Source organism: Strix aluco, chromosome 17 (genome assembly GCF_031877795.1).
Source record: "Strix aluco isolate bStrAlu1 chromosome 17, bStrAlu1.hap1, whole genome shotgun sequence".
Taxonomy (NCBI): domain Eukaryota; kingdom Metazoa; phylum Chordata; class Aves; order Strigiformes; family Strigidae; genus Strix; species Strix aluco.
The window spans coordinates 9068580-9356937 of record NC_133947.1 but is presented as its reverse complement, the minus strand read 5'-3'; the positions used below and the strand labels follow the sequence as shown (position 1 = coordinate 9356937).

Here is a 288358-nt window from a genome sequence, read left to right as displayed (position 1 = left end):
TTCAGCTCCAGCTTCCCGGAGGGAGAAAAGGACTTATCTGAACTTCTTCAACACTCAGAATATGTTTGCTTTGGCTCCGGGTTAATATGTATCGGTTTACTCATCTGATAGAGAGATCAATGAGCAGAGCTGGCCCAGACAAAAGATGTGACAGGTCTATTTTCCGCCCGTTTCAAAGCCTTTGGCCCCAGCAGCAGCACAGGGCTCCCCCTCGTTATCAGCAGCCAATTAAAGTATCTGAAATTCAGGTGAAAAATTTTAGCATGCTTTTCCATCAGAAATCCTGCCTGCATTGGAGGGGGTGCGGGAGCTGTGCCTTTCCCTGCATCCCTGCCCAGGCACGCAGGAACAGGACGAGCATTGCTGTGGGGCAGGTTAGGGGAGGAGGGACGGGAGCTGCCACTGCCAAGGCCAGGTCAGGGCTGGGCCTGGAGAGAAGGAGCAAAGCGCTGCCAGGAAGCCTTGCCCGGAGCATCCTGCCCAGCTGTGCCCGGCAGTGGCTGCACCAAGTTCAAGGTCCCAGCTGTCCCCATCCAGGCTCTGCAGCCCAGCTGGCCCCTCCTGCTCCCATCCCTGTCCCCATTACCCTTCCCTGATAACACAGGGAACAATAGCAGCGGCAGCAAACTCAGGGCCAGAGCTTAGTATAGCCGAGCTGGTAAACCAGAGGAGGGACGAAGACAAACACAGCAAGAAGGGCTCCTCCAGGCCCAAGGCCAGGGCCCTTTCAGGGATTAAGTTCCCTTGAGCTGGAGTGAAGCAAGTGTTTACCAAAGCTGTCGCTATAAATCCCAGCAGCCCCATTTGCCAGAAGGGTTTGGGTCTGCCCCACATGTTCCATGGGGCTGCAGATAGGGCCTCTCCCTGCCCCTGCTCCCCGTCTGTACCGGGGTGCCGGCAGTGCCAGCAGCCCCCCACCCCAGCAGGACCCCCAGGAGGGTCAAGACCTGGCTCTACCCCTGGGCTGGGACTAATGCTTCAGCTGCTCCCAGGGGAGCTGGAGGGAACCCAGGAAGCGGGACCCCATGTAGAAGGACCTGCCATCCCCACCAGCTGCTGGCCATGGCTGCACTCACTGGAGGGAAGTGAGGTGGGAACGGGGAGCATCCGTCATGCCAGCCTGGCAGCTCCAGCCCTGGCTCACACGCCGAGGGACCAAGCATCCCTTTCCCCCACGCACCAGCAGCCAGCGCCAGCCGGGCTCGGGGCTGCACCACGCCGCTCGTCAGCCTCCACCCACTCTTCAGCCCCCACCAAGACGCAGTCTGGCTTTTCTTTCTCCCTTTGCTTTCTCTTGGCAGATAGTTCGCTGACGTCTTGTAAACTAAAAGCAGGTTGATTTGAATTTTCCATGGATGGCTCGGAGTCACGGATAATTCATTATTCACACCTCTCTAATTAAACCGCTGCCCAGCAGGCGAGGCAAGGCTGAAATCAGCCAAATGTCCCCTGGCCAGTGAGGGTCAGCAAGGTCCAATGTGGCTTGAATTTTGGCCGTGGTGTCACTTACCCTTTGCTACATGCAGGACACAGAGCTGCTTTGATAAGCGACATCCTGGAGGTGGGAGGTTTGAGAGCAGTGCAGAGGGGAGGGCAACACTTTGGGGAGGGTTTTTCCAAACCTGGGGCCCAACTCAAAGCCCTGCCAGAGCCTTTCTGCTCCCAGGGAAGGGCTGGACATGGCTCCAGTCCTGCAGCAGCGACTTGGAGCCGTGCAGTGCATTCATCTAACTACGCCCGCAGAAGGAGCTCACCAAAGCTCGCAGCCAGTTTGTCGGGGTTTGCACTCGCTGCCTGTGGCGCTGAGGCTCACTTTCTAATTCCCGCTGAAATCAGACTCACCGATACTATTTCATTTTTTAATTCCAGCTAGCTCTAAAAATAGAGGACCGCTGCAGACAGAGCGATTGAGCCAGGGCAGGGAGGGATGGGTAGGCTGCCCCAGCCTGGGGGTGTGCACCCATCACCCAGACCAGGATGCAGGCTCCCAGCTGAGCGGGCCCAGCCGTGCCGAGCGAGGCAGCTTGGAGTGAGGAAAGGCGCTGTAGGATGAGCCAGAATGGCAAATGCCGCAGCAGCCCACCCGCTCCCCAGAGCATCCCCCGAGCTCCCTGCCTGTGGGGGGCTCCAGGCAGGGCGGGCAGGGCAGGCAGGGCAGCAGGAGGAGGGTGTGCGTTCCCAGCCCCGCTGATGAGAACTCCAAATGCGGTCGGTGGGCTGCTCTCCGCAGGCAGCTCTCTGCTGCGAAAGCAGCCAGGGCCATTTTAATCATTTCCAGATTTGTGTGGGAGGTCAGGGCCCTGGGGTGCTGCTCCATGTCAGTTTTATAAACACGGCAGTTTTTCCAGATGGTCTCTGGCTCCAGCCTGGCTAGCAGGTTGATTGGGCCAGACCAAAATAACAACAGGTGGAGAACAGGCCATGACTGCCTGACGCTATCTCCTTTTTCCATCTATTCCCCAAATGATTTTTTTTTTTTTACTTTGCAGAAAACAATTAAGTTTTGCCGGGGTAGGGGCGGGTGCAGCCACCAGGCTGCAAGCTGAGGCCTCACACCTTCGCTACATGTGTGAGAGCAGCATCTGCATTGGTACGCTGAGCCAGGCCATGGCCGTGGCCAGGCTGGTCGCCCCGCTTGCTGCTGGCAGGGCCACCATGGGGCTCCCAAGTGCTCAGCAGCTCTGTAGCTGTAGGATTTTCCTCTATCTTCTGGAGGGGCGGCTGAGTCAGCAGATCAATGCACAGCAGAAGTCTCTTTCATCCCCCCCCCCCGGCATTTATTCTTCTGAGTTTTACAGTGAGATGCATTTTTTTATCTTTTTCATTAACTCCCAAGAAAACATAGTGCCAAACCGGCAGGGCAGCAGCACGCTGCCTGCACCCCACATTTCCAGGGCCAAGAGGGAGCCCAGCATCCCGGGGTGCTCCCTGGGTGGCCAAGGTCCAGCCGGGGCTGCTGGATCGGGTGCTTTCCTGACACAGAGCCGGTCCACCAGGCCTCCTCTGATCCGGGCCAGCTCCATCCCCTCCAGCCATGGAACATGGCAGCGCTCCCAAATGGATGCTGCTCAGCATCCCGGGGTTGAAAAGCCAAGGAGCACAGATCCCAGCTTTGCCTTCGCACAAAGGCACAGCCGTGGCTCCGATGCACCGCGTCCCTCTCGCCCCGTGAACCCCCGCGAGCGAGCAGAGGGCCGGTGGGAGCCCGGCTCGGCGGCGCTGGCATCAGTGCAGCACTGCCGGCTCGCCCCAGCCACGCTGCCCAACCGCAGGCAGCGCTCGCTGCAGCCCAGGCAGAGCTCGCGGCGTGGAGACGTCTCCGAGCTGAAACCCGGAGGGATGGAAAAACCACAGTTGTGTACTGGAGACGAACGGAATTGCTCTCCACATAGAGGGCCCTTTCATATTTCCCACTCGCCTTCAAGTTAACGTCTCTCCGCGGGCCAAATCTTCCCATACAGGAGATGAAGTTTTGGCCAGAGATTATAAACTGATTGTGGGTGTAAATAAAAAAATTGCATATGTAGCACTGCTGCAAGCCAAGCCTAAGCACATGTGCCTCCCTGCATCTGCTCATGCTTGCTGCAAGCGACTCGCCCCACGCACGCCTGTGTCTGTGCACGTGCACGGGGACTGAGCTGAGGACAAACAGAACAAGGGCGAGAAAGGAGGGAGGTTTCTGAGGACCCTGCTCGGAGGGAGGTTTACAAGGACCAAGCAGAGGTGGCCCACTGTCCCCCCTGTCTCTGCAGCGCAACCCCCTCTCTCCAACTCCAACACCCAAAATCCTCAGCAGCATCCTGTCCTTGCTCCACAGCAGCAATCTGGCATCACGCATTTTTATTTCCTAAACTCAGGCCAAAGCTTAATTAGCCCAGACCCGTCGCTGTTCGCAGAGCTAACACTGACACCTTTCTTCAGCCTGCCCTGATTTCCTCCATAGGAAACGGCCCACTCTTGCTCCCGCACACCGACTCTCAGAGAATTGCACATCCCCCACTGCTAATTACACAATCCGAACATAAATCTGTATAAATTGCTCACCGTACTGTAATTTAGCATGTAAGTTCAATTTATTTTATTGCTATTAATGGAGAAGAGGCTTCATCCCATGAGCAATACAAAGCACTGGCAGGTAAAGGGGCCCTGGCACCAAACCCAGCAGGTGGGGGGATGTATCTTCTGCACGTGCTGGGTTTTTGGCCAGTGTGGCCATCGCAGTGGAGCTCGAGGTGGGAGGATCGTAGTGCAGAAATCAGCAGCCAGGCTCGTTAGCATGCGTGGCAATGGGTGTGCACCCAGAAGCAGTGGGGAACCAGGCTCAGTCCTGCCTGTCCTGTCCGGAGCAGGCAGCGTGGTTGCAGCACGCTCCCGGCCCCCCCAGCCCACCTCGTTTGCTCCAGTAAGAAGGCGAGGGTTTAGAAATGCCTAACCCTGTTTCTATCACCTCCTAAAATGGAAGTCCTGAGCGCTGGGTGGTGGGTCTGGACAGCTTTACTCCCACAGGCAGGTAGGCAGCGAATCTGGAAACCCTCTGTGGTGTGGGAACCAGTGGCAGCAGCATGGGGGCTCGCCACCCCCCGCCCTTTGTTTAGGAATCCCATTTCTGCCATGTCTAAATATGCCCTAATCCTACAAACACTTTCCCTCCAGGAGAAGGAACAGGCCGTTCACTGATTTTTCTCTGCAGCCCTTTGTGCACACCTGAAACCTTGGGATAATAAGGAATGACTTGGCTCTCTTGCAGTGCCTTTTCCCCTTGAATCTTATCACCCCCTCTATAGCTTGAAAGTGTTATCGGTCCCGTTTGCAGGTGGAAAACTGGAGTTTATGTTTCAGTGATGGAGGAAATCTGATTTCAGTACTTCCGAAGCGCTGCCACCTCATACTGCAAAGTGCTGATCTGCTGCAAACGCATTCTGCCAGAGCGTATATATTCAAAACGTTTTGACAGGTTAATTTTGTTGGGCCGGCTTTTTGCCAGCTGATATCTCATCCGTCTGTGCCACGCCAGCTGCACGCCAGACCAGCTCTCGCCTGGCCTCCACTGCCCGCAGAAGGCAACAAAACCCCTCAGCAGCACGGGGACAGCCCAGTACAGATCTCTGCAGCCCAAGAAAGCGTGAGCTACAGCATACGTGTATGCTTGGTCCATACCTCTGCAGTGTACAGTTTGCCCCAGATTTCAGGAGCCCATAACAATTTCCTCTCCTATTGGCACTAATGACTTTCTGGATGCTAAAACCCAGAGACTGCTCTGGCAAATGCTGTATTTTCAGGCATAAGGGAATTGTTCATATAAAATCATCGAGTTTCTTTGGAGGATTTGGGAGTTCAATAAATCAAGTAACCAGGCAGGCTACAGCCAACACTACAGGAGTTATAATCGGAAGCGACACGCTGTAGATCTTTCTTCAGAACAGTGTTGGGTGGAAATTGTATCACCTGGGAAAACGAAATGGATGGGGGGAGAAAAAAAAAAGAAAGGAAAAAATGTGCATTTCTAATAGGGACATTGGATAGAAAAGGACCTGGAGGCCATGCCAAGCCAGGAGCAGCTTGGACATCTTCAGCCGCAGCAATTTCGCTGTCTGGCAGTGCTGCTCCCACGGTCTGGCATGGGGATGGGGACCAAGCAGCACTGCAGTGTCCTGACCCAAAATTGGGCACAAGGTTAATTTTAATGCCTTCAGGAGCACTAACGCCCGAGCCCCGTGCTTTCAGGGATATGTCATGCTCCACAAGAGCGGTGTCTTTAACGTGGTAGTTTCTGGACAGTCTCTCTCCCTGGCATCCACTTTTTATTATCGTCTACGAAGGCAGTATGTTTCTAAAATTAATGCAGTAAAACTGCACACATACATACTCGGGGATGGAAATGGGCTTAAACACCAGCAGACACATTTGGAAGTGCCAGGATGGAAAAATGTCTCCGAGTGCCACGTGACCGTCTTGCTGCGGGAGCGCTGGGAGTGCTCCTGCACCCTCGGCCGAGTCAGGAGGGCGTATTATTTCAGCTGCTGAAGAGGACATGTTTATATACATGCACATGCATTAATTCACATACACACAAGTGTATAATGCATGTTACCCGCCTGGTTGCATTAACAACACACACACGTGCCCACGCTTTTGCATGCACCCGACACAAAGAGCTCTGCTTTTGCGTATAGACCCACGTGCAAACCTATAGATGCATATGTGTGCATCTCCCGCGCTCGATCAGCGCCGGGGAAAGGAAACAAAGGCTGGGATCCCCGCGGATGAAAGGGGAGGCAGAGGAAGGGCAGGAGCAGCCCACACACCGAGCCGCCCGTGGACTGCCCCACAGCCCCGCGTTCCCAGGCTGCTTCCAGAGGCGCGGGCGAGCGTCCCTTATTGCTTGCACCTGGCTGCTATTAAGTATTCAATCAAAAAGGGATCACAAGCCAGATATAACTAATTCGGAGGAACTTTTTTACACAACAAGCCCCTTTCAGTTTGCTTGTTTGGTTTTATATCTAAAGCTAACTCCGGCGGGTTTGAAAATGAGCAGGGCTCTTGGCTGCTGCAGATAGCGGGGGGGACACGCCACGTTTCCAGCAGACGGAGGTGGGAGTTCTCCTTTGGTGTTTTAAAAATAGCACTACAAAGAGAGGCAGGCTGGGATCCTGGTGGTGTTCGGAGGGGGTTGATGCAGCAGGGCCATGCCCCAGGCCAGTGCTGGGGACAAGCCAGGCCCTGCAGAGCCAGAGGGTGTCCCCCAGAGCTAGTCTCAGGTCCTCTGCTCTTGTCTTCCACCGCAGTGAGGATCTGGGGCTGCCTGGGTCTCCCCAGGATGTTGAAGAAGAGATGTACCATTGCACAAGGCAGTGCCCTGGGCAAGGCTTGCCTGTGACTTGCTCTTGGACCCTCCCCAAAATTGCATCCACGTAGGGCACTCACGGAGGAAGCTCTCCCAACCCTGAGAAAGCAGCTGGTCCCAGAGTATATGGCTGGCTCGAGGTACGTGGGCATCACAGGAGACTGCCAGACATTCCCTGTGCTGAGCTGTTGCAAAGCAGGAGTCTCGAAGACATCTGGGGATGAGCCTCTGCCCCCCCCCAGCATCCCTGTGCCAGCCCTGCGTCCCCAGCAAATAGCAGGCAGGTGGCAGAACTGGCCCCAAACATTTCCCACCTGATGGCTTGGACCATATTTCAACAAGGAGCTCAAAATGTCATCAATCACTTGTGACACTTCCTTCCTCTATGGCTAAGAAGCCCCGTCTTCTTTTTTTTTTTCATTAACTATGAAAAATCTACATTAAAAAGTTCCATTTCTTCCACCTCCACAGAAGCCCAACAGCAAACGCCTCCAGCTTCTCCACAGCCTCCTCTAAATCTTCGTCCTAAGGGCAGCTACTTTTCTGAAATGCAAAAAATGAAGGGAATGACAATAATAATCACACATGTCATGTAGCTGCTGCCTGCAAAGCCTGCAAAGGTGCAAGTGCCTTAACCCTTGCACACCCACATGGGGATCGAGCACCAAGTTCCCCACACCAGCCCACCTCCAGCTCCACTCAGCGCTGGGGACGTGTCATGACTAGTCTGTCCTTGTCACTGAGATCACAGTGTGGTCACTCTGCTCTGGAAGTGGCAGAGCCATTCCCTCAATTTCATACCATCTCCAGGCAGTAAATCACCAGCTTCCTCTTTGTTTCTCCCCTCTCAGAAGAGACCAGCATGAGAAACTCTCCCAGTGTGTGGGTGTCCGGGGATTTACACAAGCAGTGGGCAGAAACCAGAGGCTTCCCGCAGCTTGGAGGCTTCCCGTCCCGCCAGCCCCCAGGAATCCTGTCCAACACGCGCTCATAGGGACCATACTCAAGGCATTCCCGAAGGCGCCTCTCCGCACATGGACACGCTCGGATGTCGGCTGGGACACACTGGCTTTTAGGGGAAGGCTCCAAGGAGGTTTTAATTTAACGCTGGCGCTTACCCTGGGAAGAATTTCCCAAGTAGGTGGAAATTCATGATCTCCATGAACATGGGGAGAAAGGAGGAGTGGGGAAGGTATCACCCTTCCACACTAATATTCCTCCTTTTGGAGGTGGTTTTTGGTATTTATTCCCCAGACACCAATATTCCTCTTTCCCAGGAATTCTAGCTGTTTTAAAAATTTGGCCAGTATTTGCATGTTATTTACACCAGCTTTTGGGTTCCCATGCTGCCTGGCTTCTGTTGGTATGGGGACCCGAAGGACCGCAGGGGCTTTTCAGGCTTGGCTCAGGCCTGGGCTCAGCTCTGGAGTGGGAAGGAGCTCACCGGCCAGCTGGTTTGTTTTCACTCAGGATCAAACTCACTGCTTGTCTCGGTGGCTCCCGACAGCTCATCCTCCCACGGCCACCGCCTCCTCCGGGAGGGCACAGGCCGTGCCTTTGCTGGAGGCGTCGCTGGGAGCCCAGTGTCACTGTAGCTGGGGGCTGAGGGACCCCACCAGCACCCCTCGTTCGGTGGGCCCGTGGGGGAACGGGGCTTCCTGGCTCCTCGGGATGATGCTGGCAGCATCCCTCTCGCTGGCCCCAGCCTCCGATGGAGGGAATTAAGGAGCGGATTTGGCTGGGAACAGCCCCCAGGTTGCTCTCACAGAGAAAAGGGGGAAGGCAGATGTAAAGCTTTGTCCTAGGAAGGACATTAAAAACCTTGCCCTGGAGAAGCACCACAGTGTTGGGATATGGCCAACGTGACTAAGCCTCCTCTTCCTCTCTCCTCACCGCTCTGTCTGTGATGTCAGGACATTTTAAAAAGCACCTTTAGTTTTGCAATGCTTTTGCTCAGAGCCACGTTACTCAGGCTGAGCTGGCCCCGTTTCCTCGCAGAGTGCTGCATCCCCTGCCTGATAAGATAAGCTCCCCAAAGAAAGGTTTTGGGACCCTGACTCACTGGAGAAACTTTTTCTGCAGGGCATTTGTACAGCCTCTAACACACTTAACTACTTGATGGGCTTATCACTGAAATTCAAATGTTCATCTATGTTCGCTGGAGGACAGCCCCTTATCCAGGAACAAGGTCACCCCAATCAGGTGTTAAGCGTGGAGACTCGCCCTATCTGCATGCCTCCAGCCTCTGTACATATTCACAGCCCTTTCTCAGCCCTGTCCCCAAAACCCTCCTGCCCAGGTCTTCCGCAGGGACTCTCCCAGTACCACTGGTGCTGGAGCCCAGCTCAGGCTCTGGATGGAGGGGTAAAGGCCCCAGCAGGAGCCCTGTGCCCGCTGGCAGCTCCCAGCCCTCCCCAGGGAGTGCCAAGGGTGTTGGTGCCCAGTGGCTGCAGGCTGCAGCCTGAGCAGCTCCAGGCTGTGATTCCTGATTTACAGGCAGGATCTGGCCCTGGGTTATCACTCCTGCTGCTTCTGGCAGCCCATGTCTGGCTTTGCCGCCAGGCAATAAATCCCCAAAGAGAAGCAGCTATGAGGTCTCGATTCAACTGATCATGGACCCCCCAAGAGAAAGCAGCTCCAGGCCCCAAATGGTTGCTCTGGTCGGTCCCCTCAAGAAGGCACCAGTGGTTTTCTTTTCCGGGTACGGTAAGGTCTCACCCCAAACAATGCCAGCCCTGGGAGCTCTGATTGCATCAGCAGGGTTGCAGACGCAGCTGATATGGAGTGTGGGGGGAGAAATCCTCTTTCACAGGTAATAAACCCCTGACAGGTTTGGGAGCGGTTTCTGGGCGTGCTTGGTTCTCAGCAGGTCGATTCATTGGGCACTGCTAAGACAGAAGGACCTTCAGGGATGTTTCCCACCAACATCCAAAGGCAACACCCTGGGGTCCCCCCCGGGGCCAGCCCCAAAGCACCCTGTCCCCAGCGTGGGCTGCCTTGGCACCGGCAGCCGCGCCACTGGGGTGATGAGCACGTAAGGGCTCTGCGTGCCCAGCTGTGCCTCTGCAGCAGCAGGACCCAGCAGGTTAACGGACAGCTCTGGAAGCCCCCAACAACTGCAAATGATCAACCCCAGGGGGATTTTTTTCCTCCCCCCGGCTCTGGAGTCAATTGTCAGCCCTGCTTTTAAAGACACCCTTGTCGGCAGCCCGGCTATGCTTTTCTGCTTTGGAGGAATTCCTCTAAAACAATAATAGTGACATTGTTCCTCACTTTGCTGGCGGTTTTATAGGGCTCACGTTGGAGAAAGGTGACCATGGCTGCCTTTTGGCCACATGTGTTTACACAAGGAAATGCATGTGGGTTTTGGGGTGGCGCCTGGAGTCAGCAGCCGCTCTCTGTACTCCTGACCCTTACAGAGCTGCTTTCTTGCTTCTGGGTACGTTTACTGCACTCCAGATGTGAGCTGGCTCCAGCAAGGCTGCGGAGCGCCAGGGATCTGGCATCCCCAGACTCATCAGTCCGTGGGGTAGAATGCCATGGTGGTTGTTTTAAAAGCTGTAATGCGTCTTGGTAACACATCATGATTTATTCAGCCCTTGTTTGACAGGGCGCCTTTATCAAAAGCTGATGCGAAGCCCGGCTGCACTGTGCGTTCGGGCTCGGCGTGGCTGGCTGGCGAGGGGCGGCTGGGAGCCGGTCCTGCCCCAGGGACGGGCTTTCTGGAAATGTTTTGGTGTGGCAGTCCCAGTGAGGTGGGTCCCCACTGTGCCACCCACCCCAAGGGACTGCATTTGGGGACACCCGAGCTGCCGGTGCACCTCTGCAGTGGGGTTGATTGAACTGTTGTAGCCCTGAAGGGTGTTTTGAGAAAAGCAGTGTCCCTGTTGCCAGCACAGGGAGCCACAGGGCTGCAGGATGATGGGGTGGTCTGGGGGTAACAGTCCCACATGTCACCACCTCGTGCGGCAGAACTTGTGCTCGGTGCTGGCCTCACGCTCCAGCACACAAGAGAGTCACTGAAAGGCGGGGAAAGAAGTGAAAATGGAGTTTGGGGAAAACCAGAGAGAAACTGGAGCGGAGCACGGGCAGGGAGGGAGCCCCGGGGGAAGCAAGGCAGCATCAAGGCTGGGGAGTCCCTGCCCGCCTGTGGCTCCCATCACCCTGCCAGCTGCCCTTTTGCTAAAACCCATGCTTTGTTTCATTTCTCTGCCCTTTAACCGAATAAACCACAAAACACGGTTACAGGGGAAAAGGGGAGTGGGGGGACGGTTTACAGTCTGAAAGCAGTTTGCTGCTGGCCCTGGCTGGCAGTGGAGAGGAGCCCAAGGACAGCAAACCCTGCCGTGGGGTTGGGGTCATGGCCAGGAGACCAGCACGGTGGCTGGCAGGCACCAGCAAGGTTTGGGGTGAGCAGCCCAGGACGGGGAGGCTGGCCCCGGCACAGCGGGGCTCCCCCAGCCCCGCATCCCCGCTCCAGCCCCAGCCTCCTCGCCTGGTGCCTCCGAGGTGCCATTCTCATGGACACGGATGGACACAGGACACTTTAGCCATGGATTAGGAATGAGCCTTTGGTTTAGAGATATTTATTTGCTTTTTATCATAATGGGAAAAAAAATGAAACAGCAGATAGAAGAGGAAGGAAAAAAACCCCAATCTGGGTCAGGATCTCACACTGGCTAGTTCACTTCACAGTTTAAGTAAATAGTTCTCATCCCAAAACCCTTCAGGGTCATATAAATGTGCCTCTTCGCATGGAAGAGACTATTTTGATAGTAGCTGGGTGCCTGATGAATTTGCAACTTTCCCAAACTGTCGGTGTCTAGAATGTGACTCGGTTTTTCACAGTGAGATATAAAATCCTATCAATTAATCTAACTTTTATTGCACCTCTGGGGCATGAACGTGATGTTATTTAAACAAATGGTTCCCATTACCTTCAATTATTTTATAAATGTTTTTCAGTGATTTATAGGCTTCTATTAAATGGACAATATACTTCTGTGCTCCTCGAGGGGGTAAACAGTAATCTAAGGGCTCGGGTTTGCTGATCTTTTTTTCTTTTTCTCCTTCCTTTTCCACATGCATAAGAGGCTGCCGTTTAATTAACGGGGAGGTGGGGAAGAGCCCGGCCAGACGCCCTGCTGACGGCTGCCTTCACCAAAGCCCGGTTCCCCCACGGCGAGGCGGCAGCTCCCTGCACTGACACCCCATTTGCACCGTACCCCGAGGGTGCTGCCCGCCCCGGTTACCCGGCTGGGCCCCCCATCTGCCCTCCCTGGGAACTCTCCTGCCTTCCCCCTCCGAAAACCCTCATGCTTTGACAGGTCTAAGCAGGGGGATGGTTATCCTTGATTTTTTTTCCAGAGTCTTTGCCCACCAGCTGCGCTCGTGCTGACTTGAGCAGCATGCGAAAGGGATGCAGCCAGCTCTGGCAGGGCTGGGCATCTGCCTGGGGTTGTCAGGATTGCTCTGCAATGCAAGAGCGATGCAGCTCTGCTTCTGCTCAGGAAGGGACAGGGGGATTAATATTTTGCTCCTCTCATGTATGATTGAAGGAATTTCTCCTGCCCGAGCTATCTCCCTGTTTGATGGAGAAAGCTCCCGGCCAGCCTCTCCGCGGTGCCTCACGCTTTGGGGACACACGACGCTGCCCTCAGCAGCCACTACAGCCCTGTTCCCCTCCGCAGCCCGTGGGGACCAGCAGCCCTGAGCCCCAACAAGGCCAACCCCTTCCCCGGCTGGTGCTGGGAAGGGACGACATATTATTTTTTTTTGCAAACCCAGGCCCTTCTCCCAGCATTTTCATTCTGGGCTGGATTTCAGGGGAGGCCAAGGAGGGTCAGAGCAGCAGGACGAGCCAGCGATGGGGATGGTGCAGAGACTGCTTATCTCAGCAGGGGTCACGCCGGGACGTGGTTTCTGGAGCAGTGACCCCGGCTGCCACCCCGGTGCAGGACCCCATCCATCTCCCTGCCACAGCGCTCCCCTGCTAACCCTCAGCACCGCACGCTGACAGACAGGACGGCAATTAAGTCCTCGCTGAACTAATTCACTTGAGCCTGTCTACATTTCAAACAGCTTTGGAGATAGGCTCTGTTTACAGAGCCTGCCGCCGTTTATTATTTTTCAGGGGGTGTTGCATGGAGTGGGGAGGGGAGATGTCATTTGGGGAAGATAAATAGGGCAGAAGACCCTGTAAAGACAAAGGGCTGAGCGTGGCCCTGCTCGGCCTTGGGACAGGATGGCTCTCTGCAGAGGGAGCAAGGAGAGGATTTCCTGGCTCCCAGCTCTAGCTGAGGACATGCAAAGCTCGGTGCATGCATCCAGGGGCTGCTCCCAGCTGTACCCCAGGCCACCACCTGGGCCACCCCAGTGCTGGCAGAGACAGGAACCACTCCAGCACAGGGGTACTTGGCCACGCTCCATCTCTGCTAACGAGGATGATGATAATTTATAGGCGATCCCCTGGCACAGCAGGGCCCTGGCTCCACGCACACCCCTTTCCTTCCTGCCGCTGTGGTGGGGCCGTGGCACATTGGGCACACTGGGCACTGGGCAGGAGGGAGCTGCAGAGGTTGCGGGGTGCCCCACGCTTCCCTCCCCTCTGGGATCCCACCAGCGCCTCTTTGCCAGCCATGGTGCTGCGGCCACTGCTCACCATCACCACGCTCTCTCCGCTAAGTCCTGCCAGGCACAAGACATGATCCTCCTCCCGGAACCAGCCAGGAAAGCACGACTCGATGTGAAGGCAGAGGATAGTGGTGTGACTACAGCTACCCGCTACACGTGTCCCTGGGAGGGATGCCAGGGAGGCAGGAGGGCAGAAGCAGGAGAAACCCCTAAGGGAGAGCTGCCAGGTTCAGGGAAAAGGGCCTTTTCTGCAAGGCAAGGTCTGGAGAGCCCTGCAAGGGGCCAAGGAGGTTTTCACCCCCTGGCATCTCTTTGCAGGGGGGTCACTGGGAGGAGGAGATTTGGGCAGGCCTCTGCCTCACGGGTGAGGGGGATGCTGCAGCACCACGAGTGAGCAGAGGAGCCCAGACTTGCCCCTGTGCAAGTGGGAAAACCACAGCACATGCCCTACAGACATGGGAGAGGGAGATGGACAGGCTGCCAGGACCACGTGGGAGGTGCCTGTCCAAACCCCCCCAGGGCTCCTGGCATGACCCTCAACCCTGGGACCCGGGTACTACATGTGCTCAGCCCCTCCACTGCCCGGGGAGCCCCCCTGCCCTCTGCCACTCCCCACAAAGCCCTGCCAGGGACTCCCACTGGCCGCGGGGGGCTGGCCCCCTCCCCAGGGGTTGTGTTACTATCCTGTGGTTCTCCAAAAACAAATCCTTGTTTTTCTGAAAGGTAGATACCCTCCTCTGACCCGGGGCAGCAGTTTTCCAGCAGCTGGCCCCAGATTTTTGCCTCGAACTACAGGCACGAGGAGCCTGCCTCGGCTGCTGGCAGACCCATCTGATTATTTTTCTTGGCAAACGACGACTCCCTCGAAGTTGTTAAACCATTGAAAATAGCTAATAAGGTTTTACTTAATTAAATGTTGTGAGGCCTCACAATGCTGATCGTCACTTTTTCCCTTCGCTTTGCACCGCTGCAGCATCCCAGATGGGAATTACCCGGCCCCTGCTCAGGATGGGGCGTGCGCTGAGGAGGGCTGCGGAGGCACGGATAAATAATAATAATAAAAAAAAAATCTTTACCTACCCCCTTGTCTTTCCTTTGCTTAAATCAGGTCATGTCTGGAAGACAAAAACACTGCTTGGAAGTCAGGGTTTGAAGCGATACAAAGGGGAGTCTTGTCTAAAAAGACTGGCTGGGAGTCAAAGTGGTGAAGCGATCGCTGTCCGGGGCTGTTTGCACAGCAGCGACTCCGAAATCGTATTTCACTGCAGCAGCAGAGAGTCTTCATCGGGTTTCTCCAGATTTCAGCTCGGGTCTATTTCTTGCTGCAAGGTTATTAAAAACACTTGAACCTGAAACAGTCTCATTGTGTCCACACGTTTGCTATTTATTATTATAAACAAGGGTGTCAGGGCCATTAAAAATAAATCGAATAGGGTAAAAAATAAGCAAGAAATACAAGGAAACGGAATGATTGAAAACACCCATTCCAGCATCCAGGGTCGACAATTCCCACTCACAGGAATGCTTTCTGTGCTAGAGAGAGGGAAAAATAACTTCTCGTTTTTCTTTTCAACCAAACTGCATCCTTTTCCCAGCCAGGGATGCTGAGCTGCAGGGAATGGAAAGAGGAACGGCTCCAACTCCCAGCCCCAGATCCGACCGCTCCCGGACTCCGACTGGGATTAGTGCTGGCACATATTTTCTCCCACCAAGGGACACATCACCCGCTGCAAACCAGCTGGCCACCATGCAAAAAACAGCACATTTTGTGTGCCCACAAAGGTGGTTGAAAACCCCACTGGCTCATCAGAGCTGGGTGAGCAGTTTCTGCAGCAAAGCTCTGCGGCGGGGGTTGGCCGAGCAAGAAATGATGGGTGAAAACACCACCAGAAGCCGGCTGTCACCTTTCAAAGGGTTATTGGGGCAGCAGCTCCACACCCCCCGGCAGACCAGCCTTGGGAGCAGGTCCCCAGGTGCTGGCTTTCCTTCTCCCGGTGGGAGGCAGGGCCAGCATGCACAGAGGGCATTGGCACCGGGGTGCAGGATTACAAAGGATGCACAGGGAGTGATGTTAAAACAACAAAGGCCCCAAAATCTGTGGTTACGACTGAACTGTGGGAGCTGCAGACATGGACAGGGGTCCGGCTGGGGCAGCAGCAGGCACACCTACGGGTTAAACAGTTGGGAACAGGCCGCTTCATTACACCACTCTGTTCAGAGCACCTCAATTACTGGACATTCTTAAAAATCTTTAAAAAACAAACAGGGAAGCTTCCCCCCTCCCACCCGTCCTTCACATCACTCTCCTCGGAGCAAGAGCTCCAGAGTGGCTACAAAGCAGCCAGTCAGCCCATCGCCCAGCTCCTGCCGCCTGTCACTGCAAGGTGTTGGCAAGGGCATTAACGGTCTGGAGGGCAGAGGCGCCACTTGGCCGGGTGAGGGACACCCCAAAGCAGAGTCCCCCATTAGTAACAGCGAGGGCTGATGAGCCAGGTTTCAGTCCAGTGCCCATGGTGGGACAGCCGAGACTCTCGGGCAAGAAACGGCACAAGCCAGGGCGCATTATCTCAGCACTGATGCTTCTAGCAGCTGATCTGATCATCTCATTAAAAACATCGCTTGATGATTTCTCCCTTCCATAAATGCAGGGCAGTTCACACCCACTGCATCAGCCGCCCTCATCCTCTGTTAACAAACTCCCGGAGCCACTCTCCTGTCTCCAGACCAACACCAGAATTGCACTACTCTATGTCGCTGAGTCGACCTCAAACACGGTTGTACTCAGGCGTTTGACTTTTACTGATGCCACAGAGAAGAGGTTCAGCAACAGGGCAGGCACGGCAGCAGGAACAGAGCGCCTGGTGCAGGAGCTCTCTGCCCCGTCGAACATCACTGCTGCGTGTCCTTCAGGTGGTCTCCATGGAGAAAACGGGGATGGTCTTTGCAAGGAGTAACAAATCCACACCTTGTCGTTCGCTGAATACCTAATAAGAAAGAAGGTGCTGAAAACCCATTCCCATGCTGCTGCTGCTCAGGATACAGGAGACACACTTGCTTTCACCAAGGCAACAACAGGAATCTTTGCTTTGTCAGGGTTGATTTTGCTATTTTGCAGGTTTCCCCCAATTTATGACTCTACCGTCCCTCTTGTTTCATTTCCCTTATAAGGAGCCTATGCAACCGTCACAGTCGCGTTGCATCAAGCCAGTGGAGACGTACAGCAAAGCAATCCTGCAAACCACGCTCCGAGGGGGATGCAGCGAGGGGTGTGCCAGCAGCAGGGGGACCGCAGCCAGCAGCACCCCTGGCCCCGGCCAGGCAGAGCCCACCCCCCGCCAGCACACCATGGCTCAGAGCAGCACCATGTCCTGAACGCTGAAGGACTCACGTGTTTTGCCCTTAGACAGGCCACCGCTGGCTTCCGCTTACTTCAGCAATCTCTGGTTGAGGCAAACTGCTGCACGAGAAGAGATAAAGGATGTCCCTGGCTCAGCTGTGCTGCCGGCAGACAGACCGAAGGATGCAGGCACATGGACATATGCTTCTCAGCCAAGTGGGACAACCTCCTGTGGCACAAATCCCCCCATCCATGCCCCTAACCTCCCAGTGCTGCCCGGCTCAGGGCTGTAGGTGTCTCTTGCTTTAACCCAGGGCACAGAAGGAGCTGGTTTGTAGGCAGCTCATGAACAACATGGGAGCACAGAGGGGGAAAAACCAACACAAAAAGCCCAGGGTAGAAACTGCAATCTCTGGTCTTAGACTCTCACTTAGGAGCAGCATGATTGTGGATTGTACAATAAAAGCCACACATGGGGGTTATCAGAGTCATTCCAGCCCAAACCCTGAAAAATTGTAGGTTATAACAGCACATTTCTGCCTAAAAATTTAATTGCTTGTAACCAGAGATAACTGATCTAAACCACTGCATGTAAACTGATGGGATACCACCTTACTCTTGAGAAGCTGGTTTAAAAGTCATATTTCCCAAACTTTTTAATTATTCTTATTATTACAGGTAATTATACACCCCAGGTAGGAATGCCATGAGGCTAGCAGATGGATGGATTCAACCTGCAGGTCAGGCACAGGCTGTGCAAACAACCCGAAACCTGGCAGGGAGAGGCAGGACCGTGCCTCCCCGGGCAGGAGCAGAGGGCACTGAAGGGAGCAGCCGAGGGGAGCGCTGCCTTCCCAGGGGAATGTGGGTAATTAAGAGCCCTTTTCCCCCCCTGCTCCGCAGTGACAGGGAGGATTTTGACAAGCGAGAAGCAAAAGCTGCCCTGGCCTTCTCAGGTTTGGATTTGTTGGCTGTCAGCAAATGAAATTATGGCCCCCAATTTCAGGAGCTCCTGTTCAGTGCCCAGTGCAGCAAACATCTCCCATGGTAATATTTTTGGGTTTTTCAACCAGAGCTATAAATAAGGTATGTGTTTTTGGGTGTTCGTTATTTCAGCGAGTGTTTGGCCGGGTTGACTGTCCCCAGTGAAGCTGCCAAGTGCTGGATGAAGACACCACCTTACACCCACCCTTCCAGCCTAAATGCCTGAATTATTTTTGTTAAATCCAGCCTAAATAACTGAATTATTTTTGTTAAATCCTCCTGTTTTGCCCATGCCCTTAACACCGGTGGCTTTCAAACCTTTCATAAGCACAAACACCTCCATAAGGTGAACTCACCCCGAGCAGCTCCAGCAGTAATCCCAGGTAATTCAGCGCAGGGTCTCTTTGGGGCAGCAGAGCCATCACCAGACAGGTGAGCACGATGCCCTCTCCACACGCACCCTCCCCGTGCTGCCGTGGCAGCGGCTCACGCCAATAAGTAACCCAGGCAGATCCCTGACATCTTCTCAGGTTGCGATACAGCAACTCAAAGGGAAGGAGATGGAGGTCAACTGCTGCTGTCGCTGCAGGCACCAGCCCCGAGGTGCAAACTCATCCCCTGGGACCCGGCCCCAGTACACTCTCCTCTGTGGAACAGCATCTGTCTCCACAAATAAACATCCCACAGCTCCAGCAGGACCTAGCTTTGGTGGAAAATGCTGTTCGGTTTAGGGCTAGAGCAGGCCAGGTCTTGGAGAATCAAAGCATTAAGACCCAGTGAAAATGATGGAGAGCATTAGAAGGGTCTCGTTTCATGCCAGTGGGAAACCAGAGAGGGTCATTTCTCATCACTCATGTTCGAACACCAAAGCTCATGGGTGGCATTAGGAATATTTCAGGAGAAGAACTACACATCAGAAACTCATTCTGTTTTGTTTAATACACGTAATAATTAAAAACATGGCTCTACATGCTGGATTTAATGAAATCCTCCCCTTCTGGCAGGGCTGCACAAGCCAAAACCAAGCTTAAAACAAGTGGACAGTGACCCTTCAGAAGAAGGGATGTTGAAAGCGTTTCTGTTGTACTTGCAGGGCGAGGGGAGGGGAAGGGACACAGGACCTGGGACTGTGTTTTGCTGGGAAGCATGACGACATCCAGGGAAGGAAGGGAACACTCTCAGCCTTCTGGCCTAAATTATCTGCTAACACAAATAATCAAATTCCAGGGACCACACTGCTCTGGCGCCACTAAAACAAGGGGGAGGCCCGGCCCCAGCGCTGCATGAGCAGGTGGCAGCCCGCGTCTGACCCGCTCAGGATATTCAAGTGCGATATACAAAATACTGATGCTCTCTAAGGAAGCCAGCATCACTCACAGTATCGTGGGAAGTTTTTAATGGCTCACTCAAGGCAAGGCCTCTAAAATGTTTATATTAATACTTACATGTTGGATAGCCACTCATTTGGTCTCAGCTGGAAACCAGTCCAAACAGCTGAGAAACATCTGGCCGCTAACCTTGGACAACATCTAATCTGGTAGCCCAGGGATTTAAGAGGTCTCTTTGGAGGGACAGAAGTTTGGCACATACCTTACCGAGATCTCTGTTCTGCTACAGTTGTTTCTCAAGTCCTGCTCACTGCTCCGGGATGACACAGACGGCCAGTGTACATCCCGATCCCATTTACACAGCAGCCAAGTCTCAATGATTGCAAAAAGCTGTAATTAGATATTACTCCTAATTTCCAGGAATACTCCTTAAGGTGTGTGAGCGTGTGTGCTCCCCCCGCCTCCCCTGTTTGCCAGCTCACAAGAACACCCACCTCTCCATTACCCTGTCCCAGTCTGCGTGTGCGCAGGATCAGTGCCGCCAGCCCTCCAGCCTCCCCTTGCTCTATCTTCCCTCTGCCTGCCCTCACTACCGACAAATAAGCACACATCTGCCCCAGAAAGCTTCCACCACAAGGCAAACAAAAATCCTGTTCTTTGCAGATCTGGAGACCACTATCGGGCCAATTATGACCATGTGGTTTTAAAGCAGCGCTATAAAAAGAGTGAGTAGAGGGAAAACAGACTCATCATTTCTGATGAAGATGGCTCAAAAGTTTACTTCCCTTTTCTTTCCAAAACGGCTTGTTTTTTTTTTTTTCCCAAAAAGTTCAGCTTTGGCTATCCTGAAACATTCTTTGGTGAGTGGAGAGCTAATGAGACAACATAAAAGAATAGATGTTGAGCAACAGAGAGGGGGAAGAGACATTTAGACAGACCATTTGACATTTATTCTCCCCTCTTATTACCCATCAAGGTACCACTGGGCTTTCTAGACATGACAGGGCAAAGCCACCAACAACCTGACTCGAGAGGCAGAAAATTAGGACAGGACCCACATTTCTGAGAACCCTTTGTAGGCTTTATTTAAAAGGAGATAAGGATGAAAAAGGCGACAAGATGCTTGACAGATATAAAATAATGAGAATCTAGCTTATCTCCTTATCTTCCACACGGTCTTCTGCTCTTGGCTTTTTTGTTACAACAAATGTGGGAGACATTGGGGAAAATGTAAAGGCACAAGCACCAAGGACATAGCACCAAGAAGGGAGGACTAGGAAGAAGATGCTCAATAAAGGCTAAAAAAGTTTTTTCCTGTCAGAGGCTGAGCGTGCTGGCTCTGGTCCAACAAAGCACTTAAGCATGCGCCTAACTTAAATTTTACTTCACTGGGGCTCGTCACAGGCTTAAAAGTTAAGCGCATTCTCCAGCAATCTGCTACAGCAAGACCAGAGAAAATGAGAAGCTATTAAGGGACCTGAATCTTAGTCAACAGCAAGGTTAGCATGCTTTTGGAAAGCACCCTAGCCAAAGATTAATGTAATATGGCAATTTCCACTGACTTAGGAAAACTCTAAGCCATCAGAAAAAGCTTCTTAAATACAAAATAATATGTAAAAAAATTTAGATATTAAGAATACCACTATCAAACCCTCTTCACCTTCTTTCAGCTCAGCGTAGGTAGAGCTTAAAGCAGACACATATTTGCAGGTACGTGCAGAACTGGAACTCCCTTGTTTCAGTGTAAGCCAGTGCCAGCCTGAAAAAAATATTGAATTCACTGTGCTGTTTCTTGATGTAGGAAACACTGTCCTGTAGGTAAAGCGCTGACCTCAAACGTCTAACGGCCAATTCCCACAAACAGCAAGGTAAGCCACAAATAGCTCCTACGATTCTGGCGAGACACTACAAAGGCTGGTATTTGGCAAAGGAGTCGGAGCATGTCCCACTGCATATCTCTGTTGGGTTTGTTTCCCTCGATAAAATCGGCATAACTTAACACTGCTCCCCTACGTCCCATCTGCCTGGCAGTGCCACCGGGCGCTCCGCTATCAGGGCTCAGATAAAGCGCCGGGAGCAGCCCAGCCCGTCCCTCGGCCCCGCCGTTTGCCCAGGGCCGACGGGCACGGCCGCACTCGCCGGCTGTTCGTCCTGCACTGCGTCCTTGTACAGCTCTGGGGTGAACCACAGACAGCACTGGTGTCTCACAGAGCAGCTGATAACACTTTTTGGCTTAAAAATTATTACTCTAATGACAGTGAAAGAAACTCAAATTTTAAATCCAAAGCACTGCAAGAAGTTGTAAGAGTACAGAAAAGGCATATTTAAGCATATACTCCCTACATACACACACAGAGCTTAATTACAACAAAGCAAGAAGCAAACAACAATTAGTCTTTATTAATAATTAAAATCTCACTGCAGTGCTGGTTTTCCCCCTAGCAAGTTAATGCCTGTATGGTGAGAAAGTCATGATAAACAGGCTTTTAAAATTGAAATTGATTCAGGATAAATAAGAAAAGCGGTTCCCACAAGAGAACATTTAAATTGAGCAGCATTTACACCTTACTCAGACCCAAGCCTTGTAAAGCTTGCTAGCTCCCTCTACTGTCTTCACACTACGAGTCGAGTCAAAAGCTGGCTCGGCATCCCCGGGAAGCAGGGGCAGGTGAGGGGCTTTATCGGGTGTCGGGCACAGCTGGGACAAGGACAGCTCGCAGAGCCTCTGCGGGAAGCAGTAAGGGGCAGCCACACGGCCACCTCCTGCTCAAACCAGTCTCCTCCCCAAGCACAGCTCCAGCCACCTCCGACAGCACCTGCTCCAACAACAGCATTTATTTTATGGCCAATCCACTTATTTATTATCCCTTCATATCCTTCTCTTAAGAGACACTGGTTCAGGACATAAACTGAGGGTCAGCAGGGATCAATTAAACACTTTGTCTTTACGCTGCCAGTTAGGATAAATACAAGTAAGAGACAGTCTCGTTTCCCCACCTCACTTCTGAAGCATGAACAAGCAACCTGGCTGTGGGACAACTGGTCTCTTCCACTACGTAGCTCGTAGTCGCACACACTGACAAAGCTACAACACGTAGATTCAGTGGCAGGTGACTCTTAGGTCGTTATTATTCCAGACTGTTCCTACTTGGCTGAGAGTGGAACAGCCGTGCACTGGAGCACTTACGTGTTGAAAGAGTGCAACTCCTAGGTGAGAAAATTTACAGTGAACCCCTTTTTTTGTTTTTTAAACCATCACCCAACTTCACAATGTTGTTAATATATGGCTCTTGCCAGCACAGCTCCCTGCTGAGCACGGCCAAGGTCAGGGTGGAATGCTCTAACCTGTACAACTTGCAAAGCAAAACAGTTTCAAGGTTTTAAAATCGTTACTTGAAGTAAGAAGGTTGGAGGAAGCCTCAAACACACACCAACCATATCCTCCTGAACAGGGCAAGGGCATTCTTACAACAGCTCTGAAAAACAGAGATAATCAAGCAGCATGCTGTAATTATCAAGCATTGTTCCGACTCCCATTTAACATCTTTAGATACCGAGCTATTTTAAATAAACACACACACACGATGCTGACAAAGTATTAGACGCATTTTCTTCACAGATACCCTCCGAGCTACCAAAGGATGAGCAGTATTCCAGGCTAGAAGCCAGCAGCAAGTTTCACAAAGTTTCACAAAAGGTCATTCCCTTTTTCATTCCTAACCCAGGAAGAACCTTGTTTCACCACAACGCTGAAGTGAATGCACGAGTACCTCTGGCAATCCTCTCAAGTGGAGATGCTTTACACTTGGAAAGGGCCAAAATTTCGCAGCCCCATTTTTATCCAGATTTGGAGACAAGGTCAGCTTTTTACACTTCACTATTTGAGGGAAAACCGGTAAATTTTCAGGTTGTGAAGTTCTTGAACTTGACAGACAGCATAACATGGAACTGTATGGGGATTTGATTTCCTCAGGACTACAGCACATCAAGGTCACTGCAATGACAGAGCACCTTCAGACAGGACATGTATCTAGAAATTCGTTTCAGCAGTTCCTTAGCATCACATAACGTTACCGACTGCCAAGTCTATGGGAGTCTGAGGTTTAAACTAAAACTAAAGATTCTCCTTGGCACAGCAGCAGCAGTTGGATAAAGACAATTGCCTTTCACCACCAGTTTACATACTGTTAGCTAAATGTGATCTGTAGGAAGATACTTCCAACAAATCAAGAGTTCCATAAGGGATCAAAATTCTAAACATAAATACAATTAAAGCCTTCTAATATTAATGCACACTTTTTATTATATTAAAATCAGGCAATGGTCTGATACAATAAAAAGGCTGCTTATGGAATACTGTTATGTTAAACTTTAATTACAGAGGATGTTAAATCCTTACAACTAATATTTTCCTCAAAAGAGTTAATGGAAACATCAATTGTTCATTGACTTGATAGCTGCTGCTTTAAAATGTGTTTATTTTTACTTTTTTTTTTTCTTTTTTTCTCTTTTTTTTACACAAACACTGAATTTTTCATAAAACTTAGGACACACTAGGTTGGTTGTATGTAAGCTTGCATCCACATTTCAGCAGTTAGTGGTCCGAAACAGTATACCAGAAAAGGCAGTGATTTGCCAGGATGCAAAGCCAATAAAGGTCCTTAATCTGCTGTATGCACCGCTTCCCCAAAATCTTCGCTGAAGAGATTTCTCTTCTAAGACTTACAGAATCCTAATAAAATCTACTACGCTGATTTGATTTGTCTGTAGTTGTCACATCTTTAGAAGGGCCAAACATAAGTGCAACATTTTGTTAATTAACATTCTTGGGTCAATCCAAAGCACCAAAATACAACTATTTGAGCTGGAGTGTGTGTTCAGAATCTCTGTGTGCAGAGTTTCCCCATTATAGTTTGGCAGCAGAAGATTTCGGCAATCCTGGTAAATTACTGCTCTTTTCACCACGTCAAAAGCCTATCTAATAACATCAGCCGTGGCCAGCTTGGCGGTGTGGCAGCAGTGCTGGAGGGACAGGAAAAATCCAAGTTTGCGAGCAGAACAGATACTCTTGTTTCCCAGGCTGGTGAAAACTAAATTTGTTGCAAAACCATAATGATAAGCAGGAGGGAACAGGTCAAGTTATTGCCCCAACGCTTACCCCTGCTGACCAGGGGCGAGAAGAGTCACAAAGAGGGGCAAAAAGAAAGCAGCACCCCCATTAAAAGAGGGGAAGAGGGAAGAGATTAAAAGAACCCTGAATCCCTCACCCAAAGCCCACGTCACTGGTGAGGGGGACCAGGAAGAGAAATACAATCTATGCCTTGGCCAAAGGGAAGAAGGAAAGCTTGCCCCAGATTATCAGGGCATTTTAAAAAAAAATAATAAAAACCCCAAAACAACCACAGTCACATTCAGCCTTTACTAGAGATAGCACAAAGGGAGGGATGACTGAGGTTAGCACACATCCCCATTAGTAGTCCATAAAGCCCAGTGTAGTACTGGAAGCAAAAACCTTTGTGTCTACTCTAATAAATAGCCCTGAGCTTCAACTCTATTGCAAAAGACAGAAAAAGAAAAAAAAAAACCCAGGCCAGACACACAGCAAGGTGATTGTGGGATGTATGCTTTCACAGTTAAGTTAGATGTGCCACACTGGTCTTGACAGTAATAAATTTAAATAGACTTTTCCTGATACCAGAAGTTCAGCTATGTGGACAGTGGTTACACGACAGGATTATTTGTTATAGCACAACTTATATTTCAAATGAAAAAAAAAATTAGTATCATTTACAGTATCTCAAGAAAAACTTCCTTTGAATGGGAACTTCCTTTCCAGTATTTTGAGGTCTACAAGATGCATCTAGAAAATTTACTACTGTGGAAAATGAAGACAGCTTAAATTGAATAAGGGGGGCATGTTGGTTTTTTTTTAATTAATTGCTGTAACATTGTCCTTCAGGTGGCTGAGGAAGTTTCATATTTTCTTTAGACATCATTAGACGCCGAAGCTCTTGCAGAACAACTTTGATACTATAAGAATTCTGCCATTTTGCTAGGACTGATATGGCTCTGGGGTCCACCTAAAATAGACAAAAACACCATTCCTGTCAGAATTGATACATCTGATAACTTAGCTCCCCCACACACCCTCCAAGTAAAGATCCTATAAGGAATTTGAGTGGGAGAAACCAAAGAAAGCAAGCAAGTGGTTTCCTAAAAGCATAATAAATCCCCGCATGATGCAACTATTTGTGAGCTGCAAAAGCACAGGACAAGTAAATTCCACGTTTTGATTTCTGAACATACTTGGTTCATACACTTCCCTTCTACCCCCCTTTCCTTTCCCTCACAGAAAATGGCACCAGCAAGCAGTAAGTAGTTAAGCAAGTCACAAGTATATACAAAGCATTAATTTGGAGCTGCACATGAAAACATTAAACTGAATAAAAACCAAAAACTTACCACTCCGTTAGAACTATTTACTCCATTCATATTAATTTTTGTTACAAATCTTACAAATGGAGGTGCTTCTGGATACTTAGGCCCACATTCTATTTTAAGGCTGTATATTCTGTTTTCATAAATTGTCTGAGGGGAAAAGAAAGAGGGGAACAATTACATCAGGCAGTTCAATAAGCATTTGGTTAAAACAGTGGTTACTTTAGGGACATGTAAACTACTAAATATAAGGGCAGCCATTTACATATTATGCTGGCCACCTCTGGTTGGTTTCATTTTATAATATTCAGAGTATCAAAAGTTACCTCTTTCAGGGTAATAAATTCTAGCGGTCTTTTAAGCCGCAAATGTTCATATAAGGAATGAAACTGGCATTGCTTCCCATTCACCAACTGAAATGATTTTTTAAATCATCATATAACTCAGATACCTACTTTTCAACCAATCTTTACAAAGCAGCATTGTTTTATCAGTTTACTGATCGGACAACACTACCTTGAAACTGAAGCCACAGCCTTAGCTTAGGCAACTATCTAAAGTCAGCCTGTCCTAGAACTGCAGTTGAAAAATATTCTTTGGTCATAAACGAATGTGCTAGTTCTCAGAAAGAGGAATGCCTCAAGATTCAACACACTGCAAAGTACATCCTGATCCCGAACATCATTATCACTTTGTCTCCACCACAGTAACACTGTTATACTTAACAGCTAATAGAAATTCTAGATCATGAGTTTTTAATTAACCAATCAATGGGTATAAGAGAGAGACAAATGTAACAAGGCTACATGGATTCTTCAATGTTTAACATTAATTAAAAGAAACAACAACAGTTAAGGTCATCCTGCATTCTGAGAGTAACTATTTCTGCTGTGCTGATCTGGTACAGCCTGGCTCAGAGCTCCAGCTAAACTGGGCGACGCAGGCAGCGGGCAGAAGCATAGGACGGAACAGGATCGTCACGGGGAAGTTTGGGCAGACAAGTTCTCCAGATTTAGAGTTTCTGACACAATTTCCTGCACCCTCAACAATGCAATGAACATTAAACTCACACAGCAGCAATCATGAGAAAAAAAATCCAGGCGAATGTGTGAGCAGAGAAGCCCAGCAGCAGTCAGCAGCTCCTGCTCACCTGTGGCAGCGGAGCACCGTGGCTCCACCAGGACCTGAGGGACGGTTGCCCAGCGTACAAAAACTTCTCAATATAAAACTCCACGCAATCCCTTTCAAGGGCCTGTTATGCCCCTGAACATCTTAATATTTCCCTTAATATTAATGAGTGTTTTGTTGTAAACCACTACCAAAAATATAAGAACTGACTTCTTGATTCAGCTTCTCCTCATCTGTGCAAGTGAAGTGGCTTTAAAGCAGGCTGCAGCCCCCCAGGGCCAGACCAGCACCGGGCCCCCCAGGGCCGGCTGGCAGTGGTGCCTCTTGGACCCTCCTCCAGCGCCTTGGCCTTTCAGATGCCCAGCCAGGGCAGTGACAAACTGAATGCTGTCACAAAGTTTTGGGGAAAAAAAGTAATCCGTCAGCTCTGCTCAGCCTGCCCAGGTCTCCTAACTGAGTCCCTGAGCATGCCTTGTGCACAGAGCAGCAGCCCAGAGGTTTGTGCAGGGTTTTAGGGTCTTTGCAAATAACCGCACCACGCTGAGCCTAGTGAATGGAAAGCCTCGACCGTGCACATGTCTATAGCCAATATAAAATATGTGCAGATAAAGCTGACGTTTTGACAGTGCCACTGTTTTTAAATAGCTTGTATAAACAAGATGAATCACTGGCTGAGAAACCATCCACACAAAGTCTGAGAAGGAGAAGCACGCTTCCATGTATGGTAGCAGGGACTCTCAGAGCAGCAGCACGTATCCAACTCTGCACCACAGTTCATTTTTCCCTCTGAGATGCCCAGCACAAGATTCTTCCACCTGCTACAAGTGTGACTGCTTTCTACCCAGAAGGAAATAGGACATAGGAAATAGGAATTTTTTTCCAGAGACAGTATTCCCACTTCCTATTAAGAAAAAAAATGGTAATAATATAACTGAGTATGAACAGTGCTGAAAGCAGGACAACCACTTAGCAAACATGAATGACTGGAAGTTCCCAGAACGTCTCTCAATACAGACCGTTGCTTTCAAGCAATAAGCTCAAAAGAAGTCAAGACACTTTTGGGAAAAAATCTATATTCGTAAGTGTGTCAGAAAGACAAAAGAGGCACAGGTGAATCATCTGTGATAGTCCTGCAGCCTTGGTTAGCAGTGTGACATGAACTACAAATTTCTATCACTGCTGACAAGTCTGCACATGTCTGTTTGCACATTTCAGTTTCTATTTAATTTTCTAAATTAGATTTCAAGGTTGCTTAAATTTTCCATAAAGTGTATGTACACAGTGAGCTTTCTTCAGTCTTAATGCAGGCTCATTAACACTCTCCTAATGCTCTAAAATCAAATGCTGTTCTAGAAAATTATTTGGGCATATCAAAAACAAACAAAATGATCACAAATGGGGAGATGTTAACAATGGCAGACAAAAAGTAAACACCACTTCTGGACGAGATAGAAAATACTGCATGTGTAATGCATTAGAATATAAATTCTTGTACAACCTCATCTAATGTTAGAAAAGGCAACGAATAGAATGGAAACACATAGGGCAGTAGCATGATTAAAGGTCTGCAAAGGTTTCCATATAATTGATTGAGAACACTGGAATTACTGAGAAGTGACACTGAGGCCAGATATAGAGACAACAACTACTATTGCAGGAAGGAGGATCAGCTACTTAGGCTTCATGGTAAGGATATTAAGGAAACAGAACAGAGATACACAGTGAAACTGGAGACAAGTTTTGTTTTTAGAATACATGCATATATACAATGCACAATTAAGTCCTCAAGTTCACTACCAGAGTGGAGACCCACAGTTTAGTAGGGTTTGGAGGGGGGGAGAGAGAGAGAACACAATACTACCACAAAGACCAGTAGCATTGTAAGAAGTTACACTGGGAGAGAACAGAGAAGAAACCGAAGTCATTAAAATTTGAGTTTCCTGAGTTAGCTGAAACTCTGCAAGAGCAAGTCAGTACTGCTGCAAAACCAGCCCATAAACTCAACAAGAAACAGCAGGAAGACTAGCAGTACTGAACAAAACATCCATGTTTTACCTACATTAGCTCCATATGTAATCTCACTAGCCGAAGGATTTTAAACCTTGCTGTATTCAAGAGTACAGGCTACTAGAATCCTGGAATCTCAAAAGTTATGTCTTAATGAATCTGTAAATATAAAGCAGACATGTAACAGAACTAACCAGAGAAAGGCACTAAAAATATTCCAAATTATAAGCAAAAAGACATACAGATACACAAAACCCATTATTATATGGAACTTGAACCTTCAACATAAATCACTTGCTGAAGTGTTTTTTCACTCACCTGTGTTTTGTTTGCTTTCTACTTCAGTGGTTAGATTAAGAGAAGAAAAGGTAGAAGGAAAAAAAAGTAACCGTACTATCTCAAGTGGATACTTACTCTTGGAGGCCCAATAATCATTCCTGTCCATCTTGTAAGTGTCATATCTTCATCATCTTCGAGGCCCCAGCTAACTGTTCCATCTCCTACTCCTTTCTGACCTTCTTCAAGTTCTTCCAACAGACGAAAATTACGAGGAACTTTTACTCCTGAAAAGAATCAGAAAAACATTTTGAGTCGAAAAATCTAATAAAGAAATAAAGCTAGAGTAATTTGACATACTTTGGTCATTATACAGAAAACATTTTGGGTAAAAACATTAAAATATCACTATTTTTTGAATTACAATATTTCAACACTATGAAAAAGATATCCCCATATTTAGCTTAGATTTTGTACGCAAAACCAAGCTATCCACAATTAAATATGCTAGAAGGTTGACAGGCCAAATACTAGGGCAGGCAGTAAAATGAAAGGAAATTTCTGTCCATTCAGAGATACAGACAGTATTATAGAGCTCTAATTAGCACTTGTCTATATGATTTATACTATAAAAATTTAGAAGATTCTACAAAATGACACCATGAGAAGCTTGACATCATGCAACTCAGAGCTTTTAAAAATACCATTCAAAGCAAATAAAACTCTTTCATAACAGTAGTAGGTTAATCTGAAGTGAATTTAAGTGGGCTTTGTCAGCAGCAATAGCATCCTTTGTACTTATGACCTCCACTACCAAGGAATTTCAGCACTTCTTAATTGCTAGCACATTTATACTCAACAGACACAGCAAAACAGGGAAATTTTCTTATCCCCATTACATTAATGGAAAACAATGGCACAGAGAGCTTAGGTGACACACCCAAGGTCACACACTAAGTCTGTGCAGAAGGAAGATCTTGAACCCAGGCTACAGGGGGCTCAATTACTCATTCTTCTTCAAGGTACCTGTACTTCAGTCACCACAAAACATGAATGCACTCTAGGCTACCACTTCTCCTTTGTATTCGGTTTGCATGGCAAGGTTTTGGTAGCAGGGGGGCTACAGGGGTGGCTTTTGTGCAAAGCTGCCAGAAGCTTCCCCTGTGTCCTACAGAGCCAGTGCCAGCCAGCTCCAAGACCGCTGGCCAAGGCCGAGCCCATCAGCGACAGTGGGAGCGCCTCTGTGAAAAGATATTTAAGAAGAGGGGAAGAAAACCCACCAGCAACAGCCAGAGAAAGGAGTAAGAACACGTGAGACAAACAACTCTGCAGACACCAAGGTCAGTGCAGAAGGAGGGGAGGAGGTGCTCCTGGCACCGGAGCAGCCCGTGGTGCAGCCCATGGTGAGGCAGCTGTGCTCTGCACCCATGGGGGTCCACGGGGGAGCAGAGACCCACCTGCAGCCCGTGGGGGACCCCGTGCTGGAGCAGGGTGATGCCCAATGGAGGCTGTGACCCTGTGGTGATCTCTCCCTATCTTTATCTCAACCCACGAGCCTTTCGTCATATTTTTTCTCCCGGGTCCAGCTGAGGAGGGGAGTGATAGAGCGGCTTTGGTGGGTACCTGGCGTCCAGGTACCTCTGTGAAGCAGGTCTCTCTCCAACAGTAACAAAATAATTGTCAAGATATATTTAATGATGTTATTTTCACCTGACATACAAAAAGGTTGGATTTGAAGTTTGGAGTTTTTTACCCTCCAATAGTACGAAGTTAATTATTCACTAGCATGTAATAACAGAAAATCATAATTAATCCCCTTCTTCGCTATCACTTATTTAGTACAGCAGAAAGAGAATGGGAAATCAGCCTTCCGGTGTATAAAGTGAACCCAGCAAACTTCTCAGTCAGAAGCCAGCACTTCCAGCATGGCTGGGCACTGAGCTCTGAGGACATCAGAAAGGGACCAAGGGCTTTGAAAATCATCTCTGTAGCTGCTTGGCAATGTGGAAAATACAGAGGTTCTAAGGCACCATGAAATGTAGCAGTGCTTACAATTGACTAACTCTGGTAACTTTAAAAAGTTTTAAATATATTAATGACCTAAAGAAACTAAATGTCAGTGATGATTTTGCTGCAGAATCAGAGTTGCCCAAATTTCATTCACTACAAAGCCAGCATAAACCAAAAAAGCAAATTACTACAGGAGTTAATTTGTTGGCCAGTTTGCTACACATGAAACATAATCACGTTCAAGAATATTCTGGGGAAACACGATTCAATAACTCAGCTGTAGCAACAGTATGAAGAGAAACCCAGAATCAGAAAAGCAGTGTCAGAAGACACGAGACCTGCACTGGCAATACAAAACCACACATACGGGGGCTGCTGAGCACGACTCAAATACAACTCCATGCCAAATCTACATCTTCAACTCCCAGCAAGACGGTGCTGTTACCATGGCTGCTGAGTAATACAAATCTTTGGCTGCGAAAGGAAATGAGTCAGTTGGGACCGGTGAAGCCATCACCGTAAGATTAACTGAACACCAACCCCTCAGTGGTAACAGGACCTCTTGGGGACCACTGTCACTTCCCCTGCACAAAAAACTCCAGAGTTTCCCCTCCCAGTAAGTCTTAAAAGTATGAAGCATGTATCTTGTGTACCTTGGGCATATGAAGGTTCAAGTATGCAGTTCATACCTGAATCATGACAGATTAGCCACCCCATTTTTATATTCCCAATGCTCTCCATGCTGTAGTCAGGGGAGGCAGAGAAGAGAGCAACCTAGCTCCAATGCAGGGGATAAGAGAGCTGGGGGACAAGAGAAACAGATGGAGCACAAGTTGAAGGACAAGGTGCCACCTTTAGTTACACACACACTACCTATTTCACTATTTTTGCTGCAGCGGATGCACGGGAAAGCTGTCGATGGGGAATGACTCATGGCTGCGCGATGCCTGAAGCTGCTGTCTGGGCTTCAGCCCTGCCTGCTGGTGCCTGGGGAAAGAAACTGCCAGGGAAGAAGGACAAACAAAAGACAAACAAAAGGTTCTTCTGGAGGGTGAACTCCACCCTTCGGTCTGACACAGCAGCTCTTTGGTAACGCAGGTGATGCCGCAAAGGAAACCGTCCGTGGCTATTATTAGAAACCCAACGCGAGCCTCTCCCTGCTCATAGAAGCGATAAGCTGAAGCCAGCGGAAGACCTGCCTCAAATGTCTCGTGTTGCCAAAAAATACTCTCTCTTCTGGACCACAACATCACGATGTTTAACAAAGCATCATCTCAGTCTCTACTCTTCAGTACTTGATACCACTTCATATTTGTTGGTGGTACGAAGATAATTTACTGATATTTACTTAGACCAAAACAGATAACCTAGGAGGAATCAGCTTCATGGTAAGCAGACAGAGGCCACACACCAAAGAAGGAAATCAAAATTATTGCCTGTCTACCCTTCCTTTGAGCATCATGCACCCCGTTCATCGAGTGAGGCAGGAATCCTGTATGAAGAAAATTAAGTGATCATGTAATTAAAAATGACATCATCATGTATATATTCAAGAAGGCCACAACCAAGGCTGAAAGGCAGCCTTAATTCTGACATTTGCTAACCAGAGCTAGGCTTGGCTTTACAACCTTACGGGAAGAGAAGGCAACTTTATTTCTGAGCCTTCCCCAGATACAGCTGCTCTGATTCAGCATGAATCAGAGCCATAAAAGACTCACACAGGATTGTAGAGTTCTCTGACAAGTCTGAGGTCTACAGAGAGCTAGCTAGTCATATCGTGCACTGGCTCCTATCACACGGAAAAAGTTAACACAAATAATTATTAATTCCACAGCAACTGCTCACTTGTGAGCACTGCAGGAGCATCAGTGCAAAGGGAGGTGTGAAAAGTGAAGTACATATATTCAGGTTTTTATGCACTTCACAGAAAACAGAATGATCATGGGAGATGACTGGTCGCTTTACAACAAGCCACCCTGTCCAACAGCATTGCTGCCTTCTAAAAATGTTTTATCCCTATGCTAAAGCTCAGAGGTGTAAGGTGGAAGCCCAGCACCTCAGCCACTACAGAGGGCAAGTTCATTGTCACATCAAAGCCAGTAATTCAGCTCCCTCCCTGACACATTCTCAGGAGATTCAACAGGAAGAAAAACACACATATACATATAAAAGACTACGGCCATATGATCATAAATGCTTTAAATCATTTCCAAATAACCTGCCCTTAAGCAAGACAGAATAAAAGACCAGATTCACCCTTCTGGTCAGCCTGGAAAGATGTACAAAGCCATTAAGCCAACTCCATCTCTTCTTCATTTGCAATGGCCTGGAGCACTCATGGTCAGCTACCACATCCTGCTGGGACCCGAACCTCAGAAACCACACAAACTTTATCACTCGTGGTCGTACGCACACATATCATCATCATGTTTGCTGTCCACCAAGATTCCTAGAAAGTGATCTGAGCTGTTCCAGGCATACACAATATTTGCCAAATAGCTTCCATAGCTAAACCGTGGCAGATTCAGAGTTAGGAGATGTCCTGCGCCAGCTGACACAACCATGAGTCAACTGCATGTTGTCCTCCCACCCCCCAATAAATACCTTGCATAATCTTTTCAGTGTAGCAATGGAGACTTTCAAGGCAGTAACCAAACAAACCTGTTTTTCTAAGAGTCCTTCATTTAACACAAGAAAACCTAAATAAAGTAAGAGGCAATTAAAAAGTAATCAGGTTGTCGAAAGTACTTTCAGTTATGCATTTTAATTTAGCCTTTGCTATGGTTCAAGAAGACTCTCAAATAGCAGCTTCGTTTGATACAAAAATACAACCATATCTAGATAATTGCTTCACTTGCAGCTTGCCTGACCATGCAGAAATACTCCCAGAAATGGAACTGAAGAAACATTTCAGAGCAAAAAGAGATATTTACTATTAACTGCAACAGCAAACCTACAAAAGCTAAATTATAACTGTACTGACAAGGTAAGATCTCAATCAGACAGGTTTGTGCAGTCTTTCCAAAAGTTAACCTTTTAGTAAACGTGCATTTGTGAAGCCTCAACACAGCACACTAGTTCACCAGTTACAAAAAGTTTATGAAATATTTTTATGGCAAAATAGAGAACAAAACCAAACCACAGACTGAGTTTTCCAGAAAGCCAGGATGTGTACTTTACAGAGTTTAAAGTTGCAGTTAAGAAGCTGCTAGGTTTTGGGTAACACCCTTTTCAGCCTTCAAACAGAATCAGGACCACCTGTTTTCTTTGTCAAAAATTTCACCCAATGCCAGCGCTGCCAGGCGGCCGGGTACTGATGAGCCTTTGCTCCCATGGCACCTCACAACCCAGCTGTCTTCTAAGCAATGAGTTGCAAGACAGAGAGACAGCAAGCCGAAATGAGGACAAAAGGAGTCTGACCATGTCTGGTCAGAATCTCACTAAAGAAAGTTCTGCACTACGAAAAAACAGAATTACTCCTGGAAGACAGTTAAATGCCAACTTGGACTTTTAAAGACCTTAAAGCACTCTCAGATTTACTTTATATCGCAGCACTACTGAAGATACACAACGGAATGTGTCTTATGATATTTTTAAGAGTGATCTTACCAGTCTGAGATTTTTCTCATCTTAAATTTACATTCACGTGAAGCATACAGAAGCATAACAAGTTAAAACCAACACTTTCTGACAGACCATACTTTTAATCTTTTAATTTTCGCCAGTTATACAGTGGAAGCAATTCCAAATTCAGGAACCTTATCAAGCTGAAGACAGCACAGTGAAACAAGGTGGACAATATGCTTTTGAGAGTAGATCCTCTTCTAGGGTCTTCTTCATCAGTGTCAACAGAACAAAATATACACCTCACAAAAACTTCAAGAATACATTTCTCTTTCCTTTCTCAAGTGAAATAAATTACAAATCCTTCTCTTTGGGATTAAAGCACAAATATACTGCACAGAACCCTCAGCAAAGCACACAGAAAAAATACTTTCACTCGTTAGGGGCTCTAAAAAGAGGAAACATCTTTTTGCTGAAGGTTTCTTGATATCTTCACTGATAACAAACAACTTATCAAACTTGCCTTTCAGGCCAATTTTAACTCTGCTTTCTGTGTTAGTTCCTGATTTACAATAACTCAAGTGAACTGAAATCCAATAGCTTTAAACACCTCTTGTTTAATATGCTAAAGCCCCTTCTGTTGCTTGCTTTTGTGTATTTGATATTCAGCCTTAATTACATCTTTTCCAATATATTTCTCATCTCTTTGCAGAGATAGCAGCTATTGAAAATTTGATAGCTTACCCTTGCAACACTGCAACTGTAAACAATAAGTAAATCATTCCTTGTCACAATGGTATATAAAGTTCCTGAAGTAATGAAATATTTAAAACTGAACAAAAGGCTTTCAGCAACTGTCACAAAAACTTTCAGGAGACAGGAACTTTAGATTTCTGGCATCATCTTTATAGTCATGATTTATACTCTGATAATGCAGACAGGTACTGAGATATTTTGCAGATCCAAGATAACTTCCTGAGCACTTGAAAGAATCTGAAGTGTTTTCTGTTCTGTGTAAGCTAGAGTGCTGGCTCTGTCTTTCAATACTTTAAGCATGTTACTTGGAAAGAAATCACTTTAAAACATTTGTCTGAGGCAGACTGGCAGTATCACTGAGGTCTGAAGCCAAATAAAGCTTTCCAGCAGCAGAAGAGTTAAAATCAGATGCATTCTGTGGCTTGTATCACAGCTGAAAAGCAAAACATTACCAGCTCAGCCAGAAGTTACTCTAGAAAATAAGTCACCCTGAACAATCGTCCTGGACAAAATCTTTACACTAAATCTCACCAGGGAAAAACCCACCATTTCCTCTTTGCGTTGTGAAAGGAAACGGTTGTTACTGACCCAGCGCCGAGCGCTCTCCTCCAGTTGCCTCTTCTACCCACAAAGCATCACTAGGTTTTCTTCAATTCACACCACCCATCGAAAGGTGAACGCACAAGAAGGTTCACCGATTTTAAGATAAGCTTTGAAGAGCAAGACACCACACCAACAGACTAAGGCGAAGTCACAAGTCACTTGGGCTCCAGCTCTACCACCAGAGCTGACAAGCCCAGGGGAGCAGCAGAGCAGGATGCACGCTGCCCCGCCCCGCTTCTGGGCCAGGCCCAGGTCAGGCTTGGGAGGAAGGTGCACAAGCTAATCAGTACATGGGAACCGAGTCATTTCATCTTGACTTGCAATAGTTAAAACACACCCTCACAACCTGAAAATCCCAACCTTCATACACCTGGCAAAATCTGTATTATATCTTCTATGATCCTCACCTACTTACATATTTAATTCCCTAATGAATCATTTTAAGTTCTCAGCCAGAATGGCATTTTCAAATATACTATGTAATTTATATAATTATACATTAAAAGATTCAACTGAGTATCTTTTAAGAGTTTTGAACTATTTACCCTTTTATTTAACCTACTGCATCCTTCCATTACAATACACAAAGAAGCTCTGCAGTCAACTCCTTTAGCACCTGCTATTTCATGCGCTCTTACAGTCCATCTTATTTAAGAAGACATAATTTATGTTTTCATTTTCTCTTCAATTACTTTTTCCCTACCCTTGAGTATTTTACTTACAGACTTAGAAAGTACTTGGTGGCTGGCAATATTTATTTTGAGATAACAATGACTAGCGCACGCAGTGCACTCCAAAGGAGACATCACGGTCCGTTTGCAGAGGCAGGGTACAGCTTCTATATCCTTCCATACGCAGTTTCTTCTTCATTGTAACATCTCATTTGTTTTTCACAAGTGTAACTTTGGGTTTACAGTGAAGTTATGGGTCCCCAAACAATTACAAATATATCTTTTAATATACTGTACTAAAACTGATGTATGCTGTTCTCTCTGTTAGGAGTACTAAGACACAGATATCAGTACTGTCATGACCATACACCTAATGAATTGTCCTTCTGGAGTTCTTCACATTCCTCTGAGTTTGAATAACTTAAATCTGGGCAAATCATTTTGCTACTGAGTTCTTCCAGGCTGTTGGTAAACACAGCGTCTACCACAGCCCTGCAACAGACCCTCTAAACGGACCTATGAGAGAAAAGTGGGTTAAACGAGGTTGTTAAACTTTTCACAGGATGAAAGTTAAAAGAAACAGGATTCCATAGGCCAACGTGGTCAGGTTTGGACCCATTATAATACAGGAGTCTGCAGCACAGTGACGGGGAGCAAGCTCCTGTAGTCTAACTGCAACACAGACTCCACACAGCCCAACTTCCTTGCGGGGCCACGGCGTACGTGAGCCTCTGGGGAACCCCTGACTTCTCAGCTAGATCACCCCTGGCACCTGAGCCAGCTGAGCGTTCCTGCATGACATTTCAGTCTGAAGGATGGACAGACATACACTTACAGTTTGGGTGTTTGTAGTCTTCTATGAAGAGCCTTATTAGAATGATAAAAGTAAGCCTTTTCTTTTTATTCATACATAAATTGTGCATGTGGAAAACCCACATCAGCAGCAGCACAGAATCCTCCTCTACACAGGGAATACTAGTGGACCTTGAATCATAACATTTCTTTCAGGTGAGGTTTTTTTTCCTTTTTATTTCTACCTGTTTATTAGATACAAATATAAGGCTTACCTGTCCAATTCCCAGGACCAGTCCTATGACTTTTTTAAGTTACTGGGGCATTTGTTACCTCTGGGTCAGTAGCTGCTTTTAAAGAGTGAGTATTTTTCATCCTCAACCTCCGTTTAAGCTCCTTTGCTGAACCACTCTAAACTCAGAATATCAAACATATTCAAGTGTTTTATAAACAAATATGAATACATTAAGATTCCATGAAACAAGTATTAGCAAAATCTGTTTCACATATGAATAAAGATACTACAGCTACTTGCCCAAAGCCCCACAGCAAATCAATCAGTAGTGGAGAACAAGAAAGTGTCACTTCAGGCTCTATGTGCTAGACAATGCCTTCAGTGCAGTGTCAAGAAGGAACCATACAAACTGCATTGCAGTGCCACCACCACTATCAGTAACTGGACACTGTGTTGTTCTCTTTATCAGAAGAAGAAAATCTTTATCCTTTACTAACACAACAAGAAAACGCAGAGCACTGCTGGTAGGGCAGCCTATGATTTACAGCCAGACAAAGCTCTAAGGCTCCCATCAATGTAAGCTGCTGGTCTGTACCTGAAAGTTCTCCCATACTGAATTTAGGGTTTACCACAGAAGTTGTGTTACTGCAACACTTGTTTATCAAGTCACACACTGATTTCCACACCCCCCCCCCCCAAGCAGTTAAACACACAGGATCTCACGGGTACCTGAAGTGCAGTGCTTGTCAAATGCCCACACTGTAGACACGAGAAACTGATGCCCCTACTCACATCTACCTGGGTGCGTATTGCTCCATGCTTCCAGCACTGAAGGAACGAGACAGCTTTCAGAAATCCAGGAAATAATAGGAAGCAATCCAAAAGACACAATGTGGCTAGCAGATGATGGTTAATGACAGCTTATCACAAAGAGTGTTCACTACAAAAGGAAAGCTGTGCAGTAGGACTAGCTTTGGACTTTATCACTGCAGTCCAAGTCCCTTTCCACACATACCCCTCCGTGACCACCCAGACAATTAATTCACAAAGCTGCGCTGGCTTAAAAAGAAAAATATTTGCCTTGTTCTTCCGGCCAAACACAAAATGAAAAGTCAGCAGCTTGAAAGGATTATTGAGAAAGCATGGTAGCCAGAATAAAGTGACATAAGAGGGGGAAGAAGGCTCTGTATATTTCATCAAGTGTTCCAACACCTCGCAAACACGTACATTCAAACACAGATCTGTAAACTGTAATTCTCAGGACAGCATCCACTGCATTTAAAAAGTGTTTTTACAAACCTGATTACTATGAACCATCTGTATTGTGATGGTTATTCTTAAAAGTTGAAAGTGGTCATTGATAGGGACCTATCTGTAAAAAAAGAATTCCACAATATTTTTGTTATATCTTCAAAAGCAGTCTGCTGGTGATCTCATATTTAAACTTCAAAGGGAGCAATTTGAAAACAAGTACTACAGTGGCACATTTGAAACCCTATACAGACTTACAAAACCAGGAGAATGAAACTGGCTAAGCAGAAGTGAAACTAATTTATTCGATCCGTCGAAGTTCATTAGAGGATGTCAGCAGAAAAAACCCACCCCATTCAATATCTAGTTGCAGTATTTTTGTTTAATGTGTAATGATAAATGCGAAGATAGGATATGTTTAACTACTCAAAGCAGGCGAGGAGCAATTTTAAAGGGGGAAAAAAAATATACTGACTTCGTGAAGCATACACGTCCTGACAAGGAAGTTACATCCTTCTGATGTAACAAGAAGATATTATTAGTGAAAAAGAATTTTAAGGCAGCTAATTTCACCCAGGTAACTCTATAGTCACGGCTCGGTGACTACCAAAACTGGAGAACCGAGGGTCAGCTCTGGCCACAGGCAGCTCGCCACACGAGCAGGACGTTAAGCGAAGCCGCGGCTCTGCCAGAGGCGCCGGCGGCCGCGCTGGCTGCGCTCCGGTGGCTGTCAGCGGCCGGGGCAGCCCCGCCCCGGGTCCGCACCGCGGGACCGACTCGAGGGCTGCGGGCCCGGCCGGTCCCGGGCAGGGGGTCCCAGCCCCGGCAGCCTGGCCCGGCGCGCCGCCCCCGCCAGCGCCGCTCCCCGGAGCCGGCCCGCAGAGAGCCGGGGCAGGCTTCCCGCGGGGCCCGGGCCGCCCCCACTCGCCCCTCCCGGCCCCGGACCGGGCTCGCCCCGCCGGGGCCGCTCCCACCGCGAGGCCTCGGCAACCCCCGGGGAGGTGCCGGCCGGGCCCGCCCGAGAGCCGCGGCGAAGGAGCGGCGACCGGCTCCGCCGCCACCCCCGGCCGGAGCACCGGGCCGCGCTCCTCAGGCCGGCCCCGCCGCCACCGCCCCTTCCCCCGCGGCCGCTCTCGCCCCTCCGCCGGGCGCCTCCCGGCCTAGCGCCCGCCGCCGCCCCTCCAGCCCCGACACACCCAGCGGGGCCTCCCGGCCGCCGGCAGCCCGCCGCGCCGCCGCCCGCGGGGGGCCGTGGCTGCTCCGCAGCGAGGAGCGGCCCCGCCCGGTCCCCCCCGGCCCGCGGCCCCGCCGCCCCGGCGCCCGCTCACCCGCACCCGTGGTGGCCGCCATCTTGCGCCGCTGCCGCTGGAGCCCCGCCCCCTCCCACACGTCAACGCAACGCGGGAAGTGCGGCTCCGAGAGCGCGGCGCGGGCGGGCGCGCTAAGGGCCGGCCGCGGCGGGGTGGGGCGGCTGCGCAGAGCGTGCTGTGGTGCACGCAGGGTGCCTCCAGCGCTCCGCCGCGCGGGCGGGCTCCCCGGCAGGGGCAGAGCCGCGGGGGGCGTCGGACGGGGGCTGCCGGCGAGGAGACGAACACCCCGGCCGGAGCAGTCGCGGCTCCGGGGGGCCGCCTCTGCCCCGCTCCGGCGGGCAACCCTGGGGAAAGCAACCCCGGGGAAAGCAACCCCAGCGAGCTCCCCGGGGAAGCTCTGAAACACCAGCACGCTCTCGAGCGTTTAACAGCCCATAAAACTCAAACGCAATTAATATGAATAATTGGCGAACTATGTTCATTACGGCCAGAACAGAAGCAGCATTAGCTCTCCTACTGCTTTACAAATATTCATAGTCACTTTGTAATAATCTGAGGCTGTTTATGTATTTACATCCCCGACGTCTCCCAGGGATGCTCGGGCGAGGGGAAGCCCCGGGACACAGCGGGGGGCCGAGCAGGGGAGCTGCAGCTGCTGCCTTTTGCTTGTCGCCCTCCAGCATTTACAGACAGAGAGTAATTCCTGCGGCAGCAGCACCCCGCCCGGCACGGGTGTGCGGGAACACACAACGGGCGAGGGGCTTCAGCCTAGGGGGGTCATAGTTCAGAATCAGACAGACGGTCTGAGGGCAGGGGCCAGGACACCCTCCCTGCACAACAGGGGACGTGAAGCACAGCCCCATATTGCTCAGGGTGTTTCAGGAGGTTGCTGCTGTCCAGTGCATGCCAGTAAAAATATTTTCAGGCCTAAACTAGCTGGTATGAATCTAGAAGAGCGAGAGCTAGAAGAGACATAAGGAACATCAGGACAATCTACAATGCTGTGTTTTAATGAACAGCACATCTTCCCTTATTCCTCTCCAGTTAATACAGTAAGAAGAAAAAAAAAATGAGGAGGGAAATGAATTCTGCTTTGTGTTGCAACACGTATGCCAAAAACTGTGCCCCAAGACATCATAAGAAAATTTGCAGAAACAATTACAAAGCAAAATGTTTTGGAGACCCATTGCACTTTAAGCCATTTACTCAGTTAAGTCAACTTTAACATACTCCGCTTTTAGCAGGAAACAAGCCCAGGTACTGGTTCTATCAATTATTCATTGAAGCCATTTTAAAATAGCAGTTGGTCTTACTGGTTGGATTTTATTTCATTTAATTCTAATGCCGCATTTCAGCCACAGATGAAGACAACAGCAAAGCAGCTAGGTGGCATAAGAGCTCAGGAAACCTGGCCAGGCCCGGGGACCCGGCCTGCAGGAGAGTGCCCGGGGCTGCCAAGCACACCAGGATGGTCACGCTGGGTATCTGCAGCCAGAACCCCTCTCACGCCGCAGGATAATCAGTGCATAGCTTTAGGGGGCAAGGTGGGTGACTAGTTTAACCCCCTACCAACCACAGCTCCCCTTCCACGTTTTGGCCTGCGGCTAGTCAAGTTCCAGAAGGAACCACAGACAGACAGACACTGTACCCGAGCCAAAAACCTCCTACCTGGGCACTGTCTCATATAGGCAAGTCTGCTGATGCTGGCCCTGATGTCTTCTCGAGCTCCCCCCCCCCCCCCTTTTTTTTTTTTCAAATAGTACAGAACAAAAACATGCCAAAAAGACACACTTCTGTCAATTCACTTGTGGTCTGTAGGGTGGCTTAGGGAGCACCCCCTTTCCTTGTGCGGTGCGACTACCTCACGTGTCCCTAGCTCTGAGCAGGGTTTCTCCTTGTGTGGCCGCAGTATTTCACAGGGGCAGCAGACAGGTCATGGCTGCAGACAACTGGAGAGAACACAGATAACTTGACCCAGCAGCAAAACGAAACAAAATTGGAGAAGTCCAGAGATACCACAAAGCTGAGCAGTTTGAAATGCATCCATGGGAACCTCAAAGCAAACACCAAAGCCAAGCCCATCAGGCTGTCCTGACAACTGGCTTAAGAAAAGGCTGAGCAGGACTTCAAGGCACTTTGCAGTAATTGGCCTCAGTTTATCACAGTGCAACGCTTTCCCTTGCAGCTGAGTCCCCAAAGAGCTCTGCTTGTAGGACTTCTGTGATGCCACAGATACACATAAAGAAATACATCTGCTCCTGCTACCTCGCATGACCACGAGTAGCCAGCTCGTTGGAGGGCAACTCCAGACTTGGCAGAAGTTGAAGGCCTAAAAGACCTTCTCCTGAAGGTCCAGGGAGCAGGAGACTGACCACATCTTTCTGTGGAGTGAAAGACTGAATAGCTTTTAAAGAATTTGGTTAAACTGAGATGCAGGCCCACCTCTGTGGAGTTTAAAAGGAGTGCCTTGTTCTGCTTTACCTCTAATCTGTTCTTAATCAATTTAAGACAAATCTATCTTAAGCCAGATTTACATCTGTTAAGAAGGATCCACGTAGCCTTTTGCTCCAGAATTGCCATATTGATTTTACAGAAGCATCCACTACTTTAAATGGGTGGAACAGTTTCCAGAAACCAACTGAAGGCCAAAGAACAAGCCAATTCATACAGGTATTCATTAACCCTCCTCCAGCAAGTAGCAAGCTTTAAGATACACCTTAACTCACAGCAGGGAGGGAAAGATCAAGGATTACTAAACCAGAACTTGCTCACGGGCCATGCCCCTCGCCACTGCCTTAGGAGCAGCGACAGGCATATGGCCAGCCATGTCAGATGCGTTCAGTCACCGAGCAAGAGCTGCCTCGGGAGTCGAGCACAGCATCAGCATGTAAAACAGCACCCAGAGATTAACTGCTGTCCCAGTTTCTCATAATTAAGTAAGATTAACAGATAGATAGTCCCAGCAGCCACCAGCATTAGTAGCTCAGATTTGTTTCCAGTAAGACTATAGATCAAATGTCTGAGAGAGGTTTTGGCAACAGCAATTGCCTTTAACAGCACTCTTGAAGTACAAATTCTAATAATTTATGTGCTTCAGATCCATTTGTTATATACACTGCACCACTGCTGTTCACTTAGCATTTAAATTTGCAGTAAGATGAGCTCTCAGAGGACTTGGTGCTTAAGGCTGCTTCACACAGGAGTCCTGAGCATCCACCCAGCTCTGTAGGGCTTTGACATGAGTTTACTTAACTGAAACTGGAGCTGAGGGTGAGGGGATGGAGAAGAAAGGGATGAGAGCCGGAGGAACAGACAACCAGGTACTACCAATCTATTAGAATATGGATTATGGGAGTCTCAAGATAGAAGCAGGCATGAATTTAAACATTTGTCACAAGATAGAAGAAGTAACTACTGCAGTTCTTTGTACTCACAGCAACAGATGTTGTTTCCTAAGCATCCCTACACCTCTAAAACTGCAGGACACTCACACTGGAAGGGTTGAAGAGGAAGGAGAAGCATTCTTTGCTCTGGACATAAGGGTTTGTGTCCTCACCTCACCAGCATTCAGCATATATTCAACACCTGGCACACCTGTTATGCCAAAGAAATTTAAAATAAGTTTCAGCCACGAATAGCAAATATAAATGGATCTAACGTCACTCAAAGTAATGATTGCCACACTGAGTTCCATGATAGCAGAAATTACCTTTCTTCTCACCCAAATTTATACTCATGTCTCAATTTTTTTAATATAAAGCAAAACAGTCGGTGCCTGGAAATTAAAACAAGTAGAGATAAAACTACTTCTAGGAACAAGTTTGAGCCAACAGGTTTGGCACAGAATCAAACCTCTTAAACACCCAGATCTGGGTGAAGCAGGCAATAATTAACAAAGAACCTGCCAGCCTGCAGCAATATTCCCTCATTAAGCCTGCAACCTCCTCACTGCTCCCCCCAGTGCTGTGTGTTCTCATATGTGGCCGCCTTTGCCAAGGGTTTTGATGGCGTGGGTGGGAGAAAAATGGGAAAACCTGCTATTTTCACCAAAGACAGTATGAAATCACACACCCGTCTTCCACAGTAACAGCATTAAAGGAGTATTTCTCCTTCTCCTCCAGTTTCAACTAAATACATTTTGAGACTCCTACTGAAGTGGATGTATTCTTTACTGTCAAAGCTACACAGAGACCTGATATAGACTGTGGCAACTAGAACAGACAATAGTTTCATGTAATGGTATAAAGTTCTCCAAGGATCTGAGTTATTTAAACATGTTAAATATTTTGTGCCAACTGTGATTTTAATCTGCAGAACCCAGCTCAGGCACATCCACATTCAGCAATTTCCACTTAAGGAGAGTCGCCAAGTCCCAACCCTTTCAGAAGTTGAGGTCCATCATATCTGAAGAAGTCGAGATGAAGGTCAGTCTAAACCTAGGACTCAAAAACACCTTACCACGCTCTTCAGGAAAAGCCAGTTTGAATTCAACACGATTTACAACCAATGAAGGGAAAATGGTCTTAGATTTGACTATCAGTAAGGTTTCATTTAGGAAAGAATGAAACAAGATCCAAATCACATTAACTTGATAAAGCGCCTGTTAGATGTTTATAGGGGAACTTCCCCCCCTCCCCCCCGCCTCAGCAGTTACTCCTTAGCATCCAAAGCAGAATTACTTTCACTTCTTGAAAGGTGTTGAAGTCTGGCATAATGCAGTCTCAAGCTCCTACAAGGCTGACAAACAATCACTTCAACCTAAACAAGACTTAACAGGCTGCAAAGTGTTTCAGGTGGCTGCAACAGCACAAAGCATTTTGCAAACCAGTGATCAAGTTCTTGGACAAAGTGCTGACAATGCATGAATGAAGAATGGCAACAAGACTTAACAAACATGATTAGTATTATCCAACTGCTTTGTTATAAATACATTATATACATTCAAACATCACATTAAAATATTATTCCATTACACCAGAAGAGATTAAGGCTTTATATTATTTACAGAAACAAGCAAGCACCTTAAAAAAAAACCAAACACCAGTCATCATTGACATTTCCCTTCTAACATTACAAGTTTGATACCTTGAGCTCTTGAATACAGCTATTTGCAATGTGCCCAATGCTAAAACTATTTTAAACATTAATTGTCAGGGTAGGAAACACTTAACAGAAGACTCATCAGCGAGCACTCCACATGAACAAACACAAGCATGTGTTGTACTGGGTGCCCTCCCTCTCCTCAGAGGTTTGTTAAGTTGAAGGCTTATGCAGAAACAGTTTGCTCAAATCCACGTAGAGAGTAGAACAATTTTATTTTAAGGGAAACTGAAGACACTTGAGGATTCGTGGCCCACTGGTGGAGTGGGATTCTCAAAGTCTGTTCCACGTTACATCAATTATTTAACATGACGCCGAAGATAGAGCTTTAAGTTTATCGATCACTAAGTGCATTGAACAGCAATGATTTTATAGGCTTCCATTACTCTGACACACTGTTTCCATGCAGTGTATTTGGACTCAAACATGAAGTGACAAACTGTTGTCACCATTCTCCCTATAGGTCTTAGGCAACAAGCTATTTTTGAAGTGTTAAATAATGTTGATACAACACATGTTTACTACGCCACCATGTACCAATGGAGTGACTGTCCTGCCTTCTGGCCTGCCCGATAGCCTTATGAGAGACAGTGATGAAGTATTTTCTAAGATGTAAGCAGACATGGCTAAACAAAAAGGTGCTCAGTAAGAGTAATCATCTTCATTTCAAGTATTGTTTTAAGAATTAGTTCTTTTCGTTACAGTCTGTTAGCACTTTTTAGTTTGTGCTTTAGAGTCTGTTATTTCTTTGCAGGTCTTGAATTTGGCTGATGGCTTTTTTTTTTTTAAAAAAAACAACATTGGCAACAAGTTAAGGATTGCAGAAGACTGGCAAAAGTTATTTGATTTTCTGAGCCCATTTCATGTCATCTGCTCTTGGCTTCTCTCCAGTAACTGCTTGGATAATGTTCTCCAAACACCTCCAGAATCTTATCTTCTCTAATGGATAGTTCAGCCAACCTAAGTGATTGCAAAGGAAAAAAAGGATTAGTTTGTCACAGTATCCAAAGTTCAATGTCTTGCAACATTCTTTAAATTAAACACAAAGTAAATGTAAGGGGAGTTCAGAGGTGGACTATTCTCTATGGCCCTTGCAAAGCTATCAGAAAAGGGACCATCAAGTTGAATGATTTGTGTTAGAAGCAAGACATTTGCATTAGTAGTACCTTAGATTTAGTATTGAAATTTAAGCAACAAAACAAAAACCCCAACCCAACAACTTCAGCTGTTTCCCCCCATTAGTTTCCCCATCAACAAAGCCACCTTGGCTTTTCCCCGTGTTTCTCATTAGGTAGTACAGCAAGAAAGTAAATATCCACAACATGGCTCTGAATCTCAAATACATTATCAATGCCACAGTTTCTAGGAAAAAAAACTTTAAAATTTATCAGGATTTCTGTTAGGGACCTAAACACGACTAACTAAGGCTCAGCAAACTGAACAAAGTTTTTTCTTAAATAAAGCCTCAAGTTTAGATAGTTCCAACATCAGTTTACATTTTTAAGGTACTTAAATGTATTATGCTCTCCCTGGGCAAAATTAAAGTTTGCATAACTGCTTGCTAATGAAGCCTGTGATGAGGAAATCTTATTGTAGTACCATGTTGCATTTAACCATAGCTGCTGTTAGACACCTCCTGGATTAAAAGGGCAGCACTGCTAGCAGCACTCCCAAAGCTGTGCAACCCAGCTAACAGAGCACCGCTGCTTCCAAGGGACCAGAAAGGCTGTAACAGGTCGATACGGGACAGGCTTCTCCCATTTTAAGTAAAAGTGGCAATAAGGGCAATCATGTTCTGCATGCAGCAGGAGTTTAATGCATCTTTCCTAGCCTACAGATTTAGGGTATTTTGAATGCTTTGCAGAGATGTTGCACTGTACAGACTGTGAGGCTGGAACTCACACAGGCTTAAAGCACTTCTGAATTCACGGTGAGGCCTATTATGTCTCACTTTAGGATATCAATTAGTACATTAACTTGATTTTCTGATACTGTATTTTGATGCCAACCTAACTACATATTGTATAGTAACTTTAGGCCTCTGTTTTATTAAATATTGTAAAACTAGGAAAACCAAAAGAAATCATCTCTGGGAAATGTTATTTCCCTGTAGAAGGTTTTCCTACAACCAGGAAGAGATGGGTTATATTAGTTACCCCACACTTACAGAACTGTTCTGTAAGCACACATTATACTTTACTCCATGTAAATTTCTGGAAAAGGGAAAAAAAGCATAAGAAAACAAAACCAAAGGAGAGGCAGGAATGAAGAAGTTGTTACCACAATGGAAACAGTGAGCTAGCAGCAGTGATTCATGTTAGAGGAAAGAGCTGAAACCTAGGGTACTATGAGCAAGACTGGAACAACAGAAAGTTGCTGCAGAGCCAGCTCTGCCGGGTCCAAGTACCATCCCTACAGCAGTGGCACAGCCAGCACGGGGAAAAGAACTGCTCTTGCTGGTGATGTCTTAGACTACGTGTGCAGCTACTACAGGACAGAAATACTAAAGGGAGATACCATTCAGGATATTCACTGCTGAAAAATATCATATTTCTAGAGAGCTAGATGGTTCCTAATCAGACACAAGCACAGCTGTAATGATCTACTGAAACAGGCACTGTTTTGCACTGTTTTCAGCCACCTTCTCTAGTTGGATGTGACCCTTCCTAGCTCACCTGCGATCCTGCAGCTCCACTCAACTCACTGCATACTGGTGCCCTTTAGGAAGTCAGCCCATGCAATTCTCATTAACACAGCCATCACCTCTCAAGGAATGGACGACTCCTTCCTGGTGTCTAAACATGGCAGTCAGTCTGAAAGCTGTAACACTGGGAATGCCAGAAAGCTCTGTTATCCGACACCTTCCCTGGCAATGATACAGCAGCGGACCTTTACGTACATAGGTCAGCTCCAAAACCGAGCCTACTCTTTGGACTTGGCTATCTACTCTTAAGTCAAGTCACTAACAAGTGCATTACAATAACTAGACTTCTTTTTATTTTAATATTTTACTCTGCAAAGGCCCTTTTAAATAGCACATTGACTGCATATTTCTGTACGCCTCCTCACTTCTACCCTAGAAGAATTAGAGCTGCAGAAACACTATGCTCCACTGGAAAATCCAAGAATACAATTTATCATGCTGTGTTATGTCAGACTAGTATGGTATGAACACTTACAGAAAGCATGGAGTGAACAGAAGCATGTGCTTTTTTTTTTTAATGAGGAAAAAAAGCAATTAGACCAAGACTGATAATAATGGTCAGGCTTAAACTCTGAGGACATAGTAGAACTGAAAAAAGCTCTTAGGGTGGCAAGATTTTTGCCATCATCTGTCACGTCAGGCTTCTTAATTGTACCGTGTTTTTACGTGACATTTTGGTCATGAGAACTAGATTTGTTTCTTGGCAGAGGTTTCAAAACCAACATAAACTGTTTGTCAAAACCAATAACAGAATGAAGAACCAGAGTGGTTTATTTCCAGCTGTCTGATTAACTTGATAGCTTATTCAAGATTTGTGCAACAGTGGTGACTGAGTATACCCACCTGTACAGTGGGCATAAAATTGAATATAGATGTAAAAGTCAGTTGTCTGCAAGCCTGTCTGCTCCTCTCTCTGCCCCAAATCAGAATGTATGAATACTGAAAATCCAGAAGCCTTGCTTTAGAAATGAGCATTCAAGGTAAATTGCACTTGCAGATGATATGGTCTTTTGAAGGAGTAGCAGCTTTAAGACTTTAATGAACAAAATCCATTACTAGCATGAGATTACCAAGGTATCATGCAATCAGACCTCAGTACTACTGACTGCCCCATCAGGCTGGAAGTTACAGAATCACAGAATCATCTAGGTTGGAAAAGACCTTGAAGATCATCTAGTCCAACCATTAACCTAACACTGTCCGTTCTCAACTCCAACATATCCCTAAGCACTACATCAACCCGACGTAGTCAATATGTCATACCTTTTAGTCAATAACGGATCTTCCCCCCACATTTTTACGCAACCAAAACAACTATAGTTTTGCTAAGAGCTTGTGCAGGTAAGAGCACCGTTAACCTCACCGTGTCATTTTCTAGGTATTGAATAGGCCGTCACTAAATTACATCTTGCCAGGTGAATTGCACTAGACTACTAAAGAGAGCTTGCAGTATGAACCAGGTGTAAGTACCAGTTGTAATGCAGAAGTACGTCTCGTGTGGAGACACATGATGGATCCTGTGATGCTTCCGTGGCAGGATAACATGCCAGTCCTGTAGAAATATGACCCAGCGTGGAAGACCAAAGTACGTGTGAGACCACTTGTGAATCTGGTTCGTCATGGTTATGAAGATGATAAGGGCAAAGACATAACACTCCCAAGGACATGTTTCATATAATGCCTCTGCAAAACAAGATGTGTATCTTTAAATACCATTTATGAAAAGGTAAATTTCTACTAGGAAAATGATGCCTTGCTCAGTCAGAGCTGCCTGGCGCTGCAGGAACTAACAAAGGCCTCAACGAAGCTGCTTTGGCAGAAGTGTCACGAGAGCCAGTGAGCCATGAGCAATGCCAGAAAGTCACAAGACAGGCTGGTAAGTGCCAATGTCTGTCAACTCGTCATAAACAGGAAGTTAAACTCTGAGTTTACCATCTATAAAGTTAAATTAATCCTTTAATTCTTACACTTTTAGTTTGCAAATAAACTACACAGAGATGAAGCATTTTTATACCCTTTAGAACAATGACTTTCCCTATATGCACACAGTTTGATCCCTTTTACAAAAAGAGTATTTACTGTAAGTTGTAATGCTTCCTTGCAAGACACTTCAGCCACAGACTCTCTGTTGACCTAAAGAATGTAGTTGTCTCACCTTCCAGTTGCCCCACCTGCAAGTTAAAAAAAGTTTCCCTCACTCCTCCCAGGAGCATCATGCTTCCACATCTCACATTTGTTGATTTCTCCTAGCCTCACACAACCGTTCATTTAAATATCAACTAAAATGCTAAATCCACATGTCAGAAGTAACAGCTTACCTGGGGAAAGAGAAACAAATTTGTATGCCATGTTTGCCAACGGGACTAGTGTCATAAAGCAGTTGTCTCCATTAGTCTCTATAAAATCATGTCTGGTAATTGCTGTGGGGTCAATATGATGTTCTCTAAAGGGTCTGATGAAAGCCTGAAAAACAAATTGATAAAACACAACACTACGGCTCAATAATGATCTTGGAAAGAAAAATATAAAAAACTCGAAAAGCCCTGCATTCAAATCTGATGACTGAGTTTAAGGGAGTTCCATAGTTTAAGCATGTAAGCAAGATTCAAACTTTTGTGATGACAACACTTCAGATAATTTGATTTCAATTTGCAAAGCAATTCAGTTCCCAGACTCAAACCCAGTTTTTCATTGCTTTTCAGTTTTATTCATAATTTTCACTTAGGACCTTTAGTCTCTAGATTTCAAAAACAAAGCATCAGCATCCTAATTTCACAGACAAAATAAGTCTGTGAAATTCAAAAATGTAAGTTACTTGCTAAGCAGCATAAATCAAGAAAACACTAAACAAAATGAAAATTCAACCTAACATTTAGTATAGGCTGCAGATGACAGCATTAACAGACTAAATGCAAGTTAAATGACTAGACAAACCAATGTAAGTCAAACAGATTATATGAAAGTCTTGTCTAGGAATAGGAATCACACATGAATACACAATCCCAGAGGAGACAAAGCAAGTGTGATAGGTAGGACAGAGACAGTAAAACAAGTATACTTATTTGCCTTTAACACATATATCATGTACAGCCTAATGCAAAGGTGTCCTGATCTTCTGAACTCTTGTTTATTTAGCGCATAGTCTCCTGCAGTGCTTTTTTTTTTAAGCTATGGTTCAGAGATACAGGGATTCAAGGACTACTAAGTCTATTGAAGGTGAACAAAAATAAGCCTAAAACCAACAGTCTTAATCCTGCTGTTCTAGTTCATGTATTTCTGGATAATTACAATATCCCGTACACTTTTTTTTTTTTTAAGAGATTTGTCTAATATTGCACTGTGAGGAGTAATTAATGGTAGCTATGAAGGTTTTTTTAAAAAACAGATTATTGCTTATTATAGAAGTCAGTGCACCCTCTGCTAAGCATCTGACATTTGTAGCTGCAGATGTAAAATACATCTCAAATGTAAATCTTCAGTCATCACCATTTAATACTACTACATTTACAATAGGGGCCTGTAGCACAGAGAACTGGGAAGATTTCTTACTGGAGCATCTTCATGTTTTACAAGACAGTTTTTAGAAAGTTTAGCTACAGGAAGAATTCTCCACTTCTCTGTGTTTATTGGCCTTTTGGAAGATCTGCACTAGTCTAGCCAGGCTTCTACACTTGTGGTCACAGGCCATTCCCACAGTACCTCAGGAGCGTTTGTGAACACTGGTATTGCAAAACTGTGCAAACCTTAACCAAGGTGATAAAATGGAACAGTGTCACCTTGCACATGTCACCTAGGCCAAGCGTAAACATGGCACTTCACCAGCAATACACCATGCCATTCGGTGGAGGAGGGTTCTGGGGCTGGGCACTGGTTACATGGGCAAGACTGCAAGAATGATACAGCTTATATACACTGTCCCACACAGCTGGGAATACTGGAAGTGTTTCAGAAAAGTATTTATTAACTTTTTCAAGCTTAAGGATAAGAATCTCAAACCTTTCCAACTATGGGTAGCTCCACAGATCCCCAGGTATCAGCTCCCCAGTGAAACAATCCTGATAGGAAGTCAGCCGTAATAACTCCTGCAACTTGAATGAGGAGAGACACAGTTAGATATACACAAGCATTTTTATTGATGTATTCACATTTTATACTTGTTTTACAAGTTTACTTGTTTATCTACCTCTTAGATATTTACAACCACATGAGATCTACCCAATCTGAATAAACATAAGGTCAGGCAACTAGGAAAAAGAAGTTAACAAGACACCATTTGAACAGTTACAGTCTTCATTAAATCTATAGCAAGATTTTGTATTTAACCCATCTCCTACAGAAGAGCTTGACAAATCTTTACAATTGCTGTTACAGAAAATACTAGTAAGTTAGAACTGAATCACCTGGATCTGCCTACCCTCTTCCTGAGTAGCATTTAACAGATTATTTGGCTATAAAATAACAGCTAAAGCCATCCCAACAAATAATATCTGCAGACTCTTCTCCCTTGGCCCCTTACGTCTGTAAACAGGAAGCACTGAACTTCAGTAACTACAGATATGCACTAATCGAGAAGCCACTCCTGGGTACAGCAATACTATTTAAAAAAGAAGACTGGAACATCAAACAACTTCAAGACTGTGGCATCTGCAAAGCTATAGGCAAGGCCCCAGAAACCATGCTAACGATTCTCTGCGAGGGACATAGTAGGCAAATACCACAAGCGTACAAAGTTAGACACACCATTAAACAGAAATTGTTGCAACATGTAAAAAGATTTTTCTAGCTGCCAACCACAGTAACTTTAAAACTGCAGTGAAGTGAAGGCGATTTTCAGTTTTTGCACAAAGCCCTATTTTTGCCTTCATGTTCTGGACAATCTATCCATCCAAGTTTCTGGCTAATCCTGACATTTAAGAGTAAGGACAAGAGATGTTATTTGATCAGAAGAGCTGTATATTTCCAGTTAGTCATAGATCTGTCAGATGGTGTTTAACAGACACCTCCCACTCTTCACCTGCAGAAGTCATCCAACTCCCAGGTTTGCAATCCCTTTAGTAATGAAGTCTCAAACACAGTTTGAGACACACTCCTGCCTGAGCTCTACTGCCAGGCTCTTTATGCTTTTGAGGAAGAAAATTCAGAGAAGACTGTCAAAGAAGTTCCCTTGTTTTTAACAGAGAGGGAACATGGCATACAGCACAGCAATATGGCTACAGTAACGAGCGAGATACTGCCTTGGGACCTCTAGCTTGAGGGATTTAGGGCTTTCAGACCTTGCCCTTTAAAGAACAGAGACTCCAAGAGGTACCAGTTCAAACCTGCACATCTTGCTCTAAGTAGGTGTCAAGAGAGATTAGCCAGGTCTGGATGGAGTCTAGATTTGCTAAAGAATGAACCAGACTAAGAATCAGGATTCTTTTTCACTTCAGGATAATAAAAATATCAGAAAGATGTTTCTGTTTGTTTTTTCTGAGATCAACCACCTGGTGAACACGTATACAAGCATACTTGGTGACTCTCTGCAGAGTCAGCATTCAGGCTCTGAAAGGGGAGGGCAGCACACACTTCTTACCTGCAGGTCTGGTTAAAAGAATTCAGCAGAAACACAACCCAGATTTCAAAATAGCTACTGTGTACTGTGCAAATACGATATACCTGAGAACTGACAGCATCTGATCTCAGTGCAAATCCCTCAAAATCATATACAAAGTTCATGCCAATTAAAGCACTATATACTGATCTTGCAGTCTATTGTTAAATGAGCTACAGCAAGTACAAAGATTATGCGTTCAAAACGTATGTTTCAAAGTAGCTCAGTTAGCAATTCCCTACTCTTACTACTGGCATGTCTGGCAGTTCTGAGAGAAGCCTGAGAGTCCACACAAACCAGAATAGTAGTCACAGGGCCAGGTCAGAGTGGCTGGAACACAGTTCTTTAGTTTTCCCCACTGATATTTACAAAAACTGGGTTGTTTACAGAAGTCACCCACCGTAACATAGTCTGCACCAGAAACAGCAGGGAGTTGCAAAACCAGAGGTGATGCAGGAAATTTATTTTTTGCTCTGTCTGCCTCACCAGCTCTTCTTCAGATGTCTCTGAAGCCAAGAGAATCCCTGGCTTTCTCCTCCACTAGCCAGCATTTATCTGTGTGTCTGAAGACCTTCTTCAGGCACAGCTTCTCATTTATAGTACTGAGTCTTTTTGTGATGGGCAGGTATCCCTCTACCTGCTAAAATGTGTAGGCAAGACAATTCCAACTCACTTGTAATCCAAACCAAAAGTTAGAAGTGTTGGTATACTGGTTCATCTTGCTCCAAGGCATCCTGTTACTCCTCCCTCTCTCACAGAAACTTAAAAGCAATCTGAGATATGCCAGGATACAAAGCAATCGATGGGCATCTTTCCCACAAAATCACACAACTTTTATTTACCCTGGTTGTGATCTGGACTTTGTCTCATTTTCCTACTCCAATCAGGATGCTTCCGTCAGCTGCCTTGAGAGTCCAGTTTAATGAAGTTCTTGTAACATTAGCAGCGTTGCTAAAGAGCAGGTAATTTTTAGAATGTGAAAGAGGATGAAGTTGTTCTGTTACTATTGATCAAATTCTCCTTATCTTCAGGGCACAGCGGTTACCTACAGCGCACACAGCACAGCATACTTCAAATATATCCCTTCTTATGGTTACCTCTTGCTTAGCTGATCCCTCACCTCTGCAGTCCTTCCCCTCACCTTCATTTTCATAAAGGGAGAAGAAATAAAATCAGGATTAGTGTAGCACCTACTACCCCAAAAGGCTTTTGGTATTATAAAACCAACCCCCACTGCTGAATCCATGATCTAGTTGGCCCAAACTCTTAAATACAGCAGGAGACACTTCAACCTTTATGTATCACATTATTGTATACTGAAGACAGCTTATTTTTTCTAAGCAGTAAATTCTGTACACTTGTTTTTGTTTCAGACCACACATACAAGCTCCAGTGAGACAGGGTGGAGCACAATAGCTTTTAGATCTGCACCTAGCAGCTGAAAGAGCAAACAGCCTTGATTCAGGGGGAAGATATCCAACAACACTTCACTTTGCAACAACTAAAATACCATTCTTGCTGAGGTAATCTCTCTATTAACCCACATCGCCTCCAGCACACTGCATTATCAGAGCTTGAAGTAACAGTAGGAAGAACAACAAAAATAGAGGCAAAATACTGACAGTTCAATAGATATTTCGTATGTTACTTTGATGTCAGCTGATAGAAAGCTAAGAGGAAAGAATGAAGGGTGCCTGAAGCAGTGCATTATACTAAGACAATCTGAAAAAAAACCCTAAATACCAGAAATTATATTTCATCTGTATTGCAGAAGGGCTTGCTCACTCTTCAGCAGCCGTGTATGACAAGTTGTAATAAAAGAGTGAAAACTGTACCAGGGGTTGTACATGATTAGCATTGTAACACTGTTTGCATCCTGTCTCCAGACCCAGAAGGCACATCAGACGGCAATGAATTTAACTCCGTATTCTCAGATACCTAGAACTGTCTTTAGTTAAAGTGGGAAAACCAAGGCACAGGTGTTCAGCTACTTCCCCAAGGTGGTATAAGACCTTGATGCTCTGTCATCAGGTTTGGGAGGGCGAGATAAGATTGACAGCCCTGGACATGAATTTAGAGTTAACCATAAAGTCAGAAAAAGCTGAATATCCACAGTATAGATATAGATGATCTTCAAGGTCCCTTCCAACCTAGATGATTCTGTGATTAGAAGCAAGATCAGTAAAGCATTAGAGAAATACTGCTCTGTACACATTAGTTTTACTCCAGCCTGCTGAGCGGTAGGATGGAGGATCTGCCATCTGTGGGTTATAAGAGGTGGAGAGTACTTAGAAAATTCAGGAGGAGAAGAAAGTATTGCAGTTCAGCTAGCTGCAGAACTTGCTCAAAACACTCGGATTTCTTTGTTTTGGAAGTAGACTGCTGAATCAGGAGAAAAGAAAAAGGCCTATCATACACAGAACCCAAAGGTGTACAAATGAACTTCAACCAGTAGTAGATGTTTTAACATAAGCGAACACATCACTGACACACACACTTGCTAGAACGGCTGTTCTTTTCCAGCCATCCTTTGCGCAGGCATGCCCACAGGCACCACAGCACCCTAGGGACATGGCCGAGGGAATGAGTGCCTCTCCTCTGAGTCAGGGGACATGCCAGAGCCCGACCACTGGCACTCGGACAGCCAAGTCACCAGCCGGGCCGTGGGTCGCAGGGCTGGAACCGCAACTGGTCCAAACATACAATCAACACAAGACAGCTTTGCCTTGGCTTGTGTTCTGTTCAGAAATCAGATAACAGGTAGGGGTTTGCGGCACAAAAAAGCCCCCACTCCTCCTCTTCCTTGCTTAAGTACCAAACAGAGAGATTACAACTTGCAACCTTAACGAAGGGCTTCTCTTGTGAGCAAGTCACATACCACTTCCTGCAACCCAGCTGCTCCCAGGTGCCAGCAGAAGGAAGCCAAATGAGTCCGGGACAAGCTGTTCGAGAGATAAAACTAATTTGCACATTTGCAACAAAAAGTTGTACCTCACCAAAATTTTACAAAGCCAAGTATAAGCTTGGCTTTGTGTAGATATAATTCTCAAACTGTAACCCAGAAGCTTTACTAGAGTACATCAAGTTTCATATCTACGGTAAAAATTCAGTTAAGAGTTTCTGGAGAGGAAAAAAAAACAGCATAAGATGTTATTAAATAACTTGATGCTATTGTGTAACATTGTTGAGAACTACAGTCATTTTTAATCAGTGACTGTACGAACTACTTGAACGTTACAGCTCTAAAGAGTCAGGGGAGTGGCTAATTCCACAACAGAAAAATTTTTATTTTCTAAAAATCAATATGCTATAGTTGTTTGTTACTTATATGCTCATAAAAATAAATCACCTTAGTCATCTGCATTCCACATTTAGTGGCTTTCAGTACAGAAAAGGCAGGTGCTTGATACTATGGCAAGTTATGAGGCTAAGAAAATAATCCCTAAACATTTCAATGAGTATAAAGTGTAGCAACTTAAAAGCAAAAAAGATGAGTTAACAATTTTGGCTATTTAGAACTGGACCTAACAGTGCAAGTAAGCAGAGAACACAGTTGAACTATGAAACAAAAGGGCCTGGATATTTTATGTATTTATATTGTAGTTATATTACATTATAACTGGGTTTTCAAATAAGCCATGCCTATACTACATGCACTCCAGAGATGGGAAGAGCCTATCCTAACTCACACAAGCTTATTTTGAAAGATTGGCATGCTACTCATAGCAGACATCCCTTCTCCTTCCGCCGTATACTCCAGTCACTCCCGGCTATGGGAAAGCCACATAATCCCCTGCCTCCCAGCAATGCTGTCTGGGAGCCGGGCACACCTCTCGCCTCACCTCGAACGGCGACAGACCTGAACGCCAGCCTCTGGGCAGAAACCATGCAGCTTGCAACACAGCCAGAAACTACCAGAAAAAGGAGATTCCCAAAGAATCAGGGTACTGTCTCCCCTGGAGTTGAACAGCAGCAGATCCTAAAGCAAATATTCATCTACCAAAGCATGGCTTCGCTAAGAATCACTACCTGATAAATTTAATAATAGGAACCACCAAATTTTATTTTCATGTCTTTAATTTTAGTCTATCAGCAAAAAGCAAGCTATTCCTACTATTTCTCCAGCTGTTGGAGTGCTCACAAAGCACCCGCCACATTTCCATGACCTAATCCTGACAACTTTACCTAGGCCTCAGGTTCTTAAATGAAAAGTACCATTGTGTGTACTTCTTTTCCCCAAAAAATGCGTTACTAGAAAAAACAGTTAAGCCATCCCAGAAGAAAGCGATTAAAAGAACAGAGAACAATGGATACTAAATGAAAACCAAGATCAAATTTTCCCTCACTAAAAAAAAAATAATCCAGTACTTTCATTAGTATGACCAAACTAATTCTCCTGTATCACCCATTTAAAACGCTCCCAGGAATCAAGCAGGGTGAGCTCAGCTCTCGGGAGCACGAGGCAGTTTTGTACGTGCAGGTTGGCACCCAGAGGAGACCTACTACCTGAATACTTGCCTGGCACGGGATGTAAGCAGCCATAATGCTGGTTTTGTTCAAGGCCTGCGCTCTCTCACCAAAGCTGATCCCTCTGTCACCACTCACTACAACCCACTCCATCAGGGCAACACTCCAACATGTGTTCGTGTTTTGAAGTGCAAGAGGCACTATGCTGAGTGAGTCAGGGCCACTGAGACCTACGGTTCTTAAATCCTTGAGCCAAAGTCCCCTGCAACTTTAAGAGAGCCCCTGACAACTCCGCAAGCACACAGAGCTTTCTTTGTCCCAGTCCCCACTGCTGACATAAAGAGCAGTAGCACGTCCGCACACAAGTGGGAAAGCACAGATGGGGCCGTGTCACCCACTACCCGGGTAAGCAGTGCTGGGCAGGGAGAAGGGCTCAGCTCTCCCATCAGGGTACAGCCGTCATCCACCCTGCCCGAGAACAGCTGCTCGCACGCTTGAGAAGAAGATAACTGATGTCAACATCACTCGCCCGAGTGCAAACCAGCAATTGTACTCCATAATTCCACTTTCAAGACCAACAGCCCCCAGGATCCTTTGGTGCCAGAAAGGCCTAGAGCTCTCAAATTAACACACACAACCACAACAAAATGGATCAACAGAAGGCATAACACAAATTTGTGTTGGTGCAGTGCAATTTTATTTGTGCAATACAAAGCGTAACAAAATGTGATTAAATAGGCAAAACTGATTCTACCACTTGTGGAGTCGCCATCTTGAAAAGATGATACAGTTTAGGATGGAAAACACAAAGTTACCTACAGCTATGAAGTAATGACAGTTACTTCAGGTGGGGTGAGACAGCAGGTGGCAAAGATTTGGCTTATTTGGACCAACACTGAAGGGTAATTTTCCTTTGTTAACTGAGGTTTCCCTAGTGTAATTTCAAGGACCTTTTAAATCAAAATTTCAAGTGGAAACTCATTTTAACGTACAAAGTAAATCCAAAGTGAGGTGACATCATTATAGTCCTGTCTCTTGCTGTAAGGCAGCAGGACTTTGAAGCGGCTGATCCACGTGCACAGCAGTCCATTTCAGAAAGCACCAATGGTCTCTAGAGTGCTTTTACTCCAGCGTGTGCCAGAGCTTTTCTATGCATTACACACTCACCATTTGGCTCTGCAATGCAGCTAACCAAGCACAGCTCTGCACAGCTACTCAAGCTTGAAACAAAAAGGTTTTGGGCCTTGATCAGTACAAGTTTCTATTTTGAAAGTGAACCAAGCAATTTCTTTCTGCATGCTCTCTCTCTGGCTAACCCACATCATCTGCAATAATGAAACATCTACCTCAACCCGATTTAAAAGAATTAGTTCCCCATCTCTCAAGTCAGCAATGATTAACTGTATCTTGTGTTGTGTCACAAGATGTTTCTAAAGATATCTGCCCTACCTGGGGCAGTTCTTACGAATATAAACAGCTTACAACACAAACTTAACTAATTTTTTTAGGACTGCAATAAACATCTATTAAGGAGAAACGTGGCTGCAGATAAAAGTCAAATGTCAGAAACAAAGTCAACCAATTTGGAAAAAAGGCTTTAAAACCCTAAACAAAGACATGAGGAAGAAAAGAAAATGAAGACCAGAATCCATGGTGTAACTCGTCAAACTTTTTATCTAGATGCTATTAATAAATATACCACCTATATATACACACAACTCATGTGTACTGAATAATATGGTGAACACCACAAACTCACCTAAAGGTGTAAGAGCTTTCAAACCTAATCTTGCACATTTTGGTGAGGCTTTTCTGCTTATCATGCAAGCAATACCTATGCCAGCCTTGTCCCCGGCACTACTGAGCTTCTAGTAGAGTGGCAGAGGCTGCTCTGGTTCTGCAGTACTGCTAGGATGGTGTCCCACTGCAGTGGGACAGTTCAGCTGCAGCTGAAAAAATGGGCATAATTAAACCTCCACCACACTCAGCCTCCTAACCAAGGCTGCCCTGGAGTTAACCATGTGCATGCATGCATGCAAATAAAATACCAAATTCAAATCTACATAATTGTCAACTTGCACGAAAATGAACATTTTCATAACTCCTCAGCAGCTGAAGATATTCAGAACAGGCCATGACTGGATTTAACATAGAAACAACAACAAAATAAATCCATCCTTTGCCCACTTTTTTCCTTTCTTTTTTTTTTGACAGTGAGGAGGGGAAGGGAATTGTCTTGTCTTCCAGGCTGGTTTAGCAGAGATAAGAGACTCACATGCCTCTTTCTTTCCAGCAAGATCAACTTTAGTCAGCAGAAAACAACCCAGTTCAAAAGCTATTCTAAAATACGCCATAAAGTTCTCGCCTTGCAGCTCTTCCCTCCCTCCATAACGCAAGTACCCGTAGGTGATTCAGCACAGCAAATGACAGCATGCCACGTGAGTTCATTTCTTAGCAGACTGCCTGCTCACATCACACACGGAAGTAAGTGCTTTCAGACTGCCGGTAAGAGGAGAGTCAGATCTTTTTCGTCTCAACAGTTTCTAGATTAAGATATTTACAGTGTTACCCATGTTACAGTTATATGTGCCATGTCAGGCAGGCATGAAAAAAGAAGATATAACACAGCTGTTAATTACAGACACAGGGTTTAGGCTAGGTGAAATGATGCAGAAGGTTCTAACTACTCCCCATTTCCTAAAAGAAAAAAATACATTTATATAAGAGTACACAGAGAGTCCCAACAACGCATCTTAATGAACGGGTCTGGGCAGCAGATCAGATCCAGCCCATGGGATCACCGATCACTTTCAGATTTCCAAGGACCTGATGTGAACTTGGTCTAGACCTATGTCTTCATTAGCAGAATGTTTATTTTGTGATCTCAACTCAAAGGTCAATATTCCAACCTAAGCTTCGGGAAAGCTCTCAATGGGAATACATCTGACGATGTCTGTAACTCAATATTCCCTATCTTACCCCTTGTACCGCATGTGGTATTTAGGAATCAGGGCATTTATGGAGAGGAGTTTCACAAAACTTCATAAAACTTATCATCACTGCAAATTACCAACAGCATTCACACTTTACCTGGAGAATTAATGTACTGAAGGAAGACAGCAAAACAAGATAGCATGCAGCACTTACTATTTTATTGCACTCATTTTTGTACACACTATCAGTTATTTCCACACTACTTTATTTACACAGAATCCAGATTCAGCTACTTTAATCATTCACTACTACTTAAATAATATTATCAGTGAATTGGCTGCTTTATCAGTTAAACTGGTAACCAGGATATCAGAGAACTCAAGCTTTTATCAATATTAACTCTGAGATGAAAGCCAGCTGCAGACAGATTGCACTACAGGTTAACCATCCTTGGTGATTGTCTTGTCTGCATCTGTCCTCATCGTTACGGAGCGGTTCTCATGCCATGTGCTCCATTCCTCCCAACACCCCCGCCTCACCAGCTGGGAGTAAGCAAGACTAAATTAGGCCAAGGGAGCTGGGGGGATTCATAGTGGGAGGACACTGCTCCCCCCTAGCCCCAGCACAAAGCCAATAACCTTTAAACAGACATCAGGAATTACCAGCTTTGGCAAAAAATCGAGGCATCTATCATATATCACTGTTTGAATCTACTGTGGTGTTTTGTGTTTTTTTTTTTTAAATCATTAGCAATATACAACAGCAATTATGAACAAGTACCATTCTCTTCTAAAACAACACCTCACAGTTTGTAGAAAAGTTATTTATTATAAAGCACAGCAGCTGAACACCTGTAGCCAGCTTATATGGTGTTCTAATGAATGACACCATTTGTTCTCTTTTGAGGCAACAATGCAATTCACATAAAAATATGTAAACATTTATACACAGCCAACACAAAAAGTTAATACTGCATTCAATATGCACCACAAGTACAGAAGATGACCAGTGAAACACTTAGTTACTATCCTTTTCCCTCCCTTATCCCATATTAGAAGTTTACCAGAAAGTTATGAAAGGTATGCACTGCAGAGCTGACTTCCGATTTCTAAATTTAATCCTCTCCTTTTCCCATGTCCCCTCCCATGACCATACAACTATCAGTGACATTTGCTGCCCAGAGAATGCCAACAGACCCAGTCAGTCACAGACGATCACCCTTCAGCTCAGCCTGCGCCACTGCCCTCTCTTCTGCCCGGTCTCAAGAGAGTTTCTGTGCAACAGCATCGCGATACCGTTCTAGTAACACAAAGCTCATGTAAACACTGATACTTTTTACTCTGAGCATTAAGCAACATTCAAGTTGTACACCGGTTTAGGCTTTAAATGATGTAATGAATGTTGTGGAGACCCTTTTCACACCCAGCTCATTCTGAGACCAGTTCTTCCTCCAGCTAATTCCATGCAATTCCCGATTCTATCAGTAAAGTTGTACAGCATTCAACTAGAATCCTTTAGTAGTTCTTCCTCTCCTCCACTGAAAAGGTGAAATCACCAACTCGCACTGCATCTAGACCAGCAAGCTCTGCACTGCCAAGATCCAGCTAACTCAAACACCTCTACACATCTAAGGTAAAGACAGAAGACTGAGCTTGCTTGCCTACGCTTCCAATCACAAGCATTAGTTATCTATCCCCAGAAATCAAGATAGTTTCATGCCTGAAACACCTTTTTCTCTTGGGCTTTTGCTTTCTGAAAAGTTCTTGTAAATATTTTTGTCAATCAGTGTATTTTGTTTCCAGCTCTGACAGTCTTGACAGCTATTTTCTCCTCTCAGTAGTCCTTATACTTGCAATGACTCCATACGAACACCAAATTTAAATAGCTACATTAAAAACTTCACCTTTGAGACACTGAGAAGCCACTGAAATAAAAGACAGAAAGCAGTAACAATGTTTGCAGATTGTCTCAGTTTCAGAGGCACTACAGTTGCACACACACACAAACGTCCCTCTCCCTTTCTAACAGTAAGTCAAGCCTAAAAGATCACACATTTGTCTCCAGCATTACAACAGCCTTGCCTTGTTCACGGCAGCAAACAGTTCCTACTTACATATCCCAACAATAACAGAGGACGTGTGTTCCAGTCGCAAGTAGAAGAGAAGATTGTAAAAATTGAAACTGATCAGAGAGAAGCATAAGATGACAGAGATCCATTCTTGTAGTCTCTTTCCTGTTGGAAAAAAAGGAAAAAAGCATGTTTTACTTCTACCTGAGATGACATTTTGAAGTCTGAAATAATACAGACAGACTATTCTAGTGCCTGGATGACTCATTCTACTTGTCTAACAGCGAATTGAAACAGAAACTTACTTATCCACAGGAGGGGTGCATGTTTAGTTAAATGACATTCCCCTTCCACTACTAACCCCTTCCCTCTGCCCTTGCCGAAATAACAGGGACAAATCAGATATCATCTCACATTGTCCCAGTTTCCTTTTCCCTCTGGTTGCTGGCATAACATTCCTCCACATCACATCTTTTTTTAAAATTTGCACTTCATTCAATATTCAGTGTTGCTGGTATGGCTGAATCTGGGAACAAATTTCTGGCCTCAGATGACCGGTAGTTAAATCACCTTATGATCTGTAATATTCAAAATCTCAGAGCTTGTAAGTAAAGCTGTTATACTAACAGGGAAAAGCACTATCCTGTATTTTGGTGGCCCTAGAACTGCTTTCCTAACACTGCAAGTATACTTCTTAAGCTTGCTTACTTAACTCCTGCAGTCTTGCCTTTGCCCTCCTGCTTGCAGGCAGAAGGCTATGACCTCTCAGCCATTCTGAGATGACAAGAGACAGAATAAGCAACAAGAAAGAACTGGCACAAATTCTCTCTTGTACTTTGCTGTACTACTTCATACCACTACAAAAACCTCATTTATTGCCTATAAAAAGAGAACAGACACATCAGAGTATAGTAACACTTTGAATATTCAGATTAGCAGCAGAAAGCTTCTGCCTGTCAATCACTGCTGCATCCTCTCCAGGCACTGATGCAGAGAGCAAGAGAACGCTCGATGCAAGACCTGCAGGGATTAAGGCATCAGGAACAGACCTTTAACGCCTGAATCCAAGAAGATGGCCTGAGCTGCCACCTTGGCCCAGAAGGGCCCTGGCTGTAGTTAGCTCTTAACATGCTCAGGAGCAGAGAGGTCAGTCTTCACCAATTTTAGGGGGGCAGTCAGCACAGCTGTCTCTTGCCCAGGGCTTCCCAGAGCAGTTAACCCTGCAGCCCACTCCCAGCTCCCTCCTGCAGCCTTACACACTTTGCACCACTTGAGTTTGAGGCAAAGCAACATGCAGAGGAACAATCAGTAAGGACTTCACGCAAGGCACACATCCTCTCACAGGAGCAGAGGCAACACTCACATGTCTGGCATGTGTTCAGGACAACAGCTTCTTTCCTACTACTCCTCTATGTTGACCTACTGCCCGATCAAATATCTCCTCCTAAATGCTAAATCAAGTCCTTCTCAACTATACCATGAAATGAAAAGGAAACTAGGAACATCAAAGGAGGATTGGTATTATCTCCAACGTGCCTACAATGCAATATTTTAAAGAAGCAGGAATAAAGACTTTTACCGTTCAGAATTTTGTTCTAGAAAGGCCGTGAGTATATAAACTAACATCCTCTGCAGTAGCAGAGAACAGAATCGTAAAATTCAATTAAGACACAAGAACAAGCATATTTCTCAAGACTGCATCAGGTCACAATGTGGGAGATTCTATAAAGAGATCCCTGGAGTAATGAAAGCAAGAGTTAATTAACACTCACTTCCTGCATAAGAAAACCACACCCTGATTAGAGGAGCTAAGTGGGTAGATCCTCATGGAACAATTAGCTGACTGCAGGGAAACCCGAGACTCCTTACTAGCAAGTCCCGTGAGTTCAGTCTATGCAAACACCACTGTACTCTGAACACAGGGATCCCAAGACGACTGTCTGGTGATATCCGAGTCCAGAAACGCAGCCCAGCTCTGGACAGACCGGGAAGCGAATCAGACGAAGGAGTGGAGTCAGCACCAATAACTTGGGTTTAAAGAGCACTCGAATTTAAAAGTATGTCCTGCACGGAGGAATAAGGTGCCAAAGCCACAAAGTATACGCTTAAAGAAATCATGGAAATACTCCAGAGTCATATGCACTCTGCACAATTATACGTAATCCCCATTCTTAAGAATTCAGTAGTTCAACATCATGTGCTTCCGCTGTTAACACATATTCTGACGTTGTTTATGCAAGTTATTTATGTAACACCAGAAAAAAATTGCATATCTAATATCACAGCTCACTGCTGATAGATACCACTCTACATACACTACTTCAGACTTCCCAGGAACTTCCATCTACAGCTAAAGAGAGGGGTAGCAAGTTGTTTGGGGAAGAAAATCTTTTCCTTATGAGTAAGAGCACAGTGCAGTAGTGAAGTTAGTTACTGCTTTTCTGCAAAGCACAGGAATCAGTCACTGCCTGGATCAGAACTGCGTATCTAGACCAGCTGAAAGACGTCACACACCACCTTATCTCAAGGCAAGGAAGAGGTGACCGATACAAGCTGAAACAGGCAGACTCACCCTGAACAGTCTAGAAAACTGGCAAACTAATGAATGATTTTATTTTCTTACCATTACTTGGCTCTGCCCAAGTATGAACACCTGCTTTTCCAGTAATTGCCTTGAATGTGCAAGCTAAGCTGTTCAGCTGACCTGCTGGAAACAGCAAGATGCTGAAAACATGTCTGCCCTTTCTTAATCCTTCACCTGCAAACGAATTCACTGGGAATGGCAAGAACACCTAGCACTGCTCACAGTGCAAGCTAAAAACAAACGACATATTGTAAGAAGTCCACAGTTATTTCCATAGCATAATGAAACAGCTGCTGTCACTACTGAGCTCTGACAACCAGCAAGCCTCAGGAAGGCAAAACCAAAGCAAAAACTCAACATCCCTCCACCCCTTTCCGAGGTGCCAGGACTGGGGATCTCAGAGTAATTCACTGAATAAATATCCTGCAGCAAAAGCTTCAGCTGTCACCTTGCTTAGCAACCAAATTTGTACACCTGCTTTTGGGTGGAAAGATTAACTTTTTGTTTGTTTTCAAAGGGAAGAGCACTCATCCTGGGCACTTTCTACTTTGAAAACCTCGCCCCCAGCAGCACAGCCTGTTTCTTAGACTGCTTTCAGTAGCCACGCTCGCCAGCTCTGCCCAGGCCGAGGTGCGGGCGACCAGCAGACGGACGCGGAGCGGGCGGCACGCGGCATCCCACCGCCGGCAGCCCCGGGCCGCCTCGCCCGGCAGGGCCCAGCCCGACCCCCGCCCTCCCCGCTCCTCCGGGGCTCCCTGGAGCCGCGCCGCCTCAGAGCCGCCGTCGGGGCGGGGGGCGAGGGGAGCCGGCCCTGAGCGGAGCCGGCCCTGCCCAGGGAATCTCCCGCCCTCACCTGGGGAGTAGAGCTCGGCCAGCTCGCGGGCCCCGGCGTGCTGCGCGCCCCACCGCCGGCTGCCGCCCTCGGGCTCCTCCGCGGCCTCCGCCTGCGGCCCCGCCGCCTCCGCCCGGCGCGGGACGCTCTCGGCGGCGCCGCCACTCGCCATGGCCCGGCCCCGCGGCGGCGGCTCCTCCTCCTCCTCCTCCCCGAGGCCGGCGGGCGGCGGCGAGCGGTGCCCAGGCCCCGGCGAGGCGCCCGGCGGCAGCGCTGCGGCCCGCGGCAGCATCGGGAAATGGGGCCGCGCCGCGGCGCTGCGGCGGGGAGGAGGCGGGGGGGGGGGGGGGCGCGGGGGGGGCGGTGGGCGCGGCCAGCCACGCCCCGGCGCCATCTCCCGCCTCTCGCCGCCGCCGGGCCAATGGGCAGCGCCGCCCGGCGCGGAGGAGCCAATGGGCGGCGACAGGGTCGGCGGCGCAGCTGGAGGCGCCCCGCCCCGCCCCGCCCCGCGGGCCGCAGCTGGCGGCGGGACCGGGCGGAGGCGCTGGCGGCGGCCGGGGCCGGGCCGGGCCGGTGCCGGTGCCGGTGCCGTGGGCGCTGAGTGGGCAGGTCTCGGCACTGCCCCCCCCCGCGCTGCCCGCCGTCCCCGCCCGGTGCCTGGCGCGCCCCCTGGCGGCGCTGCTGCCCCGTGCTCCCCTCTGCGCGCGCGGGCGCTGCGGGCAGTCATTAGCCGCGCGGCGTTAATTAGGCGGCTGGAGCCCCCCGTTTGCTGTGACACCCCAAGACCGTAACCGTGCCAATAAAATCATTTTAGGTCCCTCTGTCGGGTAATCCAGGCCGTGTTCCTTCACAGAGGCGGTTAAAGCCACGCACGGATGCTCTCACTGGCCCCAAATAAACACATTCCAATATGGAAAAAAAAAAAAAGAAAAGAAGACCCTAGCAATAGCTAAGTACTACATCATGTTATAAAAATAATTTCCGCAACAGATTTATTTGAGCATCAAATAAATTAGCACTAAAATGTTTCAAACAGATTTCACTTAAACATTACAAATGGATCCATTTACAGAGGGTGAAATACTAAACCAAATGTCTGTTTAATCCAAAGGTCTGAAAACGATCCGCCATGGTGAATAAAATGCTTCTCCGTGCCTTGACAGCAAGGCCAAAATGACAGCAAAGCACAACCCTGCGGCTGTACCACGGTCAGGGCCCAGCACATCACACCTACCTGAGGGGCAAACACTGATCCTGCGCCTGCAGCCTGCGGGCTCCCCCTCCAGAGAGCTGGAAGAGAAATGCCAGTTGCATCAAACCACCGGGAATTTCCTAAAACTTGACCAAGCCAAGAGTCAAGGGCTGCTCTGCACCGTCACTTCATGGTGCTCTGAAATCGCCGCGTTTCTGAGGCGGTAAAAGGCATGCCGTGTGCCTCCCAGAGCCTGCCCGGCTGTTTGGAGGATCACAAGTTAATTAATAATTAGCTGGAATCATGTGCTCAAATTCTTAATGTTCTTAATGAAAAAATGGCTCAGGAATTCAATGAGTCCTGGACTCATCAAGAGTTTTATATATATAGATATCTCTCTCTCTCTCTCTCTCTCAAAAGTTCTGAAAACTCTAAATGACAATGATTTGCTGACAATACAGAAGGCAGCATTTATCTGAGGGAGGGATTTTTCTGCTTTCTGTTAATTGGGTAATAAGCCAATTAAAAGGCATTAGCTTGGGGTACCTCAATTTGTTGGACTGGGCTGTGTTTAGACTGAGGGATGGGAACGTTCTGGTATCGAGGGATGATGATGCTTTCATTAGACTTTTGTGAGGTTAGGCTGCTCTGATGCCAAGGGTTTTGCTAAGATCCTCTTAGGGTCACAGTGACCTCGATAATGTTAGTACGGAATTGGTGTAAATGTGAATGAATTCATGTCAATTCAGGAGGACATGGCACCTTTAAATGTGCTTTGAGATCTGTGACCGTATGTCCTCATTATGAACGTGTAAGTTAGAGGAAAGATATAAACAGTTTTAACTGAGCTACAGCTCTTGGGAGTGTTTCCCAAGATACCTTCAACATCTGTTAGTCACCTGGTTTTGTCAAGGGAAAAGGGCTGTCAGTATGAAGAAAAAGCAGCAAATTGCTAGCAAGGTTTGGCTTTGGATGGGCTATCAAATTCTCTTGGAAGACGGTTATTAGTTTTGGCTTTTGCTGGACTAAAGCTGCATCTGTCTGTAATAACATCAGTGTAGCTGCCTAAAGACAAACCTTGCAAAAGGAAAAAGGTGCTTTGAAGCCCCTTCTAATCTCACCTCAGTGTGACACGACAGAAGATCATCAGGGAGAGGGTTTGGTCCTTTCCTAGGGACAAACCAGCACTTGGGACACATCTGAAGAATGTTCCTCGTTCATCATCATCTGGGGGAGGAAGAAGAAACAGTAAGTTAGTTCACAGACTCGGGTGGAACTCCAAGAGCTGGTGCAGGCATCGCACCGCCACATCCCATGGAAGGGTGGAACCACGAGGATTTAGCGAGCGCAACAGCTTTTAGAATCACCTGAAAAGTGATGTGTCAGGCAACGTCGTGGTGAGCTGCAGGTATCAGCACAGCTGGGACAAGGCTGCAGGGACTGAACAGGCTGCATTAAAACAGTAATTCTGCGGGAAGCTGTTTGGAGAAGATAAGGACCATGTCTGAGTACGAGAGGTCACGTTACCATAAGGAGGCCTTCGGCCAGTTCAGGGGTAGCCCAGCCAGGCCTGTTGTATTCGGCTCCCGGCTCTCCGGGGGAAGGCCCCGGCCGTTCTGGGCACCGCGGGCATGAGCCGTCTGCCGGGCCCCGGGGAGGGAGCGGGGCCGGGCAGCGGGGCAGGCCGCGCTCTCCTTCCGAGAGACCCGGCCCGCGGCTCCTCGGCAAAGCCCCTCTGGAGGAGGGCCCGGCGCTGCTCAGGGGTGCGCGTTCCCGCCAGCGCTCCGGCCCTCCGCGCCCCCCCCCCGCCCCTTGCCGCTAGGTGGCGCTCCAAGCCCGGTGACGGCGGGGCGCGGCGGGGGTCGCCGAGCGCCTGACGTGGGCGAGGCCCCGCGCGTTCCCGCCCCGCCCTGGGCAGCGGCCCCGCCCGAGCCGCCCCGGGGCGGCACACGACGACGGAACCTCCCGCCCTGCAGGCGCGGAGCTGTTTGGCGACGTCGCCCAGAGAACGGGGTTCTGTGGGTCCCTCGCGGAGGACCCCATCACCCGCGGCTTTACCGGCCTCCTGCGGCCCGGCGTGGGACAGGCGGGAGGCCGCCCGCCCCCTCCCCTGACAGGCCACACGGCTTTCAGCCCCGGCTGCCGCCTCGCCCCGCCAGGCCACAGCAGCCGGACCGCCTCGAGTTCTCCCCCCGCTCCCCCCTCCCGCCGCTGGCCCCGAGCGCTGCCCACCGCCGAGACCCGCCCGGCAGCGCGGAGCCGCGCTCAGGCTCCTGTCTCTCGCCTGCCACCCTCCTTGTGCAGTCCGGGCCTCCTCCAGAGCCACCAGGCACGAAGGCAGCAGGACCTGGCTCAGGACCTGGCTCAGGACCTGGCTCAGAACCTGGCCGCAGCTCCCTCGCCGGACTCTCCGGCATGGGAAAGTGTCAGTGGGTGGGAGAGCTGGAATAGCCACTCCTACGGCTGCCGTCCAAAGCCAGGAAGGCAGAGATAGGGAGATGCGGGGGACAGAGGAGTGGGGGGGACGCAGTGGCTATTCCCACCTGGTGCCCAGTCGCCCAAGGCCAGCTGCCAGCTGACCCAGGCCAGCCCAGGGGCTGTTCTTAGATGCCAGTACTCACAACCAACAAGTCCTAACTGATTCCCTGGCAGCCCCACTTACCCCGTGGTGCTTGACACAAGATGAGAGCAAAAGGAAAAAACTATTTGTACAGTCTAGGGCATAGACCACCTTTAATGCTTTTAATGAAGAAAAATCTAATTCTTCACTTAAGCCCACTCTCCTGTCACACTCTCTAAGATTTCCCTTGGTTTATGCTGCCCCTGGCAATACACACCATGAAGTTCCAGCTACCTGGCCTGCAGACTCAGGACCTCTGAATAGTTCTCCTCTTTTAGAAATTTCTTAAATAAATTATCAGGTTCTGTTACTGGGAACTTCTAACACTTGGCAGGGTATCCTGGAAGGCTAGGATTCCTGTTCCCTTGATGGATCTTTCAAAAGCTCGGATATGCTAGAAAAAAGCACTAATACATGATTTGTAACAAATTCATCAAAGTGGGAGGCTATGATTACCTAGGAAATGTCAGAGAACTACGGAGAACTTCTGGAAAGTCAGTGGACAGCAACTTCTCTGCCATTTTTTTTTTTGGAATACAAGAAAACAGGCTACTCATAAAATACAAAGTCAACTCCTACTCTCCCCGCTCAGAAAAACAGCCCACGTCTTGCCAGCCAAATGGCTTCAGCATGGACTTTCTCTACAACACAGGACTGGAGACTGTAGCTTCTGCTTTGTCACTGTTCCCTTCCACGGCGTTTGTGTGCTCTCTAACTCTCCCTCCTTTTCTTTTGCAGAGCCACAGAGTGAGTGCTCTGACCTCCAATTTGCTCTGGAAAATTTTCAGTCTGGTAGGGAAGGTATTTCGCTCATGTTGTCCCACCGGCTGGAGGCAGTGGTGCCAATCTCCAGGTGTCGTCTCCTCAGCACTCTGTAGGGCAAAGAGCAACGTGTAGATAAAGCGGGGATTGAGCAACCCAAGCACTGCAAAGGCCAAGCATGCTAGGTCAGAGGTGAGCAGAAAATCAGCAGAAGACCAACAAATACCCGAGCATCACCATGTCACAAGGGAACAAGGGGTGAGGGAGCACTTAGGCAGGGGGAGGACTCTGGTCTGTAACAAAAGAACCAAAGGAGGCCAGGAGACATGGCCTGCAACCGCCTGGGGAGCTCCCTGCCTCTGGGGACTGCGAGGCAGAGTATCGCAGCTGTGGTTTCAGAAGAGAGGAAAGCATGTGGCAATCGTTTTTTATGTTAAAATGAGGCAAAGTCTCGAGCCTGGTCTAAGAGCTGGGGGAGACGGAAGGAGAGCCAACCTCTCTCCGAGTTGAGACATTGTCCCTGTCTGACATTTCATAAGTGCTGGTTTTTTACAGCAGAGAACGGCAACTGGAAAGCAATGGATTGAAATCTGGCCTCTGCCAGGTACAACTTGCGAGTTGTTGTTGGCGTAAGGTGTGCGGCTGTATAAAGAGAGACCTGGGGCTAGGAAGAAGAAAAAACAGAGCACACGACATGCTGAGAAATAAATTTCGATTTTACTTCTCTATTCTGCTGCCTTTATTGCAACATTGCTCCATTTAAGTCAGGCTTTCAGGCAAGGTCCCCTCCTACCCCCCAGAGACCTTCCCACACCACCTCTGTGCTCTCTCCCAGCCTGCCTGCTCGCATCGATACCACTCTGCTCTGGAACCCCTCACGTTCTCCTCCTCAGCTCACCTCCAACATACTACCTACGGCATCTTGTCTGTTGATGCAAGTTCCGGCATTAACTTCTTTCCTCTTTGCCCCTCTTCTGCCCCTCCATGTTGTTTTAGACTGCAGATCTAGGGGTGAGCAGCTGTGTTCACACAGGGTTTAGCCTGATGCAGCTCTGATCTTAATGATCTGCTAAGAGCTACCTCAAGGGAAATAATGCATGAGACAAGTCTGCAGCAAGAAGCACCAGAACTTATAGCCAGCCATTTTCCAGAGTATGATCCTCAGTCCACAGACCTTCTTATAAACACTTCAGTGTTTGAGCTGTCACCATTAAACTAATAGCATCTCCTCAAAGCTGGTGTCCTTCCAGGGACAGCTGCTGTAGACCTGGAGCGCATGAACGGGAGAGCCTGAAAGAAATCCTGGAAAATAAGACAATTTCCAGGAAGAAAATCCCTCTGCAATGCTTTATTGTAGCTCTGAGTCTGGAGCTGGAAAGCTGTGGCTTCTACAGTACAAAAGGGAAACTGGAGAGCAGAATTCAATTCCTGACAGAAATAAGCAGTGAGGATGAGATTCTTCCCTCCACCTTTTCACCATTCTGGTATCTTTCTGTTACCCTCCCAGTATCTATATCGTTCCACACATGAATGTAGAGGAATCTGGATTCTATTGCATCAGAAATGTTTTTTTTCTGCTCAAAAATGTTGATGTTCTTACTAAGTACTTTGTGAGTTATGCTGTCTCCTTCCTCAGCTGACTAGTTCTGAAAAAAAAGAAATCATGAAATCACTAGAAATAAGGTGCTTTTCACAGAAGTGCTGCCTTTCTGCTGAAAATTGCTCTGTTGGGAGACATGCTGCAGAAGGGCTGCTGAGACCAGTGCCCGAATCCCTTCCCCAGGAATGTCTGCATCTCTTTTCCTATCTAAAGCATCTCTCTGAGGAGGTTTTCCAGGACGATTATTAGCAGCCTCTGCACATCTGGCTGGGCCAAGCCATGGCACTTGCAGGGACAGAGCTTGGTGTGCCCAGACTTCCACCCCATCCTCTGTGGTGCGAGCCTCGCTCTGCACCTGTTCCCATTTCAAAAAAACCCATTTCTGGCCATGCATTTGTTATGACAAGTGCAGAAACAATTTAAAAGAGACCAGAGTTAGCTCAAAACCTGCTTGCCGAATGCTAGGGTTTTGGATGAGTGGTTAGTCCCGCCAACAAGGTTCCCATGAGAAGCTGAGAATGGATGTCGGCTCCATGAGAGTGGATGCTGGGATTTGAGGTGAGCTGGAGGAAGTTTAAAGAGATCCAGGTACAGCAGGGAGGTGAGGGGGGAGAAGGGAAGGAGGGGACAAGCTGGGCATCCAACCTCAATTACCACCCTGGCTGACGTGTGATCTTGGTGACTACGGGATTACTCAGCACTGGCCTGGAAAGGAGGTGTGGGCCACACCATCCCTGATATAATCTGTTTCACATGACAGTTGCACAGACGTTTTATTTTGTTAGGGAAGATCAGCCCGGGCAGGAGTACAACTTTCTGCTGCAGAGCAGCAGAGAATAGGGCAGAAATCTGAAGAGGGCAAATTTAGATCTCCAAAAATATCTTGAAAAACTGCCCAGGAAATTTACCAACCAGCTTTAGCGTTTGATTTTAGCCAACGGCTGTGGCAAGCTGGAGACGTGTCGAGGTAATGCCAAGACAGACCAACCGTGCATTTCAGCAGGTCCCCACGGCAGGAGACCTTCTGCCTGTGGGTCCCTGAGATGTTTTGGAGGTAGGAAGCACATGAGATGGATTTTAAGAGTTCAGTTGCAAGGGCCAGTCAGGGCAGCCGCTGGATGTGACTGCCAGATCAGAATGCAGGATCAAGACGCAGAATGAGGGAGTGAACAGCCAGAAGAACAAGCCCTGGCTCACTGCAACTTGCCAGTATTTGCACCCAATACAGATGTTTGTATTTATGAAGGTATGGGCTCCAACTACAACCTCCAGACCCAGCTCTCTGGCCAGGCCCAGCTCCAATTTAATCTCTGGTGCATTCACCAAAGATTAACTTGGTAGATAAAGATGGAACTAGAAATATTTGAAGCCTGAAAACCTGTTAGGGTACTTTTGTTATGGAAAGAAAAAGTCCTTTGAAAAGAAAAGCCAATGAAAAAAATAAAAGAAAGAAAAAGTCCAATGATCCACTGCCTGATTCTTGAATTCTTCCTCTTTTCAAAGTTCTGAGGTTTGAACATTATGAACAGTTGACTGTTTGAATCGTATAATGCAATACCTGTTCCTCTGGCTTAACGTTACAATATTTCCCACACCGCAGGATTGCTTCACATTATTCTAAGAGGCAGTGTCATTTTCCCTGCAGTGCTAGGTCTTCTTTACTGAGGCGAAGGACACTCCTACTTCCTTTAATTATATGTTTTGTTTTAAATTAATGTCCTTTATTCTGGGGATGAATCACCAGCTTGTAGACAGGTAAATGTGGGAGTAAGAGAGTGAAAATATAAGTTTGATTCCCAAGGTGGGTGTCTTTAATTAAAACGGACATCAAGATTCAGTCTTCCTTCCCAAACTTACCCTGCGATTCTAAAAACATTTGGATTCCATGTTTCTATGCAGGTCTCTCTCTTTCCTTCTGCATCACGTTACATACGGTCCCCTTTGGTTTCAGCGCCCAGATTCCCTATCGCTTGTGTACCCTGACAGTTGCACCACATCGTGTAAAGTCAATACACCTAGACAAACTTTAAGGCCACCCTCCCTGCAGGAGGGGATGGGAGGGGAGCTCTGGGCTGGCTCTCAGCCGCGAGAAGGGAGCCTGGAGCCCGCCGGGCCCCGCGCCGAGGCCGCTTCACTCGCTCGCTGGCTGTCCGGTGGCCGCAGGGACACGTCTGCCGGCCACTGGGATTTACTCAAGCGAGCACGGGACGGGGATAACGGGATCTGTCTCCTGCCTGCAGCTTTTCCCCCGCCTCGCCAAAAGGACTTGGAAAAATCCCTCCTGCCTCGACTTCCCCAAGGGCAAAGCGGGGCCCAGGCGGGATCTGCGCCCACCTCCGCACGGCGCCGGCAGCCCCTCGCACCGACACCCCCCCGGGCGCGACGGACGGGGCCCAGGCTGCCGCGGGCCGGCACACGCGTGTCCCCGCGGCCCCCCGGGTCCGAGCGGTGCCAGCCCCGCCGCGGCCAGCTCCGGCCCTCCCTCCCCTCCCCTCCCCGCACCTGCGGGGCCCCGCCGCCCGCTCCGCTCCCCTCCCCTCCCCTCCCCTCCCCTCCCCTCCCTCCTCCCGGCGAAGCCCCGCGCTTCTCGCCGCCGGCCCGGCGGGGCACCGCACCGGCACACCCGCCCCCGGTGCCTCCTCCGGGGCCGGGGCCAGCAGTTACCGAGCGTGCAGCGTGGCAGGCGGCCAGCGGTGACGCGCCTGTTGCTATGGGATCCACCGCCCCTATAAATAACTGAGGAAAGGAACTTTCCTAAGTCAGAGACTTGAGGACACGGGCCCCAGAACCAGATGGTCCGGAGGAGACGCGCCAGCTCCCGCCGCAGCACCCGGAGCGGTGAAGCCCCGCCGTGCCGCCGGCCCTGATCCAGCCCGGGGGGGGCAGCGCCGCCGGGGGCCGTGCCCAGCGCCAGGGACTGAGGCAGGGTCTGGAGCCCCCCACCCCGACGGCGGCAGCTTGATCCTCTGCCGGGGGGGCCCCCCCTGCGTCGTCTTCTCCTCCCCGCATCCCCCTTTGCTTTCATGCAACGCCTGGTGGCCTGGGACGCAGCATGCCTCCCCATCCAGCCGCCCGCCTTTAAATCCATGGAAGTGGCTAATTTCTATTACGAGGCGGACTGTCTGGCTGCTCTCAACAAGCTGCACCCGCGGGCGGCCGGGGGCCGCTCCATGACCGAGCTCACCGTCGGGGACCACGAGAGAGCCATCGACTTCAGCCCCTACCTGGACCCCTTAGCATCCCAGCAGCCGGCGCAGCCGCCTCCCCCCGCAGCAGCAGCAGGGGGCAACTTTGAGCCTCCCTGCAGCAGCGGCGGCGGCCAAGATTTCCTTTCCGATCTCTTCGCCGAGGACTATAAAGGCAGCGGCGGGAGCAAGAAGCCCGACTACACCTACATCAGCCTCGCCCGGCACAGCCACCCCTGCGCCAGCCAGAGCCACAAGCCGGGGGGGCTGCCGGGCTGCTTCCCGCCCCAGATCGTGGAAACCAAAGTGGAGCCGGTCTTCGAGACCCTGGACTCTTGTAAAGGGCCCCGTAAGGAAGAAGGGGGAGCCGGGCCGGGACCGGGGGGCATGTCCTCCCCCTACGGCAGCACCGTGCGCTCCTACCTGGGTTACCAGTCGGTGCCGAGCGGCAGCAGCGGAAACCTGTCCACCTCGTCCTCCTCCAGCCCCCCCGGCACCCCCAACCCCTCCGAGTCCTCCAAGTCCGCCGCCGGCGGCGGGGGCTACTCCGCCCCCCCGGCGGGCAAGAACAAGCCCAAGAAGTGCGTGGACAAGCACAGCGACGAGTACAAGCTCCGCCGGGAGAGGAACAACATCGCGGTGCGCAAGAGCCGCGACAAAGCGAAAATGCGCAACCTGGAGACGCAGCACAAAGTCTTGGAACTGACGGCCGAGAACGAGCGGCTGCAGAAGAAGGTGGAGCAGCTCTCCCGGGAGCTGAGCACCCTCAGGAACTTGTTCAAACAGCTGCCCGAGCCCCTGCTCGCCTCCTCGCCTCGCTGCTGACCCCCGGCCGGGCCGCGGGGCGAGCGGAGCCGGCGGCTCCGTGCCCCGCTCAGCGCGGGGAGAGCCCGGGGGGCGGGTTGGTTGGCTGGTTTTAAATCGGTTTTTTGGTTTTGTTTTGGTTTTTTTTTTTTTGGTCTTTATTTACATGTTGGCGGAAGGCCCCGCCGCCGCGCGGGGAGCGCACCGGGGGCCGGGGGCTGTCGGCGGGGCGGCGCGGTGGAGCGCGGTGGGGCCGGCGGCCCCGGCCCCGGCCCCGGCCCCGGGCGGGCTCTGCAGGCTGCTGGGCGCTGGGGTTATTTAAAAGAGCGAGAGGAGAACAAGGGCAAAGTGATGCAATCCTTTAAGCATGGCTGGGAATGCTGTGTACATGATGCAATCTCGTGTAACTGTCAGTCATGAATTGAGTAATCTGTTAAAGATGTTCCTACAGTTTTTTTTATTATAAAGAATAATCTATTTCTATAAGAAAATACATATGTATATTTTGGGATCTATGCATTCTTGCTACATTTGAAGCATTAATGAACAATTTTAATAAACTTTATGACTAGGTTAAAAAAAGTAGCTTGTTTTATTTTGAAGGCACGTTTAAAGTTAGCTGAAAGGCAGGGTTGAAAATCTAGCTGAATCTGGCTCAATGCTGCAATCAGGGATCAGGATTTTTGTTGGTCTGTTGGCTTTCTCTGACTCAGAGAAAGGAAAAAAAAAAACAAAAAACAAAAACCCCAAGAGAAACCCAGCAAAGAGCAGAGCTGGAAGCTTCAGCCACTTCTTGTTGCCTCATTTTTATTTCCTCTAATCACTTGCTTTAGCTGCCGCTTGGGTGTTGTTTGGGGAGGAGGTGTTTGTGTTGGGGTTTTTTTGCACTTCTTGCTGTTCTGAACGTGTAGAGCGAGATGTGCTATCCAAACCATGACCAGTCTTTGGCAAAGTAACACCAAGTCTGAAGTGGGAGGGAGGAAGAAAAAGTAAGGGAGGAATCTTGAAATGAGTTTGTGTTTTTTTCTTTATTGAGTTTCTATTCTCTAAGTTATGATTCAGCATTTCTTATGTTTGTAGTTTACAGGAATAAACATGAGAAAGTAGCATTTCTGTTGGATGTCGATAATTTCGGTCATTGCTCAGGAAGCTCTCATGAAACCCGGCCAGGTGAGAGGCATGTGAACAACTCCCTTATCTTTTCTCTTGAGACATGTTTCTAAAAACTGTAGACAGAGTTTCTCTGATGAGAGGTGTTTGTTTCTGTGTGCATGCGTGTTTGCTGGGGGCAAGCGACAGATAAGGGAGGGGGGGTGCCAGAGGGGGAGGAAGTTCATAGCAGGCCATAACTTTATTTCGGAGAGAACTAAGGCTCTGCCAGCCGATGGAACAAGCCAGCCTTGCCAGGCTCCCAGGCAGGGTTACTGCCCTGCTGCAGGCTGCTGTCTCGAGGTCTGTAAGAAGTTAACAGTCTCAAGCTGGTTATGTGGAGGGAGTTGGGCAAATGATCGGGTCTTACTCAGCATTTTCCATTTTCCTGTTAGGCCAAATTTAAGCATTAAGTTTTTAGATCCAGATTCCCAGTGCCCCAGAAAAGAAACTCCTTAATTGTCTATGCTCTGTTTGACAGCTGAGCACAGAAGGGATTTTCACTATAAAGATAGTGGACTTGAACTTGCTGCTATACATTCCAATGCAAACAGACTGCAGAAAGACACATCTTCAGTTTGTTGCTTATTTCTAGTGTTTCTATAAGCAAAGCATGTTTTCTCCTGAAAGAACTGTTTTGCTTTTTCTTGACCCTTGAGATCATAGCCTCCTGCGGGTGAATCTCCCAGAGCTCTTACTGACATTTGTTACGCGTTCCCTGCTCCCACAATGCATCCATAGCTCCTGCTAGGAGCTGTGCAGTAGTAGGTAGTAGTGTGTTAGTCCTGATACAGATTTCACCCATTTGCTTTTTAATTTGTACAGTGCAGTTAAGTTGTTTTTATGAGACCCTAAGAATAGATTTTCTTGGGTGAGCTAGCTCCTGCACCAGCATGACTCAAGTTCTTGCAGGCAAGATAGACGTTAGATCTTGTCTTGACTGTCCCTCGTGACGATGATTACTCCAGCCTCCTGTGGCTGTTTATTCTACTATTCTTCTAGTTACGAAACTTATCCACATGGTTAGATCCTATTTTCTTGTTGTGCTGTAGGCCATGTAATGTTACCCAAACTTACAAGCAGTGTTCCCAGTCAGAGCCGAGTGCTGCTGAGGGTGGAATTGCTGGAGGACCGAAGATGTCCTCAGATACATTTCTTTCTTTATTTCTTTATAAATGACAAAGCTTGCAACAAAATTCAGTTTGTGGGGGCTGGAAGGCAGGGTAGATTGAAAGATAAGATGTACTGAAGGTATTTATATTTGTTTAAATAATAGTCCAGTTTTGGAGATAGAGCTCTATCAGGCATGAATGAGCTAATCCCCGTCCTTAAACTTTGCCTGCCACAGTTCGGGAGAGCCAGTGCGGTGTTGCTGCAATTTGAAGAATGATGTCTAAATTACTGCTGTATTCCAATGTATCTCTTAATTAGGATTACAGGTTTTTCGTTCAGGAGGAAACTTGTGCAGCAATGAGTTTTTGTCAGAAAGATGCAGTTACAGACAGGAAAATTGAGGACGTAAATGCCCCAATTTTACACTAGTCTCAGAAGGAATCCGTGAAAGAGTTGGAAAGAGAATTCCTGAACCCTGCATTCTTAATCTTGTATTACCCACATAACTTACATTTTAGGAGCTTTGTAGCACTATTAAATGTTTGGAGGTCATGAAATACCCTGCTTTATAAACAAGCATATGAAAAAGCCCCTGTAATTAAAAATTTCCTAAAAAAAATAGGCTGGAAAAAAATAGTTTGGAAATTAATTTGAAAAATCTCCAAGCACTAAAGTAGACAAAAGATTCCAAATACCTTTTCTAATCACAGTGGGGGAATTGGAAAATCCCTGTCCAAACAGTGGCTCAGCTCCAAATATTGATATAGTTTCCCATTACAAATAAGATTCTGTTGACTGAAAGCAGTACTTGGTACATCTCGGCTGTCTTCTACCAGGGTCTCTTGAGCTTCTTTCCTAAAGCGACTCAGTACAGCTTGTGGTGGGACTTTGCAGTCTGTATGCAGGCAAAGCACGCAGAGAAGTGAAGGCACTTACTCCAGTGTCTGTTTTGAATTTTATGGAAGTTTATAACCAGCATTTCGTTTGGGCTTTTTTTCTTTCTCGTTCAAATTATTTATTACATTGACTGATTCATACAGGTCTTTCTCATTACTACTCAAATAACAGTTTCTTCCTATGTAGAAATAAGTCTGTAAGATCAAATCCCTAGCACTGACATCCCCTTTCCAAAGTGTCTAGTGCTGTTTTATCACTTGCTAGGTGTTTGAATTCAGTTGTGCTTACTTCTGCAAAAGGAATCATATGTATCATTTTAAAATAATATATTTAAAATACAATTATAATTTTGTTAGTAGTTCTTCTATCTATTAATAGAAATTATTAGTCTCTGCTTATCTGCCCAAAGCATGTCTAGTCCCTAGACACTGTGGTGTTGCTTTCACACTTTTCCCACTGCCTTCCCTTAGTGACTCTTGGAAGATGCAGGAAAATTTTCACTTCTTTCTATACTAATACTTGTTTCTCCTCTATCAAATCACCCAAATTGCACACATGCACCAAAGGGTTATTGGGCGGGAGACTTGATCACATTTGGTAACAGTATGGTTTTTTCCTCACTGAAATGCTGCAATAGCCTTCAGATATCGAAATTACAACTTGAAAAAAGCTTTGTGCACAATGTTTACCTTTACAGTTTCATTGCTAGAACAACTGTCATTGATGTGGATGTGTATAAAAATATGAAGTTACTCTCATACTAGCTAGTTTTCAAGCAATGTTTCATTAGCTGTGATCAGAATAAAAGTCAATGCAACTCAGTATCTGCTTTAATAAAGAGAAAAAATGTATATGAGGCCAAATTACACATCTTCTTTTGTTATTTATAGTGATACTGCTTACGATACGATAAGCATTGTCTTGAATTTTCCTGTCATTCACACTGACACAAAGCACCACCAAACTGGAATGGCAGGGTTCTGCATTCAGTTTGTACTGGGTATAGATGATTATATGGTGGAGGGGGGGTAATGACGAATTTGGTTCTAACTCTTTTTTGCTACCGATTGCTAATGCAAAAAAAATTTATTACTACTCTCCTGAGTGTCGTCCTTTGTTATGTTTAAGTCTACACGAATGCTTAACAGTCAGAATTTTAGGGCAAACCTCATAGACTGATGTGAAGTGTAAAGAAAAATTTAAACCTATGCATGTTTGTTGAAAGGGTCCTAATACATTGATCAGGAAATCTAAACAAAACTAGGAATATAGTTAACTGCTCCCAAGGAAGCAATTCCGTTCAAATTCTGAACCCTTTTTTTAATCAATCAATAAAGTAAAACTAAAACCATGTGGCCAAAACTGTACCTTAAATATGTAAGGGAATTAATTCTCTTTTGAGAGATACTCACTGAACAGACAAGTGAAATCATTAAAAGAATGAAGTTCTATTTAACTCTGCTGGGACCCAAAACATAGTCTGAGAGTTTAATCTTTGCAACATAAAGTGAAACTTTGGTAGAAACTCTACATTTTGATAATATTCTGAGGTTTTCTGAGGTTCCTGATTTTTTCACATGTGAACTGAGGTTGTTTTACCCCAGCCTGGACAGATGAGCAGCACACTCTATGTTGAGTATGTAAACACCTAAAAAAGATTAGATACAGCCTTGGATTGACAGCAGGATCACGTGAAATTTATGGTGTGGTGTTAGCCCGATGCAAAACTACGTAAAACTCCAAGAGAGTTTCTCTTTGAGATGATTCTGGAAGCAGCAGTGTGGCCACCGGGCACACCACCCCTGGGGTTTGATGCCAGCACACCAGTCCTGGGGAGCTGCAGTCAAGCACAGCTCTCAGCTTCAGCACAGCCGTAATTCTGATATGCTCAGTTTGATCTATTGGAAACTCTACTGGAAACCAAAATGTCTTTTGTGATCATTTTCCCACCTGCGAAATTGTTTGAATGTTTTGTTTTGAATAAGAGGCTTTCGTCCTCTCCTAGAAATGGTGGTGGTTAGATCTGCCTGGGTGTGAAAAACAATAGGTCTGGAATTCAAAACAAGGATAAATGGGTTAATAGTTGCTGAAGCTAATTGATTTGCGTTTAGAATAGGGACACATTTAGTTCCAAACTTTCTAACTGGTTGCCACAATTTCACAGAGCAGCACCAAATTTAACCCTCATTTGTTTTAAAATTTTCACAAATTTCTGTATTTACTATTAAAATGATTTGAACAATAAATAATAATAAATTTCAGTAATATTCTCTAGCTAATTAAAAGCTAAGGAAGACTTCGATCTACATCCAGTTTTCACCTTGCCCTGTCCTATCTGCTCTTGCCTCTGAGACTCCTGTATCCCACATTACATAGCTATCAAAGCACTTTCTCAGAGTTCAGGGTATTTAAACCTCAGTCTCATAATTTCATACAATTTTCAGAATAAATCGTCTAAAAACTCACACATTCCCTCTCTAAGGCTCACGGTAGAAGTGCTGGCTCGGTCAGCAGACCTGGTTTTGATGACTTGAATGCAGACACCTCTGCACATCGTGCCAGTCAGAGTAAAGAACTGGATTTATGATAGAGGCTACAAGACGCTATGGTCCCTGTCCCCATCCAAACCAAGAGCAACGGCTTGTTTGTTTTCTATAAATACCCTGGGTTTGCTAGTACATTGCAACAGCAGTTCATTAAGCCTGTGGTAAGTAGCTCATTGATGTTGCCTAGAAATTACGGTAATAGGAATCAGTCTCCTTCAAACAATGCAAAAATCTCTCTAATGCCTCATCCACTGTATTCCCCTCCTCCGTTCGCTCAGCTGGGATCTGGGTCCACAAAAGTTTTGTGATATATTTTCTATAAGCGAGCGGAGGAGCTTTGGGTTTAGAAATGAATGTCATGGTGACACGATGGGAAAATATTTCTGTGCAACATGATGAAACAATTACTTGGCTGAAGTAATTCAGGAAGGGAATCACAAGAACAAGAGAAAGTGCCTGGAGCCGGTTTGAGAAGCAGAAGGAGAGCAGTGGTGGCTGGCTAGCAGAAACATTGTTTTGCTTATTTCCCCAGCCTCTGCCATCTAGACAATAACTCGGAGGTGGATGTTTCTGACAGTGATTTGCCACACTTCTCTGAGCCTAGGTGTCTTATTTGAAACAATGAAATACAGTTTCTGTCTCTGTTTTTTTTTTTTTTTTTTTTAATACAAAAGGCCAGAAAAGGAACCTAGAATGTAATTTATTAAGATACTTAAGCGTGTCTAACATTTAAATGTACAAGGGGCAGAATAAAATCTGTGGGACAACTTGGCACAACAAGATGAGTAGAATTACAAAAAAAAAGGAGTAATTATCAAGGAGTTTGGTTGCTTAAAGGAATGCAAGCTGGACCACAGCCACTTATGCTTAACTTCATCACACAAGCCAGCTTTGTGCCAGCTCTGTGAAGAAAGACAACTTCCGAGCAGCACTGCTTTCTTGCTGATGAGTTATTGATGACCACTCACGGTGGTAGAAAATATTTTTATGCTTAAAGTTAAGAGTAGTGCTGATTGTTGGGTTGAAGACCTGAAGGAGTGGAAGTCAAGGCGGAAGACCTTTATGTATGACTTCAGCTGTTGGGTGCACAGTATCCTTAACCACTTTCAAAGCAAATTACGTAGCTGGCAGAGTTAATGAGTGCAGAACACTGATAGAAATTAAGATGCAAAGGATAAATACTGAGCTTTGAAACAAAAGATACAGTTCCTGGTCCTCGCTCTTTCACCAGTTTATCATATATCTTTAGGTTATCAGCCCCTAAACATAATAGAAGCTGTATGCACATATGTGCCTCTCTAGTTATAAGTGCAGTTGCCATAGCTGCAGGCATATTTGCCTATTATATATTTAGATCCTGATCTTACATATGTGCTTCATTTTATACATGTAGCTGTAGTGATTTCAGTGGAACTATTATTACTTGCATGAGTAATGATAAATGCATAGATCTGTATTTACATGGATGTATTTACATGGATCTGTATATACATGGATTTGAGATCACAGTGTCTCTGGGAAAATTTTTGTGCCTTGCTCAGTTTTACAGCACATGCCCTAGCAAATTTTGAGCACTTTAATTTCATGTGTTTTCAAATTTGAGAGAGCTACCCATGCACGTGGGCTGATTTGTCTGTCTCTTCCTGTACAAAAGGGAGATGACAGTGGCTTCAGCATTTTTGCATTTCCCAGGAGAAAAAAACAACACAGCAAAACATCTGACAAGTGAGATACTGCCTGTGCTCTAACAGCTATCGTTGGGTACCAATTCAGCAAAGTACTTGAGTGTATGTTCTGTCTGAGTGGAAGCAAAACAATGCTGAACACAAGCTTTAAAGTTTTGGATGTGCCAAGCGCTCTGCTGAAACATATCCTTCCAGAGCCTCGGCTGCAGCTGCCTGGCCTCTGGATTACTGCTGTGAGGCAGCTGTGGCATGGGCATAAGTCCTGGGAAAGAAAACATGATAGAAAACCTGGATGTCCAGAAAGATGGTGAATGAGATGCACTCAGAGAGGCCAAAAGGAATCCTTGTTTCTCCTACCGTACTGAAGGAGCCCATCCAGTTTGTGTGCTGGCCAGGTCTGGCAAGCCGCTGTTTCAGAGCATGGTGTTAGTACCTGGCGGCTGATCAAAGGGTTCTTAAGCAATAACCCACTCCACATCAGCAAGAGCTGCTGCCAAGACCCATGGACTTCTTGGGCTGGAAGACAACTGATAAAGCAGATGCTGAGAAAAGCAATGATTCCTGCATTGGGCAATCTGAGTGCTACTCATGGCTACTAGAAAATGTTATTTTTATTTTAGTTCTGCACTTGCACAAGCCAGTTTCGCTAAAGGCTCACAGTGACATGGCATTTGTACGGGGCTTGCTTTTTTTTTTGTTTTGTTTTTGTTTTTGTTTTTTTTGCAAAGCATTTTATTTAGATGAACAGATGCTCCCACTTTGCAGGGGAAAACCACTACTCCTTGGTAGTTCTTCCTCTGTCAATAACAAATATGGGTTGATCGCACCTTTCTCCAGAATCAGCTGCTGTGGATTTTGGCTTGTGAAGGATGAGGCACTCAGAATAAATGGGAATGATGCACTCAAACCCCCTGCAATACAGTCCTGTTCCTGGCTGTAGGGGATACAGTTCACAAGCAAGGCTGACAGATGGGAAAGGGTTTGGCAAAAAGGACAAGAAGGCAGGTCTCCATGTGCTGAAGAGGCCTGAAAAGAAGGAAGTGATATCAAACATGGTTCTGGGAAGGCTATTGCAAGCTGTGGCAGTGATGGGAACTGTTTCCAGCAGACAGGCTAGGGGCAATGAACTATTTTCCCACTGACCTCATGGTAACATGAAGTGAAAATTCCACTCTAGTGTTTTCTGCCAAGTCCTTAAAGGCAAAACCTTAGCAAATGGCTCCTGCATTAATTCACTAGCAGGTGCTCTTCTGCACGAGCCCTGCAAGAGCTTTATTACCAGAGGTACACTAACTATTAAACAGCCATCAGCTTAACCTGGTATTTACTGTAGGACTGTGCCTTTTTATTGCGCAGAGGGAGGGAACTCCCTGCTCAGCCCTCCAGGTGGTCCCTTCAGGGCAGGGTTGAGGCACATTGGTGAGAAGGGGTGGGGTTGGGTGGGAGAGGCTTTCATTGCTGCCCTACCTGTTCTGGGCATAAATTGAAATGATCAGTCTCTAAATCCTGCCAATTAGGCATGCTTTACTGGCATTAGAGCCAGTTTACTATGATAGGTAAAACTAAATTGTTTCTCTTTTTTTAAAAAAAGAGGCAAAATCCTGCTGTAACACATTTAACTCCCAGAGCTGGGGTAGCAGGGGCAGCAGTGCACTCTGTAGGGCACCTGAGCCAGCCCAGGCAGGCAGGAGCAGGGCAGCACACTGCAACACCGCACAGCTCAGGCACAAATGCCTCCTAACGCCTTTGTGTACCCCCTTCCCACAGTGACTGTCTGTTGGGGACCCCGTGGAGTAGGGCTGGGGGATGCAGTCTGTAGCCCCCAGAGCACCCTCTCCTCTGCAATAACTCCACTTTAGCATTCAAGGTAGCATTAGATGTGGGAAAAAAAAAATTAGTGGTAGCCCTTTTCTAGGAGTCACCTGCCAACAAAGCTCCACCCACCTGGGAGAGCAAAATGAGATGCTTTTACAAGACTATGAAACTCCTAATCAAGGTAGTCCCTGTGCTCTCAAGTCAGCACCTTCCTAATCTGATCAACAGATTCCTATAATGAAGAGGCAACATGGACCTCTCGGGTCTATTGCTTCTTGCTTTCTGCAGACTGAGGCAGACATTGTTCTATTTTTTGCACACTGCTCCCACTCTGAGGGTTATCTTGGTTGCTATAAAGGCCAGAAATGATTGGGTTGGTTTTCTTCCTCAAAGAAAAGTTATCTTTGCAGCATGTGTTTCTGCCTGTGAAAATACAGGTGTACCATGCAAAAGCACAAGCTGGCTTCATCCTCAGCTGCATTTAAAGAAGAGGGAGAGGACCATCTCCCAACAGCCCTATATTCCCTCCTATATTCCCATCCTCACCACTGACATACTTAGTCTCTGCTGGTCCAACATAAGCATTTCTGATATCAGCATTTCAGACCTTTGCCACCCTCACGTGCTTCGAAACAGCCTTTATTCTGAGAAGGGTTTGTCACTGGCATTTGGGTATGTGGAAGGGTTTTTTAGGAAGTGGACAAATGGGAAAATTAATTATCCACATAAAAAAACATTTCATATTGCGTAAAGCTCGCCTGTGAGGAGCACTGCCTTTCACTCTTTTATGTCCTGGGAACTCGGACCGAGTCAGCCTCCTGCATCCACAGCTTGTCAAGATCCATGGGTCTTCGTAATCAAATCACTCTTGTGCACAAATCTAGGGCAGAAAAGCCCACCTATTACAAGCTTCTTCACAAATGCAGTACTAGGTTCTTCCCTCCTCCACCTACCACCATGTCTTGAGAGGAGAAGAGAGGTGAATGCCCTCTCTCAGCTAATTTGTGCTCTCCTCCAGCCTCCCCCCGAGGATTAAACATTAGCTAGGGATCTCAGGAGGGCTCCGGCCACACTACACAGCCGAGTAAGGCGGTGGGACCTGGCATGGTGCAGTAGGGTGCTGCACTAGTTCTGTGCTAAATGTTAAGCCCAGATGAGCACTTTCAGCCTCTGCTGCAGAGACTCTGCCCCGTTTTAATTAGGTAGGAGTGATAACCTAGTGATTCTGGAGAAAGGAAAGCAAAGTCCTGTATCTGGCATCGCTGCAAACTTGTTTCAGGATCTGGGGCAAGTTACTTCACCTTTCTTTGCTTCAGTTCTTTTATCTGCAGATAGATACTTCCTGGATGTGTCTCAGGTATTATTTGTTTAAAGAACTGTGAAATATGAGATATGAGACCTTGACAATACTATATATTAATTATTTAAAGTTTACATTAAAAGCTAAAAATATCAATGAATTCAGAAGGGAAAGTCTTCTGGTGAAAATGACTGGAAGCACAACTGTCCCTCACTCCAAACACTTCCCAGGCAGTAACATGACCACATCGAGTTTGGCTCATTATATATGTAAAATAGGCAGATGCTATTAGAAAGTAATTTTTTTCACCCTGTGAGTAGAGAAGCCTATCCCTCATGATGAAATCCTCTGCAGGGGCCATATTTTTATCATGCCTCATACTTCTCAAGGTATTTGAAATCACCCGCAAAGTTGGATGCTGTCTTCCCTTTTCTCCCCTTGAATCTGAGCTTTGCCTTCACAGAATTTCAGTAAGTCCTCAGCATTTTCCTTTCAAATTCCCTTCCCTTTGACAGTATGCAATTCCTGATTTTGGTGGGTATCATCGCAGTTTTATTAAGTATGTAATAACACGCTGTTCTGGGACATGTCATGATCATAAACTGTCCATGTAATTAGGCCTGACTCGTCAATCAACATGGAAAAGGACTGAATGGAGTTCTTAAAAGCACCTTTAAGAGGCTGATGGAAATGTTTAAAGAAAAAAGAAATTAGCAGTGTTTTGTATTGTTAAGTATTTTGCAGAGCAGAAAATTAATTAGCACTGGAGAGAACACACTCTTCTGGAATGCCCATGTGTGGCCCATTATATCCCGTTCTGCCCTCTGAGTCATCCCTTCACAGCCACTGATTCCGTGCGAACAGGAGCAGTCACAGTGGGATCAGGTTTAGTGACTTACTCCTGTGAGTAAGCAGCCATAGAGGGAAATTTCCCCTTGAGCAGCGGCCAGGGTACCATTGGCAAAAGGTGGTGAAATAACTTTTCTAGGAAAAAAAAAAATCACATTTTTGCATGTTATTATTTTTACTTTTTTACTTTTCACTTTACGAATTTTATTATTTTAGATGAAATGCTAAAAATGTGTCTGCAGTAAGCTATATAAATCAGAAGTCTGTACGTATCCCAGACTGATGATCTGAGACATCTCTGGCACTTATTCTTGGGGTCTTCCTGCATGGGGGAAATTGTCCCCGTGAAGAAAATGCACATTTCCAACATCTAAGTGAAACAGAAATAAGAAAATAGTTCCTGGTGTGCTTAAGCCCTGAAACTGCACAAGCAAGTTAACTAAGGCCAAATCCAGCTCTCTCCAAGTCTAGGTGAAAGGTCATCCATGAATTAGGAAGCAAATTATTGAGTTACCAGCATTGTAGCAACAGAATAAACTCTCACCAACTGATTGACTAAGACAGTGGGATATCACCCCTAGCTATTGGCAACTACCCTCTCTTCATTAACCTTCATTAAGGTGGTCATCTCCAAACCAAACAAATGCACAGTTCAGTTACTAATATAAAAGACATCAATTAGATTTATATAAGAGTATTGCTAAATATTAAATAATAAAGGCTGCTACCAAACAACAGCAGGAAGATTCATCGCCCTACAATGTTTGCTTCTCAAACAGACAAAGCCTGGCAGTTTTTGGGAAATTACACCTTGACTGGTGACAACACGTGCTCTCTGCATTTGATGTGGGGGAGAGGGGGTACTGCTGGCATACTCTGTCTGTCTAAATCTGACAGCAAGGCTAAGGTTGGCACTTAACTGCATGAATCACCAACTACTGAAATTTAAAAGCTTGCATATGCAAATCACTAATTAAAGATATTAGCATAGTCAGTTACCCAAACTGTAATCTTAATCGTATCTCCAAGTTAGGCATGCAATCACACACCCATTTTGCAGATTTGCATTTGTGAGCATGGTTTCCCGAGAGCTAGGTCCAGAAACTAGTCTAATAATGAATTTTTCCTCACGTAGTTCCAGGAAGGGAAGAGTGAAAGTACGGTGAGTGGCTTCCTCTCCTGAAAAGTAATGAGGAATTATACAAAATCAGGAACTGATGTGGACAGCTGAATGACAACTGAGAGGGCTAGTTGGTGAGTTATGCACGCTCTCCTTTAATCTAATGCCCATCTTTGTGACTCCTTTGACCCAAACAACATGGATTTCCCTCTATTAGCAAATATTCAGACACAGGAAAATACTATGTGCCAGATTTTTACTTTATTTACATTGAATTACCTGAGATTAGAATCTGAAACTAGAAACTTTCTTTATACAGTTACAAATAGCTATATTATGCAGTTTTAAGGGGTTAAGAAAAGGAGGAAATCATAACCACAGAAGTCATAAAGGCAACTTATCCCAAGCCAAATAGTTTTGTTTCTAACGCAGGGCTTTAATTATAACATGTCATATAATGATGACATAGTGCTATAATAGGCAAATATAATGCATTAATCTGATATTATATTTTGGCTTTAACAATAGGTGCAGCGAACCAGCCTTAGTGGATAACTCATTCAGAACCTATCTGCACACTCCACCTAGATACTTATCTGCCTCTTTAATTAAGTGGAGGGAAACTTCTTGAGGCCATACCCATAAAGCCAGTCTCTGATGATAGCAGAGTTACTGGAAGCCTTTGGTAATCGTTTACACCCACGTATTGTGGTTAGCTTCCAACTTTGGCTCTTTCTTTCTCACTTTGGAACCACCTATTTATCCCCTAGTGTAAATCCCCTACTGTTTTTGTACCAGAAGGGGCACAAAAGACCTCCGGGGGTTTGTTTGAGCAACGAGTCAGCATACTGTCATTGGCCTCCTCAGGCCTGAACCAGGAGTCCTAACTGCAGCCGTGAAAAAAAGAGCTTTGGCAAATTTTTCACTTACCTGTATACTTCTTGGAAAAGTCGCAACAGACTGCATCAGTGAACACAATACAGCCAGTGCCACCTTTCCATAATGCAAGTTCTCCAGGTTGTCTTCAGCAGACACTCATGGCAATCAGAGATGCTACAGCAACCAACTTTGGAGGAAGCAGGATTGGGCCTCGTGGGATAAAATCATCTTTCCTGATTCCATGGATCCTATGTAAGTTGGTGTACATTGAAAAACACCCTTTTTGGCTTCTTCAAACACAGAGTTTGTAGGATTTGCATGCTAAGCTAAAAATAAATTTTTAACTAATACATTAGTTTGGAGAAGGTGGTTCCCTGAGTTGCAGTGCTCGCTCTCTAGTAGGAATTTTTGAGAGAAATATCCCTCTCTCAGGCAGTAATATACAGAAATCATAAAGACCAGCATCTGAAGAAAGCACAGGGACAGCAATCTTGAGGCCGTGTGAGATAACTTTCTGAGGTGACAATAGCATTCAACAAGTACTATAGTCCCTGAGCAGAATCAAGGCAGCTGACATGAGGTTCCTAAGCTTTAGTACTAGCTAAGCAAGCCACCCAGGATGAGCACAACCAAAATGGCTCCAACAGCTTACCCCCTCCTTTTCCTTTTTCTTTCCTTCTGTGGCTCACTTCAGTACTGTCCTCCGATCTTTTCCAGTATGAAAGGCTCTGCTAATGACCTTTGAACAGATCATGTTGAGAATGTCACGGCAGAGCTTCTTAATCTCATGGTGGCGCCTAGATAATATGGTGATGGGTACTGAAATGCTGAAAAACAGACAGACAGATAGCTAGATAAGATTAGATATATAAGTAATTTAGTCAGTCATCATACAGAGCAGCTGACATAAGTTCATTTGTGAAGCCAACTGCTAAAATTGCTTTAGAAGTCCTTACATTTTAATTCTGTTGAAAGACAGACCTTTGATCTGAATTGTTTTGGTGGCATGTACATTATTTGAATGGAACCTCACCTGACCAGGTAATACCAGACCGGTCATTCCTGGCATACTATTGTCATAGGAGAACAGTGTACATGCAAATCCATACCTACCGATAGCTCAAGGGCAGACAGATAACTGAGCATCATGGAACAGATATAGACTGAAAGCATGAGCACCACTTTATGCTGATACGCAGAATGAATCATGGCTAATAAAAGGCTCAAACAACCATATATATGACTAAATGTAACCCCAAAACACTTTTAAATTAAGCATGATCAGAAAATAAAAGGAGGAAAATTAATAGATAAGTGTTATTGCTTCTCTTTTTCATTAATATTTATTAATTTACACTGGGGGAGATGGAGGAGGAAGAGAAATAACACAGACCTGACAGATTTGCTATTGTTTATAGACAGTTTTATATTCCAGCTCTCAGGTACTAGCGAAACACTGGGATGTTTGTACTGCATTCATTGCAGGGAAAACTGTTTACATTCACGTTATGTTTTTTTAATATGGCATTAAGAAAAATTTCAAAGACACTTCCTAGGGCAGTTTATTTTTGAAGTGGGTTATTAGTTTTCAGTGAGGCTATGGTAGTATTCCTGACTATGTAAGGGGTAAGAGAGTTAATATAAAAGCGTAGAGTTTGTTAGTCCATGTGTTTATCTGAGTGGCATTCACCCTAGCACAGACACTTGGCACCACTGAGACCCACTAGAGCAAAAACTGCTAAGTGCACAGATGAACCACAGGTAAATGGTTGCATGTCTTAATTAGTGATGGCTGAAGCTCTCAGAAGATTCTGTGGTTGAATTAGAATAAGCATTCAAAAAGTTCAAATGTTAATCCAAGCCTCTTTAGTTTATAATGATGGAAGTCACTCTCTAGAGCTGGCTTACTCATTCCGTTTTTAATATATCCTGACTGAAGTTGGGTTTGAACCACTGCACAAACAGCAGCTGTCACGAAAAGTAGCTCCCTCCCTCATACCCACTCAAAATCAGTAATTACAGGTGTGCAGAAAAATCAACCAACTGAACAGCAGTCTCCAGACAGTGCTTGCCACAGTCTTCTGTCCTTCTGTGACACTTTACTTTTGCATATACTTGGCTCGAAGGCTTGAAGGCTTGGATTAATCTTACTGAACTGTTAGAATGCCCGTTTCCTTAACATTTGGGAAGCTCAGCCTCTTTTTGAAGGTACCTGCCTCTTGCCAGTGAAGGAGCTAGACTCCTAATTTGAGCATCTCATTTATTTGCCTGTACTTTGGAAGGATCAAGGTCCAGCTGTCTTGTGAAATCCCTGATGTTACGGTATCTCCCTGACCGGTAACCTGTTCCCCATAGCTAGTCCCTTATGCGATATTTCAAGTCAGCTCTCCTGCACGTTGGTATATTATAAGGGACTATAACACAGGAGACTTGATTCTCTAAATAGAAATGTTCATATACAATATACCTAGAGACTGCTTCCCCACTGCCTTACGACTGCGCAGTCAAACCCATGGACTCACAGCAAGTCCACAGGGTGTGAAAATGCTGTCTAGCACATCTGGAAGTGCCAGGCTCTCAGTCTGCATAACGTAAAAGCAATGGAGGATGAGGCCAGTAGTTTCAATTGTACTTTTATGTCTGCATGAGCAAATATCAGGCCTGTTATGCATGTATTTGACATCTGCAAAGAGTTGTCCAGCTTGTGCATAAATGGAGTTGGTGTGCACTTATTTCCCTAGCGTACCGCATGCCAAATAAGGGCAAATCAAACACAAAAGTATGCCATCAGCTGAGACAACCATTTAAAAATAGGTATCTAAAAGTATTACGTAGTAAAGTACTAAAGAATATAGTCTTAATTTTCAAAATTGCCAAGCAACAAGCAGCTCTTGTTTTTTTTGAAAATCAGAGCACTCACACACTTCTGTTTAGATTTTGGAACATGTTTTTATATACCTATTTTTTGAGGAACATTGGCCAAATTGCTAGCTGTTGGCTGGAGTCTTTATCAGGAAATCTATAATTGAACATTCCAGGCCAAGATGCACAGAAAATAAAACTGGGCAGAAACTTGCATAGTATGATGGTAGTTATACTGGAAGAAGTAAAAACGATTCAAAAACCCTAGTTCCATTAAAAATCCCAGTTCAGGAAAAGGGACAGAAATGTACTTTTGTGAACTTGAAATGGGTACTTCTGTGTTTGCAGTGATAACAGCAGTCCTTCTTACAGCACTGTGCACTTTCAAAGCTTTGAATGAATAACTGTAGCTAATGAATAATAGTACCTTCAAATAAAATCTTAATTGCAAAACAAAGGAATAATAAAGAAAAGTTACTACTTTTTTTTTTTATTTATTCAAAGCTTAGAAAAGTTTAGGTTGAAGTTTTGGGTGAAGGTTTGGTTGCTGCCTTTTCCCCTTTTATCTGAACCAGCTCACTCAGACCTAATCTTCATCATCTAAACCACATGATTAACACACAAAATGACTTTGGAGCAAGCCAGGTCCAAGCAGGAAGCTGCAAGTACTATCATGTCTTCATGATATTAGCCAGCAAAATAACTGTGGTTTCTTCGGTTTTTTGGGTTTTTTTTTAATTCTCTACATTTATGTTTTCCTTGAAAGGGGCTTGTGTTTTGTTTCTTCTTTGTGTTGGAAACTTTCAGATTTATAATCTCACTCCCAGAGGGAATGCTTATTCTCCTAGACAATCCCCACAAGACCAGGGCAGGCCTGGACCCTTATGTAAAATGTCTAAGGACGACTCTCACTCTGCTCAGGTTTGTCAGTCAAAACCAAACCGTCCAGCCAGATAGCATCTCTCCCACCTGGTCAAGTTTAAAAGAAAGTAGCTACGACTGTATCATGTGAGGGGACCGGTCCTGCTGGTGTGTATTAGGCTTGTTCAGAATATGCCATCAGAATTGGCTGTCCTGAGAAAATAAGACGCTCCTTCTTTCAGGATCCCAGTGGGTTTTAGGTAGGAACTCTGTACTAAGCTGCTCAGATCACAGCAGTTCTGGGCATGTCTAGACATAAAGTTGCTGGTACTGGAAGAAATGTTATCCTGAGCAGGGAGGAACCTACTGAGTTGTAGGTGCTTAAGTCCTCTTTTGCATCTGGCCCTAACTTGCAAGAGAGGAAAAGCCAAATGCTCAAAGGCAGCTTCCATTTTATGGCTCTAAATTATGCAGAAAAATTATGGACTCGATAATTTTCCACCTGCGTTTGTATTGGAGGTGAGGATGAGCCTCGACCAGGTAGGGAGAGGCTCTGATTCTCTGCTCTTTCTCTGCTCTGTGAATTCAGAAGGGATGAGAGGCCTCACACCAGCAGAAATCATAGTCCCCATGTGTGTCATACACTCCTATGCAAAGCTCCGCGGTTGGTACACTGGGTGCTTGTTGGGCAATGGCATGGAGAAGGCTGGTTTCCTTGGAACATTTTCTGTTCATTGTACTGTTCCTTCCCGGCATTTCACAAACCACCACAAAGAAGATGACAAAAAGGGGAAAAAAACCTTCTTAAAATGAATTGTGTCTCTTCCCTCACTATCCCAACAGCCTTGGCAAGCTCATAGGAGCCAGGCAGAGCTGGTCTCTGCTGGATGTTACTCTTTGTACAATTTTATGATAATTTTGGGGAGTTTGCATGATCAAATGGTGAAAGCACAACGAGGGAAGTCAGAACTCTCAGCCTTCGTTCCTGGTTCTGCCACCAAGATCCTGTTTGCATTGGGGTGACATATAGAACTCCTTTGGTTGTCCCATTGGAATGAATCTTGTTTTATGTATTCACTGCTTCTGTTATTTCTAGCGCTATCTGAGGCTTAAATCAAAACAATAACAAAATATCCCAATATATCTGCAAAACAAATTATAAACCTAAGAACTATGACCTTTCTGCTCTGATTCAAAGCTGGTTAAAGACAATGCAAGACTCTGTTGACTCCAGTACACTTTAGATTACAGTGCAGGCTCTTCATCAGATGGAAAAGAGAAGGAAGGCCACTAGAACTCAAGGAAGTGGTGGGAGAACTATGATATATATTAATGCGAAGTAAAAACACCCTCAAGGGATGCTGGAAGCAAGACCTCTGCCAACGCTTGGCTAGAATACACAAGTTTAGGGACCCAGCTTTTGCAGTTTCTTGGCTCATCCCAGGAAGAAAACAGCTTCCTGTGTTAACCTCTTAATGTGAGTTCTATATTTGTAATTTGCAGTACTTTTCATACCTGAAATAACAACTCAGTTCTGCTTTCATGGCAAAATTCCCAATGATTTCATTGTGAGCACAGCACAGCTCATATCCTCTTATTCTCTGCTGTTGGGTCTTTTTCACATCTTTCCACGCTGTGAGGCTTGACTGGTCCTCTCCCCACTCATGCTCATTCTTGGTCTCTGTTTCTCTGACACAGGTAACAGTTTTTATCTCCATCTAAAGATCAGATTTGTTTCTGTAGCAACCAAAACAGAAAAAGAGGAAATTGAATCAAACAGTGTCTTTTGCATCCATTTGAACCATCTGGTTATAGCAAGAATGTGTTTTCTCCTTGCTTTTCATCATAAGCTTTACAGCCCAGCTGTTTTCAGACGGAGGAGAATAGGGCAGCTGGACAGTCCTAGCTGCCATACTTGCAGAAGTAGTCTGTAACTATAGCATGTGATCATCCCAAAGCACAAATAAAAAAAAAGGAAGAAAAGAATGAACCAGAAATGTATTACTGTTTTTGAAAATAAAATCTCATGATTTCACTGCGTAGCCCTGCTATTTCAGTATTGTGGTTTTCAAAACAGTACTCACTTTCTGGTCCTTTTTTAAGCACCTACTTCCCTGGGGTTGGTACCTACAACTGCCCTCTGTCTTTCAAAATCCTCTTTTAAATTAACAAAGTGGTTCCAAACAAGTGTTGAGCTACACACAAAACCCAGAAAGTTTATCTACAAAGAGATTTTTCATAAGTTATTTCAAAGTATTTATCAAAATAAAACCTGCAAAGATGCATAACCATGATCCACTAATAACCATGTCATCTCCAGTCCCTCTTCTATCATGGTGCAAAATGAGGGAGTTCGAAGAATATGGACACTGATTATATAAGGAGATGCTTTGGGTTGCGATCAGAGATGGCTCTTTCTTCTAAAAATACACTAAATTTGATTCACTAGCAGCAGTGACAAAAGCAATGTTTTGGTTCTTAAGGAAACTCTTTGTGTCAAATATTTAATTTTGCTTTAAGAGTTTCTAAAAATATAATTAAGCACTAAATTAAAATGGAAATTCTGAATCCTAAAGCTAGGATGTTTACTTAGAAAATGCTAAAATTGTATAATTTTATTTGTTTGGAATTTCAGGGTGATATAACTAAAACAGTCAGCTAAAACTGGTTCTGGTTTACAAAGCATTTCAGTTTTCCTAGATTTGAACATTTTGGCTAAGATTATCCAGCGATAAATAATGGCAGGATTTAACTGTGAAGAAATAAGGTGCTGTCAGAATCAGGATTTCAGTATTACCAAATACAGGTCTATAATGTCAGTTTACAGCACTATTTTATCAATGATATTTACAGACCTCTCAGCTGAAAGGCGGAGTGGGTACAGTAAGGAGTAAGTTGTGGTTCACTTTTAGTATATTATATTAGTATTCGGTAATATTATATATTTAGTATATTTATTAGCTACGGAAAAGTTACATCTCAACAAATCCATAAACTCCACTTGACAGGAAAATACCATGCACATTTGTGATGCCACAGAAATAAAGTATCATAATTAAAAGAATGGTTCTTTTCCCTCAAGATTTTCTTTAGGCCTGTCCTCAAAATGAATCCTAGGCAGGTGATATATTGTTTATCCACACAACATTTAAGCAGCATATTTAATACAGTTGCAGTTCATACTTTAAATTCAAGCATAACATCAATCCAACAATTTCTGGCAAATAAAAGGCAGCAATGGAGTGTCAAGAATTCAAGGAGACTCTGATCTAATTTAAATGGTGTTGCTCTCAAAAGCTGGCAGCAAGGATGTGTCTTTTTAAAATGTTTCTATTAGAAGCTGATGTTTATGATCGCTCTCAGCTTGGCAAGAAAAACACTCTTCTAAACATTTACATTTCACATTCTTTAGGACAGTTGAAAAATGTTGGCCTGCAGTTCTCCACACTGCAGAGAGGTTGTGAGGAATGTTATAGTAGAACGTTAATAGCCATGTACTTTTCTTGTTCTTTGATTTATTGTGTGGTAGTTTTTATACTAGTTGTGTTCTTAATGTTGTCTGTCCTGATTTGAGTTTCACTCAAACAACATGAGCCTAGGTTTATTTTTCTAGCTAATAAAAATAAAGTCAATTCATTTATTAATAAAACTTTGTATTAATGTTATAGTCACCATTTTGAGACTTCCCCATTTGAATATATTCGCTATACACTGTTGCAAAACTCCCCAGCAGAGTCAGAAAATGAGTATTTTTCAAGAGATGCAATCTATGAAGGCGGGACTGTCGCTGTTCTGTTTGTCCAAACAATGCGGCCATGTTCTGGTTTGCCCACGACTCTGATCGCAATGTACAGACATCAGCAACAAAAATAATAATGTAACGTAAAATCCCTGGTCAGTCCCTCTGGCTCCAAGGTAACTACTTCCATGAGTAACTGCCATGCTTGAGTAAGACATTTGTGTTCTGGCTGCTGTGTGTCACACATCGTGGGGCCCAGTGCACAGCTCTGGTGAGATCTCACAAATAGTGCCATTAAAGCCAGCTGGACTGACTGCTTGTACCTGCCTACTCACTCCCTGGCACACAGATTTCCCAATCTGACCCAACCTAACAGCATCAGGAAAAAAAAAAAAAAAAGCATTGGCTTTATTCTTGACCAGAAGCACTGTTTTCAAAGTAATGCTTTGAAAGTACAATTAAATTGTAGATTAGAGGTGCATAAATGTATTCAATGTGTTCCCCATTCCACAAATCACTTAAGGATATGTATGAATCTTACTGACATAGTTAAATGAATCACTGAATTAGGACTGATGCTTGGGATACGATAAAGTCCTAAACTCTGCCAGCTCCCAGGAAGGTCACTGAAAACTGATGGTACCTAGGGACTACAGGATTAAATAAATACAAGAACGTATCCACACAAATTATTTTTTGTATGCAAATCAGATGACTGCAGTGTTGCAACCAGTGGGAGTCCCCAGACTGGACTGCTCCTGTGGGTAAGCTCACTCATGGTCTGAGGATCTGCAGAATCAGGCTTGGTGGTATGTGCTGGATGCCTGTGCACTATCATTTTAATTCAGTTTGCTAAGGTGTGTACAACCTCTGTTAAGGTACACGTAAGCCACTATCACAGTGGCATCGAGTCAGCTGCTTCAGGCCTGGGCCATTTTGCTGTCAGTTGAAGATGTGAGGCTGATGGAAGCGGCTTGTGCTATGGCCCTTCGATAAAGAATAAAGTCTGCTGTATGTCTTGCTGGTAGTAGTAGCAGAGAACTCAAGGCAAGGGAATTTTACAAACTGTGAATACAAATTGTAGGTATGAAGTCTTGATTGTTGTTCGTAATTGGGCAACAATACAAGCAAACTGTACACATATAATGTGTACAGAATTCAGGACTTAGAAAGTTTATTAAAGTCCCATCAAAATAGGACGTTGTGGCAGTATTATACAGAGACCCCCTGAAGCAGCCATAAACTACCTTGTCTGGGCCGTGGCAAAAAGCCTGGCCCTTACGGCTGCTGGCACCATGAGGTCGGGAGTGCACTGCGTTCTGGCAGCTCCCAGTGCTCAGAGTTAGCTGAGGGTTTATGTTGTTCAGGGAGGTGCTTTTATTTGGTAGGATAAAAGCTGGGTCTTGCTGGCTTACATCAAACTTGTTTGGGAATATTTGCAAACTCATGGAAACAAAAGACAATGTCTCTTGACAAAACTTTTTAGTGTAATTCTGTGCAGGAACACTCTCATTCCAGAATAAAAATGACCACACAAAGACTGACTCAAAATTAACTCCCTGCCAGCCTTTAGAAACTGAAAGTCCCATTTTAAAGTTGAAGGCACTTACAAAAACCCCATGTTTTTATTTAGCTTCTTGTTTCCAGTGTGTACATCCCCCAGAGCAAGCACCCAAAATCCAAATAAAGTCAGGGGAATCTCGAGGCACCCAGTGACGGTTGTCTCACTTCAAGACAAGCACCCAAAATCAAATAAGGTCAATTGAACCCCGAGGTGCTCAATGACTCATTTCAAAGCAGATGTTAAAAATTAAGTATCTTTGAAGGGTTTTGAAAAGTTTAGCCTAAGTGACTGGGACAGAGGATGAAGCTGAGGAATTCCTGTTCTCACAGACAAGTCTTCTCAGAGCAACTCATTATCAATCAATAATGTATATTCATGTAGATTAGCATATACAGGTCTCTATAGGAAACCAGTAACACATCACAAATCCTAACTTAATGGAATCTGTGTATAACCAGTGTCTTGAATAACACTAATAACTCTATATAAAGAAATAAAGGGAGCAGCTCAGAGTGGGTGGGAAGCAGTAGCCAGCAGGCTGGCTAGGAGGAAGGGAGAAATAATAAGGCACCTAGTTCCCAGGAAGGGCAAGCAGGTGTATTTACAGAGGTCACACACCTTCTGGTCAATTAGGTCTAAACCCAGAGGAACCGCTGGTAAAATATCCATTGCTGCTGGCTTTGGTAAAAGCCAATTAGAGATGCATTTATATTCTAAAACCTAATTTCTAGGAAATAAAAGTGTGGAGAACTTCAAAGAGTTGCCCAAAGAAGGATGGAGCATGGTGTATGTTCAGGACTGGGACTAATGGACACCAGTGCCTGAATGTGTGGACATTCTTTGAGATTCCAGGGAGGATAGCTTAAAACACCGGCCTCTGGTTGTGAAATTTAATGCAGAATTGAAATAATTTTTACCATGTTTACTTTACATTTTACTTGTTTACCTCCTCCTGGTCTAGTATCTAAATGTTCAATTTTAATTGTTTCTAAATAAACACTTGCTTTACTACAAGGTTTGTCTGATGTTGAGGGCAAGGTAAATGAAAACAAAGCTATGCTGTTACAATTCCATGGAGATCATAGACTGAGTCTAAGAAGCACGTGTGGGTAACCCTGAGAACCTGTACCTCCACACAGCTTCATGAGGTTCTGCAAGTGGGAGTATTTTTTGTCAGTGCAGGAGCTGGGAATGCCAAGTGCCAAGTTTGCAAAGGCGGTCCCTTTAGTAGGCACAAACAGAGCCCTTTCTGAGGCTCAGAGAGACTCTCCATAGCTTCTCTAAGCCATGGTGCTGTACAATGAGTGGACCGAAGTCATACCACGGGTTAGTGACAAAGCTGAAAAGAATCCAGATTGCCAGCTCCTTGTCCTAAATACCAAATGTAGTCCTGCCTTCTCCTCTAGGATAAAAGCATAAGGAAAAATATTCTAAAAGCTTTCAAGAAGCAGTGCAGATTTTGCTGTTAAAAGGAGGAAACATTATCAAAGGATCAGCAAATTCCACAAAGTAACACAACAGTTACTATTGCAAAACTCTGGGGGATCTCTTCTGTGGTATAGAGTTATTCAGCAGCTCAGATTCATAGCAGTGTTTCTTCGTCCTCCACAGTCATAAATTCTTTTCTGTTTTGGATAAGTTCAGTAAGCTCAACTCTTTTGGCTTCAGCGAGAGCCAGACCTTGCCTAAAATGTAACATTTTAATTGTCATTTCCATAGAACATTTATGCCGTGTTTATCAGGTTCATTTCTTTTTTCATTAGAAGTTAATCACAATGCCATTAGCACTGCTTTAATGTCATGAGAATCACACTCTGTAGGGTGCATCCTATGACTGCCTCAGAAATCTCTCCCTGTGGATATTTTGTCTCTGTGAAATAGTCTTGTTCCAACTATTCATCTTTGCCAAGAAGAACAATGTTACCAATAAATCAGAACAATCATTTGTTTTCTTGCAGTTGGTTGTACATATCCTTCATCAGTAGAAATTTAGCTATGAATTAGAAAAAATTCCTTTCACCTTCCCAGCCTCTTCAGTTTGTTCAGGATTCATGATATGTCTATGCATCAGATGAGTTATTTTACCTGGGAGGTAGGAACTGTTCCAAGTTCATACCTGCTCAAGCTGTAATTCAGTTTTATGAAGGAGACTGGCATAATGCCTATCTACAGCATTATTACATAGAGCACAGAAGAGCTAACAGTGACCCAGTAAAAGAAATTAAGAATTTGAAGGTGGTTTTGTAGAGAGAAAAGATCTGTCATTAGTGAAAAGAAATGAGGTGAAATTACTGAAAGAGCATTTCTGATCATGCAATCAGGAAATGTAGAACAAAACTCCAGGGCACAGAGGGATCTGTGAGTACTACCTTGGGGAGGAGGTACTACAGATACTTCTTCAGATAAGGGCATATCAAAATTCAGTGCCTGAGCTCAGAAACCCAAACATTCATATTAAAAATACAATCAGTTCATGTTCATGTATTGGGACATGAGTAGCTTTAGGACTTGGCACTTGTCTCTCATATTCTGCTTAAACATGCAATTCATAAGAATAATTCAGATGTGTCATTACCTTGAAGGTATCAGAAATCACAGTAGATGCACACTCAGGTTATACCAACAGTTACCCTTCTGTGCACGCAGTTGTGAAAATCTGCTCCTAAAGATTTTTTGCATTATTTTGCGCTTTGCACAGGAATTGCAGAGGTGTTGTCCGAGGTGCTGAGTCCTCCTCAGGTCATCGCGAAGCTGAAGGAAGCTGCAGGTGCTCCATGCCACTGAAAATCACGTCATTGGCTTAATCATCAACAAAGTCTTATTACCAAGATTTGCAGCTGGTATCCAATGAAATCTGAGATAGCAGTTAGAGTCCTAAGCAACGAGTAATACCAGTTTTTCTAGAAAATTAATAAATGCAAATGTTAACTGTTCTAAATTCACTTAATAAACAAGTCACCTGTGGTTTTCATTAGAACAGAGAACATAAATAGAAAAGGAAATGGAAGGCCTGATACTTGGTGTCCAATAAACCCCACAATGTGGCCAAGCTTTTGCAGGGCTCTCTGGGTATGCAATGAGTTAATTAGCAAAATGTCATTGTAGTCTTTCAATCACTATAAAATACATTTAAATGCTTTCTAAGTGTGCAGCCCATTAGTGACTAATGAAGCAACTGCAGCTGATAGGCTGGATCCTGCGCTAAGCAAGGCAGAGCAAAGAAGATCAACAGTGCTAAACTGCATGGCAGGTATAGGAAGCTGAGATGCTCCAAAGAAGTGATTCTGTGCTCAGGTGGTGAAAGAGACTGGCAAGGGATGAACATTGCCAAGTAACTCATTAACACAGAGGCCGTGAGTCTTGATACATGGCTGGTGTCCATCCACACCCAATGATTTTGAGGCTAAGTGAGCAGAGGAACTTGAGATTCATCCCCATTCAGTGTAAGAAACTGTGTGTTGCACTGAGTCTTGGTATTGTTTCCATCCTTGCCTTAACCCCAGTACAACACCTTGCTGTCCTGTAATAGGCAGACCAAACCTCAAGCAAAAGTTCTGTGTGACTGCTCAGTGCTGAAAAAAATATGTTCCTCCTGAAGTCCTGGCTCTAGGAGACAAATGTGGATTCCCCTGGAAATCTGCCCAGATCTAAACATGAGTATGGAAATGGGTGTTATTGCCTGCACTCTGTGTTTGTGTTCAAACTCTCCCTTGCCTGCGGTTTCCAGATTTTTTCCTATTGAAACTAGGGTGAGATTATAAATTTAAAGGACCTATCAAATAATTAGGTATCATCTTGGTAATGAATTATGGATTGAAAACAAGTCTCATAGGCTGAGAAAGTTTGAAAAATTATGCACTTGCCTCCAAAGACATAGGAAAAAGGGCATAAAAGGAGAATAGAACTACTGTATCATGGGTATAATGTCTTAGCAAAACTAATTCAAAGGGTAGATTGCATTCTGAATCTGGACCATGAATAAGATCTCCCCAGCTTCTACAGTGACCTAGACATGTGTCACCTTTTACATTCCTCACCAGTCTCTCAGGCAGCAGCTGTAATGTGCAACCACAGTTCCCAGAGTGAAGCCATCATGTGCTACCTGCCAAGTCTGGCAGAGTCCACGCGATGACACTGCTTCACACCACGGTGTGGACTGCAGTAAAAATTACCCAGCTGACCTCCATAAAAATTCACCGAGTAGCCCTGCTCAAAGCATCATGCTTCTTCCTGGAGTTATGCATTGGAAAGGACTCTCTGAGTCACCCTCCTAATTTGCATATCCCTTTGCATCTTGGTATTAACAGTCAAGAGCCATTGGAGCCAGCTAGAAAAGCCTCATGTTTGTGCTCTCCCATGCAAATACCTCTTCTCCCTACATATTAGTTACTGTGTGTGGGTTTTCTCTCTCACTCTCTCTTGCCATATGTGTGGGAGTTGATGGCATCAACTTTATGAAATCTCAACACATGCCAAGAACAGCTGGAGAAGTTGAAACAAGTTCTGGGTGAGGTGAGTTTCATGGGCAGGGACTGAAATTAGCAAAGGTACCGTGGCTGCTTGCCATGCCAGGAGTCTCACATGGAGCATGTGCGCTGTGCTTGCTCCAAAAGCAGATTCCCCATGGAAAAAAGGATTTGACTTGATTTGATTTAGATAACGATGATGGCAGAGATATCTGAATTAGAAGAATCTGTTCACCAGGACAGACCATCACTGCACTTCTTCTGTGACTGGTTCATTATGTAAATATAAAAATTTCATCATGAGTCTGAGGTAATTAATATCTTTAGCCAGCATGTAGCACTCTTCATCTTCAAAACGCTTTACCAAGATTAATAATTAATCACCACAACACTCTGGGAAGGTTATCATCTTAATCAATGGGTAAACTGAGGCACAAAGATTTAAAGTATCACAACCTACCAGTGGTAGTACTCTTGTGTCCCAGCCTGGTGCTCAGTGTGTTACAGTGCGTGGCCAAGCTACCTGATATGCTTTATGATAAGAAGGAACAAACCAAGAGGGCATTCCAGGATGGATGAAATAAAACTCCCTCCAGACTGCACATAGAGTTAATCACTGAACCTGTTAATCACTGGCTGCTCCCTACAGGTCTCTGTGTTCTCAAATCCAGGATGTCTGTCCTCCTCTTGTAACATCTACACGTTTCTGTTGATCTTTCTGCATGTTCCCTTCAGAAGTCCAACAGTACTCCTGATGTGATAGAAACACTCTGGCCTCAGCCTTAGCTATGACTCAGGTATTTACATCTTCTTTTCTGGATAATTTTAGTATATAAAGAACCAATGATATGTCAGATGAATTTTAGTGATATAAACTGTTTAATAACTAGCATTTGCTTTTGAAGCACTTTATGCATCCACCTCAGAAGAATTTCCATCTTTTGCCTCAATCTCTTACGCAGGAAGATTAGAGTCTGGTTCAAATTTTGGTGTTAAGTTGTTAATTTTCTATAATCAAGTCTTGTTTAGGCTAGTAAATGCAGCTTTTACCTTATCAGTTTCTGCCATTAGTTCCACCTGGACATCTCCACTAGGTCATACATTATTAAAGTATGTCATTCCCAGACAAACCTGGGGAGAATTGTGAAAGAAGTGACCTCCCTGCCCAATACAGAAAATGAAACTTCAGCACAGCCTACTAAATACAGAAATATGCACAGTACATCTGAAAGAAAAGTTTGCTTGTCTTGAGGCTTCACAAGAGGGATCTGTCAAATGTGGCAGGCTGTCATTAAAAACAATTAACCTAATCAAAAATCCCTTTTCTCTTATTTCTGCCTAGTCAGGTGAATATAAATACTAGATTTTCCAGGGGCACAGAGAAGAAGAGGAAATCAGCATCTATGTTTTCATTCAAACATGTGTATGAAGGAGCAAGTACAGATTCGCCTTCGTATACCTAAAGTATGCATGTAATTAGTATGACTGCACAGGGAGTCATGAGACTTGTATTCATGACTGGCCACCTGCATGTCATTTGGGTGGTTGTCTTAATAGTGACAATGCTTGTGCATGCAACCCTAGCATTTAAACATATGGAAACACACATTTTTTTCTGGCAAAGTGGACTTGTGAGAGCTGCTGTTCTCCTAAGCCCACGCTTCCCACGACCTCTGGTACCTGTTAGGACAATGCTTCTCATTGAACATGTAGGTTTTTGTACCTGTTTGGTTTAGAGTAAACTGGTTGCTTGTGATGTCTTAACTCCTAGCATCACCACCACGAGTACAAGTACAGTTCTCTCCTCAGCACTCCCAAACCTCTTTTGTGTTTTCCAGAGTGGAGGAGGCAAAGAAAAACCCTAGTTCCTTTGAGGTGGGAGCTCACCCCAAGCGGGAGGAGAGGGAAGCTGACCTCCAGTGCATTTACTGATCGTATTTATTTTTAAAGGCACTTAGCCATAAGTCTCAGCCTATGGCTCTGCTTCCTGCAGGCACACCCTGCTTGTGGCTGTGAAGGTACTCACTAAGCACTAGTAACACCCAGCATTTATATAGGGCTTTTCATCTTCAAAGCACTTCCCGAACATCGTTTAATTAATGAATCCTCACAGCCCTCTGTGAGGTATGCACAGTTATTACCCCCACATTTTACAAGTGAGGAAAACTGAGGCAGCGATTAGCTGAGGCAACACTGTGGGAATTGGGATTAGAGCTCAGGAGAACTCAGGAGTGCCTGGACCCCCGTCCCACGCAATGATTGCCAAGCTGCCTCGTTGGGAAATGCACGTGGTGCCTCAGGTCAGCACTGTATCTTGAACATGATCAGTGCTGACCCTTTGGTGCATCAGCGACATCTTTTCCTTCCAGGTTCACATAGGTTTTCTGTGTGGAGGTCTGGAAAAATGTTGTTTTTCATCTTTCAGTATCAGTTCCAGATCCTGCTGTCACCCAGACAGGAGATCCAAAGAAAGACGCTGGGACTGAGGTTCCAGAAGAGGATGGCTTCTATTACCTACAGCACTACCTAACACACTCAGTTTTAGTGCCTTCACAGTGTTTTTAAAATGACATAGAAGAGGGACTTTCACCCAGAGATTTCAGAGCACTCTGTGGACAAAGGACAGTGTTGCAATCCCAAATCACAGTATGGCTCTGTGCAGACTGTCAGACCCACTCAGGCTCGGCCTTGGCTGAAGATCTGATGATTCACGACCCTCAGCCCACATTCATGAAAGTTCAGTGAGTTTCACTCACATCCTCCCCAGTAACTGCGGGTTCCTCCCTCGAGAAGCCCCAGGGTATCCCAGTTCCCAGCTGACATGTGGAGGACAGGAGCAGACTTCCTGGTCATAATGGTAGCCGGTAGGGTGAGAGAGGGCACCAATGATGGGGGTTAAACCTGGATGGTTCAACCTCGTCAAACTTGAACATCCGAGAGAACCTGCAGGGCTTGGTTCCTTTCCAGCCCTCTAGGGCTCTCACAGCCCTAATTATTATTGTTGTTGTTGTTATTATAACAAAACATTCATATACTGCCATAAAATACAAACTAGATAATACACGTTCCTTGCCTGAAGAGCTCAGGCTTTAAACAGGCTGGACATTCTGAACTGGATCCCTCAGGAGAGACAGGGAAGGCGCAGCCCTTTTATAGCAATTTCCCCTCTCAATTCCTTTCAAGTGTGGCTGGACACTGCAGGCCTACGGGATGCGGCAATAAGCAGCTGACCAGGCACCAGCAGAGATACAGCATGCTCCTCCAGCTGCGCCTCGGCTCCTGCTCTGCTACGCACAGCAGCTGTGCGAGAAGGATTTGTGGCTGGCAGTCACACTCCCAAGGCAGGGGACTGGGGAGGCTGGGATTTCACTGAGGGTGTGCTTCTCAAATCAGCTGCAGCTCAAAGCTGGTACCTACCACTCAGAAAGCAATGTCCAACCTGCTGTTCCTGGGGGGGTAGCAGCTCCCAGCTCCTGCCGAGTTCTCACAGGCACCATCAGGGAAATGCTCTCAATCAGTTGATTGAACTGCTGCCTCTGTCTGAGCCAGATGGTGCCGTACCACCTGCAGAAATGCGGCAGGAGCTGCTCCATCCTGCTCCTGTACAAGACGACCATCCCACTGGGGTTGTTTCAAATGCACCGTTCTACTAAACCGAGGTGATGGAATTGCAATGCTCAAAAGAAAACAGGAGGACGGTAGTGCACAGTGTGCTGACGTCTTTGCACAGCTGACTGCTGGGAAGTGCTGGGGAATCTGTGGTTCGTAAATGCTCTTCTGAGTGAGACTGATGCCTTCTCTCGCCTGTGAGGTCCCTTCTCTTCCCTCCTGACAGTGTTTCCCAGTCTAATCTGAAATGCCACGAGATACAGAGCCAAGGGAGAAGTGGAAAATGTTGCAATTCCTAAACTGCACTTTGAAATGAAATAGTAATACTTGTAATTAATAATAATCTCTAATGAAAAAAAAAATCCCTGGTTATTCCAATATAGACACTTTAGGTAGCACTAGGGCGTCAGGCAGGCTTATTCAGCCTCTGGACAGACTCACCCACAAGGCCGAGCATCAACACGCCCTGTGTACACCTAGCATCATTTTGAACAACGGCACCAAAACAAAACAAAGACAAGGAGCACCTTAGGTCCTTTTTGTCTAAGCACAAGACAGGGATCCCTGGCCAGTTTTTACCAGCTGAAGGCTCTCAGCCAGAAACTGTCCCTGTATCTATATTCGTAACTCATAAAACAAACCAAAACAAAAACCCAACAAAATACTTTTACAATGAAGGAAACATTTCTCAGGAGTGCTGCTGTTTTCATTCCCTCCAGTGCTCTGTGTTCCAACGTTTTAATGTTCTCTGACCATTTGGTCACAAAGACACTGAGCAGACACTGCTGAAGTTTTTAAATGCTTAATCTGACCTATCTTAGACCTGGCACAAACCCCAGAAAATAGTAAGAATAGGTGCACACCTTGTATATTATTAAGGGATATAATGTTAATATTCTGATTATTATTGAACTCCAAAGCAATTCTCATCAAGGAACCTACAAGGCAGTGGGGAAACCTCACTGGACACTCAGCATAAAGGTTCCCATCACCCACTGCCCTCCCCTAAACCACTGCTGATACTTCTTCCCATTCCTTCTCTCCAGGCTCCTGGTCTAGCCCCCAGTCAGGCTCTGCTCTATCCCTTGGGGATTTGTTCATACACACAGATATGTTGATGACTCAAGTCTTAATTTTTCCCCAATTGATCTGCCTCTTTATGGCCAGTCATTCCCAGCCTGCCATATTCTCCCAGACAGCTCACTGGCTACACCAGCTGAACTCCCTGCCTTTTTCCCCAAGCCCTCCTTTCTCTACCCCTGCCAACGTGCTCTGCCATTTCTTGGCTGTCACCAAAGGAACCCTTTTTCTTAACTGCTGCTTTGTAGCACGGCCCCAACAGCTACTTACTGTTAATCATGGCAACACTTTCTGTGCCGTGGACATCTGTTTACAGCCCTGACACACACTGTGTTGCATTTCAACAGAACAGCGAAGCGTTTTTTTTCCCATCTCCAGAAGGTGATCCAGACAAAATGGCTAATTTCTAAGCTAGCTCCTCGCGGTTTATGCTTCCTGCCATAGCAATAGTTGTCAATCAAGCAGAGCTTAATCTTAACTCAGGCATTAACTTGAACACAATTAATTCTTGGCAGCAGACATAAAATGCTATGAGCCCCATCTCTCTTGATGGTGATAAGGCTGACTGTCAGGACAGGCTCTACATTCACTCCTTGACTTTAGCAAGAGTTAGATCAAGCCCATACAGACTAATAAAACAAATTACATTGTTGGCATTAGCAAGTGCAACTTTAAGAGAGTCAATTGATTTCTGTCTCACTATGCCAACCAAGACCTTGCCTCAACTTACAGAGCTGGCTGGCCTATTAGTTTTCAGGATAACAATTCAAATTACAACTGGGTGAGAATAAAAAGTACAAATTTGAGGCATATGGCCTAACCCGAAGCGAAGATGTTTGATAGGTTGCAGTGTTAACATCACCCACATGGCCAGACACATGCCAGACGGTCACAGATGTGACCTGCTGCCATCTGGGTCAGCATGATCTTGCCCTGCCTTCCTCTGCCTTGTTTCTGTTGCCTCACTACACCTTCCGCATGGCATTTTCAATCTTGTTTTATCTCATTCCACTTATGAAGCTGACTTGTGTGGCTCAAATGAAATCTTGTTAACTTTGCTGGGGTTCATAGTGATTCAGGTTATGAGATGAGATGGCCTGGAACAGACTGTCACCAGTTCAAGTCTGATCCAGGTTATCTTCATCTTGAGGTTGAAGAGCCAGCTGGGCCATCTGTCTTGCACCACTTGCAAGCCCGACACTCTCTGTCCCACTCTCTGTCCCTCATTTTTCTGGCTCTCTATTTTTCTGTTGTTACCCTTATCAAGAGAAGAACTTAACCAACCTGGCATACCAGCCTGATGTACTTAGCAGATTGAGGTGTGACTCAGTACAGAACTCTTCCTATGTTTTCACATATAAACACAGTCAGTGGACAAGAAGACAGTGAAAAGAGTACACAATGCATCACGGAGATTGCAAAACCTTGAGGAGTCAACAGATTGGAAGGTCCCTCGCAAAACAGGTCCCCATTCCCCACCAAAATGCCCTATTCCTTTTTTGATTTGAACAGTCTTAAGTTTGCTAGACATCTGAGATTCATTATGCATAGGAGTACCCATATTATTAAAACTCCAGCAAAGGCATATTCTATTAGCAATATTCTGGCAGCCATTCTGAAGGGTCTTTAGGAGTTATCCATTCACAAAGCCATGTATTTGATGACCAGTATAAATTACACCACTAATTAAGATGGGGCAAATATTTTGAATGTGATCCACAGGCAGAAACACGTTCATGTTAACCATGCAATGAAGAGTATTATACACAGATATATCTGATTTAGGATGAAATGGCAAAAACTACCTAGGAGCTAAAACTATGATATTTAAAATTTATTGTTATATTTCACCAGAATTATAACCTTTCATAGAATGCTTGGTCAAAAGGCCATCGCTTCCCATGGAAAACCAGGAATAATTTTGCTCTGCCCTATGTTGAACAGAATCTTTACCGAAAATTTCATTTGATTTGTCCTGCAAACATGCCTCAAGTTTGCACTGTTTTATAGAGCCTTTTTGGATATCCTGGGAGCTAAGGTGGTTGGTGCATTGTATACTGCACTGTGTAAGGTGCTGCCTACTTATAGTTTGTAAATTATTACAAATATGTTTCTTGACTGACTGAAAAAAATTGATAGAGTCTTACTGATAAAAAAGCTTTAAAATGTACATGGAGAAAAATGTCTTGTTATGATATTACTGCAAATAATCTTGATGACATTTATTGTAAAAAGCTCTGCCTTGCTACAATTCGTATGGATAAAAAACTCACATTCCATTTCTGAATTAACTTTGACAAGGTCCAAATGCAGTATATGGTTGCAATGAAACTGTCAAGTGCTTGGCTTATAGGAAGTAAAATTCTGAAAGTGGCAGTATGGCTATTTCAGATAGTTACTTCACTTCTGCTGATACAATTGACGTAAAAATTCACTTATGAAAAAGTTGTTAGGATTAGTAATTTTTTTCTCTGGCAGAGCTATGCAGAACTGGCCTCAAAAATTAACTTGTTTGTAAAATTCCAAATATATGCAAATAAGTAATTTATCTTAGTCAAGAAAATAATTCAGTTATGAAAATTGACATGATCTTAAAGATGTTTGGGAGGCAGTTAATCATCAAAAATAGTCTTTATATCTAATACACCATCTATTATTTCAATGTATGAGCTAGATGTATGCAATACATATTAAATATCTCCTCTGAATAAAGAAACATGAAAGGAAATCCTATACTCATGTCATTAAAAAAATATCATCCATGTCTCCCATAAAAATCAGTCTGGAAGAGTTACTTCCACAGTTCCTCCGTGCTGAAGTAGTATCACAAAAAAACCCTTCTGTATTCAAACATGGGTTAACACTTGCTTGATTTAACACGTTGAACCTGTCCTTCTTTGTCTGCAATGCTTCTCAAGGGTATACCAGCTCTGTTCCCTCTTCTGTGTGAGCCTATGACCCGAGGTCAGGCATGCAAAGGACTGCCCAGGGTTTAAAGATGAAGAATTTAGTTAGGGGTGGTTGCATCCCAGGTCTCAGTGGAGCGGGTTGAGTCCTATCCCACACCACAAGATGATGGGGGCAAGCTCCACATTGTGCTGTGTGACAGGCACAGGCCCCAGGCACAGCGCTGCAGACAGGGAGATCACATGCTTCTCTCCCTGCACAGTGCCACAGGCTTTCTCCAGCTCCCCGTATCTGGTATGTGGGACCACAGAATCGCAGAGACCCTGAAGTGCTGGGTTTTGTGGTCCAGTCCAAGAGTGTGGAAAAAAGTCCCCGGGAACTAAGAATCCTCACAATTCTCACTGTGTTCCATTCTCTTCCACTTTGATGTTGCTGTCTCTTAAATGAATGTTGTTATGTATTGCATGTATATTAAAAACAAGTAACCATGAAACAGGACACTGCTGCACACAGTTTTCCGTGTTAGAAGGGAATGAGAACAAAATCCTACAACACATTACTTATGCAATTAACTCTCCAATAGCTAGGGTACATCCATTAGTTCAACTAGAAACTAGGAGAGATAAGCATGTTATATTTTCTGATTTGCAAGCATTATCTCCAGCAAAACAACAACCAGGAACACAAATACAGTCTGACAATAAAGATCGTCTACTACCCTTCCACAGATGGAGTAATGTTTAAATACAATATTCCAATATTATAGGATACATGTCCAAGAATGTATTCTAATTTAGAATAATGGGTTCTCTCAAGGCTCGATATGACCCGTGGTAATTGTCCCCCTGAACTGAGCTCAAGAGAAAGTGCTGGGACAACTGTACTTGAACTTCCATCTGTTCAGGAACAAGTCCCACTGTATTAAGTATCACTGATCTTTCTGCCTCCTTAAGAAGTGAACTGTGGAGCAGCCCAAGGAACTAGAGTGTTGAGATCTCTTGTACTGTATTTGCACCAGGGAATCACTAGGTGTATGTTCATAAATAGCTAATGCTGCAGAGCAGCCCAGCGTGGTCTTACTTTTCCTACTGAGTTGCTCTGAGATCTTGTTCATCTTTCAGTATCTCATTTGGTCCTTCTGTAGCTTGGGGAATAACACTTATCTGCTCCACTGAGGCACTGAGGTCTGTAACAATAACTATGAACTGTTTGATAAGAGATGCTACTGAAAGACAAAGGTGTATTATTGCAAAATTTTGTGGGTTGGCAACTTAGCTAGTGGCACGGTATTGCATCCAGAGCCCATTTGGCTCCTCACAATGAAATGAGGGTTGGGGGGAGAGGAAATCAGGTCAGAGTTTTTGGCAGATCTATTCAAGGTAAGCATAATCCAGCTGATTCATTATGTGCTGCAATCCTTACTGGCAAAGACTCTGAAGTAAAGTAGCCTCCAGCCCTATTGCAACTCAACTTCTGTGTGTGGGTGTTGATGCTGCACATTAGGGAAGGGTGTCACTGGTGGATAAACTTAAGGGGGTGAGGGCTGGATAAAGGATGCAAAGGACTTCACACAAGCATTGCAATATCAGCCTAGTGTTCCCTGCTGAGCAGCCCACTCTAAAAATGTTGTTCCTACCTTCTACAAGACAAGGAGGAAACCTTTGAGAAGACCCTTCTCATGACTAACATAATCTCTGTTTCATGAATCATTGGCATTGGGATGTCCTTGTGGCATAATCAGAGCTCTGGTTATTATACTCATTGACGATAAAACAAGTAAATCTTAATGAGTTGTGGGAAAGGAGACAATAGGGCACTCTGCCAGGTCTCATTTACCTTGACAACACGCCTACAGCCCAAGTACAAAGATTGCTATTGTTTATCCTCGGTATTTGTGAAGGGGCCAGACAGTTGTTCTCATTTCACTCAATCTGATGGTACTCTCTTTATCTCTGCCTTAGCATTTCTAAGGTACCTATCACTGTGGTATCTAAGCATCTCAGTCCAAGGTTAAATTTATGGTAAATAAACCACTTGGACAGCCTTTGAAGGTGAAAAACTGATATATAGTTAAATAGTGGTAAATTATTCAATTTACATAGTGCCTCTTCTTGACTAAAAGGACAGGCAAAGACTTTGTTCATATTGTAAACAAATCCTCTGTGTATGATTCAGACACTAAGTAACTGGGTCTGTTACCTCACTAATACAGCTAAGCCCATCTACCATGCCAGTAACACATGCCCAGCATGAACTCAGCTTCTGTCCCAGCTGGACTCTATTTACACAAGGGACTTTGTCAGCCGAGCTGTCTTGGTCAGGGTTACAACTCATCACACTCCCGACCAGAACAGCTATAGCAGTAGGATTATATAGAGAACAGATATGAGAAAAATGGGCCTATTCCACCCAGCAATTTATCCCCTGTGGGTACTCACAGCCAGAGCTGCTGACCTCATTATAGCTCCTGCCCTTCTGCTTCTGGCTGTTCTTGCAAAGCCAAAAACTAGTTGTGAATGGGCCAGGAAAGCTTTCACCTGGTGCATGCTTTGTCTGAAGCTTTGTCATCTACAGCTGCTTGGGAATCTTCAATGAAAAGGAGTTTTGAACAGAAGAAAGCTACAGTTTTATACATATTTTTTAAGGAAGTGTTTGATAAGAAAGGCTTCCCAGATCCCAGCTGGATTAGGAAGAGCTGCCCCTGAACAGTCAGCATTCCAGCAGCCAGGCACTTGCTAGGGGTAGGGGAGAACTGAGATCGGCACCTAGCACTTCCTTATCCCAAGGCTCCCAGAATCACCAGGCTACTACTTACACTGGCACTGGTGTCTTCTGTGGGTTTTGTGCAGAGAGCATGAAAAGATGTTTCAACTCAGTATGAATACAGGAACGTTCTCGAATTTCTGAGAAGTTTGTCAGGATGGCAAAACACTTCCCATTCCGATCTGGAGATAAGTGAAGATTTCAAGCAAGAAACAAAAGACAGACCCTGACATTTAGATCTCAGACTGAATTCCTTGGGACAGCAACAACAGAAAAACATCTTTCTACTTGTGCTATAACTAAGTCAGATCAGTTGCTGATTTATAATGCTGAGCTGGGAGAGCATTAAAAATAGTGTCTTTTTTTCCCCTCCACACTGCCAGCCACAGGGAATTGCAGCTAAGTGAGGGATTGTCTACTATTTGCCTCTTTTAAACAACTTTTTCTGTTCTCACATGTTCTCACCCTGTTGGTTTCTTTTGCCACTGTCAGCTGGAGTGCTGCTCCGTGAGTCATCATGCAGAAAGACAAATGACAAACTTTTCCCTTAGGACAAAGGCACTGTCACCTCCACAACACACCTGTGTCTGCTGGATTCACACCCTGAGTCTCCAGTTCACCCCTACAGTGACTTGATGCATGTTTTTAACATGATGTTTCTGCTTTTATGATGTGTAGAGGCAAGTGACAAGCAGGGAAGAATGACAAAGACAGACATATGCAGTAAGACCGTGGCAATAATCATACAGCAAAGGTCTCAGTAGGGCATATAGAATTGTGCTTTGGTAGGGAAAGTTGCATAATCAACCAGATGCTCTTCCATCACATGGGAACCGAACGGTCTACCATGGGAGGGGGGCTATAGCCCTGCAATTTCCTTCCTCTTTCCCTTAACAAGTCCATCACTAGGGCAGACTGCTTAAGGTCATTTCACAAATGGGAGGACTTTCTTCCCACCGTATCCTTGTGCAAAGAATCATCTCAATCATGTTCTTTTCACATATTGAAAACAATTATTTACTGATAGAAGATGCTCAGGAAGTAAGAGCTTAACAAAAGGTCTGAATAAAAGGAACAAGGCTAACATGGAGACAAATACATATTGCCCCTGCTTGCTCACTTCTCATAGAAGCAATAGCCTGAATTCTCTTTTCACTTGCATTGAAGTAAATTAAGCAGCTCAGATAAGATTACATAGCTACAAAGCCTTCATAAGTGACAGGAGAATCAGATCCATTGTGTAAGCCAGAAAAATAATTTTAGTGCTCTCCCATGGAGCAAAATGATTTTCTGGCTCCCGCCTAGCTCCTTTCAGCCACAGGCAGCAAATGAACACACATAGTTTAACCCATAGCAAGCTTTCAGCTCTCTAAACACTTCTTTACTCACTAGTTACTTACATAAGATTCCCTTTGAAATCAGTCACCAAAAGTCAGCGAGTTCTACCTTAGCAACAGATGAGTAATTAATAATAAGGATGCTTCCTCACCTCATCTCCAATGCACTGAAGGGATAGAAGCAATTTCTACAGGAACTCTCCCCCAGGTTACTGATTTGCTACAGGTCTTCAGTTTGACCTGCAGGGTGAAGAAAAGCTGCAGATTCATCCATAACCCAGTCTGCTTTCTGCCAGTTCATGCCAGGTAGACTTAATAAATAGTTTTGTGAACACTCATGCTGTCACACAGTATTTTTTACCTTCTGGAAGAAAAGTAACACGAATTTAAATATTTTGAGGACCTCATTCAACTTTCCAAGAAGCTGCCAAGCCCTTGGAAAGATCCAGCCATTAGCAACACAGAAAGAGCTGCAAGACACTGGCCATTTTGACACCCAGTTACAAAAGTCTCAGAACGAGAGGGAGGCTGCTTTGAAAATACGGCCTCTAATTGTAAGTGTTGAACACTGGAAATCTGGATCTGGCCTGTTTTGAAATTTGGACTATCAGTACTTAACTACATACACCTGTCAGCTGGGCAAGAGCCACAGAGCATTTAGAAACAGTAAGACTTTTCTGGTCAACGTAAAAAAAAATGTCCTGACTGAGCCAGAGTAAAAGACCAGCAAAGAACAGAAGGACCCTCAAAAACACCATGAGCTAGTGAAACTGTGCAAACAGCTTAAATAACACCCCCAGGGCATATAGAAAAGATCAGAACAGATCTTGGTCATTTCTGCTAATGGAGGACACAGTCTTCAGCAGGATCAAATCATATCTGGGGTAATCAGATCATTTAGAGTGCAATGCTATTTGCTCATAGGGACAGATGAGCATATCATGAAGTTCAAAATTCATCACTGCTTTCCAGGGAAAAGGTCAACGTCTGAACAGGCAATGGGGATGGAATTCAATTCTCACTTCTGAGGGAAGCCAGGATAGAGGCATATCCTATGGAAAGGTTAGCTTGTTGTGTCCACAGATTGAGACTTCATTCCTGAAGTCTTCTCATGCCAAATAAATTCACCAGACTACATAAAAATCCTGAGTTAAGCACTTGCCAATTTGTGCATGCAGCTGTAGATACATAGTGTGTAATTGCATTTGCCATCAGGGTAATTGTGCATGCAAAATTGTGCAATAAGCATTTTGTACACGTGGTCATGCTTTTAACTTTCCTTTTTTCAAGAATCAGGCACTGTTTGAACAAATGCTCAGGTAAAATAGGTAAAATTATTAAATATTATTTTGACTTGCTTTAATTATAAACTCACAAGTGAACCACAATACTGTGCACTTAAATGACACAAAAGAGAGACACACCACATCACTGCTATGTCTTTAGGATCTGTTTGTACAGTTTTTTAATTTGCCTGCAGAAAGATGGGTTCCTTAGGCAGAAGCTAATTTCTTACATGTTGTCTGGAATCTAAAGCCAATTAAACACTGATCACAGTTACTATGCAGTCCTTGGCAATTAACTTGCTATTTTTGAGAACTTATTTAATTTAATAGTGGGAGAAACAAAGGAAGAAGCCCTTCTGACAGAGAAATAACAGCTCTTTCACAAAAAGCCCCAAACCATATAGATCTATGCTTAGATACAAAGTGTCACTGTATGCTTAAAGAAAATATAGCACAATACAGACAATTCAGCAGATCAGATGAAGTTCAGTGATGAATTTTTCAAATAGAAGAATTCCCAGCTCCAATAAGAAATTGCAAGACTGGACAGGGATATCATTACATGGCAAACCTGGACTCTCAACATATGTTCCATAATCCAATGCAACGAGCATAACTACAAAGCAGGCCAGGCTAAACAGTGCAAATTGTGTAAACTCTGCTACCTGCACTGGCCCTGGATGATACCACTACTAAAAGCAAACATCATCCGGAAACAACATACCATGGCACTGCATCTGTGAACAGAAGATACCACTGAGTACCCACAACAAGGCAGTGTCATCATACAAGAGCAACCAACGCCATGAAATACAACACTGCTGAGCACAGCACCTATTAGATGTGGCCAGGACATAACAACTTGATACTGCAGTACGCAGCACAGTGCAGATAATAATCAGAGTATTATTTCATAAACACACATACATCTATATACACATACATCTACATACACATACATCTATATACACGTACATCTATATATGCACACAGAGTATTGTCTGAAGGGAAAAACAGTTTTGCTAGGCCCAGAGAAGTGTTTTTCTCTGAAAATTAAATGTTGTAATGTAAGATTCTTAGAGACATTAAAACAACCAGATACCTAAAAGAGGAAATATCAACAACAACAAGAGGGGGAAATAAATTTAAGCATCCTGGTTAGGCAATCAGTTCTATCACTGAAATGGGTTAGGTGAATTAAAGGCCTGTTAAATTCATAACTTCAAATACCCCTATCAACCCCTTCAGTGTAACTGCTATTCCCAATGAATCTGAGACCTTTCCATATACACATCCTATTTGTCACAGACGAGATTAAGTGACACTCTGGCCAAATGTCTGCTTGTCCAATGCTAGGGACCTCCCAGCTGCCTTCAGCTCTTGGGCTGCTACTAGACCTCTGTGTTTAAGCCAATATAATTTAATAAACTGATCATAAGTGATGCACAAATGATACAGCCTTATCTTAACATCTGAGGTATAACTGTATCCAAAGGACATGTTGTATCTAGAGCAGATTAAAGAATCCCAGTGCAGGTGGAATCAAAACTGACACCTTCCACTTCTGCAGTTTGATGTAAATGCAAGTAAGGTTTCAACAAAGCAAGTGAGGCAAAACCTCACTGCTGCATTAGAGAACTGTAGTTATCCTGCTCCAATCAGTAGCTCAGATTTGCATAAGCTTTTCACTTGGCATTATTGTTTTGCCACTGGTCTGTAGAAAATGAAATGGCATTCCCTGTTATGGAAAAGCCCCATCCACAGATGGGCAAGCACCTATTACATGCAGGAAGTACATATACACAAAACCAGCTTCCTGCCTACTCACACATGTAACACACAACTTCCACCGAACGCTGGTTTACAAAGTCACACATAAACATACAGATACACCCATACTTATTCAATGTGTATGCACACAAACATATGCACCACACATGTTTATGCACACACCTGTATAAACACACTTGAATGCAAGCTGAGACATGCAGCGTTCTCAGAAATGCACATGGGTACTCACACGTATGTGCTTACATGGATACGAGTACACACCCATGACTTGCTCAAGGCAGTGCCATCAGTCTATGGCAGAGCCAAAAAAAAAAAGATTACAAGATCAGGAGTGTCCCCGCAGCTGAAGTGACAGGGCCTGTCCTGCAGTCCTTCCCTTCAGAGAGGGTGGATATCTGTGTGTAGGCAGTCACGCTCAGTTAGACACATACATGAGCCCAGGCAAACACGTGTCTCATCCCATTATGCACTTTTCAGTGGTAACATGTACATGCCCTGCTGCCACTCCTCCCTTCTCCTAATCCTTTATTTGCACACAGCTCTTTGTATCAATCTGTTTCATTTTCCAAATAATGCATATTCACTTTTGTTTACAGCCGGGACACTGGACTTCTTTGAGTCACTCCCTATAACCATCTTGGCAAAGCCAGCCCTGTCTTGTTTGTTTGTTTTTGCAGTGACTGAGTGTGTAAGGAATATGGAGGGTGTAGGCGGCTCTACATGTCCCTTCACCTCTTGTGGGTTTTGGTGCATTCCTTTCATAAATACTCTCTTTCAAATGCAGGGGACAGGATGCTTTGTTTATATAACCACTGCTTTTTGCTGAGGCTCAAACCATCCCAACACATCTCTCTCCAGGGGGCTCTTTTGGGGAGGTCCATGTTTCTAAGTTACCTAGGACATGGACTCTTGGGTAGCAGCACAGCTTGAAGAGATTCTGGGAAAGGACCTAACCTCAGCCAGAGCTAACTTCAGAAAGACCTACTTTAAGCTGGAATGTGACAGTTTAGCACCTAATTTTCTCCAACTTTCTCTTCACCTCAGCTGGCCTTGAGTCTCAGTGGATGCTTTAGGGAATGGAAACTTCTCAGGACCAGCTCTGACTCTGCTGATTCTCATCACCAGCAGACAGTTTCTGTGAAACCCTGGTGCTCTGACTGGTGGGAGTCTATCCAAGCTGTAAGGAGCAAGAACGAAGAATAAGGAAGGGTATGTTACACACAGAATACTGCGTTAGTTAAAAAGGCTTTATCTACACAAAGAAGTTGAAATGCTTCAGCTAACCCCTGCAGTCATATCGCTTTTCCTCTTCTTTTCCTCCTCCAAGACCTGGGTATGATCCTACCCCTTACTCTGAAAGAGCTGTTTTGGATACCATTAGCTGTATGAGTTATTTTAGTATAACCATTTCACTTTGCATTTTTACACTCAGACAACTTATCTCTACATAAAGACTCATATACAAACCCACAAATATTGCTAAATTAGAGCATGGGCTCTGCAAAGACCAGGCCTAAATTAACTTGCCATAGTAAGTAAGTATGTATCAGTAAGTTACACTGATCAAGGCACCTTTACACTAATGAGAAGTTTCCTTGCTTTAGCTGTATAACTTCTAAGTTAAAGTGATACAAACAATCCCTTTTTAAATTCCTTTCCTCCCTCTTCATGTCTTCCAGGCGTTCCCTTAGCTAAAGCAGTGGGGCTGAACAAGCAGAAACAACAGCAGTAAATGGGAAGAGCAAGGTGCCAGTGTAAGGTGCTACCCCACTGTGTCACCCACAGTAGACAGTTCTCTTACATGCTCTTGTTATAGACCTATATGCTATAAAAAGCATATATTGATATTCTTGTACACACATGATCATAACACAGCATTTGCTAGCATTCAGTAATTTATCATGAATTTTTCATAATACTGAGTGGGAAGAAAAAACATGAAATAGTTCTAGGGATTCTTCTACTACCACAATGTTAGGAAGATCTGTTTCCCATAGCTAAATTATAGACACAAAACAACCACTAACTTAACCACTTGAAGGGAAGTGAGTACACAGCTAGCCAGGCCAAGGAGATGACACCAGTAACACAAGTCAAACACAGCAATAGACAACAAGACAATTTTCACAGGTTTCAGTGATTGCAAAACCTAAGTCTATCCAGCATAGACTCAGGGCATTTCTGCAAACAGGCTGTGGAGTTTTGCTTAAAAAAAAAAAAAAAAGAGAGACATAGGAAAACAATTATGCAATTAAAGAAACTGTAAGACTAAAGGCCAAAATTCTAGAAAGACACATATATTAAAAGCTACAAGTTAGCCTTTTTAGTCAATAAATATTGCTCTAGCATGCGTTCTGTGATTATGTATGTCACACCCCCCTAGAATGCCTATACAGTTGCTCCTGCAGAGTTTATAGAACTTCTCAAAGTTGCATCATCTGTATTTGCAGTCAGAAACAAGGAGGCTGAAAGCAGTCAGCACGATTTGTTCAAGTTCATTCAGTTACCAGTGATCAAGGAGGCAGGAATACCTAAATCCCCCATGTCAGCTCCGTTCACTACATATGGAGCAGCAGTGCATTTGCAGGCTAAATTGTCTTTATTTATTTTCTGCATCTTCTAAGATACACACATTTCATTTTTATTCTTCAACTCAGCAACAGGTCGGAATTCCACTCATGACCTAATACAGCCAAGTTTTCAATTGGCTGGTATCTGCTATACCGAAGATTCCCAGATGGTCTGCTATCCAAATAATATGAGGACTGCTTAAAGTCCATCCTCAGATGAGTTCAGCCCATAGACTTCACCTAAAAATCAAAAGCACCAATTCTCTGTGTACACACTCCTTCACTGACAAACAGCAGACAAACTAAATAAGAAGTGATTTCCACTGTGTATTCATACTGGGACTGTGATACTGGCAGAGCTGAAAGCAGCAGCACCACAATGATGGAGTGGAGTGCAGCATCTTCTGATCTCTGCACCAGACCAATCTTTAAGATCTCTCCTTCTAAACCAGATATCAACGGCATATTTTACTGAAATACCTACTCGTGTACAAATAACATACTAAGAAGTGCCTTAGCCAGAAAACAAAAAAATAAGTCTTTCCAGGTAGAGGAGAGACAGGTGGGTTAAAGTCCTTCAGTATGTGATTGCTGCTTTCGCAATAACAGATTTTCCTAGCAAAGTCTACTAAACTCCTAGACCAGTTAAGGAAATTTTTCCAATTAGTACTTCTGAATAAAAACTTCCCAGGTCTTTATGCACTTAAGACCTATTCCCACTTCCTTTATTCACACCTTAAATGCAGCAGGATTATGTACATGACCCAGCTGAGTCACATTTGGCCTTAGCCTCTTGTTATCAGGACGTCCCCTGCCAGTTCCAAGAAAAGGGTCCCAGAACCAGGGATTAGTTAATTCCATAACATATGAAAGTGCTACAAAACTGTTTGACTCTAAATTCTCATTCTCAGTCTTCCCACTCTGATTACTCCTCACTGCCTTCATAAATGGACTGTTGACATGCACTCATGTCCACTTTCATTAATGCATTTAATTTGCAAGCCTCACACATATTCCAGCTAACCATACCTGTAAGTCTTTAAATAATATGCTTAGTGCAATAACACAATCAGATTAAAACCAGTAATTGGATTGCAGAGGTTTAGGCAACCCTGGGGTCAGTGGGAAGGGATGACAAGATTGTTGTGCCATCTGTTTCAGCTGGTCAGAGCTGCCTTGGCATGTATTCTGTTATTCTTACTGCACCTCTTTCTGGAGGGCAGGACAGGGAGGTGATCTGCTGTTTGAGTTTTCCTTTCTGCCAGGGCTGCATCTGACATAAAGGCCTTGTTTCAGCTATTGTACCTGGCATTCAGTCTCAACTGAAAAGAAACACCAGAGGTACTCTGAATTTTTTCTAATCAAAGTAGTTCTATAGCATCTTCTTGGTGCCTAGAGCAGCCTACTGTAATTACAAACATGAAAAATTACTGATTTGTAGCAGCTGTAAACCTGTATATCATTTTATCTCTTTTTTTTCACAAGAGCTTTTAGCTAAGTCTCATATCCTCACACAACTGTAATAGCTGAACACTTCAGGAACGTCTTTTGCACTCCAAAAAAGTCTCTTTCACAATAAGTGAAACCACTTTCTTCCATATCTGCGAAGTACAGGTACACGGTTTCAGACAAAATCCTATTTCCATCTTACTTTCTGTGCTCATAATACTCTTGTCACATCTCTGATACAGTGACAAACACTCCAATGAGTACAAAATAGAGGAGCTATGACCACAAGAAAAAGGCTGATTTGAACTCTGAGATATTTTGATTACTAAGCAGCTTTAAAAATCTGTTTCAACTTTGGATTCTTTGAGTCCCAACTGGTTATTTGTACTGTTGTCCCCTGCCTGTATTCTTTGACCTTCTGACATACAGTTACTGCAGTCTGTTGCATGTGTCCCCAAGCAGAAAGCAGATTGGATAGAGATTAGATAACATCGTGGTGTATGGGTTGGGTACTTCTTTTTTTCTTACCAGTTTCCTGTTGATAGAATCGCACTGATAAGGAGTTTAGTTGGTAGTTGAAGTATGAAACTGCAAAAGGCTGCCTTTTAAAAGACGTGTTCCAACTGGGATGTAGATACTGCCAAAAGATAGTTTGGTGTGTAGCTTGCTCTGGTGCTTAGGTCCATCAATCTGAGTATTACACAGGAGCAATGAGGAGTTAAGGGGGATCAGTGTGGGTGCACAGCAGAAGGTTAAGCATTTTCAAACCTGTTTATGAACATCGTTAGAGAAACACTGCAGAAACAGAGGAAGCTATTTGAGATATTACTTCACTCTGGCTACATCTTACCACTTTGTTTCTGAAAGTTATTGCTCCACAGTGCTTTAAAGGAAGATGAGTTAGCAGTACAGTGTGCGTTTGTCTCATCTGCTTCAGTACAAAGTCATCCAGGTTGCCTCCAACTATCACAAACAGCTTAAAGTAAGGCTTTGCCCGAAGTGGGTGTGCAGCAATGCCACAGAGTCCTGCCAGCTGAGTTCCAGATGCAGGAGCTTTGGCAGCGATGTGGGAACAAACAGCTTGTGGGCAGTGATGTTTCACATTTCCACAGTTCTATCTGCTCTGATCACGCACAGATCCAAGGCCTCCAAGATCCATAATGCTAGCATAAGATCCTCGTGAGAGCTGGGTTGGAATAAACCTTGGAACAAACCAACTGATCACTTACACTTCAGTTCGGAGGCTTTTTATTTTAAATATCTGGACCTACTGGGTTGAAGAGCTACTGCCTCTATAGAATCTGAAGGCCCATCTTTATCTTCCACTACCTCAAGAAAAATGAAGAACTAGCCAATGCCTTTGCCGTTAGTGGTTTGTTGGCATCACAGCAATTTTCAGTTGTAACGAAAAATGGGTGAATGTGGTTTCACATTCAGTGGCACTGGCAACCCCCGCCCTCCACACTCCCCATGCTGCTGGCACAGCTGTTTGTGCAGCTGCGCAGTCGACCAGAACAGCTGAAAAATTCCTTTCAGCTGACAGTTCAGTTTACCCCATAACCATGGAAAAAGGTGTGCTGATTCAAAACAGGGGCAATCCAAAAACTGGGACAACTTTTGTTGTTTGGCGAGAGGGGTGGTCACTGAAAAAAAGGGACATGAATTCACAGCCTGAGAAACTGAGGTTGTCTTGGAAGATCTTGACAGGAAAGCTCAGTAAAGAAAGGGTCAGTCTACACATGCAACTCCCTCTAAGGCAGAAGGGAGTTGCAGATATGAATTGGGGGCTGTGCAAGCAGCAGTACAATGTAAAGCAGATTTTCTTTGATTAGCCATGGCCTCTAATCTCTGCTGTGCCCCCCTGCAGCGAATTCCAGAGTTCAACAGCCCCCACTGGACTTTCCTGTTAAGGCTCAAATCATTAAAAGTATTTGTTTAGCAAAGGCTAAAGCACTCAGGTCCCAGTGCCTGAGAGCTCTGTGAGGTTAAATGTTGTCAACCTTTTGAATGCAAGCCATATTCCACAGGGTCTCAGTGACTCACTGGTAGAGCTACATGGAAATTTTATCTCTAGGCTTCACCCTTCATCCCAGCTCATTTCAGTAGCTAATGAAACTGCTTGGACAGAATGAGCTAGCGTGGTCCCAAACACAATTCTGGGCATGGGGCAAAGCCTCTGCCAGAGCTTGCACACTCAGCGGAAATGTCACAAGCTGGCCTTCTCTGACAACCAAAAAGGGATCTTCAGCTGGCTGAAAGCTGATGAGCTTCGTGGCAATGTAGTGTGCAATTCTGTTGAACAAAACAGATGTAACAAAGACAGAAAACCCCCCTGACCTACCAGGCTCACCATCACATAACTCTCTCAAATCTAAAATTTCACGTCTGAAATCAAGGATTTACACTGCCCTAGGACCAGGTTTCTTTAGCCTAACATGTTTTACTGATAATGATGTATTCCACATGAACCAGCAAACGTGGTTTGAATACTGCGAGTCTGACCCACATCAGCTTTGACTCAACACTGTTGCTTAAGGCAGAAGGTATTCAAAGGTGGGAAGGATCAGTTCCCAGAGTGATCCAGCATTCAATTAATCTATAACTTCCAAAAGGATGAATATTTCTCACAGAACACTCCTAGTTAGACCCTAAAGAATATTCCTCAACTGGCTCCATTTCAGTTTCAAAAGTTACTTTGTGAAACCACCATGAATTAGTGGACAAATTCACATTCCTGAAAAAAAATGATACTTTGAATTGAAGCTGAACATGCTATGGGGCAGCTGGAGAATCTGAATACCTGCCCTTCAGGGGAAACGGCTGCCTGACCCTTGGAGGACACAACAGGCAGGAACCAGCAAGCGAGCCTCCGGAGCTCGGAGCCCTTGGGCACTGCTGGTCCCACGCAGCCTGCCTGGAGAGCTGTGGAGGGGTCAGTGTTAAAGACTGCTAAAGAGTCCGAGCCTGGCAGGCTGCCCAGGAGCCAGAGATCGTGAAGATCCCAGCAGCTTAGATCTCTGCTAATGGAAGATCCATTAGTCTGGAAGACTTAGCTTGAAGTAGTCCAGTGATGGGCCGCACAGAGCTACAGCAGTCACTCCTGTGAGACCTCCAGAAGAGGACAGGTGACAGCCCAGAGATCTGAAGACCTACAGAGATGGGTTTCTGCTCTCTGTCCGTCTGTCAGCAGGTTCCCTAGGAGCTGGGTGGGTGAGCTGGAAGGAAATCAAGCAGGTTTTCAAACCTGCCTGGCAGGCAGTGAAAATCCTACCTGGTTTCTGTCAAATTTGCGGAAAATGTCATACTCCCCCAAGCATCCAAGCTGAGATCAGCAGGAAATGCTTTTCCTTTCCTGTGAATATTTTTGAGATTTCAAAAACTTTCCTGGTACATACTTGGAAAAAATGTTGATGATTTTCACAAACTGAAAACTGAAGAAACATAAAAGGGATGGGTCAATTAAAAATATTGTTTCAAAAACATTTTCTTAATCCTCTCCAGCTCAGCCCTGTGAAAGACCCGAGTACAAGTTAACTTTTACCTCCAAAAAATATGTCTTTGACCTTTACAAACAAAACAAGAAAACAAACCACAGAGTCACAGGCCACTCTTAAACAATGCTTGGGTTTGATCCAGTTATTGCTTTCTGTTTGAAAAGGGAGAGTAATCTCTGCAAATGCACAAACTAGTCATGCATGTGAAAATAAAGGGTCAGGCAGAGCACTGCTATCAAAACCACCACCTAGCTCAGGTATCACAGAGCAGCTTGTGACTATTACTTGTGATGGTCACCTGCACAAAACAATTAAGCAGTTTTTCTAAAGGACAAAAATGAGGGTGATGATGTAGTACTCAAAGAGGTGTTATTTGTTCTTCCTGGTTCATAATTCTTCTGGTTTCTATCTGGTAACAATTTGGCATGAGAACCATCTGAGAAAGACAGCACCACAGAGCTGGTTGTTACATTTGGGAGCTGAAAAAGAATGATTTTCCTGATGTGTGGACTCAACTGGACTCTTCTATTGTATACTTTAGGCTAGGTTTTTTTGCATTAAGCCCTTAGGGAAAGAGAGGAGGAATTATCTTCCAGAGGGCAATTCAAAAGAAATTTATTTGTCTCTATATGGGGAACCTAACCTTTAGTTTCCAAACTGGGCACATAAGTTTGGGCAGTTTCACATGACCATCTCTCCTCTAGTCATGCTCTGCTGATTTTTGTACAGTTTCTATTTATAGTCTCCTGGATGTGACAGACATCTTATTTGACCTTCTGCATAACACAAGACCATGAAATTTCACCCAGTTTTCACTGTAATATGATCATCTTGACAACAACATGATGGCTGCTGCATGACATTAAACAGAAACATGTTTAGAAATGCACAGCTAAGGTCCCACGTGCCTGAGAAGGGCTGTACAGAAGCAAGAAGTGCCCACAGGTAGTATTTCAGATGATCAAGGCAGACACAGCTTAAAGAGCCATTACACAGTCCTGTCCAACACCCACTGCAGTCCTTGGAAGTGGACACTGAAATATAGTAATATTAATATAATATAATATAGTATAGTAATTCTAACATGGGTTGTCGTGGGGAAGCATGAAAAGATTCTCTCAATCCATAGGAATATGCCTATAGCATTGGGAGAGGCACACTGAACCCACTATCCAGACCAGGATAACAGTCTGTACAAACAAAAACCAAGGAAGCCTTCCAGAACAAGTGGAGCCCCAGGCATACAGAACACCTGGTGGTTTGGCATACCATTAGAGAGCTTAGATAAACAGTTCTAGAAGCATTCTGGGACCAGGGAGAGTATTCCCAGAATGTCATGTGGCATTTAAAATGGCATCTTGTGTCTAGGGAGATAAAAGTCCCACCTTCAGAGGGGCAGATGGGCACACTCTTCATAGTGATACAGCAGGCTGTCAACCCAACGGCTGGTCTGCTTCACCTACAGTGGAAAGAGACCTTGGCTGGAAGCCAGCTAAATAGGAGAGATGTTAAATATCGGAAAACAACCATTTTAAGTCAAAAAAACCCCAAAACATCCAAACCCCAAAATGAATCTGACCAAGCCAAAGTAATTTGTAGCCTATTTTATGGTGCTTTTATGATTACCATTATTGTTTCACATTTATAGTGTAGTAGTGGTGACAAACAGATCTGAAAACTCACTATTTAAACGAGCTAGTGTGCAAATATGGATAGTCAGGATGTCTTTGGTGTCATATTCACTGGTATATACATGAATTGCAAAAAAAAGCCAACTCAAAATTACCTCCCGAAACTTTCTTTCAAGATGCATATTAATGTCTGTGGACTTTCCAGGACTTGTGGTGCAATCAGGTATTGGAGAGTGGTTGGATTTTGAAGTGGTCAGCTTTTCAAAGGGGACAAAGTGCTCATCCATCAGCAAACAAAATAAATAAGGCAAAAGCTAAGGCCAGCCTTAGACCATCCATGCCATCTGCCAGCTCACGGGGCTGAGCTGATTTCACCGCAGTGGAACTTTGCCAGGCTAAAACAAAGAAACCACAGAACTTATGGGCAGCCGCTGCAAGGAGGCGGGGGCGGTTCAAGAGGTGTTGAGTATATCCCCCCTCCCTGGATTGCAGGCTACGTGCTTCCATAATGCCCGGGTGTTTGAACTGCATAATGCAAATGAAAGTACAGGGAAATGAGTTACAAGAAATCAGCATGCCATGAATAAAACTAACAAGAAAGAAAAAGGATAGAGCAGCTGATAAATGCCTCAAGTGCAAGGGGTTGATTCATACAAACAAGACCAAATCTAAGGATTTAAAAGAGACAGAAAACAGAGGAAAAGGAAGACAGATTTAAGTTCCAGTTAATAGTCTTTCTGTATTTAAACTAGACATTACATACTGGAGAGAGCTGAAGGAAGAGCTAAGAACCTCCTTGCCGAACTTAAAAAACTTTGATTTCTTCCTATGATCTCAAAATTCAGTAACGTTCCTGTGTGGTGGTTTGATCCTGACAGAACTGTGTTTCCTTTATAATAAGTATTATCTAAGGATTCTCACATGAGACTGAACTCTGTTTTCTATTCCCAGCAGCAGGTGATAGTGAACAAATAAGTGAGCTGAACCATGCCTCAGTTTCTCTTTCCACAAAATGGGGGAATATCACCTTTTATAAAGCACTTACAGCTGTTTGGATTAAGTGCAAGTTCAGCGGGTAAATTTAAAACACAGTTACTGATATTAAATAATCCATGAAGCTGGCCTGTATGTTTCTATTTCTCCCCACCCTGAACTCATAGAGGAACATTCTGAAAAAACGTCATCTTGAACAATCAATAACCAAGTTACCCATAAAGTCTGTATTTCATAAAAGATCATTCATCTTATCATTTGTGGGGGATGGAAAGCAGAGTTCACTGGGGAAGAACATGTCAGGGAATAAATTTCCCCTCCCCTGTACAAAGTTCAGCTTTCCCTGAATTTTGGAGCTGAGAAAGAGGCCTGTCATGAACCATATCCCTTTGGGGCTGCATAGAAGATACCCATCCAACCCTAGATGGTGGGTACAGATGAATAAAACCTCTTTACATGTGTTTTACTAGCAGAGGGACCTGTCCACTGTCTTAGCACATGGAAGCAATTTAGAAACCACAGAACATACTCATCAAAAAGAAGGTGAGCAGCAACGCCACTGGTTTTTGCATTGTCCCTTCTCCTCCCTTCAGGTACGTGGACAAATGCATGGTTTATACAGTTGGTCTGCACTAGTAAAACTCTGGAGAAAATACAGACCATATCCTGGGTTCTGAAGGTCAACATATTGAGATCACAATGTAGCCAAGGATCAAAACCAGGTAGGGTTTTCGTACACTAGTTGGTATCTGGCCTCTTCTTTTTACATCAGAGAAAAATCTAGTCTCAGAAAGAAAGTACAGTCATTTACTCAGCGTGCCTCACAAATATGGATCCTCTCAGCAATAACAAAAGTGAAATACACTCCTCTCCTCAGGAGACAGCTTCATGTCTCTGAGCAGAGCTGAGAAATTCTCTTTACTGAACATAAAGCTTGTCCTAATGGGACCATGTCACACTTCAGTGGGACACAATCACACTTCAATATCATGACAATGGAAGGATACATCACCTTCACACCCCTGATTTTGCTGAATGTAGCTAGCAAGGTCTGCTGCCCATTTCTAGGTGCAGACCTGATTTGGAATGGGATGCAACCGATGCTGTTGCCTTCTCATTCTGATCCTGTGCACTTGTGGTAGCAAGCCCTGCACATGGGGATGGAGACCTCACCTTCACTAGTACTGTTCCAAATATATAAAAATGCTCATCTCAGAGCAGTATTCACTTCTTGACCAAGGCTCCTGACTTCTTTATATTCTACAAAAGTAGGTTGGGAGTTCTGTTCCCTCTGAGTTGTAGGTTAGCCAGCAGCACTCACAACTGTGTGCCCAGGGTAGATTGTCATCGATGACATAACCTTCTCTCAAGGCTTTGGTCATCTACTCTACTGAAGAGAACTAAACTCTAACTCCACCATTGTAGTCTGCCTCCCCTGGTCTACTGGATCTGAACCAGAAAACACTTTCACCAAAAATGACCTTGGAAAAAGCATTCTTCCTTTATCCGGTCAAGAGAAAAGCTAGAAAACCAATAAAATTTTTGGAATGAACTGTCACTAGGACACTTTCCAGAGGCCAAAAGTGCACAGATGTTACACATCTGCACAACCCAGTCAGTCAGCCCTTCCAGCAATATCTACTTGTTGATAAAGTACTACAATTACAAAACCAGCTTAAATTATGGAATTTGTTCTCTTTGATCAGGTTTCACTACTTTGTTCTAGCTGGTTGTTCGGAAGTCTTCCACATATATGGACATTTCTGTGGGATTTTTTTCTACTTCACTGAAAGATTCTATTTTCTAACTGACAGGGCACCTTCTTTTCTTTCTGCTGTGCATTATTCCCAAAGCAGGCAGTGATCTGAGTGAACAAACAAGTAATATCATTTTTTTCTGGGAGGAGACCAAAGAACTAGTGGCTAGACACTTAAAGGTTTCTACAAGCAGAACTGAAAGTAGCATTATTACTGGACATCAGATCAGAACGGCAGCCATTCATGCCTCCATGCTCTAATCTAGGCCCCCCTGCCTCAGATGAACACAGTAATTGCCATTCTGCAACAGAATCTCATGCTCCACCACCTCTGCATCTAGCAAGTATTCAGACAGTGCTGCAGAACTGCGGCCTGCAGGATATGAGGCTGAAGATGGAGGATGGCAAGGCCAAGCCTGGCAACTTGCTAGAACAGGGCTTCATTTCATTCCTTCCAGAAAAGCACACGCTAATCACAGAGCGTAGTATTGAACTTCAAAGGTTGACACGATGCTCATCATAGGCAGATATGATCTTCCACATAAAGGACTTTTCCAGCTTCCTAAAGATTGATTCTAATTGAAAAAGGTAAGATTCTATATCCTTTGCAAAATCCATTTGTTACCATTAACTCTGATGATCCTGGCCCACCTTAGGACATGCAGCCATGCCAGCATGCTTTTGGAACTCACAGAGGTCTCGTCACAGGGAGTTCCAAGCTTAATTACTCATGGAGGAAGTATACCATTTTTGTGCCCAAACTTTGGAAGCGATGTTTTGTACATGTGCGGGAATTCCTAGAGGAATTCACTGAGATAGAATACCTTAGGCACTTTGAAAAGTTCTGTTCTGTTTTACTCTAGTCCACAAAAATTAGGTACATTAAGTTCGGAGGCTGGGGTTGAGACCTGATGAACTGTTTGAATGACAGTCTGAAAAATGTCAGTGTTCAAAGGGTAGGAACTACCTGAAAAACAAGTTAAAAAGGGCAGTATCAAGAGCTTCATCCCCTGTTAGAGCAGAGTTATGTGTTGGCAAGTGGCCCATATGGGTCTTAGGCTGGGTTTCCAATAGGGCAGCAGGGAGGACAATGGGGGAGACCTGTACTGGTGTACAACTTGTACTGGTGAACAACTGGCTGGAAAGAAGCTGCACAGATAAATTGGACTGGCAGCCCCTCACCCTGCTAAGATGCCTGAAGTCAAGGCTGCCTGAAAGGGGGAAACTATGGCCCCACTTCAGAACAAAGAAAGAACTGAAAAGGCCTCGAGCTGGGTCATGTCTCGTGAAAATGACAACAACGTATTTTTAAGCTAAACAAACAAAAAAAAAAGGAAAGAAAAAGGAACAAGGAAAAGTCAGTCCACCCACTCAGCCATCCTTTCACACAAAACACTAACAGCATGGAGATGGGGCAAAACATATTCATTTTTAGTGCTGCTGTTTGCTTACAAACTGCAGCTCCCTCAAACATGGAGTCACCGAGGTAAGAGACAGGTTACATCAGCAAAGTCCCCATCCATGTGAAACGTGCTTCCCTTCTGGGTCCTGGCATGAGCACAAATAGCAGAGATTTGGAAAGACTGACTGAAATTCTCTCCTTTCTCCAAAGGACCTAACCTCAGAGTCCAGAGGATCTAACAGAAATTCCCATCTTAACAGAAGCGAACAGAACTGCAGTTCTGGATCTACTGGGGCCTTCAACACAAAATGGATGGCGGAGAGCTGAGGGAAGAATGGAGGGATTAAATCCAGATGGACAATGAAAGCCTACTGATACTTAAGGATGCAGGATGAAAAATCTCCCCTCAAGTGTCTTTTAGTGTTCAGGTTAGTCTGGAGAGAGACTCACTGCAGAACTTGGATGAGACGCTCTTCAGTTCCAAGTATATCAGGCACCCTGGAAAGGAGGAGGAGGTTCCTCAGATAAGTGTCACGGAGAATGTTTTGCCTGAATGCCAGAATGGTAATAATGCCATGGATGAGCTTGAAGGAAACAAGCTGAAGTGGAACAGGTCTTAGACTTGAGTATTAGGAGCAGGTTACACTTAAACCAGTGTTGCTACATTTAGATGCAGGAATGAATGAGAAAGAGATAAATGGAGGGAGGCCAACAATCAGTGCTGTGCCCGAAGGAGCAGATGTGAGCATGAGGAGAAGATCATTCGAGAGACCCTTACCAACACCAGGGTGTGAACAAACAACAGGGTGCCCTCCTCACTCTGAACTTTCCCCAACCACTGTACTGCACAGTTTCAGCCAAGAAACTCAGATGCACGTCTGGCAGCATTCACCAAGTCACAGACTGTGTACAGTTGCTCTTCCTTCTCCTTTTCATTCGCTGGAGGCCCTGGCCTTCGCTGAGAAGCCTTTTCCTTCCCTGATTTTTTGAGTTGCTGACCTAATGGTTTCCTTTTTTTTCTCTTTCCAGTGAAAATATAGCAAAGAGGAGTAGCCCAAGCGTGACCATGGGGAAGAGGGGTGGGTACATTACCAGAACCTTCTGTGAGACTCAGACAGTTCCCCCATGACCATGATTCTCCCACATGATGGTTTCCAAGGGAATACAGAGAATAAGACCAGGCAATAAGGAGGGGGGATTAATGATGAGATATGGGTTATCAGGGTCTATTTGACTTCAGTGTCTGTTTTTGTTTGAATCTCAAACCAAAGGGAAGGGAGAGGGAAGGACAGGGAAGATGTACTGCAGCCTGCTACCATCTGCCAAGGAAAAAGGTTCTGCCTGGAGCAGGAGCAGGAGGAATTCCCCTAAGGATGAAGAAAACAGCTTACCTGTAGGACATCCTAAACCCAATTAATGGACGCTCACCTCAGTGCTACTGCCTCTCAATGCTTTGGATACATAAAAGGGAGTGGGGAAAAGGCAAGGTGTGTCTGTCAAAACTGCTAGTGCTATGCCCAGCAGAATGGCATTGAGCACAGAGAACGCAGGACTGGAAAGTATGACCGCACCACTGAGTCAGGCTCCTGCTATTACTGGTAGGCACAACATGAGCAAGCTAGCTGAAGACTAGTCTTGTATGTCCAAGTACACTTTAGTCCTATGTGTATGTTCCTCCTATATACTCATAGGAGGTCAATTAGTGGTCAGGTACAATGACACCACTGCCTTTCCTTTGAGCCCCCCAACATGAGTAAGGAGTAGCTAACTCGCAGGGCAAGGAGGAAGGATAAGGGGGAAATGCCAGCCATGACAGTTGGTTCAAAGGAGTTGGAAATCACATCCAGCTCAATTTCTAATTTTAGTCACTTTCTGAGGCCATCAAACACATTATTCTGCTCACCAAACCACGAATTTAGGAAGTGGCTAAATCCTGAGGAGAGTGTGATACTGCTCTCATCTGTGCATACAGCAATCACATGCACACCAGGGACACTGGCTGGGTGGTGGCTTCTGTGAAGGAACAGCACTAGCCTATGTTACTTACCACGGTCTCATCCCTTCTCCTCCCTACTGCTGAAGCTTCAGAGTAGGCCATGTGTAGCACATAACTCCTCTTATTTGTTTACCTTCCATTTTGTCATCCTTCAGAACAGTGGGAGGGAGGCCACAAACTCTGTCACCCTTGCCAATAAATGGCTCTAGACTGCTAATGACCTTGGGGCCCAGCTGATCTGGATCAGACTGGAATGAGCCAACTGGAGCAACTGGGAAAGCTTATATGGCATCATCTGTCATCTTCGGCTTGGGTTTGTCTTGAGCCAAAGTTATGCAAACAGCTCATGATCTGAGGCCAGTGACAGACCATTACTCACAGGCTGGTCTCTCTCAGCACTGAAGTTCGAACTCTTCATTCATCACCTGCTTTGACAGCTCTTTTCGGTCAAACAGAGGAACACGTTGCCATAGGATGCTACTGTAGTCAGAATTTGACACCACTCATGCATTAGATGTATGCGTGAGTATCAGAAACATACTCGTGTCATTAAGGAGAAATAAAAATATTGCTGTTTTGCTACGGTGCTTACCAAGATGTCTCAAGTTAAGAGAGATACTTCCTCCTTCATACTGGGGTAGCTTCACATTCACCACAGGGTAAAAGTAAGCACACAAGGCAAACCACAGCAGAGATGATATGCAGCAAGTTCACACCTTACCTTACCTTACCCCACAGTAACATATTCGTATCTCCATACCCTTAGAAATAATTATTTTTAATACCGCCTTAGGAATTTTTAATAATATGTTATGCTGTCTAGAAGAAGTTTAAAATAGGGTGATCTATCTCTCTGGTTTAATATGAAGAAGCCTTTATGCTCAGTGTTCTGGCTTTTTGAAGGCAATGTCTACGAGGTAAGAGGTGCATTTCAAGTATCTTAGTCCCATCTTGCAGCAGTGACCCCCAAAGAACTGTGGGATTCAAAACGGGGGGGTTTTGCAGAGGCAAAAGCTACTCCTAATTAATTCCCTGTGTGGATGCTAATTTGGAATCCACTTTGGAAGTAAGTAAAATGAATTTGCATTACAACACATACATCCTGGAAGAGCATCCATGCCACTGAGGAATAGCGATCCATTTAAAATTCATACATACACTTAATCCAAATTAATGACTCTGTATAAACAAATCATTTTTACTCAGCCACAGGGAGAAAAAAACCCCATAACTTGTTTCCCCAATCATTTTCCTAGGTGACTTTAAAGCTCTGGAAGCAGAGGCCCGCACCCGCGCTCTGGGCAGCGCGATCGTGCCCTGGAGCCGCTTCTGCAGCTCCGCTCCCGGGCGGCTCCTGCCCAGCCCGGCGCGGCCCCCCCGCCCTGCCGCCGCTCCGGCCGTCCCCCCCGCCCCTCGCGCTGGCACTGTCTCGCCACCGCGGCCCTGGACACCCCCCTCACCCCCATTTCGGTTTGGCCCCGCAGGGTCCCTCCCCCGCGGGCCCGCCCGCCCGGCGCGGCAGCACCCTCTCCCGTCCCCGCGCCGGCGCCGCAGCCCCGGGCTACCACTAACCCACCCGCCGGCTACCGCTCGCCCCCGCCGCGGCTGCCGGGGCCCGGGCTACCACTAGCCCACCCGCCGGCTACCGCTCGCCCCCGCCGCGGCCGCGGCGAGCAGGGCCCCGCGCGGGGATTTCCCTCGGCCCGGCTCCACTCGGCTTCTTGTAAGCCGGCCCACATGAGTGGGAGTGGGGCGGCTGTTCCTGTTACTGCAATTAAGTCTGTTGGCAACCGAAGCTGCATCACCTCGCTAGCGCAGCCCGGGCAGCGCCTCCCCGCCCCGCAGCGCCCAGGGCTCGGCCGCGCTGGGCTGCCCGCACCGCCACCCCCCGCGGCACCGGGCAGCGGGGCGGGCGCCCCCTCCCGCCCCTGGGGACGGAGCAGAGCGGCCCCGGGCCGCGGGGAGCCCCTGCTGCGGGGGTCCGGCGGCTATCACAGCCTTGCTGGCACAGACTGGGGCGGGGGGGCTACACCCACCCAGCGCGGCAAAGCCGGCGGGATTCGACAGTACGTGTGTGCACACACAAACGTGTGAATCTCTGCCAGCCGGGCGTCCAAGCCCTGCGGTTGCATCTCACACCCACCCCGGGACTTGCTCTCCGCCGCTTCGCATCCACGCGGGATGGCAGCGCTTGTTACTCACCGGAAAACACGAGTCACACATGACTTCTGGGGCTTTTTGCCCTCGCAGGCTGACATCCCTCCCCCTCCAGACGTGGGAATCTGATGGTACATGTGCTTTCACTTTTGCATTCAACTGACCTACATTGCATGCAGTCACTTGGAATCTCATTGCTTTCCCAGCTGATTTTGAGTTCAGACTTTCAAAAACAAAACAGTGTCTCAATACTTGTGATGTCCCTGCTGATGCCGCGTGCAGGCCATCATTCCTTTTCCAGAAACCTGCTGTTCTCGTTACACTGATCCTTGACATCAGTTCTGGCTTGGAGCCTGATCATGATGAAAAAAATATTGCGAGTGTGCTTGCAAGCATTCGTGTTATCACAAGGGAGGGAGGCTGAGGAACAGTTAAATCCAAAATATGCTCAAACGCAAAATGAATGGATTAAGGCACCTTCAATACTGCACACTACATCTACTGAATCGCCAGTCTCAGACGGCCACAGGAGGATGTGGAATGAACTGTTCATATAATCAGCTCACCTTGAGCCTGCACAGTGGTTAAGTTATAATGAATAGTAAGCGAGTTAGTAATACCCTGAACAAGTAGCTTGTTTGGTGACAGTCCATAACTGCCATAGCTTGGAGCGCTGTGGTGTTCCAGTTGAAGCTCCAGCACAGTCTGGGAAGAAGAAAAAGGAAATGCATGTATTCAGCCGTGTATTGTGTATTGCTCAGATCTGGCAGTGCTTAACAGGAAATGGGAAGAAGAGTCTTAATCTTCAAGTAGTGTTTCCCAAACCATTTGAAAATCTACTGAGTCTTGGAGTGCTGGCAAATTTACATAGCAATTCTGCAGCGGTAGAGCTTCAAAGGCAGCCTCCCTCCGTGAGTAAGCCTCACATTTGCATGTGCCAACAGCACTAACACATACAAAACACGGGCCGAGTCCTCAGAACTGCATGCGTGCTTTTATGCAGCCAGTATGCACATGAAATTACTGTAATTGTACTTCCATATTAAAGGAATGTACCAACCCTTTTAATTTGTATAGAGATCACTGTTTAATTACCTGCACTATGCTATAATCTAACTTCAAGGAAAATTGTGCTATAACAGTATATACAGGCATCTAAACACATAGGTATATACTGCTTGTAAATATGAGTATTAGCTGATGTATTCAGTGTCTCCAAAGAAAGTGAAGAAGTCTAGGGTGTGCATACAAAAATTAAAATAAATTAGTACCCAAATAGAGCCTGCTTTTATGAAATGTTCATTGTAGGGAGAGTTATGTGTACTGTGCCACTCAACATCTCTACCTTTCTTTATTTTGGATGGTGAAAATAGAGCTCAGGTAGAGGACACCATTTTTTCCTGGCTGGGAAAACATCTCTAGAGTTCTGAGTGGTAATTCTTACCTGCACTCAGACCTTCTGAGGTTTCTACAGAAAACAAGGGACATTTCTGTACTTTTCTGTGAGTCCATAACAGCTCCACAATCATAGAGAAAACCAGTAGCTGTTGATGTTATGCTTAGCAAGGCTGAAATTAGAAGATCACTTGTTTCAAGAGATGATACTGATCCACCTAAACCACACTGTGGAAAGAATCCCTCATTTCAAGTCCTGCAATTGGTAGCTGTGCATCCAAATATTAAACAATCACTTTATTTATAATCTTTTGTCCTTCTCATCTGAAGTGCTCACAAACATTAAAGGTGTTTTATACCACCTCTACAAAGTCATCATGGACAATATTCTCAGCCCATTCTTAGCACAGAGAGATAGACTCCTGCTCTTGCAATACAGTTCCCAGGGTTCAGCTCCTCTCTTAATGCTTGTTGGCTATTTAGGAATTGAAGGGCAAGGCTGCCCTTTCAAAACTAGTTATATACTTCTGAAACATAAGAAAAAATTTATTTTCTGTACTGATCAGCAATAAGCCACAGCATGTCCAATATCCTGCCTCCTGCTGTAACCCCACACCCGACAGTTCAGACATCCCCTCACTCCAGCACCTCTGATATTGTGCAATGGCATAGACGGGGAAAATAATTCTTTCTTAACTCTAGCAGTTGAACTCTTTGCACTCTGCAGCGTGAGACTGGATCATACTATTCATTATCTTATCTTCCTCAACTACATGTTACTAATGGTCTAAAAATTAGCCAGGCCTTCTGTAAAAATCCACCCACTCAGCTGGTACCTTTGACTCAGTTGAATGGCAGTGTTGGGGTTGACACATTCAAAAACCCCCATACATCTCCCTAGTGCAAAAACAAAGCACACACTTACAGAACCAGTTGGTCATGGACCAACTTTCGCACTCTGTGTTTGTACGGCACCCAGCACAACTGAGTTCTGTTGAACAGCTGGGACTCTTAAACGCCATTATAATACATACAAATCATTTCAGTGCATGCTTAGGTGTACTGGAGGGTATTCTCCAGTCTCAGCATACAACCATATACGACAATTTAACTCAGCAAGATGCTGACCACTCCCAGTATGAAACTCAGCCCTACAGACTTTACTGGGAGATAAAGATGGCTTGTGTTCTAGGAGCATGCAAAACTAATCTCTTTTTTTCAGAACTCTAAGCTGCAAACAAGTTCATTACAAACCACAGCCCTTCAACCTCAGCAGATTCCCTTGCACTGAGCAGGGAGCCCAAGCATAACATAGCACATTTACTCTGTAAAACCCAGGTTGTTCTTCAGGCCCAGAAACAAAAACATCAGCTCTGTCACTGGCAATTAAATACAACAAGAATTTCAAAGAATTACTGTCTTCAACACGATTAAATAAAGAAAACACCTAAGAAGCCAATAAGAATACAAGGTTTGACATCTTTTGTCTTGACAGTGGTTCTCCAGGTGTGTTCCCAGGTCCATTTTAAATTTGTAGTGACATATACAACAGAAAATAAAAAGATTGTTTACTTCGGACCTGTTATTCATGGCATTGGAAAGCTCAAACACTTGGGCAAAAATACAACAGTGCATAAAAATCATGTAATTTCATGTAATGCAATACCTGATTAGCCATTCAAAAGCGTGGTTGCAGCAGTTACTGCAAATCCACGATATACAGCTTGAACCTCTGGAGGAGGAAAGGTTTTTCATCTCGTTCAGAGGTCCACATGAAGAGGTGATTAATATGCTAGAAAATCCTTGGGGTCCAGATGCAATGTGTAAAGAAATCAGCTGAAGGGTTTTCTCATGCATAGGAGAAATTCCTCCTGATCAGGGTAAGGGGCTCGCTGACAGGGGGCAGCTGGACATCAGACTTGCTCTGTAGCCTTCAGCCTCCCTGACTAAGCTGTGCTTTTTTCTTTTGCTAAACTTGGCTAAACTCTGTGTGTAGAAGGGAGTCTGCCCCTTTCTATCTTTTTGTTTGAAGTGAAGTTACTACCTTATTAGACTCTCATTTAGCAAAAATAACAGTCTGAATAGGCTGAAAAACTGGTCTCTGGAATTGCCCCCAGGCCTCTGGGTAAGTCACACAAAAGGAATGGGTCTTCGGATTGCTTCACTTGGGACAAAGATACCCGTCATTAGCTGATGCTGAACAACACCCAAAACTACTCTATGACTGATAAAGACCTACAATATGGTAGGTGAGGGGAAAGGGCAGGGCCTGTGCTGTCTGGACAGGGTGTTGGTTGGTCCACACCGATTTCCTGGAACCCAAAGGGCTCCACTTCTCCTTTCCTTCTCATGGCTTTTGTCTAACAGGAAAGCTGCTTCTGTGCCTTGTTTGGACACTGTGATTGCTGAGCACAGGCCAGTTGCATAAACTTTAAGGGTACCTCTAGTACCTTAATCTACCCCCTTCCTCATTAGATGTGTGCTCATTGCCTCTTTTCCTTCCTCTTCTTCATTTCCTTGCTGTTGCAGAAGAACAAACACTAAGTGAGTGGGGAAAGCGTCCAGAAAGGAACTTCAGACAGGGAAGCATCCAGTACTCCCTCTGCTATGGGTAACATTTACGGAACCTGCTGTTAATCAGAGATGAAGTTTCTCAGTGCAGCGTCATACATCCTCTGTTGCTGCCTATTACTTAATCTTTGCTTCCTCAAATGGCACCCAGAATTGGGTAACAGCTCTCCTGAAGGTGACAGAAGCAAGGAAAAGATAGCACTTCAGTGATAAAAATGAAAAGTTTATCAACAGTGGTCGAGTAGGTTCTAGTGAATGTGAACTGGATTTAGCAGAACTAGCTTGAGTTTTGCATAGACTCAACTCTCTCACAAGGTTGATCCTCTTCTTATCTGTCTGCCCTCCTGAACTCACTAGACACAAGCAAGCAAACTTCACAATTAAATGATGCCATTTTTTCCATAAGTGACTAACCGTTTCTGGTCAGTTCCATTTTGGGACAGCTAGCTCAAGATAGAGAGTATCAGACAACCAGGTAACTCCACTGAGAACAGACTCAGTAGCCTGTTTCTTACCACTGATGATAGCATTATGTTATTAAGGACCAGTAAAGAGCTGACATTCTTTGTGCTCCTGAATGGAGATTAAAACTTTCCAAAAGTGCTTTGACTTGCAGTATGTTACTAATCCATAAAAATGCTGTGGGCAGGTACAAATCTTCCTGATCCAGTGGTTGAAGACTAGGAAGTTTCAGGACTTTCCTAGGTGAAAAGGACATTCAAGGCAGGAGTGGATGTTACCCTTGGTTTATTTGACATTCAAAATGCCAAACATATTTTCCACATGAAGCATTAATTTGTGGACCTATATTCTAAATCCCAATCTTAATTCCACCAAAGTCATACTTCTGATTTGTCAAATGAATTTCAAAAAGAGAGTGGGTGGCGAAGTATGAAGAAAAACATTTAAACATCTAGAATGCAGTAACATGCACTTTCCTGTGTAGGTTTGGAAGAACAACAACAAAAAATCACTGTAAATCCTAACTGGAATCTCTTGGGACTCTCTGCTGCTTCCTGCTCTTCTTAGATTTTCTGTTTATCATCTGACCCTTTTTTTTTTTTACTTCCTTAGCTTTTTTAATATCAAGAAACTGAGCCCTCAGAAATAGTTAACATTGAGATGCTAGAGAGCAGTACGTTAGAGAAAAGGATGAAAGGAAATACGCCCCAAGCAGTTCTACTGTGGCTTTGTGTGCCATTGACTGCACTTCTCCAGCTCTAATGGCTCAGCAGTCCCCACGTAAGGAATGCCACATTTTGCTTGGTGTAACTGATTCCCACAGAGAAGGTGCATAGTATGCTCTCTCGTGGTGACTTTACTGTTAATTTTGTGTCCTTCAGTAAAAGAAGAAAATCCTATTCTGACAATATGGGTTTCCACTTCATATTTAGAAGAAAACTGTTTTTCACAAGGTTTTCCAGTGCAACACTTTACAGAAATGCACTAGAACGCCGGGGAAGATGTAAGTACCTGAGATGCACACTCACTAAGAACACAAGCAAAATTTAATTCCTCATCTGAAATACATGAAGAAAGTGCCACACTAACTAGTATAATGGTTTTAAGGACAAGTTAGCTACTCCGTGACAGCAACGATAAATGAGAAATTGAATGACCTATTTTCATATGTACACACACAAAGGAAAATGACTGTCGTCAGGTCCAGCATCAAACAGCTAATCCTCTCCTGCAAAGCCCATGACAACAGATGATCTGTGCCAATTTACATGCACCCCGTACATAAACTCTTCTCCATTTTAAATTCTTTTCTCTACAGCAGCTAGGTCTGGCAAGAAAACAGCACATTTAAAATAAAAAAGAAAGGGTGAATTTTGAACAGATGTGACAGAAAACATTGGAACAGGGTTCTTTCTTCAGGCCAACATCCTCGGTGGGCTTTGAGGAGGTGGGGAAAGTACATCTTTACTCTTAGGAGGACTATGGAAAGGGAAACATTGAAGGCACCTCTTCTCAGGACTAAGAGTAGTAAACTCTGCTATGCAGAATAGCCCCTTGGTTGCCAGCAGCTCTAAGTAGAAGAGGGAAGCATCTAAAAGCACATAGCTTTTGGGTCCTTGCATTTATTCATCAAGAATGTCTTCCCAAGCTTTAGAACTTAGAGTCTTATAATGGTTTTTATTAGCAAACTTAAGAATAGCGCATTGTAAGTATATGTAAGTCTATGTAGTACCCCTACAAGCCAGACACAGAGCAGCTGCTTGTTATTTTTCTTTGGCATGTATTTTTTTGGATATGAGGCACCTTCATCTTCCTAACCCCAAACAGACAGAAGAACAGAACACACTGTGCCTATTGTGGGCCAAATCCTCTGCTGACATAAATCAGATTCTCTCTATTGAAACCAACAGAGCTGTTGTGGTTGATCCAGATTTGGACAATTTGGACTCTTACACCATCCTCTTCCACCAACCTCCCTTAACAGGTTTCACTATGCTTCACAAAATAACACAGGTCTAAACAGAAAGAGTTTACAGTCTACAAGGAGGCGGGATCAGTTGCTAATGAGGATACTACACAAGGGCCTGTGGGTTTTTCAATTAATTTTTAGATTTAGAACAGATTTTCCCAATATTCAAGACTCTGGGGAGACAGCAGTTGGCAATATAACTTGGAATTCAATAAAACTAATCTTTCGAGTATGTATGTCTCACTGACAGATTCGGTTTGAATCAGTATTGCCTTTACTTTACAGTAAGAGAACAACAAAATAAGAGACCATAATGTATAAATTCATTATTTCCTATATAAACAGGCAGCTTTTTAACCTCAGCTTCAGTAGAAAGACATCCTAGATTTAAAGATACAGGGTGCAGATATGTTTGTTAAATTCCTGTTGGTCAAAGAGGAAGCTGTCAGATTATTTGCATTTTTATTATTGCTTTTGAAAACACTGAGATCTTGCTTAAACAGAAGTCGGGTCTGACTTTCAGCTACTGAGACTCATGCTGCCAAGAATATGAAAAGAAAGATCTATATTTGAGGACAGATACAAGATCTAACATCTTTTGGCCTAGAAAACAGACTGGAAGAAACAGTAAGGGGTCATCTTGCTTATCCCAACAGCTATAGTTGCTTATGGGAGTGAATGTCTGTTCAGGAGTGGAGCGAGGTCTGTTGGTGTGCTGCAATCATTCTGGCAGGATCTTGGCAGCATTTCCAAAGCTATTAATTAGCAGATTACTCATCAGTGAAGCTAGGGCATCCTGTAAACTGATGCCCCCTTGACCCTGCTGAATTAATTTTCCATAAATAAAATGCAAACCTCACAGATTTTGTTGGTCTCCACAGGACAGATATTTCCCTTCATTTTCACAATTAAAGCAACTATTCAAAATGGTATAAAAACACCTGCTTAGCACTTAGCAGGCGAAACAGCCTGGAAGTGGGTCTTTATACAGAGTCTTCCATACCACATGTATGGCACTGAAACAAAGTATATTAAATACTCAGGTAAACATGTCAATGCATTTGCAGGCTTCTGTAGTTTGTTTGCAGCTTTGAACATTAGAATCTAGTTTGTTTAGAGGGGAAATGTTGACAAGGACACTGGGATTTACTCCCTGTTTATTTAAAAAGTAGAACAGGACTTTTAACTTCTACCTGATGGGCAGATGGATTGATCTTGCATTAGCAGAGCATCTGCCGAATAGCACACACAGCTGGGCAGCATATTTTACCATATTGTGAATGCAGCACAGGATACAAAGCTGAGCAAAATTTCACTTATACAACTGGTGGTTAATTCTGTGCCAACAGTAATTAGCTTCTGTAAAGAGTTTATAACAAGAAACCACAAAACAGTTTTATTCTGATGAAACTGATGGGAAAAACCCATGTGCGTCTGTCCATGGGGTGTGAGCTCCAAGGCTTGGCAGGAGAATTGAGACACAGGCTTTCAGGCCAAAGGCAAAAGAATGCTTCACTGAGCTACAGAGCAGCTTCCTTTTTAAAACTTGTATTACAGCAGCATCTCTAGTCCTAGTCAAGGATGTGGGCTGCTGGTGTTATGAATGAAACAGCTAAATAGAGGCAGGACCTTGCTGCTATGCATGCACAGTCTAGGGCCTTGATTTGGCCAACACTGAAACTTAAGCTAAATCTTTAGTATATTTGTGCCAAGGAGATTGCTGTCAAAATTAGGTGAAATTTTACAGGACTGAGTTCTTAGGCAATTATTAGTAAAAAGAAGGTACTAAATAATATTATTGATCTTAAAAGAGCAGAGAGTGTATGCTTAACTGCAGGTGGAACTAGTTGTATTAATTTCAGTGGGATTACAACCATTTATAAAACTAGAGAAACTGTTAACATCTGCATTCATATCAAAAATATGCTGAAATAGGGATTCTGTTCCATTCCCTTTCTGGTAGCATACAGAAACCCCTGTCAAAGGGGCTCACTGTACTAAGCACTGGGCAAATACTGAGCTCCTTATCTTACAGTAGAAACTGATAAAGGGGAAGAAGAGAAAGGAGTCATGAAGTTAACTCTAGCTAGCTGCCTGTGGCCATGCACCAGATGGATTCTGGGAATAGAGACCAGGTCACCTATATCATGGTTGTCATTAAACCCTTCAATAGCTGATTTTAAAAAGAAACAGGGACATAAAAATATTTCATACAGGTTTCTTGGAGAAAGTCTACTGAAAAACAGGTTCTTGCCAGACATAGAGAGGAGAGCTCAAAAGCACATTGGATAAGGGAGAGTCAGTGTTAAAAAGTCTGGAAACTCCCGGTAGAGGAAGCCACTTCAGGAAGCAAGTATGACTGAGCCGAAGTGGGGAAGAAACTCTCTACTCTTATGGCTGTACCATGGGGGGATTGCACAAGCAGCGTGCTGCTGTTGTGACTGTGCTAGAGGCAGTGCTCACGCACAGCCATCTCTGGCAGGGTGCCACCTCAGTACTCGTTACAGGACCTAACAGTGGAGTTTTATTGCCACTGCCTTCAAGAAACCACGTGCTTAGAACTTGTTCCCTCTCAGCCTGACAGTTCAGCAGTCTACACTGTCTTTTGCATAAGATACTATGTTAACCAATCTATTGCTTGCTGGATAAAACAGCAGCCCTCCCTTCTGCTCCCTCAACTCACCTCTCTTCAAGGATATGAGGTATATGTGAGCACGGCAAAGGCCAAAACCCAAGTGCCAGGCTGGCGGGTAGCAAGGCACTGAAGAACAAATGAGTCACATCAAAGTTCATTATTTTCAGTTCTATCACATAGAGTACCAATCTGCCATACTAAACAAAATCATCCTGAGGAGACCATCCTGTAAAGATGTAAGTGCAAGAGTTGCTGGTTTCTTTAAAGTATGGTGCCATGGAATGTATCTACGCATCAAAAATGGGGAAGGAGTAATTGCAGCATGTACTGATTTACCTGTGCTAGGCTAGTACAGCTTGGTAAGAATAGCAGCAAAAATCTGGCAATGTGGGTTTAACAGCCAGAGTATGTACACAGAGTCTTTCAGAGTTTGTAATCTGGTTACTAGCATGTTAAAGACCTCTCAGCTGCAGCTCTGTGGCTGTTATTATTCATGCTAATTAGACTAAGCTAGCAGAGGTATTTTTGCACATGCTACAAGTGCACCTTCATTTTCCTGGGTGGAGTACGCGTATGCAGAGGAAGGTGTGAATAAATATCCTAAATTTCTCCCAAAGTGCCAATGGGACAGGCTACTTCCTCCCCGTAGTGCAGAAGTGAGGAGTTTACCAGTTCCATGATGGAGCAGCGTACAGCAGCTCATCTCGTAATTTCATGGAACGAGCCCTGGCATTATACAGAAGAAGAATCTTAACTGAAACTTGTAATAACGTTGCCATAACTTATGGATACATGCACAATACAGAAAGGAGGCGGGCAGTGTGGTAAAGTAAATGTATGATAACTACTTAGGAGATGTGGGTTCAGTACTCGGTTTTTCCTGACCAAGCTCTATCACCAACTCTGTCATCTTCTTCAAAATTATTGCCCCTCCTTCTGCTTTTGTTTCTTTTCTCACTGTTTCTGTTTCATTCATTCATGCTGTAGTTTCTCTTGACATGTTTTGAACAGTACATAGCAACAGGGTCCCAGACTCAGTCTGAGATTTTGGGCACGACTGTGGTAGAAAGAAACAGTAATTCAAATTTGATATTGTTGTTCCCTGGAGTACATGTGTTCCCTGCCAATTTAAAACAGTAAGAAAAAAGAGGTTTTGTTTTTCTACAGTCTTATGTGTCTCAGGAGAGGAGCAGGTGATTAGATCCTTGGGCTGTGTACTAGTGCTCAAAGCAGAAAGGTTGGAATTCAGGACTCCTACTGATAACTTGTACCATTGTTCATGGGAAAGCCAGCTCACCCCTGTGCTTCTATATGCCATCATAAGCAGCATTGCACAATCTTTCAAAATTTGTCAATGTTTCAAATATAATCTAGGTGTATCTGTCCAACATTCACAATGGCCCTTTAAGCTAAGCGTGGAAGTCACTTTACGTGACAGCAGTGGAACAGAGAAAGGCTAGCCTTGGACTATTAGTCATTGGCTTGTTGCTATCAGATTTTATTAACAAGAGGTGGCACTGGTACCTTGTTGTTCTGAAACTACTGGAAAGTCATTAGCTGTGATTCCAAAGCCAAAACCTACTGTATTCCCTTTTAACATCAGCCAAGAGATCGTGATTAAAAAAGATGTATAATTAAAAAGATTTAACAGGAAACTGAAAAGAACCTCTAATCAGTGTAACCCTGGGCTTTATTCCACAGAGAAAATAAAACAGAAAGGCTTTATCCTTCATATGTTCTAAACAGTGTGCCATTAAATCTGGTCCCAGTAAGTGTCACAAGTAAGCAGGTGAGGAAAAAAGGGTAAGAAGCAGCAAATGGCTGAGTCCCTGAAGGTACAAAACATGCTTCCCACGTTATCTTCAACTTCCAGGAGAGAGGGAGGGCCCCGTACTTTTATCCTGCTGGAGGCATTCTGCCTGTGGGGAGGGAGCATCTTCAATGCTATCCCACGAAAGGCACTATGCTTAGCTCCTGGGAGGGATCATTTTGCCTGGCAGGGAAGCATCAGGGTTAGCTCTGGGGAACAAGATCATCCTGCGTCATTCAAGGGAGGCTCCTCGTTCGGCCCTCAGAGAGAGGGAGGGATCAGCCTTCTGCCCTCCAGTAACCTCCTCCAGCCCAGTGCGGCTGCTCTGTGTACAGCCACGTCCCAGACCCCCAGATGGAAGAATGGGCCAGCCTTCAAGGAGAAAGGAGCAGACACAGGCAGAACCAGTAAACCTAAGCACAGATTTTAGTTACAAAATCATTAAGTGCTCCACTAACTTAAAAGCTTAAAATCAACTATGTGGAGCCACTAGGTTCAGATCCTGCAAGATAAGGGGCCATGGACTGTGTATGGGCCTGTCTCATGACATTAGTCCAGCACTTAAGGCATATTCACTGTTTCTTGTTGCAGTTACTTGCTAAAAAGAACAACAACCAGCCCAGATTCCTCAAAAGAATTTTGGAAGAAGCAAGGAAGAGACTGACGCTAAGCAGCGCAGCGCGAGATCAACCCTTGCTGTGACTTCCCCGGTTCAGTAAGCTGTGTAGCTCCCCGGGAAAGGCAGCCGTCATCACTGCGGCTCACAGCTCATGCGGACAGTCCACACCGGTTCAAGCAGAGGGGGTTCCTCACTGGAGTAAACATTATACGGCAGGTTGCAGGGCATCTACACACTTCTGTGCTGCTTTGTCGTGTTGGTGGCATTCCAACCTGCTGACTGACAGAACTTCAGAAACTCGGTTAGGGTTACCAGCTAGTCAGTCCTCTGTTAATCTTCATTGTGCAACATGTGTCTAAGATGTTACTGCTGCATTTTCATTATCCTCTTGCTAAGATGTATTGCTGTGCAGGAAGCAGCTTTGGGGATAGATGGAGAATGATGCTGAGAATAATTTGAAAGGAAAAGAGGGATAAAATATGCTGTCGCGATGTTTCTGAGTAAATAAAGATAAGAGCGATGGAAGCTCCTCTGGCAGGGACATTAGCAGAGCCTCAGCAAATTAGTTTAGCACTAGAAAATTGACATGGAACGGAAACAAGGCATTCAAAGCAAGGATGTGCCTTAACTAGGCACAAAGCCTGAGTTATTTAAGAAAAAGAAGTAGAGTTGGTTCCAGAGTAGCTAATTCATTTCTCCTTATCTTCCCTTGGCAGAGGCTAGCTGCTTAAAGACCACTTGATGTATGCCTGCTGCTTCCTCCCCTCTCCCCTCACTTGTTTGCCTTGCAGAAACCAAAAATTAGTTCTGTTGCAAATGACTCCAGTTCCCCATGGGCTGCAGAGAAACAAATCACAGCTTATTGGGCATCTGTGTGACATCCCAGCACTCTGAAGCACATGGCAGTATTTGCACTTGCTCTAAGTTTATCTCTATGCTAAAATATTTGCTGGAATACAAATGCAAGTTATAAATATTTTTTTTGGTTACATTTGTGTGTTGGTAAAAGGCCCAGTAAACACAGATACACTGTCATAAAAACACTTTTCAAGTATAACTTAATTTACTTAGCAAAACACAACTGATTACAAATTTTATTGCCTGAATAATTTTTTTGTGGTGTAAGCCCATTGCAAATTTCAAGGAGATACGGAAAACAACAGGTTTGATATCTGCAAGGTATAACATATCTTCTCATTCTTTTGTAGTTAATCTTCTCAGCAGTTCATTTAGCAGAGTTAGTATTATATGGACAGAGACACTAGAACATCCTGCTGGACCATTTTGTCATAAAATTAGTCCTGGTCTATACTGATATTTAAAAAAAAGTGGTCCCCTGTTTATTATACCTCGTAGCTTAAGTTTCAAAACATGTCAGGCTTAAGGATAGGTTTAGGCCAAGCTGGGAATCAAGCTGGGTTAATCTCAGCAGCTATTCCAGGTCTGAGCTGTGCAGCCATCAAAAAGCTGACCTCTGAGCTTTGCAGTGTGTAGCACTGGTGACTAATAAATATTCTGTGATAACTTTAAGATCACTCCTAATTATTGGTATAGACCAAAGCTGCTACTGTTATCCTCTTCCTTTAGTTGATCTGTCTGAGGAGATCCCCCATCAGTTCACCAAGGCTACCATCCTCTTCTGCCTTCCTAAAAATTGAAGCACTCCTTTATGCCTCTTTCTTCAGCCATTCTGTCATGTCATGTTCAGCCTTTGCACATTTCTTCCTGCAGCTCTTGTCTAAGTGTGGGAGCATATACTTCTCAAAGTTGTATAGCTTGGTTTTCCCAGAGTCACAGAAAACAGAGGTGAGGATTCTTGCCAGCACACCGCCTCTGCTTCCTAGCTATTCAGCCTGGCAGTGTGCCAGTTCGGCATGATACTTGTTCTGGATGTTTCGCTAGGTTTTTGGAAGAGGTGGAAAAGAGGCTGAGTCAGTCTATCCCTCCTAGTTTATGCTGAACTGACTACATGTCAGTGCAGATGATGTGAACTCAGCCTCTGGTTTTATAGTTTGGTGGTTTCCAGTGAATTTCCAATAAACTCTCAGAAAACTCTTATGCGTTATTCATAGCTCTAAACTCCTCACTTTTTTTTTCTCTGTTATCAACTTTTATTTTGTAATCTCCTCAAACAGGGGATTGATTCTGCTACATTTGTCTAGTAACAAACTGAGTACATGTCCAGGGTTAAATAAAACTAGGTATTTATAATCACCTAGGACACAATCTTCAGCATTTTAAGAAAAGCGAAGTGGCAGTTACCTTTGAGTTATGAGTTAGAGAACTGACGGATTCTGTTACAAATGCAGCATCCATGAATGACTCCTCAGTGGAAAATCTGGGTTGTCAGCTTATTGCTAGCATCTGTTACAGCAATGGCAGTGACATTTTAAAATACTAAACTCAGTTGGTAAGTTACTATTTTAGATCAGATGTATAAATTCAGCACACTTTCATCAAAACCAGAGCACGCATCTAGCAAATTGGAACTTGGTGTCAGCAGTAAACATTTGTACAATGAATACAAACACGCAACATGAGAGGTTTCTGTGTCATTCTTTTGGTAACCCAGGACTGGAGAGGCTAGGGGTAAGAAAATGTTTCATACTGGCTTTCTTGACTGAAAAGACAACTTCTTCCCTAGGAAAAGGCCCATGTGTGCAAACCAGAATCTGACAGTGACCTCGCCATATGTGGTCTCAGGCAGCATCTTTCATGGTGGTGAAAGAGCTGAACTGCTCCCGAGGAATGTGTTTGTTCAGCCCTGCAAGCTTTGAAATGTATAGACTGGTAAATGTAAGTGAGCATGAAATCTGTTCATCTCTATGTTAACCTCATGGCTGCAGCTACTAGTGCCAGGAACACTCAAGAAGAACATTCCTGCTCAGTTACAGCACACCAAAGGACCGAAGTAACTCAAGCACAGAACAGCAACAGTACAGTCATAGAAGCCTTGGTGCGAAACAGTTAAAAATAGTTGAATCATGTCTTTTCAAGAATTGAAGGACTAGCTGTGAAAAGCTCTATTGACTTCCAGGGAACCAGGCTGTAAACAACGCGGCACAACTGAAGATGAGGACAGTATAATATATCTGACGGGTACAAATCTTCCACATGGCCAGCATCAGGCGAGGTGCCTGTCAAAAAGGCATCTGCAGCTGTTCCCTTTTCAGGCTGTTTACTCTACAGGAGGATTTACCATCTGTGCAGAAAAACAATGCACACACCAGAAATCAGTCTGTCAGATGAAGCCTAGTCTCGTGGCTGAAGCACAGGACAAGCAGTCAGGAGATTGAGATTCTATTTATTGCTCTCCTAGTGACTCCCAGAGCAAATAAGGGGAAATCACTTCACTGCTTTGTGTCTTCTCTTCCTCCAATATACTACTTTACCTTATTAGCTGTATGAACACCCATTGTTTGTGCTCATAACGTGCTTTTGGATGCAATGCTAAAGCAGAACTAAACAAGATGTTTTTCCACAGAATTTCTAAAGCTTCAGGAATAGCAGGTCAGCCTTTCTACTGCAGCAGAATTAAAGGTCTGTACACTATATCACAAACAACTCAAACGCAGTCCAAGACTCACAATGCTCATCTCTCCATCAAACTTAGTATACTGAAGTGATCTTTTAGAGATCATAGCAATGAGAACACTAGAAATACATGACAAAAGAGAAAGAAAGATCAGATTTGTTCAGAGGTGAGCCAACACAAATGACCAGAAACTTTGGGGATTTTGATATTCTGTGCTGAATTTTTCAGCTTCTTATTGGCACTGGCAATTGAATGTCATTGATAAGTTAAGGTATCCCTTTATATGGTACATTTTCTTCTTCAGAATAAATCTTTTAGACTTTTTTTTCTAAATCAAAGCACTACAGCTGTGCAAGGCTCAGCACTTCATGACAGATTTCTGTTAAAAGCACTGAGTTCAGAATGTACAGTTCCTAGCTCTACTGTGCTTTGGAAGCACAAGAACTTCACAAATTGTCCCAATAGAGTCATAGGAAATTGAGCTCTAGTTTGCTCAAATATTTTCAAGAGTTTGCTGGATTGTCCTTACTCTGGGATTAGCCCTGAGTCTATATCAAAATTATGAAAGAGATCATGGATGGGTCTTAACTGATAACACTTTTCTAAAGCCTAACAATATTGCTTAATAAAACACATTTATGGAGCAAGACTGAATATGTAGGATAAAGACTGTGGTCAGTTCCAGGGGTATACCTTGGTAGGATGTATGTTGAGTTATGTTCCTCTATGGCACTTAAGAAAAAAGCTTTATCCCACTAAAATTAGCATGGTGGCTAACGTACCGTGGTAATATAATTCATATTTTCTGAATTTTCTGCCTTCCACTGAATAATTGTGAGATCAGTTCTACTCCTATCTCAGTGTGGTTGATTGTATATGTAAGGAAAACAATCTAGCCATTTGTGTGTTTCTTTTTAATTCTTCTGTTGTTATTGAGTCCTAAATGATCTTGTTTTTGTTTTTACTGCTCTGTAATGAGTCACTGGCTTATTTAATTTAATTTTATTGTAATTGTTATCTTTTCATTCTTGTTTTTTTCCAGTCAGTTACTCATAAGACCACAAGATATAAACAGGACACTGTTGCTTGGACAACTTCTGAGGGTAATTTTTTTTTCACTGTCGCCCAAATCCAAAGCAAGTTACTAAATGGTCCTCACTTCCTAAGAACTTTCACCTCAGTCCATATATATTTTCCCACATGTCATGTTTCTGTTGATCCTTACATTTTGTAACTAAAAGAGATCTGCCTCTCTAGTTTGGTTGTTGTTTGGAAGTTTTCTTGGGCTTTGTAATCAGTCCTGATCTAAAGCTTCTCATGGAAATTTCAGTGATAGAAAATCAAGTTTAATTTTATGTATTTTTTTTTCAGAAAATAAATTTTGCCAAAACCTGTGTTTCAACTTAATATTTCAGAGACATAGTTATCCAGTGAAATGTTAAATTTTCCTTTGCCATCTCCCCTATTTTCATGCTAACTTCATCTTTGGTGGAGTTTTCTGCAATGACTCTCTTGCTAGACTTCTTATCTTTAACCTGGTTTCCTAAGGAAATGGGATTTATGTGGCTGTGCTATGTTTGCATATGTTACATAAATGTGTCTCTTTATCCATCAGTTTTTCATAATTTCAAAGCAACTGGCAGCTTTACACTAAATCTGATATAAAGACATAGATCTAAATTACGTTATGATTTTATGTTTCACTGTACTAGTCAGATAGAAAAGAGATTTTATTAATGCATCTATGAAGAAAAAAGCTTCACCAGAAATGACCTGGTATTCAATACCACAGAAAGCAGATGAGAGAGAACGGTAAATGCCCAGCTATGGGAAGATCTCCCAATGGAGTTCACACCCATCAGAACACACACCACAAGGACATAAATGCATAGAAAACCAAGATTCATTAGTTCCACTACTTTTCGTACTTTGCTTCCTGTGAGGCTAGAAATCCCAGGAAACTATGAGACCGACTGTTTATAACTGTGCAACATGTTTGATTAGAATTGATTTGTATTTTGCGGCAAAAATTATTTAGTGCTTTTGTTCAAGGTGATCTGCAGCTCTTAAGCTGCACCTGCCTTATTGGTACTCAGAGAACTAGTAGACTTACAAAGACTTAGAAAGCTTATATCTATGGCAGTGTGCCTTCATTTCTCCTGTTACCTGTGCCACTTAAAATAAAAGAAGTTCAGAGGTCCCTGTATATGCCACAATTACACCTTCCAGTCACAGCTTTAGACATACCCTAAGATCCAAATTGTCTGGCATGAAAAAATGTCTTTTGCATATCTATTTGCAGCTTTTACATGAACTAAAATTTATGGAGTATTCTGTAGTAACACAGAACTTCAACAGCCTCTGCAAATAATCTGCATTAGACCAGGAATTACTGATACAGATTTCACAGAACAGCTACAGGTATTACCCATTGTCCTGCAGCATTCAACAGACTGGATATGCCATGCTTCCAAAAGCTTTTATAATGAGGAACCTTGGAACAGCCATGACAAGTGGTGGTGAATTTTAGGCAAAGGCTTTGATAAACTCCAAGTGGTGTGGAAGCGGCCTTGGAGATTAATAACATAGCGATTTTCTCTGAGTCAGCAGTGAGCCAGCCCACCTCCTCACAGTAGGAGGTGCCAGGATGTTTGGAATGCCACCCATAGGACACGAGGTCAAACTGAACTTCTGACCAGTGTGATAATTGAAAAATTTGTGGCTGCTTTTGCAAGAGTTAACACCAGTTAACTGAAGTCAGATTCCAGCTTGGGTAATTCCATACTGCCTCTCTAAAATTCCCCGTTTATTTCAAACAGATGCAATATTTTTTCACTTCCTCCATTAAAGACTGCCAAGTAGTTCTTTATGTTTTGTTGAGTACTTGCTGTGTTTTACCCCAAAGGTAGCTACAATACCCAGTGAATAAGCCAGTGCAGAGCTTTGGTGCATTCAATACTATTTGTGGGGAAAATTTTGTTCTGTCTGTTCATAATCAGAGCTGCTAAATATTATCATACAGAACTATGGTTTGTAGTAAACAGCCAACAAAAGCTAGGACTAAGAAGATTTTGTCCCATGGATAAACCAGCAGAGTATGAGGTAGACCAGACCTCTAGTTTTAGCTCTTCTATTTACCCCAAGTAGCAACTTGGTCATGTCCCTTCACTTCCTAGCAAGGCCAAAAAGCACCTTAATTTTACTTCAGAATAAGCTGGTTTGGACCCTTAATTTCTGTGCCTCAGTACTCATTAGTAACAGTGGAATAGCAACGCTCACTAATGTATCATTAATATTTACTATAATGGATGCTTTATGGTGACTTTCAAAGGGAGATGTATTCCTATTTCCTATTTCTTCTGGCACATATAAACTGAAGAATAAACAAGTTGATCAATTTATACCATACAGTGCTAGACAACTCACAGTGTTTGATGGCAGTAAAAGGAAACATAGAAGTAAAGCCAGAAACACTAATTAAAAGCATGTTCAGTGAGACAGAACTGTAGCTTGGTCTTAACGAGTGTGCAGTAGAGATAATGTAAAAGCAATTACTTTAGCAAAGGCAATTTACTGAAAATTGTTTTTTACTGAGCACCAACTTATTCAGTTCACGGGCTTGCTGCCAGGAAACAGAGCCTATTAGTGCCACTTACTATGGGGACACTGAGATGTGGCCATCTGCCTGCTGGGACTCACCCCTTATCTCTTCACCATGCCACACGATTCCTCCATGTCAATGTGCATACCCTTTCCAACCTGTTCTCAGCAATATGCATTGATATGGCATCTGTCATCCTGAATGATAACCCTGCACATTACTAATGTAATAAACTAATTCAGAATTTGTATCTGTCTTTTTAACCATGATGTGTGACATGTCTACACGAGGCTTTACAGTAGTGTGAGACATAGTGGTGTAAATCTAGGATTTCTGCGCTAATTTCTGAATTTCTACCAGTATAACTGAGGCAAGAATCTGACCCTTCAATCACAAGGCACTTCTAGGATCTGAGGTTCAGATAACCCTACAGTTTACCGACAAACTGGAAACGTAACTGAAACATGTAAATGAAGGGTGCATTCAGGTTGCCTCATCAAGGACAACTTTGAACTAGCAGTGACATAAAAATCAACAGGAAGAAAGGATAACCCTCCGTGCTTTTTCTGCCATTCATAGGATTTATAAATTCAAGTAACACTCACAAAGTTTTTATAAAAAAAGCAAATGTGTAGCCTTTTGGTTGCAATTCAAGTTCTAATAAAACTGTTTATTGAACTTCTTGACCCCTTCCTGGAATCTGCTTGAGCTTCCCAGAACTTTGTGTCATGTGGTTCTCGGTCATTAATAACTAAGTATGACACAGCAGTTTAGACGCACAGCAGCCTTTTCTCCGTTCAAGCAGGCGCCAGGACAGAGCACAGAGAAGACAAACAGCTCAGCCCAGGCTTCAGGATCCCGTCCCCGAGCAGTGCTGCTGTGATGCAGCAGCAAGCAAAAAGGGCAAAGGCAGGAAGTGATTCATCTGAGTACAGTACAACGTGCGGGACATGATCAAAAAGATCCCAACCTTCAGTCAGCACAAGTACAGTACTGGGCAAACAGCTCTAGGCTCCATCCTGGATATTAGATCCATCTCCCACTCTGTTTACACAGAAATACTCCTCCACCAGCCAGCTGTGCATTAAAAGCAGCATCTGGTGCTAAAGAGGGTCAGTGAATCGAAAGACCTCTGAATACATGGCTGATCTATTCTGTCCGCCCACTCATTTACGTTTATATAGCCCTTCTGGCTTTTGCCTGGAAATCTTTGGCTTTCAAACAAGAGATCTCTCCAGCAGTTCTCCTCCAGCTTTTGGACTGCTTTACTGTTCCTTGAATCTATTTAGCCATTTGCCTGCCAGTTCCCAACCCCATAGCCCCGCTGTCCCGCCCCAGCCCCATGGCTAATTAATCATCTCTTCTTATGACAACTGGACTGTAGCTAAGAAATTCTGAGTGTCATTTTCCAAAGGGCAGAGCTGTTGTGTCTGCTGCAGCAAGATACGCTGCAGGTACAGTCTGCCTCACCAATTATATCCTTAAAAGAAAAAAAGGGCAGGGATATTGCTGTACAGAGAAGCTAATCACATTCTAGTGTGAGATGCTGCGCTTCAGCTACAGTGGAATGAATGAAACTCATTGTGTATTGATTCAAAAGTCATATCTTTGCCAAATTTGGATTTAGTTACATATATGCATTTCCTACAAACCAAAGAAAAAACCTGTATGGACCTATAGGGGAAATGAGTTTAATTTTGATCGAGTTCCTTGTGCTGTCATTCATTGTAATTTCACTAGAGTGGCTCAAAACTTGCTGTAGGAACTTGGGTCGTGAGGGAGAGGGAGGAGAGAATTGAAATATCAAATTAGGTGGGAAGTAATGCATTAAATCAAATTATGAATTTTTTTCTTCCTATTTGTGTCCTAAACTGCTTCTGCTTACTTCTTCCAGTCTCTCTCCATTGTATTTACACTGCACATTTGCAAACACCATAGCTCGGCATGCTCAGTTCAGTTAAAGTTTGTTAAGGAAACAGAGATGGCCCTGAGTCCCTGAGATAAACTCTCCAGCACCTGAGGTCTGTTATTATCTTCTACTTGAAGCATCAGGCAGGCTTTGACCCACCTTCTCAAACACAAACACAAATGACGTTTTCAACAAGAACGAGTGTAGAGAGAATGAACTGCATATGGCAGATCTGATTTGTGTTACTTTATGCAAGGCTGGAAGGTGTTCAGAAACATCTGGTGATGGAACTGGTATTGACACTACTCTAGAAGGGACCCAGCATTCATTTCAGAGAAATAAAGGGCTCATCTAGACAATGAGATAATATTTTAGTATATCTAACTGTCAATTTAAAACAAGTTAAAGTCTTATCTTCTCTATGTTAACTGGTGTTAGCTAACACATCCCACATCCTGGTCTAGGCAAAGCGTAGAAGCAAGGAAAGCAAATGAATGACACATGGAGTGAGGACTGTACCAGAGAGAAAAAATGAAGGGAGACACTGTGAGAAAAGAAGCACAGACAGAAAGGAAGACAATGAAACGGAAAAAAATAACACTATCTTTGTAATGAACAGGACCAGCTGAGCTTTCGAGGGGTGCTCTTTTTCCTAATCCATAACACATGCTTCTTCTTAACTCCAGTTATGTGTTTGTTTATTTGTTGTGTGTTTTTGTAAAATGAATCACCCTTAGAAAAAAACCGTGGATTTAAATTACAGAGGGCAAAAATCTCATTGTACGTCAACTACTTTGGCAAACCCCATAGGTAGTTTAAGAGGAAAAGCTACTTGGGAATTTTCCGATGAAGAGTTTCGCTGTTGATTTTTTAAAGGAAAATTACACTATGTTGAACCTGAAATTTTTCATGGGAACATGGCATTGGAACTGTCCTATTTTGTATAAATATTAAATATGCACTGAACTTGGTCTCCCACATCCCACAGAAGTACTCTGACCGTTGTGGCTCAAAATTATCTCTTTATTTAGGTCCAGTGATCTGCTGAATTTTTAATCAAAATATAATAGCACAACAGGAGAGCCCTAGAGCAACCACTGGTCTGGTGATTAATACCCTCATGTTAGACTTGGGGCATAAGTTCTACTTCTGAGATTGACTTATGGAATCTCTCACATCCCAGCTAATTGTCCTAGCTACTGGGCTATTAATTACTTTGGGGTAATGCTTGCATGTTCTCCAAGGACAATTTGGGAAGGTGAACATTTTAACCCAGTGTAGAGAAGAAAATCTTTTGAGAGCTTGAAAATTTTAACTAGACTGAAAACCTGCTTCCCCAACTCGACGTGCAGAGGTTCAAACTCCATGTGATGCACCCATCCTCATAGGCAGTAACTTGTTCTGTGTGGGTTTGTGTTTGCCAGGTTTGATGTGTATATGCTGCATGTGTTTGTGGAGCCAGTATGTGGTATACATAGCAAGGTGTTTGGGGATTGTGTTGTATATGATGCATATTTCTTGCAGTTTGGTTATGTGTGTCTTGTTTCTTTGTACATGGTTTTAGTGTATATATCTCACCCATGATAGCACCTTGACATAAGCTAAAGTAATATTCAGCTAATCATGATTTGGACTAATTAGCTGCACTAGGCTTCTTCCATTGACCCCTTATTTTTTTGTGGGGTCTCATGACTTTGGCACACAGAACTTGGAAATAAGAATAAAAAACATACAACCAATTGGCATGAGTTTAAGTGGTGAGCAGTGACAGCTTATTAGATAAAAAGTCATGTTTGGCACTTCCTAATAAATGGAAATTAGTAAATATGAAGTACCTGAACATAAGGGCACCAAAACATCCCTCATAATTCTAGTTATCTATCATAAGCAGAAAACACATCTGGAGAAAATCTTCACATTTTATTTTGCCTCTTAAATGTCACATGTAAAAATAAGCACAAACACATCCTTCCGTCCAGTGTCCTTGCCCTGATGATGTGAAACAAGCAATAAAACAGCAAATATGAGGTACAACCACTATTTCTCTGTTCTGAAATCCTACTGAATAGAAGAGTCTGTCTGCCACCTCTGCACACCAAAGAAGAGTTCTGTCCAAATGCTCCAGGCCCTCTTCATCCAGGGTCTCAAAGTTTATTTGGAGTTACACAAACGTATGTGGGAATTGAAAATAAAACTTGATCAAACAAATACTAACTGGTAGATAACTATGGTAATATTAAGACTGAAATTAAAATAGGTAAAGACACTTTTCCCCACATTCTTGAGGGAAAAAGGTGTTAGATATGTATTCAGTTTGGAATATGAATGGTGATGGATTAGATCAGCAGTGCCCAGGTTCTTGGTGATGGTGGTTCCTACTGAAAGCTCTTGAGGACAGTAAGCTTTGGTCCTTCATGGCCAGATGGCCAGACACGTTTTCAAGTGACTGAAATGGAACCACTTCCTTGTTACATTAGTGCATGGATGTTCTGTCACAATGTGGGACATATTCTGGTCACAAAACCTAACCAGAGCAGTACTGTTACATTATCAGATATGAGGCGCATCTGCATTTTGGTCATATGGCAGGGACATCTCCCATCATTTGATAGAGAAAAGGTAGCAGAGAACAGGCTGAAGACCACTCAAATTAGGCATCGGGCTCATGGTCTTCTCCCTGACCGCGTGTGTCCTTGGGAGAAGAGGCAGCAGGAAGTAGGCAGCAGGGCACAGGAAGTGTTCAGGAAATTTCACTTAACAGTTAAAACCTCTACGTGAATGAAGCCTTGAGCCTGTTTTGCTTCAAACAATGTTCCATTCAAAATATGACTCAATGTTTGGGGCCTGATCCAAAGCCCTCTAAAGACAATGAGAGTTTTTCCATTGACTTGAGCAGCCTTTGGATGAGGGCCTTGATCCTGATCCTGAATGCCTGATTCACATGAGAAAGGCTACACAAAAAAGATCAAATCCAGAAATCCTTGTTGAGATTGTACCAAGTCCCTTCCTAGGTAAGTATTTGAAATTAAACCAATGAAGCCAATTTAGTCTGATGGTCTGCTCACTGTCCTGAACTTCACATAACGTTTGATGATCACAGGGATGTATAAGGATAAATCCTTGGCCCTACTCTTCCGTAGAAGTGTTCATGTTTGCAGAGCTGATAAACTGTTTTTCTTCCCTCTCGACTTTATTTTGTCTAGGAGTGTATCAGAACGTAAATCACAAACCATTTAGTGTAAGCTCCAGTATATGCTACACAGTTCACGTTAAAGCCTAAGGTCCAGTAATACTTAAAAGTGCTGTCTTCATTACAGAAAGCTAAGGTGTTCCAACAATAAATAGGACTTACTTTTAGTAGCTAATGCTGCTTTTTAGGGGTGGGGTTTTTTTTAGTAGAAAAGGTATAACCTTTCTCAGCCACTTTGGAAGATATACCTTATTATGTTTGAATAAGATGTCTTTAAACCCCAGTATTCAACCATGAAAGAAGAGAAAGACCAAAGAATGCAGTATTTGTGCTTTGCAACTTCCTCCACACAGGCTGTATTTTCAAAACAAATGCCATCTGAAACTATTTTATAAATTTCTATACATTACTCTTTATACAAACATACTGTCCAACCGTAACTCTTTGACTGGGCAGTGACACCTTGCTTACAAACATACGGCTGGCGAGCACAGTGTGGATCAAAATCTCTTGGATGCTACTAATCATAGACTCACCTCAGCATGTTTGTTTTGTGCCTGACAAAGTTTTTCATACAAATTCTGTAGTCCTTTCCTTCAGTGCATGCTATACGGTATATAAATAATATTTGATTGTCCCGGTGGAGTTACAACACAAAAAATGCTTTTACTCATATGGTTTAAATTAACTTTACAAGGGAAATACAGTATATAGGGAATTTTTTTTTTTTTTTCTTGTATAACCATGTCTACACCCTGGCTGCTGCCACAGGACTATTTTGGTTAACACAGAGCATGCTATGGCCTTGATACGAATGGGGTCCAATGTGACAAAGAGCACAAGCAATACAGTAAGGAGTGCTAATGAAGGGAATGGAGATAAAACACCTCCTTTACCTCCACATTCAACCTTGCAGAAAATCTACTTTGGTGATTTCTCTCAAAGCTTTTCCTTGTAAAGCTCTGCTGCCTCATTTTTAAGTACAGCCAAAACCTCAGATTGCCTCACAAAACTGAGTGCTCCAGGATCCAAAAACGTCATTTCCCAGGATAATCCTTGACTTTTGTTTGAGTCTGTTATTTCCCACTTAATACCCACAGCTTTTTAATTGGTTATTATTATTTCTTATTATATTTGAAAATTTTAAGAGTCTCTTAAGAAGCAAAAAAGGGGACATAATTAAAGAAAAATGTAGAGAATAATCCAAATCCTGTGTGACTTTACAGATGCAACAGACACTGATTCTTGCCCTTGGGGAGGGAGACAGGAAGCTGTGGTGGGCCAGAGCCCTCAGCCATCATTTGACTGCAAAATATTCCCTTAGGACTAACTTTGTAAAATACAGTCACACAATAACCATCAGCAGCTCTTGCATGCAAACTCTGTGACGTAGACTGTACTGTTGCTGTGTTTAAGTTAGGATGATTTTTTACATTATTTTGATGCCAGTTTAATACAATGGACATTTATTTACTTGATTTGAAAACAACCATTGACCTGCCACATGACTTTAGGCAAGTTGCTTCTGTGTGCTGTTTTTTATCTTCTGATAGCCTTTCAGACCTTGAGTTCATCTTCTCATCATACATAAAAGTATAAAGAGTGATGACAAGAAAAGGAAAAGATGCAATATGAGTACTGTACATGGAGATTGAAGAAGGTTGTACAACACAATCAGTTTTCAAGAGCATCTGCACCCAGATTTGATACAAAATCAGACTCCTATATATGGTTTCTTTTGTGCCCCATTTTGAATGTTTAGCTCTTGTGATTGGTTTGCTAGGTCAGTTCATACACTGTCATTCCAAGTAGTAAGTACAAAATCAAACCCCAGCTTTAAATTAGATTATCATTAAAAATAAACAGAAATTAACACAACACTCCTACCATTGACTTTGGTGGGTACTGAGTTCATACAAAGATGGCATTACTATAGCCTAATTGGTACAAAATTTCATATGCTGTACTAAAGACTTAACTGTAGTTTATCATCACTAGACGTGCACAGACAGTTCCTTGAATGCCAAATCTCCTACTCAGTGGGCTACGCACAACAACAGCCAGACACGCTGTATAGTATCTAAGAAATCCTGATCATACTGTTGATTAAAATTCAAGCTAGCTTTCAAAATGCAGCTTTGAGACTGAAATGTCACTTATCAAGAAGAGAGGATCTGTAAAAACAGCAATGGGAAGATAAGGAGGGCAAGACTGGAAAGCAGAAAGGGTCTCCCAGTGACTCCCAGTGCTGGAATGACCACAGCCTGAACAATCCAAGATGGGTGACTTGATCATAAAAAGGGTGGTAAACAGGAAAAGATCGTGGAGGGAAAAAAATAAACATATAGGGCTCGAATAAGACTGATACAGAAATCTCATACACTAGTTGCTGTTACTAGTTAGTGTCTGTGTGACACATTCACACCATAGCAGGGTGGGTGGGGCTGTTTTTTGATCATTGCCTGATTGACGTTAATGACATTCTTCCAATGGATGTGGCTTTCCTCATACCACACCCAGGAGGGGTCAGAGGCACATTCCTCCTGAGTATTAATGTGAAAAAACATATTTTTAGTCAAGTTGTTAAATGATGCCAGGTGTTTGCTGTGGTTGCCTTAACTAGGCTAGCATAGTCAAAACTCAGCCTGCACTTCCCAGCAATATGTAACTCAGCTCTTGAGATTGTACCAGCTATCTGATTTTAATCCAAGTCAGCTACTAAATTGATTATACTCATCCCTATGATAATGCCTCCTATGCAGTGGAAGACAGCAACATCTGTGAGTGCGGACACAGGCCCAGCACAGTATTGTGAATCGCCGTGTTTATTTATGTTGCCTAGAAGCCCTGTTTACAGATCAGGAGTGTGTGTGACAGACATAAAACAAAACCATTGCACTTTCCATGGAAGGGTTATTTACCTCTGTTGCTTTTGTTCTGGCTGCCATGAAAACCCTCACTCCTGCCAGTGAAAAAAAGCACCAGAAATGGAAACAGGCATAAGTCCACTGCCTTAAATACAGCAGCATAAGATCTGAAGCAGTCACCCAGCCCAGACTATCAAAGCATTCTGCAAAGCTGAAACCATGTAACAAGCTAAACTCTGAGCCTCTGAGCCCAATTCCCAAGGCTGCTGAAAACCTCTAAGTAACAGCAAAAAAAGAACCATAGTCTCTTAAGAAGTCCATACAAATGCATTGCTTGCTTTGAAAGTGAAAGTCAACATTTTCAGATGTTGTATACCAAAATAAGAGGTCACACTGCCTTGCTGAACACTCAGCAGATCCCAGGAAAGCTAATGGCAACTGTTACAGCTCAGAATTCCTGAAAATCAGAATCTTTCTGTGTTAGGCCCCTAATTTTAGGAATTTCAGTTTATAAATAATTTATGCCACACCTAAGTTTAATAATGCCAATGAATCTAGCAAAATCAACGTGCTGAAGACTTCCAGAGACAGTTTCGTAACAGCTCTGTAGGACGTCTGTGAAACCTGTATGCCGTGGTATTCGTGCTAGCTCTGTAGCTATAACTGTGGCAAGGCTGATGTTTGCATGTTCTGTCCTGTTCTCTTTTCCACCCTTACAATCTCTCATTAGGATCAGTAACAACCCTATGGAAGCAAAACGCAGACTAGCCTGGATTGTTCCCATGTCTCCAAATGTGTGGTGCCGCAGAGGGCTGCAGGCGTCGGGGAGGAGGGATGCCTTTCTCTCTTCTCCCTTGTGCACGCTGAAGTGATGGCTTAGCCCACACCCCATCACAGCAAGACAGGCTGTCAGCTGATGAGGCATTGCGCCTCGGCCGAACCGATGTTCCTCACGCCTGCCAAAGGAAAGGTATGGGCACTTCTAATTAGACACAGGAAGTACCAAGTTCCATCCATGCAGACCTCAGCACAGACCACAGACCACTGTCATGCAGACCTCGAGTCTGAACTCATTTCACACTGACATGTACATCATTATGTATATATACAACTAGGAATCTTTCAGGTATAGAAATGCATTCAGGGTCTGAAAACCCGGCTAAGGGTGTGGATGCAGATCTATTTATAGCAAAATAAATATTTGTGTAAACATGTAGAGGAAAAGAAGGCAAATCTTTAAATTAATTAGAACACACTCCAAAAAAGTGAGATTAAATAGTGAAAATCTTTCATACAGATATTCTGGATTAATTTCCTATATAATATTTTCTAGAACAGAGATCTAAATCAGTCTTTTAACAGCCTGTCTACTTCCAAATTTTGCAAGAGCAATTTTTTTTTTTATTTTTTTCCATTTCCCTGGTGACCCAGTCACAATATGCATTTTCTCAGGATTACCACAGTGATTCCTTTGCGATGATGGTTCTATTCTGCACTTTATATTAAGGCTGAACATTGAGGCTCAGAATATTAATCATGAAAAGAAGAATAACAGAATAATCAGTGGTTGCTTACAGAGCAGTGAAGTTGCAGATCAACTGCTGAGGACAAATACCAGACGCAGAACAGGCTTCAGAAGAACAGAGTCCTGAAGTACTTAAACACAACACATTTCCCTCAACACCGCCCTTTGAGGTCACAGTCTTTTCTGAAACGAAATGTGTTCCATACAGAACACACTCGACATCTATGTCAGGGCTTTCCAGAGGAAAATGGGAAGGGGCAGAGGCTTCCACTGGGCAGTGGGGCTCTCACTGTAACCAGCCAACTTCACCATGCGACTAAAAACACAACTTCTGTGCTAATCAGTCCAATAAGCCACTGTATGCAATTTCAGCTACATCATATTAGTTGATCATGTTCAATCAATTAAACTAAAACTTAAAAGGTAACAGTGGGATTTTGTGTTCATGCAGATATTAAGGAGGGAAAACCAGATTTTATTATTATTTCTGTGCTAGCCGAATCTGCAGGCCAATGAGAGACTGGGGACCATAAAATGACATTTCTTGCACGCAGGCAGTACTAAAGAATTTCAGGCAGCTTTAGGGTGTAAAAGGACATGCCAACAGAAGAGAAAAGTAGAATAGCTGAGGGATTATTATCCACAGATTATAGCTAGGCAAAATGAAGCACAAAGAGTTAAGTATGTAGGAGCAGGATAGTCTATCTTTAAATGACCTATGATTTCTTATTTGTGTTCAAAGTGGTCTGGGTCTCAGAAGAACTTCTTATAGAACAGAACCAGACCATGGACTTGTCATGTCTTCAAATCATTTTTGTTGTATGGGCAGGAAAGACACAGCGCACTGAGCAGGTAACTCAGGAAGCCTGTGACCAGAGTGAGTTTCCAGCTCTTCTGACATACTCTAGAGTACCTGAACCACAGAGTATTTTCTCTTTGGGGTCCAGTCAGACAGACGGCTCTCTATTACAGCAATGTGATACATAAGACTGGAAACAGAAATAATTTATATCCAATCTATACTTCCTGAGCATGGCTTCTCCTGCACACCAAAAAGCTTTCATCTAACATCTTTGGTGGAGTCACTTACAAGCTACATTGACGACAGGATATTTGGGGGGTTTGTGAACTGCCTCTTCTCATTGCTTTGCAAATCTGAGTCAGTCACAGAAATAAGAGAGAGACAGGAAAAAATAGAAAGGGAGAAGTGGTTAAGGCATTCCTCTGTGACGCAAAAGGCAGTGATGTCAGAATTCGAGACCACAGACAACTCTGCCAAAATGAATGGGATTCCAGCAGGCTCCAGCTGGTCTCATGGTTTGTGCATTCTGCGTTGTTTCCTGGATACCAGCAATTCCCAGCTGTAAACTGAACAACCATTAACCCCTTCCCTGTTGCGGGTTTCCAGGCAGTCACTCACGGGGGGAAGTTTTTCCCTTGCTGGTGAAAGATTCCAATATTTCATAATCAGGCATCTTGTATGAATCAATGGCTAGTTTAAAAATAACCCTTTGACCCTAACCGTCTGGGAGAGCCATCAGAACAATGGAGAAGAGAAGCTTTTATACAAAGCAACATTTCTTATCTGATCCTTCAACTGCTTCCCTGTGCCCTTGAGATTCATTCCCATTTACCCATGAGACCTTTCTCACTTCTCCAGGATCTCATTTTTCCTTTCTACTTTTTTTTTCTTCTGTTTTCACCCTCCTCTTTCAAGCTCATTTTTTTCTTTCCTGTTTCTGGAATGAGAAGATGAGGCATGGCTTTAGCTCTGAACTTACACTGGGAATAGATCTGAAATCCTGGACCTGACATACAACTCCCAGAAATTTTTGTGAGGGAAAGCATCCAAATTCTTAATCTAGTGGCTGATTCCCTCCTGGCACAAACTGAAAACCTAATTTTGGATCTCAAACCCCTGAACTTCCCGAAAGTAAAAATCTAGGCATGGATTTTTTTGGCTGAACTAGCCCTCCCACTGCTGGGAGTGAACAAGGGTCTGAACTCAGGCCAGATGAAAATAATCAAACATTTGATTTATTAATCCGCTATTAATTAAATTGCATTTAAGCTGCATGGGCAGGTCCCACTGTTCTTCTCTCTGGACACTGACTGAAAGAATAGACAGCCAATGAAAAACACCACATAGACTGAGACATCAGAACAAATCTCATCAACTGAGTACTAGTCTTGAGAGCAAAAAGTATGAGTTACTTTGAAAATTGCTGTGCATTCAAGTAGTGAAAAGACACATACGACATCAGAACAAGTTAAAATGTAATGATTACATTTTTCAACAGGGAGAGTATATACTTGTCCAAAACCTAAACATTTAAAGTAACTCCCATTGAGAGCTAAATTCCATTTCTAGTCTGATCAGCACAAACTGCTGCTGCTGTCACACTGAGCCCACATACACTCTGATTAACTTATCTGACAAAGCATGTGGGACAGTGATTACCAATCAATAAGCACTACAGTCCTGCTTGAGACAGGCTCTTTGCACTACACCTTGTGCTGATGCAATGAAGGACAGGCTCTCCGGTCACCACTGCATGCACTATCAGGAGAGCCAACCTCACCTGCATCTTTCAAATTGGCTTAACTAGCTGAGAGTTTAAACAGAGCAAAAGTCCAGTTCTTTTTATTTCCTTTCTAAGTTTTGAGCTTTTAGGGTTCATACATTCAAATTTTTCTCTGCTAACATGAAAATAGATAGTTCTCATATGGCTGGAAGAATTCAACTTTAAGAAAAATAATAAAATATGAAATCTGGAAACGTTGATCCTGCAACCTCATCTTCCTTGGCATGTGGTTAGGCCACAGTACCAGTGGTCAGATCTCCATTCACAAAATGGGCCTCAGCCCCCAGCAGTGTATCACAGGACAACTTTTGTGGAAGCTGAGCACAAAGACAACTATTCTGGCAACGCTGGAGAGAGTGGTTCTGCCACTGCTCCCCATCTTTCATAAGCCTACGGCAGTCCAGCTCACAGTAAGGCTGCAATATAGTTAGACAGACTCACGTTTTCCTGTTTTAACCTGCAAAACATTATGCACTAGTCTATTTGATGAGAGTCAGCAGGCCTTATTCTGTAGAACTTTTTATTTCTTCCTGCACTACTACATAGAAGCATTATTTACCACAAACTCAAGTAGTGGGGAAATGTAATTCCAGTCCCTCAAGTCTTCTTTAGAAATAATAAAGGTGAATTTTCCTTCAGCAAGAGAGTGATACAAGAAAGAAGGTCAGTAAATTTAGCAAAATGAAAAGTGAAAAAGAATATGATTTCTGGCTATAAATACATGAAGAGGAAAATAGGAAAGGAAGGAAAATAACAGATTAAGCTATATATTATTGCTGGTGTACTAGCAAATAGGCATGAACTGACTACTAATAAACTAAGGCTGAAAATTAGAAAGCTCCCAACAAATTCAACAATCTGATTCTAGGGCTGTCAAACATGGGAGTAGCAGAGATCAAAACCCTAGCTTAAGAATAAAACTGTTAAGGCAACAAAAACAATTGTACAACGTACTTCTGAGAAGGCACTTGAGTCAGCATCCCAAGCAGTCCTTCATATGCTGATATTTCTGAAAGTTTCCCTTTTCTTTTTAGCTACTTTAGCAAAGCCTACAAGCATTTCACTTTCATTTCACTTGCAGTTAATGTTTTCATTTCTGAGACCAAAGAGGAAGAGGTTGTGTTGCAGTCCAGGGGCTAAGACATGAAACACTTGGCTGGTTGGGCTTCTATTCCCACCTCCTCAGTCTCTCAGTCACTAACTTCTTGCATGATCCTTGATCATTGTGCTTCCACCCATTTTGACTCAGTTTATACCAGGTCAGAGCTAAAAATAGATACATACCTTTATTATTTCTACTGTAGTAGTGCTGCAGTACCAAACACTATGTTTCATGTGGAATACAATGCCCATCCTCCAAAGTGTTTATTACTAGGTATATAATAAGCAAATATTGGGAGTAAACATAAGTCAAAAGGAGTTGATCCTTTGTGTGATGAAGCTGCCTTATTGGCTTTGAAAAGATCTTTGGGATCTTTGAATCCCAGAAAAGTGACACTACTAATACAGGTTAAAGTATCTCTACAGGGCCTAAAGATGCACATATGGCACTAATAGTAAACAAGTAGTATTAAATAAAAAACTATGATAATGCAAACAGTATAAAAGTCTGAATTGTAGAATTATAGAATAATTTAGGTTAGAAGAGACCTCAGGAGATTATCTAGTCCAACCCCCTTGCTCACAGCAGGCCAGCTCGAATCAAACTGAATAGAAAAGGTCTCCAACAAGGCAGTCATGCCAGAATAGGCCTTTTCAATTCTACCATTGCCAAAGAAAGTACAGTCCTGCATGGCCTCAGCAACTTCTGAGCCAAAGTTTCTGTGATATGCACTGTGATGTTCACACAGGCCTCTGGGTTTCCCAGCTTGGCAGAAATTAATTTCATTTGAGTCTTAAAATCATTGGTTGTCCTATGATAATTATCAACATGGAACCCCATAGGAAGATGCTGCAAAAGGCCAGTCAGATTAGTAGTATCAAGCTGCGTTAAAGAGCAGCCAGCCCAGCACACCATTATTAGTCACAGCAGAGATTAAACAAACCTGCTTGGCCTCTTTCCCCTTTGCTTTGTACTGATGTTCACAGATAAACCTATGCGGGAGAAGCTGGAAAGAACTGAATGTCCTGTGGGAGCTCTTATCAAGACCGGGGAGTGAACAGCGAATAACCACTCAGCAAGTCACCTTCTAAGTTTAAAAAGCAGCCTGTTGTTTTAAAGTATGTTAGTCATCAACAAATTGGCTGGAATGTTCTTCATTCCCTCAGTTCCCCCTCTCCAGTCTCCCTCTGCTGGGATTAGCTAGCTGGTTTTCCTTATGCTTTTTTATAGACAAGAACAGAAATCTTTTGCCTGTTTTTAGAATCTAGCTTGTGTCATCTTGTTTGGAAGGCTAATGTATGTTTGTTCTACCATATGTTTGTTCTTCCTCCTTTGAACTGTAAACTCTTGGGACAGGGACTTTTTCTCATCCAGTATTTGCCCAGCACCAGCACGACCATCTTCATCAGAGCCTCCCTCTGTTCCTGGCATGCAAACAGTGACTCCAAGCGATACGGTATTTGCTTCTGTGATTCTTCGCCACTGGAAATAGACTCAACTCCTGGCAGCTAGAGCCTCATCAGAAAAGACCACCATCAAGGTCAACCCAGGGTGGCTCAGGAGATGTCTGTCTGAGATGTGGGACAGAGTTCTCCTGACTGTGCCCTTCTCGCTACATTCTCACTTGTGCACAAGATGCAAAGATACATTTCCCAATATAACACAGTCATTTTTTTTTTCCACATCTCTGTTATTTACAAACAATAGTGCACATGATCTACACAGGATTGATTGAGACCTCACTTAAAATGTGGATTCAAAAATATAAACATAAATTTCTGGCATATAGCCAAGCTGACCACAAATAGCAAAACAGACCCTACCCACTGCACTGCCATTATTCCAGTAACAGTGATTCCAGTATCAGCTTTGTTATTCCCAGTTCATTCTGGCTTCAACTCCATAGCAGTAACGCATTCTAGCCTTCCTTTTTCTTTATAATTCCCTTCCCTTCTGACCTTCCAGTTCAAAGAAGAAGAAATTAAAGACTCATTTTTTCTGTATTCTATCAGGATGCCAGGATATCCTATATTGTTAGCAATTACTATTATTAATCATTTGTAATTTTAGAAGTACAGATGGTTTGCTTAGCAAGTACAAAACATGGAATTGGTTGGGGCAGTAGGAGGTAGATGCTTAGCAAACATGTCTACTCATAGTTCTTATCATGGTTCATTCTTCAGGGTAGCTTCTCATCAACACCGCAATCAGTGATTATTTTTTTTTTAGTTTGCCAATTTGGTTATAGCGTTTGACTCCAACTTGATCTCGGGACCAACTCCTCTTAGGGAAAATGCCACCACTGCCCTCTCCTGTCCTTTCCTTGTCTTCTGTTTTCATTCCTTCTTTTCCCAATTTTTCATTAACTCTGGACCTACAATCTTCCTATGGACGTGACACAGAAGAAATTTTTTGTGCCCTCTTCTTTGCCATATGTAGAAACCTTCAAGACACAAATTGTCTCTTTTCTGTATTTGTTTGTAGGGCACACAGCACAAGAGTCTTGCCAGGGGCACTGACTACCAACGTAATGAATGTAACATCCACTCCTGTGGCTATAGCATAAACTGCACAGCTTTCCAGCTCTCACTTCTTACTACTGTTGAAATAAGTTCAATGATATAAAATTGGCAGCATTAGGTTGTTGTTTTTCTGGCATTTCATATCAATATCTACTTCTGAAAACCTATTTACTAGAGTGTGGAAGAACTTTGGGCAAGCCTGTGTACTTCATGGAGCAAGAAGAGCATTCTAAGAGTGAAGACAAGTTTTGGGTAGCATCCCCTCTCCCACTGATCCTTGAAGATTTAGGTCTGTGCTGCATACAGATTAGTTTTGCTGAGAAATTTAACAAGTTATGAAATCTGCAATAGATACTGATAGCACAAAAATCTGAAAAATCATAGGCTAAATATGCTATGAAATCAGAGGTCAATGAGCAAGCAAGAATATAGGCAGTGATCGTAAACACAGCTAAGCACACAAACAGCTGATTCCTTGCATGGACAAAATGCCTTAGCTATAAAAAATCTGGGAATCAAATATAAAACTAGGCAGAGCTGTACATACGTACTACAGAGCATGTGCTATGCCTGCCCAGTGGCTGCTCTGGTGAAGGATAACCCTAAAAGTATAGAAGTCTCAGACTCAAAACTTTGTGAAGAGAGAAGTTGTTACACAGAGACAGACTATTTGGAATAATTAGGAAAATATTAATCAGACATAATATGACCAGAGCCTCATTTTGTCCTGCATAAAAAGGAGAGACAGAATTTTAGTCTAGCCTTCTCCAAAATAGTTGAGAAATAACAGATTCCACATTCCACGACTATGACATTGGCCGATAAAACACAAGATATGGATGTGAAGAATGTATGTAAAGATATGTTCTGCCTGTGAAAGGCTGGGAAAAATCAGGTAAATGTTACTTCATGCTAGAACCAACTGGAGGTCAAGACATACTCTAAACATCACACACTTCAGGAAGTCATTTCACCTGAAACGTACAAATGTAATTAAACAATAAGCTATTTATCTTTATTCCCAATTTCATAAGCAAGAGTTACTAAAGGGGAAAAAATGTTGAGAGACCATTTCTGACCACATTAACACCAAAGCTCAATACACAGGCAGACAGGAGAAGGTGGCTAAATTCCTAACTGTGTTTCTGGGAATGGGAAGGATTCAGAGCACTGCAGACAACATCTGGACATGATGTCCAGACATCTGGGCACAGTATTCATCACTACCATACTGGTTCAGTTCCTATCAGTGTGACTTACTGGCTAGAAATAGCCAGGAGTAGAAGAGAAAAGGTCAGTCCAGTGCACTTGAAGGATACTACCTCTGCTTTGTCAGGTACCTGGATCCCAAGTCTTTCTTCATCTGGAGTAGCAGGCGCTGGTAATGTCATGTACCCAATTCCAGCTATGAGGGGGCCATGCATCACCTAGTCATTAATAAGGACTCCAGGGGTAGCTGCAGTGAGGACAAGGACAAAAGCACAGGGAAATTAGAGATCTAAGTCCCTGGGGCTACAAAATATGTAAAAATACTTTCACATATAACAATAATAAGATGATACTACATTATGCAGCTGGACATCAACTTATCCTCTCTTTTATGGACTCAAAATAGGATTTTAAGTCAGAGAACAAGGAACAGAAATTTTTCCTTTTTTCTTAGGGAAACTTGGACATACCATAACAACATGAAAGTCCTTGTCAAAAGTAATGTAATATTTTGTGACATTTTAAAGAAAAAACATAGTTTGAAATGAGGCCACTGTGTGAACGGGCTCAGGCAGAGACAGAGCCGTATGATACAATCCTAAAAAGTCACCTCCTCTTAGCACATTGTTTTTATATTACTAGGTGATATGTGCAAAGTGAAGGGAACAGAACAGTGATTTTTTATATAAATCTTTGTGACTTGTCTCCCTCTTATCTGACATTTGTATCTTGTAACATCTCTGTCACATCTCAGATCTTGCCCTTTGCATATGGCAATTTAGCTGTTTGCATAATGAGGTAAAAACCTATCGTTTGGGGAAAAAAAGTAACATTTTAAATATAGAATCAGCCAAGAGTTGATTCTCCCCCTGCTTAATTCTTGTAGTGAGGCAGACAATGAAGTTACTAGTTCACCATAAACACCACTAAGATGTCAGAAGGCAGACAAACTCCTGTCCCATCGTGGGCCCGTGTAACAAAATCAAATTCTCCTTCAGTTGCAGAAGGTGATCAGCTTCACAGCATATCCTGAAACTCCCAGCCATGCAGCACATCAGCCTCCAGCCCAACAGAAGCTTCTCTGAAGTAGATTTATAGATCCAAAGGCTAAAAGAGCCAGAAGGGAGTATTATGGTCCCCTAATTTGACCTGAATACAAAGGTTGTAATTCTTCTTAAGCCTAAACTAACACGTGCATTCTTGAAAGATATTTAATCTCACTGTGAATGTTCAAAACTTGGTGAAGCCACTGCTGTCCCTGATAAACAACTACAATGTATAATTACCTTCACTGTTATTTGTCTTAAATATACTTTTTTGTTTTTACTTTTACTTCTAGCATGAAATCTTGTCATGTCTTTGTCTGCACATCTGAAACACCCTAACTATTACATGTCTTCCATTGCAAATATCTACCCAGGGTGGCCAAGTAATTTCTAAAATCCTTCTTTGAGATGAATTTGACTTCCAAAATTTGTTTACCAGCTACTGGATTGTTTTTGTCTTTTCAATCCCCCCTTTGGGATTTTTGCATCCTGCTTTGAGTAAGTGGACATCAGAACAAGACATTGTGTTTAAATAACAGCATTATTAACACAGAATCATTTTCATTTTTCTGGAGGTCTAATGGCTTTGTAAGCCATGAACAACTGTGTAACTTAAGGTGACAGCCTGGCTCTTCAGCCACTCTTGTTTCCTGATCCTGTGTGTTGAAATTATGTTGGTTTGTGGAGTTCCTTTTTTCTTCCCTTTTTTCTTCTCAGAATTTTTTTGTGTGCTATGAAAAGAAGCTCTTCATGAAAAATTAGAGGAGAACAATCTCCTTTGGCTTCTCTCCAGTTCCTGGAGGTAAAAGCATGACAAGCAGCGTTATACCATAAAACTGACAAATAATCTTTGCCAGATTTTTCCCAATTAGAGCCTATCAATCTTTACAATGAAGCCCTTTATTAGTCCATAAACAAAGTCCAATTATACCTCAAAAGGAGGGGCAGGTGCTTCTACATTCATAATATGAGCACTAGTAAGATGGAAGGGCTTTGTTTTTAACTGTCTTAACTCTTCGTAAGCCTCAGCTGTGTTGCAATAATAACTTAACTCTGGATAACTGACCAGAGAGTCACTGATGATCTCTGATGATACCCATCACCCAGAGGCACAGTATACGCAATCCCTTCTAGTGCAGTATTTTCAAAAGAGTTTCGGGCACCATATACAGTCAATATCCATGCAAAGAACAACTGAAACATCAATGGGGCAGTTAGAAAGTTCTGTTGCTACAGTCATCACCAAGCTCTTCATCCCATAGTTGACTCATTACTGCCTTCAGGGTAGATGTACCCTCAGAGATGTAGTCTCTACCCTCACTAATATAACAGTTCTGGATGCCATGGGAAGATCAGGGAAATGGACTTCAGAAAGTGGCCAGGCTCATGGCTTCCCCTAAAAAGCATCCCCTTTTTCTATTATTAAAGACAGACCATTGGACTGGCCCAGGAGGGTATTTCCTATGCTTGAATGTTCATATTCTGACGTTATTTATTAAACACAATCTATCCGGAGAGCTTTGTAACACAGTTGTCATATTTTATATGTAATATTTATTTCAGTGAAGATCGTTCCATCTTGAAATTATTTTGTTTGCTGGGGTTAAACCATGACAGATACATAGTCACAAAACTTTTTGTGACTATCTTCTTTTCTGTCATTGAACATGATTCACCGCTCTACTAGTACAGGCCATGATTCATTTGGTCTAAGTTTTTTATTATGAGTCTTATTTTAGCAACTTGGCTGTCCTTAATCCATTGGGATTAGATTTGATTACAGGACTAATACACTGGATAACTATAACCTGTCACATAAAACAACCATTCACCCTCATATTGGTGGTGGTGTATTTTATATCAGGTTATCGAAAAATTGCAGTGCATTTTTTCTTTGTGTTTTCTATGTGTCACATTGTGAAAGGAAACATTACACTGCACACGCTATTAAAATAAAAATCTTCTTTTTCTTCTTTATATTCAGAAAGAAAGTTACTTCACTGCAAGTGGAAAGTGTTCAGTGTTTCTAAGGTGCAAGGCCACAGGTTGATATTACATACATGAAAATCAAAATTTCTTGAGTTATTATGCGACTACAGCAGATTTGCGTGCTGGCCCTCTACATCTGGAACCACACATCTGGGAGACAAAATTAAAACCAGAAGTTAAGCAAGTTGCAGCTTCCCAGCTATGTAGCTAGAATTTCCAAAGTGACAGGATGTTGTGGTATCTCCCTAAAAGCTGTCCTCACCTTGCTGATGAATTACAGTTCCTGTAATTTTTGGCCACATGGCATCATGTGATCCCATGATGTCCAACAGTTTCACCAAGAGAATCACAGTAGGATAACCCAACTTGGCTTCTGGTGACTACAAAAAAGCTTGCTAATCACTGGTTTAGAATGTGCATGTCAAAACATCTACTACATGTGGCATTTGTGTGACTAGGTCTCTCCTTTTTAAGAAACTAAATGTAGATTTAAATGCACTGGGTACTTCATTGAGGCAAAGTAAAAGTGTCCTGAAGCAAAAATGAAATTGGAAATGTACAGTTATTCCCACTGATATGGTTGGATTTCTGTTCCCACTAGGCTAGTAAAAAGGAAGTGGTGAGATGCAGGCAGCTCATATGTTGCTCATAGACTCGTGGCAAGAGTTTACAGACATTATCAGAGACTACAGGACTCAGCATTCTTTTTCTCCTTTTTTTTAATGATAAAAACTAGAAGAGGAAAGGAAAGTGATAAATTGTGTGTTTGATTATTTACTTATCTTAGCAAGGGTCTAATAGCCTGGCTTACCTAGTACAGAATCTGACTGCTCAGGACAGTTTGTTATAAAAAATGGAGTTACTTAAGAGCTGCTACTCTAACCAACACACTGCTATAACTAACTAAGAAAGGTGTTACACTTCATTACAGGGCTCTGGGTTCTGTAAAAGAATTGGAGCAGCCTAGATTGCCTTTACCGGGAAGTTGCAGGAAGGGATGTCTGTACCGAAACGGGAATGGAACATCTCAATAGTTTCATAATTTTGACAGTCTACTTAGGAGCTTCAGCATTTTTACAACAGGACTTGGAAATATGGGCCACGGAGAGAGATGCCAGGTTAGAGTTAACTACAGTATTCCAGCTCTTAAAATTTCAAGCTTCTTAGATTTCATATTTTTTCTATAAACAATAGTGGTTTAGGAAGAAACGATGTAACCCAGCAGATCGCATACCAATGTGGAGTTTGAGAGAGATGTAGGTTTATGCCTGCTTCTACCACTGAGCACAACCGAACAGGTCTCTTGCCTCTCTAGCCCTGCTTCCTCTCCTAGTATTTTGGTAATAAAGCAGATGATTGTCTCTTACTCAGTTTTGAACAATGATGAACCGCCTGAGGACAGGTCCTGACTGAATCAGCTGTGGACTCACTGGCATCAGAGGACAAATTGGTAAGTTTAATACTATAGAGGTTTTGCTTTTCTTTATTGCTGGTAGCCCAGCAGAAGCAGCTGCTCTCCGCACAGCAATAGGCAGCGTACAAGTCGAGTGAGTTTATCCAAAACAAACAACGTTTTGTAATACAACATGCATAAGCTTCCCTTTCTCTTGCCTAATAAAGCAAGCATAAACTTGGTGAGGTTTCCCACTCTCACCAAAGCAAGGTGCTTATACTACAAAAGTTTTCATTTTGTACAGAATAATGGCAAGACAGTTAGGAAACTATTGGACTGAAGTGTTGTGTTCCCCTTCATGACGTGACGTGTACACTGCAGAGTGTCACAGAAGAGCCTGTAAATAATTCCTACAGGCTTCCATATGAAAACAGAATTTACAAAGAATCTTCTCATCCCCCCAGCCCTTCAGGCAAGAGTAAGGCATTATTCAGAGAGGAAGCATACCCATAAAACAGTCAAAGGATATTGGGTTTAATCCTGTTCATGCCATAAACACTCGGTGTGACTTCAGTTTGTTACAGACTTCTGTGACAGCCAGTATCTGATGTGTCCTTTGTGTGCTATTTTGCTTTAAAAAATAAGTGACTGGGTCTGAAGAAATCCTGTGGAGGGAGTAAGAAATTGCTTCTTCCCTTGAGGAACAATTGAGACTGGTCTGGGACAGAAGCTTTCAGACCAGAAGAAAGAACATGACAGACAAATGGGAGTGAGACAGCCACAGCAAGGAGCTACGAGCCTGCGGCTCAAATAGTGAGACTACTGAGAGAGACGATTGAGCAAGCACCCAGGGCTCAGGGTGATGGGAAGAGACTAGAGGAGCCACTGCCCCACACAGTGGGCAGGGGAACTTGTTTATAAGTTCTTTTTATTTCTAGTCTGTCTTAGCTAATTATTTGGAGTTTTCTTCATTTAAAAGGTTAAGTGTTTTAATTTCTATTCTAACACAACTTGGCTTTTTTGGATTTCTTTTGTTCTAGCTAGTCTGGGTCACTTGGTAATAAGTTCAAAAAAGTTGTCACAGTTTACAGAGTAACTCAAAGGACTCGCTAGTGTTTCAGCGATGTTTGAGTTCTACAGATGGAAGAGCCTGACTTTTCTGGCCTCTGCCTCTTTCTGGCAGGCATACAAACTCCGAACACTGTTCCTTAGAAGAAGTATTAGTTTGTGTCATGATCAGAGTCTTCAGTATTGATTTCCTTTCTCTGCAACTGTTGATTATTAGTGCTGGTTTCAATTACTAAGATGACATGAAAAAGTTGCAACAAATTTCTGACAGAACTGAGTCGAAGCTAGGATGAGGGTCTGTGCAGGCTTTTTTTAAAGCCTGCTGTCATTGCTCTTTTTTCCTTGCTCTTGAAGCTGACTGATAAACTTCCACTAAAATGGTTTGGAGCATCCCTTGGTGATAGAAGGCACCCTGTTGAAAAACCTACCATAACTTTGCACTCCAGTCATACAAAAAAAATAAAGCATTTGAAGACCAGATCTCCAGCTGATGTTAACAAGTATTTCTCCATGAATTTCAAGTAAATATGCATATTTAAACTAGCTTTGATTCTACAAGTGGAATTTCAGTTTAAGTGCCCATAGGAAGAAAAATCTAAATTCAGTCATTTTAGGTGAATGAGTATAGGCTAGAAGGAAAACTTTTCCAAATGCATAAAATCAGACACGCTCACTAAAGTAATTTGCAGCATATAATAGTGAACTGCAAAACAGTCGCACCAGTTTACATACGAAGATGTAACCTGAAGCATAAGATAGTTTGCAATAACAAAGAGTTGATATCATGCCTATGTCAATACTCCTAGAAGAGAAACAAATTGAAAGGAGATGCTGACAGCGGAAAGCAGAAAGTAGAGTTATTCAGAGGAAAAAGACAATTTGACAAGTTTTCACCACAGATGCCAATGCCAAAAGAGTCATCCCATATGAAATACTCAAAACAAGGAAAGGTCATCTCTTGGCTATCCAAGGATAGTATGTCATATGGAAAGAGCTTTGTTAGGACTAATGGTCAACCTCTATTACTGGATACTTCATTTCACTCAATTGCTGCTTCTTCTTTCTCCAGCTAGAATATCACTCTAGCTACTCACCCCAATAACCTTCTTACCCCAAAACTCCAACATGGAACAAACATGATTTCACTACAAAATAAAAATCACATTGTGATAAAAGAATTTTTTTTACATTCACTTGCTCTAAATAGTCAAAGAAACACATTTTGTTTTCCTAAGAGTTCATGAAAAGAAAATCCAAATGGATTTCAACATGGACAAAGATAATTTCTAATTAGAAGTAACTCAAAGGTTTCAGATAGCATGTAAGTGTTTACCATGTGCTTAAATCTCACTGAAGTGAATTATATATAAATGATTTTTAAAATAAAGCACATGATGTAGTGCTGCCTTGAGCAGCTAAGTATACACTTCGGTACTTTCCTGAATCAGGGCCACAGTCTGCAGGATTTTCTCTTTCATGGACTGATTCATAAAAGGCATGTACACGTAACTGAGCCCTCCCCACTGACATATCTGTCAGCAGTTATGAAAACCAGTGTGTAACACTTTAGAACACCTGGACAAATAATCTTTCATAGTAAAACCCTGCAACTGTTTTCGCTTTATACACCACATATGATTGTTTATTTTCTTTGGCACTGCCCGGATTAAAGTGGAATCTTGCTATAAACTGGGAGAACCTAGGCTAATTTTTTACTGAGAACTTTTGTGGATCCAGAACTGAACTAGCTTCATTGTTAAATTCTTCCAGAGCAGAGAATGTTTTGGTTTATGTCCTTTTAAATCACCATTGGAAGCTATATGGTTTCAGTTGGGATAGAGTTAATCTTCTTCCTAGTGGCTGGTATAGTGTTGTGTTTTGGATTTAGCATGAGAATAATGTTGATAACACACTGATGTTTTTAGTTGTTGGTAGGTAGTGTTTATACTAAGTCAAGGACTTTTCAGCTTCTCATGTCCTGGCAGCGAGAAGGCTGGAGGGGCACAAGAAGCTGGGAGGGGACACGGCCAGGACAGCTGACCCCAACTGGCCAAAGGGATATTCCATACCACAGGACATCATGCTCAGTACATAAACTAGGGGGAAAGCTGGCTGGGGGCCGCTGCTCGGGAACTGGCTGGGCACTGGTCAGCAACTGGTGAGCAATTGCATTGTGCATCACTTGTTTTCCATATTCTAATTCTATTATTATTATTATAATAACCATTATTATTATTTTATTCATTTTCTGTCCTATTAAACTGTCTTTATCTCAACCCACAAGTTTTACTTTTTTTTTCTGATTTTCTCCCCCATCCCGCTGGGGAGGGAGTGAGCGAGTAGCTTGTGGTGCTTAGTTGCCAACTGGGGTTAAACCATGTGATATATGCCATGGGTACTATGTGTTGCAGGAATTAGCAGAACCTAAAGTTACTGTCATTATTAGTCACTGCAGTGCTATTGCTCTGTCAAAATCCTGGTATAAATCAAGTGACAGATAGATTTAAAGAATTAATTTGGCTCCCTAGTTCATCTAACAAAAGACAGGAGTGAAGCTAGAAGTGCAATGTGTCTCACAAGTTTTATTAATTACAGAAGGCTAGGAAGAAGCATTGTGGAAGGTAATTAGGTTGCAAACTTCCTAGGCTGCAACTCTCTTTCACCACTTACGTAGTGCCAGAGACATCATACAGATCACACTGGACTGTAATTTTTACTGCCGTATTTTCCTTTAATATAGAAATATCTACATCTATTTCCTTTTCCATTTTAAATTCCACTATCTTATTCTGTCCTCACTGATTAAGCCTTGTATCTTAATAATATTCTTGATCTTGAGTCACTCCTTATTCAGTGCAGATTCTAAAGTTACCACTTACTATGCACTTACAATAAGACCAGGCCATGTTTGCTTTGGTAACTGGTATAGATTTTTTACTGTTGTACTTATGTACATAATAGCCTTTTCCTGTTTGCCTGAGCAAGTACGTGAGGGATCTAAAGAGCTGAATGGAAATAACTACTACACTAGCTGTTATGCATCCCTCAGAGAATGTTAGCCAAAAAATCACGGTAGCTGAATAGACACTGGACATCTCCCAGTCTGGGCCATGTGCCATGTCAGTTATTAAATCATGTGTGTTGAACCATCATTCAGTTGTTTTCAGGAAAAATTATGTAAGGTACAAAAATGCCACATGGCAATAAAGATTACATTCATCCCTTAGTTTGGCAGGGATGAGAGCTGCAAGTGACATATTAATATACTATGTTGGAAAATCCTGGTTTTCAGCCGAAAAAGATTGCAAAATCCTGAGTTCGGTACTGACTCAGGTTTTGAGCCAGCTATGGCAGGGAAGTCAGCATCCTTTAACAGATTAATGGATGCTATGCTTTGTGGCAGACTGGATTGCTGTATTTTCTGTTGGTGCTTACAGAGGAATTTAGGCTATCTTCTTCACACAGCTCTCAGTTGTACTCTGAGGATGAACTGTTTACTACTGTCATTCTGTGTGCACAATATAAGCCCTAGACAACATGGTCTAAGCTAAAACCTACATTTCTTCACTTTTACAAGGGAATTTTCTCACAAAGAGTTTGAATACTTGGTTATCTGACTCTTTCTGCGTGTGATAATGATACACTGAACTAACAGTGGAATAAATTCTTAACTGAGGCAGATGGACAGTTAAGCTACTTAATGTTTCTAAACAAATAAAACCATAGAAATTGCAAAGGACCTCTGGAGGTTATGTCGCCCAATCTCCTGCCCAAAGCAGGACTATCATCAGTGCTAGATCAAGTTGTCTGTGGTTTTGTCTGAGTCTTGAAAACCTCCAAGGATGAAGATATCACAACCTCTATAGGTAATCTGTTCCTGAGTACCCTCTTGGCGAAAAAGTTTTTCCCATATCCAGTTTGAACCTCCCAAGCTACAATTTGTGATCATTTCTCCTTCCTGTATGGCCTGCCACTACAGAAGAGTTTGCCTCTGTCATCTTCACAATTCCCTTTCAAATAGTTTTAAGCTGCTATGAGATTGCCCTCCTTATCCTCTTTGTCAGGTTCAGGTTTATATATAATGAATAGCTATAGGGATGCCATCTTAGTGTCTTTTTTGTCCTTTGTACAAACAATCAATATTTTTAATTCAAAATCTGAATGCAATGACGAAATAAAACATGTGTTTGTGGGATTAACATGTGAGCATCATGACGTATTGCCCCTAGGTACACATGTGGTCTGCATTGTAAAGCACGATCAGCAATTATAATCTAATCAGGCCTAACTCGGGTTTAGAGTAACAGGACACTTCCATTTGTTAAAATTATCTGTGAGAAATTTCAGCTTTGATAACAGCATTTTCCAATCATATCTAGCGTCTGTCCTAGGGAGACAGTGTACCCTTTTCACTTTACACATTCAGATCACTGTCTTGCAGTCAAACACAGTCAAAACCAGCAGGTTGAGTCTAGGTTGTCAGTGGCTTGTGTGATAGAGGCATCTCAAGTTCAATGTGCTCTACCTCTAAGAGCTTGAAATACAATGTCCTGAGCAAGCTAGGAAACCTTGAGCAGAAGCTAGACCTACTATGATCTCAAAGGCAAGCAAAAGTACTCCTCATCACACACAGAAGACCCCCAGTCAGATAGAATGATCCTGTGCAAGTGGTATGAATAAGGAGCAGCTCTTATTGTGCAAATTAAAGTTAGTGAATGCAACCACAGTAGGGGCTGTTATTTCTTTCTGTCTCTCAGTCTGAAGTATTTGGTAAACTGGATAGAGCCTGAGAGATTAGGAAGGCCATGAAAGCATTTCCCTTTTACAGCTAAACTTACTGGAAAGCATTTCTGTGTTCTTCACGTGTGCATGGTTCTTATAGGTAGGTTACTAAAAATCCCCCAATCCACCACACTTGCTTGATTTCCTTCAGTGCTTTTATTCACCAAAGTTTCACACTGAATGCTGACAAAGAACCATTAAAGACCACAGAAAAGATAAATCTTAACATCTGTAGCCCATTCACACAGCATAGAAAGAACTTCCCTTTCAATTGCACACGGGGACCATGTTAGATGGTATCAGATACAGTTATTCTATTTTACGCACACAGTTTAATAATGAAACTAACTCAAAGTTTACCTTATGCTTACAAGAAAAGGCTATTGTGTTATTAGCTCATCTGATGTATTTGAGTTTAAAAGACTGAACACTATGAATACACTATGTAATCAGGCACTATAAAATACCAGCAGGTTAAAGATTGCATGAAGAACTTCTTCACCAGCTGCTGTTTTCAAAACAAAAAGTATCATTTTTCTTGCAGAACACAGTGCAATAATCTCCTACTCTAGCTTTCTATGCAATCCATATACACCTCTTAGTTTTATAAAGTTCTTTTTCCAGTACAGCAAGCATTAGAGTGGGACTGCTAGAACATCGAGGGCTGGGTACTGGGTACTGGGTACTGGGTACCTTTGCCTTGCACACCGGTATGAAGATAGCATTAAAAATTCTAGCTCTTCAAATCTGCAAACAAAGAAATTACCTCAGGGGAATTCATCTGCATCCTTCCATGTCTTCACAAGCATCTTATCATGGAATTCATTACATTCCAGGTTTTTATACCACAAGTGACCTGAGATATTTAGAATATTTGAATCTTTATTCAGCAGCAGCACTATTAAATGTAGCAGCATAAAAAAATATGGCAGTCTCTGCATAGAAGTAAGAAGTCTACTGTAATTTCAAATGCACAGAAAAAATGGCTGTTAACGGTAGATACCAATTTCTCCACAGAAATATACTTCATGGCTCGTTTTCTGATTAGAGACTTCTTGTATTCCTTATTTTTTTTATTCAAGATGGAGGCAAAAATTGAAACCTTCTTGATTAACTGCAAAATAAGCATTGGATTAAATAAAACAAAATACTGTTTATTCTTTTCTCTTTTCTCAAACACCTTTAAATGTGGGCTTGATCCCCTTCCACAAAAGGGGATGCTGAGAATGCCTGACAGGTGCTTGAACCTGTTACTCCTTATTGCCTGTCTCCTTTGCCTGAGACCCACCTACACACATCCTCCCTGCCAGCAGGTGCATTAAAAAGGTGTGTCTGTGAGTCCCAGCCATTGCTGTAATTCAGTCCAAGCTTTATAGATGAAAATACCATCAGAGCAATGAAACAGCCAGTGCTGTCAGCACAGCAATTAAGCTGTCAGGATTCTGATGTCTACCGCTTTCTACATAATCATTAACTGTTTAGTTTCTTCCTTGAATAAAATCTAAATTTTACCGTGAACTGTAAAAACACTATAGGAAACTTTACTAGCCGAGATAAAATATTTTTAATTTCAAGGGACATTGCTTTCCCCTGACTGCAGTCTGTTGTTACCTGATTCACATTTCCTTTCTAAGATGGTATTCCATTTCCCCTGCAGTTTAACAGACAAGGATTCTTTAGGATCCTCCATACCAAACTTTTCAATCAAACTGCTTTCTGGTTTAGATTAGGGGAATAACAAAACAGGAGAAAACAAACAGATGTATATAAGGGTAAAGCATCAACTGAATATACATTTAACATGTTACCGTCATAAACCAAGGTTACAAGCCAGTCTTGGATCATAATCCATTTTATTAGATGCTTTACAAACAGATAAACAAAAAGTTTTCTGTCTCAAAAGGGTTTGTGACATAAAACAGAGTGTCCAGCATATGGCCTCTGTACGGCCCTCACAGGTAATTCATCTTTGGGAGAAGCTGTGGGTAGGAATTTCTCTGGCAGTGGCAGCCTCTTCCTAGCCACATAATTTTCCAGGTGCTTTCAGTCCTCAGCTGGAGGCAGGTGCACTCACTAAAAGCACACGTGTAGTGCAGTTGCCCTGTAAACACATGCCCAGTAAATTTGGCCCTTCAGACATATCACCTACTTAGTAAGTCTCCTGACCACAGGGAATGTCATGATAGAAAAGTCATGGGACAGAGCCTGGCTGATTAAGTACACAGATCCCTGAAAATCCCTGAGTTTTAGCTCCCCAGTGAGCTGAAGAGCTACGGCTAGAAGTATGGTAGCACGTAAGGGAACACTCTGATCATACTGAGGATAATGAAAGCAAAGGTGCAACCATCTGTTCTACAGTTGCTAAGAAGTCTGAAAAAGAAACATCCATTTTTGCTTTACATAAGAAACCCCTTAAATTTAAGAGTTGTGGGTTTTTTTCCTAAATATTTGGATCAAAATGTCCATTTAGAGATGGAATCTCAGTTCTGCAATTTTAAGTGATGCATACACAGCCAAAATGTGAGAGAAGGAGGCTGTGTAAGGAGAATAAAAGAACAGGAAGAGAGAACAAGAACATCCCATGCAACTGCATAATTATCATGAGATCAGGAAATTGAAAGGACTAGCAGTTCAGTCTTCTTGGAGAAGGGACATGGTGCTAGTTCCAATCAAAGTAATGTCTGGTAAAACAGTCTGCTCAGTATCAGGTAAAGTAGTAGGTACTTGCACTTGTATTTTATACATCCCAGCTGAGAAGTGGAATGAACGGATTGTACAGTACAGGGGAAGATAAACACACAAAAACAAACACTCCCCTCTTAACTCTCTCACTCTCTGTCAACTAAAAGGTTCCATGAAATGCTTCAGTCAGCATGCCATAAAGATAAATACACATTTTAAGCTAGAGTCTGATCCAACAAGATTTATACTAGTAAGTATTCATTATTACACTTCTGTAACGGATCAGGAGAGTGCCTTTCATTCTGGAAATATTTTACATCAAAAGGTGAAAGCACCAAAGCAGATCCTCAGCTAGAGTAAGAAAACATTGCTTCAGTGAAGTTAATAGAGCTATTCTACTTGACTGGTGGAAAATCTGGCCACAGCAAAGCTACAATTGAATAATAAGAAGACTATTTTTCTATAGAAGCTATGAGAGGACTGAGATCATTATCTTTTTCTAATAGATATAAACAATATTCAAGGATCCATTTGCAAAATGAAACAGGCTGATGAGCTACTCTGTGGAGGTAGAACTGACTTTATGTCTATGATCACTGACCTTCACTTCATGAAGTGCTGCTACTACCTTGAAATATATATATATATTGCTGTGTTTGGGGTTTAGCTGTAACTGATTGTAATCAGCTGAACAAGACGAAAACAGTATATAAGGTAAAACAGAGCCTGGAAATGAGGTAACAGGCAATAATGGCAGGCAAGTACAAAAATAGTTTGAAACTGAAAACCTCCTGCCAGACAAAATGAGTTAAAAAGGGGTTAAACAGCAAAGGAAATGTTGATAAGACTCATACCAAACCTGGGGGTGGAGGAAAACTGCTCAGCTCTTTGCTGCAGATTTTACTCCACAGTGTTACTCACAAACCTCCTGTCAAGGGCTCATTCTTAGAAAGCACAGAGAACAGCTAAAAAGTAAAGGACTAACAATATAATTGGGATCTAAGATTTGCTTTCACCTGAACTCCTTGCCCTCAAGTGAAATTCTGAAGAAAGCTACTATTTTCTGTATCATATGCTACGTAAAACATACTTTCCTGCTTGCAAACCTAGCCAGTTCTTTACATGGAGAGAAATATTTCCAGAGGTTCTGCCATTGTCCTGTGCCAGTGCTATCCATGTGCCAACAGGCTGAGTTCCTCGTGCATCCTTCACACTCTTCCCTACAACACATGCTCTGCCCTCCATATTCATGTGAGTCGCTACATCTTTCCTTTTAAGAAATGACATTGTTCAGATTTCTGTTTAAGCACCGGCTTGTCAAAAAAATGCAGATTAGAAGTACGCAGTCTCTCATAAAATCATTCCCATGGTAACATGGGGTTGCAGAAGTATGATGCTCTTCAAATCAGCCTCTTCTTCCCTGTTTCTGGATTGATTCAGGATCTGTTTTTACTCTTATCGCTTCCTGCATCCTATTATGTATGGTCCAACTGGCCTTCTGCTGGTTGTTCATATGATCTTTACAAAAAGATTAAGGTTTGCTGGTGGTGGAAGACCTTTCATCATTCTCTCTGGTCACACCTGTGTGGCCTTTCTGTCTGCTGCTATTTAGCAGACTGCCCCGCATGAGAAACAGAGAAACATACCTGCTTCTCTGACAATCTGCCTTTTGGTCCTGGTGCCTCCTGCCACTCCCAGTGCTCTTGTACTCTGAGAAAGGGATTCCTTCATGTCTGCTCTACTTTCATCATTAATCTCTTGGCTGTTGACTCAGCATTGTAGTTATCTCATTGAACATGGAGATCTGTTTCTAAATTCAGACTTTCCCTCTAGCTGTTTTCCTCCCTTAAAAACTCCTTTCCTCTTCTCAAATGCTGGCAAGAACTCCCAATAACTATTCTCTTTGATTTCATGCTGAGAATTTTCTAATGTTGCCTTGCAATCAAACTTATTGTTTGCACAGTCAAAGGCAATAGGTGTGTATGTCAACAACCATAAACTTCAGGTGATAACATCTTTTTATTATCACAGGTTTCTTATCAACACACAGTATTTGTCTACTGACCTCAAAACTGCTTTATTGTAAACCCCAGCAGTCAGTCGCATTTCTTCAGTCTGGTTTATGTTTATTGTGCTGCTGGGATTGCACTGCAGCTGGCTCTATAATTTAGCTTGACTTGCACTGGTCATTGATTAAAGAGCATAGCTGCAAACAAAGGAATCATACCACTGGCACCTTGTTTTGTGTTGTGCATTCACTGGCAAGGCCTTGGATTTGGTAAAACTGTTTTGCAGATAGCTGCTTTTTCATGGGAAATTCCTGGATTCTAGGTCATTTTGCCCGATGCTGCTTCATTTCAGGTGAGGCTGCTGTGGCACTGGGACATAATATGACATAATATGATGATTTTCCACACATTTTTCATTTCTGCTGATGAAACAGACATTAATTTTTCCACCTTCTAGCTATTTTCTATGGCACATGTGCTAGACCACAGCGGGATGCTACAGGATGAAGTCTTTAAAAGGTCCTGTGCTTCAGAGAGAGTGGAACATATATGACACCGAAACATAAGTATATTTGCAGTAGGAGCTAAATCCTGACTGCAGTAAGATTCATTGAGACCAAATCTTACACATGAAGTTGAAATATCTGTATCTAATCCTCTAAGGATGTGGCTGCAATTAAACATTAAGATCATCAACAGAACAGGAATCTGAAGCTAAACATTTGCAGCTCGTGGAGACAGAGAAGCTGAAACGTGGCTATAACTAAATGCAATGTCACTATTGGGGAACACTTGAAGAAGGCTGGAAATTGGCATGTGGCTGAAAACTGTAATTATAGTGTAAGCTACCTTTCATCAGCCGAATCACAGTGACCTGAGTGTGAACATTCTTACTCTGCCCCAAGTAAAATGCATTCACTGAAGCCATCATGATAGCACTGGGGGACCGCGGGTATTCTTTCTCTAGTTCAGTTAAGTAGGGTTTACTCTTTGTCTTAGTTTGAAGGTACGACCTTTCACTTACATACCAGTGCATTTAACCAGTCCTTAATGGATACCATGTCCTTTGCCCAGCATTAAGGAAGCCTCCATTCTGGCAAAGCCTCTTCTCCAATGAGAAAGGGATCAACCCGAATAATTAAAATTAAACAAACTATGATCACAATTAAATTTAAATAAGATGTCTTGTACCAAAATCACAAGCATCAATTTATCCTTGTTTGAACCAATACTAGGTAAACAATTAGAGCATTTTTGGGGGATGTGTGAAGAGGAAGAAAAATGAGAAACAAAACTGAAGAGGCTTTTTTACAACAACAATTTATAGGCACAAATTCCATTAATGAGAGCCATAGAAAGCCTCAAGGAAAGGCTAAGGCAAAACCAACAGGTCACAACAGAACGAGAAAAAATTCATAGAATGCAGTGTGTCTGGTCTGCCTTTTGATTACATTTGCTGTTCTTGTTGTTTGCATCAGCTTATTTTTAATTGCTGGTTGCTGTGTTACTGCGGCTTCAATGTCATTTCCCACAAACCAGGATCTCACCTAAAAGGCTTTTTAGCCAGGTGAAGCAGAAGGTATTCTATTATAGAAGACAGGAAAGGAACTATACAATTTTAAGGAAATGTTCTTTCAGTAATTAAAGACAAATTAAGTATAATTTGGGTGTATGTAAATGACATGTTACATTTATACATCTAAACTGTACGAACCCACATTATAATAAGAAAGCCATAGCAGAGATCAGGGCTTTAGAGTGTTGGGAACTGTGTGTGTATAGATATTTGTAGATACGCATGCAGACATGCATATATACGTATATCATACATATTTAAGCACATATCTGATGACACTTCAGAAACCTGTGCTACTTTTTATCCTTCCATGTTGACCTAAATGCTGCTTCACATTATAACAGTGCAAAGAGTTGATCATATTGAAATACAGGTAATTGAGAACAGAATATTGCTCTGAATCTCTGTTGCTTGTGATGGCTTTTAATACCACCCTAAAGAGAGTAAAGCAAAAAATTACACACTGCATCAGTATGTCTACTTATATCCTCTTCATTGTTACAGGTGAGTATTTTCAGGAGTGACAGGAATTATTGCAGTAATTGTCAAAAAGGTAAAAATGATACTCAGATTTCAGGCAATTACAAGAATGATGCAAAATCAGGAAATCAGTTTTGTTCAGCTTGTAGTTTTGATCTGTCTACCTTTTGATTTTTAAAATCCACCTCCTCATCCTTCCAAGTTTTGCATCACATTTCATATTGTCAGCTCCCAAATATGGAGGGAGACAATATTATTCTGCAGGTGCTTATTCATATTTCTGTCTACTTCTGAATCTCCAAATCAATCCTATATCCACATTTTCCCAGCATATCAGTTCTGCTGTATCCCATCACATGCTTCTCTTCCCACAGTTCTTTGTCTTGTTTGGTTCCATTAGTCGTCTCCACGGCAAGTGTTGCAATGAGGATGAACATAAAAAGTGATCCCAGAAAATCTCAGAAGTAGGGAAGGGGAGAAGTGAAATTGCCCTAGATTCTGTTTTCTCTTTCTCTGTTTGTAAGAAAGTTCCCTAATGGATGAAAAAGATCTCAGTCTGCCTGTCTTTCCCAATAAGCTGAGAGTTTACCCCCAGGTAGGTCTGATACACTCCAGAGGGCACAAGCTTCTAACATGACAAGTTCTGACTAGGTCCAGCCAATCCTGCCACTCACAAAACAAGAAAGTAAATCATGAGCATTTACAGCAGTGCTGTCATTCCCTGTACTAGAACTCTGTGGATCATAAATTGCACTGTGGGAATCTCAAGCTACCATTTATAATCCAGATATTGAATGTACAGAGCAACTTCAGAAATGTCAATAACACTGTTTCCATCAGCATAAATAAGTAATGCTTACAAGAACAAAAATTAAATAAACAATGTTAAAAATAATTTGCAACACATTCTGTGCTGACTGACAAAAAAACATATTTAATTCACTAAGGAATGCAACCAGATGAAGAATGAAGACATAGTACACATATGACTCAAAGCTGATGGAAACAAATTAGTCAAATGAATACTTGCCAGTAGTATTCACCCAGCTCTCAGTCAGATAACTCATGATTTTGTCCACAGTTTGGCAATATTTTAGTGTTTTTCTAAACGTGATGCCCCAGAAATGTCCAGCCAGTTCTTGGACATAAGCTACTTTTAGAATTCAGACTCAGACATGGAAGTAATCCTGCACAAGATCTGTTCAATGTGTGATATACACAGCAGGAACACATTTGCTTCTGCCAAGATGATGCATAATTTGCCTATCTTCAGCCATTCCCACAAACCATATTAAACTCCCTTCTAAGCCATATGGCTAGTGAGCAACAGATTGGCCTCTTCTGTGATATAAACATAGAAACTAAAAGAAACCCTCATGTTTCCTCTAAAAATTCTAGTCTTCATGAATGAAGGGTAATACTTTAAGTCAATCTTAAAACTCCAATTACAGAAGGTAAAGAACAAAAAAACATTATTGCTATCATTAAAATATCTTAAGGTTTTGAATCCAATCAAAATATGGTGAGCTGGGCCCTTCCAACTGGAGGAGCTGGCTCACTATATTTGATCCCTAGACTTGGCTATACTGCACATGGTGCAAGAACAAGTCTTGACACACGTCTCTCAGCTCCCCCGGCTGTTTTGCTCTCCATGCTACCAGCAGGTCCAGGCATGGGTTGTTTTTTTGTGTACAAAGGGTGGTATTGATGGAAACAAACAGTTGAGGCTTGTGGGACAAGTTCTTCAGGTGGCTTATGGGAAGGTGCTTGGGATTTTCCCTGTTCCTCTTCCTCCTCATTGCTAGAGTTGACTCCCTCTATCCTCAGCAGAATTTATGTTAGATTCAATCCATATCAGAAATGCTAATGCTATGCCTACAGGAATTCAGAGGTGGCTTGTGAGACTTACTATTAGATCTTTATCAAAATGTGGCTCATTTAGCAATTTAAAGTCAGATGATCACTAAATAGGGTTTTCTCTTTCACCTTGTTATGATTTCTCTCATTGCAATTCTTTTAGCTGTAATTTCCTCAGATACAATTCATCCTCTCCTTAATTAAACTTTCTGCATTATGCATGATTTGCACCTTTAAATTGTTTTGCTATAAATTCCAACCTGAAGTTTTATTAGTTTACATTCACATGACTCAAAGACAGGGCTATCCCTGTTCTAGTCTGACCCCTTACATGTCATGGGTCATTCAATATTACCCTCGTAACCATTTTAATGAGACGAGTAATGTTGTTTGGCTACAGCAAGTCTTTCATAAGGGTATTCAGTATTCCTCAGAAGACAAGTCATGGAGAATCTTCCTCTGTGTTTGACAGTTTGTTCCAATGGCTTCGATAGTCACTGCTAAAAATATATGTTTTCCTTATCCTGGATGTCTGATTTCATCTTTTACCCAGTTCTTGTTATATTTTACTTCACTACTTAAATATTCTGCTACTTACTCTTTTTTCCCTCTGAATTATATATAGTAAACCACTCACTCCATTCACTCCTTGGTCTTTTTTTTTTTTTTTTTTAATCCAAGAATAATTTCTGTAGCAGTTTTCTAAAACCTTACAACATCAACAACTTCAAAATGTGGATACCAGAACTAATGGTGTATTAGTTCAGAGACATTTCTTTTGTACCATGCTTGGAATCTAGGAGAATAATATACTACAAAGCAACAGAAGTAGGGGTACACCTGCCAGCCAGCTTTTGAATATCAGCCTTTGTGCTGAATATCACAAGTAGCATGAAGCAGTAGGATAATCCACATGTCATCACATCTGTTCCAGTTGATTACACACCATATGCAGTTTGCCTGAACGCCCACCATGACCGTAGTTACAGCTCATGTATAAAATGTTGCCCATACTTAAACATAGACAAGTTCAGAAAGCAGTGAGAACAGGAATTTTACTGATGTGACCAAGGAAAAATCTGTAAATGCTTAAGGTGTGTGGAGGAATATCTGAAGGACACACAGAGATCAGCTGTTTGACCCCATAAATTAGATAACATCTGATATACCAATAGAAGCATTTAAAAAAATATATAAATATAGCCTTTAGAGAATTCATAGACTTAAACATGTCAAACTTATTTTGTAACTGCTACATGATCCTATGAGGTTTTCCGTATCACCTGAATTGCAATAATTTTTAGTTATGAAATGATTCTTAATCACATAAATACAGTTCTTTGGTGATAATGTTTATTCACTGGAAGTTACTTTGCAGTTTTAGTGTGACATCATCATATATTCCAGTCCTAAGAGACAATAGACCATGCCTTTTTTCTGTTCTTTTTTTTAATGTGGATAGGAGATGTCTAAGGTCAGGTCCTCTAAGGAGAGTTTGGCCTTTAATGTTTTTTGCTCCAGACTGTGATTCCAATTATAGTTGCAGTTCCACCCAACTTGAGTATTTTTTTGCAAAAAAAAGTTATGGGCTAAATTAATTTCTGGTTTGAATCAGTGGACATGTATCGGGATAAATTTGGCTCAGTGAAATAATGATGGCAAAGAAGCTGGGCTACATGATTTACTATGCTAAATACAAAGGCTGGATCTGTCTGTTTCTCTCAATCATTTTTCTAGAAACATGAAAGTAATCCTTTTTTCTAGAAATGTGAAAGTAAGGAAACAAACAAGAGGACCTGCCTGGCAGAAGAAATAAAGCTCTATCAGAGATGTCACATGCTGAATGCTAGGTGGTTTTCATATTCTTCATGTCTGTTTTTTCTCTTTGAAATACGTGTAGAGTATTGTTGTCTCTACCTTGATCCACAGTGGATTATGTTAAATTATCCATATTTCTAATTAGCAATATAAATAATTAAGCAACAGTACATGACAAGAAAATTACATTTTGAGCTACCGATGACATGCCTTTGGTAGTGCTGGCAGAAGCACATTATTGTGAAACGGAATTTAAAGTTGAAAAAAGCCAGTGAGAAGAACTGGAGAAAGTAGAGTATGTTCAATGCCAGGTAATGCTGTTGCGAGTGTGAATTTCCTGACAGCCAGTCACAAAGCCTCTGCTCACATCAAGCAGGAGCACACTGCTGTGTAATACTGTAGAATCTGCTGAGCACACATCTGTCCTGCATGCAAACTCTGTTCATATAACAGGAATAAGCAGTCAGAGACAAATCCTGTGCACATTCAGCTCCTTCTATAGGAAGCAAGACATGATCATTTATGTGACTATCACATGCCTACTGGAAGCAAGGTGGGTACTAAAATCCCACAAGTGACAGACAGGTAAGAGAGAACAATTTGTGATGATTTTGTGGTCATAAAGACTGAGAGAAAGAAGGATCTTTGGAGAATTTAGGAATTATTCTAGTTCACTAGCAGTGAATATAGGCAGATAAGAGACAGCGTGCTACTAAAGCCTTAAGAAGGAAGCAATGTTTGCATGATGACTGATGATCATTAGGACCAGAAGGGCTGTCCACGCCACTTAGTCCAATCCCCTGCTGCTGGAGGCAACCATGCTGTGTATCCCTATTCATATATTTACCAAACTCCATCTTAAACTCACTGAAGCCCTCTGCTTTCCCTGTTTTTAGAAGGAGTAGTTTCTATTTTCATCTGGCCAATAGTTACACACTTTCTTCAATTTAATGTCTAAATTTATTTCTATCCAAACTATAATTATTGTTCTTAAGCCAGTTTTTCTTCCTCCTTTCCTAGTGTTTGTTCCCTGAAGCATTTACAGAAAACAACAAGCATCTGCCCCAATCTCAATTTTGTTAGATAAAGGATGACACCTTTTATAATTCAGGTGCTCTATTCCCCAGCTCATCCTTTCTTTGCACTTCATCATCCTCTATGCATGGACAAACAGAAGCACAGAAGGCATTCAATACATGGTTTGGTTAATCCACTTCACAATACTTTTAATACGTCATTATATCCACCAAAAATACTTTTCCCAGCACATCACTTAACTATGTTTGCTGTTTTCATAGTCAGAAATTGTCAATTAGATAACATTGTCAAAAACCTGACATTTTGAACTGGGAAATTAGTTGTTGAGCTGCTTTTATGCTATAAATGTGAATCAATTCATTGCCACTCAATACAAAATAACTTACACTATTATTCTTTAATCTAGATAAAGTCTAAAATATAATTCCTATTGATTCAACAACTACTTGGGAAAAGTAAATTTGTTATGAATTCCAAGAACAACTGGGCTGTAATGCTCTTTGCAGCACTTCCTCTTCAATCTACATCTGAGAAATTAATGTCTCCAAATACAATACAATACAAAAATCAAAAATGCAAAATTCACTTTCCCCACCATATTTATCTAATCCTTTTATTTGCATCCTCTGCATTAGATCTGGCAGATTGTGATTCAATTCCAAACTGTGATTTGAATCTTTAGAGCCATACCACATCTTCTCCATGTTCCTCTCTTGCAGCTTCTGTGCAGTGTTACTTCATTTTAGATTATGTGCTATTTTGGGGTGATAAGTAAGGTGAGACTAGAGAGGTTGTAAGCATTGTATATACATATATATTGCTCCTCTGTTGCCTGCTCAGAGCCATACAATGAATTTCTGTTGAGAGTGTAATCACAGACTAAGGTGAACGAAGACTAATGGATACAGGGTGATGAGAGAGAGACATTTTCCTTTAAGTAAATACTGCATCGGTTTCTCATCATAGTGTTACAGTTGTACTATATCCAAGGATAACTGGATATGCTGGCTGAACTGTGGGTCACTACAAGGCCTGTAGTGGGGCATTACCACACAGACATAATGCTTGTCCCAGAGAGCTCAAAATCTAGAAGGGTACATGAAATCTGAGAGTGAGATGCAGAACAAGTGTTTGCTTCATAAAGTTCTGTTCTGTTTTAAGCCACAAGGCCACACTGTAAATAAACAGCGAGGACAAGCCAAGGCCATCATTACATGAGTAAAAGTGTATAGAATTGGGTATTTCTACTCATGACCTTACATAACCCCACCCCCCAAGGAAAAAAAAAAAAAAAAGCCTTTTAACAAACAAGAGAGCAAGCACTGCAGGGCAGTGGACAATTATCCACTGTATGGTAGTCCTGCTTTTAATCAACAGAAGTCTTATGAATGCTGGCTACAATGTTATTCCACTCCCAAAACTGTCAAGTATGTTGATCCTCTAACTGTGGTCAGCAAATGGTACAACACTTTCCTGCCCCTTAGGACCATGAGGGATGATTCAGCAAAGGAGGGTGTCTGCAAGATGCTACATGGCATTTTGTCTTTCCTCTGCTATGGAAATGTCTCTCTAAGGCTTTCAAAGAGCAGGAAAAGCTTAATTAATCTATTCTCTGCACTGGTCCTAAAAGCAGGCCAGAGAGATTAGTCAGGGGTCTGTCACAGATCTGAAGAATGCTCTGTGTCAGGGCTCCCACCAAGGAAAAGCAGCCTCATGGTGATCTGCATACCAGCTATACCCCAAAACAACGGAAAACAGCAGCAACATGACTATCCAAAGGCAGTGACATGATTTATGCCATTCAGCATTGTCATATGGCACATTTACATGGCCCATACAGTATCACATCATGCTAGCAAACTGTTTCAGTAGTTTTCGGTGAAAAAGAAAAGGATATTATTTCCTTATGTTAAGCGAAAGAACAGCTCAGGAACTGCACTCCTGCCTCAAGCTGAGTATTTCATAAGCAAGCACGTCTGACACAAACACCTTCAGTATCCAGTACTTTTCAACTTCGTACCTTTGTCTGTTCCAAATAATCTCTTCCACTGAATGTGCAAAAATGTATTCATCCCACGGGGATAAAAGTAAAGCAGCAAACACTTCAGGAGAACAGATTTGTTCCTTTTTCTTGATTATCAATTTCAAGGCAGAAAAAATAGACCAAGAATGAGATTAGCATGGAGGAAAGGAGTTCATACAACCCACTGTAAACCCCTGGTTGCACTGGAGAATTCTGGTTGCTCTCAAGTGAGGAGGGACTCAGAAAACGTTGAAGTGTTTCTTGTTTTGGAAAGACAGAGCCAGTCACTGCTGTCATGCATGGATAACCTCAGCCATTCATGGCAAGTTCTAGTTCCAGAATCACTGGAAGCTAAGCTTAGAAGAAAGTCCAAAAAATCATCTAGTAAAGTGTTAAGATGGCACTGCTTTCCCATTTACTATCATATTGAGAGAGATTGCAGAGACAAGCTTATTCCAGCTGCTGAGGTGCTTGACGTTGAGCCTGATTATTTACCATTACTATACCACAGTATTCTCTGGCAGATGTTTCTCTTTGCTTTGCCCCCCACCCCCTTCCCACCTCCAACAAATTTCTTCTTTTTCACAGAGAACACAGTATCATAGTTTTCCAAGAGTTAATGATTTACATTAAATAAACAAGAGCATGTCACTGAAAACCTTATCAAAAGACCTAAAAAATGCCATGCACATGTCAGATTGTTTCATGATTTAAAGAATGAGAGATCTACTTGAACGTTTTGGGCTTTTGGCATCAGCTGTGACCTTAGATAGAAGTCACATCTAGTTGTCAGATTACGGCAATGTTGTATGATACACAGTCTTCTGGAACAAGTTACAAGTCTTGACATTTGACATACTGCTAACCTTAGTAGCCCTTGCCCAGTTTAAGGAGTGGCCTAGGGAGTGCACTTCATTCTGTTACGGCCAATTGATTACTAAACCTGATTCCCGAACCAAATAAAAATTAATGTTTCATTTTCAAATTATTATCACAAGTGTCATGGTTTTTAAACAAGTTTGTCTTAGCTTTTACTCTGATCATCCTGATTAAACTAATGTCAAGAACTTTGCAATTGGCCTGAAGCTAAGTATAAGGGGAATCTGAATCTAAGCCTCAGATCAAGATACTCACAAGCTTCAGAAGAACTCAGATGTATGTGAGGATTAAATCTTCTTTCTTCATTATCTCTCTCTATCAACAACATGTAGATTGAAACTAATGTTAATAAAACTGATTCAGCTGTGATTCTGCATGTGTACAATGACTAGAAATTTTTTTTCCATTTGGGGTTTCAGTGATATGATGATAATACAAATAATTCAGAACAAATATATACATAAAAAAGTATACATGTTTCCACAGTTTCTCCTTTCATTCCACTCTTGAAAGGTAAGACGTTTGTCAAATACCTTCATAAAGTTTATAGTCAATTTGAGTTGTTTTTTAATCTGAATCTGCTGTAAGGTTCAGGTAAAACGAGTATAATAAATCTGTGGCTTCCTTTGGTACTATCGACTGCTCGTCAGCACACAAACCTCACAAGCCAACAAATGTCATTTATTTACCTAAGAGATGGCCTCCAGAGGGTGACATCAACGTGTTGTACACACATAGCTAGATTATGGAGAAACTATATCTTTGTGGTTATCTTTGGTGGAAGCTGACTCCTACTATCACAAGCCTACAGTGCCCCTCTCTAGTACAAGGTTTCTATGTTGATATTGATGATTTCAGACTTTATCCCATGTAAACATTTGGCTTCTGAACAGATGTAGCCTCAAGATTTACAATTTTGCATCAAAACAATTCAGATTTGAAAGCTTTCTCTATTGGTTTTACATGGCTTCAGCATTTTGTTTTATTCTTTTCAGGTTTTCATAATGAATCCTTAACCTCCGTACATGAAAACGCAGCCAGATAAGCAGCTGGAAGTCAGTATTAGCTGTCACAAATTAAGTAAACAGAAATATTTGTAAACACATGTAAGCAGTCTTGAAAAGCCAGCTCAGATCATCTGTATATCTCATGTATCAGTCTATCTTGGATAATGAAATAAACACTTTACAAAAAGTCAGTTAGCCAATCTACCAACAAGACCAAACCAAATAAACAAAACCCCACACATAGAGAGCAAAAGACAGCTAAAAGATTTTCATTTGACAGGAATAGCAATCCATTTCAGTTGCCTGCCTTTCCATGTGGAGCCAGTTTTACCTTGTCTGACCTTGCTTTGACATTTTTGGTTCCATCCCCAAATTGTCTAGACTGTTTTTCTTGAAAACTTGTTTTATAAGTCAAATATATTAATGTTAAATAACTCTATGAGCTTCTAGCTGGTTGTGAAGTACTTGCAAATAAGCTTTTGCTATTGAGTATCCAAACCCAAGAATACTTATCTCTGAATCTTACTGAAATGATTTATATTTTATTCATTTATAACATCTGAAGAATTTGTATTTTCTCAAATCAGATATCCTGGCTTGCTTTGCTAGCTTCGTGCATGTGCTGCCCTTTGATTGCTGGGTGTAATGCATGCAGGCTTCCCTGCATCTGGTCAATTTGTAAAGAAGAGAAAGTCCACATTCACCAAGGCATTTTTGATGGCTATCATTTTTATCACTAATAGGATGAAAAGTAACCATGAAAACAGACTAATTATTGGGAAGACTCATTTCCTGTGATAACTTATCACAGAGCCTGTAAATGTGGTACAGGCCGCAATACACTGTAGATATAGTATTGCTGTTTTCTAAGACTGGAACAGCTGAGTATCACTCAAATCTGGAAGGTCACACACATTGCAGGATGAAAGGTTCCTTCAGCATGCAGAAATAAACCATCAATTCAATGTAGCTGCCAACTGAATCAGGTGACTAAAGCTTGATTCATCGTGCATTTGATATGGATTAACACACACAAAGAGAAAACGACGGTTTGACTTCCTTGTCAGCTGTAACTGCATTTATTTTTCAATCTTGCTGTAGCACTTGAAAAAGGTGCTAGGCAGATCAGAGCCTTCTACTCTTTTGTGGCACAGGACAAGATGTAATATATTACATCAGTCTCACAACTACATTGCAGTCAGAGGAACCTCTTTTAGATGTTTCTAAGCATATTAGCAGGTCAAAAGGGCATACTGCAGTTACTTAACCTGATCTACTTCATAAAATAAGTTACTGGATTTCTTTGAGTTAGTTCCTCCATCAGTAACTGCAATTGAGGTTGAATAGAAAAATATTTCTAGAACTGTGTAGGTAAAAAATCTAATAAAATGGTAATTTTTTTGAACTGTTAAAAATGCTTCTTGTTGCTCTTTGAATGTCTGGCTTCAGATCCTGATATTGATTCATATTTTGTATCATATCTTACAGTGAGGGGCCCTAAATCAGATCTGATCTGGTTTTGGATATGTGAAATAAATAAATATCTTTGAATTTCTCCTTTAGGACACTTTAGTCCTTTTCTTAGCTCTTTCTGAATTCTCTGATTTTTTTCAATCTAGAGTTAGAATAAGAATGCTGATTTTATAATACAGACACCTTTAGCCTCTAGAAAGAGAAATGAGACCAACTGTCTCAGTCCCGTAGGCTATAAAATAGCTGTTCAGTGAAGAATACCATTTAGGTAATAACTGCCAGTTGGATTAGAACTGGTAAGCTACATACAAAAAAGCTGTCTAGTCCATTATCAAGACTACTGAGCCAGATGTTTTCCTGCAGACATTTTACATTTACTCTGTGAAAATCTTTTCTTTCCTAAAACTCACTTTGGAAAATTCTTATTTATGAACTGAAACAACTGAAATGGGAATAGACAAGTTTGCAAGCTGACCATAAAACTGTCTTAACTAAGAAAATGGTTGAACTCCAAATCCAGGGTATACTCTTTGCATCTGAGACAGACAAGAGAAACAATTTTATAGCCACATGGCTCTTACGACGGATAAGCATTTCACTAGAAAGAGCAATCTAGTATTTCCTTCCTTTGCTCTAATTTCAAACCAGAGCAACACTAAAAAAACCCGCCTGATACGTAGCTCCTCCACTGAGGTCATTATGAGAGCCTGTACCTAGTTTCTGACATGAAAGGATGTCACACATGTACTCCCGAGAGAACAGGAAACTGCGTGAATGCTTCTTGTGGTTTTGAGTTTCAGATCACACTATTTGCAATACAGCAAAAACATTGCCTTCACATTATTTGGGTTTTTTCCAGTCAATGTCCTATTTTCTATAACAGGGCAACTAAACAGCTTTATAGAATTTTTGCACTGCAGTCAGAGACACAATCACAACACGAATTAGCAATAGCAATGAGAAAGTAGAGGCATGAAATTCAATACAAGTCGTCATTTGCATACATCCACAAAGTTCCCAATGTGCTTAGACAATCTTTTGTAAAGTTTACGCTGCCATTCCATCATTGCTATTGTTTAAAAGTAGCTTAACCATGCCTGTACATGTTGCATTCGTGCCTCTGATTTAGTGCAGACATACCTCAGGGCTTGTTTGAATTAGGATCTCAGTCATGATTATAGCTGAGTAAAGTCCAAGCACCTAGTGTAGACGTGACCTAAAATCGTGCTGTGCTGGCTTGAATTGCTGCAGTTATCCTGATACAACTCTACCCGCTTGTAAAATTTGGATCCAGTAACAGAGCATATTGAACTTAGCATCTGCTAAAGCCAATTGCAATGTGGCCTGAGCAGAGACTAAGGTTAAACCAGCTAAATGTAAGTGGTTACAGTGGGAGTTTATTTTGAATAAGAATTACCGTCTCAATGCTGACAAACAGATTGCTTGGACATCTTTGCTAGAAATAACTGCAAGCAATATATTTGGCACCAGATTACTGATCTGTATTTTCTTATTTTCAGAATAAAATTTCAGAAGTACATCACCATCACATCCTTTCCTCTTTGCTCATAATCCAGTGAAAGAACACTCACTAGTCCTGCCATGTACAGCTCATTAACAGTCATTTATGATGCCTTCACGAGCCACAGCACATGTTCAGATTTCCTGCAACATGTAAAGCAATGCTCCCTCTAGAGTGGCAGCCTCCAATAGAGAAGAAAATGCAGAGTATGAGGGTTTGGCAATGCTCCACCTGAAGACTGTACACAAATCAATGAAGAATGGACACTATTCAGAACTTGATCTGTAGACGGCAAACTTAGAACACATACCCTGCTTGAACAGGGGTGGGAATTTTTGGCAAATAACTAAGAAAAAGCCAAACCAGTTCAAAAGAAGAAAGAAAATACAACAAGAAACCCACCAGCTAAGCACACAGGTAATAACTTCCTAACTTTTTGAAACACATTCTAAAATTTCCATGGGGCTAAGAACTGCACCCTTCCCTATCCTCATAGTTTCTCATTTCTCTACACTAAGACCCCACTCCTATATTATCCTTCATTGCTACCTCCCTAAATCCCATATTCCTACCTCTCCAATTCCATACTCCCAATGTCTGAAGACAATTCCCTTCCTACAAAGAATGCAGGAATTCTCAAGTTGTGAATCACACAGTGTATTGGAGGGCCACCACTTACTTCAGAAGCTAGTTAATGCACCTCACCTAACACGCAGTTAAGCTTTTTACCATGTCCATAAATATCATTTCACTACATATTGCTGCAGTTAGCTTCTGAAGTCAGGACAGGGCCTTTACATTCCTAAGTTGAGCTTGCAAACTGAACCCACCTCTAATATTCAAGTCCTCATAGTCCTGCTCCCACAACTGTCTGCACATTTAGGCCAGTAAGCCTGTATCTACTCAGTGGGATATCCTGAATGTCCCTTCACATTTACATTATCAAATGAAGCTCCCTTCTTCATCATATGAACTTACGTACCACCGTCATCTTGAAATAATCAGGATTGAACCCCTACCAAAATTCACTGAATGTGGTGTTTGGCCAAATCTAGGTACTAAAAGCTCAGATAAAAGTAATAGTCTTAGAGCTACTGTGGTTTTGTCTGTCTTGGTTGTCTTCGTTACCTCTATGTCAGGATAAACCAGAGTCTAAAGAAAAGGCGCTGATTCATCATTTCAGTAAAAATATAAGTTGATCTCAGATATGTCTTCAGTAGAATCTCACATTTGTATAAATTTTAGACATATCATCTGTAATCCTGAGTACAGTAACTATGAGGCTGCACTTCTGTGCACAAGCAGCCCTGATCTCTCTCCAGTCCTCGACCACTCATTCTCCCAACCACACTACATGTCTGAGAATGTAAGTATCTTTTCAACTGTGCAGTGAACAGGAGTGGCAAACTGATGTAGCTTTAAAAACTGGGTTTTGTGGTATTTTATTTAAGATGGATTACTTTCTCTGATCTGGTTCAAAATTCAATATCATGTGCATCTGTCATGGCATGAGTGATAAAGTGATCTACACTGTGCAGGGACAAGTGGAAGACTGGGGCTGAAGACAAATATCCAAGACTGCAGCAAAGAAACCACATCCTTACTGTATTCACAGTGAAAAAATGTAGGATAAATCCATGTTTTGCACCAACTGCCCTAGCTCAGTCCATGGTTGGACCTTTGGCAGTAACACTCCTTAAGAATTTGCCATCCCTTCCTGTCTTGCTCCCAGCTGCTTTTTTCTATCTTTGTGCTGGCCCCTGACCTGTGCTGGCACAGCCCTGTGTGCTCTGAATGGATTAGAGAAGGAATGGGCAATGATGCAGTTCCTGATGAGGGGCACCATTCCCTGAAGTGACTCTTGCAGTGGTTAGGGACATCAGAAGGGTGGGAACAAGTGACCAGGGCAGGGAAAAGGAATAGACAGTGCTTGCTGAAGCTAACAGTGCTGCCAAAACATTGTTCATGATCAGTGTATCTCCAGAGTAATAAGAGAGCAAAAAGCAACTGAGGACAAGTTTTCAGAAGCAGCTGAGGATCATAGTCATTACAGAAAGAACTCTGTACAACAGAGAGTAGAGCTGATTTTCCATCACAGACTTCTTGAGCCTCCTTACAGGTGGCAGTGCAATAAAAGTACCACCAGAGGTAGAATGAAGCATAAACCATTTTCCTGGAACAAGACACTGTTTAATATACAATCCTTATACAGAGGACTAGCTAACTACTCCAAGTTATACCCAGGACTGTTGTGGATGCTGAGTTTCAGGGAACTGAAATGAAGGTTAATTCTCCCCTACCTACCAGTTGCAAACTCAGCATAACTGAGGATATAGCCCCTTGACCTCTCTCTGATTTAGTCCCAGAACACTGCCATTGCCAGCCAATGACCCTGAGCTATGTATTTAGAAGAAGAGCTGGAGCACTCTGTAGAACATTCCTATGAATCACATAACCCAAAAAGAATGTGGTTTTACAATCTTTTTTACCAGTGGGGGAAGAATTTACTGGCACCAAAACTCGAATCCAGATGTTTTCATCAGGCACGATTTTGTTTTTCTTTGCATTCAGTCATGACATTGAATACTGCCGACAGTTGCATTAAATTAATGCAGTTACAAACAGGCAACATTCCTTACACATTTTCATTTACTTTGCAATATGCATTTACTTAGTTCCAGCAACGCAACAACTTACTCTGGCACCATTTCAGCTTAACAGCTTAAAAAGACCAAAATTTAGCTAATGGTGTATTTACAGCAAAGTAATTTCTCCTGTATTTTCCCTTTATGTAAGCTGCACTGGTGACCACATACAGAGGCATATAGATGTGCCTACATGTACAAAGATTTATAAACTGAAAAGCTATTTAAAACTTAATAATTAATTCTTGTTTCAAAACCCAGCAGCTGGCCAGACTTAAGCAGATCTGACATACCATAAAAAGTGACAGTCAGTGGGATTACCCCTGCAAAGTTAAACACATATACTGTGACCTGCAAGTTCAGTCTTGAGAGAATAAATTCCAAATTCAATTTCCAAATAGATCTGGACTAGTAACATTCCATAGAAAATCTTCTCAGGAACCCTTACTGAATAGCCATAAAATGACCAACTGAAAGACATTTAATGACCAAACCAAATCAATTCACAAGTGCTGAAAAAAAATATATGCAATATTTCATAGATTTGGTTCAGTTGACAAAAAATCAGGAAAAACTACTTGATATCTAAATATTTTTTTTTTCATTTGTTTTTCTCACAGAACAGCAGAAGACTGTGTTTCATATCATGTGCTTTTAAGAAACACAAACACCATGAAGACAGCCAACTGCACAAAGCTGCCTAACCTCCTGGAGAAAGCAAAGTTTACCCTCTCAAAACTATATCTTAACCACAAGGTCAGATTATATGTTGACACTGCATTAAGACCTTATGTTGCAGTTTTCCTGTATTGTGTGAAACATTAAACAGGCACTCAGAGAGAGATCAACTGAAAAATGATTTTTTAATGAAGAGCACGAAGATTAATGGGAGTTGGATATGTCACTCATTTATCCATCTCTCTCTATGTCTGTATTGGCAAGTGATGTGGCAAAACAGAAGCAAGTCAGTTGAGCGGGACTATTTAAAAGAAAGGATTGGTATGGAGGACCTGGCAGTCACACTGCATGTGTGTCAGGAGTTTACCTGGGACTAACTCTCGTCTCTTCTCATGAACATTATTCTCATTTACAGTTGGAGTTGCCCACCGTGCTCCTGAAGTACATCTTCAGTTCCGTTTCATCTGAAAGAAACTCAGTATATGCACTGTAAGACCACTCCGTAACACCAGCCAGACTGTAAGTGGCAACAGACGGAAGATTCACTTCAAAAGCAGGCTCCTCACCTTTCCACAATATCAATGTACATGCATCCTTTTAACTTTTGCAGCATAGAGAATAATTATAGAACATGAAGAACATAAGCTATCTAAGGTCTGGAAGTAAGGCAACTGACCACATATTACATAAGGGAACAAAGAAACTTTGAAAGAAAGTCACACACATCTGCACAACAGAATTAATTAAAACAAAAATTGATATGAATTGTGGCTGGTGTTTTTCATGTATTCTTGCCACTAGTTATTTTCTGTGAAAAGGTGGGTTTTCCCAGTGGGTACTTATCTGCAGATTAACTGCACCTTCTTGGATAAATTGTCAGGCAGCAAGATAATAGTTGGAAGATAAGCAGCATAACTGGAACAGATGGTAATGTGAGCCAATAAAGTGATGAGATAAAGAATAAATTAAAAGCAACCTCCATTTCCGAAAGCTGATAACCTGTCCATCTTTCATTTGAAGTACTCAGCTGGACTTTGACTATGGTATGATCCCAATTTTAGATAAATTCTGAAGTTGAAAGTTACAGAGCAGGTAACTGCTGCACCAATATTTTGTGATATTCTGTAGAAGATTAAGAAGGTATAAATGCATCATTGTTTGTACAGTGACGTCAATCTATCTTCTTTTCTCAAAGATCCTGAGAATGTATAAATTGTTCCGATGGCTTCCTCAAACAAGTTGCAACTAGTCTTTCATGAGACAGAAAAAATAGGCCTTAATAAATCTAGTGTTTATGCAGAAAATAACTTTCCTATTATTCAAGCTGTACCCTGGCTGTTTTCAGAACTGGTCTGTGCTTGTGCTAAATGCACTGAGTGCTAATAAAAACCGTCTTGGATTAGAAATAGGACTCTTTATTCAGCATTCCAAATGGAAACATTCAGATGACTGAACAGTTCATTTAGCGCTTTGATTTTATTCAGAAACATTGTTCCCATTGCATGCATTTATGAACTGGCAAAAAACTCCATCCCAGGATTGTACAATAATGTTTTCGTTGCTCTTTCATCCATGCCAGCAAAAATTATCTCATAAACACAAATGTCCACAATATATAGAACAAATGGAAGCTTCATCATTTGGTATGTGCTCAGTTGCATCATGGCCTACTTTCCACCGCGTTAGGATGCCTAATGTATTTGCTGTAGTGGGCAGGGAGAGCTAAGTCAATTTTCTTGAGTTTAGTCTAAAACTAAACTTGAATTTTGCATAAATGCAGCTTTCAGCACTATTTTTTCCTTCTTTTTTTATCATAGCATCACTTCTGTTTGGAGATGTTGAACACCTTTGTAGACAATCTTAACATTTCATGGTAATTTTCCAAGCAATCGGTGAGGCCCATTTCTCCTCTCATTTACACTGGTGTAAATTAGGGTGGCTTCAAAGTAGCAATTGAAGATATACATGTAGAAATCCAATATAAGTGAATGGAAAATAATTCCTCACATTTTTTAACTGGTTGTAAACTAAGGAATTTTTAATATATATATAGTTTAGAGCAGAGGTCTTTGTCTCAAGTGACAGCTTTGTCTCAAGTGACAGAAGCACGGATTACTTCTGCCATGACAAAAAGCATGACTTTGCTATTCATGCAAATTAAAACTGTACTCTGGCGAGTTTGGAATCCAAAACCATCCCAGTTCATGGCTTAATGGCACAGGGAAAGACAGCAAAGTGCACACTAAAAGAGACACTGCTCTGTACTCTAGGCATCCAATAGTCAGAAGTTAGTCTGCTCATACAGTGAAAGAGGTTTTGCAGAGGACAGTATAGGCCATCTTCTTTTCCAAATGACTGTAAAGTTGACTAGGCTTCTAGTTGTGTGTCCAGGAAGGATACCCTCCATAGTATAGATTATGCATCCAGTAAGGATTTCAAATATGAAGCAAAGTGGAGAAAGCAATTGCCTAAAGATCAGGTTTTTCTTCATCTTGAATTTAGATGATTAATGCAGACAGGGCACAAATAGCCTGGGGGAGATCAGGACTAGTTGAGTCTATGCACATAAAAGAGTACAGGGGCAGTTTCCTCCACCACCTTTCCAGAGAAGACAGGGACAAGGGAAATGCATGGTTTGGCAATCCCTGCATGCAGCCTACAGAACCAGTTGTACAGAATGAGTCACGTCATGAGGGCAGAAGACTGCATTCCCAGCAGGACGTAAGAACAGGTGACAGAATTCTGCATTTTTCCCAAAGGCATCACACTGCTTACCTCCCTTGTATTGCCAAACTTTCCCTCTTCTCTGAAATATCTCACTCTTAGTCTGGCAACAGTCTGCCACACTGGAACTGATCCTCCTTAATCTGAATTACATTTTGCTAATAGTTCCTGATCTTCAACTACATCACTTCCTAGATGCAACGATGCAATCACACAATGCAGATGCAATTCTATGGCCATGAGTACAGGCCCAGAATAATAATTATCAATTTCACTGTGTTAATCTGACCTATTGTTTCCTCTTCATTAGATTCTCTAGATCAGTTTAGTACAGAATACAGCTGATAATGTCTCCCAGGTCACAGCTGTAACAAACACCTCCATTGCTAGGAAAAGAACATATTTTTGGCCTGTAAAGATTTTTTCGTAAGGTAATGCATCTCCATTTTCCTCTTCCAAATTGTCTGAAAAACCTTCCTCATCTTCTACTTTGGCCATTTGGGAAGAAAGCATATCCCAAATCACAACAGATTAATGATCTTAGCTAAGCATGTATCAAAGATTCTCTATGAGTTTTGCGTATGGGTGAAAGATCCAGCACCTTCATATGTATATAGGAAAATTTAACCACAACTTTTCCATCATTATATGAACACTTTGAGTTCATACGGTTGTCAATTATTGTGAGGTAGAAAAGCCAGAGATTGGCTTTCTGTTCCTCAGACTAAGGGGAAGGTGGCAGCCATGTGTACATGTCAAAGAATACTTGCACTGGAAGCATGTATTTTACTGCACTGAAATACCATTTCCATTTATTGCTATTTGTGTATTTCAAGATGCCACACAGCAAGCAGTCACAGCAAATTCAAGTACACAAAAGCCTCTAAAGAAACATTACCATCACAGACCAAACCTGAAAAGGAAGCATTGCTGGAAACTGTTCTAGCAGCTCTCGAGCAGATGTGCTGTCAAGGCAGTAGTAACCTCCACAGTGACTCAGTCACTACGCTGCCATCAAAGCATATTACACTACTTAGCAGGCTGTTGTTTGCAACCTCAGAAATATGGCCAGAAAGACTGGGAAATTGAGGTTCAGCCTCACAACAAGTTTCATGAGGAATACACATCAGAGTCAGCTTTAGATTTCGTAAGCCACTAATTCTCAGTACTTCTGCCAAGCTCCAGTACAGGCCTGTGTGGTTCATCAATGCACACAAACCGTTATCAAACGAATCACATTGGCATAGGCACTGGTAGCTAACTATCATGGGTATTCAGGCCGAGGAAGGACACTGTAACTCTGTTTCTGAGGAGTGAGGCTTTGAAGTTGGTATTCCTTTTAAAATAAATCTCAGCTTGGTCCAAAAGAAGAGATAATTTGGCTGACAGGAAAGAGAGAATTTATTATCCCTGAGATATCTTTAAAGAAAAGTTGAGTGTCTAATCAAAAAAAGTGCAGGCTGGGTAAGACTTAGCCCTTAATGTGAAAACAGCTGAAGAAAATGCTAGGTGAAAACACAAAAAGAACTGCTGAACACTGTTAGTGAAGTCCCAAAATGATAGCAGGAAAATTAATAAACTCTCCTAACCTTCACTAGCTGGGTCACAGAAGTGTAGCTGTCTCTAATACCTTGAAGACGACCACACAAACTGGTACTGAACACTTGGTACCGGCAACATTGGAGGCAGGCCCAAGGAAAGTTTAACCTTTTTTCAATAAGTGACTAACAGGCACCACAAACTGAAATAAATAAACTTATAACTTACCTAAATTATATTATGTTCTGAGAGTGTAGCACATATGAATAGTGATTTATTACTTCTTCGTGTAATTATTGTTAATTAAATAGAGTATAGCAGTAACAACAAACATCAGAAAATCTCCCCACTGCATTGAAAACCTTTATCATGCTTTTTAAAATCACCTTGTACTTGGGGCTAAATCAAATCTTCCCAACATAGCTCATTATCATCCTACTTCTTAAACATTCCCTCCCTCTCAACCCCCACCCTTTTTTTATCTTCCCACAAGGTACACACCTGTATAACTCTTAAGATAGAAAAGCAAAGTAAACAACCTCATAGCATCGTGACTGAACTCTCAGGGTACAGTATGTACAGCACTTGTCAGATCTGACAGTTGACTACTTACTTTGGACACATTTGCTGATAAGGACGAATGAGTTTGTACCTTTCCTCAAAAACTCCACGTTCCATTAATAAGCACCTGAGAGGAACGACCGGTCTAGCAATAATCCTGACACCCCATTCCACTCCTCAACTTCTTGAAGTACATATTCCAGAGAACCGCCTAGTTATCCCACCAAGATCACATGAATGCTTTTCTTGGATATCTCTGGTGCATTTTCTGGCTTAACGCAGAGTTAAGCTTTTCATCTTAGAGCAGCATCTGTCATCAGAAGGAGTTGAGAAGTTGTAACACATTTCAGGCATATAGTTTAAGCCTATAAAGGTCTCATGTATATATAAAATAATTTCACAGTTTTAACCACTTCAGGGCAGATATTTTGTGTTTCCATGACATAATTGATATGAAAAGTAGTAGCTTGAATTGTAACCCCTTCTTTTACGTCCTCTATTTCTTCTTAGGCCTTCACAGTGCTACATCAAAGGAACTTTGATCTCAGAGGAATCAGAAACTTCCAAAAGTGAGATGTAAGCAGAGTTTGAAAATGGTATTCAACACTACCAGTATCAAAAACCTACATGTGACAATTTGCCATTACAATTCCTATCTGTGGACAATGTTACTACATTGATGTAAAATTTGTATCACTGGAGATAAGTTTGTAATAAAAAAAATAAAATAATAATGGAACAATTCCTAAGAACTAGAGAGAAGGCAGTGGGTAATAATAAAGTACACCATTGGGTGGCAGAGTCAAACAGACATGAGGTCTAGAAAATGTCATTTTTCTCTTTGATCTTCCTGTGTATCCAATACAGACTCTGTAGAAATAACTAACATAAATGGTGAAAAGATATGCCAAAGACTGTTAAGAGAAACATAACACAGAAACAGTTTATCCAAAATCACTCATGAATTCAATGGTAGTCATGAATAATCTTGAAATTTTTCACATCACAAGTTGGTGACACATATACAACATTCACTCAAGATAAAAAATCTAAATATTAATCCGAATTCTGAAATTCCTGTCTTTGGAGATTTTTAAATTAATGATGATACTATTATAATTTGAATCCTTCTGTGTATAATAGCTAAGGATTTAATAGTATATACTAATATAAACCTAAGCTTTCATCAAAGGGACAGATTACCATGTAAATCTGTGTGTTCCATTTACATCCCCTGTTATGCAAAGCATGGTACTAAGATGGGAGCAATCTGCTGTACTAAGACAAAGACTAAGAATTTAAAGAACCTTTCTGCATCCAGGAGTTGGCTTCTACCTTACCATATTTTCCATTAAATGTAATGGAACAAATTCTGTTCCATTTTTACAACAGGATTTTTATATGAGTAAGGACTCCATAATGGCTGAACAAGAAAGCCACACTTTGATCCATTAAATGCACACTGTTACCCAAGCAACATTCCCACTGTATGTACAACCTATATGAGAACTGTGCAAAGTCCTCAAAATTTCAGGAAAATTTGTCACTAGAATAGGTTGTTTCTTGTACAAATGGGTTGGGTAAGACTCAGGCTTTCTGCACACCCTGGCAACCAGTTGGGCTCTTCAGAATGTGCATGGCATATCTGACTGCTGTCCTCAGAACAACGCACTACATACCACCTACCATGCCCGATCACTGGAGATAGGGCAGACCTTCCTCATACAGATGAACTGTAACTGAATGGTAGCAACGTCACTCCGTATTCAAAGGGAAATGGTTTGCCTGAGCTTCCAAGTCTCATCCTTTTGCAGGCAATACCTATGCAAAACTTATTCAACAAGGTAAGCAAATCATCCACATTAAGACCACTTCTGCTCCTTTATTAACAGATGGAAAAATACTACTACTGCCAATGCCTCTGTTTCCCAGGAGAGGGTAGCAAAAAACCCCTTTGTAATATATTATTACACACCTTTTTCTAGGATCACTAGTCAGATATTACACATACAGAGAGAAGTGGTAAAGCAAGTAGAAAAAATCTGGAAAGAAGCCAAGCAAAACACTATCATCCAAACTTTATTTTACACTACACGGACAAGGGCAAACCCAAAAGATCATTAAGAGTGCTTTAAAAAAAACCATAATATACATCACCTTTTGCTCTGCTTATAAAAAGGTTGGTTCCACAGTTAAAATACCAAGATCTGACACAAAATAATATATCATCAGAGATAGCTGGGGAGGGAGAGAAGAGAAAAAAATAATTTTCTCTGACTCTACAATGCACTTTCTTTCCTGGGGCCATGGGAAGTCTTGTGCAAGTTCCCTGCTTAGCTGAAGCTCAGGGCTTCCTCCACTGGAGCCCTTGAAGTGTCTACCTATTTATAGAAGTCACTTTTCAGTCAAGCACATTTGCAATTCTCAAATCATGATACAAATGACTATACCAGCAATACATTTCTGGTGTCAGGCACTTCGAGGCTTTCGCTAAACTAAAAATCATTATTAAAAGTCAGCAAGAGTATAACTCAGCCTAATCTAAAATCTAATGCCTGCTCTAGTACAGAAGCATATATGTTTCAATACCGGCAACAGCCTCATGTATCTGCTGATGTTATAAGGGTTATTATAATAGTGGCTTATTTTACAGATGAGAAAATTAAGGTTGTAGCCAAAAGTGTGCCTAATTTTGGGCATGTTAATATTCTATTAATTATGAGCACATAATGAAACACAGGAAATTCAATTTAAATGTAAGAAAAAGCTTTTTTACTGTGAGGGTGGTCTAGCACAGGAACAGCTTGCCCTGTGAGGAGCTTGTGGAGTCTCTATCATGAGGAACGTTCAGACTGACACAATCCTGAGTAAACTGCTCTACCTTGGTCCTGCTTTGAGCTGGGGAGTTGGACTAGACGACCTCCAGAGTTCCCTTCCAGCCACAAACATTCTATGATTCTGTGGTTTCTTCACAAAAATTCCCAAACTCCTAAGCAAATTATGTTGATTTTACAGCAATTATTTTAAGTAATATTTCCTAAAAATGTGCAGAATATTTGGGAATCACAAACATTAAACAAATACATATGTTTCTTCACTATAAGTTTATACATGGTGTCCTGAAAGTAAGAAATTTTTGTTTGTCTAGACTGTGGGTTTTCAGGTACCTATCCCTCAACCAGACCTGGCTTTTCCAGAGACACATTTTTGTTTTGGACACATTGTTGTAATAAGGTAAATTTTTGCATTGCCCTTGTCCACTTAATTCCTGCTCATCCTCAGGGTCCGTTGAAATGTACTCAATCTTTACCCAAGAAGGGCATTTTTCTGACAATTTTTTAAATGAATGAATGTTTTATTACATCCAAAAAGTTACATACAAACACATACCTGTTTACAACATAAAACTTATAGGGGCCAACTTATGAACTGACCCAACTTTCTGAGCATTCCTTATAATTTATCTATATACACAGAGCCGCAAAGTCTGAATACTGTTTTTTCCATCCTTATTTAAAAGAATCAGGGCAGTCCTTGATGAAGTGAATTCACCTAATAAACAAGCATTTCTATTTCAATGTTCAGTTTTCTCAGGACAAATCTCAATGTGCAGAGTTTACCTTTGACTTCTGCAGCAGCAGGAGGAGGTATAAGACATACAGGCCTCAAAGACAGGAATTGTTCCTTATCTCATTTATCATCTCATTATCCATGAAGTTTACATTTTTCAGTAGAGACTGTTAAAGCAGGACACATAAATAAATGCTTCAGCTTTTCATAGGACCTGCCCAGTTAATTTTTGTACAGTTTGTTGAGCACATAAGTATGTGAGATTCATCTGGTGATAAGAAATGAATGTTATGCTGAATGATCAAGGAAGGAAAGAATTCTAATTTGGGTGAGAGAAGGTGAAAAAATGATGCAGTGACAGAATCCAGGGCAGGCAAACTAAATTGCTTCTGATGTTGTGCTCCCTGGACTCTAACTGGGTCCCTGCAGAACATGGAGTCACTGGGATCTAGCTCATTTGACTGTACTGTTGTAGAATTCCAGTGTCCCAGGGAGATGCTACGAAATGATATCTAATCCCAATATGAAGGTGTCTAAAGACAAGATTTTGACAAAAGGCACATATAGAATAATATATCAAACAAATCAAACCAAGAGTTCTGTCTCCTTTACGTTAAGGCCCTCTTACATAATTTAATTTCTGTAGAACCTTGCCTTGGAAGAGTATAGACAATTGCTTCTCTTCATACTGTGTTGACACATGAAAGGAAATCTTCCTGGACGATGTTGTGGTAGGTAATTCAGCCCTTTTTGAAATTAGTGGTAAGTGAAGTTTTATATCTCTCCCTCCAGGAGTTTTCTCTAATGCTGAGTAGCCTACCTGTTGTTCTACTTAAGATTCAGCCTGCTTGTAAGTTACAACGCAGACTATTCACCAAGCAGCCATCAATGAAGACTAACATAAAACACTCAATCTTTTGAAAATGCCAGCCTTAATTTCCATGGGGATTTTGCTACTTTTCTAAGAGGTACATTTGAAAAACAGGAATAATGATACATATTCACATTTGTAAAGACTTTGACAAACTGAAAGTGAGCAGCACAAAGATAAATAATATCATTATTATCTTTTACAAATACAAATTATAAGACAATTTAGAGTTAACAAAGAAATCTCAGTCAGCTATCTCTCTTAACACATGTTGCAAACACTTGCATTTCTTCTTTTCCCAGCTCTGCATTCTCTGAAGGACATTATAATTTATTGTCTCAAGCCATATTTGGTATTTGGTGCTTGCAGAAGCTTGTGAAAAAAAGATCTGTTTGTTACAAGAAAATGAAAACGTTGTGGTTTCACCTCAATTTCTTTCCTTCTCTGCCACTTCTAAAGAGAAGAGACAATTTTAAGAAGCAGGAAAAGTAAACAAATAAGATATACAAAAATATACAAACACAAACAAAAACAAATCATAAGTTAGGAAAAAAATGGAGCTTCTGCCTGGGGTAAAGTATGTAAAAAGTGGTGATTTGTTCAAGGGCAGAAGTTTGGCATTTTTCTTTAGCTTCAAGTACATAAATAAGACAAAAGTCTTTTCATTTGATTGTTTTACAGTGCCTGGAGCTATGTACATTGGACACTGTTTGCAACTGTTTTCATTTAGGGATGAGTGAAGTGGTTCAATTAAAACATGAACAGTTCTGAACCTTTGCTGTGAATAAAACAGAATAGTCCTGGGGAGGTTCAAGGAAGTCCAGTTAATTGTCATTATTTACCTCTTTGTACTTATGTCTTGTGACACTGTCTGGGTTCAAAAGTGCCACCATATAAGCCAATCCTATTATATTGTGCTTAATTCTGCTGATCAAAACAGTTTGAATTGGTTGGGCTAGCAGCATGGAAATTTTGGGGAACTAACCCAAATAAAATGTGAAGTTTTGAGGTCCACCCATTGCAAAGTTCCCACACCCACTACTGTGCCCTTTCCTTCTGTGGGAAAAAAAAGAGCTGTTGCAATTTCTAAGGAGAAGAGCACTGGAGCGTTAAAGTCTCAGGCTAGGTCTACACAACAGACCTCTGGAGGCATGTATTGTGGAGGTGAGAGCTATGAAGAGGTGCATGAGATATGCTGGGAGAAATGCAGAAACAAATCAGTAGAACAGCACTTCACTGGTATGAGTTGTTTTTCTCTGCAAGGATAGTTACATTATATTACATTTCACTGCACAGCTTTAGAACAAAGTACCAGCGCTGTCACAATTACGCTAGAAGCACCCTTGGCTCTATGGCTGATTAGTATTTCTTCCCAGTAAAAGCCTCTTACTGGAGGCATAAGTAGGTGTCATCTTACTGCTTTGAAGCCAGGTATCTCAGTGAGCTACAATCAGTGGAACATTCTCCTCTGTTCTGTAACCCATCTGTGATAGCTGTTTCCCACAATGATCCAAGTCCATTGCATCCCTGTCCACTCACACTCAGCTGCACAAAAAAAGCCTCAAAGCTACAATGCCAAAACTCTTAGAAAATGAAAGACATGATGACAGAACTGACTGCAAGGCTGCCTATGGATCCCAACTTCACCAGCTCAACAAGTTCTTCTGGTTCCACTGAATTTGACCTGAGAGATTGGCTGCTGACTGACTGACACCCCAAGTGCTGTTTAAGGGCACGATGTATCCATATATATCCCAGCCAGATTTGTCACAGATCATATAAACTGGCATTTTTTCACTGACAATATCCTCAGAGAGGATATACTGAACAATTCTGCTTTGTTTGCAGCTGGTTTCTTCAGAAAAGGATGTAAGACACTGCTACTGCTCACATTTTACCAATTTCATGTGCTGAGGTATGCATCGTCCTGGGCTGTTTGCTACTCCAGTCTTTTCTCTGTATCAAATTCTGCACTAAACTTTGCTTATTTGAAAGGTTAAAAGACTATCTCTCTTCAAACTGTACTGAAGAGAATTGTCTCAGAGATGTATCATACTGCATGTGAAGAGATCATTCACCTCTGAAAGAGCGCTCAGCCTCAGATCTATAGGGTACACCATTTATAGGACATACAATTATATCCATTAAAGCTGGAGGTTAATTGGTGATGGCAGTTATGTGCTGGGTCAATAAAGACAAATAATTCATGCCAGTCCTACTTAATAATTTTCAAAACAAGATGCAGAAGAAAATGGTATCACCATCTGCTTGAGGGACTGGATGTCATTATTGTTCTCTTCATGATTATGTTTTTATTATCCAAATTAGGAAAAAAAGAGGATCACAAAATATCTTCTTCCTCCATTGTCCAAACCAGACTAATCAGATGGATACTGTAGGGCATGACCATGGTTTTTAGAGGCTTGTATTCAAACCCAGACTTTTTCAGCTCAATGCTGAAAATGTTACGTACTTTAATATGAATAATCCCACTGAATTTCAGAAGCATAGTCAAAGTAATAAAGGTAAGCATATATGTAAATACCTGCAGCATTAGGCCTAAATTACTGAATTTAGTCACTTACGTGGAACAATGATTTTTATGTATCTTTGGATTTATCTGGCATGAAAAACGTATTTGTCACTTTACACAATACTCAGAAAGTCATGCTTTCACGAAGTTGCATGAATCCTTTCAAAGAAACAAGCAAATACATCCAAGAATCCAGGTATTTTTCTACAACAGAGTACTGTGCATCTTTTGGATGCCAAAATAGTTATAACTGTTCTGTTTCCTACTAAGTGGAAGATTTAAAAGTGTGCCTTTATAGGCATGCAAGAGTAGCAGCCATTAGCGAAATTCATTTTAACATGTGAATTTTTAAAAATCTGGATTTTGAAACAGTAAAACATTTATTATCACAATACTCTATGAGTAAGCAGATTTGTTAATTTAAAGATTGGGATGCTTAGTGCTGTTCTTTGGTGTGTCTTATAAAACAGCCCTGAGTACTATTAGACAGTCCTTAATTCAACAGTTACTGGCTTTATACAGCAGAAGGTCTGTCATACACCATGCCATTGTTCTCTCTTTGGCAGCTCTCGGATCACTGATCCTCCACATAATACATCAGTGTATCTTCATATGTGTATTGGTTTATTCCTTGTAAGTTCAAGAGTGTGCACTGTTCTCCTGCTAAATCTGTGCATTGGCTCACTTTTGTGGATGCTCTAAACATTCGATTTACTCTTTCCGTACATCCAGCTGTTGAAGAATTCGGTGTACTTAAACTGAAGGTAAGTAAGCACGTACAGTATTGTCATAGAAAGGTTATTCCTACCATGTTAATTTGGTCATAAGAAAGGAAACAGAAACTGACTGCAGTAACTAAAACTTCATACAATGGATGCTAGACCCTGAAAGAAGCTGACTGAAGTCACCAGTTCAATATAGGTGCAAGATGACTGAAAGCATCTAAATAAAAACTGTTTTGTGTATTCTAAGACTCTGACTGAGCAAGCCTTCCCTAATAAAGTTTCCACAGTCCAACTGACCTTGCAGATGTTTTCTTCATATCTGATTCCATAACCTTATTATAAATTTCAAAATATTGTCTATTTTGTTGCTAGTTTTTTATCTTGGTACTCACCATAACAAATACATTACCCCACTTCATTAGTGCTTCTTTATGCCATATGCAGAGTGGGTAGAATTTTTTTTATCCAAATAGTTTGAAGTTAAATTGTTTTATTTCTCTCAGACAAGATTTTAATTTTTTTCATAATTTTAACCATGATGTTGGTTTCCTTCCTTTTTCTGAACTAAGTAGAGGGAAAATTTAGTGTGTCTGTTTCTACAATGCTGCATAAACTCTGCTAAGTGGTGAATACACTGTTAGTGCCACCAACACAGCCAGAGCTCTGCAGTACCTGTGCAGAGGGAACTGACCCTGGCTTAGCCTAGACAAGAGGCAGCCTGGGGGGACCTTCCAACAGCTAAGAGGAGATAACGGAGAAGCCATAGCAAGGCTCTTTCCTGAGGTGCATGGTGGGAGGAGGCAGGGGTCAAAACTGAAACGGGAGCTTCTGACTGGATATACAGAAAACCTTTTTCACCGCGAGGATGATTAAGCACTGGAACAGGCTGTTCAGAGAGGTTAGCAAACTGGTCTAAATTCAGTGCTGATTCTGCTTTGAGCAGGAACCGAACTAGAGACTTCCCCAGGGTCCCTTCCAACCTGAATGACTGTGATTCAATGACTGTCTGTGTGATAGAGGGTGGGGCTAAGACCTCGGAAACTAAATAAAAATCCTTTAGCTGTCTCTCTATTATAGCTCATACTGCTTAAGAGCTACATTAAGCCAGGATTTGCACATGCTGCCATCAAGAAGGGAACTACTGTGACATTCTTTGGGACTTCATTCTTTGGGACTAACTGATATAATATAGATCATCTACTACTGAATAAATTATAAATAAGAAAAGAAATGCTTCAAAGTTACTTTATTCTTAGAATAGAATCATAGAATCGTTTAGGCTGGAAAAGACCTTTAAGATCATGGAGTCCAACCATTAACCTAGCACTGCCAAGTCCACCACTAAACCATGTCCCTAAGTGCCACATCTACATGTCTTTTAAATACCTCCAGGGATGGTGACTCAACCACTTCCTCCTCCTGGAAGGACTCGAACATCAGGAAATCATGAAAATGAACTGGCAGTAAACTGAACATTAGCTTTCATTTGAGAGAGACATTTTACAAGAGGATTTTCATAAAAATCAGAGCAAAAACTCAGGGCCAAAATTTTATCAGCATTTTGGGATTACTGAATTTACAGCCGTGAATTCTGATTTAAAATGTAATTTTGATCCCTCAGTTTTGCAAATGTACAGATAAAAGAAGCGCATTGTCATGCAGAGTTAAGGATATATTATTTTTGAAAGAAATGCATACTACAGGAGCTCACCGAAATTTTTATAATTTGGAATTTGTCTTCTCTTTCAGTTTCTGAACACTAGATAGTAACTATTCCAGGTATGTGGTTCCTTCTCTTAGTATATTTAGAATTTAGCAACGAGTACGCATTGAATCACATCTTTCTTTCTTCATGGTTCTAGTGATTAGAACCGGTTCTGAACTTGAAGTTTATCACAATATTTTTCCTGGGTTGCTGTATATATTGTGAACCCTCTCAGCAGTTCCTTCTAGTTCCATTAAGAAACACTGATAAATTTACATTAGCCAGTTGACTGAATATTACATGAAGACTCCTGGCTCTGAAGGAGGCAACTACAATGTGAATTGAAAAATCCATTCATTCATTCACTCCTTCCCAGCAGCATTCCTTGGCCTGGAGCCAGATACCATTTGACGTCATGGCTCTAACCAGGAACATAATGTGCTGGCACTGGGACAAAGTTTTACTATGGAAAAAACCAGCAACAAGTAGAAACTTATCACAGTAGCTGGGGAGAGTGAGTTAAGAGAACGGGATTGAGGGCAAATCAGCAGAAAATTAAATGAACTATAACAGGCCTAGTATTTTGCTTTTGTTTTTCTGCACATCACCTTCTTAAGTTAATACTCAAAAGTACTAATCTTACTAACACAAATAGCACACACAGCAAAAAGATGTCCTTAAATACTTATCAATTCCTGTTCTACTTTATGTAGAATACTTACTGAAGTATCACGAAAGATCCATTCTTTCATGTCTTTAAATGATTTGAAACAAAATAATGCAAATATTTTTTGGCCTGCAATAGCTAGTTCTGTATAAAAAATCTCAGTTCTGTTTATGTGAGTTAAATATTAAACAGGTCTTTAAGTAGAGACTGAAAATGTTTGCAGTGTTAATACACAAAATCCAGAAAGCAGTTTAAGGACAGAAAAACAATCTTTCCAGTCTCTTCATAGCCACAATTAAGGTGCTGGGTGAAAAAATGAAAGCCAACAAGTTTCCAAAATACTGCTAAGCACGGAAAATATAAAAAAGATAATAAAACATAGAAAAGACTAGGAAATATTTGGATAGCAACAACTAAAATTGGTGCTGCTGATTTGACTTTAGAATGCCAGGCTGAGAACTGCCAAACCACACCTGGTGGGGAACAGTAAAGGTTTCCCAGGATGGCATTCCTGGACCTGGAGGGTCTGCTGAGCAAGTTCAGACCCAAGTTCCCACTGGAGACTGAAAGAAGCTGCTCCACTTCACAGGTCCTTCTTAAGAGCTGTGATCCCCGTGGATGGTGCACCTACTGGAGTGAGATGCCTGTCACTTACACTTAGATTCTGAATTGTCACTGACAAGCAGCCTGATTTTTGGGAAGTACCTTTATCTCTCTATAATTTAGATTTTAACTAAAAATTGGATTAAAGTTACTGGCTTCCCTTACAAATCACTTCAAGAGCTACTGCTAAAAATTCTATGCAAGAACTACAATTATTGTTAGTGCTTGTTGTAGTGCTAGATTGTTTTCATAACATGAAGCTAAAGAGAAACTAGACTGAGGCTTAAGAAGCCTCACACATCACACTGAGTAATGGTCACGTTAAAATTTCTGTCACTACTAGATGTAAACCTGTGACCTACAGATAAGACTCTGATTCAGATCCTGTCATGTGACATTGTCTTTTTTGAAAAGTCCAACAAAGACACCATCAATCTGTGGTAAAACTGAGGATCTGTGCAGCTGAGGATGTCCCTCATGGAAAGTACCTCACATCAGATCCTCCTTACTGATTCTAGGTTGACAGATTTCAGGGGTAAGACTGGTTGAACAGTAGGGAGCACAATCAGAGACCTGATGTACTATAAAAATATTTAGTGGATATTAAACATTTGTGAAACTAAATTGCACCAATAACCAAACTGGCTAAGAAAACCTAGCAGAATTTTCTTCTAGAGAGAATTGTCAGACCCTGTTCCCCAGAGCTGTAAGTTTTAGACTCATCGCTGACTATGTTTTGTTTCCCTCACAGCGTTTAATTCCAGAGATTACAAGGATACTTTCCAATCACTCCACACCACTAATTTTACTTAGCAAAATTTAGTTTTGTTCATGTCTAACCACATAGTTTGTATGTGCAGATCTACTTTATAAGTGTTTCCAAATTTATTAACTGATTTAAAATGTGTCTTTAGAGGGCTTTTTGTGTAGAATATTTGTGCAGTTCAAAAGCAGGTATCTGATTCATCGGATTTACTGTTGTACAAGAGAACATTTAGAAATAGGACCTAAATGTGTTAAGTATGTCTGATGTAGACTACTATTAATTTACAATTTCTTTTAATAAATGTGCAGAGTGAATATTTAAAAAACCCACTGAAGTATTTTTATAAGCTCTACCATTCTTCAGAATACTGACATTTCACATCACATTGCTTTCAGTCCAAACCTCTGATACTCTGAAGTTCTTGGACCCAGCATCCAAGTACTCAGTTACTGTACATGGCATCCAGTGCCTAGTTTTTAGAATCCAAGCCTACAATTTATGTCCAATGCACTAAATCAGATTTTGGCTCAACCCAGTGCTCTGTACCTGGAGAATTTTGAGGACGTCAAGAATACAATGCAGGAACTTGAGTGCTGATTCTGAAAATCATTCTGAAATTCTAAAAAGCACCTTAGAAAAAAAGAAATTGGTGTTGATTTTAAATGAGTGTTCTGGAATCTTCCACAGAATTACACAGGATGGAGAATTAGCAGAGCAGTCCCAAAGACTGCTGAGCTGATAATGTGGAAATAAGGCCTTCCTGAGAATTTTAACAGCACCGAAGTCTTAACTCCTTGATTCCTTTGAGGGTTCCAGTCACTGATACCCAAAGTTGTATCATTCCAGCTACTGACTTCTAGAAGTTCATACGAGAAATTTCCTGAACTACCTATAAATCTTATAGTAGTCTAACATGGAATTAATTTTGGAAAATAGAAATTTTACTTGGCAGTTATTTAAAATTTAATCCTCAAGAAAATCTTCTTCTGAAGATGTCCATCACCTTCCTGTTTGTTGGAGTTCCTGGGCTCTTCACAGAAAACGCTGAGTTTCAATTACATTGGAATTTGAGGCTGCTTGACAAACACCACCAGACAGTTCTCTGGATTTCAGTGCCTCTTCAGTGACTATATTCCTGTCCAATTCAAAACAGGCAGGACATCTTGGGAAATGAGCTGTGTACACCCTTCAGCGGTTTGAAGCTAAACTAGAATCATGCACAGTACATTGCACATACATTCCAGAAGCCAGTTTCACCAATTTCTTCTGGCCTAGGTCACGACCATCAGACTCACAGCATCAGTACGTGGAGTGTTCAAATCCCTGTTCAGCTGAATATACCCGGTCATTAGAGACATATGAAATGGAAAAAGTTCACAAACATCGTGTTTTGTTGAAATCTGGAACTACTTAGGCTGAAATTAGACAAATATGGACAATAGCATACCCACTCCGCATGGAAAAAACGCCCTGCCCAAAGTACAGATATCTGTTTCATGGGGAGTTTCAAGTGGGGTGCCAGTGTCTAATAAACCTCTCATATATCTTAGTTTTCTCATTATCTCTGTAACCTGCTAATTAGCAGTAGCAATATAGGCATATTTAACTATGCCAACTGATGAAATTGTGTACTGCTAAAATACCATCCTTCTGGCCATGGGACAGACTCTATGATGTGAACTATAAGCTACACCTAGCCACATCTATAAATGTATTAATTAAAGTGAATTTTTGTCAAGTCATATTATCACTGAGAAATTTATTCTGGCTTCAGAAGTGTTAGTCTGAGTTAAAAACTCACAAACCCACGTAGGCACTCTTTATGTACCTAAGTTTCAGTATGTGTTAGACTGCCCTAGATGCACTCTGGTGTTCTAGATTTGCACCTTCTCTGACCATAGGCAAACATGGATATCCACAGTGGATATCCACAGTGGGGGTCACCCAGCAGGTTAACTCTTCCAGTTGCTCAAGTGTCACAGTGCTTAGTACCTTTGGTGTTCTCCCCTTGTTACCAAAGAGCTGATCACATTGCCCGACGTAGAGAAAAATATTTCCTTTCAATTTTACATTATTCCACAAAGAAAAAAATTAAAGGTAGTTGTGAAACATAAATTTCCTAATCTCATAACATTTAAACCATAATCAGAAATGATTTTTTCATCCCCTTTATAAGTTCTTATTGACTGCTCTTAGTTTGAGCAGTAAAGACTGTATTTTCAAAGGAGCCACAGATTTATCTCTCAATTTGTAGTAGATATTCTGCTACTTTCACATCTCATTAAGCCACTTCTATTCAACCAAAGTTTCATTACTGAGCATTTACCATTGTCTGAGCATGAGCAACTGTCTTTAGTCTTAAATATATGTACTCCCATAAGCTGTTTCACAGGAGTGAAAAAAAGAAAATTAATAATTCACAAAACTTATTCAATTCAACATTTTCTACAATCCTCTGGACTTTTTAGCTCTAATGAAAAATTTTGACCTCACCTCTGCTGGATTTTGCCTGAGAACAGTCTGGATTTTCTCTAATCACTAAAAAACTGCTCTACTGCAAAAACAATTGGTTGGATGCCGCTTGTGAAATCATTAATTTGACAAGTTCTATGATATTTTGAATAACTTATTTAATGGATTTTCTCTTCTTCGTTATTTACTTGGTATCAATGGTTTATGTGAAGAATGTGCAAACCTAAACACAAACAAGCCCAAATCATCTTATTGTCCAAACACACATTTTTGGTTTTGGGTGTACACAGCCCCACCTATTGTAACCAATGATATAGTGCCAGAATTTCAAGCCATTAGGTGGGTCACGCATCCCATGGCATTGTTCATCTGGGTAACACATGTAAGACAAACATGATATGTACATATCCCAAAGAAGGAAGAGTGAAACCAAGATGGATGGTAAGATTATACAAAAGCTAAAAGCCGTTGTATTTAAACTACTATTTAAACTAGTTATGGCTGGACAGGAAAAAATATCTGAGAATAATCCTGAAGTATCAACATTTAGCTGCATTCAGGACTGGAACAAACTGAAGACCTTCCACATTTTTTTCCAAGAGGAGAACATGAGTGCATAACCCATGTACACGCAGCCAAATTCCAAACAGCCATTTCTTTAAGGCAATTCTCTGAGACATAGGAGACAAAAGTTAAAGCGTCTGTTGTGAGTGACAGCACTAACCACTGGACTTCTTGATTTTCCGAAATGGGAAAGTCTCTCACATTCTCTTACTTTGGCAAGATATTCCATCCTGGATCTTAGAAGTTTTTTGTAAAAAGTACAACATGTCCACAAGTGTTTTCTCTTCTAACAAAACAGCATTTTTAGACAAAGAACAGCATTTTTAGACAAAGAATGTTTTGCTAAAAAATTCTCAACCAGTACTCAATGATTCCTCTTACAAGCTTAGCTATATATTTCTATTTCAGATAAGGAAAATAAAGCCTTGAACCACAGATTTTTGTGATTCACTGAAATATTGCGTGGTGAAATGTATTTCTTAGATCTGCATGCTTCTTCACGCAAAAATAGCCCAGTTTTCTGTGAAGACACTGCCTCTTCCAGCACTTAAAGCTATGCTCTGGCAGCAGAGATTTTTCACCTCATAAAACAAGATGTTCTAGTATTTGAAAATGCTTTGCTGTAGCAAAAATGAAGTCCCTTGTTCCATCTTAAAAGTTTTGTGTAAAAAAAAAAAAAAAAAAAAAAGCTAAAATGGCCCTGAAACCAACTGGAAAATAGTTACCCTAAAATTTTATTTTTAAAATGAATATTTGATCTGATTTTGCTGACTCTGAAAGCCATGCAGAGTCATAAAAAGACAATCCAAAAGGAATTTTGCTTGTTTGCTTCCCTTCTGGAGTTCTTGGCAGTTTTATTAGAACAAATGAATTACTGCTGTGAGGAAATAATTCTCAAAGTCTCCTAACCTGTAATAAGAGCTCAGTTTCATTTTCATCAAAATCACCAGCAAACTGCCACAAATGGGAGTACATTATGGGGGCAAAGAATCAGTAATTTTGAATTTATTATCAAGAAGAGAAGTGGAAATTCATATTACTGACTTGTGCACAGCCAGCTAGATAGCTAAATGAGAAGTTAGCTGTCATTACTTCATCCACTGTCAACACAAAGTGGAAGTATCCTTGGAACACAATTCAATGCATGTAGCTCTAACTCACCATCTTTTACTATTTACTGTACAGGTAGTTAAAAGCTGAGTATGTATTTGGAATGTAAGATGTGCCCACAATTAGGCAATATGAATGCTATTCAATTCCATGATGTAAGAGCACAGACTGATAAAAAAAGGGAACTACTTGCCTTTATTAGTTAATTAATTTCTAAAGAACTTCTGTAATCAAAAAAGCAAGAATATTTATAAACAATAATGTGAACAAAGGCCTTCATTGAGACTTTATACTGAATACTTGTATCTTAGAAACAATTTCTCATTGTATTGAGAAATTATCACAGCTTCTATTTCATGAGTTGTTCTTGATATTTGTCAAGTTTCTTTTCTGGTTCAAGAAATAAATGTATTTGCAAGATTTTATACACACACACACATACACACCTGAACTAACAGCCAAATCTTCACCAAATTTAAACCTGTATCAATGAAGTTCTATACATTGATCAAAACTTAAGTTTATAGATAATAACATTTCTGCACTATATCATCTGATTTTCAACTTGTCAATAAACTAATTCTTTGCACAACAACTGGACATAGGTGCTATGTCAATCAAATGCTCATGATCTATAGGTGACAAAGGATGTTTTCATTTTTTATTCTGGTCAACAGGTGGCTATCTAACACCCAGCAGGGTCATTCGGTTTTTCCTGTGGGCAACTTGTTTGCTTAATGCAATCCACATGAGCCCAAATTTCTGTAGCAAAGTACACATTCACTGGACCTACTTAAGCACTGTTTCCTTCTTCACCCTTTTTATTCTCTTCCTTTGGGAAAACAGCATTTTTCTTTTCTTGCTGTTATTCTTCAATAGCCCGATTCTTATTACACGCTTAAATCAGGAGTAACACTACTGGAGTTGATTCAGTTACGTAAGTGTAAAAACCCACTGAGAAAAAGGCACAATGGACCCCTTTTTGTCTATCTTGTCAGATGTGAACCAACATTGCTGTAAATCACAACATTACAGCTGTTAGTATGGAATAAGCAACAAGAAAAGCCAGCAAATACTGCATAGCAGCTTAAGACATTGAAGTCTTTAAATTAGATCTAACATTACCAGCCACCACCAGCATATGATGTATTCATTATAACTCAGCACAGGACAGGCCTCAGTCACAACTGCATTCTGTATTAAGCATTAGAAGGCAGCCCATGAGACCGCTGCTGCAGAGGTGAGAGTTTGCATCTCTGTCCCCATTACCAAGAGGAACAACATCAGTTTTCCCAGTGATCTCCTTATGTGTAAAGCTTTGAACACAGAACTGGAATTGATCCAGCAAACATCTTGCAAAAGGTACTATACTATATACAAACCCCACAAAATGTAAACCAGACAGTCGTAGCTCTGCAACGATACCAGAGATTTCCAGATGGCAGGTAGCAAAAATGATGTCTGTATACACATACTAGAAAATTTAAGACTTTAAAACTATCATAGTTTTGGTTAATCCTGGATTGTTTAATGTGCATTTCAAATTTCAAAGGGATAATAATCTGTGCTCCTGTAGAGTTCCCATCTCAGTTGTTAGAGTCCTGCAAATAACACAACTAAAATAAAGCTTGTAGCTGTGTGCAGATGACTGCTCCCTCCCTTTATTTAAGTAGCCATCAGTAGTTCAGAAGTGCGTGTGGACTGTCACTATGCATTGTCTTTTAGAAGTCCCTTAAAGGGTCCTTCCATTTAATTTCCTATTAAAGGTCTACACCAATCTACAAGAATGCAATCAAGATAACTCAAATGACTAGGCCCTAGACATCCAAAATTTAATACTAGGCCCTACCTTTAACCTTCACAGTGATTTAATCGAACACATTTTACTACAGAATTGGGACAGGCTAAAAATTACTTCATGGTCAGTGACTACAGCTCAGCACACAGACAACAATTTATGAGACATGGTGATTCTTGACTGCTCTGGGTGATGTGGCTACATCTTAACTGTGACATACTTCGTGCCTTTACAGCACCTGAAATAAAAAGAGATGCTATAGAGAGCTGTGAGAAATATTAATTATCAAATGTTTATGAATTTGAGGTTTGTTGGGTAAGAAATACTTACAAGAACTGTTTACAACTACTCAAGAGTTTTATTTGTGCCAGATTTTTATCCTGTGTACTTCCAGGTTTTACTGAGCTAGTATTCATCATCAGTAAAAGATCAGACTCAGAGCAATCTGATTATAATTTTAACTGCTTGATCCTTTGGGTGTAGGAGAACAGATAAATCTTTCCATCTTGTTTCTTCTTTATTGAATACTATATTTGTCTGTGATGTTTAACAGTACTGTACAGTATCTTAGTATATAATAGAACATGGTAGATGAGAAAAAAATTAGGGTATGTATTCTGTATTAATATTAAATAGACAAATTAATTTTCAGAATTTTGACTAATTGTGCAAACCTGCTAGGCACATTATTAAGTCTGAGTGTATATCATACAAATATTTTGCTGAATCTGGTCTTGCATATGAAATTGAAATTAGTAGCAAATGAAAAGCCTTCAGAAGAAAACAACTTAAAATCAGAAAACCCAAGTCTTTGCAATGTACTTTATATTTGACATCTTCATATTTAAGTTTTCAACTAACATGCCAAAGAGTAGGAGCTAAATTTAAATCCCGAGTATTCATATTTCTTCTGATTTTGCTATTTAATTTCAGACTTTAAAATTAAAGCTATCTTCAGTACATCAACCTTTTCCTGGCTTCTGATTAAACTACAAGGGTGCTAAACACAAATCACAGGGTACATGGAATCTGATCAGTATTACTGGACTATGCATCTAGGTAACAAGAATTTTTTTCAAGACATCAAGACTGGATAATACTTTAAGGTCTTTTTACTTGTTTTACCATTTAGTTTCCATCTGGATTCAGACTTTCAGTACACCACACAAAGATACTCTACATAGTTATCCTGTGATTTTTCAAAAGCATTAATACTGAATCTTTAATTTCTGAACAAATTTCTGGTATGTTCATGTCATACAAAGGCTACATACACTTCTAAGACTATGTACGTGTGACAGAGTACTAGCACCCCAACCAGAAACAGCAGTGCTGAATCATGGCACAGATGTGATGCAACCAGAAATGGGGCAGGAAGGCAGGGCTTACTGGAGCTTTGCTACGCCTAAGTTATATTATTTAGAGCTGTCAAGTAACACATCTGCAGAAGTGTGCTCCATGGTCCTGTGTCAGGCTGGAATCTCTGCCATTCATATCAGCAGCCGGTACAGACATGTCTTTTAAACTTCTTAGTTAATAGCTTTCGAAAATGCTATCCCAAGCTAGAGATGTGCACAACTTAACTGCATACAGTGGTGATAAATTACACATGCAATCTGAGAACGTTTCCCACATTCGTGCCTGTTAAAAATGTTTAAAAGTACCATAGTAAGATAGTCATCTGACAAAGAAGTGAAACAAGCAATGCAGAATATTTACTTCTAGATTAAATATGCCTGTCTATTGATGAAAGTTTCACTTCTGCTGCAATGCAAAGTTAAAAGAAGCCATCTTAATACAAGATCATTCAGACCTGATATAAATTATCTTGTTGGGAGCAGATACTCCATGGATAAAGGACTGTGGGTTTTTTAAGAACCTTAGATACATACTAGTTTTGGTTGTCATGCAGACCTGCTCTCTAAGAGGTTACTGTGACCCATTCATATTGATCTACATGCAGATAGGAGTGAAATGTTGACATTTTGTAAGTGCTTTTATGTTTTCACAGACAGTATTTTTTGTAGGAACTAGAATAAATTGGTTTGGTTAAATATTCCTCCTGTTTTTATCAGTTAAAAAGAGAGATTCATCCCTAATGGAAGTTCCTTCTTTATAAGTAAGAGGAGCTTGTGATTTAATCCTTTAGCAAGAGCACTCAAAAATGATTCATATGTGGTACGGTTACTGCCTGATGCCACAGACAGAGAAAGTAACGGATTTTTAAAGAGGCCAAACACACAAATGTAAGTTCAAAATCCATATAGAACTATTCCTTCATTATTCTGACTACATATGCAGCTGGCACATGCTCACATTCTACATCTACCTCAGGTACTTACTAACGTCCATATGTGCACATGGCAGATAATACAGTAACATTCAGCTTCTCAATGTGTTTGCAAACCAGTTTCATGGACATTTTACATATGCACTTGGATGCCCAAAGTATCTGCTGTTGTTTAAATGTTTAAAATGTAAAATGTAAATGTTTAAAATGTAAAAATAGCATATGAAAATAGCTTTGGAATATCACTTAGCATTACTGGTATGTAAAAATACATAATCCTTCCACTCGTTTTAGCACTGAAAAAAACCTCATTTGAAGATGTCTTCTGCAAGGATAGAGCTTGTAGGTTTGTCACTAGGATTAAATATCTAATAATGAAACTATTGAAGCACTGGAATAGAATGTCTGAGAATATTAGAAAAATCTTCATCCATTTAGGTCTGTTTAGGTTCATCTGAATGCTTTCACTCCCTGCTCCAACACATTTTGTGTCCTCAGTATTCTTCTCCCCAGCCGATTTCTCAGTGGTGCTCACATTAATGAGGAGAGATATCCCCATAGATACTATAATGAAAGATCAATGCTGTAAGGTGCTGAGCTGAGAATGGAAGATGTACCTGGGAGAAGGTAATGAGAGGGAAAATAGTGGAAATTCATTGCTTAGCCCTAGCTTTATCTTGAACTCCTTGATACATCCTGCACTCTGTTCCCAGCAACTCTGACAATATATTCTCCTCCCCTCCACTCCCAATATTCTGTAGAGCTCAGCTTGAGAATCTCATAGACAAACATCTGACAGAAGCATTCCTATAGCTGATCCCTAATTCTACCTCTCAAGATTTGTTCCAACCAAGCTTTAATACTATTTCTCTTTCATGAAATATAAAGCCAAATTGTGGCTAGTCAGTTTGTATAGAATTCACAAACTGCAAGTTTTGTCCCAATCCTAGTTTTCATAGGGTATGTGAAGAAGCAGAATGTGGGCAAGACACTGTCATAATTCTGCAATAAAAATGACATACAGATTATTTACACTCCTAAATAAGAACAGAAGTGGATCTCTCTGCTGCTAGACAGTCATAGGCAGAATATATAGCAATGTTTTAATTTTGTAACAGCACTTCAATTCTCTCTCATATAGAATCATAGAATCACAGAATTTTTGATGTTGGAAAAGACCTTTAAGATCATGAGGTCCAACCATTAACCCAACACTGCCAAGTCCACCACTAAACCATGTCCCTGAGCACCACATCTACACGTCTTTTAAATACCTCCAGGGATGGTGACTCAACTGCTTCCCTGGGCAGCCTGTTCCTGTGCTTGACAACCCTTTTGGTGAAGACATTTTTCCTAATATTCAATCTAAACCTCCCTGGACACAACTTGAGGCCATTTTCTCTTGTCCTATCACTTATTACTTGGGAGAAGAGACTGACCCCCACCTTGCTACAACCTCCTTTCAGGTAGTTGTAGAGAGCAATAAGATCTCCCCTGAGTCTCCTTTCCTCCAGGCTAAACACCCCCAGTTCCCTCAGCCGTTCCTCCTAAGACTTGTGCTCTAGACCCCTCCCCAGCTTTGTTGCTCTTCTTTGGCCACGCTCCAGCACCTCAATGTCTTTCTTGTAGTGAGGGACCCAAAACTGAACACAGCATTCGAGGTGCAGCCCCACCAGTGCCGAGTACAGGGGGACAGTCACTGCCCTAGTCCTGCTGGTCACCCTATTTCTGATACAAGCCAGGATGCTGTTGGCCTTCTTGGCCACCTGGGCACACTGCTGGCTCATATTCAGCCGACTGTCGACCAACACCCCCAGGTCCTTTTCCACTTTCCTGCCACTCTTCCCCAGGCCTGTAGCGTTGCAGGGGGTTGTTGTGACCCACGTGCAGGACCCAGCACTCAGCCTTGTTGAACCTCATACAGCTGGCCTCGGCCCATCAATCCAGCCCGTCCAGATCCCTCTGCAGAGCCTCCCTACCCTCAAGCAGATCAACACTCCTGCCCAACTTGGTGTCATCTGCAAATGTACTGAGGGTGCACTCGATCCCCTCATCCAGGTCATTGATAAAGATACTAAACACAACTGGCCCCAGTACTGAGCCCTGGGGAACACCACTTGTGACCGGCCACCAACTGGATTTAACTCTATTGACCACAACTCTTCGGGCCTGGCCATCCAGCCAGCTTCATACACAGCAAAGACTATGCCCGTCTAAGCCACGAGCAGCCAATTCCTCCAGGAGGATGCTGTAGGAAACGGTGTCAAAGGCTTTACTGAAGTCTAGGTAGACAACATCGACAGCCTTTCCCTCATCCACTAAGCAGGTCAACTTGTCACAGAAATGTCATATACTTGAAATAAATTCAAATAACAGATTAAAATTCCTTCTTGAATCCCTGCTCAATCCATTGAAAACGTGTTCAAGAAAATGCATTTCTGTAGGCTACCCTATACAATTCACACAATAGGGAAGAAGTAGTAAAGTATGGACTGGCACTTTGCCCTTTTTTCTTAATCAGAGGAGGTTACACATAACCAAAGGGACAGGGCTGCATCATAACAGATGATGCCAATCAATTAGTACTCTGCACCAATATTACATCTCAAGGCACAATCATTCTTGGAGCTTCCTTTGGAACGGAGCAACTCTAAAAAATGGTGGTGACTGGTTGCTAAACAGCAAGCTATTCCAAGAGCATTAGCAATGTAGCTTTTATAAGCCATTTCATTCAGAAAATAAGGTGTTAATAGACTGAAAGAGAATTTTCAGATGAAATACTACCATTTCAATTTAAATACAGGGTTAAGTTAGTTTGATGGTTGGGCTGAGAATACCTGATTCAGGTGAAGAGGGTGGAGGCACAGAGCAGATAACTAATCTCTCAATCATCAGACAGATTTGGATGAAAGCAACATCAAGGTACCTCTTCTCAGACAGCAAGACAGGAGTAAGTTCACAAAATGTTCCTGTGTCTGGACCAGCATAACAGTGCACACTGTGAGGGTTCACAGTACTTCAGGGACTTCGGAGTACTGCACAGTCAGCAAAGGTTTTTTTAAAATTTATTTTAAAATATTAACAGACAAAATTCAGTTTCTGTTTTATACATTTCAGAAGGTATTTTTCAGGCTTTGTAGAATCAGATAACTAGCATACAGTAATGACAAAGCTGTTCTCTGATTTATACTAACTATTGTTTCATCTACCTGTTGAGGTCAGATAGAATATTGCCCCTTGGATACATGCCAGCAGCTCTCCACCACCACAATTATGTATTATGCAATTTCATTGTCATTTGAGGAAACAGCATATACTTCCAAGAGGATTTCAGAAGAGTCAATGTAGATTAAAACATTCCCTCCCCAATCCCACCACCCTGTCCATTCTCCACCCCAACACCTCCTCCTGCACATGCACAACTTCTCCCTTCTGTTTATTTTCGGTTTTAAACACTCTAAGCAAAAATTGACTTTGGCTGCTCTTCCTGAACTCTGAAGTGTTTGAGCAGATAAGATTCAGATAATACGTTAGAAGAAAGTTTCATAGGTCCCTTTTCTCCTGGCAGGTAGTCACCAAGGCCAACCATGCACTGAGGTTTCTCTCCCCCGCAGCAGTATTTTTCTGGCTTGTCTACTTATCAAACTAGGCCAGATTTGAAATTTTTACTATATCTGACTTGGAAAAAAATGTTTCGGCTGAAAATACTTGTTTATGTACACTGCCAGGGAAATAGAATGTGTAAATCTACCTATTGTCATCCCTAATGTGGTGTTAGTTTCTCAAGCAGTTTTATTGAGCCCTTCTTGGACTAAGCGAAAAGGAGTTGATCTGAGCTTCTCTTCCTTTATGGGAAATAAATTAGGAGCAATAAAAGTCACACACTAGAAAAGAAGTAAGATATGCCTCCAGAAATAACTCGTCTTTAGAGGACAATATGAAAATAGTCACAATTGTTTCAGTGAAATACTGGTTAAAATGAACGTAATCTTATTTTCCTATCACTATTTGTTCCACTTAGAGGCTTACCTGAAGCTAGAAGGTCTCATTCTACTCCTAGGTAAGAAGAATTTAAGGGCACTCTTTCCACATAAGGCACTTTCTGTCACTACTGTGATCTTACTTATGGGTTGGAGTTTTTTTGTTGTAAGCACAACATTGAGCTGTGCTCAGAACTGTTTACTTGCGCTTGTCAGGGCCCATACTAAGTCTGTGTGCCACCAGGAGATGGTATATGGAAGTAGCTCCAAACAGAATAATTTAAAATATGACATCTTAATTTAAAACACAGTTTACTGTGAATCACTGAAATCGTAGATTTAGTTGTTGTATCTCAAGGTGGAGTCTTTAGTGGCAATACTGGCTCATGGTATTGATATTTGTCTTCTGTAAGCTTCCTGCCCCAGCATCAATGTATTCTGTTGTTTTAGAAAAATTGTTTATGTAGCCATGTGGTTCACTACACTGGAGACCTGATCTTGCTTAAAACTAACACAGAAGAAAACCTAAGTTTGTTTTTTTTAAGTAGACATGTTTCCAGCTCCATTTCCAAGTGCAGCTGCATAAATAGTTGGGCTGGCACAGCTGAAGGGGTGGTATACCACAGAAACCAGCAGCAGGTGGCAAAGGAGGTGAGGCTAGGTCAATATTCCTGCCAAACACTTTGCGTTTGGATACACAGCCTCAAGTCTAGTCAGCAGTTCATGTATATAATTCGCTTAGCTTCAAACTAAGTGTACTGGCAGCAAGGAACTCAGAACAGACTGCAAAACCCTACAGGAAACTCGGGTACATTTGCAACTGGCTTGCTGGCACTGAATGCCATGCTATGGTCATAGTGATACCAATGACATACCTGCCTCAATATTAAATTAATGGCATATCAATAACTCAAATTTAAGATTATGCTTCCTTGCATGTGTAAAAACAGCAGCCACAACTTTGAATGAACTGCAGACATTCCCTTGAACGGTTGTGCCTTCAACTTGAGATGAAAAATATTATGTTTGCAAGACTATAGGTCTGCGGACTTAAGCACTCACCCATTCTGTAGCCCTAGGATACACAGGTGAAGGGGATTCCAAACTCAGATATGTCATATCTGCTGTAAGGAAAAAGGATTATTTAAAGAAAGGGTTGCTGAAAACATTCTCTCATTGATATAAAACATTGCACAAAGCATAAAACATACTCATAACATCTTTTATGACAGTAGAGAGCACACAGTACCTGAGTCCCACATGACAGAATCAACTGCATTTTGAGATCTTTACTTAGAAAACTAAGCAACCTGGCAAGATTTCAACACAGACTTCCTAAAATCTAATGCTGTGAAACTAAAGCCAGCTCTGCAAGTGTAAATTTATTTTATTAATATCAGATTAGCCATAAAAAAATCTTTCCAGTAACTATTTCCCTATTAGTTGCTGCTCAACTTAAAATTCTCATGAGTAGTAGTAAAATTACTCAGGGCTGTGATTACTATGAGCAGTACGGACAATAGTGCCATCCAATGGTCCTTAGCAGCTATGACTGCCTTACAAATTACTAGCTGCTTCTGCTACAGCATGATATTACCCTTCAACACATTCTGCAAAACCCATGAAGGCTGAAAAATATCATAAGCAGCAAAAGGTGCATGTACATGCATATACATTGCACACTTCCCCCATAGGTCACACCATCACTGATGGCTGAAACTTCAGTGTACAGATAATAGGTAGATATCCCTTCTTTTCTTCTCATGCAGAATTCCGACAGACTATTTCTTAAGGCTAGTTTAGTGTAAACTGATGTAACTTGCAAAAAAAAAAGTTATTCTTACTCTCTTTGAAGAGAGACAGTAAGCACAGTTTTTGTATCGCAGTCCTGCTAACAGCATTCTGGTTATCCAGTCCCAGAGGAGGACTTCTGTTTCCTAACAGCTAAAGAGTAAGCCTGACAGCTAACGTGGCACCTATGTCATGAAGAGTCACATACCTTGCCACTCCATATAACACATTTTGAGTATTTGCAACTTTCTTCAACAAGTTGCTTTGAACTATGGAGAATGAAGAGAGGAAACCTGTGTTTGAGTTCGGACAAGCACTTTCTTTTTTTATGAAGTGGAATAAGTAACAAGATCCAACCCTTTCTTTTGGATTCTCATTTTCTTTTCAAGTGCCAGGTTCTAATGGACAGTTTACCAGCCAAAAACTCTGAATCAGAGTATATCGGGATGAAAAAGCAATGTGCCTCATGCTACACAGGTTGGAATTATTTTGGAGAGGGACTGCCTTCCTCTCTAAAGTGCAAGAATGGCTGTGTCCTGGGAACACAGAAGATTTTCAGTTACCTAATCTTTCATTATTATAAGGATCTCAGTCACTAGCGATGCTTTTAATCTCTTCTGGTTTTTTCCTGCAATGATTTGTGGATTTTGCAACTTTTAGTATTTTGTAAGGTAGATCATAAATTTCATATAGGCTGTTAGGAAATGGTTTGCTGCTCTGGATCTGTATGGAGAGTGCAATTTGAGGACTAAATATCTATTAAATGGTTGCACACGTTTGTAGGGCATAGGTCTCTAGGATCCTGGAGGCCCTTTTCAGCCCATAATCTTGACTAGAATATATTTAAGACCTTTGATCCTACTGGGACAGGCATCCAAAAGCGTGGAGCCTGTCGAGTCCAATTCAGCATTAGGGTAAACAGGTATTGCCCCTTTTGGCTTCAACTGAAATTATAAATCCAGAGATTAATTTACCCTCTTTACATTGCAAGCCAGGACTGGAAATGTAATGAAAATAGACCTTTTCATAAAAATTCCAATCCAGACATTCCTATTACCCATTCTATTCTATCCTAATCATCATTAGATTGTGTTACAAGAATTTATTTTTCAAATTTGTACTGCTTCCTGTCAAGAAGGAAATAGTTCAGAAGTGACTGAAAAAAAAATCTTTCAAAACAAGCCAAGTTATGCAAGGGTCAATTTTCCCTGCAGAAGCATTTTAGACTGAAATATTTTGCCAGTGGAAAAGTGCATCTTCACAGTGAGGAATGGAAAGTAAGAGTGTGAAAAGTTAAATGACTCAATTTCGATAACCTTTCATGGACATTTATAGCAAAGTTTTCAAAAATACACCAACAGTTTTGAGACCCTATACTGAAGGAAAATAAAACAGAACTATAATTATTTCCTGTTTAAATGGTCAAGGGTGCTGTTTTCATCCTGCTTTCATGTAGAGCCTCATTTAGAAAGGGACAGTCTATGCATAAGACCATCTATGCATGAGACCCTATAGCATCGCTGAAACAATAATTTCGTGCTAAATTTTCTCTTTTTCATAAAATGAAAAATGATGGTCATAGTTTCATACAGAAGGCAGCAATTGCTCTTGTACTTGTTTTGAAGCCAAGAAATAAGTAGTTATGACCTGCAGCAGCACTGCAGCTTTCTGCAAGTACCTCTGCCCACAACTACTCAGATTCTGAATTTCAGCCTCGTCCTTGGAGGTGCTGCAATGAGTAATACAGGATATTGATATAGTTATCATAACAGAAAACAGTTCATTTCAAAGAAGACATCTGTTTCATTACCTGAGCAGCTCTGCTCCTACCCAGTTGTCTACAATAATGCTTCCAAAAGGAGACACCGACGGAGTAAACGGTTTAAGTATTCCATTACCGTCACACAGTATTAACTATGGAAAAGAGTGACACCAAGCGGTTACTTTTAATGGTGCAGGCATTTCCTGCTGCTACAGGTAATTTTCTCTCAATGGGCTCTTTATCAGAGATCATTTTTGGGCCCAGTTAAATCACTCAGGTTTGAGGTGAGCGTCATGCAGTGCGTTGGGCTGAGGAAAGCGGCTACTGAGCCCCACGCCGATGCGTGAATCCTGTGACGACACGTTGAAGTTATCCCTCTGAAACTCAAGATGAGGCTGACCGGCGGTTGCGATGTTACCGACAGCCCTGAAGACAAAATTAGCACAAAGATGTGGCGTCCGGAGCACAAACACCGCCAGCTCCCTCAGCTCTGACAGCTCAGGGGCGCGAGACGCCGCCGGTAGATGGCGCCATCCAAAGCGCTGACACAGCGTGACGTCACTTCCCGGACCCACTCCTCACAAAACCGGCCTTGCTTCTAAATCTAGTTTTGATCTTTAATAAGTTTTAATCTTTATATATATATATTTTGTCATCTTCTCTTCACCACTATTATCTATCCTCCTTTTCCACTCTGCAGCTTTTGTTCCCGATCCCGCTGAATTCCTGGGTCAGGTTGGTCCCAGCCATGGTGTAAAACCACCCAGTTCCCGTAAACTCCCAACAGGCTGCCTCTACCCACCAACTCGGCTGAAACCAACCCTGACGGCTGCTGCTGCTCTCTAGCTGATTAGGCAAGGCAGGGCCTAACGAACCAGGCCACTGCCACGTCAGCCCCCTTCCCAGCCATCCGTGCAGATGCCGATTCTGCAGGATTGGGTATCCGAAGCGTGTGAACCCATGCGCCGTTCTTCTCCATAGCTGCGCTCTCCTCCTTCCACCGAGGGCTTTGTTTTGCACTGCACTGTATCCATCACCTAAGATGCTTTAATGCCACGGAATTTCAGTGGTTCTGTAGCACTTGGGATTCAAGGCCATCTCCCAATCTCAGTCCTGAAGTGCTTTGGAGCAAGGGTTTTTGATTATCTGCGTATCAGATGAAATTTTCTGTTGCACACTTACAAACCACAGTTTGGTTTCTCACACTCTTGTACTCCCACTATCCTCAGTTTATCTCCACTTTTGCACAAAGTCCAGTCTCTATCATCTGTTCTCATTAGGAAACAAGGCCAAGTAGAACACTTCCTTGACACAGATTAGAACTCACAGGAGCGATTACTCTGCAGGGAAGTGATGCCACCTCTCCTAACATGTTTCAGAAAGAAGCTGTCCTCATCAAAAAGATGTCAAGCATTCTCCCTAACAGATTCAGTATTGAGCCTTTCTTCCCTATAGTTTAACACACTTGAGCGTGAGTATTTTAATGTCTCTTTCTCTAACTATGAAAGAACACAGAAAGAATAAACCAAGATCAGGAATCTTGGTTCCTGATTTTTCTGGGGCACTGCAGATCCAAGGTGGCTACATACAACTAGATCTCTCGCTAGACGTACAGACATACACCCATTACAACCTTTTATACTCACATTCTCATCCCTCGATCTGAAGGAACTGTGACAAAATAACTTGAAGCATCTTTACTTCTAAATGCAAAAGACATTAGTCACTGAAGAAACAGATAGTCATCCTGACTCCTGGTCTCACAGAAAGAGCAAAATTCTAATTAGTTCCCATATGACTTTCACACCATGGAGAGCTTCACTGTCCATTGAGCCAGATAATTTTAAGATTCTCCGTCCTTTTCTTGTTGGGGACTTATTTAGCACTGCGGGATAAGGACACCAGCAGGAATTCCAGAAGAAATACTACACCCCTCCCTCTCATCCTACCCTGTATAGTTTTCTAGGAATTCAGCACTAACCAACTATGCAAACACTTTTTAGCTTTTTTTTTTTAAAAAAAAAAAAAAAAAAACAAGAAAAAACCCCCGTGAGATTCACTGACTAATTCAACTTTTCTATTGGCCCTCTGTGATGACATTTTTGGTAAAAGTTTATTTCAGCATCCTCTTCCCAGCAAACACTTGTTCTTTTATCTTGGCATAAAGAGACAGGCACCAGGAAAGCCAGATAAGGAAAATTATTCCTTTGATTTGAGAAGGATAGAGAGGATACAGGGTTACAAGCCAGACTGAAGCTCAACACTGATTCTACCACTGTTCAAATCACAATAGCCAAGCCATGTCATTGCATCATCTCTGGTAAATTGTGAATGGTTTCTGACACCAGCGTCCTATTACAGTGTCCCTGTGCAGTGCCTAGTACAATACAAATCCTTTGCTAAATTACAAGGTCTCTTAGGTCACTGGCCTAAAACTTTGAGTCTAATATTCTCTACTTGAACTCTTAGCATGCACAAAATTCCCTCAGTTCTGACACAGTTGTCTAAATTAGCTTCTCTCTTTCCTGTAAGCCTCCAGCTCCCAAATAGTTTCTCCACACTTACGTTCCTTGAGAAACCTGGTCCTGAAGACAGACTCAAGGCACCAGTAGACCACATTCTGAAAACAAAGAAAGGAGCTGTGGATGGGAATCACCTTTCAACTAACACCTCAGTGGTTAGATCTCTTACTACACCAGGATGTGGCAGACCTGTGTTCAACTCTTGCCTCTGCCTGAAGGAAACACATCTTTCACATCTCAGCACTTCCCTAACCATGAGGTCATGGAGTCTGGTGCGCAGATCTTTTAGCCTCCCTTATGTATATGAAACTCTTTTGCACAGACATTCACCACCAGCGTGACTAGAATCTGACTGTCCTTTCTGATGAGTTGCCTAAGACTTGGGCTATAGTAATTTTGTCCTTAACCCATGTTCCTTACGACATTTTCTTTCTTTCTATTAAAAAAGTAATCTGGCTTGTGCATCTCACTCCTGAAGGCAGCTCAGATCTGTGAATTCAGAGATACATAGCTCCCTGAACCCTTGACTTAGATGCCTAACCCTCTCAGAGTATATGAACTAAAATATTTAATAGCTTCCTATTTCTGCTACTTTCTATTGTAGTCTCTCATCCTGAGTCTCCACTAAGCATGCTATCTTTTGTAAGTTCCACTCTTAACCGCTTAACTCTTCAAGAAGCTTCAAAGTTACGTGAGCCTGAGTATTAATTTGTGTATGTAACCTTAGTATTAAAAAATTACAAGCTAATGTACAATTTTACCACAGAAATCATACCAAGTTAGAATATACCGGCTTGATCCTGATCTTGCATACAGTAACATAAATCAAGAATAGTTTTATCACATTAAAACTGATGCTAACATCAGAACAAAATCAGAAGCAAACCACTCTATTTACACCATGTGACAATGTTCAATTGCACTGGATTTTGCTCATGAACTTACAGGTACTTAAGAGTAACCAAGGCATAACATGTGAATCATTAGAGCCTTGTGTGATGATGTAATATTAGTGAGAGGAAAATCAGGACAGAACTGAACTTTCCCCAGCAACAATCCTGAATGCTTTAAGAGAAAATCGGAACAAGGAATGGCTGCGATGAAACACCAAAAGAACATACTAGAGGATCCAAGTCTGAGCTGTTCCACACGAGATTATATTTCTGCTAAATAGAGATGATACAAATATGTACAGTGCAACAGCATTAAGTGTGTCAAATGTGAATGACAAACTTCCCAGTTCTAAACGGAGATGCAGCCTGCTAGAACTGGCTTAATGTAACTACAAAGTTGCATTCGAAAAACAAACAGTGAAGGAACAATATGTATCATATTTGCAAACACTTCAATGATGATTTATGACATTGGCTCTTTTAAACTAGGTCATCTCAAAATGCTGAATATTGCTAGCAGAAAGGCAAATTAAAGACTTTAACGTGATTAGACTGAATAAGTCATTTTATGGGTTTCAAATGAATGAAAAGTAATAGAGTTGGTTTCATTGTTCTGCTAATGTTCATTTTTAAACTCAGGGCCAGGCTATTTCACATTGTTTTGTGGGTAGCTAGAGCCTAGTATGTATTAGAGGACAAGTAAAAATCACTACAAGCCCCTACAACAGTTACAAAGAAAAAGGTGGAGTGCTCTTCCCCACTCAGTAGGAGGAATTCCAGAATTCTCACCTTCAGAACGCACTTGATGGTTCCACAAAGTGGCTGACGTGCCCTTTACATTGCTGTAGCACCACAAGGTGCCAAAGAGATGAAGCTTATTATTTGACACAAACTAGTACCTAACTGTATATTGTAAGGGTCTCAGTTTTTTAGCTGTGGATGTCATTGGATGTACTATTGCTGAAATTGTACGTAAAAATAAAGCCAACAGAATTCAATAGCATATGCACCAATTAGTTGTGCTTTTCTGAAACAGGAGTCACCATGTGTATCACTGCTGCAAATTGTTTCTTACTTCTTTTTATAGGCATATATAGGTAAAAGCAAGTATTTATAACATCATCTATCCCCTTCAAAATTTCCAGTTATTTAATAAAATCATTCATTGAACCTGACTGACACATTTTAAAATGTTATTGGTCACACATACTGCAACTGTGATAGACAGATTTGTGAAGAAATGTAAGATACACTGGCAATTTTTATAATCTCTTATCTTCTGGGTTACTATATGAAATTGTCAGCCGAATACCAATTTGTCAGGGCAATATATGAGTTTTTGTTATTCAAGGCAATTATTTCTGTGACAACAGTACACACTTAGCAGAATATATTGCTGATGAATCATTGACTGAAGAACTTGTACTGATTTTATTTACTACGTGCATTCAGGTGACACAAGCATAAAAGATTGTATGCTATCTTCCTTTATAAAATGCATATGCACTGCAGTAATTCAGTTGCATTTAGCTGTAGCATCACAAACTTTGACCTCTTCTAGGTAGGATCAGGTTTATGCCTGCATGAAAAATGGCCAGCCACAGGAACTGCCCTTTGGAGACACTATGAAGACTCATCTTTCAGTGCGGAATCACTGAAACACAGCAAGACTCCCCACATACGTTCATAATTCCTGACCCTGAAATCACAGGGAAAGAGGAAAGCAGCAAAGTTGTTTAATTTGTTGTTATGTTCCCAGGTCCAGTAGGTTAAAAATGGACTCCAGATAAGGATACTGCCTCAGAGCAGCCAGACTGGGAGAGAAGATGCAGTCCCCCATCTGCTGCTTCTAGTAATATAGAAGCAAGCCTCAATAGGTGGAAACCCTTTCATTCACGGGACTAATACAGCATCTGCCTAGTTCCAAAAATCAGGTCAAGAGAAAGCCCGTGCAGTAAGAAAGGCAAAAAATCTTTTTAATACCATCTGCTAATGCCTCTATGCTATGTGCAGCAGCTGACTAGAGAATAATGTCTCATTGTTTACCTAGGCTAAGTCGTTTATCCTATTAAGATGCTTTCCACAGCTTCCCTTTAGGGTGTTACTATTAACCCTCCCCCAAAATTCTGCACCCCTCAGCTCACATCTCTGACTAGTTCTCTCTTCTCAGAGAGCATCCATTTGCACTTAAGTAGCCTAATAAGCCAGTCTCGAACAGGGTGGCATTCTGGGGCTGAACACTGAAAGGAAGCCTCTTCCAAAAAGAGCACAGCAGAACAATTAGGAAAAGCAATGGAAAAGCTTCTGCCAGCAGGAACAGCTAAGTGGTGCAAGGGCTGCAGCTAAGCTATGAAATACTTCTGTCTTCAGCAACACTGATACCATCTTGCCTGTTGAGAACTCTACCACTCTCAGCTTTCAATCCATGCTGTACTTAGAGTGTTTGTCATCAAATTCACTGATGAAAAATGTCAGTCCTACACACCCACCCTCACAACCTTATTTTGGGTCAGCATTCATGCCGCAGAGATACCAGGTATGCCAAGTCTGCACCAGCCCTCAGTAATAGTATGCTCTAAAAGCCTGAGAAATAGTAATCTGACAAACAGGAGCTGGCTGACATGAGGAGTAAAATCCGTGCTTTGGAAACAAAGTATGCTCTAGCATTATACATGGGATAACTATGTCCATATGTTTGGAACATCTGCTCTTTAAACTCAGGAAGAAAGACGTTGGCTCTCTAATGAGATTTGTAGGCTACGAATGAATGGCCTTATGAAAAGGGTGGGATAAAACCACAAATGTTTACCTCCTGGGATAAGACTATAGCACCTTGATAGTAATGGCCATTTCAGAGTAGGAATCCAGCTGAGGACTGATGATCAAACTCCACTCAGAGCTTGTCCCATCACACATTCCTTTAAATCAAAGGGTATGGGACAACTGACAAATACATTTCATTCTACAGACTGCCTAAGAGCAAAAAATAAACTCTCCATCTTCTGACTACAAGGAGAGAGGTCTTCCCCAACTCTGAGGGGAGCACACGCACATACACCCAAGCACCCTGCGCTGCCACACCAGGCACCTGCTGCCAGCCCGCCGCTCTCCTTACAGCCCTTCCTCTGCAATCCTGTGGCCGCATGAGAATTTTTAGAAATTTCTGACCCACTTGCCGCAGACGAAGAGCTCGAAAACGTGGCTCAAGCCCTTCCTCGCGGCCCCGAAACCACGGGACGCCAGCCTGGGGCCCGAGGAGCTACAACCGAGGGCCCCGTCTGCTGTGTCCCGGTGCCGCGCACAGGCCGGGACCCCCCGCCGCCACCTCCAGCCTGCGGCCCCTCACCCTGCCGGGGCCGCCCTACCTGTCAGTGCGGCCCCGGCCGGGACGGCGGCGCTGGCGGCCCCCGAGCCCGCCCCGTTTGCCGCCCACAGCGGCTCTCTGCCGGCTGAGGGGGCCGAGGGGCAGCCGCGCCCCGGCGGGAGGACGGCGCTGCCTCCCCGGCCTGAGGCGAGCGGGCAGCGCCCGCCACAGCCCCTCCGCAGGCCGCCGCCTCTCCCGCCGCCCCGCAGGCCCCGCGGCCGCCCCGGACGTCGCGTCGCCGGGGCGGGCTGCGTAGTTCCGGCGGGGTGAAGGGAGGGGTGACATGCAGAGCGGGGAGCCGCGGCCTCGGGAGCAGCCGGAGCTGCCGGAGCGGCGGGTGGGAGCGGCGCTGGGGGGCCAGGCCGGGCGCGGCGCCCCCACCATGGAGATCGAGAAGGAGTTCCACCGGCTCGACCAGGCCGCCAGCTGGGCCGCCATCTACCAGGTGAGGGGCAGCCGCCTGGCCCGGCTGGGCTCGGCTCTGCCCCGGCGCTAAGGCGGGGAGCGCTCCTTCCCTCACCCCCTCTCCGCTGCCGCCTGATTCTGCTCCCCCCCAGCCCCAGCCCCGCGGCGTGTGTGCGCCCCAGCTGCCGAGGGCCCTGCGGGGGGAGCGCTGCCCTCCGCCTCCCCTCTCCCTGGGTCGGAGCTTCCCCTTCCCCGCTCCCCTCCCGCAACAAGCTGCGGGCTGGCCGGCCGCTCCGCTCTGCCCGCCTTCCCCTTTCTCCCGGCGCTGAGGGAGCCCCCCTCACCTCCTTCGTCCCGCGGGGGCGGGGGGTGCGGGGCGCCGCCACCCCCCGCAGCGGCACGGCAGTGCCACGGGGCTCCGGCGGGCCGGGGCCTCCCGCTGCGCTCCCCGCCCCCGCGCCTCCTGCCCCCGCGCCTCCTGCCCCCGCGCCTCCTGCCCCCGCGCCTCCTGCCCCCGCGCCTCCTGCCCCCGCGCCTGGGAAGGAGCTTCCTCTGCGAGATCCCTCGGCCGCGCTCCTGCCCTCCTCAGGGTTCCGCTTGGAGCTAAGCGTGGACCCGAACTCTCAGTGACCGTTTAAAAGTGGCACCTTCCTAACCTTGAGGGAGTAAATCTAAGTCTCGTCTTTGTCTTTTGTTTTTTTCTTACAGAAAAACAGTGATGGGCAGCATTGCATGCACCTAGCTTTTCAGTCACTTTAATATTAGAACCAAGCCCGAGAACAGCTTGTTAGTAACACTTGTGCAATTTTCTGGTACTATTTTTTATTATTTCGTTTACTGCGTTTAGATTTTTTGTGACATTTTAAAAAACCTGCGTGGCAAATATGAATGCTTGTAAGAATCTTGGCCGACTGGATCCAGCCTCACACCTACAATGAACAGAAATTAGGGCTTTTCTCTTGAAAAAGTTCTTTGCACATTTATCCAAAATGAAGCTTAAGAGAAGATCAAGTACATGAATGGTTGTGTGTTCAGTCAGATCAGGCAGCGTCACTGTAAAATCCATTTGAATGTTTAAGCTGGTATATTGCATAAACTAATGAGTTCATATTTGCAACACAGAAGTTGGGCTTTGCTCCCCTTTCACTGTGAAATTCTCTGGCAATAGACATTTAAAAGAAGGAGTGGAGGTTTACAAAAGTGAAATAAATGAACTCTGGTTTCAGCATCGCAGCAGGCAGGTTTTAAAAGTAGTAGCTTGCAAACACGTCCAGTTGTTTGGTAACTAGAGCATAAGCATGAAATTTTGAGTGTGCTTTTCAGAAGGTCCATTTTTTGTTAGAGAATTTCATTTCCTGCAGAGTTTCAGTGCTTTCTAACTGTATCAGTTGAAAGTCATGTGCATATATGACGTTATGTTTTTGCTAAACTGTTCTTGACGATTTGGTGCGTTGCAGGCTTAGTGCTCAGGAAATGATTTTGAGTAATATAGCTCTCTAATGGAGGTGGTATATTTCTACGGGTACTATTTAATTACAGAAGTGAAATGTATAAGGAGAATGAGGGACTGTGGCATATTTTCAATGGGGGATCAGCATTCAGTGATATTTTTGTCCTACTTTCTTTGAATGATGTGACTCAGTAGCCTGCTCAGACTGGCACAGCACGACGTTTGATTGAGGACTAAAATTCAACTCAAAAAAAAAAAAAACGCAACCAAAAAAACCAAACCAAATGCCTAAAGTGATTCTTTGATTTGCATCCAACTATTGACAGGCACGAGATGTGGGTTTTTTCTTTTTTTTCTTCCTTAAGATTGATTAGTAAGCATGTGCATTTATGTCATGTAACTCAGTTTTTCAACTACATCCTGCTTTTAAATATCAGCTGTTGAAAATGACATCTTGGCAGATCATGTACATCTGGAAGAACAATGTACTTCACTATAATCTGTGCTTTTGATGTCTGGGCTGTGACATTAACAATGCATTTTTTCTACAAATACCAATCTTTGCCTGAAGACTGGAGTAAGTAGAATAATACATGTTATTGGTGCAGAAAAAAGTTTTCCTTCAAGTTAATTGTACCATAGGCTTCTAGTATCTAGGTGTTGATTGTAACTGCTAAAATTCAAAACTGTTCACAGGTATTCCAAGTGAAACATAACGCAATTTACTTCCTCTTGTTTCTTGGCTAAATCTATTATCAAGAGAGAGAACTGCAGGGCATCTAGGGGAGGAATTATGAATGCTACAGAGAGGTGAAGCTAATTGGAAGGATGGCTACAAGGAGACTTGTCTGGGTGCCATGTGACTTTGAAGGGTTAAAATTGTCCAAGCTTTTTTTTTTTTGGACAAGGGGAAGCTATGTTCAACTATGATAATAGTACAGTTGTGAAAGAATAAAAATTAGGGTTTTGGGTTTTTTTTTTTAAACTAAGTAATCACAGAATGGGAACAAAGACTTCAAAAAGAAGACCTTATGTAGGTGATTTTTTGACAATTATGTCTTGGGCACAGCATGTGTAGTGTAACTATTCTCTGCTACAGCTGGTCAAAACAGGGTGAGCACTTGAAGTTCTCCGTGTTTTGTTGGGGTTTTTGTTGTTTGGGTTGTTTTTTTTTTTAATACCCAGCACTGTCCCTTACTTTCATGAAGATTTACTTGCTACAGGAACTATGAGCCATGAGATTTTGTAAAAGTTGTTCAGAGACCCAATAGATAAAAAGGACTGGTCTGCTTCTGGCTGTTGCTTGTATTGTAGAGAAACACACTTAGAAGATGACCGATAAAATGAGACCTGATCTAAGCATAAGAAATGCCCATTCAAATTAAAGTCCTCTGCCATAAAACAGTAAGTTAAAGGAAAATGGACAGCAGATTAAATGTGAGCTTTGCAATGCAATAACTGTGGTAGATGTATGCAACAGAAAACAAATGCTTAAGGGTAAGTGAATGATATGCACCCTGCATAAATATCATTCAAAGTATCAATAGGAATGAAAAGCATTCACTGTGGAGATGTCACAACAAAAAAGCAATAGCCCAAAGCTAAGAAAAGCACAGTTTAGGCTCGCTGTTAGAGCAGGGGAGAAAAAGATACAGATATTTGTCCAGAATATCAAAGGAACATTGAATGTGCATTTGCTCACAGTGAGTGCAATATCAGATTTTCATAGAAATTTTATATGCTGAAGTCTTTCAGAATTTTGGGAGGTATTTTAGTTTCTGACTTCTTACACATGGTGATAAAATGAGATATTATCTTAAAAACACAACACAAATACAGGTAGAGTTGCTTCTTGTGTTTGTATAAACTAGATATGCTGACTTTAGTATCTTGGCTAATGATACTAACTTTGATGTGCTTATCAGTTACAGTAAAGATACCTCTGAATTATTTACTGATCTACCATTCAACTAGGGATCCAATACTATATGGGTGGAGGCAGAGCTGACACTTGGTTTTACAGAAACATCTATGGGGACGGCTTATACAGAGTTTTCCATGTGAAGGTAGCAAAATTCAACTGTGTACTCTCTTCTAATTTTTATAGTCAGTAGAATATAAAATAAGAACTAGATAGAGTCTGGATTTTCAAATATGTTTGTGAGTAAGTATACTGAAAACAACTCACTGCTGTGTGTGCTCTGGAAAGCTGAAGTGTAGTTACAGTTTGGTTTGAGGCCTGTAAGAGACACGTAACTATTCTCAGTTTCTTTATTAATTTTTGAGGGTATTTTAAACTAGTATTAACATGAGTTACTTTTTTTTCCAAACCTCTATAAGCTAAACTAAAAATACTACAAATTATGAAAGTTAATAAGCTTTACTCAGGTTTGGGGAGGAAGGTAGAAAGCTATCGTGAACATTTTGTATATCTGTTAAGAGAGAAAAGGCATGGGAAGTTTTTTATGTATGCACTGTCTCTGGAAGAGTATTTCTAGAATATGTAGATTTTAATGTTGAAAGTAAACTGTGAAATGGTTGACCCTGTAGACTTATAATGGTGTGGTTGTGTTGTGTATTTAAAGTAAATGAACAGGAAGTTCTACTAGTGTTTTCGGTTTATAAACTGCAGTGAGAGTTCAGACTCTGTGCTGCTGCAGTCTGTAAGCATTTGGGTTACTCTTTTGCTCTGGTGCTAAAAAACTTTAACCTTCTTTGCAGCAGATAAATTGTGGCATGAGCATGACTTATGATAAATGCATCTTTGAGCTTTATTCTGCCAGTTCCTGCTACTTGAAAGTGCAGGTCTCTGCATGCATGCCCTGCCACTTCTTAATTCATGCTATGTTGATTCATTCGAGGCTTAGCTTAATTGGCTCTGGTTATGGAAAGCTAGTTTAGAACTGATAGTTGCAGGGAGGCTCTTTTTTCCTTCAGTACAGCTAAAGATATTCCATGTTTTCCAGTGCTATACAGCCACTGAATCTTGATACAAGTGTGGGAGAGGCTAACAACGATGAAGTAGCTAAGTCTCTGTGGCTTGCAAAGTCAGTATCCTCTCCATGAAAAACAGTTTACTTTCAATTGCAAGTGACAGTATGTTTTGTGCTACTGAGAATGTTTCAGGGTACTCTGCTGCAGCGGTTACTTAGACTAAATTTTCCAGATCAAGACTGATTGTGTCTACTGATGGCAAATGTGAGATTGTGCAAGTCCCATTATATGGAGCTACTAAGCTGCTTAGTTTTGCTTATTTTGCTTGGTTTTCAGAGTTTAAAATTGGAGTACTTGAATCTAAATCTTCTGTGATAGTATTGCTATAAGTAGAACATTGAAAAATGGAGCCTGATGTGGCGTACTGTTAAGGGGACGTCAGTTGCTAAATATCTAGAAATCATACAACATGCAGACAGTACTACATCTGCTTCTCAGTGCTTCAGAAGGGTTTTACGGTTTTAGTGTGTTCTTCCACATGTTATTTATTCCTCTTTCTCTGTCTGCTGTAAGGGTACATATATAGAAGGAAACGGACAGTTAAGGGGAATGCAGTGTTGGCCACATGCCAAATGATGTTAAATTCAAATAGAAATAGCCCTTGTAAGTAGAGAATAAAATGTGGTAGTAGACGACCAAGTATTTTTGAAACTAAAATAACTTTCTAAATATTCTGAGTAGGTTTGAATTAACAGTTCATTCTACAGTTAACTAAACATTAAAATGAAATCTCTTCTTGTAATACTTGCTTTGCAAATGGACTTTCTCCAAGGGTTCTCTTTACCTGAGACTTTCTAAGCTGTGGTTAACACAAATATTACTGCTGCTTTCTTGGAAATGTACAAGTTCTCAGGTTTTAGATCAGTGTCACTAGCATGACATAATAATCTATTTGGATTGTGAATTTAGCCTCATTAAATACCTGAGGATACTAACCGATTCCTTAAAATTCAGAATTCGTGTATGAGTCAAAGTGTACATCTTCTAATTGAAAGAAAATGGAGGAGGAAAAAGAGTTTACAAACAAAAGAAAAAAAATCTATAAAAAGGGCTAAAAGCTTGAAGTGCTTGCTTGTGCTCCAGTGAATGTGAGAATTGGGTGGGTTGTTTCAGTCACCAGATATGCCACTGGATTTGTTTTCCCATAGTCAAATAAACTAGTTTTCTCTTTAGTCTCACCATATGCAAAATGAGATTTATATTCAGTAACGTGTTACAGAGCTTTTTTTTTAAAAAACAAAATTACTTTTATGCCTTTTGTAACACAAAAGGGAAGGAACCAAAACCACACATACAGTATCAGTATTCTGTTACTGATAAAATTAAGTTTTCTAGTAGGGTTTTAGGTTTTGTGTGTTAGGGTTTTTTTAAGTGCCTGCAAATTAGGTTAGCACTGTGTGACAAAAAGCTCAGCTCCTGTAATGGTTCAGGCAGTTCAACATCATAGGAGGATTTTCTCCTGTGACCATAGTCTTTCTTGTAATTTTGTTCTCCTCTTAAAACAGAGGCCTGTTGTCGAGCAGTGGAAGTTCTCTGCATAGAGTGAAAGTTTTTCAAAATGTGAGTTGAGTAGCAGGCTTATTAACAATGAATTGATAAAAACTTGAAAATTGAATATTGTGCCATAAACCTAACACATTAACAAAAGAAACAAAAACACCCCAATCCCTTAGTGGTTAATTAGAATGTTCCCGAGTGCAGGATTTCATATTAAAGTTTACTTAATTCTGCTTATTTCTGGAATACTGATTTGGAAAAAGGTGAGTATAAACTGAGATACAAGACAAACATTAGGGGATTGCCTAAGGTTTTGCATCATCTTCAGTGCTGATCTGAAGTGCTGTCAGTGTTCAGACATTTTACAGAATTACATAAACTTAAAACTTTGTTATTTTTAAAATATTAGACTAGACTAGAACTATTAGACTGGAACATGTGTATCTGTACCTCTGTAAAAGTGTGTACAGCATCACTGTCAGAGGAAAGCAGCCCTAGTGAACAATGTGTGCATTTTTTTCTAAAAGCAAATTTATGAAAATGTAGAAACAGAGTCTCTGCAATGTTCATAATTAATAACATGAACTTGATCCGATCTGTAAGCTTTGATGTTTACAGCACTTACCATTGAGATATTTATTTTTTTTAGTCATTGGTCAACTTGTTTCATGTTGATTTGCACAAGAAACATTTTTTTGTTTATCTTTCTGGTGCCAGTAGACATGCCCTTGCTGGTTTGGCTGGGAGAGGCACTATGATACAGCATCAAAATGCCTTTGTGTGTTCACTTTGTAGATCATGTAGTACAAATGCCAATTCATTTTCTACCCAACCCTGTGAATTTAGATGTGCTTTTTCTCTCACCCACGCAAAACACAGCTAGGATTCAACAACTTGCCTGTCATATTATACTAAGAAAAAGTGATAAAAGTGATTCTTGGAAATTCATGTGATTCTGCTAATAGTGATAGCTGATCTACTTTCAAGTTGGGTTTGTGCTTTTTACATTTAAGAAAAAAGGTTCGTAGGACAGCAGTAAAAATGTAATGTCCTTGTTGGGAAGGAAAATGAGCTAGCACAATATGAAACTTTTGGAAAGGTTTTTAATTCATTTTTTTCTTCTTTCTAATTCTGTAGGTTCTGTTTCCATATGTTTTCACCTTGCACAATACTTTATCCTAGAATATGGACTGATAAACACATTATTTCCATAAGTTACTGGTTTTGCATTCGTAAGTAGTGGAGTAACGAGTTGGTAAAGGGCAACTACTTGTGAAAGCAGCATAAATACAGCCAGCTTACTTGAGAGATCTGTGTTTTTAACTGTTGTAGCTAGAGTCTCTATATTTTTCAACTCAAAATACTTATCATCGACACTAAGTCAGATGTGATTCCTCCCAAACTGGGTGTGTGTGTGTTATCTTTTTTCTCTAGTGGCATTTGTTTTCAACTTATACTGTCTTGCTGTCTCCTACCTGTCCTTGTTGGCATAATAAATTATACTATAAAGCAGAATTTTTTTTGGTATCACCGATACTGAACACGTACCTTATTTAGTTGCTGATTTGTTAACCTCTGGAATGAAAAAGTATTTGGACGGTCCTGCTTCCTAGTCGGGCATATCCTTCACAAAAGAAAGTAGAGAGGTAAAAAAACCTTTCCACTGAATCCAGCATTAATCTCATATTGGATTTACGTATGTAGCATGCTGATACATTAAAGGCCTGTTTCAGAGGCCTGTTTCCATTGTTAGGGACTGAAACTGTATTTCTACTTTGTATATAGGACATCTTGTTTCCTTCTGTGTTAGGATCCAGGCCTTTAAGTAGTTCCATAGTTGTCTCAGCTCTTGATTGTTGGTGGATGCTTTGGGAACATGTGGTTCAAGGGGTAAAAAGTCACCTTCAGCACCGAGTGTGAAGACATCAATGACGAGGAAGAGTTACTTGTCTCACCAACTGTTAAGAGATTGTTGAATCAGATTTGAATCGTGTGGTGCAGTCTTTTTCCTGTACTTAGAATAAGGTTAAAACAGTTTCAACATTAGTAGAAATAGGAAATAAAGCAACAACAAAGCAAGTTTTGCATTCTGCCGATATTGGCAATTGTAGAAGAACTTCCATGCTCTTCCAGTGGCAAGTGTGGAACTATGCAGATCTCACTGCAGGCAGAGAGGAAACTCTCCCCTCTGGGAAGAAAGCTTGCTATACTTTTTGGACTAAAATAGTTGCTTGTTAAAAATGCTACTAAATAGCAGTATTTTGAACTTAAAGGACCTGTTCTATTTGTGATCTTTCAGGTGCTTTTTCTTGTATCTCAAGTTCCCAGAATTTTATGCTTCTTCTGTGAAGTGCTTGATTCATCAAGTACTTGATGCTGTGAGCCGTTCTACAAAAGACACTCTGTTTCTCAGATTTTTTTTATATTTATTTGGAACAAGAACAAGTAGTCTACACATAAAGAGGAATGTTCTCATAACCTTCTTCCCTTGTGCACATTTGAATGAGAATTGCTTGTTTATATCATTTCTAATCCCAGAGTAACAGGTTACAGTAGCATAAACAGTGTGACCTTTTAATGCGATCACAGGAAGTAAAATGTGAAATCTATTTTAAAAATGCATTTTCGACTAAGGAAGAGTATACTTCCTTTTTCTGACAGGAAAAATAACCCATACTAGTTCAGAAGATCTTGATTCCATTATACAGTATAGGGCCTATTTTTTCCACGGTCTTCTGTACAGTCATTGCAGCTGCTTGAAATAGGAATAAAACTCTGCCATCCTTGTGTAGAATGTACATCCTTGCTCTGTGTTGTGCAGGCATAAATGGCTAAAGATGGGGGCTACTGGAAAAACAGAACTCTGACAGAGTTTTTAGTAAGGTTTTAGTAAGAGGAACTCCTTTTGGAAAGGAGAGGATGGGTCATTGGAGCAAGAACTGGAAAAATACTACATAGATTATTAAATAGCCAAAATACATATACACACATTTTAGAAATTTTCTGAATAGTTCCAGAAGTGGAAGAAGAATGGGGAAGGTTTTAACCACCAAAGGATGGGGGAGTGGACAGCTATCCAACTCTAGAAAATGTTTTTGTTTATTTCCTTTACAATTTAATTAAATTGGAAAGCAACATTGTCACTTGTATCTTAAACTTGACAACACAGAATTTTCAAAATTAAATCGCAGTTTGCTACCTAGAACTGCACAGTGCTCGGCAGTGTCTGTAGGATGACATGAGCAAGAATCTGGTTTCAACTTGTACAATGTTTTCATTCCCAGTATTGATATCTTCTTAGAATTGGCCTGAAGTGTTTCATGACCAGAGCAGATCTGCCCTTGTACTGTTTCAAAACTAGTATAGTAAATATGTGAAGGACAACATGTTGTGAACCAACAAACCCACCCTTTTTATCCTTGCATATTACAACATTAGCTGTGGTTGAATTGGTAGTGTGCTGAAAAATGGAATATTGAGTTGGGGGGGTCAGTTGTTTGATTTGCCAGTGAGCAATATTAATAGGTGGCTCATTAATAATTTCCCTTTCAATAGCAATTGCTCTCAATTCTTCTACAATCATCACTCTAACTGACACCTATGAACAGACAGCTGAACTGTGAAAGAGCATGTGGCAATCTGGCTTTGGTTGGCAGAGGCACGCAGAGGCAAAGCTGGGTGGTGAGCACGGGTAGTTTTGGCTGGGTCAAAGGGAGCATCTAAGCAGCCTGAGGTTCAAAACCCCGAGGCAGTCAGCTGTCCTCTCTGGACAGGGCCGGTTTTGGGGGGTACCCCCAGGTGCTGGAGCTTGTTTGTTCTGTGTCCATCAGACTCGTCTTCTTTTCAGTAGAGGTGAAAGACTGGAACAGGAGGTTGAAAATATGTAAAATCTTTACAGCTGCTAAGTTACTGGATTTATTAGCCAACATGAGAGCATTAGTGAAGAGGTCTAATCTTACAAGTCTTTTTAAAGCTTGTCAAGAAGCAGGCACAGCAGAAAGACTTCATGGATTTCTTGTTTATAGTCTGTGTAAAGCTTACCATTCAGAACCTCTGTTAGGAGCAAGTCCATTATGCCAGGCTTTACTTGATTGCTTTATGCAGTCCAGCATACAGACTACTTTTCTGTGACTGATTGACAGCAGGAAATTCCTTATTTGCTGTTGTGTCTGCTGAATTCTTTACCACGTGAAGTGGGGATTTTGGGTAACTGTTAGGTGCTTATTATCTTTTTAAGAGTAGCTAAATAAGTTAATATTGCTACCTATTTAGGAGCAAACACTCAAACATTTATTGTTTTCATGTAATGTCTACATCTTTAGGGTTTTCTTGTACTAAAGTCTTTGCTAACAGTGTGTTCTCCATATAAAACTACCTCTCTATATGCCAAATTCTATCTTGGAATACTTAGAGAAAAATAATCCAATCTTCTAGTAAAAATGCTTTGCCCTCAGCACTGTTTTTTTAAGAGGCACTTTTGTGTGATCTGATAGTCAATAACCTTTATTTGTCGATCAGTGCTCAGAAGCTTCAGTCTAACCGTCTTTTGGGGGCAGGGGAATGGGAAGGGTTGTGATAGGGGTGAAGAGTTTTTTAAAGATGTTGGAAGTTACTGCGTTGTATACTTCCCCCCCCCCCCCCGTAGCTGTTCCAGATACGTGCTAAGACTGCAAATGAGGGTTTGAGATAGCCACCAAATTATAAAGCATGTTTAGTCAAGACTGATAACCGGCTCTGGCTGCCAGGAAGTGGAACATGATGAGCAAGAGTCTAGTGGCGCTGTGGGTGTGGTGCGTGAGGTCCAGCCCTGTGTCTGGGCTGTGAAAGAGGAGTATAGGAAGTAATAGGAGTCGTGCATTTGCAGAGAGGATGCTGTCAGTATAGGGGCAGAAGTTACGATATTTGCTTGTCTTTGCTAAACCAATTGGTGTTCTCAGAGTGAATTATTTTAAACTAGCAGTACTAGTAGATGCATGAAGTGGCAAAATTGTTTATCTCATCTGATCCATGCAACTTACTTTTACTCACAAATCTGTTTCATTAGCGTGGGGAGGATTAAATAGTCCTTTGAAGGCCTACCTTGTCAAGTTTTGCAGTCTTTTTCATGTACTGGTGTGCAGAGTGCTAATCTATCCTGCATTAAGATGTCTGTGAAAGCTTATCTTGGTTATGTGATGTGCCTGTTTAACACTGACATTTGTTTTTTAAAGTCTCAGTTGCTTTCAGATGGGGAGATGACCTGCACAGCTGGAAGTGAAAGCTCTCTCTCACTGCAGTGACAGTTAAAAGAATCTCTAGTAACACAGGATTGGTTCTGTCAGTGTCTTAAAGTATTGCTTTGCAACTTGCAGAAATAATAAAATATAGAATAACTTTTACCACTTAAGATATGGCTGCTTTTGGATTGAGGGAGAGGTTGTATCTTTCCACAGGAAGTTCTCAAGCTCATTGGCCATAGGCAGATTTTCTTACACATTGTCTTTTCTGAAGACGTACTTTTATTCACCTTTGCTAAGTGAGAACTAAATGCTAACGCACACTGGGAACTGCTTATGATAAGTAAAATGCAATATTGATATCTACTGTGACTAAAGACTTAATATGCATTATTATTTGTCTGTGAAGGTCAGCTAGTAAAGCAAAGTACTCAGAAACCTACCTCAGATCTAAGTAACTGAACTTCTTTGAATGTCAGTTCAGTAAATGCTACATCTCTGCTGTCAGCATTTAAGGGTTAAGTTTCTCTTCCCCAAAAAGGTATTGATTTTTCTATTTTTTTTTTTTTTCTTAGAATGGTTTACTACTCTGGAAGTAGTTGCGTAAACATTCAGCTTTAAGTGCAACTTCTTCTGTTAAACCTTGGTGTAGAACAGAGGTGCCCAACCATTCTGTCCTGGAGCCATGTGAAGGCTGAACAGTCTGTTCTGTCCCCATCATCAGACAACATGCTTGTGCATCTGTCACGTGGCCTGTTCAGCCCTTACGTGACCTGACAGTCATATAGTCAGGTAAACAAATGCGTAAGCTTCTGTCTGTGGGGATGGGGGAAAGAGCATCAGTGTTTGACTTAGCCCCAAAACTGTATTTGGTCCATAGACTCTGAGCTGAGGTTTAGAAAGCTGTAAGCTTTAATATTAAACTAGCTTAGCTTAGATTGGTTTCTAAACACGTATTAGACAGTCATGAGAGAAAACAGGAGTATCCTAATTCTGCTTTATCTAACATCTGTTTTCAGCAGTACTGTTTGTTCTCAGCAGGTTTTTGTGTGCATTGCAGTAGCTTGGCAACCTGTAGGTTGCACCATTCAATGAATTCAGTATGCTTTTAATCATCTCTAAAATTTTCCTTTCCAAATTTGAATATTATAAGTACAGTGAAGTGGGCATCTGTGATTATAACAGCAACAGCCATATTAAACAGATCCCAGGCTGTTCGTGTGAATTTGTAATCCAGTGTGTTTCTTCAGATTTCAGTCCAAAAGTCTTTCTTTAGTTTAAGAAAGGATACTTGTAGCTTCTTTCTGGGAATGGTAGGTAAGCAGTTACAACTACTTAAAGTTCCCAAATACAGATTTGGGCAGCATGCTGAAAAATGTAACTACTAAAAGCATGACTGTTTGCTGGTGGCGTTGTAGGAGCAAAGCTCGAGTTTGGCCATTCTCTGCACGCAGAGGCATGAATGTGGTTTGTGCAATCCTGTTAATTGTACATTCTCTTTAAACTTGAATCTCTTTGTGTTAGAAATGGTAAAAAGCTTTTGGTAATAGTGTAATGAGTATGCTTTGGCAGAATGAATCTTTAGTTCCATTACCCGTGTTCTTACTAGTGGCCAAGACGGTGAAGCATTCTTATGCCATAGGTTAGAATTTGCTGGGATTTTGTATTATACCCTAATTTGTAGCGAAGAAACAGAATGCAGGAGGGAAACCCACTTACATTATGGAGCGAGTACCTGTTGTAACTTTTGGTTCATCATTTTAAATGAACAGGGTTTCTTGGTGGAAATAAATCTAGTAATCGCCCTCACATTTTTCCCTTAAAAATTGCATCTCAAGAAAGCCAGTAAAACAACGTATGGTACAAACATCTTCAAGGAAATGAAGTTTACCCCTAAATAAGATGTAGATACCTTTTTTCTTTTTTTCTTTGCTTTTTTTTTTTTCATAGGTAACGCAGAGTTCACAACTTCCTATTTAACAATTCCTGCCACTTCCTTTCTTGTGTGTTTTAGTACTTCCTCTACATACGAACTCATAACTTGGAGAATTTTGATGGAATTGGTAGAAAGTTGGAAATATGGCTGTTGCCTGTCCGATAGTATTCTAAAAACAAAAGTAATACTGACATGGTCTAAATATGTGCCACATTGTAGTCATGATGTGACTTTATTCCCTTAACATTTGCAAATATAGTGGAATATATTTAGTTTTTAGATTATTAGAGTACCCCATGTGAATGAAATTTATGCAGAGTGACACCCCTTAGCCGTGAGAGGAAAAAAACATTGAAACTCTTGACTGCATTTGCTCAGTGTTTCAAAGTAATGAACAGAGTCCACTTGAATTAGAACTGAGTCCTTTCTTTTTCATATTAAACATTTACTGGTATTACTCTGCTTGTTCTTTTAAAGGTTTAACACAGATTTTTATGTTGTGGTAGTTTTTCATAGTTGCCTCTGAAAAAAGTAGATCTTGATATATGCTTTCACCAATAGAAATATATTTCAATAAATTATTCTCTTACCTTTTCTGTTTATAAAAATACTAATAAAATAACTTACATATATAAACCAAAAATGTGATGTCTTAAATATGACTTATTTGTGAATGCCAATTTTAAATGCACTGTGGTAAGGCATGTTGCTTCTCCTCCTCTTTCATTCTTCATTACTGATATACTTGTTTCTGCAGAGTGAGAATCTGGCACATGTAGATCCACCTATGTTTTAATTTTAAAATCTGACCATTAGTTTATATTTAAGCATGTTCCACATTGGCTTGCCACAACTTCTGCCATGTAAATCCAATGATCTTTTGGCTGTTGGTGGGACAGTCAACATTTTGAAAGTCTCACCTATGCAATGTAAAGTATTCAGAAGTTTATGTAGCAGAAACTTGGGCTGTGTTGCCAAGATATAGTGTTAAATGTTCAGTTTGGCTAAAAAAAATGCCTTTGATTTCTAATGCATTTCTTCCATCATCTAAACAAAAATGGCTCTGAAATAGCAACCTCCAGGTTTTTAGAAAAACACAGAGGGCTCACAAAAACCCTTCATGGCAGTTCTGGTGTGTTGTGTTTGAGAAGTGTGTTCAAGTCTCTCTGTTTCATGCTTTTGCTGCTGGATAGATACAGGAGCTCTGTGAACACTTTTGTGCATTGATTACTGAAACTAGAGTTCAGAGCTCTTTAAACAAGGAGTACATGTTCATAAGCAAGCAGCTATGAACTGGACCTTTTCCTTTCAAGACAGGCTCTTCTGAATGCTCCAGATAGAGAGGAGATTGCCTTTACCTTATCAAATAAGAATATATGCCTTTATAAATGAAACATTACAGAAAAAATAGTGGTAAGTCTCTAAAGTCTGAACAAATTTGTTGCTGTTGCATTTGATATGGTAACAGTATTGTGCTGTGAAGGCTAATTTAGTAGGTTTCTGAGAGGGAAATAACCTTTGGAACTCTTATAATATGCAAACTAATTAGAGGGTACAGTGAACACAGCTGTTTCTGCCAAGCTGACTAAGCTAGGAATTCAAATTACTATTTTTAGCCAGTTTATAATGTCTCCAGTTCTCAATGGAACCCATGTTATTACTTTGAAAAATTATATTAATGTGTGTTTATCACACTGACAAACTAGGTACAATAAACAATTTTAGTGCAACTGGTACATTACTTTTAAAATCGAACAAACTGTGAATATAGAGACACAACAGAACACCTCAGTTGGCTTTTGGGCTGTGTTACGCTAAAATCATGTCTATGATTTGTATGAATTCAAACTAAAAGCATTCTCAGAGGAAGAGGCATGAGCCCTGGAATGAAGTAACTGTTTTCTGTAAGCTGCTTACATATAGTCTGTCTAGCATACATATTCCCCTTTTTCTTGCCCTCCAAGAAAGTTGCCTTTCTCCATTATACAGGAATTTCTTGCATGCTGTTGTTTGCATTCAAAATGTTTTTCTGTTGATCCTTGATGTATGTTCATTGTACAGATCCTGTAAAAATTACTATAAAATCTATCCTGAAATCTAAAAATCATTGCAGTGAACTGTACTTCTGCAGACTGTGAAATAACTGCACTAATAAAAATTTGGAAAACAGTGCTGGTGGAACTTGCTTTGTCTAAAGTGTGTACAGCTCTATGAGATATTGTCAAGATTAACTTCAAAATTATGTTCTGAACTAGTTTATTTTTTCTAATAAGCTTTATTTGGTGCTTTCTGCAAAGATAACTGCATGAGCAAAAGCATTCCTCAAAATCTCTGTACCAAATAGACATACTTCATGCATAAATTTTCTTTTTTTTAAAAAAAAAATCAGTCTAATTTTAACATAACATATGGCAAGCTGGTGTCTAAAACTGCTTTAACTGACTGCTTTCTAAAGGCATACATAACTAGTTTAACTTCAGATAAGAATTAAGTCTTAGAAAAACTATTTTAATTCCTGTTTGCTTCTGTTAACACCAGTAGCTTGCTTACTCTGTCCTCTAAATTACAGTAGATAAGATCTGAGTTTAGTTTTAGTCAGTCTTGGGTGTAGAAAATGATGCTTGCAAGTTAATCCTGTTTTCATAAAATCCTGTTTTCACTTCTGTTTTTCATGATGGTAAGAGACTTTCAGACCAACTCAAATCAAGAAAATAAAAACTAGGCAAACTCCAGAAGTTCTGATTCCTAAGTAATAATCCTTTTGTTTCTGGTTTTGTGTCATCATGGAAAATAGGCCACTGACAATTAATCTAGAAGTGCTTTTATATTTAGAAAGACTTTCCCAGCAAAAACGTAAAGGAAATGCATGATTTCCAGGCCTGGCTCCCATGGCTCTAAATGATGTCCGCTTCCAATGACAATTCTTTTTTCTGTAGTGCTAATGATGGGGTAGGGGAGCTAATCTAAAACTTTCTTCCCTTGCCTCTAGGGACCAGGGAAGACAAAAGCATTCCTACAAGAGCCTAAAAAAATTGCCCAGAGAAACAGCCTCCCTTCTGAAAGGAGAAATATATAGTTGTTCCAACACAGCTGTCAACCCGAGAGCATTACAATGAAGTGGTTGGATTCCTAAAATGGTAGTGACAAACATTGACTCCTAAGTTAGAAACCTAATGAGTTTGAGCGTTGTGGATGAAAACTAATCTACTTGGAGAAAACACGTAGCATCCTTAATAGCAACCAAGAGGTGTCTTCTGACTGTCTTCAGTGGGTGACTTCCTTAACTGGTGGGTTTGCACTACTCTTGAGGGAGGACACAACTGAATATTCCGAAGAGATAGGGTAGATGAAAATCACTAGTCTAGCATAAAGGCCTCTCTCTTTCTCGTTGAAACCCTTTAATGTTTAGCAGTCCAAGTTGACATAAATGTTTATTTTGGAATGTAATGCCAGCAACAACAACAAACTTGACATGAGGGCATCCAAAGGACAATAGCAGTGATGTGAAAAAATGTATGATATTTTCCTTTGTAAGTCCTAGAAGGATATTTTTGTAGCTTTAAATCTCTAATGAACTTGCAAAGGATTATGTGTGTCCATATTCTTACATACAGCCTATCTTTTCCCTTTGCATGCAAATTCTAACGTCGTGTTAACAGCAAAACAAAAATGAATTGATGATAAATCTTGGAGTGTACGAAGTCTCCTACTTTCCCTATTATTGTGTTGTAAGGTGCCAAGTCATGTTGTTGAATTCTTAAAGAGCTTGATAAGTAAATATGAGAAGAACTCAGGAGCTCAGCACATCTAGTGCTATAAGACCTCTCTGGTGAATTTTCAGCTTTTGATCAAATTGTCTTTGTGTAGCCACCTCTCGTTCTACCTCGTTTTTAATATTCATTTTGAGCACCCACCAAAACTTCTGAGGTCATCTTATTTCCTGTTTTCAAGTAGTGTTGGTAAACTGTCATTGGTCTTTGTTACTAGTAACTGGATGACCACCACTTGAATGTAGATATGGCACCATTCAAGAGAGAGATGTATGTTTTTTTCAGATGTATGGTTCATCATCCATCTGCAACAGAAAGTAGTGCTGCAGAACAAGCTGAAAACTGTAAAAAGCATGTTCCTGTTTGCCAAATCCAGGGTTAAAAATCCTTGTGATCTTATTCAGGGAATCAGATGCCTTCCAGGGAATTGTCCTTGTGCTAAATGTATGGCTGTAAAATCAAACTCTCTGGGGAAAAAAAACCAAACAACTTTACTGCTAGAGACTGTTTAAGAAAACAACTTTTCTTTCTCTGACTTGTTAGGATTCCATTGAGGATTAGAACTATAAAATACCCCAAAGCTTGTCAGGTAATTTTTTTATCTTTACTAGATAGACACAATGATGGGTTGAGGAGAGATGATGACTTTGTAGTAGATGGCAATTTTACCCACATCACAAGCGTTGCTAAGGTCTTGTGTACTTTGTAGATCCTTTACCTGTCCCTTAGGGCCACTTCATGGTCTTACTCCTAACTAAAATCCCTCATGCTTCATGGATGCTACCTAATTAGTTTCAATTAGGGAGAAAAGGGAAAGTTAATTAGTTGGTGAGGTTGTGTTCCCAGCTTATTTGTGGTTGGTGTTTTGGGACTGCTGTGTAAACACCTTGTCATTTTCCCTAAGATCCTTTTCCAGGACAGGCCTCTGGTTTAGTACTGGGCTCATACTCTGTGCTGTCAACTTCTGCGCTCTGGCTTCATGGCAGAATTGTCTTTCCCTGGGGGAGAGAACGTGATACATGTATCATACCAATTAGAATGTCTGGGGAATCACCCTGGGTTTGGAAGCTCTGATTTGTGTTACGCTTTTGTGGATAATTTCATAATCACATCAGGAAAGTGACTGTGTGAGCTTCTTGTATGAGCCATGTTGTGGAAACATACTGTGTGCTGGAACTGTATCTTTTAAAGTTAGAGCAGTGGCTTGCTGAAATATTGCTCTAATGCTGACTTTGTTTTTCTCTGGTAATTTCTAGTTGTGATGTGTGCTAGACAATTACATCTCTATCTTACGTATGATACCTTAATTTGAAAATAACCTTGACAAAATTCAGATCACTTGGGAATTGTAGCCTCCTCTTTTCTCTGTCCAGTTCTGTTATTTTAAGAAGTTCTGCTTGTTATTGATGAGCATATATCACTGCAGATAGGGAATACTGGACTTGACTTCTGTTAATGTGACCAGTATTCTTAAGATACCAGTTAATAATCTGGATGTGTTTAACTCATGTCATCTACAAAAGAATTAAAAATAATACAATGGTAGTTCTGCAATGGTATATGTTTAAACTGCTGATAAGACAAATGCACAAATGTTGGCATTTCTTTAAAAAAAAATCTAACATTTGTAATCTTATTTTGTTTCTTTAAAATATTTGTCCTGAGCAAAATGACTGTGGTGTTTGTCTATTAAGCAGCTAAAGTGCTGTGCTGTTTGTTTGGCTTTTAGTCAACATACTTTCCAGGAAAAGGTGAAAGGACACAAATACCACAGACAAGTTTCGTTTGTAGCTCAGTGAATGTGAAGTATATGTTTTAATCTAAAATGAGGTCTCTTTTTAAAAAACTTAATCGAGCCTTAGTAGAAAGACTCAAACTTCAGCTCCTCAAATACGCAGGGCTGCTTGCTTTCAGATTTGGAAAGTGTGATATTACTCATCAAGACCACAGAACTTGTTCTGTGTTCGAATGCTCTGGGTCCTTTGGTAATTGTAGTAATTCTGGTACAGTGCATTAAATGAGCATGATAATAGTATCCCCAACTGATTCAGGGTGCCTTAAACAGTGACAGTAGATCCAATACTAAACAACTGCCTGGAGTCTCCCTTTAGGCAGATTATATTGTCCTTCTATATTGGTACAATACCTAGTACCTTAGGAGCCTCTCAAATTCCTTGTTAATAGTAGTAATGAAAATGACAAATATTCTGAAAATTTACATCCTTTTTAGTGGGCAGCATGCCCATGGGGTCAAAAATGGGAGATAAGAGAAAAGAATCGTTAAAGATCTCTTCAGCCTTTAACTGATAAGACTTTGAATCTGTTGCCTGATGAGGGCATTCAGGTGCTGGTGGTGATGGAAGTGGGTCTTATTGCAGCATGTCACTTGGATCCAGAATATTTCATTGGTGTCATTCAGGTGCCAGGCCAAGTTTAAATTCTGAAACAATCATTCAGTTAAAGGATCTCTTGCATATCTTTTTCTTCTTTTTTTTAAACATGTGAGTAAGTCTTAAATACATGAGAAGAAGCTAGAAACTGTAGTTTTATTAGTAAAGACATGATTTAAAAACACTCAACCCCAACAAACAAGCCTACAGCCCATAAACCCACAGGTGACTTCCTGTTGTATTTATTAAAGTCAGAGTGGACACCTGGAGGAGGGGTGAAAAGACAACTTCAGACAGGATCTGATAATGATTTTAATTGCTTACTGCTGTTGTCATAACAGCTGACAGGAATTAGGAGTATAATTATTAGCAAGTTTTTGTCTCTGCAAATGTTCTGATGCCCTGGACAGATCAAATTCACTTGCCTTCTGTGTGAAGGGAGAGAATGGTAAGTTATGAAATGGAACTGTGCCTGTGTTCGTTTACAGGAACATTCTTCTGCTTCAAGATTTTAAATGTGCTTGTTTCAGTGTACTGAAATCAATTTACAGGAAGTCGGGCTCGACTGATTCACTTTCTGCATATTGATTTCTGCCCAAAGTGAAACTTCTGATATTAACAACACATGAGTGATATTTTTTTTTAAGACATCACTTGAAATGACTGAAAATAATAAACCCTTTTTTCTTGAAGGTTGTGGTCTTTTAAGGGTGAGATTTAAATCTGAATAAGAATGGTCTGGGTAATTCCTGTAATGGTCATGAAGTTTACAACTGGTTTGTGCTTATATAGAACAAGAATTCTCACTGTTTTCCTGCCTTTATTTCAGTACCTTTTCTTGATCTTCTGAACATAAATTAGCCACTGCCTGGTAGAATAACCTGTTCTCAGGGCTCCAAAACCAGGCTATCCATAGGTCAGTCATGACAGGTAAAGAACCATCACCTGATGATAGGTCCTGAAACAGAGTGAAAGACATAAAGGATGATACTTCAGTTTATTCCCTCTATCTCTTTGATTCTCTTCTGTTAGGAAAAGTCTTGTTCAACCCTAAATCTTTTTTTTTTTTCTCGTCACTGCTCCTTCTGGTTTTTATGGAAAATTAATTTTCAGGGTTTTTTTCTAAATAAATGATCATGGATTGATGATCATTTTGTAGGTACTTGTAGTTGCCCAGTCATCTTAAAAACTTAAGCAGAAGTAGGTTTATCCTTTTCATGGTAGAGTATGCATGTGCTCTACAAGGATTTTCATCCATCAAATTACCTGGTTAAATTCAGAGCGAAATCTAGATTTTATTCTGTTGATTGTAACTAAAGATGAAATGGGTTTTCATAGCTTGATCAAATGCCTGTTACATAAAAAATCTTCATCCTTCTGCCAAAGGGTTTTTGGATAAAACTGTTACAGATTAAACCATGTCAACATGGCATTCCCGTCTACTATCTTTTAGTAAATAGGACTCTGGTTACTGAGAGATATAGTGTCAATTGGTTGTTGTTAGACAGCTATTAGGAAGTTTTTAATCTCAGTTTCATCGTGGATTTTTACAAAAGAAATTATTTCTATAAGCCAGATACTAAATTTTTTTTGAAGCTGGAAATTCATATATGAGTGCCAGTTGTTACTAGTGTATTAACTGTGCAAACCAGGCTAATTAGCTTTCATCTGAAGTCTTCTGCCCTTACTCTAGCACAATCCTTGAAATTGTTTAAACAAAAGATTATCTCAAACCTTTTAAAAAAGACTGGATTTTTTTTTTCTGTGCAGAACTGAACTTACAAATCAGTCAGGCTTTCTGGATTTATACATAGAACTTCTAGTACTGAACATCAAGTGTTAATACACCAATGTTCAAATTGGTATATTAACCTCAGCTGCTTTCTGAGGCCCATGTTTTTAAATATGAGGCCATGAATTTTGAAAGTCTAGCAAGTGTTTGGAAATGTTTACACAATTTTGAGGAAATTGGGGAATATGTAGCTGCTTGATGATTTTAAAAAAAAAAACAAAAAAAAAACCACCAAAAAAACCCCAAACCCAAAACAAATCTAACTTCTTAAAAAAGCAGTAAAACTTTAAAATATTGGTGGCTAATGACCATGAAAGTGAACAGGTATACCTATACAAATGATGACACAGTGAGCATGGAGTGATGTTGATGCAGATAGCTTGAAACTCACTGTGTTACATTGTAAACCTTGCTGAAAAAGGTACACTCAAAAACAAGAGTCTTACATTTTATTATTTATGTTTTAATCAGATAAATTCATTTATTTTAAGATTAAATGGCGATAATGGATTGTGTAGGAATTTGGGGCAGTAGTACAGTCTTGCTTTCTTAACGTTAACTGAGGTTATTAACACTGTATGTGGTATCTCTGAAAGACAGTGGAGGATTCTGAATGAGCATACATAAAAAGCCATTCCATGATTCCTGTTTCATGAAGCCAGAGATCCCCTTGAGAAGCTTTAAACTATCTGCAGCGGTTCCAAGGGCAACTCTTGTCCTTTTGTTTCCAATTTGCAACTTGTCATTTGCAGCTTGTCTAAATTCTAGAAAATACCTTGGTGATGCAGCATAGTGGTTTGGTTTTTCTCTGAAAAGGTGTGAAAAGAAGCTTTTCTCATCCCTCCCTGACCTTCTAGTATGTACAGTTTTTATGTCCTTTTTTCCTCCCCTCCCTGAAGCCTGCAAAGTCTACACGCATGGTCTTTACCTTGTTGGGTTGGGATTTTTTTGTGTGGTGGTAGCACTGTAAAAGCTATAATGCTGTTAGATGGTTTGTGAGATGTCAGAATGAAAATACTAGGTAACTAGGAAAAGAGGGCTTGTTAATAACTACAATTGCCAGTTTATGAAGCCTAGAATACCCTACAGGCCAGGAATTACACATTTTTAAACTCCTACAAAACCCATACTGCAACAAATTAAGGTCTGGATTTGCTACACAGACTAAATTCCATTAGAAGTTACGTAGATATCCAGGCTGTCAGATGCACTGGTCTATTTGAGATGAGGTTAAACCAAAACTCTCTATCTGGGGACTTCTAATGTTTGGGCAAATCAGGATCCAGATCTCATCTCCGTGATTATTTTTCTTACAGGAGAAGAGTAACTGAGTTAGAACCTCTTGACACTTTAATGAGACTGTGGTTTATTTCCTGGCACTGACTTTGTTTGATGACACAGATAGCAAAGCTTTTCTTTTGCACAACAGCTGTCAAGAAAAAGCCATTTCATCTTCTCAAAAGTCTCTATCCTTCCAATAGTGTCTAAGATGCACTTCTGGACCAGATTGAATATCTGTGAGGAAAACTAGAGATGGACATGAAGAAGAAGGGAAATTGAGTTGTTTTCTTATACTGACCCTCCGTTCAGTTGTTTCCTGTTTTGGCAGTGAGTACATGGCTACAGAACAGCAGAAGTAGAGTGTTCCTGCCAGCTACTCTGAACTTCTTCTGTTATGGGTCACAGATTTCAAGGACAAACTGTATTTTGAACTTACTGAAATTTGAGAAGTCTCATGTAATTCTTTAACCTAATATTAGAGTAGATCTTTGATTGCCCTGGCTCTGCTGCAACCCTCAAAAAAATCAGAATTGAAAAATCAGTTTTTACTCATAGCAGATAATGATGTTGAAGCAATACAAGAATCTGAACAGCTGAGTTCTGCAGAATTGCAATGATGTGTTCTACAGCAATGTCTTCCTTTTGACAACATGCAAAATAAATATACTGTTAGAATTTGGAAATGACACAAGTTATGGCTTTCTTCCTTCTGGAAGTACATACCCAAGTTGTAAGAACTGTTCAAGTGCGAGTGTTTAACTGAGCATTTACAGTGTTCAGTTACCTACCATGATGAAGTGGGTACAATAAAGTGCTGCAGAATTTACTTTCATAATTCTTAAATTTCTACAGTTAGGCATGTTGAGACTAGTCAGTGGTGAGAAACAATCTATAATATTTGCTAGCTGCAATAAACATGGCCCCAGAAAAAAAAATGAGTACACTTTCCCATGTGCTGATATGATTTAATAACATAATCATGCCCAGTTTACATTCTCCTGGGGGGTTATTTCCGTGCCTACAACCAGCTGAGTAGTGTCAGAAACACTGCTTACGCTGTGTTGCTACAACCTGTTCCAGATTGCCCATGTAGTGCTGAATTAGCAAGGGGCTTTCTAGGAAAACCATGTTGCAAGTGTGTGATTTGTGGTTCTGTTTTTTTGAAACTCACGTAATAGTGGTGTTGAACTTTAAACAATCCTGTCCCTTTCTCTCTCTCCATGCTACTTGACCTCAGGAAGAAGCTTGTCATACCAGCCAACTGGCTTTTTTGAGGGAGATTAATAAGCAAATCAGTACTGCCATATTGTACTTGAAAGCAAAACTGAGACCCTAGATACAATGTCTTAAAAGGTATTGAAACATACATTTACTTATGTGGCTACAATTCTGCAGCTTGTTTTTAATGTTATATGATGCAATTATCTGTTCATTTGTCTGATCTTTAGGTGACCTTCTTGTTACCTACGAGTTACATCCTTGTTTCTTGTCCCTGTAAAGTTTAATATAGGGTAAGAAATCCAATCTTCCTTGTGAAGTGGGTTGAATGAACAGTTGATCTATGTATGCTTTATATCTCAGCAAGGTTCTTTTGTTGAGGTGTCAGTTCACTGCCTCTCAGTGATTCAGTTTGCTCCCTTACATACTGAATCTGAAGACCTTTTCCCATTTCTGTGAAGTAGCAGTTTATTGTGGATCCCTTAGTACAACCCATTTTCCTTGCGGTCTTCTGTATGGGTCTTTGCCACCTCATGTAACTGTTGGGGTATTTCCATTCTGAAATCAGCCTGCAATGATACCTCAGAAAACAGCAGCTTTCATTTGACTTTACGGTAACTTTTTTTTTCTATTCCACCTTTTACAGCAGTGTCATCATTTTTTCAGTGCTAGCTTTAAGAGGAAATGTTCTCTTTTCTATTCTCTTTAAGTTAAAATTACTTTTTTATTTAAGTCTTTATATACTTGTTGTGAATTGCTTTCCTTAGTGTGACTGCCTCAGTAGATAGATTACTGTGAACTGCTGTAGCCCATGATAAGATCTTGGCAATTGCTGCTTCCCGTAGGAACAGAACTGTTAAAATAACAGTATATCATTACCTCTTAGTCTGAGCTACTCCGGAGTTTATGGTGTAATAAAATAGTGTGATCAAATTGAGGCCTGCTGCAAAGTTCCCCGGAAGCCTTTCTGTTGAATCTGAAGGCCTTTAGACCAGACATTTAGTTTCTTGTCTGGAAATTTTGACGTGCAAATCTACGTAGCATTGCGGTGTGCTTGAATGACTGATCTTATTAGGTAAGATCACATGATCTTCGTGTGATCTTACCTAATACTTACCTGAAGATTTTGGGGTATATCTTCTCTTTCTTAATCTCCCGTTGGTGTCTGAACAAGATGGGGAAAATAAAGTCAAATGTGCTGTTGTGCTAAGAGTTTACATACGGCAACTGTAGTGTAGTGTAGAGTAGCAGAGGCTGGGAGAAGTAGGAAAGTTTGCAGAAAATACTTATTGAGCAAAAGGGGAATTGGCACAGCTACAACTCCAGAGTAGTTACAGGTTGAGGGCAATTTTTTGAAGGCTGAGAGGAATGGAAAGAAAGGGCTGTGGGCTATGGAGTGAGTCACTAATGTTAGGTTTCTGGCAGGGGGAAGGAAGGAAGGGTCAGATGTTCTGGTGCAGAAGGCTTTGGGAAAAGGGGCTGAGAGCCACCTTGAGCCCTTCTTCCCGATGAACATCTGTAGGACTCTGGAAAGTAAGGTTGTGTTTGTGGGACTGATCCCTTTTGTCTGAACACAGTCATCTGCTTTTGCATTCTGTATCCTTTCTTTGGAGCAGGAAATATGATGCCGTCAGGCCAAGTGGAGCCCATTCATGCAACTGAGAGCAACCTACTCCTGTAAAGCACTAATGAACTTCTTATTCCAGTCACTACTGCAGATTAACAGCTATAAGAACTTTCCATTTGAAGAACGGTGCTTCAGCAGACTTCCTCTTTCCACCCTTGAAGTTTTTGGGGGTATTTGCACAGGGTACAGGATTTAAAACCAGGAGATGAGTGGCATGGAATGACTCATGCTCAAAAACAGAAGCATTTGACTTGGGAAAACTGACTTCAGTTCTAGCCCTTCCTCTTTAAAGTTTTATATTGCACGACCTTTCAAATGAAATGTCGAGCTTCCTTTTTAAATGACAGGATCTCTGCAGTGTGACTATGAGTCTGATTCAAGAAGGCGGTTTGTAACTTTATCAGTCCCTGTGTTCATCCACTGACTTTAGTTCTCATGACATCACTGGCTTCAAGTTCCTCATAGCATACTAATTCCATGCTTTGAATGAATCTACTTCTCCAGCATGGAGAACCTGTAGTACTATTATTGACATATTCTGAAACCACCCTAACACCAGTAAGCGGCAGTAGTTATGGGTCTCCTGCAATAACCAATAACAGAAGTTTTTGAGGAATGCACAAGAAAGCCTATAACATGGCCATTTTACATAACTTGTCACTAGATTCTCTCTCTCTAACAATTTTATCTGTTGAAGGCCATCCAATTTCTGCTAAAGTCAGCTTCGTATCCTGGAAGTGATCTTGGATTTCTTCTCACTTTAGATGTTCTAGCAACTGCTGTAGCCAAAAAAAACCCCCAACAAACAACAAAACCCAAAAACCCAATCCGCTTTTATCCTGTATTGCTGAGGAGAGTATGCCCCAATTTTTCAGGCATGGATTTGACCACCGAGATCCAGGCATGCATGCCCTCCAGGGTTTTCTATTTTATTGGTGTTCATTGCATTCAGAAATGAAATGCTGTTTGCTGGTTGGATTTTCATACAGGGCAGCAGCTTGCCTGTTGCCATATCTAGGTCCCTCACTTTATTACCTCCCCACCCTGTTTTTTTTTTTCCATTTGTTGAAACATGCTTCAGAAATATATTGTGCTTTTAAAATTGTCTGTATTTCTAGAAGGTACACAGGTAACTTCTTTTAATTTTCTCTGTGCCCATGGGAGTTACGCGTCTCCTAGAACTCATTTACTCTTTCAGTACCTTTAGGCATTGAGGCATCTTTGAAAATATTTAATATTTGGTAGCAAGGTAATACCCAGCTCTCTATACCTTGAACAATAAATTACCAATTTCAGATCCTTAAATACGTGATGTTGGTATTTGAATCTGTGGAACTCTCTGAGGCTGGGAGTAGTGTAATATGTGCACATACACATATATGCTTAAGTATAATATTTTTATATTAGAATGCCTTTGTATCAATCTATTTCTGTAATGAAGCATTTAATCAATTTTCTTTTTTTAAAAGAGGGGACAGTTCTTTTCAAATTTGTTAATGCTGTGAAAGGAAACAGTGTATATCAGTGCTGCTGCTAGTTTAACCCAATATTTACAGCAAAAATGCCTAAGGGTCTTTTGGTTTGATGTGCATTTTGCTGTTTTTATAATCCAAAATGGTGGGGTGGTTGAGTTTTTTGTTTGGGTTTTTTTTTTTAAAAAATAACATGTAGGTTGTGTGGGAAATGTGCTTAGAGATCTAGAAACCATTTTCCATAGTTCCCTGTTTTTTTCTCTTGTTAATCCTATACAGGCAGTACAGAAGAAAAATAAACCCTGCAAAATACAAAGTCACCAACCTAGTGTCAGAGACGAATTTATGAAAACACCCATTTTAGCTGCCTCATGTTTGAGGTATTAGACTGTGACAGTCAAGATCATGTTCTCCAGACTGCATTCTTCATAAGCAGAAATACTGGCAGCCATGTGTTAAGTTATAAAAAGATAGCAGCTGATGTCAGGGCTTATTTCAGTGAGGAGCCATTTCAGAATACTGTACTAATTTTGAGCAGGTATACGTAAACTAGAAACCTTCCCTTGACATGTAGTGTTCAGTGTAAATTGATACATATCTGAATAATGGGGTAGAAAAAGGTGATCAAGGAATAAGCTGCAGTAGATAGCCAGCTTAAAAAAAAAAAAATTCTTCAGCATTGTACATGATTTTTTTATGCAAAACGGAGAGGAACCAAGTAACGGCCTGCATTTTAGGGATTAGATTTGCTGGTATAAAATTCTTCTGTTCTGATGTTGGAAAGCTACCACAGTTTGAACCAGAGCCTGAGCTGATTTGAAACTATTAATAGAAGAGCCCGGCCTTTCCGTGCAAGTGATCCGTGTGTCACAAGCAGCCCTCCAAATGCACTAACTTTATGTGCACAGAAACCTGTTCTCTGTCACACTGGGTGTGGATCAACACCATGCTCAAATATATCTGTATCTGGACAGATAACTTAATATTAAACTCTGCTTTGTTTGGTTGACTATATGTAACAAAATTAATTTCATCCAATGAAAGGGGATGAATTTAGCTCAGTAATTTGTTTTTAATGATAATTTTAGTGGCCTCTGGGCTTTTTTTTTTTTTGTTCTTTTCACATCTGTGCACAGTGTCCATCTTAGGATTTCTTAAACTTATTATGCTATTGAAATATCAGTTCTACGGTAAATCCATTCCTTCAGTTTTCATTAATTTCAGTTAGATCTAACAGCTTCACCCTGAAGTTCCTAGTACTATAATTTTTAAGAACTGCATATTTCCACAGTATTTATTTACAATATGAAGTTCTGTTTCAACAAATTGGGACTAATGTCCAAGGACAGCAGAATTCTTTTTATTGTAATTTTTGAACTTATCTCAGATAGTTGAGCTATTACATGCATCTGAAAAAAACCCTGAAAGAAACCCTAATTATATGCTTGAGACGATATATATGTTTTAGTTGAGCATGTTACAAATAATTTTTGCCATTTCCAGCTTTGCTGATAAGATGTAAGTGATCTTAGACAAGTCACCACTCCCTCTGCATGTTTGATGCTAAGGGGAGCAGACGAGTTTTTTTCATATCACAATGAACATTTTCTAATTGCTTCTGAGTCAGAAGAACAATTGATAGTTTCACTGGTAGTGGAAACAATTGCTTAAAACAGTTTATATGCAAATGCTTTGGAGCAGAGACCCTGCTCCTTCAGGAGCATAAAGGCAGAATGTCTGGTAAATGTTCTGTTACTTTATTATGCAAGCTAATAATATTTTAACACACATATAATGTTAATGTAGTATTCTGATAAATTTAAACTCGATTCTTAAATCGAAACCCAAAGTGCTTTCTGTCCAGAACTCCCACACGTGAAGATGCAAAGTCAAATGGGTATTTGTCTTAAAATAGCTAATGGTATGATGATATTGGATGGGTTCATCTCTAAGACTTTTTTTTGTTTGTTTGTTTCAGGACATCAGGCATGAAGCCAGTGATTTTCCATGTAAAGTGGCCAAACATCCCAGAAACAAAAATAGAAATAGGTACAGAGATGTCAGCCCCTGTAAGTACGCTTTCTTTTCCATCTATTGTTTGTAACATAGTTGACCTCTAATGACAGCTTCTAACAGCTAAATGTTGAAAGAGCAAGGTTTCTGTTAGATGGATATGCATCCAAGACCTGCTTTACCTTTGAATTCTTATGCTGGAGAAGAATGGTGGCTGAAGTAGCATTAATAAAATTGCAAGTATTCTTTCTATTGCAGTATTACTTACCAGAGCATCCTTCTAGTCAGTGTAGCATAACTGCCCCTATTGGGAGATGGGGAAGAGTCTTGCATAAAACATGACTGCGAGAAATAAATGTAAGCTAATTGGAACAGAGAAAAAGAGACCTTTGCAAAGGTGATACTACTAGTGTGAGACCTGTGTTTCTGAAATTATTGTCATTACATATCCTGGTGAATTCTGGTGGGAAGTGCATCTCGGAGCACATGTCCTCTACAAGGCACAGCTCAGTTCGGTGATGCAGCCCATCTTCCCTCTGTGATCCCACGTACAAAGACTTGCCTATGTCTGCCATGCTGTACTTTTGGGGTGCAAGAGAGACTGCAACGACAAAAATGCACAGAGTGCAGAGAAGTACAGGTCTGTAGTTAAATGGTCAGCAAAGAGTACTTCATCTATCGGACCTAAAGGAAGTTCACAGCCGGTTTGCTAAACTCCCTTCTCTGTACTAAACGACAGTGCCTGTTGTGGGACTTCTTACCCTCTTCAAGGGTGCAGCACTGCCACCTGCTTTAAAAGCAAAGTTTCTATAGGCTCTGTCACTGGGCCAACATCTATCTTCTGTTCAAAGATTAAGTATTGTATCAGAAAACTTCTATAATTAGTGGTTAAAAGTTACTGAAGTCTTAGGGGCAGTGGACTAGGAATAATAATGTTGCACACAGTTTTCTTTACTAAGCAGTTCTAATATTTGGGGTTGTGAGTAGCAAATTGTTCCTTTTTGCCTTTAGATATTACTGCTTCCAATCTGTGTGGCTTTCTTGCAAAATTTGGGAACTCTTGTAGGTGTTTTTTCTGTTGGTGGTTTGTTTTTTTTAATCCCGAGTGGAGCAAGCTGAGACTAACAAAAGAGCAATGAAATTACATTTGCTGTAGTTCTTGAATTTTGATCATTCTTTCTGTACATTAAGGTGTGGTTGGGTTGGGAACAGTAGCTAGATGTCTATAAGAAGTCTGTGTTCTGTTTGTCCAACACATGTTTAGGCAAACCTTTAACAACCTTGAACAAGCTGGGTTTGAACGTTGAAGCTGCAAAAGATAAGCAGTTGTGTAATTAGATTTATTTTAAACCAGTAACTCGATAACTGTACAAATAGGTCAGTGTGATCTGGTTTGCAGATTACCATTGTGATTACTCCAGATGCAAATACTTCCATTCTTGCAATGTATTCTTGGAAGACAGAGTGCAACTTATGTTCTCTGCTCTGCTGTAGTGCTGTTCTTGCAGCACCTATATTGTATTTCCAGAGTTACAAGCACCAGTGATCACTTCTGCGCTACCTGTGATTAAGCTCTTGTCATTCTTCAGGACAACGCAGCTTTTGTGATCCTAACAGCTGATGAGGTTGTGCATGGATTGTGCTGTGTTGCATACATTAACCAGTGTTTTCTAATTGTGCTGCAGTTGATCACAGTCGAATTAAGCTAAACCAAGGTGACAATGACTATATCAATGCTAGTTTGATAAAAATGGAAGAGGCCCAAAGGAGCTACATCCTTACCCAGGTAATTGCTGGCAGTGGATAATAAAAATCATATGGTGATTAGAGTTGTTTTTTATGGGTTTTCTTTAGCCTTATTATGCTTGTTTACTTCATTGTAAAGGTAGTTAAGTATATATAAACATCTCTGTGTATATATAAACATACACATAAAACAATTTTACAGAAATGCTGTGTATTTCTTCCTGCTTCCTGTCAGCACTGTCTGACTTTGTAGAGTATTTTGGCCACTTTGTATGTTTGACTTTAGACCCATCTAGGCTAGAAGCTAACATACTTCCAGAAGTCTGCTTGTTGACTTACGACAATCAACATTTAGATGTGGTTAAAAGGAAGCACACTTCTACATGGAAAGTCAGCACAAAGGCTTCAGACCACTAGTCTTAAGTTGCCTGAAAAATTCTCTGAGCAGAGGTGAACCTCACTTAATGGGAGGGCTTTACATTTACAGAACTGTGTGTATGAACTTCACAATGTTCAAAATGTATTTGAAATAATGTACTTTAACGGGTACTTACGTCTTATGTTGAGTGGGGCAGAAGTTAACTGAAATATATTAGGGAACTTCTTGCACCTGATCTTCTGTTTCACATAAGCAGTATGTTCCACCCCATATTTCTTGTTAAACATCCTTCTGAAAGTGATGTTACCGTAGTATTTACAGATAATGTACCTCCTAATAACACAACGTCCAGAAGGTCTAAGTTGGGCAAGGCTGATATTTCTACCATTAATGTGAGAGAGGAAAGCTATGAATACAGTCTTTAGTGATAGGAATTTGGGAGGTGGGAGGGAAGTGGCTGTTTTTCACTGAATCTGTGAATTCCACACCTATACATATTTAAAAATACATGGATACACTGTTGTCTTATTCTGAGAGCTAGCAGCTGTGCCAGGATTCTTGTTTGTCCTAAATGTTTGATTCCCTGGATATTGTCCTGGTCTCTAATCTTGACTTTCTTTTTTACCCCTTCCTCCCACACTTTAGATAAAGGTAGACTGGGATTAATATTTTCAAGCGGCAGCTCTTCCTTCCTGTTTCTAGAGAATAAAGATAAATCTTCTAAGGAGGAAGAAGTCTACAGTACAGTGTTCAATATGAAAATGATTCTGTGCACACAGTTCTTATTCTGCTTATTCAGGACAGGGGAGGTTGATAATAGGGTTGAATTGGTATGTGGAATAGTCAGATGTGCAGCTAACTGGTACTAGTTATCTGTTCTGATCCAGAACATAATGGATGCAAATGGCTTTTTTTAAATCTAGTCATTCTTTCTGAGGACCCTGGCCTGCTGTTCTGTTTGAGCAAAGTGATGGATAGCAAATACAAGAGGCACAATGATGCTGGTTTGTGTTGTCCACAATTCAGAGCAACGGTTTTGGAGTGAAAAGTAGCAAAGGAACATGACACAAACAAAGTTATAAGGACATCTACTTTGTGACTAGATAGTAATCTTTAAAAGGAGTTATCATTATGTTCAGTTCCAAAGCAGATCCATGAAGATTCTAGAAAACCATATAATTTGTTACTGATCTGGCATTGTTTCAGTCCTTTGAATCTTTGTCTGTTCAGTCTAGTAATTTTCAAGTATTATGAGCATCAGTGATGTATTGCAGAATAGTTTAACATAGACTTTAATTCTGCTCTTAGTCAATGAGGTTTTATTTCCCCATTACTTTTGTATACCTTTCCTAAAAAAGTTCTCTCAGCATTTTTCACTCCCAGTTCTCTTCTCACAAGTGAGACCACTTCTCTCTTCCTGTTATGTATGGAGGGAAAAGATTAACTGTGCTTTCATGAGTAAATTTGTAGTGGGAAAATAGAACTTAAAACTGTGTCACTGCATTTTTTTACAGTTTGAAATGAGAAGTTGCTTGTTACTTATCTAAAATTATTGCCTAGTGCAGTAACTTTTACTGGGGAACATTGCACTGACATTAACAGAAAATAATGCTTATTTCTGGGGATTCTGTCTCTGCAGGGACCTTTGCCAAATACTTGTGGTCACTTTTGGGAGATGGTTTGGGAACAGAAAAGCCGTGGTGTTGTCATGTTGAACAGAGTAATGGAAAAGGGATCCGTAAGTACTTACCCGGTTCTAGCTCTGTGTTCATTGCATGTTTATGGTTTTTCTTTTTTTTTTTTTTTTTTTTAAAAAAAAACCAATAAACCAACCCAAAGAATGGGGAGCAGGGCAAGAGATGACCATAAGTAATTTTATCTATGAAATTATGCCTAGAATTGAATACCCGGTGAACCAATCTTAGTGCAGTCAGAAAATTATTCAGTTTGTAATTGTAGGTCCTAATTTCTTCTGAATTTGGCTGAAATAAGGCATGAACACGACATGACTCTCCACGCAGATGAATATTTGGTCTCTACTGCTAACCTAGGTATCTGAATGTGGTTGTTTTCAGTGTACACAGATTGCACCTCTCCAAGGCCATTTACACCAAGTGTTCGTTCATTCACAAGCGTTAGGAAATGGTGTTGAAGCAGTTAGAGAGGCACTTTGACTCCAGGTTTCCTTCACACAGTAAGAGCTCTGATTATTAAATATACCACCAAGGCACAGTGTTTCTCCACCAGTGTCACTGTTTTACAAAATTCCATAGAGGTCTGAGGAGAGTGGAGGTGTGATTGAAGGTACTTCACCCGGTATCTGTTGTAAGCAATGATGTTCTGGGTGATGGGGAACCAGCTGTTAAGCTGGTGCTTTACTTGCTAGGACAAGTGCGGTGGGCTAAGTTCTGTCCAGACCTTTTAGGAAGTTTACGTTAGACAAGACAGGCAGAAGATGAAAGGGAACAATAGATGAACAAACACTTGTGGTTATTTTAAGTAATTTACCTTCAGATAAAAAGTTTTGGTTTCTCCAGCATGTGGAGTAGCTGCTGTCTTGAGAGGAAATGCCTCAGCCTTTCTGATGGTGGAGAAGACAGGAACCATCAGGCATGGTTTTCATCCATGGGTCACAGTTCTGCCTCTATGCTAATTCCACCACTGCCATCCTTAAAGTGCACTTGGCAGCTGTGCAAATTTGAGACAAAAGCAATTTTAAAGACTAATAGAAATGCACAATTTGAAGTTGAACGTTACAGTGCCATCAGTATAAAGACACTTTGGAGGAGGGGAGCGGGTATGTTGAGTATCCACCAGTGATAACTGGGTGGTACATGCTTTTGGATAATCAGAAAAGAATTCCTAATAATCAGGAAAATTCTTGTGCAATGAGTTGTGTTTTAATAAACTGCAGTCATGATTTTTGAGTGTTTTGGCTTTGTTGTAGTGCAAGTGAAATTTAATATTTAAGAGAGATGCAGTAACCATATTTTTCAATAGTTTCTTCCTTTCCATCATTCCCACTCATTCCTTGCGCCGCCAATAGTTTTGAACAAAATGAATTACTGTGCTCCCTTAGGGCAGGCTGCTTACACTTCTCAGCAAGCAGCAGTGGGGGACCTACAGTAGAGCACAACAAAATATTGTTTGCAGACACATTTGGTGGAGAAATCGGACACAAAGCCAGTTCCTGTCTCTTTAACATTAATTCAAAAAAAAAAAAAAAAAGTGCAGAGTTACAACTTCATTCTACACCCTGGTAAACTAGAGGATGTATTACTATAGAATTAGTCTTGAGCAAAACTAGTGTTAGACTACCTATGAATAAAATACTGAAGGATTTTCTCATTCATAAAATGCTGTCAGAAATCATCTTAGTCTTGAGAATGCTGTTCTTTGTTCTTCCACTTCAACTTTAAAGCCATATAATTTGCCCTAGCATTAGCCATGTCTAACAATCCGTTCTTACTGCATGTCCAGGTACGGGCAAATGGTGGTCCTAATCCCATTTCAGAGGAGCAGTGCTTAGTGACAGAAGTAGCAGGCCAGTTCTCCCTCTCACAAGATTCTTAGATTTAACAGTCAGAATGTGGTTGCAGGCTTTCCTATTCGTGTTGCAGATGAGCTGCTTTAATTTCCGTTTTTTCCTGCGCACTGCAAAATGTGCTACTTTTCTATTTGGTTGACTCATTTAAGGTCCTAGCATGTAGCAGTCTTTGCAAAAACTAAGCTCTCTGGGAGACTTTACTGAGAAAATTGAAATTCAGGCAGAAGTAGGTAATGGGAATGTTTGCTGAATGCAGTTGGGTTTTTTTTGGCACTTCACTTTTAAACTGTGCCATGTAAAATCAAAATGATCTCACTGCTATTTTTATTTTTGTGGTGAGTGAATGGAGTAACCCAAAATCTCTTCTGATGTTACACTTGCAAATTAGCAATGTTGTAATTCTCTATATGTAGCTTATTCGTGGAATTCATAATACTTTTTCACAGTATGTTCTGCTCTTGTTAACATCTATCTCTTCTTTTGAAATTCAAATATTTGACATAAGGGTAATAAATAAAATGCAGAGTAGACCAAAATTCAGGCTTTGGCAGAGTGTTGAGGGCTTTTGTCCTTAGTTATTAGATGGTTTTGTTTGTTTGTTCTGACACAAGCTAAAATAAATAATGGCTTTGGAGATTAGATTCCATAGTTTCACACTCTTTCAGCTTACATGTAGAAGAGAGCTCTAGCTAAACAAAGATATCCTCAATCCTTAGGTATTTTCATGAGTTCAGTCAGAGTCAAAATAATTTGACCCATACAAAAGATTTACTGAAGATGTGGTTCTGCAACATAAAGAAAGACTGATATTCTTCACACTACAGTTGGTCCACATTATAATAAAAGCAGACAAAGAAATTGTCTCATAAGAAAATGTTGTATTTAAGGATGTTTATTCCGTGCCTTTTACACAAACATAAATGACATATGAATGTCTCCTGTTTGTTTTTAGATAAAGTGTGCACAGTACTGGCCACGGAAGGAGGAGAAAGAAATGTTTTTTGAAGATACAAACTTGAAACTAACCTTGATATCTGAAGATATAAAATCATATTACACAGTACGACAACTAGAATTGGAAAACCTTACAGTAAGTACAGAAACTAGTACCAGTCAGATTCTTCAGTCTCTCTGAGGTGAGATTTGCCTCCTCATCAACAGGGTCTTGAAAAAGATGTTCAAAAGTTACAGCAGATTTTGTTCTGAAATTGGTGATTCTGCATGAGATTGTTCTTTGGCCTCTCGTTTGTGTGTTGTGGAAATGAAATTCTTAAATATTTATGAAACATATCTGGGGAAACTACAATCATTTTCATGTCTCAGCTGTACACTGAGTGAGAAGGTTAGTTTGTCACTACCTTTCAAAGAATCTTTTATAAAATCACTTAGCAGCTGTTCTAGTGCTTTTGTGTTACAGCTGAAATAATTGTTCTTCCTGTCACTTAAGCTACCTGTTTGCCTGTGTCTTGTTCTAAGGTTTATTTTTAGGTTTTGGCTTAAATCTTCAGGTTTTACGTTGATGGCTTTCATCAGAAAGCAGGAACTGTTTTAGCGCTGGTCCTGCAATGAGCTGTATGGAGCTCAGTACAAGGATCAGGCCACTAGCTTTAAAAGAAATAACTTCTTTTCTTTTTCTTTTTTTTTTTTTTCCCCTTTTGCACAATACCAAAATAAAAGTATACATGCCATTTCCCACCCTTCCTCTACTCTTCAACATTGCCCTGTATTAAAGCAGTGAGAGCTAATCTAAAGCTTCTTGGGAAGACTGGCTAAGGAATAACACCAGTAACTTTCACTAAATGCAGGTCACTGAAGATAATGTCTGAGGTCCTCGATGGTGCTGAGCTAGGTGTGTATATTGAGATGTGCTAGCCTGAGTTCTGTTCTGCCCTGGTACTGCTCACTACTGGAAGACACAGTTATTCCTTTGCTCATCTGTTAGCATCTTGTATGCTTCATCCTGCCAGGAAACGTGAGGCAGCAGATGCAAATTTGACTAAATTATGCCTGAGTAAGAATTTAATTGATGTAGTTTGTGGTGTGTATGAACTATGACGTCTGCTGTAGACATATTTGATGGTTGTAGCTCACTGTTCTAGGAGGACGTGAGCACCAGTGGTTTAGCAGTCTTGGAAGAGAGTTGTAAGGTTGGGAACAAACCTGTAAAGGAACAGCTGTGATAGCATAAGGGCTTTGCCTGCAGAAAGTGTAAAGGGCTTCTATAACTTGAGGTATTTCATTTTGAGAAATCTTCAAATGATATTCCCTCAACAGAAATTGGAAGGCAGTGGCTATTTTGTGGCAATACAAGCATTTGAACTGTACTGAAAAAACTAAACCATGTTATAAATAAGTAAATTTACTTATCTAATTTCCTTTGCTCAAAATGGAGACCTCCACAACAAGAGATAATTATTTGTAATTAGTTTCTTAGCTGTGCAGCTATAAAAGCTCCCTCAGACTGGTGGAACTTTGTCATTTCAGTTTAAGTCTGCCATTCTAAAGATGGAGTGGAAGCAGCATAGTCTGAGTAGCGTACAAAGCTGAGCAGGCACGTGCCTCCATTCCATTTAAGAGTTATTTTCAAAGGAAGTAGCTAAAATATTTCCAAAGGCACAAACTTGAAATTGACCTAAAGGTAAAAATGTCTGATGTCTAAAGCTGTGTGTCTAAATATTGAAGTGGCCACTTGCTAGGAAAATGAACAAGGAATTGTATTTGCTGATTAGAATGTTGTAGGCGACTGTGCTTTGAATACTTCTGACTCCTGTATCCAAGCTGAAAGACTTCCTAAATGCTGTTTTTACAGACACAGGAAACTAGGGAGATTCTGCACTTCCATTATACTACGTGGCCTGACTTCGGTGTCCCAGAGTCACCTGCTTCATTCCTCAATTTCCTGTTCAAAGTGAGAGAGTCTGGCTCACTTAACCCTGAGCACGGTCCCGTTGTGGTGCACTGCAGTGCGGGAATCGGGAGATCAGGAACTTTTTGTTTGGTTGATACATGTCTTCTACTGGTAAGAACTACTTACTCCAGATGATATGCTATTTCTGTAGAGTTGTTTTGAGGAATGGCTTGTTGTAGGCTCACAAGGAGCCGAGGTATTTCTGTGAAGTATTGTTGCATGCTATTTCCCATTATCTTACTCATACTCAGGGTTAGGAGTGTATGCCAAGGCAGATCTCATTCTTAACTGACCATTTTGAGTGTGGGGAGGAAAAGTCTCTAGTTTTTAGACTGATTTGCAAAGAGAGGCTTTGCCCTTGTGGTTAAGGAAAAAACCACTAGATGTCTGCTAAGTAATAGTGTGAACTACCCTGAAACAATGCAGAATAAATCTAATGTGTTTCCTTTTACAGAGTCAGCTTCACATATAGGTAGGGGGAAATGGTCCCGACTTTAAGATAAAACTGTAGTTCCCTTGGCTTTATGCTGTCACTGTGTGAGAGTAACTAACACACAGAAGTCAGGCCTAGATTAAAATGTCCTTTTTTTTTTCCCTAATCATATTTTCAAAACAAGAAAGACAAAAAGGGGAAAACATACAGCATGTTGGAGGCCCAGTGTTTTCTCCTCCATGTCTTTTTAGAGACCCAATAAATAGCTGCTGATACCAGTTTTTTATTATTTATTAATTCTGTAATATGGAGAATAGGCTGAAGGTCCTACTACAAAATGTGTCATTGCTGTGAATCTTACCAGAGCATAAAGCTTTGTTTCAAATTTTTATCTTCAGATGGACAAACGGAAAGATCCTTCTTCTGTGGACGTTAAACAGGTTCTCCTAGAAATGAGGAAGTACAGAATGGGACTCATACAGACAGCAGATCAGCTCCGTTTCTCCTACTTGGCTGTTATTGAAGGGGCAAAATTCATTATGGGAGATGCTTCAGTGCAAGTGAGTACCACTGGCCACACAGCTTAATGTGGGGAGCTCTGTTCTAACTGTAGCAAATATGTAGGATGAGCAGAACAGAAAGAAACTTTACATTTCATGCTTGCTTTGGCTTCAGTATAATTTTATATTATGGGGTGCTTTACGATCTGTCACGACCTAAAGTGTTGTATGTAAAAACCTTCAAAAAGATACCTGTGGTATAACAGGTGGCCTTGTGTACTTTTCAACACTGTAATTGAGGTGTAGACTGGCTGCATTGGCCTTGTCTTTCAGTTCAGATAATAAAATTTTTCTAATATGACAGAAGTTTAAGTATTATGATTAAATCCTGTAAGTTTGTTTTATGGTAAGCAGAACTCTAGCAACACAGATTCTATTTTGGCTATTTAAATTTTCCAGAAGTAGATAAAAATTTCCTGTATTTATAGCATATGTCTTCTGTGTACTGGGTGTAGCTTAGGTTTGGAGTTCTTGTCTCTTCTTTTTTTATTATTTTTTTTTTCTTCAACACAAATGAACAGCCACTCTAAGAATGAATGAAAAGGTAGAGTGCAAAGACCCTGCCATGTTAAAATTAAAAGTTGTAGTAGCTTATATAAAAGAAATAGAGGAAAATTTAATCAGGCTTTTCCTTCCCTGAAGGAGCAGTGGAAAGAGCTCTCCAATGAAGACCTGGACCCACCACCTGAACATAACCCACCACCTCCCAGACCACCAAAGCGAACCTCAGAAATGCACAATGGAAGGATGCATGAACACACAGAATTCTTTCCTAAACATCAAGTAGTAGAGGAAGAGGTTAGATGTTCGGTCAGCACTGTGGAAGAGATGGTTCCAGATGGCAGAGCTTGTTCATCTGTGCCACTGATCACAGACAGGTAATCATTTAGTTTCCCACTTTTGACTGTCCCAAGAAGAGTGTCCAGTGGGCTTATGGCATTGAGAGGTTGCAGGACGTTTGCTTATAAATGACATTTCATACAGAAGGGCCTGACAGACCTTGGTCGAGTTAGTGTCGGAGTAGTTCCAACCCCAAATCCTTTCAGTAAAGGTCTTACGCCTGTGTTAACTTCATGCATAAGCTAGGGCCTCTTCGGGATCCTGCTAGAGTAGAAGAAAAAGTGACAGCATAATGAGGTGATTTAGTCTTGATTTACATGCAGTATATGTTAAGTTACAGAGGAGCTCTTTCACTACTCAGAGGTGCTATTAGTCATGTAGCTGAAGACCAGGCTGGCAGGCTTTAGCTGCACCGAGACACGTGAAATTCGTTGCAAGCTAAGCTACTTCTGATGAAAGGAGTAGAGGGGGCTCCTGAACAGAGGACTCTTCTACCTGTCATTGTAATCTAAACTGTAAAGGCTAATAAACGTGCAGCAATGCTGCGTGCAGGGGCGGTGGAAGAGGGGGGAGGCCGAGGTTCCTGCCTGCGTAACCACTAGATGTCCCTCCTGATTTACCGGAGCGGCGGGGAGCTGCTTGAAACCAGCACGCCTTGGTGTTACTGGCATCCTGCGTGTGAACTAGTTTTATTCGGAACAACCAAATGAATGCCACACAGAACAAAAAAAAATCAAAATTTAAAAAAATTTAAATAAAAAACCCTACACCCACCAGGGACTATCAAGGGAAAGTTTAATGTTCTCCCAGTAGATGGTCTCCTAACAAGACATCTTCAGCTTCCCATAGGAATACTGGAATAAAATACCAGATATTTTATTTTTTTTTTTAGTATTGTCCGTAGAACTCTAGAGCCTTTTCAACAGATGCAGCTGGCAGGCTTGATGTATTTAATTTAGCTGAACCAGTGGGAGAGCATGTGTGACTCTGGGAACTGGAGATTAGTGAGATGTGTTTCCAGTAGTCTTTCTTCAAAATAAACCTCCTCTTAATTTCACACAGCAGAGAGGCTGAGACCATGAGCTGAACCTGTTGTTTCCCTCCAAATTCTGCTGGAGGCAGGGAGATAAAACACAAAACGTGAAACAATGTTTGGATCAGGACTTTTCTTAGTTCATTGGGGAGATTCTGGAAATGAGATACTGAAATTCCAAACATCTTTACTAAAAAGAAAGGAAATCTTGGAAATAGAAATGGACACAAATGGAGGCTTAGCTACAAAAGAAGGAAATGTTGCAATGGTAGCACCTCCCTCTTTCTTCCCTCCGTGACAATATAGTTCTGTTACCAGAATGTTTGCCTGGGATGTGAGATGCCAGCTAATGCTTTCCACGCCTAATGAAGAGTATGGATTTAAAGCTGATGTCTTATTAGCTATATAAATCTGAGTTTCTCAGTGAATAAATGGTTTCCTGGAAATACTTTACACAGTGTAGTTTAAATAAGCGTAAGACATGTCTGGCTCTAAAGAGCTCAGAGACTCAATTAATTTCATTTATTATAGTCCCTTGTCTGAGGTTGAGGGTGAGTCATCCTCTGGAACTGCCTGTCTTCATTGATTGTAGAGGCTGACTAGACATCTACCTTTTACTTGGCTGAAGTTAAATCTGACCTCCTGCAATGTTTCAGGCATACTAGGAAAGGACAGGATTTGAATCCTGAGCTCCCTCATTCTGTACCAGTACTGCTGCTGCAGGATCAGGCCTCCTTTGTGATCATTGCTCTTGTCCTCATGTCTGGGACAGTGAGTCTAGAAGGGGAGAAAGTGCAACTTGCTAGGTAGGAGGGGAAGGAATAGAGTTAGAGAAGCAGTCTGATGTGAAGGGATGGGGGACAGTGTGAGACTGGAGGAGATGGAGGGGTAGGAAATGGACATTGTGCTGGCAGGGGTGAGGGAAGAAGAAGTCTTAAGCACATTTATTTTCCTGCCCAGATATTCTAGTGTCTGGGATGGAAGGTTCCTGAGTTCTTCTACACTTAAGCTGTCAGGATTGATATCAAGATATCTAGGAAATCCCCCTGCAAAGCATCTCCCTGCTGGTTACCACCCTTCTGGTTCTCACAGCGTGGTGATGCTCTGCTTTCTAAATTCAACTGGAAGAAGTTGTACAGTAGATATAAAAGTTCCTGCTCACTTAAGAAGCCTCTTTGGGTTTCACTATACTGCCAGCAGGATGGAGGTCTAGTATCTGCAAACAAAACCATGTTTAGAGAGCTTTAAAGGTGAGATCTTCAGTTCCATCATTAAAAGCTATTGCAGTGCATTTAGCCACCCTTCTAAGTTACGGCTGCAAGAGCAACCACAGTTCCTTCATTTTCTGACTTTTTGGGTGGGTGCTTGATTTTAGAACCTTAATGTTCTCCTGTCCTGGGTGCAGGTTTGAGTTGTGCTGGTTCACTACTTGTCTCAGTGCAGGTAGCAGATCTGTGATAAGCAGTAGGAGTAGGGTGGTGGTTAAGACTAAGTCAGCTTATCCTTTGAAGGGCACAAAATACTCCCCAGCATGGCTTTTGATGACAAGCACTGTTCTAAACCTGTAATTTAATAGCCAGAACTGTAATAATTAGTGATAGGCTTTGGTTTGTCATCTGCTGCAGCTCCTGATAGCAAGAGATTTCTGACTTTGCCTGTGGTGTTTGGTGGGTGAGGCCATGCCCTTGGAGAGGCTGCGTGGCATCTCTCCAAGATGGAGAATCCAGTACTGAATACTTATTTCTTTGTCCTTAAGCACTAGTCAAGACACTGAAATTCGGAGGAGAACTGTTGGTGAAAATCTGCGTCTCTCGCCCCACAAAGAAGAGTCAATGAAGTCAGAAAACTCAGAAGAGGATGATGAGAACATGATGACAACTTGGAAGCCATTTCTAGTGAACATATGCATGTTCACTTTCCTCACAGCAGGAGCTTATCTCTGTTACAGGGTGTGTTTTCATTGATGGACATGCCAGCAAGATCGACCCTGCAGAAAACACCAATGATTCGATCAGTTTGTAATAAACTTCTCTGAAAGCAAGCTAGTGGAGGCGTGTGAGCCTTGTCTCAGTGGAGGTAGATCTTAGGTTGAAAGGCCGGAACTTCGGTTAGGGCTTAAAGAGAGAATTGATGCACTAGGGTTTTATCTAGCCCTGTGGTCCCAAGAACATAATATTCTAATCTCAGGGCCTTAAAATATTCAGGAGTAAGCAGAAAAAATGCCAAATAGTCTGTTTTCCTTTTTTTTCTTCTTTTTTTTAAACTAAATAATAGAATTACAACACATTGTTGTTTTTAGCCTTTTTTAAAAAGCCAGTTCTTTTTCTTTTGTGTTTCAGAAAAACTAGGCACAAGTGAAACTTGCTTGTACTCTCCAAGTGTTGTAACCAAATACATGACTTATATTGACGAGTTCCCAAAAAAAGAGAAAGAAACCCACATACCTGAAGAATGTAAACTTTTTGGAAGGGAGGGTGTTGGGGGAGGGGTGTTTGTGGTTGGGTTTTTTTGTTTTGTGTTTTTTTTTAACTTGCTTCATCATTAAAGACTGAGTTGTGGGCAGTGCCTGTGGTATTGATATATTTAATCTTGGCATAACTGTTCTTAAAGAGCTTATTGTTTTACATGTGTTTATAGAAACAGGCTTCTGCATTTGCTCAGGGTATCCCAACATGTCAAGCTCTTTTTTTTTTTTTTTAATAAGTGTATCTCCTCATTGACTTTTGTTGCACTCTACTTGCACATATGCCTATTTACATTGCACCATCCTTTGTAAAGCTGTTTTCACTTTTATATTCTGGGTTAGAAGAGGTTGAGGGTAGGGAGAGAAGCAGGAAGGGAAATTCAACCAAAACATGTCCACCAGCATTTTGCAGCTGTGCAGTTGGCATTCAGAAGGACCAGTTCTTAAACCTCATCATTTGGAATGTAAAATGCAGTTTCACTCTACACCTGCTCCAGAAGGAATAGCATGCTTCCTGCAAGGGCCGGAGAGGTAACGCGCTTGGAGGCATTGCAGGCCATGAACAGGAAAGCATTTCAATAAATCCAGAGCAATTAAAGCTGTGGCAGCTTCCTTAAGATGTAAAAAGTTCGACAGAAGACATGTTGGTCTGTGAACGGATCAGTTGGCTTATGATGCAAGCATTTGTGTGTTCTGCTTTTTTTAAAGCGAAGATTTAAAATACTGGCTTTAGTTTGGCTTGAAGATACGCTCTTAGTTAATTATCAGACATGGTGGTGTGAGAGGGTAAGTCTTGCACCTCTGCAGACAGGGTTGTTGCTGTCCCAAGGCAAGCGAAGCGAGATGGGGGTTTGTCCTGTGCCACGCTGTGTCTGCGTTGTTTTGCTCAGTCGGGGCCTGTCCTGCAGGCCCGGGGCTTGAATAATGTAAAGTGCTTGTAAATAAGGATTTGGGTGCATTGGTAGAACTGTGACTGGAAGTCGGCGTTGCACTAACCAGTCTTAGGCAATGCTGTTCCTCTTGTTAGTACCAAATTATTAATAGCTGAAACAATAATAGCAAAGATTTCTTTGCTCGTGTCATGGCGCAGAGAATAGGAGTAAACACTACGGAAAGTTGTAGTGATTGAAACTAAACCATGACCGCTGATTTGCAACAGTGTTACTAATCAGTTTTTTTATTTTTAAAGTCTTTCTAGATTTATAGCACTTAACCACCATTCTCAGTGCAAACATCGCTATGGAGTATCTGATGTAAGTCTCTCTCCACTCCATATTTATTTTTGCAAAGCTGTCTGTAGGTGTAGCTCTTCTCCTTCAGTGAATAAGTTGGTTAACTGGGTGGGGGGTGGGGGTGGGAGTTATTTTGTGTTTTGTTAAGCTTGCATCAAGGGCTTTTCAAAAGTACAATAATAAATCCTCAGGTAGTACTGGGAATCAATACTTTACCTGTGAGACTGTTGGTCAGACCAGTACTTGAAAGGAGGAATGTTGTAATCAGTCAATATTTAGTTATATTATTGGAAACATGAAAAATGAGTATAGAAAAATGGTAATATATAATGGCTCATCTGTGTATTTAAGATACAGTATGTGATTGCTTTGTCCCCACTATTCTCTCCATCATCTGGTAGAATAGTGCTAAGGCAACATTTGTACCCCATTTGTATTAAAATGCATGTAAAGTCTTCTAGTGTCCTGATTAAATACCATGTGCTTGAAAGGTGAAAGAACTTATATTTCTGCTTCCTGATGTGCCCAAATTATATTTGCATGAACTGATCATTAAGTGGCTGTGGTTCCAAGGGTGTTGCTGAAAGTATCTTCGTTCAGCGATGGACTGATTTGGTGTTTATCAGATAACATGTACTCGCCTAATACTTGGCATGACTTCCTATTGAATTTCTGCGTACTCAGTGTAACCCGGTTGTTGAGCATGGTTCATTTCAGCTGAGTAAGTGTAGTACAGACATTCCAGAGAGTTTAGTAAGCCCTATTCACACCTCACCTCTGGTCGCTGTAGGCAAGCAATAGCTCAGTGATTTCAGGGTAGGACTTGCTGTGCTGCCTTCAAAGTCTCTTCTGCAAGATCTCAAGATCATGCTTTGATCTGCAGAAACACGGGCTCCAGAAGTGGTGGCCCATTTAAAAACAAAGAAACAGAAACCACCTCCATACTGTTCCCAAGAGGGACTATTTTAAATTTTAGGCTTGACAGGAAAGCAAAGCATCCTTCCTTTAAATCCAGAACAATTCACTTGCAAATTATTCTAACAGGAGAAAGTTTCTACAGCTGATAAGGTTTTGAACATCCCCCTTTCTGCCCCTTTCTTTCATCTGTCCTGGGATAGACAGTGGACCATCCCACAAGCCCAGTGAGGTGTGTATAAGGCTTATAATACTGAACTGTAAACATTTTTGTTTTGATGTCCTGTATATGTATGTAGTAGTTTGGGTGTGTATATACAGTAGCGTTTCAAAGTGGGTGTATTGGGTAACCTATTCTTGGAAAATGGACAAACATCCATGTTAAACTTGTTAGAAAGTTAGTGAGCTGCTCTGCTATATGCCTTAAGCAAATATTTACTCATCAGGTCTTTCTTTTTTACAGATTGCCATAGAATAAACTTTTTTTAAAAAAATAAAAAAACAAAAAAGCTAAATGTTTTGGTATAATACATTTTCAGGTATCTTGTCTTTTGTGTAAGCCGCTGCAAAGACCTCACAGGTTATAGTAAAATTGTACAGTTTTTCAATTTCCCATACAAGTTTTCAGTTCTCATTTTAGTTGTAACAATAAAATTCTTTTTTTAAAGAACGTACATGTGAGTCTCACTGCTTCCCGTCTTTCCCTGGCGCTGTTCTGAACCACGTGCACATCAGGGCACCATGAACTTCGGTGGGGTTTTTTTGTAGAGGAAAGTGATTTAAGTGTTACTGTAAGAACTTGCTTGTAGGTCAGAGCTCCAGCAATAGAGAATAAATGAAGTGAGTATCCCTGTCTCTCCCTGACACATACATCTCTCTCCTCTAGTCTTTCACATTAAACAGTTAAATTTAACTACCTTGGCTCAGGAATTGGTGTCATATAAAAAGTGTAGTAACTCAAGCACAGATGGCTTTCTGCAAAAGTTTTAGTTGTGCCTTAACACGAGGCTGCAGTTGGGAGGGAGATGGTCACGTACCTGTTTGCGTTGGAGGGCTGCAGACACCCCATTCCCATGTTGTTTGGATTAAAGTATTTACCTTTTTGCTTACATTTTTAATGAAAGCTACAAATGGAGGAGAGGTGCTTGAAAGGAGAATTTTCAGTAGTTTCATGAAGGTGCCTGGGGAAGGAGAGAATCTACCACAGTGGAACAACTTCTTTCCCCTGCTTTTAAATAAATCTGTAAATTAAAAGCGGAGTTACAGCACAGATAAGTAGCCCAT

At 42.1% G+C, this 288358-nt stretch overlaps 4 protein-coding genes and 1 long non-coding RNA gene across 18 annotated transcripts; 2 read left to right on the top strand and 3 right to left on the bottom strand.

Annotated features, from left to right (window-relative positions):
• Positions 1–22713: 22713 nt before the first annotated feature.
• UBE2V1 (ubiquitin conjugating enzyme E2 V1) lies at positions 22714–40253 on the bottom strand. 5 transcript variants are annotated; one of them, XM_074843216.1, is made up of 4 exons: positions 40192–40253; positions 29114–29262; positions 25589–25714; positions 22714–25206 (listed from the first exon to the last, which is right to left on the bottom strand). In XM_074843216.1, exons 1-4 carry the CDS (start codon positions 40205–40207, stop codon positions 25060–25062), a joined length of 438 nt encoding a protein of 145 aa, XP_074699317.1. In that variant the 5' UTR covers positions 40208–40253; the 3' UTR covers positions 22714–25059. The 5 variants fall into 5 exon arrangements, with proteins under 5 accessions (XP_074699317.1, XP_074699316.1, XP_074699318.1 ...); XM_074843215.1 differs by having other exon boundaries at positions 40186–40236; XM_074843217.1 differs by lacking the exon at positions 40192–40253 and adding an exon at positions 38906–38975.
• A 4799-nt stretch (positions 40254–45052) lies between these two features.
• Positions 45053–66738, bottom strand: PEDS1 (plasmanylethanolamine desaturase 1). Its single transcript, XM_074843211.1, has 6 exons — positions 66468–66738; positions 63076–63195; positions 51968–52059; positions 50290–50434; positions 49442–49654; positions 45053–46227 (listed from the first exon to the last, which is right to left on the bottom strand). The coding sequence occupies exons 1-6, from the start codon at positions 66736–66738 to the stop codon at positions 46106–46108; spliced, it is 963 nt and encodes a 320-aa protein (XP_074699312.1). The 3' UTR covers positions 45053–46105.
• Positions 66739–75368: 8630 nt separating this feature from the next.
• On the top strand, positions 75369–77715 carry CEBPB (CCAAT enhancer binding protein beta). Its single transcript, XM_074843210.1, has one exon. The coding sequence runs from the start codon at positions 75644–75646 to the stop codon at positions 76628–76630; it is 987 nt and encodes a 328-aa protein (XP_074699311.1). The 5' UTR covers positions 75369–75643; the 3' UTR covers positions 76631–77715.
• An 8877-nt stretch (positions 77716–86592) lies between these two features.
• On the bottom strand, positions 86593–233014 carry LOC141931277 (uncharacterized). Of its 4 annotated transcripts, XR_012625538.1 has the most exons (7): positions 163814–163858; positions 163008–163194; positions 95201–95422; positions 90615–90789; positions 90014–90210; positions 88963–89142; positions 86593–88098 (listed from the first exon to the last, which is right to left on the bottom strand). It is a non-coding gene; the product is annotated as an uncharacterized LOC141931277 (long non-coding RNA). The 4 variants fall into 4 exon arrangements; XR_012625535.1 differs by lacking the exon at positions 86593–88098 and having other exon boundaries at positions 88120–89142; XR_012625536.1 differs by lacking the exons at positions 86593–88098; positions 163008–163194; positions 163814–163858 and adding an exon at positions 232687–233014 and having other exon boundaries at positions 88120–89142.
• Positions 233015–242224: 9210 nt separating this feature from the next.
• Positions 242225–287744, top strand: PTPN1 (protein tyrosine phosphatase non-receptor type 1). 7 transcript variants are annotated; one of them, XM_074843204.1, is made up of 10 exons: positions 242270–242401; positions 243070–243173; positions 256768–256867; positions 270983–271073; positions 274782–274880; positions 277642–277779; positions 279499–279708; positions 280429–280590; positions 281233–281468; positions 284220–287744. In XM_074843204.1, the coding sequence occupies exons 4-10, from the start codon at positions 270993–270995 to the stop codon at positions 284425–284427; spliced, it is 1134 nt and encodes a 377-aa protein (XP_074699305.1). In that variant the 5' UTR covers positions 242270–242401; positions 243070–243173; positions 256768–256867; positions 270983–270992; the 3' UTR covers positions 284428–287744. The 7 variants fall into 7 exon arrangements, with proteins under 7 accessions (XP_074699304.1, XP_074699303.1, XP_074699305.1 ...); XM_074843207.1 differs by lacking the exon at positions 243070–243173 and adding an exon at positions 254094–254310 and having other exon boundaries at positions 242326–242401; XM_074843203.1 differs by lacking the exons at positions 243070–243173; positions 256768–256867 and adding an exon at positions 272703–272803 and having other exon boundaries at positions 242225–242401; positions 281239–281468.
• Positions 287745–288358: the final 614 nt, after the last annotated feature.

Excerpts from the sequence above, each read along its gene's own strand:
- PTPN1 (XM_074843202.1), top strand. The coding sequence starts at position 242,240 with ATGCAGAGCGGGGAGCCGCGGCCTCGGGAGCAGCCGGAGCTGCCGGAG. Across the intron at positions 277,780-279,498 it reads TAGAATTGGAAAACCTTACA|ACACAGGAAACTAGGGAGAT; the intron begins GTAAGTACAGAA and ends CTGTTTTTACAG. Across the intron at positions 279,709-280,428 it reads TTGATACATGTCTTCTACTG|ATGGACAAACGGAAAGATCC; the intron begins GTAAGAACTACT and ends TTTTATCTTCAG.
- CEBPB (XM_074843210.1), top strand. The coding sequence starts at position 75,644 with ATGCAACGCCTGGTGGCCTGGGACGCAGCATGCCTCCCCATCCAGCCG.
- UBE2V1 (XM_074843213.1), bottom strand. The coding sequence starts at position 31,919 with ATGAGTCATTCCCCATCGACAGCTTTCCCGTGCATCCGCTGCAGCAAA. Across the intron at positions 29,263-31,858 it reads CAGCAAAAATAGTGAAATAG|GAGTAAAAGTTCCTCGTAAT; the intron begins GTAGTGTGTGTG and ends GATTCTTTTCAG. Across the intron at positions 25,207-25,588 it reads TAAATAGTTCTAACGGAGTG|GTGGACCCCAGAGCCATATC; the intron begins GTAAGTTTTTGG and ends TGTCTATTTTAG.
- PEDS1 (XM_074843211.1), bottom strand. The coding sequence starts at position 66,738 with ATGCTGCCGCGGGCCGCAGCGCTGCCGCCGGGCGCCTCGCCGGGGCCT. Across the intron at positions 52,060-63,075 it reads CTCTGTTATTGTTGGGATAT|TTGCAGGAGTTATTACGGCT; the intron begins GTAAGTAGGAAC and ends TCCTCATTCAAG. Across the intron at positions 49,655-50,289 it reads ATTTGTTTCTCTTTCCCCAG|AGGCATTATATGAAACATGT; the intron begins GTAAGCTGTTAC and ends CTTGTTTTGCAG.